This window comes from Palaemon carinicauda, chromosome 9 (genome assembly GCF_036898095.1).
Source record: "Palaemon carinicauda isolate YSFRI2023 chromosome 9, ASM3689809v2, whole genome shotgun sequence".
Taxonomy (NCBI): domain Eukaryota; kingdom Metazoa; phylum Arthropoda; class Malacostraca; order Decapoda; family Palaemonidae; genus Palaemon; species Palaemon carinicauda.
Window position 1 is genome coordinate 148,268,705 of NC_090733.1, and position 232,500 is coordinate 148,501,204.

General features: G+C 40.6%; 3 protein-coding genes and 1 long non-coding RNA gene across 5 annotated transcripts; 2 read left to right on the plus strand and 2 right to left on the minus strand.

The window, feature by feature from the left end:
* Positions 1–27,503: 27,503 nt before the first annotated feature.
* Positions 27,504–32,961, minus strand: LOC137646922 (uncharacterized). The gene is made up of 12 exons (XR_011045494.1): positions 32,850–32,961; positions 32,638–32,688; positions 32,128–32,210; positions 31,913–31,960; positions 31,521–31,748; positions 31,312–31,359; positions 31,076–31,141; positions 29,859–29,931; positions 29,464–29,514; positions 28,972–29,020; positions 28,517–28,589; positions 27,504–27,942 (listed from the first exon to the last, which is right to left on the minus strand). It is a non-coding gene; the product is annotated as an uncharacterized lncRNA (long non-coding RNA).
* Positions 32,962–34,554: 1,593 nt separating this feature from the next.
* On the minus strand, positions 34,555–58,716 carry LOC137647254 (large ribosomal subunit protein eL24-like). 2 transcript variants are annotated; one of them, XM_068380648.1, is made up of 7 exons: positions 58,663–58,716; positions 58,452–58,527; positions 36,221–36,306; positions 35,831–35,944; positions 35,320–35,367; positions 35,111–35,174; positions 34,555–34,684 (listed from the first exon to the last, which is right to left on the minus strand). In XM_068380648.1, the coding sequence occupies exons 1-7, from the start codon at positions 58,665–58,667 to the stop codon at positions 34,589–34,591; spliced, it is 489 nt and encodes a 162-aa protein (XP_068236749.1). In that variant the 5' UTR covers positions 58,668–58,716; the 3' UTR covers positions 34,555–34,588. The 2 variants fall into 2 exon arrangements, with proteins under 2 accessions (XP_068236749.1, XP_068236748.1); XM_068380647.1 differs by having other exon boundaries at positions 35,105–35,174.
* Positions 58,717–58,851: 135 nt separating this feature from the next.
* Positions 58,852–134,162, plus strand: LOC137647255 (serine-rich adhesin for platelets-like). The gene is given in 19 exon segments (XM_068380649.1): positions 58,852–58,929; positions 61,765–61,797; positions 65,305–65,462; positions 67,228–67,386; positions 74,198–74,299; positions 80,715–80,910; positions 81,352–81,466; positions 95,318–95,346; positions 95,349–95,535; positions 97,178–97,196; positions 97,198–97,282; positions 108,162–108,737; positions 109,946–110,069; positions 110,492–110,612; positions 124,614–124,828; positions 125,044–125,267; positions 127,227–127,404; positions 127,549–127,828; positions 128,359–134,162. Coding segments are annotated over 19 exon segments (3,534 nt in total). The 5' UTR covers positions 58,852–58,916; the 3' UTR covers positions 129,079–134,162.
* Positions 134,163–141,391: 7,229 nt separating this feature from the next.
* On the plus strand, positions 141,392–217,168 carry LOC137647256 (protein rogdi-like). The gene is made up of 7 exons (XM_068380650.1): positions 141,392–141,614; positions 150,870–150,941; positions 162,297–162,443; positions 181,023–181,180; positions 192,617–192,737; positions 201,955–202,164; positions 216,438–217,168. The coding sequence occupies exons 1-7, from the start codon at positions 141,579–141,581 to the stop codon at positions 216,510–216,512; spliced, it is 819 nt and encodes a 272-aa protein (XP_068236751.1). The 5' UTR covers positions 141,392–141,578; the 3' UTR covers positions 216,513–217,168.
* The last annotated feature ends 15,332 nt before the right edge of the window (positions 217,169–232,500 follow it).

Consider the following 232,500-nt stretch of genomic DNA (forward strand, 5'->3'; position numbering starts at 1 on the left):
CTTGAGGCTGACCAATTATACGTAATGATCTGGGCTTAATAAATTGAGTGAATTTTGCTTTAACCCATTCCATTTGTTTGTCTGAAAACACATTCAATATAATTTTGATGTGATATTCGAAAGTTTAGTTTAGTCTGCATCGTCATGATAAAACCTTATTGTCAGGATAATCAATTTGTTATTTGTTTACTCGTCTTTTCCAAACATATTTACCTCGGCCACGGAGGTTATATTTTCGAGTCGGTTTATTTATTTAATCATTTGTCTGTGCTTGAACAGGATTACGTCAAAACTCAACAGATTTTGACGAATTTTTTGCAACAGGTAGGTCTTAGGTCATGGACGATCCCATTAAATTCTGGAGATGATCTGCATCCGGATTCTACATCTGGATTTGCATTTTTTCACAATTCTAAAGATTAAGTCAAAACAAATTGACGGATTTTGACGAAATTTCCACCACAGGTAAATCCAGATCCGGATTAATCTGTGTGCCTGTCTGTCTTTCTGTCTGTGGACAGGATTACATCAAAATTACACGACGGATTGTGACGCAATTTTCACCACAGATAGATCTAAGGTCATGGATGACCCCATAAACTTTTGGAGGTGATCCGGTGTAGCAGGAAAATTTCCCCCTCCGCCCTCGACTGAAATTTCAGTCAGGGGGGGGGGGGGGGAAATTCCTAGCCTGGAGCTTGCAGGCCACAAATCTGCCCAGGTCAGACCTAGCGGGGGCGGACCCTCCTACCCAGGTAAAAAACTCTGGGTAAATCACTAATAATTACTTAGCTTATGATTTACACCTACATCTCTTTGTTGCCTTAGCAACCTCCACAACCAAGTTACAATAAAACATGTGTTGGTCTTCAATAATGGATAACTTAGAATCATACTTATGACACTAAAGTTTGAGGAATAACACAATGAGATATCCAAACGGTGCTCATTAATCATTATATTATGTGTACCATAAAAGTCACCATGAAACCGTAGTTGTTACATGTGAACATAGCCATACGCTTATAATAGCAGTGGGCATGGGGGAATCTTGGCCCAGAGGGGGAAATATTATCCTGTGACAAAATTTCCCTAGGGGATATATACCCTCGGCCATATTTCCCCCTGGGGCATTTCGGACACGAGAAAAAACAGACCATGACACCAAATCTGGATTTGTAGGCTATTTTTCGCCATTTCGAAGAACGTCAAAATTAATTAACGGATTTTGATGAAATTGTCACCATAGATAGATCATAAGGCCATGGGCGACTCCAATAAATTTTGGTGATGATCTAGACAGCCGTCTCAGGCCCGTCTGGATCAGATGCAAATTGAATGTCTTTCTTTTTGTGTCAACGACTCAACGTTACCCTTTGGCTGAGGTCTGACATCTCGGATTGCTCTTGTAACTAGTATTTTTTAAACAGTTTTTCATGTTCTCGTGTTTTCTCAACATTTATTATATGTTTCTTCGTATTTTTAAACATTTGTTACCCGTTTACTCGCGTTTTTAAACATATGCCATTTGTTTGCATTATAAGCATATTTTCTAAATATTTGTTATTTTATTGTACGTAATTTCTAAGCATTTATTTGCTTATTCGCATTTTCTATAATCCCAAGGAACAATGCTCTAAAACATTTGTAATTTCATCTATTAACTTTTTAATCTGTAAAGGCATGTCCCATTATTAAGTTAAACTTTACTTCGTGATCTTTAACTTAATTAAGTGGATCCTAATATGAAATTAATTTCATGGAAATGCATGACATTTTCCTTACGAAATCGGCTATAGTGAATTACTTACCCAAATAGGCTGGTATAATTTCGGTTGTCTCCCACCCAGCCATTTATTTTTCTTTGGCATGAAAGTAAATGTTTTTTTTTTATTAGTTTTCTTAATTTTTTATTGTGTTCTGATGTTATTACATTCTGCAAAAGTTTTATCTGATTACCACTATCCATCATAATCCCCAACAGTAATATGGGAACCTTAGGTGGAAATTGAGGTTTTGGGTGGGAGGAAATGAAAACTAATAAATTACAGAAGATAATAACAGTAGAAGCAAACAAAACAAGAAAACTAATAAAATTATAATTTTCATGCAATAATAAGAGGATGAAACAACACTTAGGGACCAACTGCCACAGTTATCAATCTCCATTCTCTCTCAAGTTCCGTCTTTTGAATATAAACTTCGATATTCTTTAACATGGTTCAGTTTTGAAAAGGAAATAACACAAGAATACCTGCTAACCTCACTTTCCTCACCTAACCTCACCTTCCTCACCTAACCTAACCTTGCCTCGGGGGGGGGGGGGGGGGTAGCGAAGTAGCTGTATCCTTAGCTTAGGCTGAGACTTATCATAGTCTTCACCTTAATAGTCAGAGTTGGAATAATCCAAATCTTGGGTGAAAACAGTGGCAATGGTTTAGACCAAAATCGCACTTATCCGCAAAAGTAGCCTACCCTTGTAATCACTCACAGAAATTGAATTGGACACTCTTCTAGTTTAGTCTTTCTAACTTTACCATGACTGCCAGTAATGTCAATCTATCAACTACCGGTATATGTAAAATACAATCATGCATGGCTTGAAATATTTGGGACACTATTTCTGATGAAAGCACTACATGATTATGTAGAAGTTTCAGATTGTCTTCGTTATAACTCGAAAATAGTCTAATATACCCTGTGGCCACAGGGGTATAACAACAATTAGAATAGCACCTAAGTATCCCTGCGTGTCGTAAGAGGCGACTAAAAGGGACGGGACGAGAGGACTGGGAACCCCCTCTCCTGTAATTTTGTTCCTGACAGATACTGTATCAAAGAAAGGGAGCTGGTGGGAGAGTGACTGCTCCCCGCTATTGTTTTGGTTTTGGGGTGTCGGAATGTACGTGGATGTAGTACGATAGAGAGTAAAAGATGTGATATTAGAAGTATGTTTAGGAATAGAAGGATGGATATATTGGCCTTGTGTGAGACAAAGATAAAAGGGAAGGGTGAAATGATGTGTGGTGAAGTGATTGGTAGAGTGTCAGGGATTGAAAGGGGAAGAGCCAGAGAGGGTGTGGCTTTATTGCTGAGTGAATTGATGACGGGTAAAGTAGTGAAATGGAAGGAGGTATCATCTAGGTTAACGTGGGTAAGGGTCAAGTTGGGTGGGAATGTTGGCATTTTTTTATTGCGTATGGGCCAGGTTGTGAGAAAAGTGAACAAGAGCGAAATAAATTGTGGAATGAATTAACTAGGTGTGTAGAAGGATTGGGTAGAAGGAAGTACAGTATGTAGTTATGATGGGTGACTTAAATGCTAGAGTTAGTGGAGCGGTAGAAGGTGTCATTGGGAAGTATGCACACTAGGTGAAAATGAGAGTGGTGAGAGGCTGGTAGATATGTGTTGAACAAGAGCTGGTAATAAGTTTTACTGTAGTTTTCCAGCGCAACATGCAAACATTACACTGTTTACTGCGGAGTATTTATTTTGGCGAAGCTGAAACTAGGCGATAAGCTTGTTTCTTACAGGGTATAATTACCCACCGCTAGTTAGCAGGGGGGAGGAGCGGTGAAGGCTAGCCCCTCCCCCGCTCCCATCAGCATTAGTGACCAACCGTCACTTTTTAATTTAGCTCGGTAGAGTGCAGACGTGTCTAATTCTCCCGTTAATAATTAATTTCCTAACTGGCCTAAAGCTAATCTTTCTTTCTTTTTCTGTCCAGGTGTGATTGCCCGTGAGGATCTCTGCCATGTCAGTTTTAAATGTCCGGGCTTGGAACTTAGGGCACCATTGCAGCACCTTCATGTCCTCTAAGGAGACTATTCCTCACGGTCTCTGTCCTGAATGCCGAGATAATCGTTCACGCAGGAGTCAACTTGTGCAGTGTGTAGGGAGTGGTCACCTACCCTCTGGTTGAGGTTTGAAAACTGAAGAAAAAGAAGACTAAAAGAGACTCTTCTCAGGAAGAAGGCTTGCCATCTTTCTCCTTTGTCTTGATCTCACCACTCCAACTCTGCTCGAACGGCTTCCCTTGAAGGCCGATCAAGCATGAGTGGCAACCGAGTAACACCTGTACAACCCTGCATAAGGATATCTCTCGTGGCTCACACCAGAGGAGCAGTGAAGTTTCCTCTGCAGGGAAGTCTCTCGGACGACGCTGTTCATTTGCCGTGGCCTTCCTTGGGGCTGACAGTGCCTCCATCAAAGGAAAAGCTACAGGAAGGCTTGTAATTGGGTGTGCATCCACACTCAAGCGCTGAGGCTCCATTTCCTGCTCACGCTGACGTTTTCCCTGCTTTGGCGGGATGATGGGAGCAGTTGAGGACAAGCACTCCCCGGAGTGTCTTGTCACAAGACCTTGTGGTCTCTGGAACTAGCTTCGGCTATGTTCCTGTAGTTGCATAGGGAGTGGATCCTCTGACCAGGGTTTCCTGTGAGGAAGAGAAACGAAATGCGCAACCCGGAGGTTCGCCTCCAGGTGTTGGACCGTTTACTCTTCAGAGGGAAGACAACCCTTCACCACCTCCTGAATGGTTTGTTCCTCGACCCTGAGAAGAAGCCCCGTCAGGAGGAGAAGAGGTGGATCGATCCTCCTGCTTGTGGGAGGAACGTTCTTCTCCTGCGTGGTCACTCCCATGGGGTTTCCGCCGAAGGGCATTAGATTCATCTATGCCCCGCTCCAGTTCATAGGAGCACAGCTGGATAAGAAGGTTGGGAAGAGATTACCATCTTTTCCCTCACCTCGTCATCGTGTCCGCCGGGCACAGCAAATTGCTGATGCGAAATGGACCGTGCTGCTCCGTCTCGGGCGGAGAGGCCTCACACAGCTTAGCGTGTCTTACCTCTAAACGAGGAGGAAATGAGAGCTTATCCACTTAACTCAAGTAATCGCGTTAACCCTTGCGAAAGCGAAGCTCTTAGGTGGGCTAGTAAGACCTCGCACATCTTAGATCCCTATTCTAGAGAGAAGAAGCGGGTAGAGGCAGACGAGCGAGCCAGCTCGCCTTGCCAGCCACCCCCTAGTGATCATGGTCGGTCACCTCGCGATCGTGGTCAGTTACCTCGCGATCGCTCACCTGAGAGAGGGAAGAGAGACGTACAACCCAGTGCTCACTCCCACCTCGCACCTGGCGAATATACTCCCTCACCTGGGCAGTCAGGTATATGTGCATACACGAGGAAACACTCCTCGCTTCACTAGCACAAACAGGAAGGTGGGGTTTCTTTACCGAGTGTGGATCAAGGAGCTCATACTACCAAGCATCAACGATCTTATCGTCGCCAGCATTCACAGGTAGAGTTCACTCAATGGCAATGACTGACTGATGAACAGCGGGGAAAGGATTTTCAGCCTGACTTAAATTCTGCTCATTCTCTCCCTTCTCAGGGCACACCATCCAAGCCCAGAGATTCAAGGGAGATTCTCCAGGAATTACATTCTTGAAGAAGAACGCTTGGTTTCGGGACCTTATCCAGGCAGTGAAACAGGCGGTTGGTATTCCAACTAATGTTCCACCGGAGGTTTCTTCCCAAAAGGTACCCAACATCCAGTTAGAGTCCTCGGGAGGGAGTGTTGACCCATCGGACCAAAGGCGATCTAGCATAGCTAGACAGCCACTACTGCTTCCTCCTCCTCCTCCTCCTGTTATCCAGAGGGCTTTGAGATATGATGATTACCTCAAAGCCAAGGATCCTAACGATCCGGATCCATCATGGGAGAGGGTGATAGTGACTCCGAACACAACAAAGAGGAAGAGAAAGGACTGAGTGACCGTCTCATCCTCAAGGGCAGATAAATCTCCCATGGAGATTTCTTTCACTGAGAGTTGTAGAAAATATCCTCTTCATAGAATCAGACAAAAGGGGGTCTACAATTAGACAGTACGATTCGGTTGTTAAGAAATTAGCAGATTTCCTAAAGAAGTCAGAACATTCTCGCATGACTTCTAATCTGGCCATCTCGTTCTTTAAGTCCCTATTTGACAAGGGCCTAGCAGCTAGCACTATAACTACGATTAAGTCAGCTCTGAAAAAGATCTTCCTTGTGGGTTTCAATATTGACCTGGCAGATTCCTATTTCTGATCTATTCCGAAGGCATGCGCTAGGCTCAGACCTTCGGTTCGCCCACAAAAGGTCTCTTGGTCTCTGAACGACGTACTAAAGCTAGCTTCGGACACGGATAACAAATCCTGCTCCTACATCACTCTTCTTAGGAAGACCTTATTCCTAACGGCCTTGGTCTCAGGTGCTAGAATCTCAGAATTAGCAGCTCTCTCACGTAATCCTGAAAATATAGTTTTAAATATTTAACTTAGCCGGTGAATATATAATAGCTGAGCCTCTGGCGGCTCGACAGAAAAAACACACAAAAACTCGCGAGCGATCGCTATGAAGGTTGCGGGTGTGCCCACTAGCGCCAACTATCGGCCAGATACCGCATATACATGTAAACAGACCCAATTTTTCTCTGTCGGCCTTAACGACAAGACGTATCAATACTCGCTGTATAACCTGGAGTTTTCTCAACATATTTGGTGAAGTACTTCCTTTTGGTTTGAGCTTTCGCAGTGCAGGTGTTTTATCTTCAACTTAAATCTTGAACTCGTTTTTGGATAGATTTAATTTTTGATGACTTTGGATTGTTTTTTGGACTTTCTTTGACTTTTAAATGGCCGACCCTTCCCTTAGTACGGAAGTGTGTTTTAGGCTTTTAGCAATTATCTTATCACATTATAAATTAATTATAGATTTTCCTCTATATATTTTATATCTCAACCGCCTTTATTAGGCCTCTTCGATTAGGCCTCTTCGATTAGCTTTCCATTTATAATAAACATCAAGATAAATTTTAATGATTTGTTTATATGCGACCTTTCCTATTCCTCCTCTAATCCGAGAGTAGGCGGTCCTAACTTGGAAACCGAAGTTAAACAACGTTGAGCCCTTTCTATCGTAAATAACTTTTACAGAGCAAATGATTTAAAACTTATTAAATGAATTTTTTTTAGTAGATATTTTATGAAAGATTTTCTTTGAATAGTCTTCGTACTGTTTCAAAGATGAACTAACGTTTAGTTTATTTATGCTACGCAGTTTGCACTCTATCGTTACGATAGAGAGAGAGAGAATCACGGTTTCACTTTGCAGGAAAGAGTAAATCGATTCTGACGTTTTGTTCATTCTTCTTTCAAACTTAAATGTTTTAAATACTATTTTTAAAGGAACTTGTTAGTTGAAAAACCTTTCAGTTTTTTCCTTTGGTCAAATAACCTGTTTATTGACGAAAGGTAAATGGGCTCTTCTCTTCGGTGCGAAATCAAGAGAGAGAGACGGAGAGAGAGAGAGGAAGAGAGAACGTTCCGATCTTTATTCTCGTCCCAAGCGAGTAACGTTGTTCTCGAGTCAGTTTTTTACTCTCGTCCCTAGTCTCTTTACGGGGAGAAAGGATAAAACGTTTTTAGTTTTTATTCTCGTCCCAAGGCACTGTACGGTGAGAGATTGAAAACGTAGTTTTGAATGAACTAGTGTTTAGTCTCCTTCCCAGCCACTGATCTTTTTATCTTAATATATGTTTACTGTTTTTTGCTTGTATTAATGTGCTTACATTATACGACTGATTTCGCAATTATAACCTTTTGATGAGGGTAGAATTGCGTGCTTCAGGTAGAAATCAGTTTTATTCATACCTAATGTGAATTGTTGTAAAATTCGATTTCAGTGAAGTAAGTGGAAAACAGAAAATCGTAGTGATAAAGTGATAATTGCGCAAAGTGTTATCAGTGTTGCGACCGAGGGTTCGTCTGTTCGTGCCTGTCGTTCGCCTAGTCCGAGACCTCTTGCAAGCTCCCAAGCCCAGGGGAGAAGTAATGTCGTACGACTTATGGGTTCGAGAGGACTTGATCAGCGAACAGACGTTCCCTCTATGGTTTCAGGCGTGTCTCATCAACACCGCCCCTACCATAAGACGAGCGAGACGATTTTCTCCTCGTCATCCGAAGGCTTTTCGCATAAGAAACCGTGGAACAAGGTTTCGAGGCCCTTTAAGCGAAAGTCAGTCCTTTCAGGACAGGTCCAGCGTCCTTGTTGTAACCATTAGGACAGCTCTGACCCTATGCAGTCATCGGAAGACTGCTCGCCGCCTAAACAAAAGCGTAACACAGGCTCCGAGAGTCTTTTTGTAGGCAAGGTTTTGCAGTCACAGACGTTACCCTCGTCTCTTACCGCAACCATTCCCGTTGATCCTAAATAGATTGTACGCCAAGACATGCAAAATAAATTGCCTCTCATATGGAGGACTATTCTATTGAGCAGGTTCACGATGATCCTCGCCGCTTAGCTGATCGAGATCTTGGCCGTCAGCCGCCCAAACGAGCCTTTGCTCGTCCTGTTGACATTGACGTTACAAAGTCACGTCAATCGTGTTTTGTAGAGCCTCACTCGATGCAGTCCCGTGTTGACTCTCAGCCGCTTGAGGACGTTCAGCCGCTGCCGCTTGCTCTTGTTGACGTTCAGGACGTTCACCAACCAGCATAGTTGACTTGTTTTGACGTTGAGCGTCAAGCACCGCAGTCAAGAGTTGTTTTGACTGCTCAGTCTAAGCAGTCAAGGCAGTCTCGAGTTGACGTCGAACGTCCTCCCGCACCTGTTGTTGTTACTGGTCAGTCCTTTAAGCAGTTACATGACATAGCGTCCTTGACTGCTACTGTTGCTCCTTTGCGTGTGGACTCTGCTTGTCAAGCATTGCCACCACGGCAGGTCTCTCCCTTGCTTCAGACTCGGCTATTGTCGGACAAGGTTCCTTCAGATGAGGAAGTTGCTGATCCCCCTCCTACTGATATTCCCTTGAGGACTCTGTCAGACGGAGAGGAGCCTAAAGCTGCTCAGCCCTCTATGGACTTTAAATAAATCATGCTTATTTTTAAGGATCTTTGTCCGGATCTTTTTGTAACTGCTGCTCCTCGCTCGCCTAAACGTCAGAGTTTACACTAGGCCTAGCTACTTCGAAGCCGTTGTTTTATAAGCTAGTGCTCTCTCGCTCTTCTAAGAGAGCTTTACGTTTGCTAGGCGATTGGTTAATCACCAGGAGGAGTTTGGGGGAGACAGCCTTTGCTTTCCCTACTTTTAAGCTGGCTTATAAAGCGAGAGTCTGATATGACACGGGAGAAGTTCTCGGCTTGGGAGTTCCTGCCTCTGCCCAGATAGACTTCTCAAACCTCATAGACTCTCCCTGGCGCCTGGCCATGAGACGCTCCAAGATTTTATGGTCGACTTCAGAGCTAGACCATCTCCTGTTAGGAGTTTTTTTCGAGCGTTTGAAGTTTTGCTGTACAATTATGTCATGCATAAACAAGGCTTTCAGGGATGGCTCCAATGATCTGACAGCCACGTTCTCTGCAGGAACAAGTCCCTCAGGGATGGCTCCAATGATCTGGCAGCCATGTTCACTGAAGGAGTACGTAAGAGGCAAGTGCGCTCAATGTGTTCATTGTCAAGACAAACTTCACGATGAAGTCTACCAGGCTGTCTTGACAGCATTAATGGAAGGCGACTGGATGGTCTCTCTCGACCTTTAGGAGGCATACTTCCACATTCCTATACACCCGGATTCCCAACCGTTTCTGAGGTTTGTTTACAGGAATGTGGGGTACCAGTTTCGAGCCCTGTGCTTTGGCCTCAGTCCTGCTCCTCTCATGTTTACGAGGCTCATGAGGAATGTGGCAAAATCCATCCATCTATCGGGGGTCCGAGCCTCCCTGTACTTGGACGACTGGTTTCTCAGAGCATCGTCCAGTCTTCGCTGTCTGCAGGATCTACATTGGACGTTGAGTCTGGCCAGGGAGTTGGGACTTTTGGTCAACCTAAAAGTCCAACTGATCCCATCCCAGATTATTCTATATTTGGGGATGGAGATTCGCAGTCCAGTTTTTTCGGGCTTTTCCGTCTGCCACCCGAATAGAACAAGCCCTGCTCGAAGTCCAACTAATGCTGAAAAGAGAACGTTTGTTCAGTCAGGAGTTGGAACAGTCTCGTAGGGACTCTCTCATCCCTGGAGCAGTTTGTCTCACTAGGGAGACTACACCTTCTGCCTCTCCGGTTCCATCTAGCCTCTCACTGGAACTAGGACAAGACGTTAGAGACGGTATCATTCCCAGTCTCCGAACCAGTAAAGGCATGCCTGAAATGGTGGGACAGCAATATCAGTCTGAGAGAGGGACTATCCCTAGCAGTCAAGAACCCAAACCACGTGTTGTTCTCAGACGCGTCGGATTTGGGTTGGGGTGTGACCCTGGACGGTCGGGAATGCTCGGGTCTGTGGACCTCAAGTCATAAGAGCATGCACATCAACGGCAAGGAGCTTTTAGCAGTCCACTTGGCCTTGATGATATTCGAAAGCTTCTTCGAAACTAAGTGGTAGAGGTCAACTCAGACAACACCACAGCTTTAGCGTACATCTCCAAGCAAGGAGGCACACACTCCTTCACGCTGCTCGAGATCGCAAGGGACCTTCTCTTATGGTCAAGAAATCGAGGCATCTCCCTGTTGACGAGATTCATCCAGGGGGACTTGAACGTCTTGGCAGACTGTCTCAGTCGGAGGGGTCAGGTGATACCCACGGAATGGACCCTCCACAAGGACGTGGGCAAGAGTCTTTGGGCTACTTGGGGTCAACCCACCATAGACCTCTTTGCCTCCTCGTTGACCAAAAGGTTACCAATCTATTGCTCTCCAGTCCTAGATACAGAAGCAATCCACATAGACGCGTTTCTACTGGATTGGTCTCTTCTGGACTTATATGCATTCCCACCATTCAAGATAGTCAACAAGGTACTGCAGAAGTTCGCCTCTCACGAAGGGACAAGGTTGACGTTGGTTGCTACCCTCTGGTCCGCGAGAGAGTGGTTCACCGAGGTACTTCAATGGCTGGTAGACTTTCCAAGAAGTCTTCCTCTAAGGGTAGATCTGTTACGTCAGCCCCACGTAAAGAATGTCCATCAAAGCCTCCCCGCTCTTCGTCTGACTTCCTTCAGACTATCGAAAGACTCTCAAGAGCTCGAGGCTTTTCGAAGGAGGCAGCCAGTGCGTTTGCAAGAGCGAGGAGAGCTTCTACCATTAGAGTATACCAGTCGAAGTGGGAAGTCTTTCGAGACTGGTGCAAGTCAGCATCTGTGTCCTCGTCCAGTACCTCTGTAGCCCAAATCGCAGATTTTCTTTTACATCTGAGAAAGGTTCGCTCCCTTTCAGCTCACACGATTAAGGGCTACAGGAGCATGTTGGCTTCGGTCTTTCGACATAGAGGCTTAGATCTTTCCAACAATAAAGATCTCCAAGATCTCCTTAAGTCTTTCGAGACCTCTAAGGAACGTCGTTTGGCAACTCCTGGATGGAACTTAGACGTGGTCCTAAGGTTCCTCATGTCAGACAGGTTTGAGCCATTACATTCAGCCTCCCTGAAGGATCTCACCCTCAAGACACTTTTCCTAGTGTGCTTGGCTTCGGCTAAAAGGGTCAGTGAACTTCATGCCTTCAGTAAGAACATCGGCTTTTCTACAGAAAAAGCCACTTGTCCACTTCAACTTGGTTTCCTGGCCAAAAATGAACTGCCTTCTCGTCCTTGGCCTAAATCTTTTGATATTCCTTGCTTATCAGAGATCGTAGGCAACGAACTGGAAAGAGTATATGTCCTGTTTAGAGCTCTTAAGTTCTATTTAGCTCGTACTAAGTCATTACGAGGTAAATCTGAGGCATTATGGTGCTCAGTTAAGAAACCATCATTGCCTATGTCAAAGAATGCTTTGTCATATTTTATCAGATTTTTAATACGAGAAGCTCATTCTCACTTGAATGAGAGACCGATGTTTGCTTAAGGTTAAGACGCACGAAGTTAGAGCTATAGCAACCTCCGTGGCCTTCAAGCAAAATAAATCTCTGCAAAGTATTATGGACGCGACTTTTTGGAGAAGCAAGTCAGTGTTCGCGTCATTTTACTTTAAAGATGTCCAGACTCTTTACGAGGACTGCTACCCACTGGGTCCATTCGTTGCAGCGAGTGCAGTAGTGGGTGAGGGTTCTACCACTACATTACCCTAATTCCAATATCCTTTTTAATCTGTCTCTTGAAATGTTTTTAATATTGTTTTTTGGGTTGTACGGAAGGCTAAGAAGCCTTTCGCATCCTGATTGATTTGGCGGGTGGTCAAAGTCATTTCTTGAGAGCGCCCAGATTAGGGGTTTGATGAGGTCCTGTTGTATGGGTTGCAGCCCTTAATACTTCAGCTCCTGGGAATCTTTCAGCATCCTAAGAGGATCGCTGGGCTTCGTGAGGAAGACAGACTAATAAGGCAGAGTAATCGTCTAAGTCGACTTCCTTACCAGGTACCTTTATATATTTGGGTTTTGTTATGATATAACTGTCAAAAACTCTAAGCATATACGCTGTAAACTTAATTAACTCTGGTCTCTAAACAGCTATTATATATTCACTGGCTAAGTTAAATATTTAAAAATTATATTTTAATTATAAAATAAATTTTTGAATATACTTACCCGGTGAATATATAAATTAAAGGCCCCCACTTCCTCCCCGATAGAGACCCAGCGGGATGAGAAAAATTGGGTCTGTTTACATGTATATGCGGTATCTGGCCGATAGTTGGCGCTAGTGGGCACACCCGCAACCTTCATAGCGATCGCTCGTGAGTTTTTGTGTGTTTTTTCTGTCGAGCCGCCAGAGGCTCAGCTATTATATATTCACCGGGTAAGTATATTCAAAAATTTATTTTATAATTAAAATATCATATTTCCTCCCGTCAGGCGAAGTACTACTTTCTCCAGACAGAGCTTTTCTAGCTAAAAACAAGGACCCGCAAGATAGGTGGTCCCCTTGGAAGATTATCCCTCTTCCCCAAGATACTACTCTGTGTCCAGTCACCACACTCAGGGCCTTTTTAGCTAGAACCGCCACCCGCTCGTCTGGCCCCCTGTTTCTCAGAGAACAAGGAGGCACTATTTCCATTCAAGGCATCAGGCAACAGATCCTGTACTTTATTAAGTAAGCTAACCCGGAATCATTTCCCCATGCTCATGATATCCGGTCGGTAGCAACCTCCATCAATTACTTTCAGAACATGGATTTTGATGACCTCAAGAAGTATACGGGTTGGAAATCTATGGTTTTCAAACGCCACTATTTGAAGAATCTACAGGCCCTTAAATTCCCCACGGTTACAGATGGGAGCCTTATCTCCCACCAATAATCTCTTTGCTCTTCCCTTTCATCCGTTTCTCCCCTTCTCCCTCCTACCTGCCACTCCTGCCACGTCGCCGCTCTCCTGGGTGGGTCGTTTAGCCCTAGAATTATGTTACCATTACTTCATTACCCTGGTTATTACCTGTTAGTATGTTTAACCTTACCTTATTTTATTTCATGTTACCATTCTTCAGCCATGTAAAGATTGAGTTTGTGTTGTGTTTTGATTCTCTGGATGATTTCCTGCATTTCATCTTATTGTCACTCCATCTTTGGGATTCCTGTTTGGCTAATGTGTTATATTTTTAGTTTGCTTACCTTGACATAGTTTTTTGTTTTTGGTACATGGTGTTTGACTTTATCCCTTTTATTTGATAGTGTTTTTTGGGCTTGGAAGGCATTCTCTGGTACATTTTCACCGGGCGTCACAGGTCGACCTAGAAAAAGGATTTTGACAAAGGAAAAATCTATTTCTGGGGAGATACCTGTGACGCCCAGTGAAACCCTTCCCTTACGTTGCCCCACCCTTTCCTTTCCAAGCCATAGTTCTTGCAGAAGGATGTAGATCAGAGGGCGTTAGCATTGGGCGTCGGTAGAGTGGCGCAGGTAAGGTAGCTAGGGCCTCTGATACGGCCCTTCCCTTTGATGAAGGAATTATCTAAATGTAAGACAGCCTGTGAATAGTGGTTTTCACATGCCCCTGCTTTATACACGACGCCCACTGGGTGTTCGCGCGAGGGTAGTAACCTCTGTATTCATTCCATACTTTAACTTTCTCTGGTATATTTGGAAGTATTTATATCAGAAAAGTGTAAGGAAGGACCCTTTTCACCGGGCGTCACAGGTCGACCCAGAAAAAGGATTTTGACAAAGGAAAAATCTATTTCTGGGGAGATACCTGTGACGCCCGGTGAAACCCTTCCCTTACGATGCCCCACCCTTTCCTTTCCAAGCCATAGTTCTTGCAGAAGGATGTAGATCAGAGGGCGTTAGCATTGGGCGTCGGTAGAGTGGCGCAGGTAAGGTAGCTAGGGCCTCTGATACGGCCCTTCCCTTTGATGAAGGAATTATCTAAATGTAAGACAGCCTGTGAATAGTGGTTTTCACATGCCCCTGCTTTATACACGACGCCCACTGGGTGTTCGCGAGAGGGTAGTAACCTCTGCATTCCATACTTTAACTTTCTCTGGTATATTTGGAAGTATTTATATCAGAAAAGTGTAAGGAAGGACCCTTTTCACCGGGCGTCACAGGTCGACCCAGAAATGGGCCGAGAGAAACCTCTAGAGTCATTATCTAAGGTTCCCCCCTCCGAAAACTTCTGAGGACACGGGACCAGCGGAGATGACCAGAAGGGTGAATTCCTTCTTCTTGGACGAATTTGGGATTCAGCCAAAAGAGAGGAAGGACTTGAAGACGTTGCCCAAGAACTGGCATTCTGTGGATGAACGTCAGACTCGAGGGGACTGTTATTTGGTCCAGTCTGCTACCATAAGACCGGAACAGAATGGACGGGAAAGAACCAAGTTGATGACCCCCACCCTCCCCAGGCCGCTATGGGTGCTAGCTAGAGAGAGGAAGAACCCTTTGACGATGGCTCAGAACACTCAAATGGAGCGCTGCCAGCTTCTGCCAGCCCAAAAATTACACCCGTAGAGCAAAAAGATGCAGACCGTATCTTTCTGCAGGTGCTTGCATCAGGAAGGTTAACAACCTGGAAAAGCTTGATGAAGTGCAAGCCGAGGGTAAAAACATGGTGCTGGATCAGTTTTCGGACATGCCGAGACCTTTGAAGCCCATGTTGGCTTTACCTTTGTCGAGGAAGGTAAAGGCAGCAAAGATGAGAGCATACGCACAGGTAGTTGGTATGTCACCCTCTCTTTAAGCAGTGGAATCCTCTAAACTTCTGCCTCTGCCATAATCCAAGCCCAGAGATTCAAAGGAGATTCATCGGGAATTGCATTCCCAAAGGATAACGCTTGATTTCGGGACCTTGTCCTGGCAGTGAAACAGGCGGTTGGTATTCCAACCAATGTTCCACCCAAAGTTTCTTCCCCAAAGGTACCCAACATCCCAATGTATTCCTCGGGAGGGAGTGATGGCCCATCGGATCTGAGGCGATCTAGCATAGCTAGGCAGCCACTACCACTTCCTCCTCCTCCTGTTACCCAGAGGGCTTCAAGGTATGAGGATTACTTGATGAAGTGCCAGCCAAGGATAAAGACACGGTGCTGGATCAGTTTTCTGAGTGCCAAGACCTTCCAAGCCCAAGGTGGCTCTGCCTTGGCCGGGCGGTTAAGGCAGCAAAGATAAGAGCATACGCACAGGTAGCTGGTACGCCACCCTCTCATTGATCAGTGGAATCCTCTAGACTTCTGCCTCCACCATATGTAAGGCAGAGGAAGTACTAAGAGGTGGTGGGAGACGACCCTTCCCCCTTTCCACTTGATCCAGCTATCGTTGCTCTGACCCAGGGCTCATCTTTGGCCAAACTGGAACTCTTCCAGTCCAGTTTTTGGCGGCAGACTCTGCCAATGTGGAGCTGGTCTCAAAGTGTACCTTGCAAGCCGTCTCCTGGTTGGACAGCTGGTTGGTTACCTTATAAAGAATGAGGACCTCTCGACACCCAAGAGGAGAGACATTATTTGCTTTCTTACTCTCGGGTGCAAGGACTCTTGAATTCCTGATGGAGAAAGTGGTCATCCAGTGGGTCAGATGGATCTTGAGACGATAAGATGCTGTAGTCTCAAGGTTCCAGAAGCAGGTGCCTAAGAGGGAGCCCATGAGGCTCCGGAACGCCCCTCCATGTTGAACGGGGAGGACATTAAGGAAGTCGCGGACCAATGGAGAAGAGCTTGCCAGGACATTCTCCAATGAGTAGTCACCTCTCACCCCTATCAGCCGGCCCCTCATCAACAGAGACAACCTAAAAAAGCGGGTAGCATAACACCAAGAATTTAGGTGCCCCTTTCGTCCTAAAGCAGGAAGAAAGGGTAAGGTAACAAAAATTCCCAGCGAGGACGTTCCTGCTAGGGAGGGCAATCTCCCAACCTGTCCACTGGTGCGGCGATGCCTAAAGAGTAGATGGCAGAGGTAGATGCATTACGGAGCCGACCCTTGGTCGACTTCCATACTAAGAAAAGGGTACATCGTCCCTTTCATTGATTCTCCCCCTTCTCTGACTCTAACACCAACGATGACAGAGTCCTACGCGAAGCGATTAGTGAAGGACCAGGATTTTTGGGGCCAAGTCAGGACTATGCTAGAGAAGGGTGCTCTCCAAGAAGTCCTGTGAGGGTCCCTAGGCTCCTAAAGTTCCTTATTTCTTGTAGAAAAAGCGTGTGGAATCTGGAGACCCGTCATCGACCTCTCGGTTCTGAACGAATTTGTCCAACAGACTACGTTCAAGATGGAGATGGTTCAAATAGTCAGACAGGCTGTCAGACCTCACGACTTCATGATCTCATTGAACCTGAAAGATGCATACTTCAAGATCCCAATACATGAATCATCCAGGAACTAGCCATACTTTACCATGGTAGGACAGATATAGCAGTTGAAAGTGCTGTGCTTTGGCCTGTCAACAGCACCCCAGGTGTTCACAAGGGTCTTTATGCTAGTGTCCACCTGGCCACACAAGAACGGCTTTCGTCTCCTTCATTACCTAGACGATTTGCTGATTCTGGCAGACTCGAGGGAGAACCTTCTCCTCCATCAAGAAAAACTATTCATGTTTTGTCAGGATCTAGGAATCCTGATGAACCGCGAGAAGTCTCGTCTGCTACCGGTCCAAGAAATGGTATGTCTAGGGATGAGAATCAGGACCACACTCGGCAAGATCTTTGCATCCGAGGACAGAATAAAGAGATTGAGATAGCCCAAAACTTTATATGTACCGAGATACAAGCTGCTGGCACACCAGTGGCTGAAGCTGCTGAACATTTGACATCTCTAGAGAAGTTAGTGCCCCAAGGTCGTCTCTGTATTTGATAGCAATAGTGGCAGCTGAAGACCTTTTGGTCTAAGCACAGAGACCCGCCAAGTACTCCAGTACCGGTGGGACAAGAGCAGAAGAGTGACCCGAGTTGATGGGTGCTAGACACCAACTTTCCCAACGGGGTAGACCTTCTCTCTTCTCCCCCAGATTTATTGCTCTTCACGGATGCGTCAAAAGAAAGGTGGGGCTTATCTGTTACACCTTACGACATCTGGGCTTTGGTCGGAATCCGAAAGGCGTTGCCACATAAACCTCCTGGAAATGAGGGCAGACTTCCTAGCCCTCAAATACGTCCACCGGCTCCTTTCAGCACAACTCTACAGTAGTGACCCACATAAACAAACAAGGAGGAACCTTTACACTGCTCCTATGTCAACTAGCTGTAGAAATTCTCAGGTGGACGGAAGAAAATTTGGTAGCCATAACAGCCCGCTTCATGCCGGGCAATCTAAGTGAGAGGACTCAAATAGTTTGTTCTGAATGGTCCTTGAATCAACAGATAGCCAACAAAGTCTTGACTTTGTGGGGTTCGCCGACAATAGACCTGTTTGCGACGTCCCTGAACCAGAAACTTCAGGTGTACTGCTCTCTAGTACCGGACCCACAGGCGTTCTGGCAAGACGCCTTCCAACACCCGTGGAACAGAATAGACGTCTATACGTTACCCTCCTTCTGCCTAGTAAGGATGCTATTAAACATGGTAAGGGCATCGCAAGATCTGACAATGACCCTCAGTTCCGCTGTGGCAACAAGCAGAATGATTTCCAGACCTACATCTGCGCACACAAAGGCACCGAGAGAGCTCCCTCCACTACCCGATCCACTCAGACAACCAAATGTCAAAATATTCCATCATGTGATTCCACTGCTACTTCTTCATGCCTGGAGGTTATCCAGCAACTCCTCACAGGGTGAGGCTTTTCAAAGCCAGTTGTGAAGAACATGGCAAGATACCTCTACGAGTTGTCGTCTGCATTATACCAGGCGACGTGGTCAGTCTTTTGTGGTTGGTGTTGTGGATGGGGTAATACACCTCTAAGTGCCTCTCTTCCAACAGTAGCAGAGTTTATACTGTACCTAAGGGAGGAAAACCTCTATTCGGTGTCGACTTTGTGGGGTTCCCGATCACTAGACATGTTCATCACTCACCTGAACACAAAACTCCCATTGTATAACTCTACAGTCCCGGGCCAGCACCAGCAACGGAAGATGCCTTCCAACACCTGTGGAACGTACTAGACTTTTATGCCTTTCCCCTGTTCTGTCTGATTCAAGAGAAAAACGGTCTTCAGGGTCAAGCCTTATTTAAAGGCTTGTAAGGTGCCATCTTAAGGGACGGCACGACCTTTATAACATTCCAATAAACAAGTTTAAGTTCCCAAGATGGGCTCCTGATAAGAGCTGACAGCCCCTACAAGGAAGAGATTGATTGTCTTCAGTTTAAAGACTTGGCTCAAGGCTGAGTGATAGCCTTTCACCGCAGTGACTAGGATTGATTGATTTGGAGTTTTGGGGCATCCAGACATCTAAGGCCATTGATGCCAATAACATTTGTTATGAATAAAGAATAAAAGGAATATTCAATTTAAAACAATAAAAGCAAAGATGTCCTCATAAAAGTTAAATAGCTTACAGAAGACCTGCTTCTGATATAAATCGAAGCAGGTCTGATATAAATAGAAAAATACCCCTAGCAAAGTACTACATATCATTCCCAAGAACCTTGGCAAAGATGAGCCTGCCATCCTCACCCTGAGCCGCAAACATTTCTATTTCTTTCGGTGCTATAAGTGGGGCATTTTGTCAACAAATGACTCACTGTTAAGGGTACCAAACAGTCGTCGCTATATGGTTTGTGTTGGCCAGTTAGTAGAAACTCGTTTGTCAATTGAGTGTGAACAATGTGGAGACGCCAAAGAGTAGTTTCTCAATTTTGGGGCATCACTTTATACCTCCAAGGGGATATAACTTTCGTTATTTCTTTCTTCTTATTTTCAACTAATTTATCCCAATGCTGTTGCCAATTATTATAAATCAAATTCTTAATGCTAGGTAAAAAAATCATTACAGAGAGTGGGATACTTTCTTTGTAGCAACTCAGCTGCAGCATTCTTTGCGAGTAAATCTGCCTTCTCATTTCCAGGCAAAATCAAACTGTTATACCCCTCAGTCCAGTAATAAAAAGGCACTCTAAAATTTTTAAAACTAAAGATTTACTGGAATTAAAAACTTCTAAAGCTTGTAGGACGACACTTCTTGCATCGTAAAAATTATAAGATTTCTCTCATTTATCAATGCTATTTTTCTATAGCGGTTAGTATCCCATATAGTTCAACAGTAAATATAGAAGATACTAGAGGAAGTACACCTCCACAATTAAAAGTACTACTATATATTCCAAATCTGACACCAGCATCAGGTTTGGAGCCATCAGTATATGTAAAAGTTGAGACCCTATGTTCTTCAACATGTTCCCTAAATTAAGATGTTGAAACATGCGGAGCTGAAATGTTTGTAGAGTTATAATTTTCACCTAAGAGACCTGTGACTAAGAGAAACTTCTCCACAGAAACAATAGGAAGTCTGCAATCAGAGGAATAGTGTCCTTGAGTAGAGCAATATTCCCTCTGACATCAATCATGGGAAGTTGACCACTTTGCCTGATAGACTGCTACGGAAGACTTGTAAAGTATCCTGAAAGTTGCTTCGCAGTGAGACTTGAAAAGCTTCTCTTGTGGTACTTATTTGTGTGGTTAATGTAACTATGGCCAAACTGGAAGTTCCCTTGGAACTTTTACGAGAATATCCAGTTGTGGATGCCACAATGTTTGAGACGACTAACTCTAGCCTTATGTCTGCTGACCGACGTATTTTGTTCAATACCTGACGCATGAGGCTGAACGGGGGAAAGGTACTAAAGTCCATCCCATCCCACAGGTGTTGAAATGTATTCTCCATCACCACAGCTGGGTTCGGGACTGGAGAGCAATAGACTGGGAGTTTGTTGTTCAGATGAGTGGCAAACATGTCCAGAGCTGGGGAACCACATAAATTCAAAAGACACCTCACCAATTAAGGAAGCAAAGACCATTCTGAATGAACTGTTGTCCCCAGTTAGCTCAGATTGTTTGTTATGACATCCTTCTTCCCTGGAATACTGTAAAGCATGCTAAAAGAGAGAGTGTATTTATTTGAGCCCAATAGTGTATTTCCACTGCTAGCTGACATAGACAAGGTACTAAGCCTCCCTGCTTGTTGATGTAGGTCACTACTGTGGAGTTGAAGGGTCTCTGAAAAGTGGAGTAGCGCTGGATACACCACCTTCATTTCCAAGTAATTGAAGTGGAAGGCCTTTTCTTTTTGTTACCATATCCCCTGAAATCCACTTTCTCGGAAAAGATGTGTTCCCCATCCTTGGCGAGATGCAAGAGAAATTCTGGAGGATAATGTGTAGCAGGGTTCCGGCTAACAAGCCTTGTTCTCAACCACCACAAGAGATAAGTTCTCACTTCTTGGGGCACTTTCACTAAAGCTGCGGGAGGGTCTGAAGTCTGAGATCACTGGCTGTTTAGAGTGTAATACAGGGAGCAAGGATGCATCCTTCTGAAGGGAACCAGCTTCTCTAGGGAGGTTAGATGTCCCAGGAGCCCATCAAGAATGAGCTGGGAGAGATTCACTTTTGAGAAATGGTCTGCCATTTGTCTGAACCTCTGCACCCCAGTCTGGAGATGGAAATGCTCTGGCTTTAACCGATCCTACTATGTCTATACCGAGGTACAGTATCTGAGGTGCTGCTGGGGAACAAGATTGGACTTCTTGAGATTCAATTGGACTAGTAGAGAAGTTTTCTGTGGCCCAGTAGCCGTGATCTTGAGTCCACCAAGAGAAGCTATTGATCTGGGTACCTAGCAGCCTGATACCCATGGCATGAGGCCAGGACAATGACATTGGTATAGACTTAGGGTGCTGTGGATAGGCCAAAGCACAACACCTTGAAGTGGCATTTACTTCCTACATCTGGGATGGATACATATCTGAAAGTAAGCCTCTTTCAGATCTGTGGTCAACATGAAGTTATTCTTTTGGACAGCCTGAAGAACGGTGCCTGGGGTCTCATCTTGAACCCCATTTGGAGCACAAACTGGTTCAAGTAGGAGAGGTGTATAACATGTCTCAAGCCTCCCGAGAGCTTCTCTAGCAAGAAGAGGTTGCTGAGGCCTGGGGATCTGTCCAAGAACTTCTCTATGGCCCCTTTGGACAGCATCTGAGACAATTCCACCTCTAGGAGATCTCTTCGAAGTTCTCTCATATAATATGGTGGAACCGTCTGTCTGAGCTAATGGTGGAAGACAGTCCTTGGAGGGGGTAAGATACCTTGAACAAAGAACTTATACCGTTCAAGTGTTGGCCCCAAAGGACTGCCACCTATTCCAGTGGCTCTTCAGGCATCCCCCTACTGGTGGTAAGTTGAGGGATCTGCTCTCCCCAGCAGGAGCCACGATGACCTATACACTTCTGTCCAGAGAAGGAACCTCTCCAGCTAAAGGGGGTTCTGCTTTTTCTGTGGACTGTGCAAGAGGCAGGAGCCTGCACTGTTGATTCTACTGAAATGGAGTGTTGAGGGACAGGCATTCTAGGAGCCTTACAAATAGGATTGCTTGTCTCTTTGTCCTCTTGATTGCTGTAGCAACCTCTGTGGTAGGAGACAGGGTATGAAAACTCAAAACGTTATGAGTTGCTCATCTCTAGGGGTCAAGTCCTTGGAGCATCTGGCCAAAACAACATCTCTGCATTTGAGAAGTTTCCTCACAGAGAGACCGTTTGGTGGAGCAGGGATTCCAAGGCCTTAGCCCCAATTCTTTCAACTGTTTGCCTACATCGGGATTCTTCATACTGTATTTTATGTAATAGCAAAGCGTGATGTTGCTCCTGACTAGTGGTTCAGCCAGAAGCAAGCCTGAATAACTGATATGGCAGCATGGTGGAGGTCACTAGTTTATCATTAGGAACATCATGATTGATAGGTAGAGGGATAGACTGTCTCTCTAAATCAATGTAAAACTTTCCCTGGTGATTATCAAAGGAGGTAATTTGGACAATCTACTGGATCGTTGCGAATTCTTGGCAGCTGAGACCCAATTGTTAAATACTATAGGTCAAGAGTATCACGAGCTTCATTTGACAATGATACGTCATATCTATGCTTTGTATTGGGGGATTGATGAAAAATAGTGTCTATTGCACAGTGCCTGCTCGTAACCTTAGGGAGCATAAGGTCTCCCAGACCATCCAGATGATATAAGACTCGTAACTCTAATGAACGGAGATTTCTCAGATCTGGAGGTCGGAACCCCGAAGGGGGCTACACAAGCAGAATTGGTGTTTGCTTCAGCAGCGAGATCAATAATAAGTAATGATGGGTCATTATGCACTAGCTCCTGCCTAGGAGTTATGGGGAGGAGGTTCGTGCGTAGGAACAATATTGGTGGTTTTCACGTTCCTTAAGCGTCCTTGTGTTCTCCCCAGACAAGGTTGCTGACAGAATAGGTAGAGCCATGTTCGCTTCTGTGATAAGCATCCTTATTCCCCTAAGGCCCTAAGACTGGACAATGGACCTATAAATCAGTACCCTATCATCTATTGCATGTTGCCCAACTAATTTTCTAAAATAAAAAACTATGGGATTCCGTATTTCAGAAGGTTCAAATGTTACTATTATTATTACAAGTTAAGTTAAACCCTATTTGGAGAAGCAAGATGTTATAAGCCCAAGAGCTCCACAGGGTAAAATAGCTTAGTGAGGAAATGAAACTAGGAAATAAATAAACTACAAGAAAAGTAATGAGCAATCAAAATAGAATAATTTCAAGAAAATATCTTTCATATATAACCTATTACTGTAAAATGTAAATAAAACCACAAAGAGAAATCAGATAGATAAGTGTCCTAAAGTGTAAGTTATTCAATAATTTGTCTACTATTATTCATCGTGATTCTCCATATACTATCTTGTCAATCATTAGATTACAGTAATACCTTGACATTTGAGCGCCCCAACATATGAGCATTCCGAGATAAAAGCCAGTATCCGAGTAAAATTTTGCATTGCGATATGAACACACTTACAGATGGCAATGCTAGCACTCGTGCTCTAAACCCCAATCACTTGTTGATTTCACATGATCATCGACTACAGTACACATCTCCCGTGTTGCCTGCGTTAATCGACGCGATTTTAAGTGTATATTTGTGAACATTCTTCAAAACTAATGGATCCTAAAAAAGCGAGTGGTAATGTTAGCAGTGAGAAGAAAAAACACTTGACAATGATAGGTAAAGCATGAAATTTGAGAAACATGAGCATGTTGTCCATGCAAGTGAATTGGCATGCCATTAAGAGGAGAGTCCAGTCCAGGCCATGCTGTGGTTGAAACCAAAGGATCAGTATCAGGTAGAGACTGTTTGCTATGCTCAAGAGCAACAACCTTACCATAAGTTTCACAATTTGTTAAGGTATCAATATTATAAGAGTCATCCCGAGTTACAGGAGACTACGGTAAAGGAGGATCAGGGAGAAAAAGATTGTGCCTCGACCCAAAGAAGCTTCCACTTAACCCTGGATAGGTACGGTGGGTCGTTTGCGACCCCGAGCGTAAAAAAAAAAAACAGGTTTTTCTCACGTGACTCACCCCTGTGACTGAATTTGTGGGTGATCGACCTGCAGGAGGTGTCTCCCCTACACGCTCTAGTAGTGTCCAGATGTGCATTGCTGTAGCTGTACTCCTTCCCCGATTTCTGAGACGCGTCGGGGTCGTTCGCGTCCGAGTTTACCCTTCTGAGGTAGTTTGCATAATTATCAAAGTTATTACGTATTATGAAATTGTCGTAGAATGGTGCAACTTGTATAGGTTATCAGTTGTGGAAAGTCTTGGTGGATTGTTTGGCTACCATGTGCATGTTTTTTTTTTTAGTTAAAATGTCGTTCATCACCACGAGGACCATTTTACCGCGAGTGCCCCTTTTTCATTTTTTTTCATTTTTTTGCCAAGTCATTTTTCTGTAAGATATTGCCAAATAGTGTCGTAAAACTTTTGCTTGTTTAGTGTTGGAAAGTGTGTCTAGATGATCTGGCTACCCATGTATGACTTTGTTTTTGTCAGATACGACGTAGTTATTGGTATATTGGGTATTTAACTGCGGTTACCAATTTCTGTTTTTTTTCAATATTTGTAAAAATTACTACGTAGTAAGGAATTGCCGTATATTATTCATTTTTTTTTCATGTTTATGTGTTAGAAAGTGTGCCTTGATGGTTGGGCTAACACGTGCATGTCTTTTTTTTTATCTGAGATGTCGTATATTAGAATGTCGGGCATTTTACCGCGAGTGTCCCTTTTTAATTTTTTTGCCAAGTCATTTTTCCGTAAGATATTGCGAAATAGTGTCGTAAAACTTTTGCTTTTTTAATGTTGGAAAGTGTGTCTAGATGATCTGGCTACCCATGCGTGATTTTGTTTTTGTCAGATACGACGTAGTTATTGGTATATTGGGTATTTAACTGCGGTTGCCAATTTCTGTTTTTTTTTCAATATTTGTAAAAATTTACTACGTAGTAAGGAATTGCCGTATATTATTGATTTTTTTTTCATGTTTATGTGTTAGAAAGTGTGCCTTGATGGTTGGGCTAACACGTGCATGTCTTTTTTTTTTATCTGAGATGCCGTATATTAGAATGTTGGGCATTTTTCCGCGAGTGCCCCTTTTTATTTGTTTTGCATTTTTTTGCTTAGTCATGTTACCGTAAGGAATTGGCAAGTAGTGTCGCAAAACTTATATTTTTATAGTGTTGGAAAGTGTTTCTAGATGATCTGGCTACCCATGCCTATTTTTTTTTTTAGCCAGATATGGCGTATATATAAGTATGTGTTCGATTTTCCTGTGATTGCCATTTTTTCGTTTTTTCCCATTTCTTTCAAAATTACTACGTACTAAGGAACTATCACAGAGTAATATTTCATTTATATGTTTATTTGTCGGAAAATATGCCTTGATGGTTTGCCTAGCACGTGGCTGAAATTATTTTTTTCTGAAATGCCGTATATTAGAATGGCCATTTTTCCACGAGTGCCCCTTTTTATTTGTTTTGCATTTTTTTGCTTAGTCATGTTACCGTAAGGAATTGGCAAGTAGTGTCGCAAAACTTATATTTTTATAGTGTTGGAAAGTGTTTCTAGATGATCTGGCTACCCATGCCTATCTTTTTTTTTAGCCAGATATGGCGTATATATAGGTATGTGTTCAATTTTCCGGTGATTGCCATTTTTTCGTTTTTTCCCAATTCTTTCAAAATTACTACGTACTAAGGAACTATCACAGAGTAATGATTCCTCTAGATGTTTATTTGTCGGAAAATTTTGTTTACTTTTTTTTTGATTGAATATCATCAAATTTTTTTAGCTAAAATATTGTTTTACATTTTTTTTTTTCGATTTTATTTCCCTTCAAAAAAAAATTTTTTGGGTCAGAATTTTAATTTTATAGTCGTAAAATAATCGACAATTATCCAGCAACCCACCATACAATTTTTATGCATATCCAATAATAATTAGATTAGTAAATAACACCTTGAAATTGACATACCCTTCCTACATTTCAAGTGGCAGATTAGGGAGTCTGAGTCAGTGTGGTTGGCGGCCATTTTGTGGACATATCCGAAGCGTAAGCTGCCTTATCTATATATATTCTTGTTCCCTATAGAATTTGTGATATTTTGGTATATTTTTACCTGCATAAATATCATATTATATATAAAATATATATTTTTTTACGAAATTTCCAAGTACTCAAAAAATTACCTTTAGATATGGCCCCTGATATAAATGTAATTTACAAAATAATGAAGATTTTTTTACATATTTCTATTTTAGGATAACATATGTTTATTCCCTAAAAAAATTAGCCACTTCCTATTTCATTTGGGTACCCAAAAAAATTCATGAAATTTGGACAATTTTTTTTGGCCAAAAAAAGTTACCCTTTTTTTCTCATTTCAGATCTTCACCTCCATGGGTCTGACTTCATCCAAAATACATCAAGATGTGTCCTAAACATTCAAGAATCAATTCCTAAAAGGATTTGTGTATATATGTATAAACTTTTTTTTTATGAATTTTTATGTCAGGTCTTTTTTTTTTTCTACTTAATTTTTTAAAATATTTATAATAAATAGTTTTTCTGCAGATGAGTAGTATTTATCTTTACAGTTGTTTTAAACATTCATTGAAGTTTTTTTTGGCAAAAGAAAAAAGGAGGTTACTGCAAAAACTGATTTTTCAAGAATTTTTTTGGGCGTCGGGGTCGTTCGCGTCCGAGTATACCCTTAAAGGGGTGTCCGAGGACCGTACCTATCCAGGGTTAATGCTCTCAACAGATGATGATGTAGAAAAGGACCTATCCCTCTTAGCTCTCTTCTTATGATGTGCACAATGCTTCAACCACTGGAAGGATGGCCACTTCCTACAAACTCATACAAGGCAAATCATCAACTGAACACTGCTTGCCACAGTAGTTTGGCCATAAGGGTTGCAGATTAACCTCCATCCAGTTCACATGAAGGTTCCATATGGGTGGCCTTTAAGGCTAAGAACAAATCTACCTTCTACTTGAAGAACCACTCATCTGACTAAAGGCAAAGAAAAAGCACTGGTAAGGGGAAAAAAAAAAAGGTTCAACACGATTTGTGATCGTAGCATGGGAGATCTGTCCTGGATGTCAACCAGTATCGACTCATACCTACCCAGCCATGGAGTTACCTTGGTACCATACATGGTTTCTTTCTGGTCCTAGGAGTAAATCAATGAAGTTTGTATATGTGCAAGTACAAATTCCTATTTTTTAATGTATTGCTCAATTTCTACTTTTACTTGAAGATCAATCCTTCAGGTACGCGGACTATGAAATTCATCTCTAGTATTAGCTTAAAAGAAGAAAAAGTGATAAAGCAAAGAACAGTTTAATTTCAAGAATATGAGAAGCATGCTACTAGATAATTAAACATTTTAAATTTTACTTAGACTTTTTGTAAAGCTCTAACCTTCACATGTGTAATACAGGGTCTAGTAATGGATTGCTGTGTTTCTTATTTACACTAGCCTTCATATGCAGTACAGTATATACCTGGCAGTACAGTATATACCTATGGTTTATCATTGTGAATATATCCTTTTTCAATATAAAGTGAATGAAAGAACAACTAATTATTTCATTTTATTGACATGCTTAATTGTGACAATTCATAACTAGCAATAATTAACTTATTTCTCACCATGCAGAATAGAACGGACATAAATGTTTGTCATAAACTGTTTAAAAGGCCATAAAATTGTAGCAAAGACTTTCATTCCGTGGAGCCAAAATTCAGGCATAGAACTCGGCTAGATGTTTTTGTTTCCCAGAATCGTAGAGCTGTAATTTACTCAGAAGATCTTTGAATTTGAGCTTGTGTAATTACCGAGAAGATTTTTGGATTCCAAGCCAATTCTACCGAGCCCATGATATAGCGAGTTGATTTTGTCCTGGTCATGACTTGTGAGGGAAGTTACTAACCCATGTAACCGATAATCTCTAGGACAATGTAAACGCACGGACACCTATATTTTACTCCTGGAGTTCGTTAGAAAACCATCACTGCACCTGCAATAAAATAGTAAGCTCTTTATACAGATTCGAAAATGGCTTTTAAAGTTTACTTATAACTCAATTCAGCATATTATTATGAATCATAAAATCATAGGATTGACAGATTAAAAATATCATCATAGAAAGTTTAGACACCTGATATCTCAAAGCACTCGTCATACTTCTTGCATATTGTACCATATTTTACTGATAAAATTTTAATATCTTTCATCAACCAACCAGAATAAATAAACCTTCTTTATCCCTAATTTCAGTTTAGTATGTTAAAAAAGCAAAGGAGAATGATGTAAGTACCAATAACCTTCATACACAGCTATAGATATTCAGACAAAACCAGCCGTTTAATGTAAAAACAGATTTGGATAACTACACCTGATGTGTTTACATTTCTGCTTTTGTGTAATAGAAAACAATTACCACAGTTGGGCAGTGCAACTGTAGTTTATAAAATTTTATGAATGGGTGATGAAGTGTACATTGTCAAATTGAGTGAGCTTTACATTTACATGTGTTCATATAGTAGAGATAGAACTTTTAACATATTAAGATGCATAGATAAGACACCTACCTTTGTTATAAGGACATGAACCTCTAGGAATTCTCTTTTGCTTCTGGCATTCATGAGCCAACCTCCACTACACCTGCAATAAACAATTACATTTTTAGGTAATTTTTCTTCAAAGCCCTTCGAGTTGCTTAAAATCTCATTCAGATTATTATTATGAATCATTAATTCATTGGATTGACAGATTAAAAATTTCATCGCATGAAGTCCAATATCTAATTTGTTTCTCAAAAATATCCAGAACTTGTAACTATATATAGAGCTTTCATACATAACAGAAATGCCGGTATATTTAAGTTTATAAAACAGAAATTAATAAAATCGTCAACATGATTAAAGTGTACATTGTCAAATTAAGGAATTTTACCTGCATTAGACACAACACTTACAACTTATACTACATTAACTGCAGACTAGTCTGAAGTTTTTTTTTTTTTTCCTGCTTGATAAGAACTTACCTCTTACAAGACAATGACCCGCTACGATTCACGGAGACCCTTACTGCACCTGCAATAACAAAATCAGTTAGGGCATGCCTCTCAAAAGCCCTTAACAGTTAATTAAAAACTCATTCAGATTATTATTATGAATCATTAAATCATAGGATTGACAGATTAAAAATTTCATCATATGAAGTCCAATACCTAATTCGTTTCTCAAAAGTATCCAGAACTTATAATTATATATAGAGCTTTCATACAAATCAACTGCTGGTATTATATTTAGTTAATATAACCGAAATTAATAAAACTGGTATTATATTAAAAGTTTATATAACCGAAATTAATAAAATCACCAGTCAACACGATAAAAGTGTACATTGTCTGATTAAGGAATTTTACCCGTATTAGACAACACTTACAAATTATACTATATTAATAACAGACTAGTCTGATTATATATATATATATGTTTTTTTTTTTTTTTTTGCTTGCTTGATAAGAACTTACCTGTTACAAGAAAATGACCCGCAAGGATTCACGAGGAAAACCTTACTGCACCTGCAATAACAAAATCAGTTAGGGCATGCCTCTCAAAAGCCCTTAAGGTTAATTAAAAACTCATTCAGATTATTATTATGAATCACTAAATCATAGGATTGACAGATTAAAAATTTCATCATTGAAAGTCTGATGCCTAATTCTTTTCTTAAAATTAACCAACTTCTAACTACTGTATATACATCTTTCATACAATATAGAACACCTTGTATTAATTTTGCTATTGTCTGGTTTATAAAAAGGAATTTAACAATTTCACCCCGCCACATACATTTTCAAATCTAAATTGAGGTGATTGAAGTGTACTGTATCTGTTACAGTACTGTACTAAGATTCAAACTTACCTTTGTTACATGGAGTTAACCCACTATGCATGATCTTTTGCTTATGGGACTCATGAGAAAACCTTTACTGCACCTGCAATAACACAATCAATTTTTAGGTTTGAGATTCTCCAAAGCCCATAAAGTTTTTGAAAAACTCATTCAGATTATTTTTTTATGAATCATTAACTCATAGGATTGACAGATTAAAAATTTCATCATAGAAAGTCTCGTGCATAAATCTTCTCAAAAGCATCCAGAATTGCTAGTCTTACTTTACAGTATATTTTATAAAAAGTAAATGGAATAAAATCACAAAGCCACAAGCAATTCATTTAAAATGTAGGGATAATCAAGAGTAAATTGTCACTAAACAAATTTTGATCGCATACACTATTTTTGGTTAGCTAGATATGACATTGTTACAAGGATGTGAACCACCATATACCGGTAATAATTTTAGGAATGCAACTTTAAAAACCTAAATTAATAATCAATACATACTGTCTGTATAAAGACTATTTATAAACCGACAAATTCAATTTCACAGAATTGCTTCCTCCCCCTTGTTATTTGTGATTACTCTACAACCGGACACATGACAATAACCATCCTTATAAATAAATGCTCACATTAGTTCATCAGAAATCTTACCTATATCTTTTAATTGAATGATTTAGAAAAAGTAAAAAACAGAAATTACCACCAAATCTATTTCAACATTAAAAAAGCAACACAGCTTGGGAGGGAAAATACCCACACGAACAAGATATACATAAAAGCAATATCAAAAGAAACTTTACGCACTAAATCGAAGGCAGTACTCCTTTACAAAGTTAAGGGGGGGAAATCCTTACAACCAGTTTGATAAAATCTTAGATAATGGAATTAAATTTCTAAAATTACTATGGTGTAAGATTTAACTTTACAAAACCTTATTTTTTTAAAAGTAACTAGTAACTATTTAGTTTAAGCTTGTTCAAGTAATGTCTTTATAGACACAAAGTATCCCAAAGGCCTAAAGCTTCAATAAGTAACAGGACATTTAACTCTAGAAGATAAAAACTAAAACCAAATCATTCATACTGCATACTAGTTGACCACAGGATTCAACAAGAAAAGAATACTTCTAGAAAATCATTCTCTAAACACCACAGAAGCACATTAATGAAAGTTTATGCAAGAACAAAACTGACCAAGTTCACATGAAATACCTCTCCAAGAACATAGTCATTTACCTCCAGAAACTAGAAAAGCTTCTCTTCTGAATGGAGACTCGACTTCCCTTCTCAATGGCAGTTCACCTAATAAACAAAAACAGTATTACACTGATGTCAACTTGAAAAAAAAAATTCAAAAAGAAAAAATTAAATTAATTCAGTAATATTTAATAATCACACAGTCATTGGATTGGCTCAAATTTATCATCAGAATACTGTACCAAGAAAAAACTTTGAACATTCAAAGTACTTACTTTGGCCATACCATAACCTTGCAGGAGCAGCTAATAACAGGTGTTCATCTGATAAACAATGAATAGTGTTACACAGACATGAAGACTAATAAACAATAAAATTAAATAAAAACTTCAGTAACATTATATAATCACAAGTCATTGGATTGGCTCAAATTTATCATCAGAATACTGTATCAGATAAAACCCTGACCATTGAAAGTACTTACTATGGCCATACGACATCCTTGCAGAAAACGCTTGAAACAGGTAAGGCAAGAGTATGATTTCAGTTCAAGTATCACCCGGCAAGGGATGCACACCAGAATGTTAGCCAGCCAGGCCCAACAACCACAGAAGTTTGCCCAAGTAAGCAGCTTAAATTCAAGGTCCCGGGATGGGATAGATCTGCTGCCATGCGAACAAGTCACCAATGTACTAGCCAGGAGGTTATTCACCTAATAAACAACAATTAGGGTATTAAACAGAGGTCAAGACTAAGAAATTATTATTATAAAACAAATGAATTCAGTATAATCATATAATCACACAATCATTGGATTGGCTCAAATTTATCATCAAAACACTGCAAATGGCAAGATACAAAATTAGAAGTACTTACTAAGGCAATTCCACAAGCTTTCAGGAGGAACTTGTAAGTGCTCTTCACCTGGTAAATAACGAACAAGTATTACACTGCTGCCAACACTAAAAAATTTTTTTATTTAGAACTACAGTAATTCAGTATCATTATATAATCACTCAGTCATTGGATTGGCTCAAATTTATCATCAGAATACTGTAGCAGACAAAACTCAGAACATCAAAAATACTTACTTTTTACGGCCATAGCAGAAACTTGTATGTACTGTATTATGACCCTTGCACAAACTTGTATGAGTTAGTAAACAGCATTTCACCTGATCAACAACAAACGAAATATTAAACAGATGTTAAGACTACCGATATAAAATATAAGTAAAATTAATTCAGTATCATTATATAATCACACTATCATTGGATTGGCTCAAATTTATCATCAGAAATACTGTATATCGAGACTCGACTCAATTCTTCAAAAACACTTACTTTATTTTTTTATGGCCCTAGCAGCAACTTGTATGTACTGTATTATGCCCATTGCACAAACTTGTATGAGTTGGTAAACAGCATTTCACCTGATCAACAACAAACGAAATATTATACAGATGTTAAGACTACTGCTATAAAAAATAAGTAAAATTAATTCAGTATCATTATATAATCACACTATCATTGGATTGGCTCAAATTTATCATCAGAAATACTGTATATCTAGACTCGACTCAATTCTTCAAAAACACTTACTTTATTATGGCCATACCACAGCCTTTCCTTCTCCTCATAAGAGATGTTCACCTGATAAACAATGAATAGCATTACACAGATGTCAAGACTAAAATATTATATAAAGAACTAATATCAATTCAGTAACATTATATAATCACACAGTCATTGGATTGGCTCAAATTTATCATCACAATATTGCATAAAACAAAATTAATATTTCAAGTACTTACCATAACCAAACCACACATTTGCTGGAACAGCAGAAGCCCCTTACTGTAAAACATTTATATGGTTATGAAAATATTACAAGGATTATAGTTTTTGTTAGAAGACTTATAACCAGATTATACTTATAGGTCTGACACAAATTTTCAGTTAGAGAAAGTTTATATATATTTTCTAAAATTGACTTAATATAGTTTTATAAATTTTTCAAGTAAACTTTTGCAGGTTTGACTCTTTTAGGGAAAAATTAGGAACAATATGTTTTAATGAAAGTTTCAGCAAATTTAATGCTTTAGTATAGTCACCTTATCAAGACTTGGCTCTTAAATTTTTCAATACAAAACCGCAAAAATAATCAACGGACCTTCATACTAATGAAATTTTATAGCTTTTTGAATTTAAACTGTCTAATTTCTACCACTTACCTTTAAACTGTCACGGTGTAGGCGAGGACTTTCGTTTTAGGCAAATGGATAGCAGTCTCGGTCTCCAAAGGACTGGCATTTTTGGGGGAGGGAGAAGCATTTATACTTTTATTTCTTGTTTGATTTTCTAAATTGGAACAAAATGGCCATTTGTGTTGAGTGAATCTGTGGATAAGAATATTAGTAAAAAAAAAAAATTGGCATAAATCCCCCATGCCATAGGAAACACTCATAACAGCTACAAGAACAAACAATTTGTTCACGAGTAATGCAGACATACTTTATACATCCTGAATTTCTTTTAGATTAAGTACTCCATATAGTATACACTAGAGGCCATTTCATTTTATAGGCAGACAACAAACAAAAAAACTAAACTATTTGACAGTAAACCTATGGAAATACCATTTGACTGGGTCCAAATTCATCATTGTCACAGAAATCCATTGATGAGAGTAAATGGCATAAAAAATTATTGTTGTCAAATTTTCCATTCTTTCACATTGAAAAATTAACCTCTTTACTACTATGTACAACGAAAGCCTGCTCCGGCCTTAAAGCTTAAAAAAATACTAGTAAAAAGATGACAGGTACTTAAATATTCTTCCATGAATTCTAATGCCATTCATGCTCACAACTACTTGACATAGGAAGTATAATTTAATTCTCCTAGCCTGACACTTCTAAAAGCAATGTAACTAATTTGACAGAATTCAGACTGACCACAGAAAAAGTAATTTGCCTTAGAGGAAAAAAAAAAACTCTTGTAATGATCCAAAGGAGAAACTTTCAAAATAGCAACTCAACAGAGAAACTACAACTGCGGATATCTCTAAAATACCCGTCATCTTAAAAAACACAAATTCATGGAACACATACCTTGGAAAATAGGTAACACCAACTTGTTACTCTAATCGATAGTCATCAAGAGAATGGTATTCAGAGCCATCAACAAAATATTTCGTTAAGATTCAGTCCCTTGCAAGGTTTTGCACCATTCAAAGTTTATATCTACAATTACAGATAGCTTTTGATTGAGTAACTTTCTACATAAATGAAGTCTTTCTATGAAAAGAGAGAGAGAGAACGAACTACTCCTATGCTCTCTTCTAGGATTTCATGACTTTCCTAAAAACAAAAACATATCAAAAGTAGCAAGTGGAGTCATCTTAATATGCTCCCAAGCTGATTTCCCTAGTATACACACTGGTCAAATGGTGCACTACTAATGAAATAAAGTCTATTCCCTATCCCCTTCTGTATATAAAGGAAAAAGTAAACTAAATTAAAAGCCTTTTTTCTTTATTCAATTAAATGGATTAACGACGGCTTCCATGCCCAGCATGTCCTCCATGAGTACCAGGCCGAGCAGCTTTTGGAACCTTAGCAATCTTCTGAGTGGCTTTCTTGTTAGGCTGAAAAGAAAAGTTATCATAAGCATGATGCAACGAAAGTTAATTGCCCATGCTAAACTTATCCTATCTAAAAGGAAATTATAACCGACATGAACCCTCAACGATGGTGTTGAAAAAAACTTACTCTACACACACCTCGCATAATTTATAAATCTTTAGATGGGCCTAGCATATAAAAAATTATTTCACTAACATTAGTCATGATGAAGCCACAGTCTTCAACTTCAGATTAAACATTTTAAAAACAGGTATAAACAAGTTTGTACATCAACGACAACATTTTCGATAGCTATTCGTTTCATGGACAAAGATGAAGATTAAAGTGTGAAGGAAATATTCCATACTAAATATTGCCCTATCCTATTTCCTATTAACATGCATGGTAAGACTGTGGCAACTCCAAAACTACAAAGAAACTACCTTTACTTTCTGTGTATTTGAATTGGACTTCTTGGTCGCCTTGGCAGCCCTGGTCTTCTCCTTAGCAGCTCTAGAAATTAAAGACGGGGAAATAATTAATTGCTCAGTGCTTCTACTGAAATATACACAACTTTATTTTTCTATTGAGATTATATATAAGAATTTTCACTACATCACAAAACTTATGATCTAAGAAAAGTAAATTTGTTACCAACCTAATGGCTTGTTCTCTCTGTGCCTTTCGGACTTCGGGCTTCATGTTCCTGTACAAAAAAAAAAAAAAAAAAAAAGGAAAAACAATCAAATATTACCTCATCACATGGCAGGCAGTTGAGAATGAAATAGCATTCAACCCTTTTACCCCCAAAAGGACGTACTGGTACGTTTCACAAAAGCCATCCCTTTACCCCCATGGACGTACCGGTACGTCCTTGGAAAAAAAAAATAAAATTGTTTCTTTTATATTTTTGATAATTTTTTGAGAAAAATCAGACATTTTCCAAGAGAATGAGACCAACCTGACCTCTCTATGACAAAAATTAAGGCTGTTAGAGCAATTTAAAAAAAATATATATACTGCAAAATGTGCTGGGAAAAAAATAACCCTCTGGGGGTTAAGGGTTGGAAAAAAAAAAGAAAAAGTGACTTTTAATTTCACAATTTAATTTCATATTCAGTATAGTTACAAGCGTCGGACAAGAACAAATTACAGTCTATTGCACTTACCTCTTGGCCATAATGTCTGTAAGGGAGGCACCAACAATAGCCCTCTGGTACTTCTGGGTACGACGTGTACGCTTTTTGGCAGTTTCCTCATCCATGCCCTTCTTATGCTTACGCCTGAAAGAAAGTTCAATCATGACAAGCATCTATTGAAATAAAATGAAAATTTAAATAAAGTCAGTGTTCTTTATAAAAAAAAAAAAAAAAATGTTCACAGCTCTATTTTACCCGAACAGTACATTTATGCAATTTGTGACTTAATTATGTATGAGTCCCCCCTATAAGAATTTTAAATTTTAAAACTTCTAGACAAAGAACCACTGTAAATGGAGCAAATGCAAAATAGAATTTAGATACAATTTTACATTATATATATTAAAAAAAAAACCTTACCTATACAATATGGTCCATCGGACTTCACGTGGATTCCTCTTCAGTCTGTATCCACGTTCACATTTTGAATTTAAGAAGACAAAAGTCTGTAATATGAAAAAAAAAAAATTATAAAAAATACCAAAAATTCTTAAATATTTTCTTCAAGAGGTAGGGATTAAAAATTTTTTTCCACGGGAATTCATTGAACACCGACCCATAAAAGGAGACTATTGTAATATTATTAAAAGTCATGCTAAACTATATGCCTTTTGAAATATAGCTTTAACATCCAAAAACAACCACAAATTCATCTTCAGCATGTTTTCAGTCATCATCCCTTCACAGACACACACGGGGGGGTGGGGGGGGGGGGTGTCATGCATAACTGTCTTCATCATGGCACCGTCGTTCCATTAGTTTGTTACACATTTTGCATAAGATTTTCCATACTTCTGATCATCCTTTATATTCAGATCTTCCTGGACAGTAACAAACTGTTCGTAATACTAGGCATGTAGTTAATTCTAATAGTTAGGCCTTCTCCATCATAAGGCTCAATCCTATACAGTATTCTAGAAGTTTTACTCCAGCTGTGAACAAGTTGTGGAATTATCTTCTTAATGGGGTAGTTTAATCGATTGGTGTTCAAAAGTTCAAAGTTGCAGCAAATGTTTTCATGTTGAGCTGGCTGACATAAGTTTTTATAGAACTGTATGGATATATGAAATATCTGTTTTGATGTTGCTACAATTTTTAAAATTCCGTATTTCATTTTAATTGTTCATCATTTCTGACTTTACTTCCTTTCCTCACTGAGCTATTTTCCCTGTTGGAGCCCTTGGGCTTATAGCATCTCGCTTTTCCAAATAGGGTTGTAGCTTAGTAGTAGTAGTAGTAGTAATAATTACTCTACCAACAGAGTAGTTTCCATCCAATTCACAAAGGTTATTTTAGAGATGTGGGTTGAGGCACTAGACATCAGCTTATGGACCACCACCTACTGCTGCTACAAACTCAGCCAACAAGATCATAAAATTACTCTTCTATCTAAAATCAACAATACCCAAATTAACACTTGAACCCTCATCCATAGCTCAATTTTGTATGTATGTAACACTTCTATGACTAAAAAGTTCACTATGCAAAGTGCTATATCCCACATTCAAAATTTCCATTCCAAGCTGGATCTAGTCAAATCATTTTTAAATGGCAGTCGAGCAGTGTTCTCTCAAAATACTATACTTAGTGGAGGAATACTCTTCTTTCATTCAGTTTTGTATTTTTAAGTTATTAAATACCACTGGATCTTTCCATACAAATATAAATACTTACATGTCTCTTCAATTGTCCAAACCTTTTTTTTTTGCCAAGATAATATTGCCCTTTATTTTGTTCCCGTATTGATTATAATAGTTTATTAATCCAAAGTTTTTGCTGTATTTTGGCCAAATAATATTGGTTATTGTCTCAAAATTGTTCCCCCTTATGTTATTGCTTCGAAATTTGAAAAAACCATTACAATTAATTACGTCATTAAGTATAAGATTTCCGTTCATTAATACTAGATTTTATTTAAGAAAATGTCTTTAACAAGCACCGCACGTTGGTCATCTGCATCACTTTCAAGTGTTATAAGGATCACCACCCTTTTCCACCCCCAGTTTTACCTACGGGGTCAAAGATGTAGAAAGTGGCCTTATCTATGAATATTTCTAATATTTTCAAGGGGCCGATACCTGACCTTACAAAAAGCAACCCTTGCCTTTCCCTGTTTTTCTGTAATGAGCGGTTTCTTCTTTGCCTTCACTCTGAGTGCCTAAATCCCCACTGATTCTTTTCCAAAGTGTCCATTCATTCCCTCAAAGTAATTATGGGTGGCTTTCCCTCAGCTGTTTTGCAGTCAATGTAGGACTAGCTTCTAACTAGTATTTTTATATATAAAAAGTAAGGGTTGTGGGGACTGCTTCTAGGAACCCCGCTGACATCCTTTTGTTCAGGAATTTCCTTCTCACTACCAACTTAGTATTTTGCTAAGATACAGTATATAAAACTTTCCAACATACAATTGGATGAGAAATATCGATAAATCAAGTTTCCCTCACTCGTTGAAAAATCGCTGAATGGGGTTGCCAACTTTTCAATTTGTTTTTGAGATTTTTTTTTCAATATTTGAATGACACTTTACATTTACCGAAGGCTGTTTTTGCTTTGGGGGGGGGGGTTAGAATGTGAACGGAGGGACACTAGCTGTGTGTTGTAAAATTGATCCAATCCAAATATATTTCTTGTGCGCTTGGTAAATTAAGCCCACAACTCAACAATAAAAAAAAAAGGTCTTCAGCTAATTTTTCATTTTACTCATTTAACACATTAACATTGTTTCCTTGATATTAGAAACTCATTTTTTTTTTGTCGCAAAAAATGGAAAGAAGCAAAATCTAGATAAATTTCTAGTGACTCGTGTTAATATAATGGGGATTTGAGAGTGAACCCCCTCCACACAATTTAACATCACAAATTTTAAGTAATTTGTATTTTTCCTAACAATACTTACCGAAGAAACACTTTATAGGAGATTACTGGTAACTCCTCTCCGACGACCAGATTTTTACGTAGTTTCCCCCTACTTCCATGTTCTATACTGTCCTGAATAACGGGAAATAACATGACCTGGGGGCATTGCCCGGGCAGGTCGTCCGTCTTTGAGAAGCTCTCCCCAGTAAGTTTTATGTAATGAACAAAACCACGAGGTCAGCGGGGCACTGCGGGGACGGTTGGGGGGGCCCTAAACCTAAAGTGTTTCTTCGGTAAGTATTGTTAGGAAAAATACAAATTACTTAAAATTTGTGATTTGTTCCGACACAGAGACTTACCTTGAAACACTTTATAGGAGACTTACACCTTAGGAGGGGGGAGTGTCCTTTTAGCCCTGACCCCGATGGACAGTAGGGAAAACTACGTAAAAGACTCATTAAGTGTGGTATAACACTTACCCTTCTGCAATATCTTCGTTGTGCTTGATATGGCGAATTTTCGTCTTGTGTAATGAGCGATATTTCTTGATGACGACTGACGGTACGAGAAAGATAGAAAAGGGGGGAAAACTAGAACTCGGCTCCTTGTGTCTAGATACTTTATGTTTCGCGATTGAGCCTGGGGCGTGAGCCGTCAAACCGAATGCAGGGCTGAGATGACCGGCCCGATAGAAAACCCGTCTAGAGACTTTCTCGTACAGTCCTTGAGATAATGTGCGGTGAAGGTCGACTGGTTGGACCAAGTTCCCGCTCGAAGAACTTGCGCTACTGACATGTTCTTTTCGAACGTTAGAGAGGTGCTAATGCCCCGAACATCGTGAGCTCTGGGTTTCCCCGGTGTAGGAAGACCTTGTTTTAAGTAGGCTTGCGTGATCACTTTCCTGAGCCAGAACGAAACCGTATTTTTGGATATGTTTTTCTTTATTTTTCCCCATGAGACGAAGAGATTCTTGATAGACGGGCGGAGGTTTGCCGTTCTCTTAAGGTATTTCCTAATAGTCCTGACCGGGCATAATTTTAGGTCCTCCGGGTTTCCTTTATTCGGGATTGCCGGAATCGAAAAACTCTCAAACCTCGGATCCCACACCGAGGGGTTCCGAGTCTTGGCGACGAAGGATGTGACAAACTTAAAGGTTACTTCCTTCCATCCCCTAGTGTGCTCCACCTCGAATGACAGTCCGTGTAGCTCGCCCACCCTCTTAGCCGAGGCTAATGCTAGCAAGAAGACCGCCTTGAGCGTGAGATTCTTGTCATCAATGTCCTTTAAGGGCTCGAATGGTGGTTTCCGTAACATATCTAGGACTCGCGCCAAGTCCCAACTCGGGATTCTAGGGGCGGAAGGGGGGCATGATTGTTCGAACGCTCTGATAAGCATGGAGATATGCCTGGAGGAGCCGAGATCTATGCCCTTGAGAAGAAAGACTTGACCCAGGGCCGCCCGAACTCCTTTGATCGCTGGAACTGACATGTCTAACTTGTCCCTGAGATAAACCATGAAGTCGGCTATCACGGGCACTGACGCTTCCAAGGGCTCTAACTTCTTGTCCCTGCACCACTTCACGAATACCGCCCACTTAGACTGGTAGACGGCTGTGGATGATTTCCTCAGGTATAGCGACATCCTCCTGGCTGTCTTGCCGGAGTACCCTTGTTTCTTCAGGAGCCGCTGGATAATCTCCAGGCGTGAAGACGAAGGGCTTGCGGGTTTCTGTGAAACCGCTGAAAGTGAGGTTGTTTTAATAGGTCTGACCTGCCGGGTAGAGGCCAAGGAGGTAGGACGGTGAGGTTCCTTAGGTCCGCGAACCATTCTCTCTCCGGCCACCAAGGCGCTACCAAAGTCATCCTTAGGTTGGTTGCTGCTCTTACTCTGTTGAGGACTTGCCTTATCAGGGAGAAGGGGGGAAAGGCGTACACGTCCAGTCCGTCCCACTTGTGCTGAAAGGCGTCTTCCATTGCCGCCTTCGGATCTGGGACGGGAGAACAAAATACGGGGAGTTGCGCGTTCAACCTTGTTGCAAACAGATCCATTACCGGAGATCCCCACATCTGTATAATGTAGCTTGCCACTTGTGGGTGTAGGGACCATTCTGTTGCTACCATTTGCCCCACTCTGCTGAGGCCGTCTGCTAGGACGTTGTTCTTCCCTGGAATGAACCTTGCCGTCAGGATGATGTCCTTCTGTTCCGCCCATTTTAGGATTTGAAGGGCTAGTTCGCACAACTCTTTTGATCTCAGTCCCCCCCTCCTTTTTCACGTAAGCCACCACCGTTGCATTGTCTGACATTAGGGCCACCGAATGCCCTCTCATGTCCTCCTCGAAGTGGTTGCAGGCTTCTTGGACCGCTCTCATTTCCAGGATATTTATGTGTAGGGATTTCTCCCCCTCTGACCACGCCCCCTTTGCTGTCTTTTCCCGGAGATGGGCTCCCCACCCGTCCTTCGATGCGTCCGTGAAGAGAAGAACCTCCGGAGGTTGGGAGGACAGTGGCATCCCCCTTAGGGTGTTCGACCGATCCTGCCACCATTCCAAGGCCTTCCTGGACTCCTGAAGGAGAGGGACCACAATGTCCGGGGAACTTTTCTGGTTCCAATGTTCTTTCAGGTTCCATTGAACCACCCTTAAGTTCTGTCTCCCGTGAGGTACCAGCTTTTCTAGGGACACCAGGTGCCCTACCAACCTTTGCCAATCCTGCGCTCTTCTGGGGCGACCCAGAAGGAAGGGCCGGAGCACTCGATCCAGGTTGTCCAGCCTTTCCGTGGTTGGGAATGCCTTGACCTGTAACGAATCCAGGACCATTCCAAGGTACGTCCTCCTGTTGGATGGGGTTAGTTGTGATTTCTCCAAGTTGACCACGATGCCCAGGGTTTTGCACAATTGAAGAAGATCTTCGCCCTGTTGTTTCAAGTCTTCCTTTGAGGATGAAAGGAGTAACCAGTCGTCCAGGTACCTGATGAGTCGAATGCCCCGTTCGTGGGCCCATATGGAGACCGTCGTAAAGACCCTCGTGAATACCTGGGGGGCTGTTGAAAGACCGAAGCATAGGGCCTTGAATTGTAACACCTGGGTACCCCACTTGACCCGGAGAAACTTCCTGCTCGACGGATGAATGGGCACTTGGAAGTAGGCGTCCTTGAGGTCTATAGAAATCATAAAGTCGCCCTCTCTCAAGGACGCCATGACCGTTCTTGGAGTGTCCATTTTGAAGGTCACCTTCCTGAGAAACCTGTTGAGGGCTGACAGGTCTATTACAGGTCTCCACCCTCCTGTCGCTTTTTCCACTAGGAACAGGCGGCTGTAGAACCCCGGACCCGGGAATGTCACTGTTTCTAAAGCTCCCTTCTGCAACAACGTCTTGACTTCTCCGTCCAACGCTGCCCTCTTCGCCAGGTCCTTGGGCACCAACCAGTCTGCCTGCGTTGCTGGAACTAGGGGGGGTGTCTCCTCCATGAAGGGGATCCTGTAGCCCTCCTTTAGTACTGTAACTGTCCACGGATCTGCTCCGTGGAGCTTCCATGCTTGCCAAGTGAGTCTGAGGCATCCCCCTACCTGAGGCTTTGGCAGGGGAGGGGGGCCTCCCATCTTATCTCCTACGGGAAGAACGGCCTGTTCTCCCCCTCCTGGAGGAGTAGAAAGAAGACCTATACGTTGGGGGGTTAGAAGATGAACCTCTTCGGGGGGGAACCACAGAGGAAGACCACTGTCCTGACGAGGGTTCCCTCCTTCCTTGAGTTGGTGTGGTACGCGCGGCCATGGGTGCTTCTGTCACTGGCCTCCTGAAGATGGGGCGGCGTGCCGCCTGTGGCTTCAGGGTAGGTAGCTCCCTCTTTTTGGCCAACTTCTCCACGACCTCTTCCGCCTTCTTCGTCGGAATAAGCTGCTCCCCCCAGACGGAGCAGGTCTTCAAGGCTTTAGCTTCCCTGTCAGGAATCTTAATGGGAAGGTTCTTGACTAGGGCGTCTCTTCTCCGGAGAATCCAATTTGCGGAGAGAGCCAAAGACTGAAAGGTCAGGAATTTAAGGGCGCGGCTACCTGACCCCAGCAACTCATTCAGAGCCTCCCGTTTTGCAGGTTCCATGGAGTCTGTAGGAATCTGGGTGCCTACTAGGGTGGTGGCCCACCAATCCAGCCAGGAGGCCACATTAACTAAGTCCTTGGACATCTCCTCCATCATTGCCGACTCGGAAGAGGAGAAGAAGGTAGATGCTGCCGATGCCCTCCCGTCGGAGATGCCCTGGCACAGGATGTCTATGGTTTCCTCGGTCTTGCACGCACCGGTCGGCCTGTTTTCTAAAGAGTAGTATTTCGACTGCGACTTCAAACCCTGTAGGAGCTTTGCTGAGCTGTGAGCCCTGCAGGAGTCGCTATTGCGGGATATGACCTTATCAATGTGAGTCTTCCCAATCCCCACGTTACTGGCCTCAGGGAGAGAGAGAGAAGACTTTTTCTGGGCGGGGACCGCTATGAACTTGTTCAGGCCTGAAGTCCAGGGTTCTTCCTCTTGAGTGGCGGGTTCTATAAGGTTGTTATAACCCCTAATTAAAGCAAGGACTCTCCTGTACGCTGAGTCCTCCGTCACCGCCGACTCGCCCTCCCCTCCTTCCGACCGACGGGGCGAATCGTGATCTCGGTCTCTGCCGTGATGGCGGGGTCCAAGGTTCCCTCTATCTTCGACGTCCGCTGTACCTCTCCTCTTCGTGGCCTTTTTCGGTGAAACGGTGTCCTCCGTGAGATAGATCGACGGAGGTGTCCTTCCCCTTCTGGGGTCTCGATGGGGAGACCTGTCGAGGCTGCCCGGCCTAGACGACGGCCCCCTGCGCTGGGCGGGATAAACGTCTCCAGGACGGGTCTTAGGCCTGCAAGATGTAGCCCTTCGCTCATCTGGTGACTCCCTGACGCGGGACGTGGAAGTCCTTCTAGGGGGACTGTCTCCTGCCCGCTCATGTGTCGAACCAATAGGTTTGGAACAGACTTTAAAATTGTTCTCTGGGACAAACACCCACGTCCCTTTCGGAGAGACTGGTCTCCTGCTTTTGGGTGTAGGGGAACGGGGCCTCATCCTGTCCCGAGATCCTGTGGGAGACCGCGAAGGGGAGTTCCTCCGCACAGACCGACCTCGTTTCCGCGTCCCTACTGGGGGGGTTGTTCTCCTGCTTTTGGATGTAGGGGAACGGGGACTCATCCTGTCCCGAGATCCTGTGGGAGACCGCGAAGGGGAGTTCCTCCGCACAGACCGACCTCTTTTCCACGTCCCTACTGGGGGAGTTGTTCTCCTGCTTTTGGGAGGGGAGGAACTGGGACTCACCCTGTCCCGAGATCTTGTGGGAGACCGCAAAGGGGAGTTCCTCCGCACCGACCGATCTCGTTTCCTCCTCTGTCGTCTCCTCCGTTCACTGCTTGACGAATCCGAAGAGTCACGTCCTGACGAGAAAGACTGACCTCCGTATCGTGACCTAGCACGTGACTGCGTTTTCTTGGGGCTACGCCGTACCCCTGACGGAGAAGGAATGGGGAGACTCTCCTGTAGCGAAGTCTTCGGCGGCAACCATCCCGACGGGCCCGCCAAACCGGGGAAGGCCCCGCCAAGGCCTTCCTCCATGTCCAGTGGGGACCTCATCGGAGTCCTCGGCACGTCCCAAGCCAATGGATCTTCTTGCGGGGACTCCTCTCTGCCGACGCCACCACTCGTCGCTGATGACCCTGGAACTTCCACCCAGGAACCTGATGAAGAAAAAGGGACACTATTAGACCACATGGGGTCCCTCGACGAGACGTGGCCCTTATGAGAGAGAGCCACGTCCCCCGGACCCCCACTACACTCACTTACGGCCGCCTGACTTGCCTTGGCCAACGAAGGACCGCCCACAAATTCCCTCTCTTGGGAAAGAGGAGCCAACTGCATGTTCTCCTTGGACTTACCTCGCCCCTTACTTTGGGTAGGGGAAGGCGGATGTACCCTACCTGACCCTTCTCCTGCTGAAGTCGCAGGGGAAGAAACGCTAGTCTTCCTAGGAGACTTCTTCGATGCCTTCTTCTTTTTGGTACGGAATTTTATCCACTGGACCTCGGGCCAATCGGCACATTCGGAACACTTATCCGACGGCGAACAAGCTCTACCCCTACACGAGGTACACAACGTATGCGGGTCAACCTCGGGCTTAGACAGAAAAGCCCCGCATGATCTACCAGCCCTAGGCCCAGGACAACGGCGAACGTGTTCCATAACGCAACACAAAGGGCCGTAGACACAAGCAAGCCACAAAGGAAAAGCACTAAAACACTAGGAAAGCACAAGGGAGCGAAATCAAAAGCACGTAGTGAAAGCACTAAACACACACTAAGAGATCCCGATCACGTGGGAAGCACGTGGAACTAAACACAAAGGGAATCGCACGGAGTATGAGGAGCTTCGTGAAGCACGTGTGTTCACGAACCGACCAGAAAACTTACTGGGGAGAGCTTCTCAAAGACGGACGACCTGCCCGGGCAATGCCCCCAGGTCATGTTATTTCCCGTTATTCAGGACAGTATAGAACATGGAAGTAGGGGGAAACTACGTAAAAATCTGGTCGTCGGAGAGGAGTTACCAGTAATCTCCTATAAAGTGTTTCAAGGTAAGTCTCTGTGTCGGAACAAACATTATTTAACATTGTTTCCTTGATATTAGAAAAAAAATTTTTGTGGGGTTTCTGTTTCCTTAATACTAGCAACTTATTTGCTGGAAAATAACTTCTTATGTAGCGTTTGTAGAATCGACAAACATAGCTCAAAAACAGAGGACTTGCCAGCTTAACCCAATCAGATTCAATCTGAACATCTAGGAAAACAATTTCTTGTGTGTGGGGTGGGAAGGCACAGTAACATTGATGCCCTTATCTATATTTACATTTTATTCTAAATTAAAACTTCAATAAGCATCCTATTGCATTTTTCTAGATAAAGTTTTCACATCAATCTAAAATACATGTAGCTATTTTTAACTATTTGACAACCTATAATCTGTAATCAACTTGCCAATCTACTCCACCTTTGACTAGTCATATTAAATATGCAAAACTATGACCTGTAATCATCATGCCAATATTCAACAGCTCTGGCTGGTCATCTTAGAGATATATTCAAATCAAATTACAGACCCAGCCATGTACATCCCAATATTCTACAAGCTTGACTGAACTGGTAAGAATGTATAAACCAGTCTTCTCTAAGGAATAGAAAAAAGAAGAGTACAAAGGTGGCAGCGATGGAAAGGCAAATCCCTCGGCCAACTGTTTTGACTAGATCTAGCTTGAAATGTAAATTTTGAATGTGGGATATAGCACTTCGCTTAAGGAACTTTTTAGTCATAGAAGTGTTACATACAAAAACGAAGCGATGCATAAGGGTTCAAGTGTTAATTTGGGTATGGTTGATTTTGATAGAAGAGTAATTTTATGATCTTGTTGGCCTCGTATAGGACGGTCGAGATCATGAACCACCGCACGCTTAACGACACGTTTGGGAACACGTCCTACAGGACATTTCACGTCGTGTTGAGCAGACCGCTCGCTGTCTCGAGCCTGACAATAACTGTCACGTCTGTCTCCTTTTTTGTACTTTTCTATCTTCGCTTTTACGCTGACCTCTACCTAAACCAGATTATGGTCAGATATATCTACTTTATCTTTTTCTTCATCTATGTTCATCTCATCGAAGTATTCATACATTTCTTTATTTACCAACACCAAGTCTATGGCAGTTTTTTGATCGCCTCTCTCCCATGTATATGTTCCTTTGCATTTCTCATCTACATTTAATAATATAAGGTTTTTCTTGTCTATTACCTCGAGTATTTTCTTTCCATTTCCATTCTCCTCTTGGTATCCCAAGGAGCCTAGATGACCATTAAAATCTCCCATTATAATTAGTGCTTCATCTTCCTCCACTTCCTCTATTTTTTTCTCTAACTCTATCCGTATCACTAAGTTTCTTCCTTTACCTTCCCTATCCACGCCACAATCCATGAATACTACAATAAGTCTAACTTTCTTTTTAAGGATATTCCCTTTTACATCCATTATAAGTTCTTCGAATGAACTTCTTCCTTTCTACTGTATATCCTTGTCGTCTTTGTTTATAACCATTAACCCCCCTCCTTTTTCATCTTTAAAATCCCTCATACTCTCCTCCTTAATTGTACCATCACTTAAATTAATCTTATCTATTTTCTGTTGTATTTCAGTTAGCACTACTATATTGATATCAAAGCTATCGTTTAGGAGACACTCCATTTCTATGTATTTTTGCTTTGTTAAGCCTAGTATATTTAACATTTTGAAATCAATTCTCTTATTCTTTTCGGTTGGGCTATCGCGTGATCCGTATTCATTCCGTTTTCTGTTCCCATTTAGCATTTCTTGTGGTTCTATCTCTATCTCCTTTCTCTGGCCCCTGTTCTCTGAGGAGTTTTCCGTTTATCATCATCCAACCATTCTCCATTACTGTATTTTGTTTTTCTTTGAGCTCTTCCCTAAGTTTTGACATAGCCCCCTCTCTCCTTTTTTGTCATGTCCTTTGTTATACCTACCCTTTTTTTTTTTTCAAAGGATTCTGTTCATGTTTTAGTTTCTTAGCACTTTTTAGGATTTTCCACTTCATTCTTAAATTTAATAGGCACTGGCCTAGGTCGTCGCCCCCCCCCCCCCCCCCCATTTAGCTTCCCTAGCCTTATTACCTGTTCCATCTCTATCTGCTCTAGCTCGAAACTATTTCTGAAAATATCCTCACACCAATTAATATCCTCTGTTTTTCTTTCCTCAGCTTCCTCCCTTCACTTTCTGGTACATTATACAGCACTAAATTACACGCTCTCCTTTTTTCCTCCTCTTCTAGTTCCTGCAATACTTTTGATGTAACTACTTCTACCTGATTTTGCCCTACATCTACAAATTCATTCTGGCTAAACCTGTAATCTACTGTACTTACGACCTTGTCCATTATTTCATTCTTCACCTTCCACACTCAGCACCTCTTCGACAATTTCTGCTCTCATTTTTGGACCATTTTTCTTCTATTTCTCTCAGCTTTTCGTTCAATATTTTGTTTCTTTCTTTTAGCTCTTTCATTTTATTTTTACTGCACTTTAATTCTTGTTTGCAATTGTTACACATCCACATTAGTTCTTTGTGCGCTCTAAGAGCCCTATACATAGCTCTGGATATTTTCTGGCACATGGCGTGGTACCACATATCGCATTCGTTACATATCAGTCCCTCTTCGTTTTTTCTAACTATTTTTGCAGTCACTGCAAATCTCATTCCTTTGTTGTGAACTCATTTTTCTTTTCTTTTTTTTACTGGTTTCTCTTGCTTACGGGGATTTTCTAACCACTGCCTGTGCAACAAACTAAATTCTACCCTAAATGGTAATGTTTTATTAAGCAATTTAAGTATATAATTTTGTATTTTATTGCAAAACTAAATCAATCTTATGATTACAAAAAACCATATGTATTTTGTTTCATGTATTATATTGTATGCCTAATTTGGAGAATAAACTCAATGAAATTGTAATTGGTGATGAGCAGTTCGTGAAAGAAATGAGTTCGTCAGTTAAGACGGATGATGATTTAATCAGCATGAGTGACATTAATTACTGAATAGGATGTGATATGATGGGTTAGTCAGTTGAGATGGATGATGATTTAATCAGGAGTGACATTATTTGCTTAATAGGATGTGATATAATGATGGATTTGTCAGTTGAGATGGATGATTTAGTCAGCAGAGTGACACTAATTACCGAATAGGATGCGATATGATGGGTTTGTCAGTCGAGATGGGCGACGGTCCCATTCAGTCCAGTATATACAGTAATTGGGTCATAGTCTGTACCGGCAACACTGTGGTTTATTTTTCTATTTTAAACTCTCTCACACACTGCTTTAGTTTAGAATTTCTCTTGCATTTTCCAAAGTTTGTAAATAATTTTCCAATTTCCAAATACGTTTTCCTCATTTTCTAATTCAAAATGTAGTAGTTTTGTCATTATGATTTCTTCATTTTCAGGATGTTCTTGTTTCCCTCTTCAAGGCATTTCCATATTCGTCATAAACTGTTACTTACTTGTTGGGGTTTCTTTTGCCTCCCTGTCTCAGTCTATCGATGTTCTTCCATAACTTCCTGTGGTCTTTTTCTTCACATTTCCTTTTTCGCATTTACTTCAAAAGTTGCCATAGCTTTGTAGGCTAACTTTAGTGCTGCTTCCTTTGCGTCTATGTATTTTCTGCCATATTCCTCCTGAGGTCAGGATGGTTTTCATTTCTTTTCTTTCTGTAGAACATCTTTCTTGTGCTGATTGTTCTCATCTCGTGATTAAACCACGTTATGGTTTCACCAATGTTCTGATTTAGTGTTCCTTGTTCCTTTCCTTTAAATCAAGTATCATTATCCGATATAAATTCCCAACTGTTTCTACCTTATCTTCTGCCATTACTTTCATTTCCTCTCCGTAAGTTTTCAACTTTTTCTTTGGTAGTGTAGTACCAGCTCTTATTTTCACTAATGGATTTTCTTCCTCTTCTCCAGAGGGTCTTTTGAAAACTACATCATCTTGCTGAAAGTGATGTCGCGAGCTGTGAAGGCAGACATCAGACACTCGTGTTTTCAACACAGGAATGACACTGCAAAAGGTTTCTTTATAGGCGAAGCGCTCACAAAGAAACGTGATAAGCTTTTTTATGAATTACGTAGAGTGAAAAGACAGCAGTATACCGGTCTGTTCCTACATACTCGCGACGGAGTTATTAAAGTGAAAACTTCCTCAGCGGGCAAAACTTTTGCTATCCGTACCCGAAAGGACCTTGATCTGTTCTACAGTAGTACAGGGCTTAGTGCCCCTGAGTGATTTCAAAATATGTGCTAAATACTCCATTGTTTTCAGTTTCTGTAACCATTTTTTCTAACCTCATTGGTTTTTCACATTTAAATTTTTGAATTTACACTCAATTTTGTTCTTTTTTTCAAATTGCATTATTTTACTTTTAACACTGCCATTTCCACTATTGTTAGTAATATCATTACTATTATTACTTTTACTGATATTAATATCATTATTTTTTTTCTTTTTTATTACTATTATTGTTAAAATTATTTTTATTATTCCTATTTCTGTATTGTAATTACAACAATTATTTCCTTGTTTATAATTTTTATAACTATTTCCATTTTTCACCGTAACGAAATATTTTCATTTTTGTATTTCTAAGCATATTGATACTAAACTATTAATTACTAATTTTAACTGTGGTTACGTCTCATGAACACAAATCCTGTATATCACATTGATCCTGATGAAAACTTTATTGATTTTGTGATCACATCTGATCTGTTTTCCTGTAAATATTACACTACTGACACATTTAATGATTCTCTCCCTAATCATATGCGGCAATGCCTTTCATTAATAAGTTTTAATATTCGAAGTTTCAAGAAGAACCATGACGAATTTATTGGCTACTTAAATAACTGCAACCATGAATTTGATATCATTGTATTGACCGAAACATGGGCTAAGGAAGAAACTCACTGCATGAATTATCTTCCTGGGTATAATGCGTGTCACAATTATCGGGAAGGTCGGAGGGGCGGCGGTGTGAGCATTTTCGTTAAAGACTCTATTGATTTTCAACCTCTTGATGACTTCAACATTTCTAATGATAATTTTGAAAGTGTCGGTGTAACGGTTTCTATACCAAACTCGCCTCATAAAACAGTAATCTTAGGTATCTACAGACGTCCAGGAGGTAACGGAAATATGTTTTTCGACTCGTTAGAGGAGGTGCTAAGAAATCCAGGTATCTCCCCTATGAATACAATAGTCGCTGGGGACTTTAACATCTGCTTAATGAGGGAAGGGGAGAGCGAGACCACCCGCAGACTGATTAACACAATGCGATCTTTTGACTTTCGCCCGTCAATAACTAGACCAACAAGAGTCGGCTCGAATGACTCGCTGTCTTGTATTGACCATATTTGGGCAAATAATAATCTTGTTGGTAATAGTGGGATATTCTTAGCAGATATCACAGATCATTTCCCAATTTTCTGTAGTCTATTAATGCCTATATTAAACAACGTAGACAAAATAAAAATTCAATTCAGAGATATGAGCGAAGTGAATGACAGGAAATTCACGGAACTCCTGAGGGGGAAAGACTGGACCGAATATGGTCAAGCCTCATTAGATCCTCACCTGGGTGCGGCCTCTTTTACGGATGAAATAGACAGCTTTTTCAATGAATGCTTTCCTTTAAAAACAAAATATGTAAGTGTTAAAAGATTGGTGAATAAGTGGCTCTCCAAAGGGCTACTGAAATCAATTAACATTAAACATAATTTATATCGAAGAATGAAATTGGGTGCTTATAGTGCCCAACGCTATAGAAACTATTGTAATATGTTGCTTACATTAATTCGTGTGGCAAAGAAAAAATATTTTGATAGTACTTTTGATCAACTCCGAAATGATGCTAAAAACTCCTGGGATCTCATAAATTCCTCCCATAGGCCTGGAAAGAAAAAGCGCACTTCGCTAAGAAAACTTATTGGTCGTAACGGCGAAACTATTACTGACAGCCAACAGATTGCAAATGCTTTTAATCTTCATTTCTCTACAATTGGCATTACTCTCCGAGATGCCCTGCCTCAAAATAATCAGTTAGATTTTCATTCCTATTTACCTCCTTCAAATCAGCACTCTATTTATTTGACCCCATCTTCTCCACTTGAAGTAATCAACATTATAAAAAAACTAAAGAACAAAAAAGCAAATATTCATTCTCCCCCTACTAAACTATATAAGAATAATGCTAGTTTACTTGCCTTTCCTATATCCTTATTGTTCAACCGTTGTACTGCCTCTGGCATTTATCCTGACATTTTTAAAATAGCGTGCGTTACTGTGCTACATAAGTCTGGTGATAAATCGGATGTCAATAACTATAGACCAATAAGTTGCCTTCCCTTATTGAATAAAATTTTTGAAAAATTATTGTACAATCGACTCTACTCTTTCTTTACTAGATGTAATATCTTTTCTACCTGTCAGTATGGCTTTCTGCGTGGCGTTAGTACAAGTGATGCTGTAAATGACCTTCTTGAAAATATTTACAATGCGATGAATAAAAATGAATACCTTGGTGCGGTCTTTTTAGATTTGAGTAAAGCCTTTGACACAGTGTCTCATGATGTGCTGCTTAAAAAGCTCGAACATTATGGAATACGTGGAAATGCGTTACTCTTACTAAAATCCTACTTAACGAGTCGAAAACAATTTGTGACCCTCGATGGCCATCTCTCAGAGGTTATGGATGTCAAAATAGGTGTTCCCCAGGGATCAGTCCTAGGACCGTTATTTTTCCTCGCCTATATCAATGATCTACCTCGATCAGTAGGTAGGTTAAGCTCCATACTCTTTGCCGATGACACTACGCTTCATTTTAGACATAAAAATATCTACTCCCTCTGTGATACACTAACCAATGATTTAACTCGTGTAAAAAACTGGCTACTAGCAAATAAGTTAACCTTAAATGAAAGAAAGACATACTTCATTATCTTTTCTCTACGAAGAGTTCCTGTTAACATAAGGGTTGCTATAGGAAATCACACTCTGGATCAGAAGTCCAGTGGTAAATTTTTAGGGATAATTCTTGATAATAAACTAACTTTCTGTGAGCATGTAAATATGACAGTTAATAAAATTGCCAAAGTAATGGGTATCATATATAGATTAAAAGAGTATTTCCCCTTATATATTATAAAACAATTGTATCACTCGTTAGTATCTCCTCACCTAAATTACTGCAATACGGCGTGGGGGAGTAGTAGTAGAAATGTCTTGCAACCATTAATTGTAATTCAAAAAAGACTGGTAAGAATCATAAGCTCCAGTGATTACTTAGCTCATACATCGCCACTCTTCCGGTCTCTCTCGATATTGAAGCTGGAAGACAATTATAAGCTCTCCTTAATGAATATGATGTTCCAAACACTTATTTTGAACAAATTTCCAGATTCAAGACGAAAAATAATTCAGGAACAATCAGTTCATCCATACGGAACAAGAAATTCAAACTTAACTCTTCCTTTCATACGTATTAATAGATGCGAGCAATCCTATCTATACCAAGGTATTAAACTTTGGAATACTCTGCCCGCTTATCTAAAGGCACTGCTTAGCGTTCGGTCTTTTAAGAAATCATATACAAATCTCCTGTTATCTGGGTATTAAGCTTTATTCATAAATATTTATACTTGCCTACCTAACCACATCGCAAGTATGTTTCATTGTTTAGAATATTTTTTTTATTTGTAAAACTAGTTCTTTTACTGAGTTTTTTTGCTTAATATCTACAATTTTTTCAATGTATACACCATTAGCTTTCATATACCATCTTTCCTTATCATATAAATATGCATTTCCATTTGTTTTTAGGCTAAGATTCTCATTTATATGTATCTATTTGTATACATATGATTATGTATATGTATGCGTACATTTTGTATATCTATATCCATATTTACTTTATTTTTTATTTTTACTTAATTGATGATATTATCTTGTTGTATTATTGCCCGAAGAGCTCTGCTCCACATGGGCTTGGACTGAGTCTTTTTTTCTTTTCGTAAATCTTTGAATGTAAATATCTTTTGTCCAATAAACATTATTATTATTATTCTTGAATTCAAATACTGCCGTTATTAGATTATTGTCAGATAAATGAAATTCTTTCTTTTCTTTTACATAATATTTGGTGCATGCTTGGGCTTGCTAAGATGAAGACAATTGCAGTCTTTGTATAAGTTCATGATCATTTCAAGCACAGTTACCTTCCTTGTTTCTCCTTTGTTGACCTAGAAATCCAAGGTGGGCATTAAAATCTCCCAAACCAAGTAGTCTGAATCAATATCATCTGCTAATTGTTCTTCCAAATCTTTGATGATTTCATTTGTTTTTTGGTAGTCACTTAATAGGTAAACAAAGTATAGAGCTTAAAGTGCAGTCCCCTTACAATGATGTTTGATATGTCAGGATTTTTAGTAGCCATCTCCTTATACTGTAAAATGCTTTCCATGATGGTATAAGAGCAATATTCTGTCTCCTTTTTAATCTTTTTCTTCTCTGTTCTCATCTATATAGCTGAATTTCTCCGGGATATTTAGACATGTACCTAAGCTGTGTCTCTCTGATGGCAAGGAACTGATTTACCTCTTATTATTTTTAATAATTCCTGGGTTTTGATATTTGTAAGTCCTTGTATATTTATTAGTTTAATCATGATCTTCTCTTTGTCATTTGAACTTACTTTTTTTTTGCATTCTTCAGTCAGTTTACTTCATTTTATACAGATAAATTTTCCCTCATGTATTATTAGCCTCTCCTGGTTTAGTCGGCAAGAATGACACAAATCACTAAACAAGATGTGATATTATGATGGGTTTGTTGGTTGAGATGGTTGGCAATTTAGTCGGGTGACTGATTACTGAATAGAATGTAATATGATGGGTTTGTCAGTTGAGATGGATGATGATTTAACCAGCATGAGTGATAATTACTGAATAGGAAGCAATACTATGATGGGCTTGTTGGTTGAGATGGTTGATGATTTAGCCAACAGGAGTGATGGTAATTTCTGAATAGGATGTGACATTATGATGGGTTTGTCAGTTGACATGGATGATGATTTGGTAGATGGCGAGGGCTACCACACGTGTAAATATATATTCAATGAAATGTGCTAGCCTAAATGGAAAAAATGTGAATTGAGTTTACTTAGGCCTGGAAAGAAAAAGCGCACTTCGCTAAGAAAACTCATTGGTCGTAACGGCGAAACTATTACTGACAGCCAACAGATTGCAAATGCTTTTAATCTTCATTTCTCTACAATTGGCATTACTCTCCGAGATGCCCTGCCTCAAAATAATCAGTTAGATTTTCATTCCTATTTACCTCCTTCAAATCAGCACTCTATTTATTTGACCCCATCTTCTCCACTTGAAGTAATCAACATTATAAAAAAACTAAAGAACAAAAAAGCAAATATTCATTCTCCCCCTACTAAACTATATAAGAATAATGCTAGTTTACTTGCCTTTCCTATATCCTTATTGTTCAACCGTTGTATTGCCTCTGGCATTTATCCTGACATTTTTAAAATAGCATGCGTTACTGTGCTACATAAGTCTGGTGATAAATCGGATGTCAATAACTATAGACCAATAAGTTGCCTTCCCTTATTGAATAAAATTTTTGAAAAATTATTGTACAATCGACTCTACTCTTTCTTTACTAGATGTAATATCTTTTCTTCCTGTCAGTATGGCTTTCTGCGTGGCGTTAGTACAAGTGATGCTGTAAATGACCTCCTTGAAAATATCTACAATGCGATGAATAAAAATGAATACCTTGGTGCGGTCTTTTTAGATTTGAGTAAAGCCTTTGACACAGTGTCTCATGATGTGCTGCTTAAAAAGCTCGAACATTATGGAATACGTGGAAATGCGTTACTCTTACTAAAATCCTACTTAACGAGTTGTAAACAATTTGTGACCCTCGATGGCCATCTCTCAGAGGTTATGGATGTCAAAATAGGTGTTCCCCAGGGATCAGTCCTAGGACCGTTATTTTTCCTCGCCTATATCAATGATCTACCTCGATCAGTAGGTAGGTTAAGCTCCATACTCTTTGCCGATGACACTACGCTTCACTTTAGACATAAAAATATCTACTCCCTCTGTGATACACTAACCAATGATTTAACTCGTGTAAAAAACTGGCTACTAGCAAATAAGTTAACCTTAAATGAAAGAAAGACATACTTCATAATCTTTTCTCTACGAAGAGTTCCTGATAACATAAGGGTTGCTATAGGAAATCACACTCTGGATCAGAAGTCCAGTGGTAAATTTTTAGGGATAATTCTTGATAATAAACTAACTTTCTGTGAGCATGTAAATATGACAGTTAATAAAATTGCCAAAGTAATGGGTATCATATATAGATTAAAAGAGTATTTCCCCTTATATATTATAAAACAATTGTATCACTCGTTAGTATCTTCTCACCTAAATTACTGCAATACGGCGTGGGGGAGTAGTAGTAGAAATGTCTTGCAACCATTAATTGTAATTCAAAAAAGACTGGTAAGAATCATAAGCTCCAGTGATTACTTAGCTCATACATCGCCACTTTTCCGGTCTCTCTCGATATTGAAGCTGGAAGACAATTATAAGCTCTCCTTAATGAGTATGATGTTCCAAACACTTATTTTGAACAAATTTCCAGATTTAAGACGAAAAATAATTCAGGAACAATCAGTTCATCCATATGGAACAAGAAATTCAAACTTAACTCTTCCTTTCATACGTATTAATAGATGCGAGCAATCGTATCTATACCAAGGTATTAAACTTTGGAATACTCTGCCCGCTTATCTAAAGGCACTGCTTAGCGTTCGGTCTTTTAAGAAATCATATACAAATCTCCTGTTATCTGGGTATTAAGCTTTATTAATAAATATTTATACTTGCCTACCTAACCACAACGCAAGTATGTTTCATTGTTTAGAATATTTTTTTTATTTGTAAAACTAGTTATTTTATGAGATTTTTGCTTAATATCTACAATTTTTTCAATGTATATACCATTAGCTTTCATATACCATCTTTCCTTATCATATAAATATGCATTTCCATTTGTTTTTAGGCTAAGATTCTCATTTATATGTATCTATTTGTATACATATGATTATGTATATGTATGCGTACATTTTGTATATCTATATCCATATTTACTTTATTTTTTATTTTTACTTAATTGATGATATTTTGTTGTATTATTGCCCGAAGAGCTCTGCTCCACATGGGCTTGGACTGAGTCTTTTTTTCTTTTTGTAAATCTTTGAATGTAAATATTTTTTGTCCAATAAACATTATTATTATTATTATTATTATTATAACTTGAAATATAAATTTACTTTTTGGATGGAGAAGCATGTTTTGTATACCTAATTAAATAAGTGTAATGTACTTGTGAAATTTAATGGGAGTCTCTGGTTGATTTGTTAAGTATACGTTTCTAATGGCAAGTCATCATATAAATAAGTTTACAGTATAGTTAATTTTATATTACTTTCTACTTCATATATTTTGGAAAACCATAAACATCACTCAGATTCCAAGTCCAAATTAATTGATAGCGACCAAATGCTTAACAGCAAAATAGGCCTCATCATGTGCCCTCAACCATATACATTGATTGCGCTGCAGATCTATCGATTGCTACGCCAACGATGGATCCATAGATGGCGCTGCGCGATCAACCGATAGGGTGTAACATATCCGAATTTGGTTTAAACTGTAATTTTACGTTCTAGTGTTTTCATGCAGCTCGAGTGGCAACCAGCACAATTAAAAAGTTTTCCACCATTTATTATTAGAATCTCTCAAAACACCTAACAACACATGACTTATCATTCTACATCATGATTCAATATTGTGCTACAAACTTATTATAAACAGCTGGGACATGATCCAAGTTGGTTAATTTGAGAATAAGGCTATTAGCAGAAAAATTTAAGACCATGCATGGCTCCAAATGAAGTAACCTAATTTCCTACCTTTAAGAACTCATGACATTATCAACCATTAATGCTAAAGAAAAATTGTGTTCACACATTCCTCTTCATTGTCCATTATACATGGCACTAGAGTAATAATACAGGTGATCCCAAGTATTTCCGGAGCCTTTGTATATCAGTGGCCAGTTCCTCGCGTAGATGATAAATGAACATCGACTAACCTAACCTTTCCACCCGCTAACCGTGTCCTTACCTACTAACCTAACGAGGGCGACTACCAACCCCATGTGACCCCACCTTACACTGCCATGTTCTAAGTTAGCTGTTATCATAAATACAGGTGGCCGGTATCATAAATGCAAACCATATTTTCAAAATGAGTGCACTTTTCGTAGTAATCAACTTGATTACTACTGTCAAGAAATTTTCATGTTGACAGAGAATTGATTCTTAAGCATTTCCAAATGTTTAACTTATAGTTTATTTCCTTCCCTCACTGGACTAATTTCCTAGTTGGAGCCCTGGGGCTTAAATAACGCATCTTGCTTTTCCAACTGGGGTTGTAAATTAGCTAGTAATATGGGTGACCCTGATGAACAGGCCAAAAGTGGAGGAATCATGAAATGCCAGATTTTCAAGGAAATCCATGGGAGTTGGGGGTCAAGTTCCACAAAAACAGGAGCTTCCAAAATAGAAAAAAAAAAAATCTTGCAAATATCATACGAGAATTACTCCGTAAGTAATACCGATACGCCATACTAGCCAATGGACTCTCCCAACTACGCAATCACATGGCAGATGAAAACGTCGTTGACTTGTTTATTCAATTGAGCAATTAGTTACATTATTCGAAACCATGCTCATTGGTAGGCTAATTAATGAAAGTTAATACACTAATATTATAAGTTTGTCCTTAATGATACGGTATAGGGTAATGTATCGACGGGAATAGAGTAACGGCGACGGTAGTAAGCATAGAATAAAAGAACTCCTAATTTGCCGACAATTGATAACTGCACTTATAAATTACCTGTGAATAAGTCGTATATTAATTTCCTAACTATCTAATCTAATGGAAAAAAAATAAAAACAACATACCTTTCCATCCGTCCGGACCATGGTTTTCCCATGGCCGGGATAGATTTTGTATCCACTGTAATGACAGAGTTGTAACCTGAAAACAGAAAAGTAAAGCAAAATAAATTGCCTGAAGTCGACATAATTCCATTTATGTAACTTAAACGTCAATATAACATAAGATCACGCGGATATTTTATGATAAAGTTATGTATTTGCAGATGGTACCTACTTCATCTTGAAGGACTACAACTTGGAAAGAGATGATGTAAACAAATGAATACCGATGAAAGAAATACTTTTGTAGAAATGTTATTTATTTATATTATTTCATATGAAACATTTATACTTAAATTTTGTTGTTAAAATATTTTATATACGATATTTTAAAATAAAATATAGTATGTTTGCTGATATTAGGAAAATGAAAATCAAAATATATCATCGATTTCCTACGAAAGTCGACCAAAACATTGGCGCTTAAATATGGCCTCCTCAGGTATGTACTATTTTAGAAAATTCTTGTAAATATCTCTATTAATCTCTCACGGGAACAGCATTAACTTTAAATTTAGGTTCTTTTAGAAAAGCATTAATGGAGTTTCTCTCCTGGAACCCTCAGAAGTAGCTATGACATTGGAAAGATTGAGAGTTGATCAATAAATATAATGGTCTTTTCTTCTAAAATGATTCCACCCAGCCTTATTTCGCGTTTGACAGTAAGACGCAAATTCATTTCCTCAAGTTAACAATTCAGATGGTGCCCTGATCATGATAAATGGTTATTATTTGTATGGTTTCTCATATTTTCTCCATTTTTATGCCAAAGAACATTGTGTTTTTATTGTTTGTGGGTTGTAATAAAGTGGGCAGGGCTTGGATGTTGGACGTTGATAGCTTGGCAAGATCTAACCTATGGCTTGCTAGATAAACTTCAGATATATGTAAAGCACTGCTAGCTAACTAACTTGGGCCGAATTATGTAATAAAAGTTGCACCGAACTGTCTTACATAGGACATGCGGCTAGGATCAGGCATGGCTTTCCTACAGTAGGTCACACTGCATTCTTTGGTGTATCAGACTGGATTTACATTAAAACTGTATTATTAACATATGATAGAGTAGTATGCACCACAGTCTGCATATAGACCAGAATAATATCAGATTGATTACATCTTTTGAAGTCTATATGTGCCAATTATGTTCCCCTGTGTGATAGGGCCAGGAGAGCAGCCCTTAAAACAAACTAAAATTTAGCAACTCTTGTTACCATGTCATATTTCCTTAGGTTAGATTAACCCATGTTTAAGTTTAGCCGGGTAGTATCAGGGGTATGATATTCCCCCAGGCCAGGATAGCCTAAAACCATACAACGTTTGGTTCGTGCTTCCTATCCATAGTGCTCTCCGACCTCTTTTAACTTTGAATGATTTTAGGGTATTATAGTACAGTTTTAGTTGAGAAAGTGGGGTAAACATTTTGGTGTGTATCTCCTCAAAGACACTTGAAATCCATATGCGTTAATCATCGTATCTACATTATATTATCCGTAGATACTTAATTGAAAATTCTCAATTCAGTGTCTGGACGATAATTTACCATTCTTTGTACCTTTTATACTGCTTGTTATTTTGTATCGCCTTCCAAATAGGCAGTCAGATGTTTTCCATATCACATGACTTATTTTTGGTAAGTATAAGGACCAGTGAAATAGAGAGCCATCTGTAAAACCATTTGTCAGAACAGAAGCCATCCTACTTTAGGTTAAGCTAAGGAGAGTCCTAGAGGGTTAGTCATAGTGGTTCTTGTTTACACCCCCCCCCCCCCTATAGTTAAGGAGAGGCATCTTGGGTTAGGTAGGGAACCTCAGGTCAGGTCATATCCCTGTTTGTTTCCCTTTTGAAATATGATTTTTCTCCCCTAACTTTTAAACATCCATAACTAAAAATATGGTATGCTGACATATTTTTGTCATTAATGTTCAAATTACCTATATATAAATCAGAAACATGTCTTAGATTTTCATTAAGGTTATTGTGTTTGTTTATAGATTTACCTTTTATAGTGCACCTGCAGTATACCCACCCCTTGCACATTGGTGCTTAATGATCTCCCTGGCCCAAACAACTTGCCACATGTCACAAATTCCGCACGAAATTGAATGCTTAATGCATTTGCTCAACACCATGTTACTACAATGATATCTCATTAATCTACAGTTTTACCTAACCCTTTCCTTAGCAATAGCCTATACTAATCATAGGCTTAGGTACCCTTATGCCAACATCATATGCCTTTAAGCATATCATCAGTAGAAAATTATTAGCAATACTGCGGTTGGTAATTATTTACACTGGTACTAACAATAGTAAACATTGAAACTTCACACTCTCCGCTATCTTTGGATGCAGTACGTTATACCACCCCCCACCCCCCTGAACTGACCTAGAGTTTCTTCGTCTTACTAACCATACAAGGAAATATTTTTTATTTGTAATAGTATTCTGAGAGATGGATTATTAATAAATACAAAGATTAGGTTAAATGTTGAGCAAGTTAATACTTTTTTTTGTAAAGTGGATGCACTGCCATGAATCTTATATAATACTTGAAGAAAACTCTTGTACATTTAACATGATCTCCGTCATTGTGGAAACCTTTAGCAATATTTGTCATGGTAACAGAGTTAAAATTTTGACATTTTCCTTCATCCCTCAAACTCCCACCTTTTACACTGCTCTTGACATATGGATGCATATGCTTATTGACCTTGATGTTTATTCATTACATTTTTATATAGAAGAAAACTTGCAATACTGTATACACAACTGGTTTTAAAAAAATATTTTATGCTAGGTATTTGGTAGTAAAACTTATAAAACTTTAATTGTTATTTCTACACCCCCTATTGCACAATGTCAGGGATAGTAAGTTAATACACACTACAAAGTTAGGCATTATTTTCTTTTACTTTGCAGTTGCACCACCTACCATAGTAAAAAGGGTATTCATCAAGAATGACAATAAAAAATCATTGGTGAATATGTACAGTCTTAATTTTGTTTATTATGTGACTTTCACGTGGTTGCTGAATCCCTTAATAGAGGTCTAGCTAACATTAGTGCCTGGTGTAAATTATGGGGCATGAAGTTGAATCCAAACAAAAGTTATGTATGATTGTAAGCAGGTCAAGGACAGTTTTTAATTTTTGTCAAATCAATGCATAGGCTGTTACAAGCCATGTTGTGATGAAGATACTGTATTTGTTTTGTACTTGACTTCCGCCAACTTTTTATTTGCAAATTACTTCATGCATTTTTCTTTCTCTTTCAGGAGAGGAAAAGGATGATGGACAAGATGACACAGGTAAAGGTGTTGTATCCACTATTGTTTTTTATAATGAATAAAAGTATAGTTTTAACTGAAGCTTTAGTAAAAATTAATTCTATATCATGCAACTTTATCGGCAAAGAGGGCAGATTTACTAGAACACTTATTTTCTGTATAGATTGTGAATAATTTTTTCAATGAAATTTTTTTTAACTGTATTTTGGGAATTGTGAAAGGGACATGTAACCTTATTTTGTACTGTAATTAGAAGCACGCTTAACTTCCTATTTTTATTCTCAAATTTCATAGCTATGTATTAGCTTACTCTACCCATTTTTTAGTATATTGTGTTACAGAGTGATTCATGAAAAGTAAAGAAATGTATAACTTTTATACAATTATGTGATACAGTCCTTGCTTTGAAAATAGTTCACAAATTTGCTTATTCAGTAATACAGTATTGTTGGCCTTATTTTCTCATTCTCTTTGATATACAAGAAGTCCAAAAATTTGTAAAAATTTTATTGCCTTACAGTAAGCATATTAAAAATACTTTTCATTTTCTCCATTAAAAAAAAGGCCAACATATAACAGTAAATTCTTTACCAAAGACAGTTCTGCAAAAATCGGGCAAATACAGTATTGTACACTACAATCAAAATGAGCTGCAGGGTAACAGTTTAAGTGGCAAAAAATTATATTGAGAAATGGACTTTGATGAGTATGCAAAATTGACTGTTCAATACATCGCAGGCATGGTTTCTTTATATATATATATATATATATATATATATATATATATATATATATATATATATATATATATATATATATATATATATATATATATATATATATATATATAATAGATAGATAGATATCTTATCCTTGTGTTTTCCTGCCTAAGGATGGCTGAGAAACTTTTATCCTTAGAATTTTTTCCAGTCTTGTAGTGATTTTAATACTAAATGTCTTTAGTGGAGCAGGAACGGGAGTTGAAATCGTTAACAAAATATTTAACGACAGTTGGTGAGTGTGGCCAAGTAGCCCCGTCCACCCGCCTGTCAAAGAATCCACTTTTGTCTTTTGCCACAATGGTTATGGATGTACAGTACTCGTGCATCCTATTCAAGAATTTAATTTTTTCTTATCTTTTAGCTTGAATGATTGTGTAATGCAGCTTCGTGTTAATAATGGAACAAAATGAATGTGTGTGTGTGTTGGACCTGCATCAGTGTATGACTAAATTTCCAGTAGATATACACTATTCAGAAGCATAACTGTTTGCAATTATCCACTTTATACCAAGAGTAGATTGGGACCTACCTCCCATTGGGCGCGCTTTTTCAGAGGTACGGGAAAGCTAAGTTGTCTTAGGCATAATTCGGGCATGTCCATGAATTACCATTCTAATTAGCACTTTGCTCTTCTCTTTGAGTTTGCAGAAAATTCTGCATTTACACTCTGACTTAGTTCCATTAGTATCCTTCAGAAGCATGGAGAACTCAGATCTACATTGGAAAGTTATCCAGGTTTTGTGAAGTGCGAGGTGATCGCTGCACTAACGTGTGCTGGAATCTCTTTATTGCAGACTGCCTATGACAACAGACTTAAGGAAGGCTTGGCTTTCCCTAGTTCTTTCTGGTAGGTGTTCGATGTCTTTTGAAGGAGTAGATACCTAAAGCTGCCTTGCCTTGATGACCCCAGTGATTTTAGCAGTAATTCCAATGCCAGCAGTGTTAGTCACCATGGTACCAATGATGCTAGTGGGAATCCCTGTTTGCAGTGCTCCCTATTTGAACTTATCCATACACCCCAGTCTGGGGATTGTGGTAATCTATGAAAAGTCAAATCTTTCACCCAAGCCAAAGTTGAAGCACTTGGCCATCGTGGTAACAACGAGATTCAATCGGTTAGACAATCTCATCAGCAAGTTTAAAGAGGTAATGCAACCTTCTGTCATATTGAACAATCATAACGTAGCCAGAATCTTCTCAGCCACCTTTCCTCACTGGAAAAACTTTTGCCTCAAGCGAGCATCTTCACTAGAGATCTCTTCAAATACTGTTTGAAGAATCACTGGTTAGTCTCCAAGGATCACCACCCCTCCTCGTGATGGCTTAACGTGAGTCTTAGGTTTATCTTACCTGTTGGCTAACCCTCATAATAGAGTCCCACTTGACTCTTCGCCTCCTAACACGCAACTGTGCTCAGATGTATCAAGAGAGTAGAGGGCTGCTTGGCTAAACAACAGCGTTTTCTCAGCAGCGTTGTCAGTAGAAGCATCTGCTGTATATTTCCGTGCAGAACCAAGAAAGAAGCGTCTTTAACTCTATCTCTTCTGAGTTTGGGAGTCGGTCCATAGTGCACATACCTCGACTGTTGAGAGGGTCCATGTTCCAACTAGGACTGGAACCATCAAAATCAGGGGCTAGGCGCCACCCTTGCTTTTAAGAGGAATTTTGTAGTGGGGGGGGGGGGTGAAGGTTTGAGAGTTTATGCATCAAACCATCTTCATGACCTTTTTCTATAGGAATACCCGCAAGCCCCTTGACTCCTTTGCACTTGGTCACGTTGTGGCTGCTCAAGTAGTTATGTAGCTAGCCCAGACCCCATACGGGACGGTAAGCATCTTGTTTGTGGTAACGTATAGCAGTAAGTCTGGAATGGTGGCAGAATAACTGGCTCTTCTCCTCCTTTCTTGCTGCCCCTATCTTAAGGACTTGCTGGACCTGACATGATGCTGGTGAACTACACTTCTGAGTTGGTATACATTACAGTATATTCTTGAGGGGGGAATATATACCAACCCTTTGGTCATCATATGGCAGGTATATTATTCTGGGCTGCAATCCCTCCTTTGACTATGTACCAATCTTGGATAATCCAGGTCGTACCAGCATATTTATTCCAATGATAGACAGATAGGAGATTACTGTAGTCATCTCCTTTGCTCTCGTACAGGACCAGGTAGGTTGACATTCCAGAGAAGAAAAAGAACTTGCCTCTTCAATTCTAAGCAGTCTTACAACCCAATAAGCAGTAGGTCTCCCTACCTAAAGGAGGATTGTTTTGTATTCACCTAGGAACAAATCACAAATTTTTTAAATAATTTGTTTTTTTCCTAACTATACAAACCCGAGTTCTTTTCATTATACTTCTCTCAACCATTTTTCTCATTCCTGAGTTGAAAGGTTATAAGTGAAAAGACTTTTGATAAGTAAAGGGGTGGGGTTCCTTGCCCTTGCCCCCACTTTTTGCTTACTGCTTGTTAAACGATTCAACAGCCATCCAGCTTTGCGCTGAAAACATACACCATACCTAAAGCTAAAAAAAAATCAGATTACTGTACTTTAAAAATTATTATTATTACCACCATTTGAACTACAACTACAGTACTACTTTAGTTATTAGATACTGTAGTGTGTAGTTAGGAAACATAGTCTTTTCCTCTATATTATATAAGGTTGGTAAAAAATGTATAATATACACATATGTAATGCAATAAAATATTTTAATCCCTGCAATATCATTCTTTTTCAGTTGCCAGTGACTCAGAAGTAGTATTAGACCTTTGTGGCAGAAGACTCAAGCGTCTAGAGAAAGCACCGGCTAACCAGGCGTATGCCACAGCACTTGTTTTAGATAATAATTCTCTACAGAATTTAGCTAATCTTGACAGCTATGGAGAACTGGAGAGGGTATGATCTGTGCATTTATTTTATTGTATTTATTATACTGTATATCCCGTATACAGTAGTTTGAATTTCTTCCTTCTTCCAGTAGAAAATTCATGTTTCTTCATATTTATGAATTTTATAAATATTGTAGTGTGATTTTTAGAAATTCACATTTCACTGTAAGTCTAAATGATACTAGATGGAATTTCTTTTAAATTAGAGCTCTTAGATGAATACAGTACCTAAAATTTTTATCTGTTTGATATTATAATGATTGTGTGAGGTATTCTCTACAGAAGTTTGTTTCTAATCCATATTCATTTTTTAATTGACTGAAATTGCCTTTTTTTCATATATACATGATTTTTGCTAGGTATTTGGATGAGTCTTTCAGGTGCTTAAGACAATTAAATATTTCTCTTTGTCTTGGTTTATTAAAAATCACCATGATGCTTGTTGGGTAGAATGTTTATTGGTGAACATACGTGATACCAGTACAGTATGTTTTTACTTGAATTAGATAATTTCTTCTATTAATTCTCATTTTGCGTTGGTAAAATCCTTAATGACACAGATTTGAAGACTAACAGTGTAGACAATGTTATTGACATCATATACTGTAATTATATACAGTAGCCACAAGATAGGCATCTGTCAATTTAAGGTAAACTTTACAGAAAAAAAATTAAGTCAGTCATTGTAGTAACATAGGTACAGTGAACCCTCGTTTATCGCGGTAGATAGGTTCCAGTCGCGGCCGCGATAGGTGAAAATCCGCGAAGTAGTGACACCATATTTACCTATTTATTCAACATGTATATTCAGACTTTTAAAACCTTCCCTTGTACGTAGTACTGTTAACAAACTACCCTTTAATGTACAGAACACTTAATGCATGTACTACAGTACCCTAAACTAAAACAGGCACAAATATTAAAGGTGATTTTATATCATGCATTTCCTAAACATGCTAAAAAGCACGATAAAAAATGGCAACCAATGTTTTGTTTACATTTATCTCTGATCATAATGTAGAAACAAACTGGAGGTAGAGCTTTGCTTATTACCCAGACATATTTCCCATACTTTTCCCTTAGAACTACATCACATCTTCCTACTTTAGATATATAGATATATATATATATATATATATATATATATATATATATATATATATATATATATATATATATATATGTGTGTGTGTGTGTGTGTGTATATATATATATATATATATATATATATATATTTATATGTATACACATACATAAATACATGCATACATATATATATATATATATATATATTACTGTATATATATGGGTTATGGAAAAAATCCGCGAAGTGGTGAATCCCCGATGGTCGAACCGCGAAGTAGCGAGGGTTCACTGTAAAAGAATTAAACTTTGAGTTATTTTATATACATGTACATTCAGTAATATTTCAGAAATTTATAGTAATACTGTATGATTGTTTAATTGCAATATTAAATACTTTTTTTATTTCTTGGAACGATTGCATGCCAAAAATGAGTTGTTTTCTTTCAAATGTTTTAGTTTTCATTTTGCCTTTGCACACACTAAATCATATAGTACTGTATTGACATAAACAGAAATTTTTATTGTCCCGGAAGTTTAGCTTTCATTTTTATACTGTATATTCATTTACATATAATCCAAACTGACATTGATGGGAAGGCAATATGAAGACCTACTTTCTGCTAAGAATAATATACTTTTAGTATAATGCATGTCATCTGCTAACATCTGAAATTTATTTGTTCCAGTTATCTATTGCCAACAACCAAGTGGTTAGGATGTACTGGTTCGCCCGCATGTACTCTTTACGGGTGCTCAATCTTCCGAATAACAGCATTGTGCAGATAGAGGGCATGAGAGAATTAGCACATCTTATACATCTTAATTTGGCTGGTAATAAGATAAAGGTGAGTTCAGTGTTTGTCATTTGATCATTTCAAAAACTTGCAATTGAGTTAAATTCTTTCAGAAGTTTTTGTTTTCTTTATTGTCGTCCATGCACGGTAACTGTATTTAGTTTGTAATTCAAAATAAGAAAATTAAAACAATTTTCAAAATAAGAAAATTAAAACAATAAAACTGAAGTATCTGTATTATTTTTTATTTTTAAATATTTAACTTAGCCGGTGAATATATAATAGCTGAGCCTCCGGCGGCTCGACGAAAACACACAAAAAACTCGCGAGCGATCGCTATGAAGGTTGCGGGTGTGCCCACTAGCGCCAACTATCGGCCAGATACCGCATATACATGTAAACAGACCCAATTCTTCTCTGTCGGTCTGAACGACAAGACGTACATTACTCGCTGTTAACCTGGAGTTTTTCAACAGTCTTGGTGAAGTACTTCCTTTTGGTTTGAGCTTTCGCAGTGCAGGTGTTTTATCTTCAACTTAAATCTTGAACTCTTTTTTGGATAGATTTAATTGTTGATGACTTTGGATTGTTTTTTGGACTTTCTTTGACTTTTAAAAATGGCCGACCCTTCCCTTAGTACGGAAGTGTGTTTTAGGCTTTTAGCAATTATCTTATCACGTTATAAATTGTTGTTGTTAATTATAGATTTTCCTCTATATATTTTATATCTCAACTGCCTTTATTAGGCCTCTTCGATTAGCTTTCCATTTATAATAAACATCAAGATAAATTTTAATGATTTGTTTATATGCGACCTTACCTATTCCTCCCCTAATCCGAGAGTAGGCGGTCCTTACTTGGAAACCGAAGTTAAACAACGTTGAGCCCTTTCAATCGTAAATAACTTTTACAGAGCAAATGATTTAAAACTTATTAAATGAATATTTTTTAGTAGATATTTCATGAAAGATTTTCTTTGAATAGTCTTCGTACTGTTTCAAAGATGAACTAACGTTTGGTTTATTTATGCTACGCAGTTTGCGCTCTATCGTTACGATAGAGAGAGAGAGAATCACGGTTTCACTTTACAGAAAGAGTAAATCGATTCTGAGGTTTTGTTCATTCTTCTTTCAAACATGAAAGTTTTAAATACTAATTTAAAGGAACTTGTTAATTTTCAATTTCTTAGTCCTTTCAGTTTTTTCCTTTGGTCAAATAACCTGTTTATTGACGAAAGGTGAGTGGGCTTTTCTCTTCGGTGTGAAATCAAGAGAAAGAGAGAGAGAGACGGAGAGAGAGGAAGAGAGAACGTTCCGATCTTTATTCTCGTCCTAAGCGAGTAACGTTGTTCTCGAGTCAGTTTTTTACTCTCGTCCCAAGTCTCTGTACGGGGAGAAAGGATAAAACGTTTTTAGTTTTTATTCTCGTCCCAAGGCACTGTACGGTGAGAGATTGAAAACGTAGTTTTGAATGAACTAGTGTTTAGTCTCCTCCCCAGTCACTGATCTTTTTATCTTAATATATGTTTACTGTTTTTTGCTTGTATTAATGTGCTTACATTATACGACTTATTTCGCAATTATAACCTTTTAATGTAGGGTAGAATTGCGTGCTTCAGGTAGAAATCAGTTTTATTCATGCCTAATGTGAATTGTTGAAAAATTCGATTTCAGTAAAGTAAGTGCAAAACAGAAAATCGTAGTGATAAAGTGATAATTGCGCAAAGTGTTGTCAGTGTTGCGACCGAGGGTTCGTCTGTTTGTGCCTGTCGTTCGCCTAGTCCGGGACCTCTTGCAAGCTCCCAAGCCCAGGGGAGAAGTAATGTCGTACGACTTATGGGTTCGAGAGGCCTTGATCAGCGAACAGACGTTCCCTCTATGGTTTCAGGCGTGTCTCATCAAGACCGCCCCTACCATAAGACGAGCGAGACGATTTTCTCCTCGTCATCCGAAGGCTTTTCGCGTAAGAAACCGTGGAGCAAAGTTTCGAGGCCCTTTAAGCAAAAGTCAGTCCCTTTAGGACAGGTCCAGCGTCCTGGTTATAGCCATTGGGACAGCTCTGACCCTATGCAGTCATCGGAAGACTGCTCGCCGCCTAAACAAAAGTGTAACACAGGCTCCGAGAGTCTTTTTGTAGGCAAGGTTTTGCAGTCGCAGACGTTACTTACCGCACCCATTCCCGTTGATCCTTAATGGGTTGTACTGCAAGACATGCAGAATAAGCTTGCCTCTCTTATGGAGGACTATTCTGCTGAGCAGGTTCACGATGATCCTCGCCGCTTAGCTGATCGAGATCCTGGCCGTCAGCCGCCCAAACGAGCCTTTGCTCGTCCTGTTGACATTGACGTTACAAAGTCACGTCAATCATGTTTTGTAGAGCCTCACTCGATGCAGTCCCGTGTTGACTCTCAGCCGCTTGTGGACGTTCAGCCGCTGCCGCTTGCTCTTGTTGACGTTCAGGACGTTCGCCAACCAGCATAGTTGACTTGTTTTGACGTTGAGCGTCAAGCACCGCAGTCAAGAGTTGTTTTGACTGCTCAGTCTAGGCAGTCAAGGCAGTCTCGAGTTGACGTCGAGCGTCCTCCCGCACCTGTTGTTGTTGCTGGTCAGTCCTTTAAGCAGTTACATGACATAGCGTCCTTGACTGCTACTATTGCTCCTTTGCGTGTGGACTCTGCTTGTCAAGCATTGCCACCACGGCAGGTCTCTCCCTTGCTTGAGACTCGGCAATTGTCGGACAAGGTTCCTTCAGATGAGGAAGTTGCTGATCCCCCTCCTACTGATATTCCCTTGAGGACTCTGTCAGACGGAGAGGAGCCTAAAGCTGCTCAGCCCTCTATGGACTTTAAATAAATCATGCTGATTTTTAAGGATCTTTGTCCGGATCTTTTTGTAACTGCTGCTCCTCGTTCGCCTAAACGTCAGAGTTTACACTAGGCCTAGCTACTTCGAAGCCGTTGTTTTCTAAGCTAGTGCTCTCTCGCTCTTCTAAGAGAGCTTTACGTTTGCTAGGCGATTGGTTAATCACCAGGTGGAGTTTGGGGGAGACAGCCTTTGCTTTCCCTACTTTTAAGCTGGCTTATAGAGCGAGAGTCTGGTATGACACGGGAGAAGTTCTCGGCTTGGGAGTTCCTGCCTCTGCCCAGATAGACTTCTCAAACCTCATAGACTCTCCCTGGCGCCTGGCCATGAGACGCTCCAAGATTTTATGGTCGGCTTCAGAGCTAGACCATCTCCTGTTAGGAGTTTTTTCGAGCGTTTGAAGTTTTGCTGTACAATTATGTCATGCATAAACAAGGCTATCAGGGATGGCTCCAATATTCTGACAGCCACGTTCTCTGCAGGAACAAGTGTATCAGGGATGGCTCCAATGATCTGGCAGCCACGTTCACTGCAGGAGTACGCAAGAGGCAAGTGCGCTCAAGGTGTTCATTGTCAAGACAAACTTCATGATGAAGTATACCAGGCTGTTTTGACAGCATTAATGGAAGGTGACTGGATGGTCTCTCTCGACCTTCAGGATGCATACTTCCACACTCCTATACACCCGGATTCCCAACCGTTTCTGATGTTTGTTTACAGGAATGTGGGGTTCCAGTTTCGAGCCCTGTGCTTTGGCCTCAGTCCTGCTCCTCTCGTGTTTACGAGGCTCATGAGGAATGTGGCAAAATTCCTCCATCTATCGGGAATCCGAGCCTCCCTGTACTTGGACGACTGGCTTCTCAGAGCATCGTCCAGTCTTCGCTGTCTGCAGGATCTACATTGGACGTTGAGTCTGGCCAGGGAGTTGGGACTTTTGGTCAACCTAGAAAAGTCCCAACTGATCCCATCCCAGATTATTCTATATTTGGGGATGGAGATTCGCAGTCCAGTTTTTTCGGGCTTTTCCGTCTGCCACCCGAATAGAACAAGCCCTGCTCAAAGTCCAACTAATGCTGAAAAGAGAACGTTTGTTCAGTCAGGAGTTGGAACAGTCTCGTAGGGACTCTCTCATCCCTGGAGCAGTTTGTCTCGCTAGGGAGACTACACCTTCGGCCTCTCCAGTTCCATCTAGCCTCTCACTGGAACAAGGACAAGGCGTTAGAGACGGTATCATTCCCAGTCTCCGAACCAGTAAAGGCATGCCTGAAATGGTGGGACAGCAATATCAGTCTGAGAGAGGGACTATCCCTAGCAGTCAAGAACCCAAACCACGTGTTGTTCTCAGATGCGTCGGATTTGGGTTGGGGTGCGACCCTGGACGGTCGGGAATGCTCGGGTCTGTGGACCTCGAGTCAGAAGAGCATGCACATCAACGGCAAGGAGCTATTAGCAGTCCACTTGGCCTTGATGAAATTCGAAAGCTTTCTTCAAAACTAAGTGGTAGAGGTCAACTCAGACAACACCACAGCTTTGGCGTACATCTCCAAGCAAGGAGGCACACACTCCCTCACGCTGTACGAGATCGCAAGGGACCTTCTCATATGGTCAAGAAATCGAGGCATCTCCCTGTTGACGAGATTCATCCAGGGGGACTTGAACGTCTTGGCAGACTGTCTCAGTCGGAGGGGTCAGGTGATACCCACGGAATGGACCCTCCACGAGGACGTGAGCAAGAGTCTTTGGGCTACTTGGGGTCAACCCACCATAGACCTCTTTGCCACCTCGTTGACCAAAAGGTTACCAATCTATTGCACACCAGTCCTAGATACAGAAGCAATCCACATAGACGCGTTTCTACTGGATTGGTCTCATCTGGACTTATATGCATTCCCACCATTCAAGATAGTCAACAAGGTACTGCAGAAGTTCGCCTCTCACGAAGGGACAAGGTTGACGTTGGTTGCTACCCTCTGGCCCGCGAGAGTGGTTCACCGAGGTACTTCAATGGCTGGTAGACATTCTAAGAAGTCTTCCTCTAAGGGTAGATCTCTTACGTCAGCCCCACGTAAAGATTGTTCATCAAAGCCTCCCCGCGCTTCGTCTGACTGCCTTCAGACTATCGAGAGACTCTCAAGAGCTCGAGGCTTTTCGAAGGAGGCAGCCAGTGTGATTGCGAGAGCTAGGAGAGCTTCTACCATCAGAGTATACCAGTCGAAGTGGGAAGTCTTTCGAGACTGGTGCAAGCCAGCATCTGTGTCCTCTTCCAGTACCTCTGTAGCCCAAATCGGAGATTTTCTTTTACATCTGAGAAATGTTCGCTCCCTCTCAGCTCCCACGATTAAGGGCTACAGGAGCATGTTGGCTTCGGTCTTTCGTCATAGAGGCTTAGATCTTTTCAACAATAAAGATCTCCTTAAGTCTTTGGAGACCTCTAAGGAACGTCGTTTGGCAACTCCTGGATGGAACTTAGACGTGGTCCTAAGGTTCCTCATTTCAGACAGGTTTGAGCCATTACATTCAGCCTCCCTGAAGGATCTCACCCTCAAGACGCTTTTCCTAGTGTGCTTGGCTTCGGCTAAAAGGGTCAGTGAAATTCATGCCTTCAGTAAGAACATCGGCTTTTCTACAGAAAAAGCCACATGTTCACTTCAACTTGGTTTCCTGGCCAAAAATGAACTGCCTTCTCGTCCTTGGCCTAAGTCTTTTGATATACCTTGCCTGTCAGAGATCGTAGGCAACTAACTTGAAAGAGTGCTGTGTCCAGTTAGAGCTCTTAAGTTCTACTTAGCTCGTACTAAGTCCTTACGAGGTGGATCTGAGGCATTATGGTGCTCAGTTAAGAAACCATCATTGCCTATGTCAAAGAATGCTTTGTCATATTTTATCAGATTTTTAATACGAGAGGCTCATTCTCACTTGAATGAAAAAGACCGATGCTTGCTTAAGGTTAAGACGCACGAAGTAAGAGCTATAGCAAATTCCGTGGCCTTTAAGCTATATAAATCTCTGCAAAGTATTATGGACGCGACCGTTTGGAGAAGCAAGTCGGTATTCGCGTCATTTTACTTAAAAGATGTCCAGACTCTTTACGAGGACTGCTACACACTGGGTCCATTCGTTACAGCGAATGCAGTAGTGGGTAAGGGTTCTACCACTACATTCCCTTAATTCCAATATCCTTTTAATCTGCTCTTGAAATGTTTTTTAATTGGGTTGTACGGAAGGCTAAGAAGCCTTTCGCATCCTTTTTTGATTTGGCGGGTGGTCAAATGTCATTTCTTGAGAGCGCCCAGATCAGGGGTTTGATGAGTTCCTGTTGTATGGGTTGCAGCCCTTGATACTTCAGCTCCTGGGAGTCTTTCAGCATCCTAAGAGGATCGCTGGGCTTCGTGAGGAAGACAGACTAATATGGCAGAGTAATCGTCTAAGTCAACTTCCTTACCAGGTACCTATATATATTTGGGTTTTGTTATGATATAACTGTCAAAAACTCTAAGCATATATGCTGTAAACTTAATTAACTCTGGTCTCTACCCACCACCATGGGTGTGAATCAGCTATTATATATTCACCGGCTAAGTTAAATATTTAAAAATGATATTTTAATTATAAAATAAATTTTTGAATATACTTACCCGGTGAATATATAAATTAAAGGCCCCCCCTTCCTCCCCGATAGAGACCCAGCGGGATGAGAAGAATTGGGTCTGTTTACATGTATATGCGGTATCTGGCCGATAGTTGGCGCTAGTGGGCACACCCGCAACCTTCATAGCGATCGCTCGCGAGTTTTTTGTGTTTTTCTGTCGAGCCGCCGGAGGCTCAGCTATTATATATTCACCGGGTAAGTATATTCAAAAATTTATTTTATAATTAAAATATCATGATTTTAAGATGTAGAAACTACATTTTTACCAGAATGTAGGAATGAGTATTAGTAATTGATAGCATATTCTATATTTACTCATGAAATCTGATTTTTTCTTTTTGCATCTTTGCAGACTATAGAAGGCTTGAGCAATAATAAAACATTAGAACACCTTAACCTCTCTGGCAACTATATTTCACACATCAATGACCTTTCTATGTTAAAGAGTCTTAAGGTTAGTATGAACCGCAGTTTACAGATTTTTATTAAGGGTTTGTTTATCTCATGAATATATTTCTGTACATATTATCTGTTTTTGTGTAAAATATGGATTAATTATCAATTTCTAGTTAAAGTAAATTCCAAGCTTGTTAGAATGCTAGTTAGCCAAATTGTTGACACTTTATGCATATATGTTTATCAAAAATATAAGTGAGAAACCAGCAAAGGCATATAGAGCTTATATGAAAAATATACTCTCATTGTTACTCATGAATTGAAGACTGTGTACCTGATCACATTCAGTTTTGTAAGTGATTGGGTGTTGGTAGTGGATGGTATTTTTAGTAAAACTAGACCTATCTTATGTGGTGTTCTTGAGGGTAGCTCTATAGTTTTTTGGTCTCGCAAATGCTAAATGACGATTTGCTAGCTTTGACAGGTTCGTGGAATAGGTCAGGAACTGGTTTAGTGAATTAAGTTGAAGTTGAGTTTCCCCGAACATGGTTTTCTATAGATGATGTCATACCTTTCCTTCTTTTCATGATTAACCTGGCATAAGTAGTACTCTACTTGATAATTTTATATGTTTATCTACATTATTTGAACTATTTTCATCTTGAAGCTTTCTTTTTAATGTTATTGATAAAAAGTTGTTAATATTATTGTTATTAAACAAGTTGCGACCCTAGTTGTAAAAGCTGGATGCTATAAGTCCATGGGTTTCTTTAGGAAAATGTAGCTCAGTGAGGTAGATAAATAAATAAATGACAAGAGAAGTAATGAACAATTGAAATAACATATTTTAAGAACAGTAACAACATTAAAATAGATCTTTATTAACATACATACTTATACCAAGGCACTTCCCCCAATTTTGGGGGTAGCCGGCATCAAATAAATGAAAAAAATGGGACCTTTCCTCTCTATGTTCCTCCCAGCCTGACAAGGGACTCAACCGAGTTCGGCTGATACTGCTAGGGTGCCACAGCCCATCCTCCCCCGTTATCCACCATAGATGAAGCTTCATAACGCTGAATCCCCTACTGCTGCTACCTTCGCGGTCATCCAAGGTGACTGGAGGAATCAGTAGGGCCTACCGGAACTGCGTCACAATCGCTCGCCATTCATTCCTATTTCCAGCATGCTCTCTTGCCTCTCACATCTATCCTCCCACCCTCCAGAGCTTTCTTCACTCCATCCATCCACCCAAACCTTGGCCTTCTTCTTGTACTTCTCCCATCAACTCTTGCATTCATCACCTTCTTTAGCAGACAACCATTTTCCATTCTCTCAACATGGCCAAACCACTTCAACACATTCATATCCACTCTAGCTGCTAACTCATTTCTTACACCTGTTCTCATACTCACTACTTCGTTCCTGACCCTGTCTACTCGAGATACACCAGCCATACTCCTTAGAGGCTTCATCTCAAACACATTCAATTTGTCTCTCCGTCACTTGCATTCCCCACAACTCCCATCCATATATCACAGTTGGTACAATCTCTTTCTCATATAGAACTCTTTTTACATTCATGCCCAACCCTCTATTATTTACTGCTCCCTTCACTGCCCCCAACACTTTGCATCCTTCATTCACTCTATGATGTACATCTGCTGCAACAACACACCCCAAGTACTTCAACTGATCCACCTCCTAAAGTAACTTCATTCAACATGATATTCAACCTCCCACCACCTTCCCTTCCCTTCCCGTACATCTCATAACCTTACTCATACCCACATTAAACTTCCTTCTCTTACACACCCTTCCAAATTCTGTCACTAATCGGCCAAGCTTCTCTTCCGCGTCTTCAACCAGTACAGTATCATCCGCAAACAACAACTGATTTACCTCCCATTCATGGTCATTCTCGTTTCAATCCTCGTCCAAGCACACGAGCATTCGCCTCTCTCACTACTCCATCAACATACAAGTTAAACAACCATGGCGACCTCACACATCCCTGTCTCAGCCCCACTCTCACAGACAACCAATTGCTCACTTCATTTCCTATCCTAACACATGCTTTACTACTTTTGTAGAAACTTTTCACTGTTTGCAACAACCTTCCACCAATTCCATATAACCTCATCACATTTCACTTTGCTTCCCTATCAACTCTTATCATACGCTTTCTCCAGATCCATAAATGCAACATACACCTCCTTACCTTTTGCTAAATATTTCTTGCATATCTGCCTAACTGTAAAAATCTGATTCATACATCCCCTACCTCTTCTAAAACCCCCCTGTACTTTTAAGATTGCATTCTCTGTTTTACCCTTAATCCTATTAATCACTACTCTACCATACACTTTTCCAACTACTCTCAACAAACTAATACCCCTTGAATTACAACACTCATGCACGTCTCCCTTAATCTTTTATAGTGGTACAATACAACCAATCTACAGGAACCATTGACAACACAAAACACATATTAAACAATCTCACCAACCATTCAAGTACAGTCACACCCCCTTCCTTTAAAAACTCAGCTCTCACACCATCTATACCAGATGCTTTTCCTACTCTCGTTTCATCTAGTGCTCTCCTCACTTCCTCTCTTGTAATCTCTCTCTCATTCTCATCTCCCATCACCGTCACCTCATCACCTGCAATAGCAATTATATCTGCCTCCCTATTATCCTCAACATTCAGTAAACTTTCAAAATATTCCGCCCTCCTTTTCATTGCCTCCTCTCCTTTTAACAACCTTCCATTTCCATCTTTCACTGTCTCTTCAATTCTCGAACCAGCCTTCCTTGCTCTCTTCACTTCTTTCCAAAACTACTTCTTATTCTCTTCATATGAACAACCCAAATCCTGACCCGACCTCAGGTCAGCCGCCCTCTTTCCCTCAGTTACCTTGCGCTTTACTTCCACATTTTTCTCTCTATATCTTTCATACTTCTCTACACTATTACTCTGCAGCCATTCTTCAAATGCCCTCTTTTTCTCTTCCACTTTTACTTTCACTCCTTCATTCCACCATTCACTGCCCTTCCTCATGCTGCCTCCAACAAACTTCTTGCCACACACATCACTTACAATCCCAACCAAATTTTCTTTTACCAACTTCTACTCCTCCTCTAAATCACCAGTTTCTCTTACTTTCACTCTGTCATCTGCCATTTTCAACCTTTCTTGATATTCACGTTTTACCTCCGGTTTTATTAGCTCTTCAACCCTCACTAGCTCCCTTTTACATCCCCCCCACTCTATTCTTTCACTCTTTTGCTACAACTAATTTTCCTTCCACCAAAAAATAATCAGACATACCGTTAGCCATACCCTTAAACACGTGCACGTCTTTCAATCTTCCAAACATTCATTTAGTTATCAACACATAATCCATTAACCCCCTTTCTACCACTTCCATTTGCCATTCTTACCCATATATTTGTTTTTATCTTTCTTTTTGAAAAAGCTAGAGCTTATCACCATCTCTTGCTCAACACATGTCTACCAGTTTCTCACCACTCATTTTCACCTGGTACACCATACTTCCCAATGACACCTTCTATCTCCAGCGCCCACTCTAGCATTTAAGCCACCCATGACAACTACATAATTCCTTCTACCCAGTCCTTCTACACACCTAGTTAATTCATTCCAGAACTCATTCCGCTCTTCTTCACTTTTCTCACAACCTGTCCCATACGCGCTAACAAAAGCCCAACATTCCCTACCCAACCTAACCCTTACCCACATTAACCCAGATGATATCTCCTTCCATTCCACTTCTTTACATGTCATCCATTCACTCAGCAATAAAGCCACACCCTCTCTTGCTCTTCTCCTTTCAATCCCAGACACTACCAGTTATTTCACCAAACTTCATTTCACCCTTCCCTTTTATCTTTGTCTCACATAAAGCCAATATATCCATCCTTCTATTCCTAAACATACTTCCAATCTCACATCTTTTACTCTCTATCGTGCTACATCCACGTACATTCAGACAACTCATAACTAGAGTGCGGGGAGCTGTCCCTTTCCCCACAGCTCCACTTCTTTGATGTCTCACAGGAGTATATAGTACAGTACAGGAGACTGGGTTCCCTTACCCCTTGTCCCGTACCTTTTAGTCGCCTCTTACGACACGCAGTGAACGTTGGCACTACTGTATTCTAATTATTTTTATGCCCCAGCGGCCACTATAAAAAGACTTATGTCAGCCTTATAAACATGAAAAAATTCACGACAAGTTCGAACTATTGAGGTTCCATCTATTTAACAACAGTACAGTACCTGAATGGGAAGATCCTTCCACAACTTAGTTTAGCTGGAATATAACTTCTAGAATACTGTGTAATATGGAGTCTTGAAACATTGCCAGACATAACTTATTGTTAATGAGACTTCAAATATCTGCTAATGTGGTGGTATTAATGCCGAGTTATTCCGATATGTTGTTTAACCATTACAAGTGTATTCAAGTGCTGTGTCATATATGGATTTGTGAGTCTTTCACAAATGAGTAGTCAGCATTTTCCCAACAACTGACACTGTTGACCAGATATTAACTCGACTAAAATACTACAAAACAGCATGTTGTAACATAAGTAATAGCTGAAAATGTATTACATCAGCTGCTTCTTTGAGAGAAGATGCTATACAATTTGTGAGGTATAGAGGAGAAAGGTAGCTGGAGCATGCCATGAAAGTTTTGGGAAAGTTGCAAATATTTGATTAGTCAATTTGATGACCTGGCAGATATCAGTGCTTATTAGACCATATCAGCTTGTTTGGTCTACAAGAAAGTTTTCTTGCTAACAAATAGCAAGAATAGCCAAATGAACTCTTAAAATCTGAAAATTATTACACTATACATGGAAAGATACAGTATTGAACAAAATATATCAAAGTAAAAACTATGTAAGAAAAATCACACACTGAATTTGCAAGGACAGAACAAAATGAATAATGTTATTGAGAATTAATTTGTTTCGATAAAAATTAAACTAAGATTGCACAAATCAACATTATATTAGGAGAATGGTAATGTCACAAATGAGGTGAATACTGTATAGGAAGACCTAGATGTAAGAAAGTATTTGATTTTTAATAGTTGTCTATCATAGCCAATGATGGCATTTACAACTTTACCAGCCCTGGAACTCGATGGATTTTGGTCTCTAAACATTCATTTTATTGGATGATCTTCGGCTGCACCCCACTCCATGTATCCTACCTATCTCTTTAGTCACCCATCACCTTGTGGCAGCAGTTTTGAGTTTTTGCCTGTCTCTAGATATCCTCGTAATGTTCTCAAACTCTTGTTTAGATGGCAAGAAGGATTTCGTGTTTTTGTATGGAAAGATATTTATTGGAGCATTATTTGCTGCCCTTTTGCCACTGACTCACAACTCATCTTGAACCTAGTAAGCACTGGTTCCTCCAGAGTATTTACAGTACTACAAAAGCCAGTGGCAAAAAATCTTGAATCAGTCAACCAGCTTCAAATTCCTGCTGTAGACATTGAAGCAACTAGTGAAATAGGGAGGGTATCTAAAGATATAAATTTTTCCAGTCTTTTTACCATTACTGATGGTTTTGTTTGCATATACAGTATAGTAAATTAGAAAATACTGTAGTATGCTAGATTATTACGTTCCATCTTTTTTATGAAGTGAACATTAGTAAAAACAAACTCTAATTCTTTAGAAACTACAAATTTAAGTTATTTCTTTCTCTCGAGTATTTTTAATTAATTTTATTTGCTCATACTTAAAAAGTAATTTAATGCATTGTTTTCATTTTCTGTTTATATGTTTGATTAGTTTGCTGTTTGATAGTGATTGGGATATTAGCATAATTTTGACTTCTATTTCGTAAGGCAATACATTTTTAACAAGATATTTTTAAATTTAATGTATAAAATATAAATATTTGATTTGTCATATTGGAAATGTTGTGTTCAAATCACTTAAAAAGTGTACATTGATTGTAATCCATCAAGATTTTGAATCACCTTGCAAATTATCCGACAGATATTTTAGAGCCAATTATTGTAAGCACTCCTTATGATTACCAGCATCTACTTTATGACACTTATGATGTTAACTTGTCCCCTTAAAGGATGTGAAACATTTAAAGCCCTTTTCAAACGTGGAATATTCTAGTTATAATGCACTGATTGCACTGAAATTTTGTACATTACTAACTGTCGATATTGAAAGAATGTGTGGTATATGAATACATGGGTATTTATTTCTGTTCTTACATCGGTTTCATGAAAGGTAAAGATTGAGTACATAGATATTTAGGAAAATTATTCAATTGTATCAAGTATTGCAGTAACAGTTGTCATTATAAAATTACAGGTTGATACTTGTATGACACCATAGCAATCAGTAGTGGTTGAAATGAAACCGAAACTTAATCTTTAAAACTAAATGTGACCTCTCTCCTCACAGGAATTATTTCTTCATCGCAACCGAATTACAACGTTATACCGGTGTAACAAATATTTACCACCGGGACTAATTATTCTAACACTGTCGGATAATCAATTGGCTGATTTGAATGACCTCTCAAATCTTTCACACTTGAATCATTTAGAACAGGTCACAATTTTAAACAATCCGTGTTTGGACCCTCTGCAACCAACAGGTCAGTGAGCGTTAGCTGATAAAGGGAGTGATTTTGATTTAATACTTTCTTTTTTTTTTAGTTGTTTTGGCTGAGTAGACTAAAAAGCTTGCTCATTTCAGAATTAGTCTAGAGTAGCATAGAGGTTGGTTATATTTTATGTCAGTATTGTTTTTTCCTTACTAAAATGCATATTTTTTCATACTACACCAGTTTAGAAATTTGGCTTTTGATAAAGAAAATTGGCATCCATTTTTTATTAATTTTTTAAAGAGGCTAATGAACATAATAAGCATTTTGTTATTTATATCTAGTTGGAATTTTTGCTTGCTTGATATTTTTTTCTAAATGAAAGACAATTTTTATTACAAAATTTTTCATGAATTTTTGTTTCTGATAAAGATTTAATTGTATAATGTCCCCTTTCAAATTATAACATGAGTATTTTAATCTGCATTTCAGATGAGCTAGGAGCACCAATGGGGCCTCTACTTGCTTTCGATTATCGACCATATGTTATTAATTGGTGCCTTAATTTAAAGGTCTTGGATGGTTACAAAGTTTCACCAAAAGAGAGGTAGGTTAATTAAGAATATTCTATTCTTTGTTTACCCCTTTAAAGATTACTGCAAAAAGTAATTTTTTATACACATTTACTCATACCTCCCTTCATTATGTTTTGCTTCATGTTTACCTTACCAGTTTCAGTTTCTGATCTTTATATTCAGAAACTTGATTTCATGTAGATTGCTTTCTTTACTTTTCCCATATTTTACTTGTGGTCTATATATTTAATTAGCTTCCATCCTCATCCCCTGTTAAGCTTTTTTATCTTAAGTCATCCTGGATTTTACCCATCCATCTCTATATTGATCTCCTCCCCCTTCCCATCCACATCCAACGCTTCTCTTCCATAATCTTAATCTCATAATGGGACCAGAGTCTGTTATCTGTTCTCTTCTCTGATATTATCCCAACCTTTATTGTTCTTGTATTTATTATGCTGCATTTCTTGTCTTTATTCCACACATTCTCTTGTCATCCATATCCAACTTTTCTCACTGTAATTTATCACCCTTGTCTCAATCCCTTTACACATTCTCTGATAGCCTTTTTTTTCCACCAGGCCTGAATGCTGGTGTGTTATTTCCTGTGTCAGTGTCAGTCTTAAGTATCTGAATCTACCCCCTCGTTTTTAAATATTTAACTTAGCCGGTGAATATATAATAGCTGCTACTCAGCGGCTCGACAGAAAACATACTAAAAAAACTCGCGAGCGATCGCTATGAAGGTTGCGGGTGTGCCCACCAGCGCCAACTACCGGCCAGATACCACTCTTGCATGTAAACAAACCCTTCAATTCTTCTCTGTCGACGTTGACGACAAGACGTATCAATACTCGCTGTAGAACCTGGAGTTTTCTCAACATATTTGGTGAAGTACTTCATTTTGGTTTGAGCTTTCGCAGTGCAGGTGTTTTATCTTCATCTTAAATCTTGAACTCGTTTTTGGATAGATTTAATTTTTGATGACAAGAAAGAGAGTATTATTATTATTATTATTAAATGCTAAGCTACAACCCTAGTTGGAAAAGCAGGATGCTATAAGCCCAGGGGCCCCAACAGGGAAAATAGCCCAGTGAGGAAATAAGGAGATAAGGAAAAATAGAACATTTTAGGAATAGTAACAATATTAAAATAAATATTTCCTATTTAAAATATAAAAACTTTTAACAGAACAAGAGGAAGAGAAACTAGATAGAAAAGTGTGCCCAAGTGTACCCTCAAGCAAGAGAACTCTAACCCAAGGCAGTGTAAGACCATGGTACAGAGGCTATGGCACTACCCAGGAATAGAGAACAATGGTTTGATTTTGGAGTGTCCTTCTCCTAGAAGAGCTGCTTACCATAGCTAAAGAGTCTCTTCTACCCTTACCAAGAGGAAAGTAGCCACTGAACAATTACAGTGCAGTAGTTAACCCCTTGGGTGAAGAAGAATTGTCTAGTAATCACAGTGTTGTCAGGTGTATGAGGACAGAGGAGAATCTGTAAAGGATAGGCCACACTATTCGGTGTCTGTGTAGGCAAAGGGAAAGAACCGTAACCAGAGAGAAGGGTCCTATGTAGTACTGTCTGGCCAGTCAAAGGACCCCATAACTCTCTAGCGGTAGTATCTCAACGGGCGGCTGGTGCCCAGGCCAACCTACTACCCAAGTATGGACTTTCTTTGACTTTTAAATGGCCGACCCTTCCCTTAGACGGAAGTGTGTTTTAGGCTTTTAGCAATTATCTTATCACGTTATAAATTAATTATAGATTTTCCTCTATATATTTTATATCTCAACCGCCTTTATTAGGCCTCTTCGATTAGCTTTCCATTTATAATAAACATCAAAATAAATTTTAATGATTTGTTTATATGCGACCTTTCCTGAGAGTAGGCGGTCCTAACTTGGAAACCGAAGTTAAACAATCGTTGAGCCCTTTTCAATCGTAAATTACTTTTACAGAGCTAATGATTTAAAACTTATTAAATGAAATATTTTTAATAAATATTTTATGATAGTTTTTTTCTTTGAATAGTCTTCGTACTGTTTCAAAGATGAACTAACGTTTAGTTTATTTATACTACGCAGTTTGCGCTCTATCGTTACGATAGAGAGAGAGAGTATCACGGTTTCACTTTGCAGAAGAGTAAATCGATTCTGACGTTTTGTTCTTTTTTCTTTCAAAGCTTAAATGTTTTAAATACTATTTTAAAGGAACTTTTTAATTGAAAAACCTTTCAGTTTTTTCCTTTGGTCAAATAACCTGTTTATTGACGAAAGGTAAGTGGGCTCTTCTCTTCGGGCGAAATCAGAGAGAGAGAGAGAGAGAGAGAGAGAGAGAGAGAGAGAGAGAGAGAGAGAGAGAGAGAGAGAGAGAGAGATAGAGACGGGGGAGAGAGAGGAGAGAGAACGTTCCGATCTTTATTCTCGTCCCAAGCGAGTAACGTTGTTCTCGAGTCAGCTTTTTACTCTCGTCCCTAGTCTCTGTACGGGGAGAAAGGATAAAACGTTTTAAGTTTTTATTCTCGTCCCTAGGCACTGTACGGTGAGAGATTGAAAACGTAGTTTTGAATGAACTAGTGTTTAGTCTCCTTCCCAGCCACTGATCTTTTTATCTTAAAATATGTTTACTTTTTTCTTTTTGCTTGTTTTAATGTGCTTACATTATACGACTGATTTCGCAATTATAACCTTTTGATGAGGGTAGAATTGCATGCTTCAGGTAGAAATCAGTTTTTATTCATACCTAATGTGAATTGTTAAAAAATTCGATTTCAATGAAATAAGTGCAAAACAGAAAATCGTAGTGATAAAGTGATATTGCGCAAAGTGTTATCAGTGTTGCGACCGAGGGTTCGTCTGTTTGTGCCTGTCGTTCGCCTAGTCCGGGACCTCTTGCAAGCTCCCAAGCCCAGGGGAGAAGTAATGTCGTACGACTTATGGGTTCGAGAGGCCTTGATCAGCGAACAGACTTTCCCTCTATGGTATCAGGCGTATCTCACCAAGATCGCCCCTACCATTAGACGAGAGAGACGAGTTTCTCCTCGTCATCCGAAGGCTTTTCGCATAAGAAACCGTGGAACAAGGTTTCGAGGCCCTTTAAGCGAAAGTCAGTCCTTTCAGGACAGGTCCAGCGTCCTGGTTTTAACTATTAGGACAGCTCTGACACTATGCAGTCATCGGAAGACTGCTCGCCGCCTAAACAAAAACGTAACACAGGCTCCGAGAGTCTTTTTGTAGGCAAGGTTTTGCAGTCACAGACGTTACCCTCGTCTCTTACCGCAACCATTCCCGTTGTTCCTAAATGAGTTGTACGGCAAGACATGCAGAATAAGCTTGCCTCTCTTATGGAAGACTATTCTGCCGATAAGGTTCACGTTGATCCTAGCCGTTTATCTCATCGAGATCCTGGCCTTCAGCCGCCCAAACGAACCTTTGTGCGTCCTGTTGACGTTGGCGTAGCTAAGTCACGATATGTAGAGCCTCACTCGATGCGGTCACGTGTTGGCTTTCAGCCGCATTTGGACGTTAGGCTGCTTCCTAATGCTCCTGTTGACGTTCAGGACGTTCGCCAACCAGCGGAGTTGACTTGTTTTGACGCTGAGCGTCAACTACCGCAGTCTAGAGTTGTTTTGACTGCTCAGACTAGGCAGTCAAAACAGTCTCGAGTGGACGCCCAGCGTCCTACCGCACCTGTTGTTGTTGACAGTTCACAGACTGTTAAGTAGTTACATGACGTTGCGTCCTGGTCCGCTACTAATGCACCAGTGCGTGTGGACTCTGCGTGTCAAGCATTGCCACCACGGCAGGTCTCTCCCTTGCTTGAGACTCGGCTATTGTCGGACAAGATTCCTTCAGATGAGGAAGTTGCTATTCCCCCTCCTACTGATATTCCCTTGAGGACTCTGTCAGACGGAGAGGAGCCTAAAGCTGCTTAGCTCTCTATGGACTTTAAATAAATCATACTGATTTTTAAGGATCTTTGTCCGGATCTTTTTGTAACTGCTGCTCCTCGTTCGCCTAAACGTCAGAGTTTACACTAGGCCTAACTACTTCGAAGCCGTTGTTTTTATAAGCTAGTGCTCTCTAGCTCTTCTAAGAGAGCTTTACGTTTGCTAGGCGACTGGTTTATCACCAGGAGGAGTTTGGGGGAGACAGCCTTTGCTTTCCCTACTTTTAAGCTGGCTTATAGAGCGAGAGTCTGATATGACACTCATAGACTCTCCCTGACACCTGGCCATGAAACCCTCCTAGATTTTATGGTCGACTTCAGAGGTAGACCATCTCCTGTTAGGAGTCTTTTTTCGAGCGTTTGAAGTTTTGCTGTACAATTCTGTCATGCATAAACAAGGCTTTCTGGGATGGCTCCAATGATCTGACAGCCACGTTCTCTGCAGGAACAAGTTCCTCAGGGATGGCTCCAATGATCTGGCAGCCATGTTCACTGCAGGAGTACGTAAGAGGCAAGTGTGCTCAATGTGTTCATTGTCAAGACAAACTTCACGATGAAGTCTACCAGGCTGTCTTGACAGCATTAATGGAAGGCGGCTGGATGGTCTCTCTCGACCTTCAGGAGGCATACTTCCACATTCCTATACACCCAGATTCCCAATCGTTTCTGAGGTTTGTTTACAGGAATGTGGGGTACCAGTTTCGAGCCCTGTGCTTTGGCCTCAGTCCTGCTCCTCTCGTGTTTACAAGGCTCATGAGGAATGTGGCAAAATCCCTCCATCTATCAGGGATCCGAGCCTCCCTGTACTTGGATGACTGACTTCTCAGAGCATCATCCAGTCTTCGCTGTCTGCAGGATCTACATTGGACGTTGAGTCCCTACTGATCCCATCCCAGATTATTCTATATTTGGGGATGGAGATTCGCAGTCCAGTTTTTTTCGGGCTTTTCCGTCTGCCACCGATTAGAACAAGCCCTGCTCGAAGTCCAACTAATGCTGAAAAGATAATGTTTGTTCAGTCAGGAGTTGGTACAGTCTCGTAGGGACTCTCTCATCCCTGGAGCAGTTTGTCTCACTAGGGAGACTACACCTTCTGCCTCTCCGGTTCCATCTAGCCTCGCACTAGAACTAGGACAAGACGTTAGAGACGGTATCATTCCCAGTTTCCGAACCAGTGAAGGCATGCTCTAAATGGTGGGACAGCTATATCAGTCTGAGAGAGGGACTATCCCTAGCAGTCAAGAACCCAAACCACGCGTTGTTCTCCGACGCGTCGGATTTGGGTTGGGGTTGCGACCCTGGACGGTCGGGAATGCTCGGGTCTGTGGACCTCAAGTCAGAAGAGCATGCACATCAACGGCAAGGAGCTATTAGCAGTCCACTTGGCCTTGATGATATTCGAAAGCTTCTTCGAAACTAAGTGGTAGAGGTCAACTCAGACAACACCACAACTTTGGCGTACATCTCCAAGCAAGTAGGCACACACTCCTTCACACTGCTCGAGATCGCAAGGGACCTTCTCTTATGGTCAAGAATTCGAGGCATCTCCCTGTTGACGAGATTCATCCAGGGGGACTTGAACGTCTTGGCAGACTGTCTCAGTCGGAGGGGTCAGGTGATACCCACGGAATGGACCCTCCACAAGGACGTGGGCAAGAGTCTTTGGGCTACTTGGGGTCAACCCACCATAGACCTCTTTGCCTCCTCGTTGACCAAAAGGTTACCAATCTATTGCTCTCCAGTCCTAGATACAGAAGCAATCTACATAGACGCGTTTCTACTGGATTGGTCTTTTCTGGACTTATATGCATTCCCACCATTCAAGATAGTCAACAAGGTACTGCAGAAGTTCGCCTCTCACGAAGGGACAAGGTTGACGTTGGTTGCTACCCTCTGGCCCGCGAGAGAGTGGTTCACCAAGGTACTTCAATGGCTGGTAGACTTTCCAAGAAGTCTTCCTCTAAGGGTAGATCTGTTACGTCAGCCCCACGTAAAGAATGTCCATCAAAGCCTCCCCGCTCTTCGTCTGACTTCCTTCAGACTATCGAAAGACTCTCAAGAGCTCGAAGCTTTTCGAAGGACGCAGCCAGTGCGATTGCAAGAGCTAGGAGAGCTTCTACCATTAGAGTATACCAGTCGAAGTGGGAAGTCTTTCGAGACTGGTGCAAGTCAGCATCTGTGTCCTCATCCAGTACCTCTGTAGCCCAAATAGCAGATTTTCTTTTACATCTGAGAAAGGTTCGCTCCCTTTCAGCTCCCACGATTAAGGGCTACAGGAGCATGTTGGCTTCGGTCTTTCGACATAGAGGCTTAGATCTTTCCAACAATAAAGATCTCCAAGATCTCCTTAAGTCTTTGGAGACCTCTAAGGAACGTCGTTTGGCAACTCCTGGATGGAACTTAGACGTGGTCCTAAGGTTCCTCATGTCAGACAGGTTTGAGCCATTACATTCAGCCTCCCTGAAGGATCTCACCCTCAAGACACTTTTCCTAGTGTGCTTGGCTTCGGCTAAAAGGGTAAGTGAACTTCATGCCTTCAGTAAGAACATCGGCTTTTCTACAGAAAAAAGCCACTTGTTCACTTCAACTTGGTTTCCTGGCCAAAAATGAACTGCCTTCTCATCCTTGGCCTAAATCTTTTGATATTCCTTGCTTATCAGAGATCGTAGGCAACGAACTGGAAAGAGTATTACAGTAGGGTCCCGAATTACACGTGTTCTAATTACACGATTCCTCAATTACGTGATCGATAGTTTTCAAAAATTAATTTTCCTCTATCTGCGAGAAGCATTCTAAATCCGCGAGTCAAGCACCGCGAAGCGTAGGAAATCTATTGTTTTCTTAATTGTATTGGGGGGGGGGGGGTGATGGTTCCCCGATGTCTGAGAAGGGGGGGGGGGGGAGAATGTGAGAGAAAGATTTCTGTTCAAACATTTTAAGACTAGTTTTGGATGAAAAATGTTAAGGTTTGCCCATCTGTTGTGTGAACTTGTCGCTAGCCTAACTGTCCAACACCTATATGTATAATATTCCATATTTGTACTAATTAATTTTTATACTTACGTTGTGATTATGGTGAAAAATCCTTATTCATTAAACTTTAAATTAAAAACCATCAAAATAAAGACTATTTTATATCATGCTACTGCCAAACATGTCACCACAACCAAACCCATTACTGTTTGGTACGTTCCATCGCCGATCATAACGAACTCGCTAACCAATTTTAACATCTGTCTATAGGTTAACTTTTGCGGCAAAAGATATCTTACCAGGTACTATGTGATAATAATGTTATAATTAATGTTGTTTTTATTTATCCTTAGAAAATCAAAATATATGAAATATGAGCAATTTTGTTTCGTGTTGTTTTTTTTTTTCCTAAAAAAACGCCTTCTTAAAAGGAAAACGTTTTTTTTACGTTTCATCGTCGATCATAAACGCATTTACTCCTGAAAGTGATATTGAAGAGCTATTACTAAAGATGTTATTATAAATAAAGATTATAAATAGGTGGTAAAATATCTATAATTAAAGTGTAGCAGCATCAAGAAATGTTGGGGTTCGCCCTTTACATAAGAATGTACTGTAAATTGGATTAGACAGAACGTAGAAAAAATCAATTAGGGAAAAATCGGTATTCGATATCCTCTTCATCAGCATCGTCAATCGGGCTTTTTATTTTTTTTATTCTCAGTCGCTAACTAGTTATCGCACTGCCAAGATCTGCACACATTCCGATAATTCACATTTGAAGGTTTTCTGGGAGAGGATGGATAGAGAAAATACCGAACTATATAAAATGTTTTTTTAACCTGTTAAGCGTCACCCACGTGATAAACCGTTCACCACGATCTACTCGGTACCGCCTTCAACTGTATATTTCGTTCATGACTTTAATTGCCTTTTACAAGCCGTCAGTCTCGTGATGTTACTTTACTCGTATAGTAAGTATAGGATCACCACTTGGCAACACTCTCAGCATATGGGGACTGTGAATAGAAACTTATATGATGTCTGGCAACTATTTTTCTGAAGGTAGCTTGATGTTACAAAACTCTGGTTTGAACTGGTTTCCTATCAGTGCGCTCGGGCGTTCATGCATAAGTGGTTATTTGTTGTTCCTTTTGTAATGAAAGGTCTAAAGAGGAAGGTTATTTCTTTAGATGAAATAAATGATATTCTTGTTGTGGAATTTGATAATGATAACCTGTTTGATAATGAGAGCACTAGTTCTGAATCCTCCAGTGATGAGTATATTGAAGAAACAAAGTTTTCTTTCGATGCCGAAAGCGAAAATGACTTCTCATTACCGAATGACTGGACAACGAAATTTCACAACTATAAAGGGAAAGGAAATGCCGAGAGAGAGAGAGAGAGAGAGAGAGAGAGAGAGAGAATAAAGTGGATAAATAATGTACAAATGTATGACGAACATATTTGAAAACTATACAGGAAACGATATGAGAGAGAGAGAGAGAGAGAGAGAGAGAGAGAGAGAGAGAGAGAGAGAGAGAGAGAGAGAGAGAGAGAGAGAGAGACCTATCCCTTTCCTTTTGTTGCTTATCCAGGCGTAAGATTTACGATTGAAGATAAAAAGAACCCATTAGAATATTCAGTATTATGTAGCCATTTGAAATTAAATAATAGTAGTATTAATTGTTTTTTTACTCAACCATTTAATTAATATCCCTACTTTTAACTATAATTACGAATTATAAGCATAAAGAAATTATATTAACTTTGAAAAATTATCATTAGTGAAATGACCGCTCAGGGCAAAAAAAGCGTGATTATCGTACAGCAGCCTAGTGCACACTTGCGCCTACTGGCCGTGTTTACGTGTGGGAGTGTCATCATGGATATACAGTACTATACTGTAATTTTTAACTATTGCTAGATACGTACTGTATCAAACCTTGAAAACCCTTTTTTGTTTTTTGTATCTATAGGAAATAATTCTACATCATTCGGAAAATACTGAAAACAGTAAGCTATGCATAGTACAGTAGTAAATACTAGTCATAGAAAATTATCAAAACTTTAACAACTTTTTATTGTTTTATTTATCCATAAAAGAAATTTGGTACAGTATTTTATAAAAAAAATCTATAAGAAGGATTTCTTACAGTATTGTTAAGATAAAAGCTACAGTGTATATATATATATATATATATATATATATATATATATATATATATATATATATATATATGTTTTATATATATATAATATATACATACATACATACATACACACACACAGTGTATATACAGTATATATATAGCTAGAAAGCTAGAAATGGAGTGAAAAAAAAATTGACGGGTAGGTTGCTGTTTGCCGCCATGATGTGTTTCGAAATATACGAATTTCCAATTACACGAGGCCTTTCATCGACCAAATTCTCGCATAATTCGGGACCCTACTGTATGTCCTGTTAGAGCTCTTAAGTTCTATTTAGCTCGTACTAAGTCATTACGAGGTAAATCTGAGGCATTATGGTGCTCAGTTAAGAAACCTTCATTGCCTATGTCAAAGAATGCTTTGTCATATTTTATCAGATTTTTTTAATACGAGAAGCTCATTCTCACTTGAATGAGAAAGACCGATGTTTGCTTAAGGTTAAGACGCACGAAGTTAGAGATATAGCAACCTCCGTGGCCTTCAAGCAAAATAAATCTCTGCAAAGTATTATGGACGCGACTTTTTGGAGAAACAAGTCAGTGTTCGCGTCATTTTACTTAAAAGATGTCCAGACTCTTTACGAGGACTGCTACACACTGGGTCCATTCGTTGCAGCGAGTGCAGTAGTGGCTGAGGGTTCTACCACTACATTACCCTAATTCCAATACCCTTTTTAATCTGTCTCTTGAAATGTTTTTAATATTGTTTTTAGGGTTGTACGGAAGGCTAAGAAGCCTTTCGCATCCTGGTTGATTTGGCGGGTGGTCAAAGTCATTTCTTGAGAGCGCCCAGATTATGGGTTTGATGAGGTCCTGTTGTATGGGTTGCAGCTCTTGATACTTCAGCTCCTGGGAGTCTTTCAGCATCCTAAGAGGATCGCTGGGCTCCGTGAGGAAGACAGACTTACAAGGCAGAGTAATCGTCTAAGTCAGCTTCCTTACCAGGTACCTATATATTTTGGTTTTGTTATATTGATAACTGTCAAAAAAAAAAAACTCTTAGCTTATACGCTGTAAACTTAATTAACTCTGGTCTCTACCCACCGCCTTGGGTGTGAATCAGCTATTATATATTCACCGGCTAAGTTAAATATTTAAAAATGATATTTTAATTATAAAATAAATTTTTGAATATACTTACCCGGTGAATATATAAATTAAAGGCCCTCCCTTCCTCCCCAATAGAGACGCAGCGGGACGAAAAGAATTGAAGGGTTTGTTTACATGCAAGAGTGGTATCTGGCCGGTAGTTGGCGCTGGTGGGCACACCCGCAACCTTCATAGCGATCGCTCGCGAGTTTTTTGAGTATGTTTTCTGTCGAGCCGCTGAGTAGCAGCTATTATATATTCACCGGGTAAGTATATTCAAAAATTTATTTTATAATTAAAATATAATTTTTATTGTTTTTTTCTGTAAACTAACTTCTGTTGTTTGGTTTTTAATCAAATTCCTTTTCCCCTTGTTCATGCTACAATCCTTTGTCTTCCATAAACCCTTTCCCACCTTTAATCTCCTTTCTACTTTGTGGTGTTGCTACATAGGGCATTTTAATTGCAAAAATTATACTCAAGGTTACTGACTCCACCGTATCCGTACCCAGTCCAAGAGTTATGGATTCAGAGAGGATCCATGGCACAATGTAGCATAAGTGGAAAATTTTCCTTTATTCATACCTTAACTTTCACAAACCTAATAAGAGTAGGACCAGAAAAGTACACCATACCACAGAATGTACCTTTTGCAGCACACTGTAGATTATAAAAAGTTCTTTGCTGCATTCTTTCAGGACTAGCTGCATTGCTTTCTTCATCTGTTACCTTTGGTATCTTTTTACTTGCCTGTTCAGTTTTGCTTTACCTTGCTCAAGTATTTGCCTTTCATGTATTAGTAATTCTTCCTTGCAATTACTGAGAGAGTTTTGATGAGTAATCCAGACCTTTTTATGTTAGTATTTAATATTTGTGATGATAATGAAGCTGCAGCATAACTTGTGAAATTCACTATTTATTAGATGTATAGGTCCTGAATAGTTTATTTATTTTAGATACAAAAACGGTTATCAGTTCTTGGCTCCTTAGAAGTTATATTTCCTATTTTAGTTTTAAATCGGTAATGTTCTAATACAATAATAGCAAAGATACAGAATGGTAATCACACACACACACACACACATACACACACACATACACACACACATACACAATACAGACTCTTGTGACTTACATGGATATCTTTAGGCAAAAGCTGGAATGGTCTAGAATTTGGTAATAAGATACTCAACCAGCAGTAGCTGGTGAGTGGGAAGGGGGCACCCTCCCTCATATGAGTTTGTTTTCTATCAGTTCTCTTTCAGCCATCACTGAGTAAGGATGTGTTTTCTGCATCCCTGCTGGTTGTCTTAGCTCTCTTCGCTTGTGATCAATGTAATAACTATCGTTTTTTATTTAATTATGGCATGAGTAATTTCTTTATTTATCTGTAAATGTATTTTGACATAAACATTCATTACCATTGTTGTCATTGCAATGACTTTTTCAGTCATAGCTACATTTACTTCAGATAAGATTTTCCTATATAAACAGTGCTGTAGTACTACAAGATATTACATGATTGAGAAATCTGGGTCTGGTTATTAAAAAAGCAAATTGAATAATTTATTAAATAGAATCTTTTTTTAAGCAAAATTAACAGAAAGTTCATATCACATTAATATAATAAAAAGAACATTTACGATACCATTAAACACTGACGATAACTAGTTCACTGACTGGTCCACTTACCTATCATTTAAGACCTGCAACAGAGTAAAGTAAATTAAACAAATCTCACAAAAATAAGAAAGATGAGAACCTTAGTAAGCACATCATTAGAAAAAATTTAAATAAAAAGGGTTGTTTAGAATGCAGACACGATACAAGTACTGTATAAGTATTCATACACACTAAGTATTGCCACTACAATATATTTTGGTCTGGTAGTATTAAATCAACTCCCCAAATGCGGTTTTCAACAATATGTAGAAAAGGACAGTCTACAATTGAATAAGGGATCACAGTCTTATCGGCAACTCCACCAACATGCCTTCCACAGGACAACCACATTCTCAGTGCCATGCTAGTGAATAGTATTCGAGTTATACTAGTTCCCTACTGAGTGTAGGGTGTTGCACAAACCTGAAATGAATGAGAAAATATATGACAATTTAAAGGGCAGATGAGAGATACACAAATATAAATAAAAAAAGATATTTTTTTTAGAATAAGTTGAACATTTGAAAAATACAAATTTTCGTTCAATACCCATTTAAGAATTAGTGTTACAACATCCCAAATAACACTTTAGTTACTCAAGTCTCTTATTTGGGGCAGGTATTGTAAGAACCCTTATCCAGAGTCTCGCAGAGATGTTTTGGTCGCAAAAACATGGTCTCCCATGGACAGCATTAAAACGGACGTACAACAAACACAAGAGAACGTTGAATATATTTTTATATATTCTAGGAATGACAGTATTTTGTCTTTAAAACAGAAAATAACATCTAATAATGAATATTGTAAGCTTTCAATGCCTGTATTGTAATTGTGTTCTATATAGTTATGTAAGTCTCCTCTACCTTTATGCTCGCAAGGACTGGCTTATGTCAGATTTGTATAAATACAGTAGGGTCCCGAACTATGCGAGAATTTGGTTGATAAATGGACCCGCATAAATGGAAAATCGCATATTTCGGAACACATAACAGAAATAATTCCAGTTTCATGGAAAAGCATTTCATTTAAGAATTATAGAAGTAAAAAGTTGGATGACTGGTAATGACTGGTCGTCTTTGTTATCCTTTTGCAGTCGCAGGCTGTTTTGTTGCTGGCTGGACAATATTTAGATATTACCCAACACAACAGTCTTGTAATGTAGCCATTTGTTAAAGATTTGCTGCGCCTTCCTTTTTCCATTTAAACCAGAGGGAAGATGTTTGGTAAAGCTTATACGTCAGGGACATCACGACTTATGCTAGGTTCCAAGTTAGTGTAATTTTATGACTCATGAAGACAGGCTTTCTTGGCATCTGAGATAAAGCCACATACATGGGATACTCAAACATGGAACCCTGGAACATTGTCAGCCCTGCTCTCCGTGTATCGGGCTGTATAGATGGGTATAGATGGTGTCAGGAGTCATCCTGTCCTTGCTCACATATGTAAAGAGGAAGCTAACTTTTCTGGGTAGGTATGAACATAAAAGTGTTCATTCTTGTAAGAGCAAGTCTGGGAGATTATTGAACACAAACTCTAGGTCATATAAGTCCTGGCTCAAACCAGCCTGTTTTTCTTGTCCTGAAAAGAACTGATTGGCGAGTGCTCAGGTAAGAGGCCTAAACTTCTCCCACTCACCAGCTATAGCTGATCAAACATTATATTACCAAGCTTCTATGGCCATTTAATATTCCGCCAAAAAGAGATATCCTAATACAGTAAATGAACTGGGTTTATATTTTAGAAAAAAACAAATAGTCTTCCAAATTTTTAATATTACTCATTGAGAATAATGGATGTTTTTAAAGGTTCTTATGGAATCAAGAAACTGAGGTACTTTATTGCTAAAGCAAGAGTTAATTTCCCAGCTTCCAAGCAGTGTTTATTTGTTCAAGAGTAACAAGTAAGGTGTTTTAATCAAGTGTGTTTATAGTTTTTAAGTTGTCCTGGAAAATAAAGAGCTAAACGATGACTAAAGCAAGTTTTGTTTTCCCAGCCTCAAAGCCGAGTGGTTGTACTCTCAAGGAAAGGACGGGGTTTCCAGGTAGGAGAGCATGCACCGTTAGTTCAGTACTTGTCTGGGGTGTGCCTGGCTGGTGGTGGATGGGGAGGGGCTGATCTTCCCGATGATGATGATAAGTTGGCCAAGATCTTACAACTGGCTAAACAACACCAGCATGACCTCAGACACGCAGTCAATGGGCAGGACAACAGGTGTGGACACTGAAACAACAGCACTATGCATGCAGAAATTGCTTCTTAAAAAGTGTGTGTTTGTTTCTTGCTGATTTAATTGACCTCTACCAATTAAGGTGATTCACAGAGCTTATTTTTGGTTGGTATGGCTTTGCATGTATTGCGCTGTTTTCTCTCTCTCTCTCTCTCTCTCCTCTCTCTCTCTCTCTCCTCTCTCTCTCTCTCCTCTTCTCTCTCTCTCTCTCTCTCTCTCTCTCTCTCTCTCTCTCTCTCTCTCTTTTTTTTTTTAGATTTATGACAAATTACAATGTTTTTAATATTCTCATACATATTTTTATTTGTAGAATCAAATTTTTTGCACTTTTTATTTTTCTACTCTTTTGTAGAACATGAGCATGGAGATGTCCATGCTGTTAGTGGTGATAGGTTATTCTATTGTGTTTAAAAGGGTATTTTTCTTAATTTCAAACGTTTTGGTAGAAGCTCATGAAAGCTCCTAGATTTGTATAGATCTAGATTGCACTTGTAGGCTAGCTGGTCTGGAATTTTGTGACACGTGCAAAATCTAACCCTCATAAAAAGAAATGGGCGAAACTACTTTCTTTCATAATACTGCACGGCTATTACCTTGCTCATCCATTTCAACCTTGCCGGGTTTTGTTGGGAGGGATCCCAGAGTACTGTACAGTAGTGCTGTGTAGGAAAAAAAATTGGAGTTCTTTTGAGTTATACTTCCCCTTTCATCCGGCCAGCAAGTTTCTGTCAAAGTGGCTTCTCGGTGAACTGAGAGGGGCGGTTAGAAAAAGACAGATACAGATGCTAGCATGACAACGACCGGCCTTGAAAATTTCAGAAAATGGGTTTAGTTAAAGATATAGACCAGATTGAAATTCAAGTAAAAAATACACAAGATGGTAGTGAGGACTTTTACTTTTAAGCCTACGAATAGAAAATAATGCATGAGAATGTTATCAATGATGATGAATAATAAGGTGCTCTTCATTAAAGAGTACACCCTCCCTCATATGATGATTCAAGACAATCCATGAGTATTGCGTCTTTTTACTGTATTTTAATTCTGGTCCCAGAAGTCTTATGTTCATCTAGGAAAATAAGTGGTTTACATTCATGATACAGATTGGAAGAAATTCTAACTCTATTAGAAAGGAAAAACTTCAAGAACATTTTTTTCCATTATTTCATAAATATTCTATGTAATTGGTAAACATAAGGAAAAGATTATTATTTGGTTTGAAATATTTAAAGATTATGACATATATATTTATATATTTTTTGCCATACTGTTTTGTGTTTATATGTATAATGGATATATACAGTATTCGTATTCACATTTCATGTTTTATTTATGACCAGCATTTTTATATTTTATTCATGGTTTATTTCTGTCTTTACATTCTTTTTATCCTTCTTTTGAATGACTTTTTTTCTTAGCATGCAAACTACACTTGCACCTTTGTGTTTCAGATAGTGACTGATTTGTAAAAGTAGTCATATTTTTGAAAGATTTTAGATAATTTGTCATCATTAAGCAAAAGGTAACATTGTGGGTTTGTAAAAAAAATTTTTATCGAGTGCAGTAACTGAATTGCATGTCCATTATACAGCAACAGGAAATGATGTGGCTTCCTTTTCTTTTTAGCGAATCATCAAGTGGCCGTAGGCAGTCGTTCGAGTAGTCACCATGATTCACCAGCCATGCACAGACGCAGTGTTTCGCGTTCCTCCTCCATGAGGCGAAATACGGGTTAGTCGATTAATGTCTTAGTTTCCTATGTACTGTATGCCTTACTTCTTTAGATGTTATTTTTTGCTTGGCTGCAAGTGCTTCATTTTCTTGTTCCTCTGTCAAAAATTTAATCTTTGTTGAATAGGTTAAACAGCTCGTTGTTGTGAACCAGTTTGGTTTCAAGGTTAATAGACCTTCCGGAGTCCTTAGGCATTTCAGATTATAGTCATTAGGTAATGATTCCAGTTTTCAGTTGTTGCTGCAACACTCATGAAATTTTGTTGCTTTGCATAATAATGAAAAGATGTGTATAACCCCATTGGTTCTTAACAAGGGTGATATGTTTATATGGATATAATCATAACTATATAGGTCTTTCTATTGTAGGAAATTATTTTAGTCTATACCTCTGGAAAGGCTAGTTACAAGTTACTCAATGGGCATTAATAAAAAAGATTAAAAAGCTTCTGAGGTGCCTTAGGAAAGAACTAATCATGAATGATCATTATCAGAAAGTTTCAAGTGTAAAATATTAATCTGATGGGTAAGAGACTGTTGGTATATCAGCTGTAGTTTTGCCAAAAACAATCTCTCCTCTCTCTCTCTCTCTCTCTCTCTCTCTCTCTCTCTCTCTCTCTCTCTCTCTCTCTCTCTCTCTCTCTCTCTCTCTCTCTCTCTCTCTCTCTCTCTCTCTCTCTCTCTCTCTCTCTCTCTCTCTCTCTCTCTCTCTCTCTCTCCTCTCTCTCTCTCTCTCTCTCTCTCTCTCTCTCTCTCTCTCTCTCTCTCTCTCTCTCTCTCTCTCTCTCTCTCTCTTTTTTTTTTTGGGGGGGGGGGGGACTGGAAGCAGGAAAAGGTGCGTCAAGTGTAGTTTTGCTAAAGAAATTGTTTCAGAATGACTATCAAAGATTTCAATGAGGGTTTAATGTATGAGCAAATTTAGCATCCTATCAATATGGAGAAAAATAGGCATAAGTTCTCACTCTTGTTGTTGGAATGTGGTAAGATAGGTAAATTTTGGAAAGGAAGGTAAAATGTAGTTTGGAAATAAGATAACAGTGCTGTATGACTGAACATGTATTATGAAGTTTTCCTATAATATAATGGTTACCTGAAAATAAATAAAAATTGAGTTTGTATTTAAAGATTGTAGTTTTAGTGTTTCTAGAGAACAAACTCCTTACTTCATTTGTACCGTACTGCCCAGTAAAGTAAGGTGTTGGTGGCAAATCATCAGCTGGCAAGATAAGTATTTAGTCTTCTCTGCTAAGAACCTTGTTATATAGCTTATTTATTTCCTTATTTTCTTTCCTCACAGGGTTATTTTCCCTATTCGAGCCCTTGGGCTTATAGTATCCTGCTTTTTCAATGAGGGTTGTAGCTTACCTAGTAATAACATTGATAATATAATAACAGAAGATGCAGATAGAGGAATAGCTGTCTTATGCATTTATGGAAATTACATTAACCCTTTCACTGTGTTGTATAAATAGTCACTGAATGATTGAAAATGCTTAAAATTTACTGAATCTATTTTTCTGTAGCAATGACTGGCTGTTAAGCCATTATTCACAGTACTTACTCTGTTGGAGAACTCTCACTAGAAAGGAAAACTTTAAAATTTCTCACAGTGGTGACTCAACTCTCTATCAAATACCATAATTTATTGGGCAGTAAAGTGTACGTAAATTAAGAGGTTGTATGTTGTTATTAAACTTAGAAATTATTTAGAATTTTTGAATCCCCCCTTTTCATTGAGCATGTTTTCAAATTTTTAACCCCACCATAGTGTCCTGTTTGTTAGTTTATGATAGATATATACACTATCAATCATTCAAATTCATAATTGTGTCCCTGTGTATAAGACTAAGGATTGTTGTAGTTCAGTTTTGGTTTCAGAAACTAGGCAGTCGAGATCAGATTTTGAGATGCACTGGGAATTGTTGTAAATTCTGAGACCAAATTTGATGTCATATTTTTGCTTCATTTTTTATTACTGTATGTTAAATGGTTAAATCATGATGAATGTCATGAATTATTTTCTTTTTTTATGGCCATTTGGAGTTTTGGAGGTGAAATTATTTAAACCTTAACTTTTGAATCGGTAGCAAAAAAAATTTTTTAGATTCATTGTATTTTTACTATTGTACTCTGTAATTGGTATGTTTGTGTTGCTGTTGAAAATGAATGAATGATAGTGTGTTGGAACATTCTGGTGGCTGTGTCAAAGCTTCTGCAGTTTGTATGTGCATAATAAGTTTTGGCTATAAAGAATTTTGCAACTTCCTATAAAAGGTGGATATAGATTGTGGCTCCCCATGCTTCAAATATAAGATTCCTTCATACTAAATCTATCTTGTAAGTGTTCCATTGATTTATCTTTAAGTTTATCTCTGACTGTCTAATCCTTCTTGGACTAAAAATCAGTATGTACTTTCAGATATTCCAGGCTTATTCAATGCTTTCCAAAACTGGAAAACCACTCGTTCTCTCTTATCTGACATTGTACGTAATCATTCGTGGTTCTAAGTTTCTTTCGAGAAAAAGCTAAATTCCTGCTTTTAGAAGTCTTAGTTACTTTTTATTTTCAGAGAATATCTTGTGCAAATAGGTAATGAAAGTATATTGTTGTATAGCCTATATGCTTGTTGAAGAGGATTCTTTTGTCCCAAAATCTTGCATTATATTTCTTAATGTAAGTTGGATGAACTGTACACCTCTGTTGTGTATTCTCCATTGCTTTTTTTTTTTTTTAATTAGGTATGGTCTGTGAAGGACTAATTTATTAGACTTAGATATGGTTGCCAATTACAGTGTAAGCATTGTTGAGCTGTATGGATAGTTTAGATAGCCAATCCTTCTTATCTTTAAGAATAGTTTTATGATTTACAAAATTGTCTTTTAAAAGGCTAATTATTTTCTCTTCTTATTCTATTTTGGATTCTAAAAATTACAGTCTATAAGTTCTCATCTCTAATTAAATTTTTATATTTACCTACATTTTGAGGATGTAACCTGAAAATATTTGTTATTGTGAAATTGAGAAGAAATTCACTTTCAATGTCAGCTCTTTTGATTAAAAGAGATAATTTATCAATAGCAAACCCATCATTGACATTAAGCCAATTCTTGGGTCTTCATAAATCCTAGACATTAATTTCCTATGCCTAAATAATCATATGCTGTACACTATTCATGTTAATGAATCGTGGGTTCCATCATCCATGCAATAAGAGGGTGTCATTTTGGTTATGGTAACAAGGATTAGTAGAGAAGCATGGATTTTCCTTAAACCACAGTCTAGCCCCTAACATAAATAAAAGTTGTCTGCTGTCAACATGTATATGGTTTCAACCCTAGCGTTCCAACTTTTAACATCCCTGTGACAGTCCACCCAGAGAGTGATTGCTTGACTTCATGGTCTTGTAATATCTCACAGTTTGTGATGGAGGGAAACCTCCAAAATCACTGCTGGTGAAGGGCACCCAAGGTCACTCAAAGACTTGGTTAGATAAGAAGATCTAGCTTAGGAATAAGAGGCATGCAGTTGCAAATATAATGCCTGGAATTTTACCTCTCATAGGCAAGGTCAAGCATTCTGCTCAGAGATTAACTGGTTTTTATACTGATGATAGCTATATGTAAAATTTTAATGAACTGTAGAATCATCCTTGTCTGGCAATAGGAGCTGAAAAAAGCAATGTAGACACCCAAGAAGTAAGATTCTTTACTAGGAAACCATGATCCATGAATATACATGTGTTAATTAGCTACTGGGTGTTAGGTAAGCAAGAAATGGATAGGAAAAGAGAAGTCTATAATAGCATAAAACTCAGGGTCCTTAGGCCTGTGTTTGTACTGCAGGCTGCCAATTGGGAGTCCACCGTCTTCTTTTTCTTCTTCAGGAATAGAATTTAGATTTCATGAAGACCAAATGAGTTGAACCAATGTGAATCTTGGGTTGTATTTAAATAACTTTAAAAGTTCTCATGATTACTTTATACTCTATTAAATAACTGAATCATGGAAAAGGTCTGAAATCATGAAGCTCATCATGTAGGAAGAGTGAATGAATCCAGTACAAATAGAATTGTTTACCTAAATTTTCAAAGAAAATATAGATAGTATTATTTTGTGCTTTTATCCAGTTTTCTTTAGATTTTTCCAATATCAGCTCTTTGTTTGAAGTAGCAAATCCCAGGGTATGTTGCATGGGAGATTGTTTAGATTAAGTTTGAGTACTGTACATTATTAGTGAGATTATTCGCCTAAATTTAAGGAAAGTCTCTTAATCTTTTGAGTATTCGTAATATTTATATGTTGGTTATTTTGATGTGTTGACATGAAATTGGTTATATATTATTGTTTTGTAGATTAGGTATGAAACTGCCGATATATTTAAGGGATAATAGCTCATAATGCAGAGGGATTTTGAGCTGCAAGGATGTTTCCATTTAAATTTAGAGAGTTGGACAGGAAATTCATTACATTATATTTGAGTAATAATATGCTTTTATGATAACCTAACAAATTTGGGAGCCTTTTAAAGTGCATGTAGTGCATTGGACATGCATCTTACAGAGATTATTCCTAATTGGGTTCAGCAGTCTATGCAGACTCATTTTAATTGTTAGAAATATCTTATACAGTACTAATTATGTAGTTACTAGTTAACCCAACACACTTGCAAATTAACATTATTTCCGTTATTATAGTTGGTCAACAGGATTTGTTTACTGTATACTAGGTTGTACAGTACAGAGTAAATGTTGTTATATTTCTCTACTACATTTTGTCTTTGAAAATTATTTTTCCAGCTTTCATGTTACATGATAGAGACTTGTGTTTTAAGAATTTCAGAGACTTGTGTTTAAAGAATTTCTGATGAAGTCTAGACCTTATAAGAAGGTAAAGGGAGTAATCTTAGATTATAATGTTTCATTTACAATGTGCCTTGGGGAAACCGTATGACAGTTACCATGTGATTTGTAAAACATGTCAACTCTCATACAATGATATATGAAGCATCCGCTTAAACCCACAGAAAATAGTTTAAACAGAATTAAGCTCCTAAATTTCCCAGTTTGACTGTTGTGATGGATTGCTTTAAAAATTAGAATGCAGAGCCACTTTTGTTGACCATGGTTTACATTATCTTGATAGCCTAGGGGCTTTCTTAGTTTTGTTTGTACAGGTATACCTCACCTTACGTTGGTAATTGGTTCCAGGAGAGGCGACTTAAGTTGAATTTACTTCGCTGAATTTACTTGTCAATAGGCTAAACCACAAATAACCATTTTCAGTTCTGTATTTTATTCATAAATGCAATTTGAATTATATATGGTTAATAAGAGTCTATTTAAGCTTACAAATAAATGAATTTCAGTTTTGGTAATTGTTCACTGTTTTTAATATGGTACCGAAAAAAGTAATTTAATTTTACAAATGTACATTCATACTTGTAAATGCAGATGTTTACAATTTAGCATGTTTACAGTACATTGCGGGCTCTTTATTTGTGATTGTAATATGCTCTAAGATAGTATAAAATAGAAATTTTTTTTATGGATAAATAACAAATTAAGTTATTAAAATTATTTTATGATAGTATGAAATAAACTTAGTTGTTACATTTACCAACATTTATATTCATTATCTTTGTCCTCATTGCTTACGTAGAAGGCTGTAGATCGACAGCGTCAACAGCTGATTCGTCTGTTATTGTTTTTTGATACTCGTTTTAAGAAACTGGTCGAGAGTTCGTTGAAGTGTACCGTACTCTTCTTTTCTTCAAAGATTAGGTGATAGAGCAAAATCATATCGGCAATACTGTACTCGTTAACTATAAGTGAGCATAATCGTGATACCGTCATGACCTTGAAGGCAGGCTGTTGTTAAAATACATCTCCAGTTGATAATAGTACAAAAATTATTAAACGAAGTTTAAATGACATCGAAAACCAAGATTATTTTAGACATCTTTCAGTACGTATTTGTTATGATGTCGGCTAAAGCTACAGATCAGCTGACGAAATCGAATGACGTGTTTTACTTCCAGCCTACGATTTAACATAGATTTAAGAAAAGTAAAAGTTTATTTTGTGTGTAGTATTTAGCCAAAATTTTCTAAAGAAACAGACTTATGTTAAATCTATTCTATGTGTAGTAAGGCATCCCAGAGAGAGAGTGAGAGCATATTCATATTATCGCATAACTAATTATAATACTGTAGCTATAAATGAAATGTATGAAAACCATGATATTCTGTAAAAAAAATTTTGCTGTTTAAATTTTCATTAGGAATTTATAACGAGTTAATACATGTAAATGTTAGATATTTGAACTACCATAGAAAACGCCACTGTTTAGCCCTTAAAGACCGCTAACTAATATAAAAACAGTTGGAGATGTTTTCATAGTTTGTTCGCTAGGATTTATGTTAATTATGTGAACATTTACCATAATTGTAAGCATTTTTATATGTTTTTTTTATACTTTAATTCATGTTTATTGTGAAGTAACATGTTTTATTTGCTTTTAACGCTATTCCAGTGATATTATGAGTTCAATATTTGTGGAAGACAGACGGAAAGTCAAACAAAATTACTTGAAACTTTATTTTTATTTTCCCGTGTATTATTTTTGACAACCGACTTAACTCAAAACGGCGTAAATCAAGGTATACCTGTACAGTAGTTCCTAGTACAATAAGCTTTTTATTATGTAAAAAGACGTTGTCGTACATTCTCTATATCCTGGTGCCATAGATAAATTTTTGGCATATCATAAAACAAATTTAAGCATTTTAATTGTTTGATTCGACCCTTGAATACTCAACACTGGAGGTAATACGAGCCAGTACATGAGTATGTCATAATTTACGGTGTTAATGTTTCACTTCGCTATTCAATGTCAAGATGTTATTTTCTCTTACGTCATAGAAATGAAGTCTATCCTCAAAATGTACTGTATATGAAGGAATAGCTGACTCATACTTATTACCCACTTATATTGTACAGAAACAAAGTTCTTACTCGAAGCAGTTCGCATAAATAAAATCATTTCTGTGGAGAATGTACATTTAACATAAGAGGCCAGTGCTTTTAGTCTTTTACTTTACATGTTTCATTTTTTTTAATTCGGGGTATTTCACCAATTGGCCTTTGTCGCAGAATGGCCTATGCAATTTCCATATAGCCCAAATTTCATAGATCTGTCAAACTTGAAGCCTCTCTCCTTTGTCCATATTCAGGAATGGCTTGAATGTAGGTGAGGATGGAGTTGCAGGTTTATTCAAGACATTATACAGTATTCAAAATAATTTGCTAGTGATATGGAGGTTTTCTGTTACCTTTATATTGATTTAAGATGGATCAGGGTTGTTTACTGTACATAGTCGATTTAGTAGTGTTTACAATTGGGATGATGTTGAATAGAAAAACAGAAATAGTAAGGAAAAAGTATATATAAATCATTTCTTTTAAAGAAATATAAGAAAAACAGAAATAGTATGGATAAAGTATATATTTCTTTTAAAGAAAGATAAATTTTAGCTTCTTAACTTTGAATGATGCTTAACTTGGGTTATTTATTTTTATGTCATCTTTTTAATATTTTTTAAATTTTACAATATGATTTTTATGGTTTTTAGTTTATGCATGATTAGGGATCACATTCTGATAAGATTTTTTGGTATGGTGCTAGTATTTCCTCGAGTTAGTGCCTCCTGAGATTTTAATTTTTATTCTGTATGCTTTGTTTATATTTATTGGGAATGTCTTGTCTTTATACACCCATTTAAATGTTCAAGCACTCTTGCACATTGCTTCCTTCCAAAATCAAAGTATGACTAGATTTTTTTTTCTAAAATTTTAAAATCCAGTGAGGATTGTATATGAAGGCAAATAAGAAATTTGGGATGGTAGACCTCTTTATTATTCCCCAAAAATACTTTTGGAGGAAAGAATGCTGCCATTATTAAATTCTATAAGTAGTTTTAGCTGTAAATACCTTAAAACACCATACTTTTGCTGCTATATTAGTATTGAGAGGTGAATGAAAATTAGCTATATTAATAATTTAGTGGAAAATTGGTTGTACATAGTCTGTGTTATACAAAGTTTGTATGAAGTTATAATATGGTTTGTTATATAGGTTAATGGCAGTTAGTATTTTTAAGCCTTACAGACCTTATTTTCACAAGTGTTTGTATACCTAGTTAAGCATTGACTGTATTAAATAGATGGTATAATGGTTAGACTGACGCTAAAGATATTTTCCCTAGGGGAGTCATTGTCTAGCTTGTTGAATACACTCATTCTCGAATTCAATCCAGTTTGGAGATCATACACAAGCATGCTTTTGAGTATCTTTTAGACTAACTTTATTTTCAATTATTCTCAAGTTAGTGTTAGGTCACATATCTTTATTAGTAGAAGAGTTTGTGGCTGTTGTCAACATAACAAAAATTCCATTTTGAAGTGTTCAATATATGTATATAGAAGTATAAGGTGAAAATGTTATCACTGCCAGAATGTTTTTTTACTATTTTTATACAATAGCTGCATTATTATCCTAATAGCTGTCTTCTACATTGTTTAAATGTGCATTCTTGTGCTTATATGTCAAATTTATATGGTTTTTATACTGATTGATTACTGTTGGTTTCATCATCATCAGAGGCAGTTATAATTACTTAATCTTACTATTAATGGTACAGGTATTTCATTATTTTGAAATATAATTTTTTCACCATCTTTTAAGCCAACTTGTTACACTCCAAAAGAAATGTGAATGTTGATGTCTTAATTTTACTTTAAAAGGAGATTATAGATTAACTTACGCCAGAAAGGTGGATGATGGATTTAGAGTTGGAGAAACTTGCCTTTTAGATTGTTGTAGCAGTTATACCCACCAACTTCCAATCCCTGCCTGCGACTTCCTAGTAAAAAATCAATTTTCCTAGTATGAAGAACAACAATGCTCTACTATTGTTTATTATTCGTACAATGACTAACTTATGGCAGAGGTTGAATATGATGTTCTTCTGTGCCCAGCAATAGCACCATACAGGTATAGGACAATGAAATTTGTAGGCTTCTCTGCTCTTAGACTTTACTACTCCAGTAACATTTCCACTGTCAATATAATCTCAAGCAATGACTATGATCTCTGTGCTTGAACTCAAGTCCTATGCTTGCCAATGCAAGTAAGGGAAAAATCTTGCCAGCATTAATTATCATAATCTAGCTGTTAGTTACAGGTAAGCTTGTGCTTAACTGGCTATCTGGGTAAAGATTATAAGTATAAACTTAGTTGTGGATGGCACCAACTTGGTAATGAATTCCAATAGGGTGAAATTAAGGTGGGAAGATAAAGGAGCAGAATGTCTTCTTATCAATTATATGGTTATCAATTTCAGTGCAGTGTGTGGAATAAGATATGCTTTGTATCATGGATGCTAAACTTTTCTTGTTATGAATTGGTCTACCCAGCCTTTTTATTAACAAACATATTTGGTATAAAGAAAAAATGTTGAGGAAACATTTGGTAAATGAAATAGGTCTTACTTAACTGGTGAAATGGGTTCGCTAAATTTGGGGTGTATCACTGTTTAGCCTTTGGGGTGGGTTGGGACATGGGGAAGAAGAGGCAATGGATAATAGAGGGAGAAATTTGACTCCAGTGCCCGGCTGCTACACATGAGACGAATAAGGTCGAAAGAAAAATATTTAGAATATTTTATGATATAATTGTCTCAAATTGGACTACAGTGCTGGGGTAAGGATATGAGGTTTTTGTCTTTGGAAGAAAATTAGTGGAAATTATTTAAAGTTACTGTAAGTCATCAAACTTGTATCCCTTTTATACAGTAGTAGTTATTTTCTATCTCTAACTTCTTCTTTTCCCTCATAGTTTAATTCTAGTGGCTTACCATAGATGCACTTGAGGCACTAAATTGGCCTCCAATCCCCAGAGCTGGACTATTGAATCAAAATTCATAAATCCCATCCATTGGTTTTGATTGTAACAATAAAAATTTTATTTTGATTTGGGTCTTAAGAAAATATGAATTAATTGTTTTGTTGATACATTTCCTTTTGCATTTCACATGCAAAATGTTTGTCAGTCATAAGCACAGATCAAAGGTGAATACTGTAGGTGGTAAGCTAGGGACGGCCTTTGTGTTTCATACACTGTATGTATATTATTAGCTTAGGCAGTGCGCAGGGAAGAAATTTGCGAGAATCGACTCCAAGGTAAATTTATGTACAGTAATTACTGTAATGTGAACTGTAGTACAGCTAAAGTACCTGATTATTGATAGAATTTCAATAATGTGTACCCTCAAGTCGATCGTTTGCCATTGTTGATATGTTAAACCAACCTTCAATTTGTATATTTCTTTTTCAATGTTTATCTGATTGTAGACTTTTCTTAGTTTTCTTGTGTCACAGGATGTACTTGGTGTTTTTAGTATTCATATGATTTTATTGAAACATTGTTGATGTTGTCATTGAAGTATTCTTGTCTAAATTGAAAGATGATTCATCATACCTTTCATAAGATTAATGACAGTTGAAGATACACACTTTGTTAATTTTTGGCACACATTAGACTAAAGCTTTTATATCTTGTATAAATAACAATAAATTTCCTTTTATAAATTACTAAAGTGAGGATTTATTTTTATACGGATATTTATTATGTCCAATTTATAAGGAGAGAGCCACCTTTTTAAAGTAAAAGAAACTAAATCCAAGTAATTGCATGGCAGTGAATCAACTGAAAGCAAATGTCATGACAATTTATTGCTTTTGAGTTTTTTGTCTATAGAGTAGTTACCAAGAATACAGAAAGACCCATTGACAAGTGGTAGTTATATCCCCTTACCCCACAGCCCCCTCACGGTCAGCTCCACCACGGGAATGCCATCGTCGTACCCACTCTCATTCGGCAGCTACTAGGAAAGAATGTAATGTGCGTGGAAGCCAGCAGGCCCAGTCATACCATGTGGAGTTGTCAAGCACACTCTATGGCGGGGATCTTCGGACCCCGGAGACCCCCAGTCTCATGACGCAGAGTATGGATCCAGCCATCTTGTCCCAATTGGCTGGCACTTCAAAACGTAGTTCTGCGGATCCCATGTCGTTGAGCTTGGGAGCCGAGCAAATGTCTCGTTCCTTAGGAATGGATATGTTGAGCCAGTCTTTAGGACACGAGGACCTGAAGCATTCGATGGAGTTTGACCCCATGACACAGAGCCTAGGTCCTGAGCAGCTGGCACGTAGTCTAGGGCAACCAGACATTAATGACCTGATGACCCGCAGTTTGGACTTCGGCCACCTAACCAATGGGGAAGCCGAGACCTGGGGAGAACGGATTTCTCATCCTCCTCCGGCACATACCCAGCCGAGACCCACCAGCCTCTTTGGGGACGAGAATGACTTGGTGGTAGAGGATGTGACACCCCAAGGTACACAGGCCTGAATTGAGCACAATTTTGTTTTGTTTAGATTACAATAATTACGTACTTCATTTTTTCATCTTATAAAAATCAGTAGTTTTTATTTTGAAAAATGATACATCCATGAAATAAGTTTTTAACTAATATGCTTGTTGTCAGTATTATAGTTTATTGAGGTCAGTTGGAAACAGTGTCTTATTTTTTTTATTTTGAAGTTGCACAACATTGTATTTTTCTTGAATGAGGACTTTTATATAATTTTCAAGACTTGAACACAGAAATACTTTTGCAAGGGAACACTAATGTAATTTTGTTTTGATTGGTGTGAATTTAAAAAAAAGAAAAAATATTTTAATGGTATTTTTGTGTTTTCTTTTTTCGATAAATAAAACTCCCTTTATACTACTTTACTCTTTATCAGGAGACTTCCTAGTATTTTTTTTTAAGTGTTCAATATATAGTATTGTAATTAGTCCTTGAAATGTTTATATTTGAGTTTTTTACCATTTGAGTTTTGATTTCACAATTTATTCTTCCCTTCAGAATGATTTTCTAATAACATAAAATATTGTGGTTGTGGGAAACATGGCCTAATAGGTCTCGGTTTGAATTGTGTGGATTTTGTTTTGACTTGTTAATTAGATGCTAAAGTCAACTGTTAAATTACATGTAGAAATTATATCAAACATCTGAATATACGACTTTGACGACTTTATTACAGTAATAATTGTATTTGTTCAAATTAAAAATTGATAAATTTCATTAGCCATATTAAAATGTACTGTTTTTATGTCTATTAGACCATAATCAGTATGTAGTACTTTTAAAGGAATGACTTAACTACTCTTGGTCTCTATTGTGAGCCTTGACTATATTTGCATTGAATTTTCACATCTTATCGTAGTGTGCCCTTTACTAAATTTTTTGTAGCGTAGTTCACACAAGCTCTTTGAACTTTGCAGTGCACAGCCTTTTGCTCCTGAAATCTGATGACAAATTAAATCTCAATTTTTTTTTTTTCACTTTTCAAGAATACAATGTTGTGTTGCTTTTTTACTTCTCTGAATGTTCAATAAGCTTTAGTATAAATGACAATTGTTTAGATAACAGTGACTTGAAGGTATGTTTGTATGCTATTGTAAGTTTTATGAAATACACTTTTTTTTTTTTTTTTTATGTTCCTGAAGGTTCTAAAATAATCTTGTTCCACCTTGCAGAAAGTAATAGCCAGCTTAGTGGATCAACAAAGTTTGTTCCAGCACCAGAGAGCATCATGAGTCCTGAATTTCAAGCAACGGCAGCTATGCGAGTCAGTCAAGGTCAAGCTCCACAGTCTCAGGGGTTAGTACGCTTTTCTCACACGAGCAGTGAACTTGTCATCATACTTTTATTTGTCTAGAGTTTGCAATGACATATTTACTGTACATTCGTGTCAATATTCAGTAAAAATCTGATTATCCGACAGTTTTTTATCCACTGATTTGTAAAAAAGAATAAATAATGCATTAGTGAATAGGCATTCTATACTTCAGATAATATGTCTACATCTTTGAGTGATAAGCATTTCATAAGTGGACATTAGTAGCTTTAAATTAAACTGAGACATATAGAACTATGGAGAAAGGTTGATTGGGAAAGGTCAGATTTCTAGGAGCCAACATTTGTGAATCAGAATAATGAAGTTAGTGTACCTGGGAAGGTAAAACGCTACGAGTTTAAGGTTTATAAACGCGAATCTAAAAATTTTTCTCTTCGCTTCCTAGATCGTCACAGGCTCGTTCACAGCTTAATGCCACTGTAACCAGAAGTAATTCTGCATCACGTTCCCAACGCCCACCTCCGTCCCAAAGACCTACTACATCAACTCCGCAAGCTACTCCAAGAGTAAGTATTGTATCAGTTGATATTATGTAGGCTGCTCTTTGTGCAAGAGCCCTACTCCAAGAGTAAGTATAATGTCTGTTGATTTTTCAATATTAATCTTACCCGATAATCATGTAGCTGTCAACTCCGTTGCCCGACAGAATTCTACGGAAGGGATACGCCAGCGATCGCTATACAAGAGGGGGGTGTACTCACAAGCGCCACCTGTGGCCAGGTACTGCAGTACTTCTTGTTGACACCACCTCAATTTTTCCTCTGTCGTGCTTCCGGCAAGACGTTCATGGATACGCTTATAATTTTGGAGTCTTGTTCACGGTTTTTGGTGAAGTATTGCTCTAAGATTTCAGCTTTCGCTATTCAGGAAGTTTTATTATTAGCTTAGCTAGCTTTTGGAATTAATTTGATTAATTATGGTGACGAAGAGAGTATGAACTCTCTTTCACCTTTAAATGGCCGACCCTTCCCTTAGACGGAAGTGTTGGTGTCTAAGAGAGTATAGACTCTCTTTCTTAATTTTGCTTAACAAAAGTTATAGATTTATTTTATATCTCTCCGCCTTTTATAGGCCTCTTCGATTAACTTCCTTTTCTTATAAACTTATTAAAATTAATTTTTATATTTGTTTATAGCGACTTTTCCTAATAGTAGGCGGTCTTTTCTTGGTACCGAAGTTAATTAACATTGAGCCCGTCATTTCGGTTTTACCTGTTAACATATTATGCTATTTTAATGTTTTTGAAAGAATTTCTTTGATAGTCTCGTACTGTTTTTTCAAAGTTGAACTAACGTTTTGTTTTGTCTCTGCAGTTGTTGACGTTCAGAACGTTCAACTTGCGCTCTATCGTTACGATAGAGAGAGAATTTTCACGGTGTCACGTTGCAGTAAGAGTAACCGTTTCTAGCGTTTTGTTCATTCTTTCTTAGCTTAATGGTTTTAATTCTAATAAAGGAACTTTTTATTTGGGAAATATTTCAGTTTTTTTCCTTTAACAATAATATGCTTTAACGATATATATGATTGGGCTCTTCTCTCAGGTTCTAAGTCAAGAGAGAGAGAGAGAGAGAGATAGAGACGGAGGGAGAGAGAGCTGGATAAACGTTTCGTTCAAGCGAGTAACGTTGTTATCGTTTTTGCTCTTCTCCCTAGTCTCTTTAGGGGAAGAAGGTAAACGTTTCTAGAGTTTTATTCTTGTTCTCAAGCTTTATGCGGTGAGAGATTTTAAACGTAGTTTATTTGATCTAGTGTTTAGTCTCTTTCCAGCCACTGAATTATTTATCTTTCATTAGATTTTTCTGTTACATTGTAATTCTGTTTTCGCAATTACTAACTTTTAAGGAAGGATAGAATTGCGTGTTTCAGGTACAGTAAGGTCCCGAATTATGCGAGAATTTGGTCGATGAAAGGCCTCGTGTAATTGGAAATTCGTATATTTCGAAACACATCATGGCGGTAAACAGCAACCTACCCGGCAATTTTTTTTTCACTCCATTTCTAGCTTTCTAGCTATATATATACTGTATATACACTGTGTGTGTGTATGTATGTATATATTATATATATATAAAACATATATATATATATATATATATATAGATATATATATATATATATATATATATATATATATATATATATATATATATATATATATATATATATATATATATATATATATATATATATATATATATACTGTAGCTTTTATCTTAACAATACTGTAAGAAATCCTTTTTATAGATTTTTTTTATAAAATACTGTACAAAATTTCTTTTATGGATAAATAAAACAATAAAAAGTTGTTAAAGTTTTGATAATTTTATATGACTGTAGTATTTACTACTGTACTATGCATAGCTTACTGTTTTCAGTATTTTCCGAATGATGTAGAATTATTTCCTATAGATACAAAAAACAAAAAAGGGTTTTCAAGGTTTGATACAGTACGTATCTAGCAATAGTTAAAAATTACAGTATAGTACTGTATATCCATGATGACACTCCCACACGTAAACACGGCCACTAGGCGCAAGTGTGCACTAGGCTGCTGTACGATAATCACGCTTTTTTTGCCCTGAGCGGTCATTTCACTAATGATAATTTTTCAAAGTTAATATAATTTCTTTATGCTTATAATTCGTAATTATACTTAAAAGTAGGGTTATTAATTAAATGGTTGAGTAAAAAAAACAATTAATACTACTATTATTTAATTTCAAATGGCTGCATAATACTGAATATTCTAATGGGTTCTTTTTATCTTCAATCGTAAATCTTACGCCTGGATAAGCAACAAAAGGAAAGGAATAGGTCTCTCTCTCTCTCTCTCTCTCTCTTCATATCGTTTCCTGTATAGTTTTCAAATATGTTCGTCATACATTTGTACATTATTTATCCACTTTATTCTCTCTCTCTCTCTCTCTCTCTCTCTCTCTCTCTCTCTCTCTCTCTCTCTCTCTCTCTCTCTCTCTCTGCGTTTCCTTTCCCTTTATAGTTTTGTGAAATTTCGTTGTCCAGTCATTCGGTAATGAGAAGTCATTTTCGCTTTCGACATCGAAAGAAAACTTTGTTTCTTCAATATACTCATCACTGGAGGATTCAGAACTAGTGCTCTCATTATCAAACAGGTTATCATTATCAAAATCCACAACAAGAATATCATTTATTTCATCTAAAGAAATAACCTTCCTCTTTAGACCTTTCATTACAAAAGGAACAACAGTAGTAGGTTGGCCAGGGCACCAGCCACCCGTTGAGATACTACCGCTAGAGAGTTATGGGGTCTTTTGACTGGCCAGACAGTACTACATTGGATTCTTCTCTCTGGTTACGGTTCATTTTCCCTTTACCTACATACACTCTGAATAGTCTGGCATATTCTTTACATATTCTCCTCTATCCTCATACACCTGACAACACAGATTACCAAACAATTCTTCATCACCCAAGGGGTTACTGCACTGTAATTGTTCAGTGCCACTTTCCTCTTGGTAAGGGTAGAAGAGACTCTTTAGCTATGGTAAGCAGCTCTTCTAGGAGAAGGACACTCCAAAATCAAACCACTGTTCTCTAGTCTTGGGTAGTGCCATAGCCTCTGTACCATGGCCTTTCACCGTCTAGGGTTAGAGTTCTCTTGCTTGAGGGTACACTCGAGCACACTCTCCTATCTTATTTCTCTTCCTCTTGTTTTGTTAAAGTTTTTCTAGTTTATATAGGAGATATTTATTGTTGTTACTCTTCTTAGAATATTTTATTTTCCTTTTTTCCTTTCCACACTGAGCTATTTTCCCTGTTGGAGCCCCTGGGCTTATAGCATACTGCTTTTCCAACTAGGGTTGTAGTTTAGTAAGTAATAATAATAATAATAAATAACCACTTATGCATGAACGCCTGAGCGCACTGATAGGAAACCAGTTCAAACCACAGTTTTGTAACATCAAGCTACCTTCAGAAAAATAGTTGCCAGACATCATATAAGTTTCTATTCACAGTCCCCATATGCTGAGAGTGTTGCCAAGTGGTGATCCTATACTTACTATACGAGTAAAGTAACATCACGAGACTGACGGCTTGTAAAAGGCAATTAAATTCATGAACGGAATATACAGTTGAAGGCGGTACCGAGTAGATCGTGGTGAACGGTTTATCACGTGGGTGACGCTTAACAGGTTAAAAAAAACATTTTATATAGTTCGGTATTTTCTCTATCCATCCTCTCCCAGAAAACCTTCAAATGTGAATTATCGGAATGTGTGCAGATCTTGGCAGTGCGATAACTAGTTAGCGACTAAGAATAAAAAAAATAAAAAGCCCGATTGACGAATGACGAAGCTGATGAAGAGGATATCGAATAGCGATTTTTCCCTAATTAATTTTTTCTACGTTCTGTCTAATCCAATGTACAGTACATTCTTATGTAAAGGGCGAACCCCAACATTTCTTGATGCTGCTACACTTTAATTATAGATATTTTACCACCAATTTATAATCTTTATTTATAATAACATCTTTAGTAAAAGCTCTTCAATATCACTTTCAGGAGTAAATGCGTTTATGATCGACGATGAAACGTAAAAAAAAAAACGTTTTCCTTTTAAGAAGGCGTTTTTTTAGGGGAAAAAAAACACGAAATAAAATTGCTCATATTTCATATATTTTGATTTTCTAAGGATAAATAAAACATTAATTATAACATTATTATTACATAGTACCTGGTAAGATATCTTTTGCCGCAAAAGTTAACCTATAGACAGATGTTAAAATTGGTTAGCGAGTTCGTTATGATCAGCGATGGAACGTACTAAACAAAGTAATGGGTTTGGTTGTGGTGACATGTTTGGCAGTAGCATGATATAAAATAGTCTTTATTTTGATGGTTTGTAATTTAAAGTTTAATGAATAAAGATTTTTCACCATAATCACAACATAAGTATAAAAATTAATTAGTACAAATATGGAATATTATACATATAGGTGTTGGACAGTTAGGCTAGGCCTAGCGACAAGTTCACACAACAGATGGGCAAACCTTAACATTTTTCATCCAAAACTAGTCTTGAAATGTTTGAACAGAAATCTTTCTCTCACATTCTCCCCCCCCCCTTCTCAGACATCGGGGAACCATCACCCCCCCCCCCAATACAATTAAGAAAACAATAGATTTCCTACGCTTCGCGGTGCTTGACTCGCGGATTTAGAATGCTCCTCGCAAATACAGGAAAATTAATTTTTAAAAACTATCGATCGCGTAATTGAGGAATCGCGTAATTAGAACACGTGTAATTCGGGACCCTACTGTACAAACCACTTAAAGTTTCGAGTTCAGTGAAATAAGTGCAAACAGAAAATCAAAAGTGATAAGTGATTAGCGCAAAGTGTGTCAGTGTTGTGCGTGAGGGTACTTCTGTGCGTGCCAGTCGTCCTCCCAGTCCGGGACCTCTTGTAAGCTCCCAAGCCCAGGGGAGAAGCAATGTCGAAGGGCAAAAGGGTTCGGCAGGCCTTGATCGGCGCACAGAAGTATCCTCGGTGGTTGCGGGCGTGTCTTACAGAGACCGTCACTCCCACCCGCAGACGATTGAGCCCTTATTTTGCTCGTCTGCAGAAGAAATTTCGGGGAGAAACGCTGGACTCAGGTCTCAAGACCTCTTAAACGTAAAGTCCAGACCTCTAGAGTTCAACAACCCGGATGCAGTCATTGGGTTAGCTCTGACTCTCCGCAGTCATCAGGTGACTGCACACCTCCTAAGAGAGGTAAGGCGATGCCTCAACAGACCTCATTTTCTGTTAAGGCTTTGCCTCAACAGACCTTATCGTCTGTTGATCCCAAGATAACTTTGCTGCAGTCCATGCAGTCGCAGCTTGCGGTCTTAATGCGTGAGTTTCAGGCTGAGAAGGTTACACCTCCTCCTGCGAGCGCTCCACCTCACCGCAGTCCAGTCTGCCAGGCGTACGAAGTTGAGGTTCCTCAAGCTACCTTACCGCGTTCGGAGTTGCCAGTTACCAGCGTTGTGCAGCAACCTCAACCTTCCTTAAGGCAACCTCAACAATGGGAGCAGGAGTCTTTTGCCTTGAGGCAAGATTTTCTTGCAGTTAGACCATCTTCGAGGCAACAACCTTTTGAGGTACGACAACCTCTACCATCCTTGAGGCAGCCACCTCAGCTCTCGCAGCTGCTACCTCAACTTTCCTCAAGGCGAGAGCCTTAACTCTTGAGGCTAGCTCCTCAAGAACCTCAACTCGTGAGACAGGACCTGCGTTCTGCGCAGCCGCTACCTCAACTCTCGCAGCTCACACCTCAAGAACCTCAACTCGTGAGTCAAGAGCCTCTCTCTGCGCAGCCACCTCAACCCTTGAGGCAAGCGCAACTCTTGAGGCAGGAACCTCATGCTATGAGTCAGCCACCTCAACGCATGCATCTGCCACTTTCTCCTCAACTTGAGCCTCTTCCCATTCAACTTTGAAATAACAAATGACAATAATAACACCTCATTACTTTCATAACTTGCATTTGTAATCATATACATGTATGCCTACACAAACATTATGATAATGGAAGTTATTCGTATTACTTAAGTTAAACAAATATATATGTATTCCTTGCAATATATTTTTAACAAAATCGCAAAATATGGCAAAAATATCTTCAAAACAAAAATTAATCATGAGTTATGAATGTAATGTAAATATTATGTTGATATTAAAACCCCATGCAAGCATGCATGAAGTAATGCAGTGTTGCCAACAGGGCGAGTTTCCCTTTCCTGAGGTGAAGTAGATTATAGTGCGTATATTTAGTGCAGCTTAATTCTACGATTATCATGCCGGCTATCAAATTCATCAACAAAACAGTCTAAATCAATTCCCTCGGCACGTGCACTTTCAATGGACAGTAATGCGATATTACTCAATCTAGCACTGGTCATGGAATTTCTGAGAAATGTTACACGCCATGCAACATGCTCTGCTTACCTTTCAGCATGCTCTACATACAGCATGCTCTGCATACAGCATGCTCTGCATACAGCATGCTCTGCATACCTTACCGCATGCTTCTCAGTCACACATCTTTGGTTGTTGCCAACTCACTAGACTGTCAAGCAGTTTCATAACGTTGCCTTCTAGTCTGCTGCTTTTGCACCAGTGAAACCCTCACTGAGAGAACTTAGCTTTTCTCGGATATGGTCCCTGTAGATGAGAAAGTGCTTTTCTCCCTCCTTCTGATATTCCCTTGAGGACTCTGTCATTTGGAGAGGAGCCTTTAGCTGCGTAGCCTCCTATGGACTTTTATTTAAGCATAACATGCTTCCAGGGAAGGTAATGGTTCCACTTCAGTCGCTAACCCCATCTGTTACCACACCTGCTCCCATAGAACTTGAGCTGTGTTGCAAGACATGCAGTCCAAGCTTAGTCCTTGTTAGAGGATTTTTTGTTTACGGAGTCAGTGTGTCACTGGGAAGACGTTCAACAACCAGCAGAAGTGACTTGTTGTGACGCAGTGCGGCAACCTCAGCAACCCGATAAGGAGTTGTCTGTACGACCCAGACAGTCTAGACAGCTTCGGGTTGTCACTGTACTTCCTCGCTTCCCCATGGTTGACAGTTCACAGACTGTGCAGCAGTACCATGATCTTGTGTCCGGCTCCGTCAGACGACTGGCTTTTAAGAGCTCCCACAAGTCGTCGCTGTCTGGAGATTCTCAGATGGACTTTGGATCTGACCAAGGAACTGGGCCTCCTGGTCAGTTTTGAGGAGTCTCAGCTCGTCCCATCCCAGTCCATTGTCTACCTGGGTATGGATCTTCAGAGTCGAGCTTTTCAGGCTTTTCCGTCGGCCCCAAGGATCTTCCAAGCCCTAGAATGCATCCAGAGCATGCTGAGAAGGAACCGATGCTCAGTCAGGTAGTGGATGAGTCTAACAGGGACACTTTCATCGCTGGCCCTGTTCATCGTGTTAGGGAGACTCCACCTCCCCCCCCTTCAGTATCATCTAGCTGCTCACTGGATAAAGGACATGACGCTAGAGACGGTCTCAGTTCCTGTTTCCGAAGAGAGGAGGTCTTCTCTCGCGTGGTGTAAGAACAGCTTTCTTCTCAAGGAAGTCTACCTTTGGCTGTTCAGAAACCCGACCGCCGTCTCCTCTTGGACGCATCAGACACGGGCTGTGGTGCGACTTTGGACGGACAGGAATGCTCGGGAACATGGAATCAGGAGCAAAGGACACTTCACATCAATTGCAAGGAGTTATTGGCGGTTCTTCTGGCCTTGATAAACTTCAAGTCCCTCCAGCTTAACAAGGTGGTGGAGGTGGACTCTGACAACACCACAGCCCTGGCTTACATCTTCAAGCAGGGAGGGACTCTTTCGTGGAAGTTGTTCTAGATCGCAAGGGACCTCCTCATCATGTCAAAAGATCGAAAGCTCACGCTGATAACGAGGTTCATTCAGGGCGGTATGAATGTCATGGCAGATCGCCTCAGCCGGAAGGGTCAGGTCATCCCCACAGAGTGGACCCTTCACAAGAATGTTTGCAGCAGACTTTGGGCCCTGTGGGGTCAGCCAACCATAGATCTGTTCGCTACCTCGATAACCTAGAGACTCCTGTTGTATTGTTCTCCGATTCCAGACCCAGCAGCAGTTCACGTGGATGCTTTTCTGCTGGATTGGTTCCATCTCGACCTGTATGCATTCCCGCCGTTCAAGATTGTCAACAGGGTACTTCAGAAGTTCTCCTCTCGCAAAGGGACACGGCTGACGTTGGTTGGCTCCGCTCTGGCCCGCGAGAGAATGGTTCATAGAGATACTGCAATGGCTGGTCGACATTCCCAGGACTCTTCCTCTAGGAGTGAACCTTCTACGTCAACCTCACGTAAAGAAGGTACACCCAAACCTCCACGCTCTTCGTCTGACTGCCTTCAGACTTTCGAAAGACTCTCAAGAGCTAGGGGCTTTTCGAAGGAGGCAGCCAGAGCGATTGCCAGAGCAAGGAGAACATCCACTCTCAGAATCTATCAGTCTCAAGGGGAAGTCTTCCGTAGCTGGTACAAGACCAATGCAGTATCCTCAACCAGTACCACTGCAACCCAGATTGCTGACTTCCTGTTACATCTAAGGAAAGTAAGATCCCTTTCAGCTCCTACGATCAAGGGTTACAGAAGTATGTTGGCAGCGGTTTTCCGCCACAGAGGCTTGGATCTTTCCACCAACAAAGATCTACAGGACCTCCCTAGGTCTTTTGAGACCTCAAAGGAACGTCGGTTGTCCACTCCAGGTTGGAATCTAGACGTGGTCCTAAGGTTCCTTATGTCATCAAGATTTGAACCTCTCCAATCAGCCTCCTTTTAGGACCTCACATTAAAAACTCTTTTCCTCGTGTGCTTGACAACAGCTAAAAGAGTAAGTGAGATCCACGCCTTCAGCAGGATCATTGTTTTCACATCTGAAACGGCTACATGTTCCTTGCAGCTCGGTTTTTGCTAAACGAGCTTCCTTCACGTCCTTGGCCTAAGTCGTTCGAGATCCCAAGCCTGTCCAACTTGGTGGGGAATGAACTGGAGAGAGTACTTTGCCCAGTTAGAGCTCTTAGGTACTATCTAAAAAGGTCTTAACCTTTACGAGGACAATCAGAAGCCTTATGGTGTGCTATCAAGAAACCTTCTTTTCCAAGGTCTAAGAACTCAGTTTCTTACCTATTCAGGCTTCTGATTAGGGAAGCACATTCTCATCTGAAGGAAGAAGACCTTGCTTTGCTGAAGGTAAGGACACATGAAGTGGGAGCTGTGGCTACTTCAGTGGCCTTCAAACAGAACCATTCTCTGCAGAGTGTTATGGATGCCACCTATTGGAGAAGCAAGTCAGTGTTCGCATCATTCTATCTCAAAGATGTCCAGTCTCTTTACGAGTACTGCTACACCCTGGGACCATTCGTAGCAACGAATGCAGTAGTAGGCGAGGGCTCAGCCACTACATTCCCATAATCCCATAACCTTTTAACCTTTCTCTTGAATACTTTTTATGGGTTGTACGGTCGGCTAAGAAGCCTTCCACATCCTTGTTGATTTGGCGGGTGGTCAATTCTTTCTTGAGAAGCGCCAAGGTTAAAGGTTGTGATGAGGTCCTTTAGTATGGGTTGCAGCCCTTGATACTTCAGCACCTTAGAGTTGTTCAGCCTCCTAAGAGGAACGCTGCGCTCAGTAAGGAAGACAAACTTATTTAAGGCAGAGTAATGGCTCAAGTCGACTTCCTTACCAGGTACTTATAATTTCATTGTTATTTTGAATAACTGATAATATGAAATACGGGATACTTAGCTTCTTGATATACATGTACACTGGTTTTCACCCACCTCCCTGGGTGTGAATCAGCTACAGTAGGGTCCCGAATTATGCGAGAATTTGGTCGATTAATGACCTCGTGTAAATGGAAAATCGCGAATTTCGAAACACACAACAGAAATAATTCCATTGCGGCCATGGCAACCAGCAATTTGCCTATTCAAATGTGTTTACTACCCATTTCCAATACTTTCTTTGTACTATACTGTATTTCTTTATAATATCAAATTGTTTTTGTAAATAAATAAAATATTTAATATACTTTAAAGTTCTAATAACTTGAAAAATGGTTAAAATTACAACCAGGATAGGTGTAAACACCATATATTTCCCGTTATAACACAACCCAAAATACAGACAAATTTTAATGTTTGTCATATCTATTGTATAATACAACTGGTGAATAGCAAAACCATCACTCTATAGACTAGCTTGTTGTATGATTGAAAATCCAGAATTATCAAAATAAAGGCGATTTTATATCATGCGTTTCCTAAACACGCTAAAAAGCACAATAGAAAACGACAACCAATGTTTTTTTTACGTTTATCTCTGATCACAACGAAGAAACAGACGCATTTATACATCTGTGTTTTTGAATTGACAGCAATTTTACCAAGTATATATAGATTATATGTTGAATTTGTTATTACCAATGTTCTAATTATTTTTTATTAGAATTTTCAAATAAATGAAATGAATGCCATTTATGAAATGTTTTTCTTTATGATGCCGCCTGAAACGGAAACCTTCCATTTGTTTACGCTCCATCTTCGATCATAATAAACAAACGAATGCATTAAACACACATGATCTAAGTCATAACTAATGATATTACAAACATTTAGTAAACATTATGTTATTACAAATATTTTACTTACCGTATCCATATAAATTCCTAAATTCGTAGCAAAGCTGGAAATTTTTTTTTCCTTGCGCGTTTAATCCACAATAGCAAACTGCCGCTAATGACAGAGTGATAACTTACGATAATTCTAAACTGTTACGAAAGATAATTGTCCTTTCCATATCCAAAATACTTTTCCTAACTTCAGTTATAAGTCAACTTGTACCCACCTCAATTATGGATCCATATGCAAAAAAGGTAAAAGAAGAAAGTACTAGGCCTATTTTTAAAGTCACCGAACAATTAGGTTACCGCTATAACGTTCGATTTGAGAGAGAGAGAGAGAGAGAGAGAGAGAGAGAGAGAGAGAGAGAGAGAGAGAGAGAGAGAGAGAGAGAGAGAGAGAGAGAGAGATGGTTTTAAAGTACTAAACAATAAATATGATAGGTTATAACACATTGGTGTTTATGTAATATTAACTGTATAGATGGTTTGAATAAGTTAAGAAATGGTGTAAACAATTCTTTGTTATTGTATTCGCGCGGAAGCTAGACATCAGCTGATGTGATCACAGCCAAAAGTAAAACAAAAATAAGTTAGCAATACTCGATTTTTAAAACACACCCGAAATTTTACAACATAAGTACATGTTTTATTATAGCGCAATTGACATTTAAAGAGTAAAAATTTTCTGGAATAGAATGGTGTTTCCTAAAAAATAGTGGTTTGCGGACGAAATCGGTTACCGTATTTTAAGCTATGATTGAAATGGATTTATACACGGTATAATTTTTTCGTTTTGTAATTAATTGACACTTCAAGAAAACCGATTTTGGTTTCTTCATCTATTTGTAAGTATTGTATAACGAGAGAGAGAGAGAGAGAGAGAGAGAGAGAGAGAGAGAGAGAGAGAGAGAGATATTATGACGCAGAAGGTTACAGACCTAGAACAGGGGAGGATGAAGGTGGGGGGAGTAATGAGATAGGCTGGGTGGACTCGCAGGGGAGACGGTAGGAGACGGGGGAAGGGGGGATTTGGTTGCCAGTGGCTAAAAATAGATTCTGAAAGACGGTAAAGGGAAAAACGAATCCCATCGAATAAAGAGAATAAGGAAAGGGAATAAGATCCAGAGGAATAATAGATATAATGGAATGAAAATGACTAGATGGTGTTAGTTGTGATAAGAATAATTTAGATATTTGAAATAAGAGTGTCTGAGGAGGTATAGAAGGAATTCGTGATAAATATAGAGGAATATCAAAGGATACAGTTAGTTTGCATTAAAGGGTTTGTTATCGTTTATCAGCAGTGAATAGCCTAAACTTCGGTAACGAGTCGTCAATATTTTGTCATATTTTAAACAGTATACATTTGATTTGCAAACATTGGTTTTGTAGAGTAGACGGTAAAATAAAATCTAGAGAGAGAGAGAGAGAGAGAGAGAGAGATTTCTGCCATCAAATCTCTCTCTCTCTCTCTCTCTCTCTCTCTCTCTCTCTCTCTCTCTCTCTCTCTCTCTCTCTCTCTAGATTTTATTTTACCGTCTACTCTACAAAACCAATGTTTGCAAATCAAATGTATAGCCTACTGTTTAAAATATGACAAAATATTGACGACTCGTTACCGAAGTTTAGGCTATTCACTGCCGATAAACGAACCCAGTCTACTCGTGAAAACCTTGAACGCCCAAAGGGAAAAATAAGGCTTTTAAATATACTGTACTAAACAAAAATAATGCTTTAATATACCATCATTAACACTACCATTACAATTATCGTAAGGTTGGAGAAAGATAAAGATTGCCGAGAACGTAACCACATTTCTGTTTACATTTTGTCAGCTGGACTCGCACAGTTAACAGTTGATTTCATTGTTGATGTGGAATTTTATCCTTAAATAGGCTATTCATTATGAAATTATGTTAATGAAATGTAATGTTAATATTGTTTTGTAACATTTATTATAAATCACCGTATTTAGGGCTACCAATATACTTAAAAAGACTATAGATTTGATACATTTTGTAGTGCTTGACTCGCGAACTTTGAACAGCCTCGTGGATACAGAAAATTTATTTTTGAAAAATAGCGATCGTGGAAAAGGGGAATCGTGTAATTCGAACACGCTTAATTCGGGACCCTACTGTACATGATTATCGGGTAAGATTAATATTGAAAAATGTTATTTTCATTAGTAAAATAAATTTTTGAATATACTTACCCGATAATCATGATTTAATTGACCCACCCTTCCTCCCCATAGAACCAGTGGACCGAGGAAAAATTGAGGTGGTGTCAACAAGAAGTACTGCAGTACCTGGCCACAGGTGGCGCTTGTGAGTACACCCCCCTCTTGTATAGCGATCGCTGGCGTATCCCTTCCGTAAAATTCTGTCGGGCAACGGAGTTGACAGCTACATGATTATCGGGTAAGTATATTCAAAAATTTATTTTACTAATGAAAATAACATATTATGTGTGCTGCTCTTTGAGTGAGAGCTCCTTTTAGCAGTCCTATAAAGTTGAATACTATACAGTTACTGATTTTCAATTTCATAGTAAAATGGGTCCTCGTGCTACAATGGAGATTCATTTCTATGATGTGTTGTACAACAACTCTAATTTTAATGCAATATTAAATGCTCCTAAACGCAATACAGGACTGTACGCAACACTGAAGTCACTCGCCTATGCTAATGCTGTACAGAAGTTATAATTTAACATTTAAAATTACATTTAATAACATTGAAACATAAGATGGAATAAAAAAAACACATGGAGGACATGATAAAATATTACAGAAAGTTATGATTCTTTTATTAGAGCCACATTGTATCCATGAAGCATTTCAAGTTGAAACTGTTATACCTCTGTTCACCTAACCAGTAAATGACTTACCTTGTTGTCAGTTGATTGTTGTTGGTCACAGCTTGGGGTGGAGATAAAAGATAAGAAAAACTGACATAAGTTACTCTCTCAGTCATGACACTAGTAAAGTCATAAAAAATTTGTTAGATATTGTCTCTGTCATAACATTTGTATACCATAAAAAAAACCTATAGGGTCTCAATGAGGTAATAAAGTGAAATCAATCTCTCTCTCTCTCTCTCTCTCTCTCTCTCTCTCTCTCTCTCTCTCTCTCTCTCTCTCTCTCTCTCTCTCTCTCTCTCTCTCTACTGATTTCTTCTTTTGTTTTTGCACAAGTTTCATGATTAATTTAATGATATGTTATCCATTTCAATCATTACAACTTGCTCAAGTGATGCTCTTCACTTGTAACCTGTTGTTGTGGACTCAGTTACTGAGGCTTTAATGTTTTCGGTTTCAGCAAGCACAGTCAAGATCATCTTCAGCCACAAGGCCCCGAGCATCTCCTATGAAAAGCCCAGCTCCTAATGACATCGGCCGAGGGTCTCCTTCACATTCTCAAAGGTTGACTGGGGGTTCTTCCACCAATGGACCTGCTACGCTTCCCAAACCAAAGCCTTCCCCTAAACCTGCTCCTCGATACGTACGGTCTGTTTCTGTAGAACCTTCAGCTAGGTATGTTGAAGGATGTTTGCAATTTTTAGTAAAGTATGTTGATAAGCTTACCTGATGTTCATTATATGTATGAACTTCAGGTAAGTGTAGAAATATAAAATTTGTTATTCAAGTTTTTTCATCTAAGTATTCTGAAAATGTTCATTACACCAATGTCTTTCTAAGGATATGTGTAAAGCCTCTTTCACTAATAAATGGGTTCCCTCGTCAAACAGGAGACAAGCAACACTGAAGAAGGGCAAGGCTGTTTCACCCCATCATGGGTATTCAGACGCTGATTCTGATAACACGGATTCAGAAATGTCCGTCTCAAAACTCCAGACCATAAGAAGTATCGCAGCAGAGCGAAAAACCGAGAAAAGAGGTAGAGAACCCAACCAAGGATCACATGCCTATGATCCCGAAAAGTACAAGTGTAATTCTGCTCTCAGAAATTCTGGTAAATATCAGTGTAAAGTATTTTGACACTTCGACACTGATTTCTTTGTTTTATACATATTTATTGACACTATTCTTAATCTGCTTAATTGTTTGTTTATCATTTATATACATACATTTTGTGCATTAACTACCAGGACATTATTACGTATAATTTATTGCCTTTACTGTAAGTTTAGTATATGGTTTACTTCTGTTGTTTTATAGAAAAAAATACATTTATTTACTTCTTTGCATATTGTCCATGCTATTTCTGTATTTAATATTTCATGCATTAACTGCCAAGACATTATTTATTTTTTATCATTTACTTAGAGGGTATGCTGTTGTTAACTTTTCATTTAACAAAAACACTATTGTTCCCCATGAAGCTAACAATGGGAGCTCAGATATACTTGCGCATTATGAACCTTTTTATGAATTACCACATTTTTTCCAAGTGAGATCTATTTGACTGTCCAAATGAAAAGTATAGTTAGTAAATCAGTAAATATGCCAGTATCTTCGTCAATTTTTTATTTATCAAATTAGTATGTTAGAAAAATTGGCAATTTATTAGATGAAATCTGAATTTTAGTATTGAAACCAAACTTATCTAGATTAGAATGAAGAATTTTTACTTTGTGATCAGAGTAAATTGCCTCATAGAGGATGCACGGGGGCAAACTTAATCTATCTCATGTATCTTCCTCTTGTTCTATTCAAGTTTTTAGTTTATATATGAAAGATTTATATTAATGTTGTTACTGCTCCTAAAATATTTTATGGTAATTGTTTATTGCTTCTCTTGTACTTTGTTTCCTTAGTTCCTTTCCTCATGGGACTATTTTTTCTTGTTGGAGCCCTTGTACTTATAGCATCCTGCTTTTCCAACTAGGTTTGTAACTTAGCTAGTTATGATAATAATGATAATGCTGACCCCAGTTTGCATTGAGTGACAGTGTGGACAGTGCCTTTTCATACCCAACTGCTTTGCTTTCTGACATTACATAGGTCATCTCTATTCAAGCTTTTTTTCTTTGCCTTGTCCCAATTTTCAATGCTCATCCAAGATTAATCCTTTGAACCAATTGTATAAGGAGAAATTTGACACCATTGTCTGGTCAAACTTCATTATGATGATGGTAGTCATGGAGCATTTTGAAAGAGTCAAGTGAGAGCCAAGTTAATAGAGTCATTTCAGTAAATTTAAAGACTAATAACAAGAGGATTTGGATGTATGTGTAATAAATACTTCAGTATTTTTTAGTGCACACTCTAAAGTGGTTGGTCTGTCGCTTGAGTTATCCAATTCCTGGTTGCAAATAGGACAGACCATTTATACATGAGGTAGTCACCAGTAGTTGGTTGATCCTGTTATTTTTGTCTGAAGAAAAAAAATTTTCTTTTGTATCCCCTGATCTACTTTTTGCAAACACATGTACAGTATTAAAGTTTTAGTATAAGTTTTCATTGATTTGATCTGGCTTAGGCATGTTCGTTTCTTTAAGCCCATGTTAAGAAAGTGTAAGCAGAACAGGTATTGACAAGCAAATCTTAACATATGAAAATCTCCGAATTTCAGTCAACAGCAAATGTCAATTTTTTTTCTTTTAAATTGGTTAATTTATTCAGAATCTTGTTTTTAATTTAATTATATATTTTGAAAAAACTGTGGTGAAAAATATAAATTCAAATCTACATAGAAAGAGAAACTATTTGGTCAACCTGTTCAAGTGTTTTGGCAAAGCATTCTTGTAAAGTATTGTACCTAAATGTTAATGACAATATAGTGAGCAACGTAGTGACGTTATTATAACTCTTGCATACAGTAATTCCATTCTTGCTAAATACAGTGATTCAATTTTGGTTTTTTGGCACTGTAATGATTATTAATAATTATACACGTTTAATGCAGTTCTTCCCAAATATTCTCTTTTATCAAATTAATTCAGAAACTTATCACCTCTGATTTCTTCAGGTGGTCATCGAAGATCAAGCAACAGTAGCAGTGGTAGTAGCACATCTGATCTGACGAAAACCCAGGCAGTAATTACATTACAGAAACACTGGCGAGGGTATCAAGCACGAAACAATGACCCAAAGACTGCCAAGATTAGAGATGATATTAGACACTCCAGAGCAGAGCAACATATAAAGTGAGAGTTTTTGGATACAGTACTATTAAAAAGGTCAAAACTGTTTGATTGGAAAAGTAATGACCACTGTATATACTTCAAAAGCTTGAATTACCATGTGTTCTTTATGCATTTTTATGAAGACATTCCATATCTCCTTTCCAGACATTTAACTGAAAAACTACGAAGCACCGAAGAAGCTTTGGAGAGAGAGAGACGGCTGCGTCACATGCAGTTAGATGCCATAAGAACATTATGGAGAGAGATTCAGAAACTTCAAGCAACCAAACGAGAAGATGTTACTCCCTCTACGCCCATGACCCCACTCACGCCGCTCACACCCCTAGATGCCATTAAGGATAATAATGGAACTGTCAGCGTCAAGAAGTATTCTGAAGAAAGTGTAAAGCAACTCACGGAATTTTGCACATCACTCCAGGGACAGGTATGTTTAGCTATGATGGGAAATAAAAACTGATATAAAGTTAATGTTCCTTAATGTTCTGGTACAATGCAAAAATTTTTCAAATGAACTTACATTGAGTAACTGATACAAGTCTTTATCTTAACCAAAAATGTTTTAATTGTTTTTAATTTAGCATTGTACTATTTCTTTTAATGTCTTTACATTCCTTGAATAAAGCAAGAAAAGTTAGAATAAGTGGGAATGAAAAACATTTTAGCATATCTGACAAACCATCATATTAATAGATTACTAAAACTTGTTGTGTGAATGGAAAGGTAACAACCAAGCAGAAAAGTCAAAGAAATATTGGAAAATAGTCTGTAAGCAAATTGACATTTTTGTCCAAATGTGTGTAGAGAAGTTGATTACAATAGGGAAAAAAATTAAAGAAGGAAATGTTATTAAGAATAGTTAAGATTGAAGCAACTGGCTTTAGTATGATAGTGGTTTATACGTTGTGAATTTTATTTTGGTAAAAATACTTTATACAATATTTTTCTATTCCCCAGGTTGGACAGCTACAAGATTCCTTGTCCCTTGTAACGCAGGTAATGAATGCATTCTGCAATCTTCCAGGATCACAGTCTCTTTTAACGATGTCTCAATCCAGTGGATCTGGACAGGAAAGATCACCTGGAGGTGCAGATTCTCCTAATTCTCAGTGTGCCGGTGTTGTTCCAGTTCCCTTGAGCGAATCTGTTTCTTCACTTACTCATTCAATTCGTGCCCTTACTACCTCAATTGTCAAGTCACCTTCAAGTCGAGTTGAAAGGAGAGAATCGGAAGGAGATGGTTGTAGGAGCAGCTCTAATAGCCGTGATGCTAATACTGGCAGCGGAGAGTGTACAGGTAGCGCTTGTGGCGACGATCACTGCAGTGACGGTTCTGATGGAACACCAGTTGCATGTTTGAAGCAGTCTGAGCATTTGGAGCACCTAACCACAGAATTGGCTTCCATGGCCTCTGTTGCATCGGCAGACTTGAATTCCACAGCCTTAGATGCATCGACATTGTCTGTTGACTCTGCTGAAGGAGGAGAAGCTGATGCTACAGGTCGTGATGAAGCAGAGTTGTCAGAGTCTAGTCAGTCCTCTTTATCGGGAAGTTTATCAGGTAGTCATTCTGGCAGTCAATCTGGTGGCAGTAGGCAAGCAGCACCCCAGGGCCCACCCCGACCCTCATCCCTACCGGTACCAAGGCCACACACTCCAAGATCTACTACGTCTTGACCCTCTGGTCCCCTTCCTGCATTCTCATTATATTCTACCCTTTGCCCCACTATTCAGCCTGCTCCCCGCGCCATCCAGCACTATGCTACTGCTCTCTTATCCTCTGTGCTCACTGATCTCACAATGCCTGCTGGTCAAAAACTGTTATAAAGAAAAATGACCGTTGTAGGTTATTCATCAGTAAAGATGTCAGATGATCTCACGTGAACTCCCAAGTTGTATTGCTGTATTGTTAATTTTACCAAAGTACTGGTAAAGAAAGAGATATTTTTTTTAATGTTAATGCCAAATATTCTCTAGTCGAAGTTAGGTGTACTGTCAGATCTTATGCGAAAATTATTGTTTATTAGGCTGTTTATAGGCACTAAAGAAAAATTCAGGAAGGGTTCTCAATAAGTGTTTGCTGACTTTAGATGAGGATTATGTTTAGTACTTGTGCTTTGACTGATAGATGGAAGTCTTTGTTTTATGTTGGTTAAAGCACGGTTGGTGTTTCTCTCATGAAGGAAGTCATTATCATAATTTTTAGGTTAGTTATACTATGTGCCATTGATTTTATCTAATATTTATCAGACACTCCATTAGACCAAGGTCTGTCTCCATTAACTACAGCATATATCTCATTTAGCTAAATAATCTTGAGACTAGTACGCTTTTTCTTCGCATGTATGCTGAATGGAAGAGGAGAAGCCTACTCTGTCTAAATTTTTGTCTATTCATTTTTTCATGTCTGGTAATAAGCTTTCAACTCGTATCCAATTTCCAATATTATTCAAGCTAGTTACCTGATCTCCATTGGAAATCAAAGGAGCTTAGTCTGGCCTTAACTGCATTATTACAGCTGTTCATATTTTTATCATTCTCCCTCAACTATTTGCAAACATGAAGACTTACAAGCTATTATATAAATGTCTTCTCATAAAGTTTCTACTCAAAAAGGTTTTGATGTTTGGACATTTTGTCGTTCTGGTAAAGGAGTGTCAAAGCACTGAAGTCGTTTATTATTCAGCATTTGCTTGTGATGATGAATTGGTTGTAATGTACAAAGCTTTTTTTCTTGTACCTTGCCACGATCAATTGTGTATAGGAATTCACATTCAATTTAAGGTAATTGTGGCTGTTTAGGTTGTATACTCCATGCATATATATATATTTATATATATAAATATTCACGGTCAAACAGTCTGTTTCAATCTCTTCAAACTCCAAGGTATCATCATCATCAACAGAGGGATGATTTTTCCGACATAAACTGATATGCGTTTACTTCATTCAAGGTGCATCTACCAATGACAGTTGTTGCTCCATTGTCCCCATTCCTAACCCCCTATAATGTCAAGCAAGCTGCCTTACTTTTGGAATAATAGAGGAAGAATTCTTCCTAGTTTTATGTGATCTTTTATATTGCAATATTTGTACTAACATTTCAATAATCGTCACTGCTTATAGAAATATTCAGAGTTGCCACAAGTCTGAAAAACATATGTAATCCCGGTAAAATCTCATTTCAGCTTTGATATTTGCTGTAAAGCTGCAGAAAATAGCTATTTGCCAAATAGATAAAACTCAATTTTTATTGTCACAAGTTGTGCTCGACAATACAATAGTCAATATTTTCTTTACATTGTTTTGCATAAGCTAACAATGAAAAAGATAATGTTCTGCTGGTCTCAATACGTCATTATGTTAAGGTTTCCAGACACTTTTACATTGATATGTATATACACAAAGGCGATGTTTCTCCATTTACTGTTTTTTTTGTTAGCACCGGGCTTTTTTAACAGTATACAATACAGTATGTTTATTTGCAATCCTTTTTATTGTCTTTGCTCAAATTAATTGTATCAGAATGTTCAATGTTTCTAGTAGAATTGCATGTTCTTGGTGTTCTGTTCATTATTTTTCATTTTCTGTGTTTACTATGTAAACAAAAGCATCAGCATTCTATTTTACAATTATTTCTCTTATCAAGTCATTATTATGTAACTTCAAGTCCCTCAGTGGAAAATACAGGTGATTCTCAACTTTTTTGTTACTTTGAAAGGTAGGTTTTGTCAGATCATACAAGTTTGCAGCTTTTATGATTCATAATTGCATACTGTATATGATTTGCTTGAAAATGTAACTTGCAAAGAAAAAATAAAGAAAAATAAATTGTAAATAAATAGGTGGTGGTTCGAGCACAGTTTGGTTATACTTGAAACTATTCTTATTTTATTCGAGTTTGACTTGTCAAAAGCCAAAATGTACTGGACATTAACAATTCACCAGTATTTATAATTCTTGATATCCCCCCTTTCTCTCTCTCTCTAGTTTCTAGAATATAAAGATTGAATAAAGTAATTAACCAATTTGTGTGACATATAATACACGGAGTTAAAGTTCATAGAAATGCTATCAGAGCATATTAAGAACTATTTTCTATATATTCTCCTTTCTAAATAAAAGTTTCAGTACATAAGCTACTTTTGCCATGAATTTTAAATTAATAACAATAACTGTATTTCCCTACTTCAGTGTAAGGTTTTTTTTTTTTTTCTTTCCTATTATATACATCAAATTAGGCTGGAGACAAAATTTTATACTTTCTTCAGACTTCATGGTTAGCCATAAATTTGATATAATTCTCAGTTTAAAGAAAAAAAAAGATTACTGGTTTTTAGGAAGCGACACTGTTTGAATGGGAATGCAAGGGTGTATGAATGTACCAAGTGAACTACTGTATACACAAATACAGAAAGAGAACATCGTCCCCCACCCAAAAAAAGCAATCAATGTAAAAGATGTATGGAAACGTCTTAGATGGCACAAATGCACATGTTCATTGTATAAGTGAGCATTATTTTATTCTTTATATTAAGACTCATTTATATTCATTTGTCCTAACATCTTACTATAGCTCATAGTGGCAACATTTGGAAAATACATAAATATATATATTAACAATGTATAGTAAGCTAAAAGAATTTGCTTCTCTGTTTTTGCTCTTATTTATGTAAACTTGTACAAGAATAAGCAGATCAAGTTTTATTAATGTTCCTTCTTATTTTTAACAACATATATTGGAAGAATACATTTTCTTAAAGATTAGGTATATAGGCATACAGTATGCTGTATCAATACAATTTTTAGCCTTTTGTCTTTGTGAATTAAATGTACAGTACGTGAAGTTTTTGCGATGTGATTCGTGGTGTATTTTGTATTAAATTTTGTGTAAAAGTCCATTTCAAACTGGAATGGTGTTGATAATTCATGAAATATTTTACTTAAACAGTACATGTGCAAAATATAATTTAGTTTTGCTGAAACAGTATTTGTTATCCTAAGAGAATAGTTTCCCTTTTGTTATGAGGAATCTGTAGTATTGTATTATAGAATTGTCGCTGGTTCCTTGTGTCTTGAGTCTCCTTTTTGTTTTTATTTTAATAGTACAGTGTTGGGAAATATCCATAGCTTCAGAATTTGTCGATGTATGACCCCAAGTAAAAAAGATTTACCCATAGTTCGCCTGTAAGGTTACCCATGTCTTTACAAAAGTTTAGAGAATATGACTGGATGTAGGGAATTTGTACACACTTGAGACTTTGCTGCAACTTTTTCATAAAAGGTCAGACATTTCTGGTACAGTAGTTCCAGTTTGATAGCTTTTATATTTTGTATAATACTGATAACTTTTGGGAATTTTTGTGTTTGAAGTTTTCTTTTTTGTTAAGTTTTGAAAGATTATTTTGTGTTGTTGAAGATTGTTTTATGTGATATATAATTTTGTCTTTCTGTATGGTTGTGAAGTGAGATACAAATTGTACAAGAAAAATTATTTTGCAGAGGAGTATTTAGGTGTCAAACTCAGGACTTTCTTATCACAAAAAAAAAAGATAAGGGAAAATAATCATAGGCATAGCCTACACTAAATATTCACACTATGCTGTTTGTCTAGTGCTGTGTACAATGTAAAACAGCATGACTGTTTATGTACATCGTTTCCTCTTTGTTTTCAGAAAAAGATTATTAACCCTGACTTTTTGTAGATGCCTAATGATTCCTGAATGCTCAAGAAAAGTCAGTTGATTGAAGGGCAGATAATTATAAAATTCATTGAGATGAAAAGGAGTTAATTTATTTTCTAATTTCTCATTGCGTTACCCATGAAATTCAGTTAAATTTTGATGCTTTTCACTTGTGGTGTGGTTTACATATGTATCCTATTTTTTTATATTTCCATAACATCACCTTCATGAAGATATTTTGGATACGGTGCATTATCATCTACAATCTTATTATGACTTATTACGAGTCTGGTCATGTGTTCTTAAAAAGGAGATTGCAGCTTGGAGAAGAGTCAAGATTGCTTAAGAAATCATAATATGATAATGTAAACAAAATCTATTGCTCCTTGACCGAGAGAGCATTGTATGTTGTGCTTCAGTTATGTAGCGGAGTGATGCAATTTTATTGCTGTAATTGGAGAATATTAACTAAAATGTAGGTATGAATATAGAATAAGTTTGTTTCTTTCTGATATAGAGAGTAATGTATCTTTTGTTTAAATTTTTTAGTTATGATAATACAGTACGGTATTATTTCTTCAACAAGGGTGGAGCCTCATCACTGAAATAAATTTTTTTTGTTAATGATGAAAGTGCCCAAATTTTTAAGATATTTGATAGGTTGTGGTAATTTCATGAGTATGAGACCAGTATTCAGCATTTGAATAGGTATTTTAAATATAATTTTGCAAAATGTTGCTTGTTGGAAGCTGTAGAGGAATTTCTGCGAGGCATGACAGAAAGCTTTGAGAACTGGTGATAATTGCTGTGCATGGTTGAAAGCGAGTTATTGCTGAGGTTGTGTACATGCGCATTTTGAGAATTCCGTTAGTGTACTTTCGTTACAAGTTTTTTCAATATCCGTGTTAAACTTATGCACTATAAACAAACTGCCAATCCAAAGAAATTTACAAGGAGACACAAAAATGTATATTCATTTCTCATTTTGTGTTTTGTACCAATTGCCTTGAGCAAAAATCTGTCACAAAGTGCTTTGTACAGTGCTGCTTGCATTTAATAATAAACTCTGCAATAGAATTTTTATTTATTTTCACTCTACATTACATTTATATTTTTCAGTGATCATCATTTTATAACTGTTCTTAGTTCCTATACGAATTCAAACCATCCTTTAGTGTGGTTAAGATTCTGGTGAAAGCTAGTAACAGCCAATGAAGAATCATCGAGGTTCTGGCAACCGCTGCCCAGTACAATATTGACTGGTGCTCCAACCTCTGTTCCCATTCTGGCTGTCGTGTTAAAAATACGTGTTCAAAACACTCTCCAACCGGCGTGACCTTTTTGTGAAGGTTTTACCTAATATTCTCTTTGTCTCTACAATATGAGTGTGAAGGAACTTGTAAAATTTGTGTAGATGTCCAGGACTGTTGGATCAATTTATCTGACATGCAGAAAGCACCACTGTGTTTTGGATTCCCTTGCTATGTATGCAGGGAATGGTTGTCCTCCTAGTGGGCAAGATTTCATAGTTGGAACAAGAAGAAATCCAAGCGTGATCGTTCTCCCTCGTTTTCATCTTCAAGATCAGTAAAGAAAGCGAGATACTGTACCGACTTCCAAAACTCGCTGCTTCATCTCTTCTTTGGAGGGCAAACTCAAGAATTCTGGTGGCTTTGGTATAGAAGGACAAGCTTCCAAGGCGGTAGACTCCCCTGCTACACCTAGAGAAACGGAGGCCTACACTTGAGGATTATCCCTGGACTCCAATTTTAGATATACCAGCTGAAGCCCTACAAATTTTGGATGAGAAATGCCCCATTTCATCATCAAAGCACTCTATTGTGCCATCACCCTTTTTCCTGCCTGTGAGCATTGACTCTTAAGACCTTGTCTCCATGATCTCTGCATATACCTCTGTGAGTGAAGCGAGCAGTTTCTCTGGCTATAGCCCAATTGATCTTCCTGCTTTGGCTACACCAGCAAAGAGCACTCTTGTATCTTTTCGGATTTTGTTTCCGAGAGATCTTCTTACAAATCTCCCACAGCCGCGAATGGTTAAAGAGCATGAACCTCAGAGAAGTGAAGCTTCAACTGTGTGAGTGAAGCCTACAAGTTCATGATACTGACCAGAGTACGACCAAGAGGCACGCCATCCTCAGCCATGAGAGCGAGATCTTCAAGAGTGTGTACCGTTCAATTATGTACAACTTTCACCTTGAGGGGACACCTCTTCGAGGAATAGTTCAAGCTAAAACGAGGAGACATTTAGAGGAACCCCCTCTTGAAGTTCTCTATGAGAGGAAAGCCAAAAAGAAAACGGGTCCACTAGATGACCAACCAGTTCCTTTTCGGAGGTCTGTCATCAACCACAAGAAAGAGCACAATCCCAAGAGATCATCGGAGTTCTTAGTCGTTCCTAGTAAGGATGATGAAGAAGTGCTGTGGTAAAACCTTCATCAGAGTTATGAATTACTCCTGTGGAAGTTAAGAAGGGGAACCACATCCTACATATCCTAGACTAGGGCTCCCGAAGTTTACGGGTGAATGTAGACTCTCTCTTAGAGAAATTGTTTATCGGAGAGGGTCGTAATCAATCCAACAGACATCGCCATGGAAATCAACCTAATAACCATCGCTTCAATCATATTTGGGCCCTGAGTCTCCAGAAGAGATGGAACCTCATCTCTGAATGTCTTGTGACCCCTTACCTCTCCCCTTTTTCTAGGGGAGATAAAGTCAGGAAGAAGAAAGACCACCTTCGAAGAAAAATAAACAGGTGCCTTCTACAGGAGACTCGGTAGTCTTTCGTAAATAAGGCTTTCCTCCAAAGAGAACCCAGCATTCTCCCCTGAGCCTGCTGAGACTTTCCAGATCCCCAGGTCATGATGGTGTGAGACCCTTATAGAGTCTACTTCTACCAAGCCTGAGGAGGAGTATTCTTTCCTGAGGGTCTTATTTCTTATTAGAAAAGTGAACAACCTAGGTGATGCTCCAAAAGCTTCCTTCTCAAATAGACAGCCATCTATTGATGCACTCTACGAAAGCACACAATTCACAGCACCACATTGAATTCCCATGGTTGGGTCAGACTGAGAAGACTATCCAGAAACTAGAGGTATAGGTTTCTGCTGCCGAAGACTCATTACGAGCTGCTCATTCCTCAAAGTACTGTATATTCCTCTCGTCTTCTCAAAGCAGAGGAAGTTCTATATAACATAGGGAACTTATTCTTCCCCACTTCTCATAGATCCTGAGGTAGTAGTGACCCTATCTTTGAAGACGTCAGCGGAGAGTCTCACACAATACCCATCCCATCTAGGCCATGAATATGGAGGCAGCACTCATGTCTGCAGGCCACCTCTTAGTTAGACCACTGGTCTTGGGCGCACTCATATTTTCTGTATCATAATCTAATGGATTCTAAGATATGCAAACAGTATGAAGAGCTTGCCTTTTCAGTTGCAAAGGCAACAGAGTTCTTGGTACATCAGGCTACATAACATTGTAGAAACTGAGTACTGAAGCTTAGATATAAGTCATCCAAAGATTCTAAATACCCACTAACATGGAGTGCCTTTTTTTATCCCCAAGATGAAGTAGGTGAAGGCACCTACTCCAGGAGGGCTGCAAGCTTCAAACAACCACAACATTCTACAGTACCTCCAAAAGCAGCTGCCTGTGAGAGAGAAGCACACCAACAACAACTACCAGTTCAAGAGATCGATTAACCATAACCAGCCGTTTCACTGAAGGCATCAAGGTAGGCAAGGACTTTGTGATGGGTGGCAATCCCTCATGCCACCACCTGTGGGAGGATGCCTGTCAAGTCAGTGAACGAGGTGGCAGTTCTTTGGAGTGGAACCTTTGTCAGTAGAGGTTCATCACATTGGATGCTGCCTCCCATTCACCCACTCTTTCCCTCGCACTCCTTTACCAATGAACCAGTCATTGTATTCTATGGGATACATCAAAGACTTACTCCTTCAGGAGGAGGCCAAGCAGATGTTAACCAAGCAAGCAGTCAAGGAGGTCAATGACTCATCCTGGACTCTACCGTAACCTGTTCCTGGTACAGAACCTGTCAGGAGGGTTAGGGACCAGTCGATCAACCTGTCCCATCTGAACGACTTTGTATTGTAAACTAAGTCTTACAAGCAATAAGACAGAACAACATTCTACTGCCCATAGACATGAAAGATGCGTACAGTACTGTATAGTACTTTCAAATTCCAATTCACCAGAATTTAAGGAAGTATCTACCATTTGTTCTAGGAACAAGGAAATTTCAGTTTCGGGTTCTCTGGTTCAGACTTTCCACAGCACTACAAGCGTTCATGAGGGTGTTGACACGTCTCATCCTGGGCTCCCATGATGGAAATAAGACTCCTCTGATATCTTGACAATTGGCTTTTGTTTGCTGAGTCTAAGTCCCAGCTTCTTTTCCCCAGGGATTATATCTTTCAATGTTTTGTCAGGATTTGGGGATCAGGTTGAATCTTGAGAAATCCGTGCTCACCCCAAGTCAGAATATTGGGAATAAGTATAGAAACAGTCTAAGGAAAAGTGTTCCCAGCATAGAACAGGTTACAGAGGTAGAAGAAAGTTGTAAGACCATTCTTAATGCCGGATTCCTATACAGCAAAAAACTAGCAGACTGCTCGAGCATCTATCTTCCCTAGAACGCCTGGTTCCACATGGAAGTTTACACCTTCACTCTGTACAGTGACCTCTGAAATCCAGTTGGAATTGGAGATCCAACACCCCAGACGCTCAAGTCAATATGACGCAGGAAGTTCGAAAGGACTTATCCTGGTAGTTATAGGAGAGTAACCTGATGGAGGGATCCCCATTGCAGGTTCTTTCTCCAGTGCTCATGTTGTTCTCAAAAGCATCCAGAGAATGGTGGAATCCCAAATTCTAACTCACTCTATGTCAGGTCTATGGACAGCCAGCTTAGAAAAGATGTTCCATATAAACATCTTGGAACTGAAAGCTGCATATCTAGCTCTGATTCATTTCCGGGACATGGTAAGAGGTCACTCAGTAGTGTTAATGAGCAACAACACTATTGTAGTGGGTTACGTCAACAAGCAAGGTAGTTCAGTTTCTTGGCCCCCTTTGTCAGTTAGCAGTGAGCGTAAACTCATGGTCAGAGGACAAAGGGGTAACCCTATCATCATGGTTTATTCCAAGGAAACAGAATGTCATCACAGACAATCTGAGTTGTCACTGTTAGGTTGTGGTATCAGAATGGTCTTTGAATCCTATAATGGGGAGGGAACTTCTAACTTTGTGGGGTTCCCAAATAATAGACATGTTTTCCACTTCAACAAAAAAAAAAAAAAAAAAAAAAAAAAAACGTAATGAATGATAAAACAAAACACTACCTATGAGATTTATTTTATCAGTTAGTGCCTTGTCTTTTATGAATTGAGACCCTACATCCCGTAACTAGTACTTGGGAAGTCCATTAAGATTCAAGAATTTAGGTGCTAATCAGAGGGAAGCACTAACAGTTGTAAGATGTAAACGTTAAAAGAAGATGGGCAACAATATAGAAAGGAAGCTAGAGATGGAGTTCAGTTTTGGGGCCAAAGAAACATTGCATTGACAATGGGAAATTTATAGATGGGCACTACCTAAATGGTATTATAGTCAAAATATTTGTACATCGTTTAAGAGTGACTTAATAATACTCTCACACTTTATCGCAAATTATTCTGGCACAAAACACACTTCAAGCGATTGCCAATACGGAGGAAATATCCAGACAGGTAATACTGTACTACATTACAATGGAATAGAACTTTAATAAAAACAAAAACAAAAAAATAGGCAAAGACAACGTTGTGGAACATAATAATATCACCTCAGCATTGGTGAATAATACACTTTCTTCAGGTCTTCTGGACCAGTGATATATTTTTCCCCTTTTCTGTATCATAAGATCAATAAAAGAGTACTCAATATTCTAATTTCAGTTCTTAAGAAATATTCAGAATTATGATTATGATAATATTGAAATACAATAACAATAATGATAATAAGGAATACACAAAAATAACATTAAATGTGTAGTGGCCCAATTGACTGCTGCACACTCCTAAACCTGGTCTTGATATATATATATATATATATATATATATATATATATATATATATATATATATATATATATATATATATATATATATATATATATATATATATATGTGTGTGTGTGTGTGTGTGTGTGTGTGTGTGTGTGTGTGTGTGTGTGTAATTCCTCACCATATCACAGTTCACCTTTCGCTCCCTCAGCACATGGTTTATAAATATGTAAATCATGATTATCATTGCGGAATCCTTATATCACAGGTTTCTAAGGGCAGATGTATATTTTTCAATTGTGTTTATCGCAATAAGAGTCATTTTGGGGCATAAAAACAAATAAAGTAAATTACACTATTATATTCGTGTAATAATTGAAATCTTCCATATTGTTAGAGCCCCAAATTTTCACCCATATTATTATTATTATTATTATTATTATTATTATTATTATTATTATTATTATTATTATTATTATTATTATTATTATTACAAACTAAGCTATAATCCTAATTGGAAAAGCAAGATGCTGCAAGTCCTAGGGCTTCAATAAGGATAAGTACCATAGTGAGGAAAGGAAACAAGGAAATAAAAAAAAAAAAACTACAAGAGAAGTAACAAACAATCAAAATGAAATATACTGAGAAAAGTAACAACATTAAATTTTATCTTTCATATATAAATTATAAAAACTTGAGAGAGAGAGAGAGAGAGAGAGAGAGAGAGAGAGAGAGAGAGAGAGAGAGAGAGAGAGAGAGAGAGAACAATGTACCCTCAAGCAAGAGAACTCTATTCCAAGCTATTGGAAGGTTATGGCACTACCCAAGTCTAGAGAACAATGGTTTGATTTTTGGAGTGTCCTTCGCTTAGAAGAGATGTTTACCATAGCTAAAGCATCTGGTCTACCTTTTCCAAAAGGAAGGTAGCTACTGAACAATTACAATGTAGTAGTTAACCCCTTGAGTGAAGAAGAGTTGTTTTGTAATCTGTGTTGCCAGGTGTATGCGGACAGAGGAGAATGTGGAAAGAATAGGCCAGACTATTTTTGTATGTGTAGGAAAAGACAAACTGAGCCGTAACCAGAGAGAGGGATCCAATGTAGTACTGTCTGGTCAGTCAAAGGACCCAATAACTCTATCGATAGTATCTCAACGGGTGGCTGGTGCCCTGGCCAACCTACTACTTATAAAATTATTTTATCATGTATCTTGCAAGCTCCATTTGTTAAGACCAGACTTACAGTATCCTAACCTTTAGGCATTAGAGCGACCCGCACAGGCTCTTGCGTCAGGAGGGAATCCTAACTCATTTATCCAAACTTCTAGTTCAATAAGTTAAAAAAGTAAATGAGAAGGAAAAAGTATCGTAAGTAATCCTGTCTTTACTGTTAGTCTATTTCTTTCCCTTCAGCTTTTCCCATTTGTATATGGGGTCACTGTTTCTTCTGGTCAGCCTTAAAGTTCCTCTGTCCTGTTCATCTTGTTATCTTAGACCCTTTTCCTTTATAACATTCAATAATTTAACTTTCCACCTGAACCTTTACTGTCAGTAAGGTCCCAGATGGATAAGTCCAGATTGCAAGCAATACGCATGCGTAAAGCCATTCTGAGGATAATTTCCCACGATAGGTCCTACTGTGACAATAGTGTCATCATTGTTAGGTTCGTTATAACATTTCTAACTAAAACTAATTTACTAAACGCATTATAATCACCTACATAAATATTCTTTTGTAAAGAGACTACATTTAATGCAACGATTTTGTGATTGACAAGCCACAGGAGGTTGTTTTGAATATAAATCAATGTAAATGTATTTAAATGGAAATATTTTTAATGAAGTGGGATATATATATATATATATATATATATATATATATATATATATATATATATATATATATATATATATACACACACACATATATATATATATATATATATATATATATATATATATATATATATATATATATATATATATATATATCACTATAAAACAATATCAATGGAAGGGGGAACATGGGTATTGTTTGAATAAAAGGTATTAAGCCTCATGTGCGGGAGTGAACATATCATTCATAACATTCGGCGAAGGAGTTAACATTTAATAACAGACTAACACCAATTTGTCGACTGTATTGATTAGATCTAATATTTTATCTTATATCATATTTACATGTGTGTGTAGATTGCCTTACCTTATGTAAGACACGGGCTCTTGCCGCAGAAGAGTACATTTGCTCCAAGAAGTTGGCCAGATCTCCATCTGAAATGGAAGAAGATGAAGAAGACGTAAACAAACGAAAGTTCGATCAGGTGATCGACTTCCTTTTTGACATTTGCATATCCACTGAAAATTAGAATAATTCAAGAACAAAGTGTATTATTGTACGACAGCACTATGGGGGACAGCGACAGAGGAGAGTTGGCAGTTTTAGTAAGTTTTGATATTTATTTAGAAGCAAAATGAGTGATGATAGGGTCAGAGACCCTAAGCTGAGAGTCGATAAGGGTCTGATATACTAAGGGCCTTAGTCTGATAAACATTGTGGTTGAATATTTGGTTTTTTATACCATGCAGTACATTATCGACCACTATGATTATTTCAAACCATTCGTGTTTCGATAAAATTACAGAAAACAAGAGATATCCCTCTTATCTTTTTAAGAGTTTCGAGATTATGATAATGTTAATAGTCAGGACCCATATTTTTCAAGTTATGAAATCACCTGAAAAAAGAAAATACGACATGAAAGTGTATTTCACCAGGGAAATATGATGTAACTTAACCTAGACCTCTTGTCCTTATCTAGGGTGGTGGGCTGTCCCCTTGCAACCCCAAGTTATTACGAAGTAAAGATTATGAGGTTACAAAATGAGTTTTTGGAGAGATCTATGAGCCTTTGTATAACGATGGACACTACCTCCCTCATGAGTAGAACACTGCCTAACCTAAACTTCCACACCTAACCTAACCTACAAGCCATCTCCTTAGTTACTTGCCTGATGGGAGGGGGCTAGTACCCCCTTAGACTGCTGTATTCTTAACGAAAGGGTTAAAAATAAGGGAGTAATGGGGCATGGCTGTCGTCATACATACTCCCCTAGATCTATTTGGTTATGGTAGTCACCATCCCCCATCTAATATTGTCTTCTTATGAACTCATACTTGGGTTTGCCTCTCGCCCTTGCCTTGGGTTCGTGTATCTAACATCTATATGAGGGATTTCTCTTGTGAAGGGGAAAAACAAAACCTGAATTACTCTGACATGAAGTAAAGTTACAAAAAGCACATAATCATGCCCCCCTCATTAAATATATCATGAAAATGTGGCGTAACTATATCTGAAATAAGTTTAATGTAACCTAACTTATTTTAGGAGGGTGATCATATTTGGTAATGTATATATTCAGGAGGATCTTTCAAAGACTTACTCCTTTGAGGGGGTGTCAGACAGATTTTAGACAAGAAAGCAGTAGAGGAGGTCAACGATTCATCTCCAGGGTTCTACAGCAAATTGTTCCTGGTTCTAAAGCTGTCAGGAGGTGGGAGACCAGTCATTGACCTGTCACTGTCTGAATGACTTTGTTCTGCAAACAAAGTTCACGATGGGGACCCCAACACAGTCCTATAAGCAATAAGATTAACGATTCCCTTGATAAGTACTCCACAGTATAGGAAAAAATTGATGTCCATAGACCTGAATGAGGCATACTTCCAAATTTCACTTCACCATAACTCAGGGAAGTCCCTTTGAGCTATAGTGGATCCTAAAATTAGCCCCTTCAATATTGAGTCTCTGTTCTGTAGCTGATGACCCAGATCAATTGTTACTTTCCCCTGTAAGGGCACTGAGGAAATATTTCAAACAAATTGTTAAAGTTTGTCCACATGTCAATAATGTAGACTCTTTGTCAGCACAGGGAGAGTCAAAAGTAGAATAATAATGATCTCTTCCTGGATCAGGCAGGTAATAGAACGAGCCCTACATACAAACTCGACTCCTCTCAACTGTAGACCCAGAGCTTATGTCGTCAGGGTGGTGTTCAAAAGGAACTTCTCCGTGACGCAGGTCTTACAAGCGGGCATGCGGAAATTTTAAACAATGTTCACAGTTCACTACCTGCAAGTCGTAACCCACAGAAACCTAGATACCTTCTCGATAGGTCCTGTGGAGGTTGTAAAAAGCATGGTCATGAACACCTCAGCTCTCTTGTAAGACAAGTAGCAGTCGGTGGAGGGTAGATGTGCGAGTGGCTGGCCTCTTCGTCTTTAATTCTCCCCTCTCTTGGGGTTTTAGCATTCGAGGAAATCTGCAAGCTGACCTCCTCTGATTGTGGATGGGTACCATTGTTCTTTTGTAACCTGATATATGTAATACAGTATGTATTCGTTATGACCCTAATCTCCTGGCGAGGTTTGGAGTATGGCAATGTCTAGCGTAAGTATGTAGATTATCTACAAAGTAATCCTTACCTGATCAAGTCACAAGAGCTTAATTCTCGCACCTTCGCTCAAATTGCTCAGGCGTTTGCTCTCTCTCAATCTTGAAAGTTAGCGAGGTGACAGGGTGCGCTTTCTACAGCTCGTGCGAAGCACTGAGTGGCGCTCCAGGATAGTTACCAGCCATTTGATTTGGCACTTCCACCCACCTAATGGTAAGACTCCACAGTAAAGAGCTGAATGGTTTGTATTTGGTGCCGAAACATATGACAATTTTGGAAATAATTTGTATTTTTCAATATTAAACTTAGCCGGTGATCATATAGCTGTCAGCTCTGCTGCCCGACAGAAAAACCTAAGGACAAAATACGCCAGCGATCGCTATACAGGTGGGGGTGTACATCAACAGCGCCATCTGTCGAGCAGGTACTAAGTACTCCAATGTCAACAAAGAACCAATTTTCTCTCTGTCGTGCCACTGGCAAGACCTACTAAATACGCTGTTGCTTTCTGGATTGATTTTCACGTTATTTGGTGAAGTATTCATTTCTGGTTATTAGCTTTCGCTGTGCAGAGGTTATCTTCAATACTTCCTTGCATTCTTTTATTGAATTTTGGATTATTTGTTGACAACTTGGATAGATTTTGAATTCCCCCTTTGACTAATTCAAGATGTCTGACCCTTCTCAAGTCCCCAAGTACAGGAAGTGTAGCGCTAGGGACTGTTCAAGGCGTCTTCCGAAGGCCTCTATCGATCCGCACACCATTTGTTCCAATTGTCGGGGTAAAGCCTGTCAATTGGAAGATCGATGTGAGGAATGCGTTGGGCTTTCGGAATTCGATTTTCAAGAATTCCTGAAATATTCACGTAGGCTAGAGAGAGATAGAGTCAGGAGGAGTTCGTCTCGCTCAGTTGATTTTTCCTCTCCCCATGCCCCACAACCTATTCCTTCCCCTGTAGTGGTTGCTCCCGACCCCCCTTCTAGCACTCATCAACCTTCGATGGCAGATATGATGCGTGCCATCCAGGCTCTGGGTGAGAGAGTCGAGTCATTGGCGAGTGACCGCAATCAACTCATGGCTGACGTCAGGGAGTTGAAGGGTAAGAGTGCAGTGGGAAGTGAAGTGAGTGTTAGTGCAGTGAAAAGTGTCAGTGTTACGCATGAGGGTGCGTCTGTTCGTGCCTGTCGTCCTCCCAGTCCGGGACCTCTTGCAAGCTCCCAAGCCCAGGGGAGAAGCAATGTCGTACGACCAAAGGGTTCGACAGGCTTTAATCAGCGGACAGACGTTCCCTCCGTGGTTTCGGACGTATCTTGCCTAGATCGCCCCACCCACAAGAAGACGAGTGAGCCCGTTCATTCCTCGTCTGCAGAAGAGGTTTCACGCCAGAAACGATGGACCAAGGTCTCACGGCCTCTTAAACGCAAGGTCCCTTCCGCGCAAGTCCAACGGCCCAGGTGTAGCCACTGGGTCAGTTCGGACTCGCTGCAGTCCTCCGACGACTGCACACCTCCTAAGAGAGGCAAAGTGGTACCGCAACAAGCAGTAACTCCGTCTGTTGCCGCACCTGCTGCTGTAGACCCTAAGTGGTCTTTGCTACAGTCTATGCAGACTCAGTTAGCTTCTTTCATGCAGGAGTATCGTGCGGAGAAGGTTGACGCTGCACCCGTTAGCCTACAACCAACCACGGTTGTGCGCCCAGTAGACGCTGAGGCTACCTGCTCCCGCACTCCAGCTGTGAGAGTTCCACCACCCATGCGCAGTCGACCCTGCCAGACGCATGTTGACGTTCACCGACGCACGGAACCCTCCGTTGACGTTCGCGTGCTACCACAACAACAGGAGGGTGGAGTTAAGTTGCCGTGTTTTGACGCGGTGTGTCAACCTCCGCAACCCACTGTGGTTTCCGCTACTCGACCACAGTCAGGAGTAGACGCCTTGCGTCCCCACACAGCTATGGTTGTTGCCAGTTCACAGACTGACCAACAGTTCCCTGACGTCGGGTTCAGTGCAGCCACGCATGCACCCGTGCTGCCGGACTCAGCCGACCAGCTTTTACCTACTCCTTTTCCGCTTCCTCCTCAACATTCAGACGATGGACTCTCTGATGATGACGACGTTGCACATCTTGACGACCAACACACGGACATCGACGAACCCAAGACCACGCCTCCCTCCTTAGACTTTAGGAAAGTGCTTGCGCTGTTCAAGGATTTATATCCTGATCAGTTTGTGTCTGCAGCACCACGCTCGCCTCCCTCTGAGTTCGCTTTAGGCATGCAGTCATCCGCACCTGCCTTTACGAAGCTCGTACTCGCTCGCTCGTCCAAGAGAGCTTTAAGGGTACTGGGAGATTGGTTGCAGTCCAAAAAGCAACTTGGGAAAACAGCCTTCATGTTTCCCCCGGCCAAGCTTGCTTCCAGATCTAGCGTCTGGTATGCCACGGGAGAAGTTCTCGGCTTAGGAGTTCCTGCCTCTGCCCAGGGCGACTTCTCAAGTCTGGTAGACTCTCCCCGCAGGCTGGCCATGAGACGCTCCAAGATTTGTTGGACTCCTTCGGATATGGACCATCTTATGAAAGGAGTATTTCGAGCATTCGAAGTCTTTAACTTCTTGGACTGGTGTTTGGGAGCGTTGAGCAGGAAGACCTCCCCTTCTGACAAGGAAACTTCCATGCTCATTATGTCCTGCATGGACAAAGCCATACTGGATGGTTCTAGTGAGCTTGCGGCTTCTTTCGTGTCCGGGGTCCTCAAGAAGCGGGATCACCTTTGCTCCTTCTTGTCAGCTGGAGTCACCCCATGTCAAAAGTCGGAACTTATGTTTGCTCCTCTCTCGAAGTGCCTCTTCCCCGAGGAGTTGATCAAGGAGATTGCCGCCTCCTTGATCCAGAAAGACACTCATGACCTGGTTGCGTCATCCGCACGCAAAGCCACCCCTTTGCCCTCCGTGCCTAGACCCAGGATGGACACTCCAGCGTCAAGATTCATTCCGCCCTTTCGTGGCAGAGCCGCCAGCAGAGGAGGTGCTCGTGCCGAAGGTCAACGCGGGAGCAAGAAGAAGGGTTCCAAGTCCTTTAGAGGCAGAGTCTGACTGCCACCTTCTTCAGACAGCAGTGGGAGCCAGGCTCAAGAACTACTGGCAGGCCTGGGAGAACAGGGGCGCAGACGCATAATCTGTGAAGTTACTCAGAGAGGGGTACAAGATTCCATTCTTGCGCAAGCCCCCTCTAGCAACAACTCCCATCGACCTCTCTCCCAGGTACAGAGAGGAGGACAAGAGACTAGCTTTGCAGCAAGAGGTGTCTCTCTTACTACAAAAGGGAGCGGTAGTCAAAGTCCGGGACCATCAATCCCCGGGCTTCTACAACCGTCTCTTCTTAGTGGCGAAGAAGACAGGCGGGTGGAGGCCGGTGCTAGACGTCAGTGCTCTGAATGTCTTTGTCACAAAGCAGACGTTCGCCATGGAGACCACAAAGTCGGTTCTAGCATCGGTCAGGAAGGAAGACTGGATGGTCTCGTTAGACCTAAAGGACGCTTACTTTCACGTCCCCATCCACCCAGATTCCCAACCTTTTCTAAGGTTCGTTTTCGGGAAGGTTGTATACCAGTTTCAAGCCCTGTGCTTTGGCCTAAGCACGGCACCTCTTGTTTTTACGAAACTGATGAGGAATATTGCCAAATTCCTGCATTTAGCAGACATCAGAGCCTCCCTCTATTTGGACGACTGGCTTCTAAGAGCTTCGTCAAGTCGTCGCTGTCTGGAGAATCTAAAGTGGACTCTGGATCTGACCAAGGAATTGGGTCTCCTGGTCAATATGGAAAAGTCCCAACTCGTCCCATCCCAAACTATAGTGTACCTAGGAATGGAGATTCAGAGTCAAGCTTTTCGGGCTTTTCTGTCGGCCCCCAGAATCAGTCAAGCCCAAGAATGCATCCAGAACATGCTGAAGAAGGACCGATGTTCAGTCAGACAGTGGATGAGTCTGATAGGGACGCTTTCATCACTGGAACAGTTCATCGCGTTAGGGAGACTCCACCTCCGACCCCTTCAATTTCACCTAGCTGTTCACTGGAGAAAGGACAAGACGCTAGAAGCGGTCTCGATTCCTATTTCCGAGAAGATGAAGTCTTCACTGACTTGGTGGAAGGACAACATTCTCCTCAGAGAGGGTCTGCCACTGGCTGTTCAGACCCCCAACCACATTCTCTTCTCGGACGCATCGGACACGGGCTGGGGTGCGACATTGGACGGTCGGGAATGCTCGGGCACGTGGAATGCGGATCAAAGAACGTTACACATCAACTGCAAGGAGCTACTGGCAGTTCATCTGGCCTTGAGAAGCTTCAAGTCCCTCCTTCTAGGCAAGGTGGTGGAGGTGAACTCCGACAACACCACAGCCTTGGCGTACATCTCCAAGCAAGGAGGGACTCATTCGAGGACGTTGTACGAGATCGCAAGGGACCTCCTCACCTGGTCAAGAGATCGAAACATATCTCTAGTAACGAGGTTCATTCAAGGCAACATGAATGTCATGGCAGACCGCCTCAGCCGGAAGGGTCAAATCATCCCAACAGAGTGGACCCTTCACAAGAATGTATGCAAGAGACTATGGGCCTTGTGGGGTCAGCCTACCATAGATCTGTTTGCAACCTCGATGACCAAGAGGCTCCCTGTTTATTGCTCACCGATTCCGGACCCAGCAGCAGTTCACATAGATGCCTTTCTTCTGGATTGGTCCCATCTAGACCTTTATGCATTCCCCCCGTTCAAGATTGTCAACAGAGTACTGCAGAAGTTCGCCTCTCACGAAGGGATAAGGTTGACGTTGGTTGCTCCCCTCTGGCCCGCTAGAGAATGGTTCACCGAGGTACTGCAATGGCTAGTAGACGTTCCCAGAACACTTCCTCTAAGAGTGGACCTTCTGCGTCAGCCGCACGTAAAGAAGGTACACCCAAGCCTCCACGCTCTTCGTCTGACTGCCTTCAGACTATCGAAAGACTCTCGAGAGCTAGAGGCTTTTCGAAGGAGGCAGCCAGAGCGATTGCTAGAGCAAGGAGGACGTCCACTCTTAAAGTCTACCAGTCGAAGTGGGAAGTCTTCCGAAGCTGGTGCAAGTCGGTATCAGTATCCTCAACCAGTACCTTTGTAACTCAGATACTGTAGCTGACTTCCTTTTATACCTAAGGAAGGAAAGATCTCTTTCAGCTCCCACGATCAAGGGTTACAGAAGCATGTTGGCAGCAGTCTTCCGTCACAGAGGCTTAGATCTTTCCAACAACAAAGATCTACAGGACCTCCTTAAGTCTTTTGAGACCTCGAAGGAGCGTCGGTTGGCCACACCAGGCTGGAACTTAGACGTGGTACTAAGATTCCTTATGTCAGAAAGGTTCGAACCACTTCAATCAGCCTCTTTTAAAGATCTCACTTTGAAGACCCTTTTCCTCGTCTGCTTAACAACAGCTAAAAGAGTCAGTGAGATACACGCCTTCAGCAGGAACATTGGATTTACATCTGAAACGGCTACATGTTCCTTACAGCTTGGTTTTTTAGCCAAAAACGAACTTCCTTCTCGTCCTTGGCCCAAATCGTTCGATATTCCAAGCCTGTCTAATTTGGTTGGAAATGAACAAGAAAGAGTCCTATGCCCTGTAAGAGCTCTTAAGTACTATTTGAGACGTACTAAACCATTACGAGGACAGTCAGAAGCTTTATGTTGCGCTATTAAGAAACCTTCTTTACCTATGTCGAAGAATGCAGTTTCTTATTATATCAGACTTTTGATTCGAGAAGCTCATTCCCATCTGAATGAGGAAGACCATGCTTTGCTGAAGGTAAGGACACATGAAGTTAGAGCTGTCGCAACTTCAGTAGCCTTCAAACAAAACAGATCTCTGCAGAGTGTAATGGATGCAACCTATTGGAGAAGCAAGTCAGTGTTCGCATCATTTTACCTTAAAGATGTCCAGTCTCTTTACGAGAACTGCTACACCCTGGGACCATTCGTAGCAGCGAGTGCAGTAGTGGGTGAGGGCTCAACCACTACATTCCCCTAATCCCATAACCTTTTTAATCTTTCTCTTGAAATGTTTTTTATTGTTGTTTTTTGGGTTGTCCGGAAGGCTAAGAAGCCTTTCGCATCCTGGTTGATTTGGCGGGTGGTCAAATTCTTTTCTTGAGAAGCGCCTAGATTAGAGGTTGTGATGAGGTCCTTTAGTATGGGTTGCAACCCTTCATACTTCAGCTCCTAGGAGTCGCTCAGCATCCTATGAGGATCGCGAGGCTCAGTAAGGAAGACGTACTTAAAAAGGCAGAGTAATTGTTCAAGTCGACTTCCTTACCAGGTACTTATTAATTTTATGTTTGTTATTTTGAATAACTGCTAAAATGAAATACAAAATACTTAGCTCTTAATGTTAACATATAATGCTGTTCTCTACCCACCCCCCTGGGTGTGAATCAGCTATATGATCACCGGCTAAGTTTAATATTGAAAAATGTTATTTTCATTAGTAAAATAAATTTTTGAATATACTTACCCGGTGATCATATATTAAAGGACCCTCCCTTCCTCCCCAATAGAGACCCAGTGGACCGAGGAGAAAATTGGTTCTTTGTTGACATTGGAGTACTTAGTACCTGTTCGACAGATGGCGCTGTTGATGTACACCCCCACCTGTATAGCGATCGCTGGCGTATTTTGTCCTTAGGTTTTTTCTGTCGGGCAGCAGAGCTGACAGCTATATGATCACCGGGTAAGTATATTCAAAAATTTATTTTACTAATGAAAATAACATTTTTCCTATCCATACAAATCTAAAGCCCTTTACACATATTGGTCCCATCATCACCTTTGCCCAGAAGTCCTGCCTGCAATTGCAAAATGACTAGTTGTTGCTAGTGTGTGTGGGACGGGGTGGTTAGTCCTATCCCTGCTACACCTCGCTGAAAGTCTTATGGCTGTTGCTGAAATGTATTTCCACAATAAAGAGCTTTAGGTTTGTATGGCTTGGAAAAATATAGATGATTTCCAAATTTGACATTAATATTTATTAGATTTTTCAATGGTATTTGGTAAATGTTCTATTTGTCACACACAATTGTCTACTAGATACTTCCTGGATGTGAACCAAAGTTTAGGAAGCCATCTGCACTGGAAAAATAAGGCATAATAATCATTGTACAATATAGCTCCTTAAATTTTTTTTCATTGTATGTCATGTAACTCATTGTGTTTTTTGTTTCAGCAACAAGAGTTGGACTGGGTTTTAAGTGAGGAAGTTCCGCGGGTCTTCACTCAAGTTATGCTAGTCCTTAAAGTAAGTTGGGCACTAAAATGTTGTTGAGAATCTATACAGAATCTACTTTCTCACAAAACCTGAATGTATTTCTTAATATAGTCCATAGGTTGAAGGAAATGCCATAATGTGTCTATAAAGTCAGTAGTAAAGCACCTTATCGTAAAAGAAAATATATATAGTACAATACCTTACCAATTTTATAATTCTTTGACTGAAAAGGCATTTTGGAAACAGTTTGAAAGCTTGTGACTTTCAAAGATTGTACAGCACTATATGATTTGTATGTTTGCTACCCAGTACAGTAGTCTATAATTAGACATACAGTACATTATTTTGGAAAAATAGTTTTAGAAAATAGAATTTGTGGAGTAATGTGATATCCATAAGCAAGTAAATGAGCAAAGAACTACAATATTGAGATGGTTTGGCCTTGTGATGAGAAAGGATGAGCAACATTGTTTAGCTTTTGGTTTCATTACTCCCTATTCAATATTTTAACTGTTAAATATAAGTCAACCCAATACCTAATATCAAACTTGGGGTTTTATAGTTACCATGTACTTCAAGCTTTCTTCACATTATCAACTGCTGTAGTTCTATAGTCAGAATTTAATGTTGACTTTCATCGTACAGTACTGTACAGTGTAAAGAAATTTGATCAAAATTAATCACATATTTTATTTTGTTTCATCCCAATAAATATAACAGAATCTCAATTCCCCATATCCATCTTTTACATATTTAAGACAACCTAGACCAAGTTTGTTATTAACACCATGTAATCTGGATGCCATCCTTTTTGTATAACAATACAGCTCTCCTCATTACTGTGATAAACAAATATAGTACCCAAGTGAGTTCCTATTGTTGATGGACATTATCACTTACCTCAAACTCAAATAATTACAGTACTTGTCATTGTCTTCACTCAAGGTCTTGTGTCATTTTTAGGACTGTCATTTGTTCGGTTAGACTGCTCTCTTTACCCTCTGGTATTTTAATGCCATTTTGATTACTCTGTTAAACTTCTGAAGATCCAAAATTTTTTGTGCTAATGTCATTTATGTGCTTTCATAATTAGAAACTGATTTTCTTAACTTTCTGTTAATTGAATATTTTTAGGAGTTCTATATTTTTCTTGTATAATACTAAGTAAATTGCCTTTTTCAATATTAATCTTACCCGGTGATCATGTAGCTGCAGCTCTGCTGCCCGACAGAAAAAACCTACGGGCGGAATACGCCAGCGATCGCTATACAGGTGGGGGTGTACATCAACAGCGCCATCTGTCGAGTAGGTACTCGAGTACTTCTTGTCAACACAGAACCAATTTTCTCTCTGTCGTGCCACCGGCAAGACCTACTTGATACGCTGTTGTTTTCTGGAGTTGATTTTCACGTTATTTGGTGAAGTATTCTCTCTAGTTATTAGCTTTCGCTGTGCAGAAGTTATCCTCAATACTTTCTCACTTTCATTAATTAGATTTCGACTTGGATAGATTTTGGATTTCCTCCCTTTGACTAATTCAAGATGTCTGACCCTACTCAAGTCCCCAAGTACAGGAAGTGTAGCGCTAGGGACTGTTCTAGGCGTCTTCCGAAGGCCTCTATCGATCCGCACACCGTTTGTTCCAATTGTAGGGGTAAAGCCTGTCAATTGGAAGATCGATGTGAGGAATGCGCTGGGCTTTCGGAATTCGATTTTCAAGAATTCCTTAAGTATGCACGTAGGCTAGAGAAGGATAGGATCAGGAGGAGTTCGTCTCGCTCTATTGATTTTTCCTCTCCCCATGCCCCACAACCTATTCCTTCCCCTGTAGTGGTTACACCCGACCCTCCTACTAGCTCTCATCAACCTTCGATGGCGGATATGATGCGTGCCATTCAGGCTCTTGGTGAGAGAGTCGAGTCATTGGTGAATGACCGCAACCAACTCATGGCTGACGTCAGGGAGTTGAAAGGTAAAAGTGCAGTGGGAAGTGAAGTGAGTGTCAGTGCAGTGAAAAGTGTCAGTGTTACGCATGAGGGTGCGTCTGTTCGTGCCTGTCGTCCTCCCAGTCCGGGACCTCTTGCAAGCTCCCAAGCCCAGGGGAGAAGCAATGTTGTACGACCAAAGGGTTCGACAGGCCTTGATCAGCGGACAGACGTTCCCTCCGTGGTTGAGGACGTATCTTGCCGAGATCGTCCCACCCACTTGAAGACGAGTGAGCCCATTCATTCCTGGTCTGCGGAAGAGGTTTCTCGACAGAAACGCTGGACCAAGGTCTCACGACCTCTCAAGCGCAAGGTCCCTTCCGAGCGAGTCCAACGGCCCAGGTGTAGCCACTGGGTCAGTTCGGACTCGCCGCAGTCCTCCGAAGACTGCACACCTCCCAAGAGAGGTAGAGTGGTTCCGCAGCAGGCAATCACTCCGTCTGTTGCCGCACCAGCCGCTGTAGACCCTAAGTGATCTTTGCTGCAGTCTATGCAGACTCAGCTAGCTTCCTTCATGCAGGAGTATCGTGCTGAGAAGGTTGACGCTGCACCCGTTAGCCTACAACCTGGCACGGTTGTGCGCCCAGCTGACACTGCGGCTGCCTGCTCCCACACTCCGGCTGTGAGAGCTCCACCACCTATCCGCAGTCGACCCTGCCAGACGCATGTTGACGTTAGCCGACGTGCGGAACCCTCCATTGACGTGCGTGAGCTACCGCATCAGCAGGAAGGTGGAGTCAAGCTGCCGTGTTTTGACGCGGTGCGTCAGTCTCCGCAACCCACGGTGGTCCCCACCACGCGCCACCACTCCGCTATGGTTGTTGCCAGCTCTCAGACTGACCAACAGCGGCATGACGTTGGATCCAGTGCAGCTACGCATGCACCCGTGCTGCCGGATTCAGCCGTTCAGCATTTATCTCCTCCTTTGCCGCTTCCTCCTCAGCATTCGGATGAAGGGATCTCTGATGACGACGAAGCTGCGCATTTGGACGACCAACACTCCGACATAGATGAACCCAAGACTACGCCTCCCTCCTTAGACTTTAGGAAAGTCCTTGCACTGTTTAAGGAGTTGTATCCGGACCAGTTTGTGTCTGCAGCTCCACGCTCACCTCCCTCTGAGTTCGCTTTAGGCATGCAGTCAGCAGCTCCTGCCTTTACGAAGCTCGTACTCGCTCGCTCGTCCAAGAGAGCTTTAAGGGTACTGGGAGAGTGGTTGCAGGCCAAGAAGCAACTTAGGAAGACATCCTTCATGTTTCCCCCGGCCAAGCTTGCTTCCTGATCTAGCGTCTGGTATGCCACGGGAGAGGTTCTCGGCTTGGGAGTTCCTGCCTCTGCCCAGGGCGACTTCTCAAGTCTGGTAGACTCTCCCCGCAGACTGGCTATGAGACGCTCCAAGATTTGCTGGACTTCTTCGGACATGGACCATCTTTTGAAGGGAGTTTTCCGTGCGTTCGAGATCTTTAACTTCCTGGACTGGTGTTTGGGAGCGTTGAGCAGGAAGACCTCCCCTTCGGATAAGGAATCTGCCATGCTCATCATGTCCTGCATGGACAAAGCCATACGGGATGGGTCTGGCGAGCTTGCGGCTTCTTTCGTGTCTGGAGTTCTCAAGAAGCGGGATCACCTTTGCTCCTTCTTGTCGGCGGGAGTCACCCCATGTCAGAAGTCAGAACTGATGTTTGCTCCGCTATCGAAGTGTCTCTTTCCTGAAGAGTTGATCAAGGGGATTGCCGCCTCGTTGATCCAGAAAGACACTCATGACCTGGTGGCGTCATCCGCACGTAAAGTCACAGCTTTACCTTCCGTGCCTAGACCTAGGATGGACACACCAGCGTCTAGGTTCATTCCGCCCTTTCGTGGCAGAACCTCCAGCAGAGGAGGTACTCGTGCCGATAGTCAACGTGGCAACAAGAAGAAGGGTTCCAAGTCCTCAAGAGGCAGTGTCTGACTGCCACCTTCTTCAGACAGCAGTGGGAGCCAGGCTCAAGAACTACTGGCAGGCCTGGGAGAACAGGGGTGCAGACGCACAGTCTGTGAAGTTACTCAGAGAGGGGTACAAGATTCCATTCTTGCGCAAGCCCCCTCTAGCAACAACTCCCATCGACTTCTCTCCCAGGTACAGAGAGGAGGACAAGAGGCTAGCTTTACAGCAAGAGGTGTCTCTCTTGCTACAAAAGGGAGCGGTAGTCATAGTCCAGGACCATCAATCCCCGGGCTTCTACAACCGTCTCTTCTTAGTGGCGAAGAAGACAGGAGGGTGGAGACCGGTGCTAGACGTCAGTGCTCTAAATGTCTTTGTCACCAAGCAGACGTTCACCATGGAGACGACGAAGTCGGTTCTAGCATCGGTCAGGAAGGAAGACTGGATGGTCTCGTTAGACCTAAAGGACACGTACTTTCACGTCCCCATCCACCCAGATTCCCAACCTTTTCTAAGGTTCGTTTTTGGGAAGGTGGTATACCAGTTCCAAGCCCTGTGCTTTGGCCTAAGCAGGGCACCTCTAGTGTTTACCAAACTGATGAGGAATATTGCCAAATTCCTGCATTTAGCAGACATCAGAGCCTCCCTCTATTTGGACGACTGGCTTTTAAGAGCTGCGTCAAGTCGTCGCTGTCTGGAGAATCTAAAATGGACTCTGGATCTGACCAAGGAATTGGGTCTCCTGGTCAATATGGAAAAGTCCCAACTCGTCCCATCCCAAACTATAGTATATCTAGGTATGGAGATTCAGAGTCAAGCTTTTCGGGCTTTTCCGTCGGCCCCCAGAATCAGTCAAGCCCAAGAATGCATCCAGAGCATGCTGAAGAAGAACCGATGTTCAGTCAGACAGTGGATGAGTCTGATAGGGACGCTTTCATCGCTGGACCAGTTCATCGCGTTAGGGAGACTCCACCTCCGACCCCTTCAGTATCACCTAGCTGCTCACTGGAGAAAGGACATGACGCTAGAAGCGGTCTCAGTTCCTATCTCCGAGAAGATGAAGTCTGCACTGACTTGGTGGAAGAACAACATTCTTCTCAGGGAAGGTCTGCCACTGGCTGTTCAGACCCCCGACCACCTTCTCTTCTCGGACGCATCGGACACGGGCTGGGGTGCGACACTGGACGGTCGGGAATGCTCGGGCACGTGGAATTCGGATCAAAGAGCACTGCACATCAACTGCAAGGAGCTACTGGCAGTTCATCTGGCCTTGAGAAGCTTCAAGTCCCTCCTTCTAGGCAAGGTGGTGGAGGTGAACTCCGACAACACCACAGCCTTGGCGTACATCTCCAAGCAAGGAGGGACTCATTCGATGACGTTGTTCGAGATCGCAAGGGACCTCCTCACCTGGTCAAGAGATCGAAACATATCTCTAGTAACGAGGTTCATTCAAGGCGACATGAATGTCATGGCAGACCGCCTCAGCCGGAAGGGTCAGATCATCCCAACAGAATGAACCCTTCACAAGCATGTTTGCAACAGACTATGGGCCCTGTGGGGTCAGCCCACCATAGATCTGTTCGCTACCTCGATGACCAAGAGGCTCCCAAATTATTGCTCACCGATTCCGGACCCAGCAGCAGTTCACATAGATGCCTTTCTTCTGGATTGGTCCCATCTAGACCTGTATGCATTCCCCCCGTTCAAGATTGTCAACAAGGTACTGCAGAAGTTCGCCTCTCACGAAGGGACAAGGTTGACGTTAGTTGCTCCCCTCTGGCCCGCGAGAGAATGGTTCACCGAGGTACTGCAATGGCTAGTAGACGTTCCTAGGACTCTTCCTCTAAGAGTGGACCTTCTGCGTCAGCCGCATGTAAAGAAGGTACACCCAAGCCTCCACGCTCTTCGTCTGACTGCCTTCAGACTATCGAAAGACTCTCAAGAGCTAGAGGCTTTTCGAAGGAGGCAGCCAGAGCGATTGCCAGAGCGAGGAGGACATCCACTCTCAAGGTCTACCAGTCAAAATAGGAAGTCTTCCGAAGCTGGTGCAAGGCGAATTCAGTATCCTCAACCAGTACCTCTGTAACTCAGATAGCTGACTTCCTTTTACACCTAAGGAAGGTAAGATCCCTTTCAGCTCCTACGATCAAAGGTTACAGAAGCATGTTGGCAGCAGTCTTCCGCCACAGAGGCTTAGATCTTTCCAACAACAAAGATCTACAGGACCTCCTTAAGTCTTTTGAGACCTCGAAGGAGCGTCGGTTGGCTACACCAGGTTGGAACTTAGACGTGGTTTTAAGGTTCCTGATGTCAGCAAGGTTCGAACCGCTTCAATCAGCCTCTTTTAAAGATCTCACTTTGAAGACTCTTTTCCTCGTCTGCTTAGCAACAGCTAAAAGAGTCAGTGAGATACACGCCTTCAGCAGGAACATAGGATTTACATCTGAAACGGCTACATGTTCCTTACAGCTTGGTTTTTTAGCTAAAAACGAACTCCCTTCTCGTCCTTGGCCCAAATCGTTCGAGATTCCAAGTCTGTCCAGTTTGGTTGGAAACGAACAAGAGAGAGTCCTTTGCCCAGTAAGAGCTCTTAAGTACTATTTAAGACGTACGTAGCCTTTACGAGGACAATCAGAAGCTTTATGGTGCTCTATTAAGAAACCTTCTTTACCGATGTCGAAGAACGCAGTTTCTTATTACACCAGACTTTTGATTAGAGAAGCTCATTTTCATCTGAATGAGGAAGACCATGCTTTGCTGAAGGTAAGGACACATGAAGTTAGAGCTGTCGCAACTTCAGTGGCCTTCAAACAAAACAGATCTCTGCAGAGTGTAATGGATGCAACCTATTGGAGAAGCAAGTCAGTGTTCGCATCATTTTACCTTAAAGATGTCCAGTCTCTTTACGAGAACTGCTACACCCTGGGACCATTCGTAGAAGCGAGTGCAGTAGTAGGTGAGGGCTCAACCACTACATTCCCATAATCCCATAACCTTTTTTAATCTTTCTCTTGAAATGTTTTTATTGTTGTTTTTGGGTTGTACGGAAGGCTAAGAAGCCTTTCGCATCCTGGTTGATTTGGCGGGTGGTCAAATTCTTTTCTTGAGAAGCGCCTAGATTAGAGGTTGTGATGAGGTCCTTTAGTATGGGTTGCAGCCCTTCATACTTCAGCACCTAGGAGTCGCTCAGCATCCTAAGAGGATCGCGAGGCTCAGTAAGGAAGACGTACTTAAAAAGGCAGAGTAATTGTTCAAGTCGACTTCCTTACCAGGTACTTATTAATTTTGTTTGTTATTTTGAATAACTGCTAAAATGAAATACGGAATACTTAGCTTCTAATGTTAACGTGTATGCTGGTCTCCACCCACCCCCCTGGGTGTGAATCAGCTACATGATCACCGGGTAAGATTAATATTGAAAAGTGTTATTTTCATTAGTAAAATAAATTTTTGAATATACTTACCCGGTGATCATGAATTAAAGGACCCACCCTTCCTCCCCAATAGAGACCCAGTGGACCGAGGAGAAAATTGGTTCTGTGTTGATAAGAAGTACTTGAGTACCTACTCGACAGATGGCGCTGTTGATGTACACCCCCACCTGTATAGCGATCGCTGGCGTATTCCGCCCGTAGGTTTTTTCTGTCGGGCAGCAGAGCTGCAGCTACATGATCACCGGGTAAGTATATTCAAAAATTTATTTTACTAATGAAAATAACATTTTGTATTTTATTAAAGCTGTTTAGTCAGAAATAAGAATCTTTCCCAGACGAATACAAACATGAGGATCATTACAAATCTGAATGAGTCCAAACCTTCACCCAAGCAAAGAATGATATACCTGGCCATAGACATAGACACTGTAGCAGGTAACCAGGGAGCAGCTCACCCCTTCCTTTGTTGGGGACAGGTGCTAGCAGAAGAATGGCTTTGGCTTCTAGGCTACCAAACCTTGCTGGAAAAACTTGTTCCTCACAGTCGCCTCCATCTGCAATAGCGTCTAGAAAGACACTGGTCATAATCCGCAGATTCTGCTTGAGCTCAGGTAACAGCCAAGCAGGACACCAGATTCAATCTTCTCTGGTGGCTAGACGATGAGAATCTGCTACGGGGGTCTCCCTTGGAGTGTCTCCCCCTTGATCTCCTATTGTTTACTGATGATCTAAAGAGAGGGCGAGGGGCCCATCTTAAGGACCTTCTAACGTCAAGACTGTGGTCACTAGAGGACAAGTCTCTTCACATCAATAGTCTGTAGTTGAAGGCAGTCTGTCTAGCCTTACAACATTTCCAGCTGTTGCTGACTTGCCACTTGGTTTCACTGATGAATGACAATGCAACCGTAGTGGTATATGCCAACAAAGAAGGCAGCACAATGCAATATCGGAGCATCTTTGCCAGCTAGCTGTATCGAGCATCTTTGCCAGCTAGCTATATCTAGCATCTTTGCTAGCTAGCTGTATCAGCCAACATCTGGGCAGCCGCAATACAATATTCCTCTTAGCCCAGTTCATTCCCAGCAAAAAGAACATTATAGTGAACGGTTTGAGTCGCCAGGCTCAGTTAGTTGATTCAGGATGGTCTTTACATCCCCAAGTAGTGACGAGGCTCATGACTTTGTGGGGTTCCCCGACAATAGACATATTTGCCACAAACATCAACAAGAAATTACCAGTATGCAGTAACCCTGGCACATCCTTGACATCTATGCCTTTTTGCCTTCTTTAAGGTGATAAATTGTTATAATGCCTTGATCTAAAGTGGAGTTTTATTAGCTTTGATAAAGCCTCAAACAGAATGGTACCCAGACCTGCTGCTTCTACTAACAGAGTCTCCGAGAGAACTCCCAGCCTTCTTCGTGAGCCCTACTTGTAGGGGTCCCACAGCTTGGTGAAGTCTCTCACTTTATGGGTGGAGGTTATCCAGCAACTCTGCTGAGAAAGAGGCTGTTTGCGCTAGACAGCTCAAGACATAACCTGATACCTCAGGAAAACCCACCTCTGATATGTACCAAGCAAAGTGGGCCATCTTCTGTGGTTGCAGCCTTGGAAGGATTACATTCCTCCTTGGAGCCTCTGTTCCTCTTGTAATAGATCTTCTGGCGTACCAACTAAGGGGAAAACCACCCCTCTGTCTCAGCTGTAAAAGGGTATTTTTTAGCCTTGAGCCAGGTTTTGAGACTGAGGGGAGTTTATATTTCCACCTCGTGGGAATTAACCATGCTCATTAGAAGTATACAACGGACCTACCCCCCTTCTAAGATTCAACCTTCAGTCTGGGATGTGACTAAGGTATTGCAGTCCTTAAAGAGGGCTCCATATAAACCGTCGAAACTAGCCTTACCTTAAAAATAATTTTTCTCCTTGCTTTGGCTTCAAATAGTAAGCAAATTACACAGCCTTGTATTTGTTCTCTCACTCTGAGCACTGGAAACATCTTTTTTGTCTTTTGTTCCTAACTTTAACAAAACTGGAACTTAGTCATTTGCAGTTTCTTCACTTAGTGAAGTAACTAATGATCTGAATGAGTTACTTTAGTGTCCCATAAGGATGGTACATTACCTTAAGAGAATCCAAACTGCCAAACCTAGGTTACAGAACCTATCCATAAGCATCAGTAGGAGGAAAAAATCACCAAGAACACAATCTCCTTTTTGGTGTAGGAGACTATCAATTTAACATTACACCCTAGTTCCCCCCGTACATGAAACCGAGCTAGGGTGCACATTAATCAGATGTGAGGAGTTGGTGCTAATCTAGCCTTCAAGAAAAATCTCTCTTAATCAAATTTTAGACAGTGGAGTAATGAAGCGTCGGAGAACCTTTACTGCGCATTTTTTTCTGGAATGCATTCATAATCCTCTGAATACATATTCAGTAGGACCTGTGATTTCTGGTCATCAAGTCATGTACTAACCTTAGCTCCTTTACAGGACTAAAAGTATCATGTTTAAGATGACCGTGACAGCATAAGCCTATAGGTAGTAGGTTGGGCAGCGCACCAGCCATCTGTTGAGATACCACTGCTTGAGAGTTATGGGGTCCTTTGACTGGCCAGACAGTACTACATTGGATCTTTTTCTCTGAATATAGTTCATTTTCCTTTGCCTACACTTACACCGAATAGTGTGGCCTTATCTTTACAGATTCTCCTCTATCCTCATACATCTGAAAACAGTGAGATTACTAAACAATACTTCTTCACCCACGGTAATTGTTCAGTGGCTACTTTCCTCTTGGTAAGGGTAGAAGAAACTCTTTAGCTATGGTAACCAGCTCTTCTAGGAGGAGTACACTCCAAAAACAAACCATTGTTCTGTAGCCTTGGGTAGTGCCATAACTTCTGTACCATAGTCGTCCACTGTCTTAGGTTAGAGTTCTCTTGCTTGAAGGTGCACTTGGGCACACTATTCTATCATATTTCTCTTCCTCTTGTATTGTTAAAGTTTTTATAGTTATATAGGAAATATTTATTTTAATGTTAATGTTTTTAAAATATTTGATTTTTCCTTGTTTCCTTTCCTCACTTGGCTATTTTCCCTGTTTGAGCCCCTGGGCATAAGCATGCTGCTTTTCCAACTAGGGTTGTAGCTTAGCAAGTACAGTAATAATAATAATAATGAGAGGGAGAGTTCTGGCCCCTTTCCTCTCTTCTTCCCATCCTTTAAAGTACTGTATAGCATTTGGAACCCCATAGAGCTTGACGTATGTTGATACAGGTAAAACACTACTGATAGCTAGCAGCATTTCTATTTCTGTTAAAATAGAAGTGTTCATTCCACTATCTTCTTTATGATGTGGAGGATGGTTATGTACAGGTAAACTCATTGATTTGGTTTTGCCTTAACAGACTCATTATTCTAAGAGAAATTTTCTTGTACAATAGCCTTGGTTGCCTGGGGCATGAACCCAATGGTACTTACGGGCCTGGTTCCTGAGGTGTTTAGGATGCTACACTCTGCACCATATCAGGTTCAAGCTTAGTCATCCCGGGATTTATTCAGCCAGTTTGGTAATATGGACTTCACCCATCTAAAAATAAGTCATATTAAAGGACAAAAGTTTGTATTCATGTAGGAACAAATAAATTTTGGAAGTAATTTGTATTTTTCCTAACTATACAAACCTGAGTCCTTTAACTAACTTTCCACTTTCACCTACCCCTTAAAGTCTCAGATGCAATCAAAGTGACTGTTCTGTTTACCAGCATAAGGGATGGGCCTGCCCCTCCTCCGGGTGCTAACTACCGGCTACTGCCAACACCTTGTTATAAGTTTTAACTGCTGAGTTTTAGCTGCGCTTGAATAAATTCTCATATTAAAGGAAAAATATAGATTACTTTAAAAATTTGTGGTTTTTCATAGTTTTGTATCTCAGACAAGCATTATCATCCTTTCATGTTAAGCACCATTTTGTTTTTCAATACAGTTGCTATATAGATTGTCTTCATGCATCATGTATACATTGTCTAATCTTTCAGGAATGCTGTACACATTTTCCAGTACCTTTGTGCGGTAATGAGGCCGCTGTTAAACACGAGAAATTCATAATGTCTACAGCTGCTCACAGCACACAGGATCAGGTCAAATGTGTTGTCACTATCACAGGGGACACAATTAGTCAAGCTGTAAGTAGTAGCTCAGGTTATGTAATATTGCTGGCCAAAATATAGCTCAAAAGTTTCTTCTAATATTTTGCAAGATGTACAACAAACATTTTTAAATATTAAACTTAGCCGGTGAATATATAATAGCTGACGTCTCCAACGGCTCGACAGATTCCAAAAACTCGCGAGCGATCGCCGTGAAGGTTGCGGGTGTGCCCACCAGCGCCGACTATCGGCCAGATACCGCATATACTTGTAAACATCTCCAGTTCTTCTCTGTCGGTTTCATCGACAAGTTGATTCCACTCGCTTTATGACCTCGAGTTTTCTACCGAACTGGTGAAGTACTTGGTTTTGGTTTTATTGCTTTCGCCGTGTTGGATTATTCAATACTATCTTCAAAAGAAATGCTTTTGAAAGGAGAGGAAAAGTGTTTTGCCCTTGCTTTTTTATCTCTGGTTTTTTCCATAGAGTAAAGATGGCCGACCCTTCCCTCAGTGTACGGAAGTGTGTTTAAGGCTTTTAGTAATTATTTTATCACGTTATAAATTATTGTTGATAATTATAGATTTTCCTCTTTATATTTTATATCTCACCCGCCTTTATTAGGCCTCTTCGATTAGCTTTCCATTTATACTAAACATCAAGATAAATTTTATGTTTTGTTTATATGCGGCCTTTACCTATTCCTCCCCTAGTCCGAGATGTAGGCGGTCCTAACTTGGAAACCTAAGTTAAACAACGTTGAGCCCATTCAACTTTTATCGTTAAGTTTAAATCATTTGCTCTGTAAGAGTTATGAAATGAATATTTTTTTAGAAAATATTTTAAGAAATATATTCTTTGAATAGTCTTCGTGCTGTTTTTTCAAAGATGAACTAACGTTTGGTTTATTTATGCTACGCAGTTTGCGCTCTATCGTTACGATAGAGAAAGAGAGAATCACGGTTTCACTTTGCAGAAAGAGTAAATCGATTTTGACGTTTTGTTCATTCTTCTTTCAAACTGAAGTGTTTTAAATACTAATTTAAAGGAACTTGTTAATTTTCATTTTTTTAGTCCTTTCAGTTTTTTCCTTTGGTCAAATAACCTGTTTATTGACGAAGGGTGAGTGGGCAATTCTCTTGTGTGTGACAAGAGAGAGAGAGAGAGAGAAAGAGAGAACGATCCGATCTTTAAGTTCGTCCCAAATAAGGAGTTTGGGAGCGAGTAACGTTGTTCTCGATTCAGCTTTTTACTCTCTTCCCAAGTCTCTGTACGGGGAGAAAGGATAAAACGTTTTTAGTTTTTATTCTCGTCCCAAGGCACTGTACGGTGAGAGATTGAAAACGTAGTCTTTAGTGAACTAGAGTTTAGTCTCCTCCCCAGTCACTGATCCTTTTTAACTTTATATTTTTCAATATTTAACTTAGCCGGTGATTATATAAGCTGCAGCTCTGCTGCTCGACAGAAAACTCTACGGAAAAAATCCTCCAGCGATCGCTATGCAGGTAGGGGGTGTACTTCAACAGCGCCATCTGTCGTGCAGGTACTCAGTACTCATTGTAAACAAAGAACTCAATTTTCTCACTGTCGTGCTACCGGCAAGACTTACTAATTCGCTGTTGTTAACTGGATTTGTTTTCACAACTATTTGGTGAAGTACACTATTCTAGTTTTAGGCTTTCGCTGTGCAGGCTTTCTCTTCAATAAATCCTTGCATTCTTTTTTTGATATCGGATTATTTGTTGATGACTTTGGATAGTTTTTGAATTCCCCTTTGACCAATTCAAAATGGCTGACCCTTCTCAAGTCCCAAAATTCAGGAAGTGTAATGCTAGGGACTGTTCAAGGCGTCTTCCGAAGGCCTCTATCGATCCTCACACCGTTAGTTCCAATTGTCGGGATAAAACCTGTCAATTGGAAGATCGATGCGAGGAATGTGTTGGGCTTTCAGAATTTGATTTTATCGAATTCCAAAAATATACACGTAGGCTAGAGAGAGATAGAGTCAGGAGAAGTTCATCTCGTTCTGTTGATTTTCCTCTCCTCATGCCCCACAACCTATTCCTTCACCTGTAGTGGTTGCTCCTGATCCCCCTTCTGGTACTCAGGAACCTTCGATGGCTGACATGATGCGTGCCATCCAAGCTCTGGGTGAGAGAGTTGAGTCTCTTGCTAGTGACCGTAACCAGCTCATGGCGGACGTCAAGGAGCTGAAGTGTAAAAGTGCAGTGGGAAGTGGTAAAGTGAGTGATAGTGTTGTGGATAGTGTTGCGCTTGAGGGTTCGTCTGTTCGTGCCTGTCGTCCTCCTAGTCCGGGACCTCTTGCAAGCTCCCAAGTCCAGGGGAGAAGCAATGTCGTACGACCAATGGGTTCGAGAGGCTTTAATCAGCGAACAGACGTTCCCTCCGTGGTTTCGGGCGTATCTACCCAAGATCGCCCCACCCACACAAAGACGAGAGAGCCCATTTATTCCTCGTCTGCGGAAGAGGTTTCTCGTAAGAAACCATGGACCAAGGTCTCACAACCTCTTAAGCGCAAATCGGTCCCTTCCGCGCAAGTTCAACGGCCCAGTTGTAGCCACTGGGTCAGTTCGGACTCGCTGCAGTCTTCCGATGACTGCTCACCTCCTAAGAGAGGCAAAGCGGTACCGCCTCAGGCAGTTACACCGTCTGTCGCCGCACCTGCTCCTGCAGACCCTAAGTGGTCTTTGCTGCAGACCATGCAGTCCCAGTTAACGTCTCTGATGCAGGACTTTTGTGCGGAGAAGGTTGCTGCTGCACCAACCTCTTGCCTACAACCAACCACACACTCGGTTGTGCGTCCTGTGGACGCTGAGGCGACCTTCTTGCGCACTCCAGCTGAGAGAGTCCCGCCACCCATGCGTTCCAGTGTGCCCTGCCAGCCGCATGTTGACGTTCAGCGACGCACGGAACCTTCCGTTGACGTTCGCGAGGTACAACAACCGTCAGAGTTGTTTTGTTTTGACGCGGTGCGTCAACCTCCGCAACCCAGTGTGGTTGCCTCTGCTCGCCCACATCAGACTAGACAGTCTGGAGTAGACGCTGTGCGTCCCCGCGCTGCTATGGTTGTTGCCAGCCCACAGACTGGGCAACAGTTCCATGACGTTGCGTCCGGTTCAGTCACGCGTGCACCCGTGCGACCGGACTCGGCTAACCAGCCGTTACCTACTCCATTGCCGCTTCCTCCTCAATACTCGGATGATGGACTTTCTGATGATGGCGATGCGGCACACGTTGATGAACCACATTCGGACCTTGACGAGCCTAAGTCCACGCAACCCTCTTTGGACTTTAGAAAAGTTCTTGCGCTGTTCAAAGAGATGTTTCCGGACCAGTTTGTGTCTGTGGCTCCGTGCTCTCCTCCGTCAGAGTTTGTATTAGGTACGCCGTCATCCTCGCCTGCCTTTACTAGACTCGTCCTCGCACGCTCGTCCAAGAGAGCTTTACGAGTGATAGGAGAATGGATGCAGTCCAAAAAGAGTCTAGGGAAGACAGCCTTTACGTTTCCCCCTGCTAGACTCTCTTCCAGATCGAGCGTCTGGTATGCCACGGGAGAAGTTCTCGGCTTGGGAGTTCCTGCCTCTGCCCAGGGCGACTTCTCAAGCCTTGTAGACTCTCCCCGCAGGCTAGCCATGAGACGCTCTAAGATATGTTGGTCATCTTCGGACCTAGACCACCTGTTGAAAGGGATCTTTAGGGCCTTCGAGGTCTTCAACTTTTTAGACTGGTGTCTGGGAGCTTTGAGCAGGAAGATCTCCCCGACAGAGAAGGAAACTTCCTTGCTCATCATGTCCAGCATGGACAAGGCCATACGTGACGGGTCTAATGAGCTTGCTGCATCGTTCGTATCCAGAGTCCTCAAGAAGCGTGAGAACCTTTGCTCTTTCCTGTCAGCTGGAGTGACACCTTGTCAAAGATCTGAACTTCTGTTTGCTCCTCTATCTAAGTGCCTTTTTCCAGAGGACTTGATTAAGGAGATTGCTGCTTCTTTGATACAGAAGGACACTCATGACCTGGTTGCGTCCTCTGCCCGCAAAGCCACCCCTTTGCCTACCTTGTCAGCTAGACCAAGGATGGACACTCCAGCGTCCCGATTTATTCCGCCCTTTCGTGGCAGAGCCTCCAGCAGAGGAGGTGCTCGTGCCGAAGGGAGACGTGGGAAGAAGAAAGGAACCAAGTCCTTTAAAGGCAGAGTCTGACTGCCAGCTTCTTCAGACAGCAGTGGGAGCCAGACTCAAGAACTTCTGGCAGACCTGGGAGAAGAGAGGCGCAGATGCACAATCTGTGAAGTTGCTCAGAGAGGGGTACAAGATCCCGTTTGTACGAAAACCCCCTCTAGCAACGTCTCCCATCGATCTCTCTCCCAGGTACAGAGAGGAAGACAAGAGACGAGCATTGAAACAGGAGGTGTCTCTCTTACTAGAAAAGGGAGCGGTAGTCAAAGTCCTGGACCATCAAACCCCGGGCTTCTACAACCGTCTCTTCTTAGTGGCAAAGAAGACAGGAGGGTGGAGGCCGGTGCTAGACGTCAGTGCGCTGAATGTCTTTGTCATAAAGCAGTCGTTCGCCATGGAGACCACAAAGTCCGTTCTAGCAGCGGTCAGAAGGGAAGACTGGATGGTCTCTTTAGACCTAAGGGACGCATACTTTCACGTCCCCATCCACCCAGACTCCCAACCTTTTCTGAGATTCGTTTATGAAAAGGTTGTCTACCAGTTTCAAGCCCTGTGCTTTGGCCTAAGCACAGCTCCTCTTGTGTTTACGAGGCTGATGAGGAATGTAGCCAAATTCCTTCATTTAGCGGACATCAGAGCCTCCCTCTATTTGGACGACTGGCTTCTAAGAGCTTCTTCCAGTCGTCGCTGTCTGAAGGATCTAAAGTGGACTCTAGATCTGACCAAGGAATTGGGTCTCCTGGTCAATATGGAAAAGTCTCAAGTGGTCCCATCCCAAACTATTGTGTATTTAGGGATGGAGATTCACAGTCTAGCTTTTCGGGCTTTTCCGTCGGCCCCCAGAACAAGTCAAGCCCAGTTATGCATCCAGAACATGCTGAAGAAGGAACGATGTTCAGTCAGGCAGTGGATGAGTCTGATAGGGACACTATCATCCCTGGAACAGTTCGTATCGTTAGGAAGACTACACCTCCGTCCTCTTCAATATCACCTAGCTGTTTACTGGAAAAAGGACAAGACGCTAGAAGCGGTCTCGATCCCCATTTCCGAGAAGATGAAGTCTTCCCTGACTTGGTGGAAGGACAGTATCAGCCTCAGAGAGGGTCTGCCCCTGGCTGTTCAGACTCCCAACCACGTTCCCTTCTCGGACGCATCGGACACGGGCTGGGGCGCGACATTAGACGGTCGGGAATGCTCGGGAACTTGGAACTCGAGTCAAAGGACAATGCATATCAACTGCAAGGAGCTACTGGCAGTTCATCTGGCCTTGAAAAGCTTCAAGTCTCTCCTTCAAGGCAAAGTGGTGGAGGTGAACTCGGACAACACCACGGCTTTGGCGTACATCTCCAAGCAAGGAGGGACACACTCTATGACGTTGTACGAGATCGCAAGGGACCTCCTCACCTGGTCAAAAGATCTAAACATTTCACTAGTAACGAGGTTCATCCAAGGCAACTTGAATGTCATGGCAGATTGCCTCAGTCGGAAGGGACAAATCATTCCAACAGAATGGACCCTACACAAGGATGTGTGCAAGAGACTTTGGGCCACATGGGGCCAGCCTACCATAGATCTCTTCGCAACCTCGATGACCAAGAGGCTCCCAATATATTGCTCACCAATCCCGGACCCTGCAGCAGTTCATATAGATGCCTTTCTCCTAGATTGGTCACATCTAGACCTATATGCATTCCCCCCATTCAAGATTGTCAACAAGGTACTGCAGAAGTTCGCCTCTCACGAAGGGACAAGGTTGACGTTAGTTGCTCCCCTCTGGCCCGCGAGAGAATGGTTCACCGAGGTACTTCGATGGCTAGTGGACGTTCCCAGAACTCTTCCTCTAAGGGTGGACCTTCTACGTCAGCCACACGTAAAGAAGGTACACCAAGGCCTCCACGCTCTTCGTCTGACTGCCTTCAGACTATCGAAAGACTCTCGAGAGCTAGAGGTTTTTCGAAGGAGGCAGCCAGAGCGATTGCTAGAGCAAGGAGGACATCCACCCTTAGAGTCTACCAATCGAAGTGGGAAGTCTTCCGAAACTGGTGCAAGTCAGTATCTGTATCCTCGACCAGTACCTCTGTAACTCAAATAGCTGACTTCCTTTTATACCTGAGGAAAGAACGATCTCTTTCAGCTCCCACTATCAAGGGTTACAGAAGCATGTTGGCATCAGTCTTCCGTCACAGAGGCTTAGATCTTTCCAACAACAAAGATCTACAGGACCTCCTTAAGTCTTTTGAGACCACGAAGGAGCGTCGTTTGGCTACACCTGGTTGGAATTTAGACGTGGTACTAAGATTCCTCATGTCAGAAAGGTTCGAGCCGCTACAATCAGCCTCCTTTAAAGATCTCACTTTAAAGACCCTTTTCCTGGTTTGCTTAGCCACAGCTAAAAGAGTCAGTGAGATTCACGCCTTCAGCAGGAACATCGGATTTTCATCTGAAACGGCTACATGTTCTCTACAACCTGGTTTTCTAGCCAAAAACGAGCTACCCTCTCGTCCTTGGCCGAAATCGTTCGATATTCCAAGCCTATCGAATATGGTTGGAAATGAACTAGAAAGAGTCTTATGCCCTGTGAGAGCTCTTAAGTTCTATTTAAGACGAACTAAACCTTTACGAGGACAGTCAGAAGCTTTATGGTGTTCAGTTAAGAAACCATCTTTGCCTATGTCAAAGAATGCTTTATCCTATTTTATCAGACTGTTAATACGAGAAGCTCATTCCCATCTGAGTGAGGAAGACCAAGCTTTGCTGAAGGTAAGGACACATGAAATTAGAGCTGTCGCAACTTCAGTGGCCTTTAAACAAAATAGATCTCTGCAAAGTATAATGGACGCAACTTATTGGAGAAGCAAGTCAGTGTTTGCGTCTTTTTATCTTAAAGATGTCCAGTCTCTTTACGAGAACTGCTACACCCTGGGACCATTCGTAGCAGCGAGTGCAGTAGTGGGTGAGGGCTCAACCACTACAATCCCCTAATTCCATAACCTTTTTAATCTTTCTCTTGAAATGTTTTTATTGTTGTTTTTGGGTTGTCCGGAAGGCTAAGAAGCCTTTCGCATCCTGGTTGATTTGGCGGGTGGTCAAATTCTTTTCTTGAGAAGCGCCTAGATTAGAGGTTTTGATGAGGTCCTGTGGTATGGGTTGCAACCCTTCATACTTCAGATCCTAGGGGTCGCTCAGCATCCTAAGAGGATCGTGAGGCTCCGTAAGGAAGACGTACTTAAAAAGGCAGAGTAATTGTTCAAGTCGACTTCCTTACCAGGTACTTATTTATTTTATGTTTGTTATTTTGATAACTTCTAAAATGAAATAAAAAATCCTTAGCTCATAATAATGTAAACATTTATTGCTGGTCTCTAACCACCCCCCTGGGTGTGAATCAGCTTATATAATCACCGGCTAAGTTAAATATTGAAAAATGTTATTTTGATAATAAAATAAATTTTTGAATATACTTACCCGGTGATTATATATTAAAGGACCCTCCCTTCCTCCCCAATAGAGACGCAGTGGACCGAGGAGAAAATTGAGTTCTTTGTTTACAATGAGTACCGAGTACCTGCACGACAGATGGCGCTGTTGAAGTACACCCCCTACCTGCATAGCGATCGCTGGCGGATTTTTTCCGTAGAGTTTTCTGTCGAGCAGCAGAGCTGCAGCTTATATAATCACCGGGTAAGTATATTCAAAAATTTATTTTATTATCAAAATAACATATTTCCGTTTTATTCGATATACAGTGATACCTCGGTACTCGACCATAATCCGTTCGAGATCCGTGTTCGACCTCCGATTTGTTCGAGTACCGAATTTTTTTTCCCCATAAGAAATAATGGTATATATTCTATTCCGTTCCCAAGCACTCGAACAGGCCCAAAATATTAATAAAACGTGTACCTAAACAACAATAATTATCTAAATGTGTATGAAATTGGTCAGAAAATCCTATAAAACAATTTTAAACCATTTACTGTACTAAAATAAAACAATTTTAAACCATTTTCTGTACTGTAGTGAACATACCTTTGAGCAGCGGTTCGATGGCATACAGGGATGGATGTGGAGAGGATGGAAGGGGGAGGTTACTGCTTGGAAGGAGAGTCCCCTTCCATGATGTGGCGGGGTAGTTCTCCTTCAGGAGTTGTTTCTCTCTCCAATGAAAGGGTGGGCAGATCTATTTCAGGGGTTTCTTCTCTTCTTTGTCTCTTCTTTGGAGGAGAAACAGGCTTTGATGTAGCAGCTTTCTTTTCTTTTGTGAAAAACTGGTCTATTGTTAATTGTTTCTTCCTCCTCTGCAGTATTCTTCGAAAATGATGAATACCTGTTCTATTACGAATACCTGTTCTATTACGAAACTTTTCAAACCAACCCCTGCTCGCTTTAAATGTAAATGAATCACTTTCACTGGTACTCGGACTTTTCTTCACTAATTCTTCATAGATATGCAACGCTTTTTCACAAATGAACGCTTCACTAACACTTTCCCCGGCCAACTGTTTTTCTTTAATAAATATTAAAAGCAACTTTTCCATCTCCTCAATCACTTGTGGCCTTTGCTTAGTTACCGCCGTAACTCCCGTTGCAACATTCGCCTTCTTAATCATTTCTTTATGCTTTAAAAACGTAGAAATGGTCGACTTCGCCATTCCGTATTCTACCGCTAAATCGGACACTCGTACACCATTCTCATATTTCGCTATAATTTCCTTCTTCAACTCGATCGTTGTTCGCACTGTTTTCCTCTTCTCCTTCCCCTTAACACTCATTACTTTCTTGGGACTCATTATGAAAGCTAAAAAAGCAATTAAAAGCACTGAAAATCACTAAATCACAACGAATGCTGATCGCGCGTTGTCTGAGTGACGCTCTCGAGAGAACTGATGCTTCCCGAACAAGCGAGAGTGGCCGAGATGGCGCGATCATCACAAAGCCCATGCGGTCGTCACGTGTTCGGCTGGTCGAGTACCGAATTTTTGGTCGAGCACCGCAGCAAAAATTTCTCGAAAATTTTGGTCGAACTCCGAATTGTTCGAGTATAGAGTCGTTCGACTACCGAGGTATCACTGTATATGTACCCTGTATATGTTTTTTGATTTTTGCATGGGTGTTTCATTTTGTACTAATGTGCTTACTTTATACGACTCATTTCACAATTATAACCTTTTGATGCAAGGGAGAATTGCGTGCTTCAGGTAGATATCAGTTTTATTCATGCCTAATGTGAAATTATTGAAAAATACGATATCAGTGAAGTGAGTGCAAGAAAACATGTGCTGTGTTGCGGAGGGTTCGTTTGTTCGTGCTTGTCGCTCCCCAAGTCCGAGACCTCTTTCAGGCTCCCATGCACCAGGGAGGAGTAATGTCGTAGGACTTAAGGGGACGAGAGGCTTTAACCAACGTACAGATGTTCCCTCTTTGGTATTGGACGTTTCTCGTCAAGATCGCCCTTACCATAAGACGGGAGAGACTGTGTTCTCCTCGTCATCCGAAGACTTTTCGCAAAAGAAACCTTGGCGCAAGGTTTCTAGACCCTTTAAGCGAAAGTCAGTCCCTTCAGGACAGGTCCAGCGTCCTGGCTGTAGCCATGGGGACAGCTCTGACCCTTTGCAGTCGTCAGAAGACTGTTCGCCTATTAAACGCAAGCGTAACACGGGGTCCGAGGGTCGCGGTAAAGGCAATGTTTTGCCAACACAGACATTACGGTCGTCTCGGCCCGTTCCGACTCCCGTTGATCCTAAATGGGTTGTCCTGCAGGACATGCAGACTAAGCTTGCCACCCTTATGGAGAAGTATGACGTTGAGCAGGTTCACGATGACCCTTCGCTTTCGAGTCACCGTTACGCTAAACGAGACTCTGGCCGTCAGCCGCCCAAACGAGCATTTACTCGTCCGTTTGACGTTAGTGCTGACGTTTCTTGTACTTTGAAACGTGATGTCAGGAGTTTTTCACGTCAGTCACGTGACATGGATCCTCCCTCGCTGCAGTCTCGTGTTGACTTCCAGCCGCTGCCGCAGTCTCGTGTTGACGTTCAGCCGCTGCCGCAGTCTCGTGTTGACGTTCAGGACGTTTGCCAACCAGCTCAGTTGCCTCGACTTGACGTTGAGCGTCAATCACCGCAGTCGAAGGTTGTTTTGACTGCTCAGTCTAGGCAGTCAATGCAGTTCCGACGTGACATCGAGCGTCCATCAACTCCTGTTGTTGTTGTTGGACAGTCACAAGGTTTTCAGTCCTTTCAGCAGCGACCTGACGTCGCTTCCTCTACTGCTACTGCTTCTCCTTTGCTTGTTGACATTGCCTGTCAAGCATTGCCGCCGCGGCAGGTCTCTCCTTTTCATGAGACTAGACAATTGTCGGACGAGGTTCCTTCAGATGAGGAAGTTGCTGATCCTCCTCCTACTGATATTCCTTTGGGGACTTTGTCAGACGGAGAGGAGCCTAAAGCTGCTCAGACCTCTATGGACTTTAAAAAGAAAAAAAAAGAAAAAAAAAAAAATTCATGCTGATTTTTAAGGATCTTTTTCCGGTCCATTTTGTAACTGCTGCTCCTTGTTCGCCTTCGTCAGAGTTTACGCTAGGCCTAACTACTTCGAAGCCGTCGTTTTCTAAGCTAGTGCTCTCTCGCTCTTTTAAGAGAGCTTTACGTTTCCTAGGCGACTGGTTGATCACCAGGAGGAGTTTGGGGGAGACAGCCTTTGCTTTCCCTCCTTTTAAACTGGCTTCTAGAGCGAGCGTCTGGTATGACACGGGAGAAGTTCTCGGCTTGGGAGTTCCTGCCTGTGCCCAGAGAGACTTCTCAAGCCTCATAGACTCTCCCCGTCGCCTGGCCATGAGACGCTCCAAGATTTTATGGTCGGCTTCAGAGCTAGACCATCTCCTGTTAGGAGTTTTTTTGAGCGTTTGAAGTTTTTATTTGTTGGTTGGTCCCTGGGAGCCTTAAGTCAGAAGGCCTCTCCAGCTGTCAATGTTTTGCTGTACAATTATGCCATGCATGAACTGGGCTATCAGGGATGGCTCCAATGATCTGACAGCCACGTTCACTGCAGGAACAAGGCTATCAGGGATGGCTCCAATGATCTGGCAGCCACGTTCACTGCAGGAGTACTTAAGATGTAAGTGCGCTCAATGTGTTCATTGTGAAGACAAACTTCACGATGAAGACTACCAAATCTGTCTTGGCAGCAGTAAGGGAAGGCGACTGGATGGTCTCTCTCGACCTTCAGGATGCATACTTCCACATCCCGATTCATCCAAACTTTCAACAACATCTGAGGTTTGTGGACGGGAAAGTAATGTACCAATGTCGAGCACTGTACTTCAGCCTCATTCCTGCTCCTCTTGTTTTTACAAGGCCCTTGCAAAATGTAGCAAGCTTTCTACATTTTTTGAGGATTCAGAGCCTCCCTTTATTTTGACGACTGGCTAATCAGGGCGTCGTCATTATATCACTGTCTGGAGAGCCTCTAATGGATATTAGACCTAACCAAGGAGCTAGGTCTCATAGTGAACGTAGAGAAGTCGTAACTTACAGTACCCCATCCCAGACTATTCTTTATTTGGGAATGGAGATACAGTGTCTGATTTTTCGGGCCTTTTCGTCTCCCACAAGAATGGAACAAGCTCTGTTAAAAGTCCTTCACTTGCAAGAGGAAAACAGTTGCTCTGTAAGAGTTTGAACTAGTCTCGTGGGAACTCTTTCATCACTGGAGTAGTTTATCTCTCTGAGGAGACTCAACCTATGCCCTCTCCAATTTCACCTAAACCATTGGAACAAGGAGAAGGGCTTAGAGAGTATCTCTTTCCCAATCTCCAACCCAGTCTAGACATGTCTGACTTGGTGGGACAGCAACATCAGACTTCGAGAAGGTCTTTCTCTTGCGATCAAGAACCCAAACCATGTGTTGTATTCAGATGCTTCGGTTTTGGGTTAGGGAGCTCCACTGGACAGTATGGAATTCTCGGGTCTTTGATCCACGGATCAGAAGGAACTCCATTTAAGGCAAGTAACATCTCTCCTTTGGCAAGATTTGTGCAAGGAAAAATGAATGTCTTGGCGGACTGCCTCAGCAGAAGAGGACAAGTCATCTCCATGGAGTGGACGTTGCATAAGACTGTGTGCGAGAAGCTATGGATGACATGGGGTCAACCCACCATAGATCTTTTTGCGACTTCTCTGACAAAGAGGCTCTCGACTTACTGCTTTCCAGTTCCAGATCCAGAGGCAGCCCACATAGACGCTTTCCTGCTGGACTGGTCTCACCTGGACGTTTAGGCCTTTCCACCTTTCAAGATCCTAAACAAGGTGCTGCAGAAGTTCACCTCTCACGAAGGGACCAGGTTGACATTGGTTGCTCCACTCTGGCCCGCGAGAGAGTGGTTCACAGAGGTACTTCTATGGCTGGTAGATGTTCCAAGAAGTCTGCCGTTACGGATGGATCTCTTGCGACAGCCTCACGTAAAGAGATTTTATCAAAGCCTCCCCACGCTTCGTCTAACTGCCTTCAGTCTATCGAAAGACTCTCTTGAGCTCGAGGGTTTTCGAAGGAGGCAGCTAGAGCGATCGCGAGGGCTAGAAGATCCTCTACCATCAGGATCTATCAGTCGAAATGGGAGGTATTTAGAGACTGGTGCAAGTCCTCCTCTATTTCCTCTTCCAGTACCTCTGTAGCCCATATTGCGGACTTTTTCCTGCATCTGAGAAATGTTCGCTCCCTCTCTGCTCCCACTATTAAAGGCTACAGGAGCATGTTGGCGTCTGTGTTCAGACATAGAGGCTTGGATCTGTCAAATAACAAGGATCTCCAAGATCTCCTTAAGTCCTTCGAGACCTCTAAGGAGCGTCGTATGTCAACTCCCGCTTGGAACTTAGACGTGGTCCTAAGGTTCCTAATGTCAGACAGGTTTGAGCCATTGCATTCAGCCTCCCTGAAGGATCTCACCCTCAAGACGCTTTTTTTTGGTGTGCTTGGCTTCGGCTAAAAGGGTCAGTGAGATCCATGCTTTTAGTAAGAACATCGGCTTCTCTACAAATAAAGCTACATGTTCGCTTCAACTTGGTTTTTTGGCCAAGAACGAACTGCCTTCTCGTCCTTGGCCTAAATCTTTTGAAATACAGTGAACCCTCGTTTATCGCGGTAGATAGGTTCCAGACGCGGGCGCGATAGGTGAAAATCCGCGAAGTAGTGACATCATATTTACCTATTTATTTAACATGTATATTCGGACTTTTAAAACCTTCCCTTGTACGTAGTACTGTTAACATAACCACCCTTTAATGTACAGAACACTTAATGCATGTACTACAGCACCCTAAACTAAAACAGGCACAAATATTAAAGGCGATTTTATATCATGCGTTTCCTAAACACCTAAAAAGCACGATAAAAAATGGCAACCAATGTTTTGTTTACGTTCATCTCTGATCATAATGAAGAAACAAACTCATTTAGTGTACAGTACACATATATGTATAGGTTAGTTTTTGCATCGATTATATTGATTATACAGTACTGTAAGTTGATTTTTTTATTACCAATGTTTTAGTTTACGTATTTTTCTTAGGACTTCCAAATGAAATGTTTTTCTTTATTACGCCGCCTGAAACGACGGCGTGTACGCTCAGTAAACAACCACGCTCAGAACAAACAAGGCATTTACCGCGCATGATGATAGTGATAAATAATGATACAGTACATACAGTATTTACAGTAAAAGCATTTACAAAATATGTTACCTTACAAATATAATTTATACAGTATTGTACGTAGCAAAGCAGGAAAACAATTTACGAGAGAGAGAGAGAGAGAGAGAGAGAGAGAGAGAGAGAGAGAGAGAGAGAGAGAGAGAGAGAGAGAGAGAGAGAGAGATTGTTTTACGTACGTAAATGTAAATTTTAAACAAAAAAAATATGATAGGTTACAACATGTAGACTTTTAAAACCTTCCCTTTAACTTAATGCATACAGTACGTATAGTACTAAACTATAAAACAGGCACAAATACAGTTTTAGAATGTACAGTAAGAATATTAAAGTAAAAAATAAAGATTGTTACTGTACTCACCACGAAAGAAGTTGAAGAAAAACTTGAATGGTGATGGCGATGAATTTGCTGCACAGTAGAAATGATGATGATGAAGCTGATGATGTGTTCTACTGTGCAGCCAATGATAGTATTTTACGTCTCTTCAGATGGAGGTGTCTTTTCCTGGGACACCTCTTCAACTTCTTCCTGGGAAACTTCTTCAATTTCTTCCGAAGGCGTACTAGCAGGAGGAACTGGCTCTTTTTTGCGAGGCTGGAAGAACATTGTGATCGGAAGTTGTTGCCGCTGCTTCTTTTTTCGATCCAAGAGCATTTTGTAGGGAGTCATGTCTTCATCGATCTTGTTGCAGAATTGCATCGAGCGAACCATATCCTCGTCCCACTCTTGCAACATTTCTTTCAACTCCTTCACATGGTTGCAGGCCTTGGCAAGCCGTTCTAATGTTAAGCCCGTTTCTTCGACATTTTCTTGGGTCTCTTCCTGGGTATCACTCTCTTCTTCACTTGCCGATTTCGTCAGGTCTTCGAGGTCTGCGTCAGATAAGGGCTGGGAATGGCAGTCCAACAACTCGTCGACGTCTTCAGTCGTCATGTCGCCAAACCCGTCACCTCCAATTATGGCAGCCAACTGCACAGATTTGCGTATTGCAGAGTGTTGGATTTCCGACGGAGTAAATCCCTTGTCGTCGTAAACAATATCGGGCCACAACTTCTTCCAGCTCGCATTCACGGTTGCAGGTTTCATCTCTTGAAGTGCCTTCTGAATATTCTGCAGGCACGTGGCTATGGTGTACTGCCGCCAGTACGCCTTCAAGTTAAAATCTTCATCCTCGTCATCTTGGGCAGCATCCACACACGCAACGAGGTCCGCCAAGGTATTCTTCGTGTAGAGGGCCTTGAACGGCCTGATAACCCCCTGGTCCATCGGTTGAATTAATGACGTGGTGTTGGGTGGCAGGAACTCAACCTGAATGCCCTCATGCGACAGGTCAGTTGCGTGTCCACCAGCGTTACCCATAAGGAGAAGGATCTTGAATGGCAAGCCCTTCTCTAAGAGATATTTGCTGACTTGCGGGATAAAACACTGATGGAACCAGTTGGAGGTCAGCATCTTCGTAATCCATGCTTTTTGATTATGCATCCAGTACACGGGAAGGAGATTCTTATTTTTATTTTTCAAAGCGCGAGGATTTTTCGACTTATAAATAAGCCCCGGCTTTAACAAAAATCCAGCAGCATTGCCACACATCACGAGGGTAACGCGATCCTTGAATGCTTTAAAACCTGAGGCTTTGGCTTCCTCTTTGAACAGGAAAGTTCGCGACGGCATTCTCTTCCAAAACAAGCCAGTCTCATCCATATTAAAGACTTGTTCCGGCTTGTATCCACCTTCGGCGATAATATTCTTGAACGTCTGGTTCACGTAAGTTTCAGCAGCGGCAGTGTCAGCGGAAGCAGACTCCCCATGCAGGGAAACGCTTTTCAGGGCGAAGCGTTTCTGAAACTTCGCGAACCATCCTTTGCTGGCTGAAAAACGTTTCTGAGGCTGGGAATCAGTGGATGTCCCTGGTTGAGGATCATCTGCATCATCATCATCTTCAGCATGGTTGCCGTCGTCGTCTTTAGGTTCCTTTGCAGCAAAATTCTCATATAAGCTCAAAGCCTTTGTTTGGATGGTGTTCGTATCCAACGCTATGTTCTTCTTCAGGCAGTCGGCAATCCACACAGCTAAAGCACCTTTCATGCGTACGATCGTTTTATTACGCGTTGTAACGACTCGCTTCGCTGATCTGCTAAAGGTGATTGCAGCCGTCTTTCTAATGTTCGCCTCGTCCTTCTTGATATAGTGAACAGTAGATTCGTTGATGCCAAAATGGCAGCCGGCGGCCGCGTAACTTCTACCATCTTTTAACATGTCGAGAAGCGTAACCTTCTCAGCTATCGTCATCATCCTTCAGTGGCGTTTAGGCTCACTACCAGCCTTAAGAGAAGCAGAACGCTTGGGAGCCATTACAGTAGGATTTACAGTAACAAAAAGTTCAACTTAAAAAAGTCGCACACAGCACAGATTCACACACTTAAGAACGTCTACTCAGCGATACGCGGTAACAGAGAGTGGACGATCCAGCCCCGCGAGAACTTAGATGCTGCGGGTAGGAGATGCGGGCAAAACACCAATCACAGGCTAGATAACAAAACTTGAGTTCTGATTCGTCATCTATCAGCGCTTGAACCAATCACAACCCGTCTTACAGTACTATGATGCGTTGGTTACCTACTCATAGAAGATGCCCCGCGCATACCGAACGTACGTAGATTAAGTAAATACCGTAATAACAATAAATAATGATAATAATACTGTACAGTAATAATAATAATAATAATGATAATAATAATAACAAAAATAATTTTATTAACAACAACAACAACAATAATAATAACAATAATAATAATACAGCTTTACGTACGCTATTTTACGCCTCTCTCTCTCTCTCTCTCTCTCTCTCTCTCTCTCTCTCTCTCTCTCTCTCTCTCTCTCTCTCTCTCTCTCTCGTACGCTTATTCGAAATGTGATTTTTGCAACAAAGAATATTATTGGATGCAGTACTACGTACGTATACATACAAAAGATTCATGGAAAAGAAGCACATCCATTACAGTACACACCATTCTAATATGGTATGACTGCATCTGATTTGCGTTTCATGTTTGATTTAATTTTACTACGTACAGTACTATATACAGTACTGAATTATCGTATGATCACATTCTCTTTTCGTGTTTTATTTCTTTCTGTGCTGAATTATATATCATATGTAATGCAATGAACAATCAGTAAGAACAGATATTACTAATTACAGTATTAATGGAATTACAGGTAACAAAATATCGTATTTGGTTGTCTTCAGATTTCGCGGTATTTTCGAATTTTCCGGAAAATCCGCGATATGTATATATATATGGGTTATGGGAAAACCCCGCGAAGTGGTGAATCCGCGATTGTTGAACCGCGAAGTAGCGAGGGTTCACTGTACCTAGTCTGTCAGAAATCATAGGTAACGAAGTTGAAAGAGTGCTGTGCCCCGTTAGAGCTCTTAAGTTTTACTTAGCTCGAACTAAACCATTATGAGGTGGTTCTGAGGCCTTATGGTGCTCCGTTAAGAAGCCCTCATTGCCCATGTCTAAAAATGCGTTATCGTACTTTATTAGACTTTTAATCCGGGAGGCACATTCTCATTTAAATGAGAAAGATCGTTGTTTGCTTAAGGTCAAGACGCACGAAGTGAGAGCGATAGCGACTTCGGTGCCTTTAAGCAAAACAGGTCTCTTCGAAGTATTATGGACGCGACCTTTTGGAGGAGCAAGTCGGAGTTCGCTTCATTTTACTTAAAAGACGTCCAGACTCTTTATGAGGACTGCTACACCCTGGGTCCATTCGTTGCAGCGAGTGCAGTAGTGGGTGAGTGTTCTACCACTACATTCCCTTAGTCCCAATATCCTTTTAATCTTCTCTTGAAATGTTTTTAATCTTCTCTTGGGTTGTACGGAAGACTAGGAAGTCTTTCGCATCCTTTTTGATTTGACGGGTGGTCAAATGTGGTTTCTTGAGAGCGCCCAGATTAAGGGTATTGATGAGGTCCTGTTATAGGGGTGTTCGCCCTGGATATAACAGCTCCTGGGAGTCTTTCAGCATCCTGAGAGGATGGCTGGGCTTCGTGAGGAAAGCGGACTAATGAGGCAGAGTAATAATCAGAGTCTGCTTCCTTACCAGGTACCTATACTTAAGTCTGTTTTTTGAATAATTGTCAAAAACTCTTGAGCATATACGCCTTTATTGTATTAATACTGGTCTCTACCCACCACCATGGGTGTGAATCAGCTATTATATATTCACCGGCTAAGTTTAATATTTAAAAATGATATTTTGATTATAAAATAAATTTTTGAATATACTTACCCGGTGAATATATAAATTAAAGGCCCTCCCTTCCTCCCCGATAGAGACCTAGGGTACTGAGAAGAACTGGAGATGTTTACAAGTATATGCGGTATCTGGCCGATAGTCGGCGCTGGTGGGCACACCCGCAACCTTCACGGCGATCGCTCGCGAGTTTTTGGAATCTGTCGAGCCGTCGGAGACGTCAGCTATTATATATTCACCGGGTAAGTATAATCAAAAATTTATTTTATAATCAAAATATCATAATTTTGTAAATACCATGTACTGTAATTATACAACAAACATAATTTTGTAAATACCATGTACTGTAATTATACAACAAACAATTTTGTAAATACCATGTACTGTAATTATACAGTTTTTGTAATTTTGTTACCTCTTATAATCTGAAATCACAAATGATTGTTTTTAGGATATAAATATGAAAGTGGCAAAGCACCAGAATCAAGTACATCGAACAAGTGTCACACCAGAAGCACCTTGGCGAATTCAACAGATCCAGGATGCTGGAAATTTCTTGCAACTTGCAATTCAATTTTTGCAAGGACATGGTGCCAATAATTCATTCAGGTAATTATGTGAATATTCTGAGGCCTTTATTACACATGCCATAGTTTTGCAGTTAGTACTTGTTTACGTGAAATAATTAATCAGAAAATGCCGTACTTAAGTACTGTACGTTGACTTTCCTTTTACTGTTTACAGGTATTCATACACTGAGTTATGGTTTTTAAATTCCTGCTTTTTATTTTTTCTAGTTTAATGTATTGCTATTTTATTTACGTTTGCATTTATTCAATTATGTATTGAATAGTGAGAAACCTGTATATCTCATATTTAATGTGTTAGTTTTTCATGGGGGAAATAATTAGATCAATATTCTTTTTTAGGGAGGTAATACTTAAAAGTGAAATGACAATAGTGTAGCAAAACTAGAGTATTTTTGTACAAATATGCCATACTAATTCAGGCTTGGTGCTCTAATATGCCACTGATGTACTATAATGAATTGTAGCTTGAGGGAAATGAAAAGGGTTTGATGTCAGTACATTACACTGTTGTTTTATTATTCATTGAGAAGAGCCTGAATTTTTATGAATCAAATTCTCATATACTGTATGATGAAACAAAATCTTGCATTGATAGCTTACATTAATGGAACCATTTTTACAAACTAATAAGTTTTTAATGTCACTATGACTCCAGTCATAGTTCAAGGGACTTCTATAGTATTTATGCAATTGGTAAAAAGTTACTAGCATCTAGGCACTGGAAAATTCCTCTAGCACTATTTATGATCTAAATTTATTTTCCACCCTCAGACTGATAAAGTTGTATGAGATTTAGCTACATATGGCATCAAAACATATATGCATACTGTACTGTATTTGATGATTATTTACCAGCTTCGACTGTACTGTACACCTTAAGTACTGTATTCAATGTGAGCTACAAATCTGAAAGTGAATCAATACGTTTTACCTGTATGACTGTATACTCTATGCCATTGATTATGAATAAATTTACATTTGTTCTTATATGAGTACAAACTGTCATCCTTTAATAGGAGTATGATTTTAAACTGGAAAATGGCTGTCAAAACTTTTTATTAGTAACTGGCGGGTGGAAGATAAATTCCGCCCGCCCAACAAGCCACCACTGACTTACCACTTTGGAAATTGCCGTATAGTACTTCAGTGTTTCCTCATGATTATGTTGTTATAGTTTTTTTCTTTTTCTTTTAGATTAAACAAGTGTGGGGGAAAATTATCATGTTCGGAGATATTAAAGGAAGAAGAGAAGGAAATGCAGTGTGTACTGATAAACTGTAGATGTGAGAAAGCTTATGACAATAACATGAAGCCTGGAAGTTGGCATTCCTTAGACATCTCTGTGCTCCGTTGGAGGAAGGGGCATTTGTTAACGCCAAGTAGTAAGGAAGGGTCACCGCCTTTCTTCTTCATTCAAGCATCTTCTCGACCCTGGAAAGGTGCTAAGGGTATATCACGTGGTGATGCTGTCTCTTCGAATAGTCCCCCCCACTTTGGGGGCTATTGCCATGAGTCTAAGCCCCGGGCAATTAGTACGCACGCAGTCCCCTGTTGTCTCTTCCCCCTCTTAATATCACCAGCTATTGGCCTGCACAACCCCCTTTAAATGGTGAGCTATAATTTCCTCCTCCACTTCTGCTTCATCTTCATTAGATTCTAGAGGAAGAACCAGTTGAAAACATCATTGCGGAAGTCCAGAAAGACATTGATAAAAGGGACTCCAACCAATATCTCCCTGCATGCACATGAGGAACGGTACGGTACCGAGAATCAACTCATCCAGGGGAGGTGTCTCGGTATGGTATGCAGTACAATACAGGTACTCATACGCATGCTACTGGTACTCAGTTTTGTATGGGACCGAGCATGCGCAATTTTGGTCGGAATGAAGGGCGCCACTTTTTTCCCCCTTTTCCTAGACAGTGCATGCCAAAACTATCCCACACAGGGAAGAAGTATCAGCATGCACTGCTCCTGCTATCTGTGCTTGGTCTTGTAGCAGTGGGAGTGCATGCGAAAAACTATCCAACACCGGGAGGAAGTATTGGAACGCACAACTCTTGGTTTTGTCAAAGAATGCACTCGGAGTCATCTGAGATGGTTCTCTAGGCTCCTCAAGTTGACTCTTTGTGATGGAGAAGTGAATGGGCAGTGGGAGCTGGAGACTGGTGAATGGTCATTGATTCTACCTGTTGAACAGGTTTGTTCCTGAAACCCCATTCCTGTGGACTTTGGATACCAATCCTTTGGTCCTACCGGAACCTTCTGTTCTCCATCATCAGGTAAGTATTGCACCAGTTCAAAGCTCTGTGCTTTGGACTGTTTACCCCTCCCAGTGTTGACACTGGTCTCTACTTGAGCACACTGGAACAGGATTTCTCCATGGAGATATCTCGGTGATTGAAAGATTTTGTTCTCCTCCAGGGAGTATTTTCTTTAGGTTAAAGACAGACTTCTTTCCTTTTACCACTATCAACAGATTTTGGAAAATGGAAAACGTTCAATCGAACACCCAACAACAGAATGCAGTTTCTGGGAATACCGATAGTCACGGCATCAGTGAGAGTCTTCCCATCTGATGATCATAGCAGCAAAATCATGGTAGCAGTACAATTGTTCCTGCACAAACAAGAACTTCTAGATCGACAGTGGTAAAGTCTTTCATGGGCGTAGAAGCTATCTCCTCATTGGGGTCTCCACCAGCAATCATTCTAGTCATATTTAAAGTATCTCTAGTTAGCAATGAGTGATCCCCTTTCAATCTGGTTCCAGTGAAATAGGATTACAGAACAATGTACTTTGGTGACTAAGTGAGAAAATCTCGATCAGGAAAGTTCCTCACTTCCAGAGTTCTGGTGTTCACAGAAGTATCCAAGGAGGAATGGGGTGCACATGAGGAATCAGTTTATCTCAGGAATATGGCCCATAAAAGAAACAATTACATACCAATCTGTTAGAAATGCATGCAGCATTGTCAGTATTACAAACTTCCCAACAGTGTGTTATAGAGCACTCGTTACAGTTGATGAGCAGTAACACAACTTTTCATGGCTTACTTTCTTAACAAGGGAGGAAGCTTTTCACAGACCTTTAACAAGTTAGCAAAGCACCTGTACTCTTGGAAAGTCGACAACCCAGCAGAGCGGTCAGTGAGGTTCATCCAGACAGGAGTAACTTTTGAGTAGACACGCTCAGTTGTCAGGGACATGGTGTAAGGTTATGAATGATCTATACATCCTTTGTAGCTGCCACAGAAGGACTTCTTACTTTCTATGATTCACCGTCAATTGAACCGCTATCTATTCAGTTGAACGAGAAACTTAGAGCATTATGCTCTCCAGCCCCAAACCCATTGGCAGCGTTAGAGGACCCTTCCCACATCCCTAGAAATATCGGGATGCATTTACATGTTTTGCCAATTGCTCAATAGACGTTTGATAACGTCGAGTCTCGGGATGACCCTTATTACTCCCAAGCTGCCACATGCCAAATGGTATCTAGATCAGCTGTTTTACTCATCTTCCTTTGTCAGGGAAGCTCCTTAGTCTCCTCAATGAATGGTATCACTCGGATTTTAACCGAGTTCTCAGACTATGGTTTAGAGATTAGACCTTGCTCTTAGTGGAAATTGTCAAGACTCATGAGAAGCTTTGTACAGTCTTAACCTCCTCGAGATCTCAAGAAGTGTAATGGAATGTCTATTGAGTCCTCAGAACTTGCTAGAAGAGCTTCAGATAGGTCTCTGAGCCTCAACAGTGTCGTCTACTAGTCTTAGCCTCGGCAAAACGAGCAGGTGAATGGTATTGCTTTTCTAGTGTAATAAGTCATTCTGAAGGATAGAAGTCTCTCAATTTGTTTCAAGAGCTAATGACCAGGACCTAGAACCCAGTCGTTCACAACTTTTGAGTCCTTTTACATCTGTTCTCTATACGAAGCGACTAGCATGGATTAAGATGACTTACCTCTCTATCTTTTGAGGTCATTATTATTCATCACTTCCTAACATCACTGGAAGGGAATAGAAAAGAGATCTGAGAACACTATTTCTTTCTGACTTCATGGGACAATCAGGTGTGCTCATTATGTAAGTGAGGAAATTGAAGTTCCGTCCTCGATTCAAGCGTACAAAGTTAGAGATATTGTATCAACCCTAGCTCCCAGGAGGAATCTTGAAGACAAGTAATGGCAGATGACCTTCGCTGCCCATTACCAAAGGAAGTATACCCACAGGCCCTGTGGTAGTTGGTCAACAGATCATGTAATAACAAACCTAACTCCTTTATGGGACAAGAAATATCTTGACCAAGATGGCTGTTGCGATGTAAGTCTAAAGGAGAGGTAAGATCACTGTCCCTTTTTACCTCTTCTTAACCCTTCCTTAAGGTGCAGTAGTTGTTCCTTTATGTGCTGGACTGGATGCCAGATGCAGCTAAGACGCATGATTGAGAAACTTTTCTTAACATTTAGGCAAATTTTGTTTTGAAATAACTCCCCCATTATCCCAGACAAGGGGAAGGATGGACCAAATATATGTAACCTAAGACCTGCGACATCATGGTCAGGTTATAAAGAGGTTGACGTATCCAGGGAAAGTACAGTAAACCAACCAGTTTGGTTATAGGAACTTCCTCCCTCCTAAGGAGAAGCATATCAAAGGATGATGGTTTGTGTTTGTGTAGGAACAAATCACAAATTTACAAATTGGTGTTTTTCATAACTATACAAATGTGATTCCTTACAGTGACACTTGCCACCTCAACCACTCTGCAAGTCCTAGGTTTAAGATCAAAGTGGGAGCTCAAGGGCATGTAGGGTAGGCAGGGTTTACCCACCACCTACCAACTTCTACTGACACCTCGTTAAAAGTTTTAATGGTTATTTTCCATCTTCGCTGAAATTGTACTCATATTAATGGTCCAAGATTTGTTTAGTTAGGAAAAATACAAAAATTTCTTTTAAAATGTGATTTTTTCAATATTAATCTTACCCGGTGATCATGTAGCTGCAGCTCTGCTGCCCGACAGAAAAAACCTACGGGCGGAATACGCCAGCAATCGCTATACAGGTGGGGGTGTACATCAACAGCGCCATCTGTCGAGTAGGTACTCAAGTACTTCATGTCAACACAGAACCAATTTTCTCTCTGTCGTGCCATCGGCAAGACCTACTTGATACGCTGTTGTTTTCTGGAGTTGATTTTCACGTTATTTGGTGAAGTATTCTCTCTAGTTATTAGCTTTCGCTGTGCAGAAGTTATCCTCAATACTTTCTCACTTTCATTGATTAGATTTTGGATTATTTGTTGACGACTTGGATAGATTTTGGATTTCCCCCCTTTGACTAATTCAAGATGTCTGACCCTACTCAAGTCCCCAAGTACAGGAAGTGTAGCGCTAGGGACTGTTCTAGGCCTCTTCCGAAGGCCTCTATCGATCCGCACACCGTTTGTTCCAATTGTAGGGGTAAAGCCTGTCAATTGGAAGATCGATGTGAGGAATGCGCTGGGCTTTCGGAATTCGATTTTCAAGAATTCCTTAAATATGCACGTAGGCTAGAGAAGGATAGGATCAGGAGGAGTTCGTCTCGCTCTATTGATTTTTCCTCTCCCCATGCCCTTCAACCTATTCCTTCCCCTGTAGTGGTTACACCCGACCCTCCTACTAGCTCTCATCAACCTTCGATGGCAGATATGATGCGTGCCATTCAGGCTCTAGGTGAGAGAGTCGAGTCATTGGCGAATGACCGCAATCAACTCATGGCTGACGTCAGGGAGTTGAAAGGTAAAAGTGCAGTGGGAAGTGAAGTGAGTGTCAGTGCAGTGAAAAGTGTCAGTGTTACGCATGAGGGTGCGTCTGTTCGTGCCTGTCGTCCTCCCAGTCCGGGACCTCTTGCAAGCTCCCAAGCCCAGGGGAGAAGCAATGTCGTATGACCAAAGGGTTCGACAGGCCTTGATCAGCGGACAGACGTTCCCTCCGTGGTTGAGGACGTATCTTGCCGAGATCGTCCCACCCACTTGAAGACGAGTGAGCCCATTCATTCCTCGTCTGCGGAAGAGGTTTCTCGACAGAAACGCTGGACCAAGGTCTCACGACCTCTCAAGCGCAAGGTCCCTTCCGAGCGAGTCCAACGGCCCAGGTGTAGCCACTGGGTCAGTTCGGACTCGCCGCAGTCCTCCGAAGACTGCACACCTCCCAAGAGAGGTAGAGTGGTTTCGCAGCAGGCAATCACTCCGTCTGTTGCCGCACCAGCTGCTGTAGACCCTAAGTGGTCTTTGCTGCAGTCTATGCAGACTCAGCTAGCTTCCTTCATGCAGGAGTATCGTGCTGAGAAGGTTGACGCTGCACCCGTTAGTCTACAACCAGCCACGGTTGTGCGCCCAGCTGACGCTGCGGCTGCCTGCTCCCACACTCCGGCTGTGAGAGCTCCACCACCTATGCGTAGTCGACCCTGCCAGACGCAAGTTGACGTTAGCCGACGTGCGGAACCCTCCGTTGACGTGCGTGAGCTACCACAACAGCAGGAGGGTGGAGTCAAGCTGCCGTGTTTTGACGTGGTGCTTCAGCCTCAGCAACCCACGGTGGTCTCCACTACGCGCCACCACTCCGCTTTGGTTGTTGCCAGCTCTCAGACTGACCAACAGCGGCATGACGTTGGATCCAGTGCAGCTACGCATGCACCCGTGCTGCCGGACTCAGCCGTTCAGCTTTTATCTACTCCTTTGCCGCTTCCTCCTCAGCATTCAGATGAAGGAATCTCTGATGACGACGAAGCTGCTCATCTGGACGACCAACACTCAGACATCGATGAACCCAAGACTACTCCTCCCTCCTTAGACTTTAGGAAAGTGCTTGCACTGTTTAAGGAGTTATATCCGGACCAGTTTGTGTCTGCAGCTCCACGCTCACCTCCCTCTGAGTTTGCTTTAGGCATGCAGTCAGCAGCTCCTGCCTTTACGAAGCTCGTACTCGCTCGCTCATCCAAGAGAGCTTTAAGGGTACTGGGAGAGTGGTTGCAGGCCAAGAAGCAACTTGGGAAGACATCCTTCATGTTTCCCCCGGCCAAGCTTGCTTCCAGATCTAGCGTCTGGTATGCCACGGGAGAGGTTCTCGGCTTGGGAGTTCCTGCCTCTGCCCAGGGCGACTTCTCAAGTCTGGTAGACTCTCCCCGCAGGCTGGCTATGAGACGCTCCAAGATTTGCTGGACTTCTTCGGACATGGACCATCTTTTGAAGGGAGTTTTCCGTGCGTTCGAGATCTTTAACTTCCTGGACTGGTGTTTGGGAGCGTTGAGCAGGAAGGCCTCCCCTTCTGATAAGGAATCTTCCATGCTCATCATGTCCTGCATGGACAAAGCCATACGGGATGGGTCTGGCGAGCTTGCGGCTTCTTTCGTGTCTGGAGTTCTCAAGAAGCGGGATCACCTTTGCTCCTTCTTGTCGGCGGGAGTCACCCCATGTCAGAAGTCAGAACTGATGTTTGCTCCGCTTTCGAAGTGTCTCTTTCCTGAAGAGTTGATCAAGGGGATTGCCGCCTCGTTGATCCAGAAAGACACTCATGACCTGGTGGCGTCATCCGCACGCAAAGTCACATCTTTACCTTCCGTGCCTAGACCTAGGATGGACACACCAGCGTCTAGGTTCATTCCGCCCTTTCGTGGCAGAGCCTCCAGCAGAGGAGGTACTCGTGCCGAAAGTCAACGTGGCAACAAGAAGAAGGGTTCCAAGTCCTCTAGAGGCAGAGTCTGACTGCCACCTTCTTCAGACAGCAGTGGGAGCCAGGCTCAAGAACTACTGGCAGGCCTGGGAGAACAGGGGCGCAGAAGCACAGTCTGTGAAGTTACTCAGAGAGGGGTACAGGATTCCATTCTTGCGCAAGCCCCCTCTAGCAACGACTCCCATCGACCTCTCTCCCAGGTACAGAGAGGAGGACAAGAGGCTAGCTTTACAGCAAGAGGTGTCTCTCTTGCTACAAAAGGGAGCGGTAGTCATAGTCCGGGACCATCAATCCCCGGGCTTCTACAACCGTCTCTTCTTAGTGGCGAAGAAGACAGGAGGGTGGAGACCGGTGCTAGACGTCAGTGCTCTAAATGTCTTTGTCACAAAGCAGACGTTCACCATGGAGACGACGAAGTCGGTTCTAGCATCGGTCAGGAAGGAAGACTGGATGGTCTCGTTAGACCTAAAGGACGCGTACTTTCACGTCCCCATCCACCCAGATTCCCAACCTTTTCTAAGGTTCGTTTTCGGGAAGGTGGTATACCAGTTCCAAGCCCTGTGCTTTGGCCTAAGCACGGCACCTCTAGTGTTTACCAAACTGATGAGGAATATTGCCAAATTCCTGCATTTAGCAGACATCAGAGCCTCCCTCTATTTGGACGACTGGCTTTTAAGAGCTGCGTCAAGTCGTCGCTGTCTGGAGAATCTAAAATGGACTCTGGATCTGACCAAGGAATTGGGTCTCCTGGTCAATATGGAAAAGTCCCAACTCGTCCCATCCCAAACTATAGTATATCTAGGTATGGAGATTCAGAGTCAAGCTTTTCGGGCTTTTCCGTCGGCCCCCAGAATCAGTCAAGCCCAAGAATGCATCCAGAGCATGCTGAAGAAGAACCGATGTTCAGTCAGACAGTGGATGAGTCTGATAGGGACGCTTTCATCGCTGGACCAGTTCATCGCGTTAGGGAGACTCCACCTCCGACCCCTTCAGTATCACCTAGCTGCTCACTGGAGAAAGGACATGACGCTAGAAGCGGTCTCAGTTCCTATCTCCGAGAAGATGAAGTCTGCACTGACTTGGTGGAAGAACAACATTCTTCTCAGGGAAGGTCTGCCACTGGCTGTTCAGACCCCCGACCACCTTCTCTTCTCGGACGCATCGGACACGGGCTGGGGTGCGACACTGGATGGTCGGGAATGCTCGGGCACGTGGAATTCGGATCAAAGAGCACTGCACATCAACTGCAAGGAGCTACTGGCAGTTCATCTGGCCTTGAGAAGCTTCAAGTCCCTCCTTCTAGGCAAGGTGGTGGAGGTGAACTCCGACAACACCACAGCCTTGGCGTACATCTCCAAGCAAGGAGGGACTCATTTGATGACGTTGTTCGAGATCGCAAGGGACCTCCTCACCTGGTCAAGAGATCGAAACATATCCCTAGTTACGAGGTTCATTCAAGACGACATGAATGTCATGGCAGACCGCCTCAGCCGGAAGGGTCAGATCATCCCAACAGAATGGACCCTTCACAAGAATGTTTGCAACAGACTATGGGCCTTGTGGGGTCAGCCCACCATAGATCTGTTCGCTACCTCGATGACCAAGAGGCTCCCAAATTATTGCTCACCGATTCCGGACCCAGCAGCAGTTCACATAGATGCCTTCCTTCTGGATTGGTCCCATCTAGACCTTTATGCGTTCCCCCCGTTCAAGATTGTCAACAAGGTACTGCAGAAGTTCGCCTCTCACGAAGGGACAAGGTTGACGTTGGTTGCTCCCCTCTGGCCCGCGAGAGAATGGTTCACCGAGGTACTGCAATGGCTAGTAGACGTTCCCAGGACTCTTCCTCTAAGAGTGGACCTTCTGCGTCAGCCGCATGTAAAGAAGGTACACCCAAGCCTCCACGCTCTTCGTCTGACTGCCTTCAGACTATCGAAAGACTCTCAAGAGCTAGAGGCTTTTCGAAGGAGGCAGCCAGAGCGATTGCCAGAGCGAAGAGGACATCCACTCTCAAAGTCTACCAGTCAAAGTGGGAAGTCTTCCGAAGCTGGTGCAAGGCGAATTCAGTATCCTCAACCAGTACCTCTGTAACTCAGATAGCTGACTTCCTTTTACACTTAAGGAAGGAAAGATCCCTTTCAGCTCCTACGATCAAAGGTTACAGAAGCATGTTGGCAGCAGTCTTCCGCCACAGAGGCTTAGATCTTTCCAACAACAAAGATCTACAGGACCGCCTTAAGTCTTTTTAGACCTCGAAGGAGAGTCGGTTGGCCACACCAGGTTGGAACTTAGACGTGGTTTCAAGGTTCCTGATGTCAGCAAGGTTCGAACCGCTTCAATCAGCCTCTTTTAAAGATCTCACTTTGAAGACTCTTTTCCTCGTCTGCTTAGCAACAGCTAAAAGAGCCAGTGAGATACACGCCTTCAGCAGGAACATAGGATTTACATCTGAAACGGCTACATGTTCCTTACAGCTTGGTTTTTTAGCTAAAAACGAACTCCCTTCTCGTCCTTGGCCCAAATCGTTCGAGATTCCAAGCCTGTCCAGTTTGGTTGGAAATGAACAAGAAAGAGTCCTATGCCCAGTAAGAGCTCTTAAGTACTATTTAAGACGTACGAAGCCTTTACGAGGACAATCAGAAGCTTTATGGTGCTCTATTAAGAAACCTTCTTTACCGATGTCGAAGAATGCAGTTTCTTATTACATCAGACTTTTGATTAGAGAAGCTCATTCTCATCTGAATGAGGAAGACCATGCTTTGCTGAAGGTAAGGACACATGAAGTTAGAGCTGTCGCAACTTCAGTGGCCTTCAAACAAAACAGATCTCTGCAGAGTGTAATGGATGCAACCTATTGGAGAAGCAAGTCAGTGTTCGCATCATTTTACCTTAAAGATGTCCAGTCTCTTTACGAGAACTGCTACACCCTGGGTCCATTCGTAGCAGCGAGTGCAGTAGTAGGTGAGGGCTCAACCACTACATTCCCATAATCCCATAACCTTTTTTAATCTTTCTCTTGAAATGTTTTTTATTGTTGTTTTTGGGTTGTACGGAAGGCTAAGAAGCCTTTCGCATCCTGGTTGATTTGGCGGGTGGTCAAATTCCTTTCTTGAGAAGCGCCTAGATTAGAGGTTGTGATGAGGTCCTTTAGTATGGGTTGCAACCCTTCATACTTCAGCACCTAGGAGTCGCTCAGCATCCTAAGAGGATCGCGAGGCTCAGTAAGGAAGACGTACTTAAAAAGGCAGAGTAATTGTTCAAGTCGACTTCCTTACCAGGTACTTATTAATTTTATGTTTGTTATTTTGAATAACTGCTAAAATGAAATACGGAATACTTAGCTTCTAATGTTAACATGTATGCTGGTCTCCACCCACACCCCTGGGTGTGAATCAGCTACATGATCACCGGGTAAGATTAATATTGAAAAATGTTATTTTCATTAGTAAAATAAATTTTTGAATATACTTACCCGGTGATCATGAATTAAAGGACCCTCCCTTCCTCCCCAATAGAGACCCAGTGGACCGAGGAGAAAATTGGTTCTGTGTTGACATGAAGTACTTGAGTACCTACTCGACAGATGGCGCTGTTGATGTACACCCCCACCTGTATAGCGATCGCTGGCGTATTCCGCCCGTAGGTTTTTTCTGTCGGGCAGCAGAGCTGCAGCTACATGATCACCGGGTAAGTATATTCAAAAATTTATTTTACTAAAGAAAATAACATTTTTTTACTTCCAGGACCAGTAGTGAAGTTTTAAATGTGTTAGGACAGTTGATCAAACTCTTGCAAAAGGGCCGTAGTAGTCTCCTCATTCCAAGAAAGAAGACCATTGATGAATTAATGAGTAGCAGAAATATGGTTAGTATGTACTGGTTGATATTTTGATTTTGATATTTTTCAAGGGTCCTTTTTTGTTGGCTGTCACTTACTCTTTTATGTTCAGTATTATAGTTTAAACTTGTTTAAGCATTTTTGTTCGTGTACATCATGTAGAAATTGTATGATGGCTGTAGCTTCAGTAAAGATTTTTAACTTTATTCATATTATTTAAATCAAACTTACCTGGCAGTCATTATGCTTTATCCATCAAAGCTATCAGTTTATTGTGCTGACCTTTAACAACAAATTTTTCCCCCCCCTCCCATTTCCCTCTCCCTTGTGAATGCCAGTTGAACTGATAGGTGGTGTCCCTGGGTGAACACACAACTAGCCGCTCCATAGGAAGAATCATCATTTAATCTGATTTGTCATAGAACTGTACATTATGCGTACAGCACCTAAATTTTAAATATTTAACTTAGCCGGTGAATATATAATAGCTGCAACTCTGCGGCTCGACAGACAACATACTTAAAAAACTCGCGAGCGATCGCTATGCAGGTTGTGGGTGTGCCCACCAGCACCAACTGTCGGCCAGATACCACTCTTGAATGTAAACAAAACCTTCAATTCTTCTCTGTCGACGTTGACAACAAGACGTACTTTTACTCGCTGTAGAACCTGGAGTTTTCCCATCATATTTGGTGAAGTACTTTAATTTGGTTTGAGCTTTCGCAGTACAGGTGTTTTTTCCTCAACATAAACTCTTGAACTCTTTATTGAATCGGATTATTTGTTGATGACTTGGATTGTTTTTGGAATTTTCATTGACTAATTCAAAATGGCTGACCCTTCTCAAGTACCTAGATTTCGAAAGTGTAATGCTAGGGACTGTAATAGGCGTCTTCCAAAGGCTTCTCTCGACCCTCATACTGTTTGTTCCAATTGTCGGGGTAAAACCTGTCAATTGGGAGATCGGTGTGAGGAATGCGAGGGCCTTTTGGAATTCGATTGGATCAAATATGATAAGTATACACGCAGACTAGAGAGAGATAGGGTAAGGAGAAGTTCATCTAGGTCCGTAGATTTTTCCTCTCCACATGCCCCTGAACCTAATCCTTCCCCTGTAGTGGTTGTTCCTAACCCCCCTCCTAGCACTCAGGAACCGTCCATGCAAGACATGTTGCGTGCTATTCATGCCTTGGGGGAGAGAGTGGAAGCGTTAGCGAGTGACCGTAACCAACTCATGGCTGATGTGAAGGATCTTAAGTGCCAGAGTGCCACGGCGGAAAGTGGGAAAGTGATCAGTGCGCAAAGTGTTGTGAACAGTGTTGCGACCGAGGGTTCGTCTGTTCGTGCCTGTCGTTCACCTAGTCCGGGACCTCTTGCAAGCTCCCAAGCCCAGGGGAGAAGCAATGTCGTACGACTTATGGGTTCGAGAGGCCTTGATCAGCGAACAGACGTTCCCTCTATGGTATCAGGCGTATCTCGTCAAGATCGCCCCTACCATAAGACGAGAGAGCCCATTTTTACCTCGTCTTCCGAAGACGTTTCACGCAAGAAACCATGGAGCAAGGTTTCTAGGCCTTTGAAACGCAAGTCGGTCCCTTCAGGACAAGGCCAACGTCCCGGATGTAGTCACTGGGACAGTTCGGACCCGTTGCTGTCATCGGATGACTGCTCGCCGCCTAAGCAAGGCAAAGTTGTGCCATCTCAGACGCTAACCCCGTCTGTTACCGCACCCGTTCCCGTGGACCCTAAATGGGTTATACTGCAGGACATGCAGTCTAAACTTGCGTCCCTTATGGCAGACTACAACGCAGAGAAGGTTTCCGTTGAACCTAGCCGTTTATCTCATGGGGATACTGGCCGTCAGCCACCCAAGCGTTCTGTTGTGCGTCCTGTTGACGTTGATGTAGCTTTCTCACGTCAACCAGTTGGGGTTGTACCTCACCCGATGCGGTCCCGTGTGGATTTTCAGCCGCATGTGGACGTTAGGCAACTCGCTGATGCGCCTGGTGACATTCAGGACGTTCACCAACCATCAGAGTTGACTTGTTTTGACGCGGTGCGTCAACCTCCGCAACCCAGTGTGGTGTTGACTGCACAACCCAGGCGGTCTAAGCAGTCTCGGGTGGACGCTGTGCATCCTCACGCACCTGTTGTTGTTGACAGTTCCCAGACTGTTCAGCAGTTTCAGGACGCTGCGTCCTGCTCCGTCACTTATGCACCAGTGCGGTCGGACGCTGCGTGTCAAGCATTGCCTACCCCTTTGCTTGTTTCTCATCAGTTATCAGATGAGGAACTTTCGGATGAGGACGCTGCTGAACCTCAGCCTGAGGATCACCCATCAGATATAGATGAACCTAGAGCAGTTCCGCCATCTATGGACTTTAAAAAAGTCATGCTCATCTTTAAGGAGTTGTTCCCTGAACACTTTGTCTCTGTAGCCCCTCGTTCACCGCCGTCTGAGTTTGTTTTAGGCATTCCTGCTGCCATGCCAGCCTTTACAAAACTCGTTCTCTCTTGCTCATCCAAGAGAGCTTTACGGCTGTTAGGCGATTGGTTGGAAACCAAGAGGAGCTTAGGGAAGACGGCCTTTGCCTTCCCCCCTTCTAAACTCTCGTCTAGATCGAGCGTCTGGTATGCCACGGGAGAAGTTCTCGGCTTGGAAGTTCCTGCCTCTGCCCAGGGCGACTTCTCAAGTCTTGTAGACTCTCCCCGCCGCCTTGCCATGAGACGCTCGAAGATTAGTTGGTCATCCTCAGACCTGGACCATCTACTTAAAGGCATCTTTAGGGCTTTTGAAGTTTTTAACTTCCTTGACTGGTGTTTGGGAGCCTTGAGTAGGAAAATCTCATCAGCCGATAGAGATGTCTCCTTACTCATTATGTCCTGCATGGATAAGGCCATCCGCGATGGGTCTAACGAACTCGCCGCCTCGTTTACGTCAGGAGTCCTAAAGAAACGAGAGTCTCTGTGCTCTTTTCTGTCAGCAGGAGTGACGCCCTGTCAACGATCTGAGCTACTCTTTGCCCCTTTGTCTAAATTCTTGTTTCCTGAACTTTTAGTTAAGGAAATAGCTTTGTCTCTAGTGCAGAAGGACACCCATGACCTGGTTGCGTCCCCGGCTCGCAAAGCTCCCCCTTTGTCTGCCTTGTCTGCTAGACCTAGGATAGACACTCCAGCGTCCAGGTTTATTCCACCCTTTCGTGGCAGAGCCCCCGGCAGGGGAAGTACTCGTGCTGAAGGGAAGAGAGGAAAGAGGAAAGGATCCAAGTCCTCGCGGGGCAGAGTCTGACTGCCCGCGACTTCAGACAGCAGTAGATGCCAGACTCAAGAACTTCTGGCAAGCCTGGAAGAAGAGAGGCGCAGATCAACAGTCTGTGAAGTTGCTCAGAGAGGGGTACAAAATCCCATTTGTACGCAAACCACCTCTAGCGACGTCCCCCATCGATCTCTCTCCCAGTTACCGAGAAGAAGCAAAGAGACAAGCCCTGAAACTAGAAGTGTCTCTTTTGCTAGAGAAGGGAGCGGTGGTCAAAGTCTCGGACCTTCAATCACCGGGGTTTTACAACCGTCTCTTCCTAGTACCAAAGAAGACAGGAGGTTGGAGACCGGTGCTAGACGTCAGTGCTCTGAATGTCTTTGTCACAAAGACAAAGTTCACCATGGAGACCACAAAATCGGTCTTAGCAGCGGTCAGAAAGGGAGACTGGATGGTCTCTCTCGACCTAAGGGACGCTTACTTCCACATCCCCATTCACTCAGATTCCCAACCTTTTCTGAGATTCGTCTTCGACAATGTGGTGTACCAGTTTCGGGCCCTGTGCTTTGGCCTAAGACCTGCTCCTCTCGTGTTTACGAGGCTTATGAGGAATGTGGCAAAATTCCTCCATTTATCGGGTATCCGAGCCTCCCTTTATTTGGACGACTGGCTTCTCAGAGCCTCGTCCAGTCATCGCTGTCTGAAGGATCTCAATTGGACTCTAGATCTGACCAAGGAATTGAGACTTCTGGTCAACTTGGAAAAGTCCCAGCTTATCCCATCCCAAACTATTCTGTATTTAGGGATGGAGATTCGCAGTCCAGTTTTTCGGGCTTTTCCGTCGGCCCCCAGAATAGATCAAGCCCTGCTCGTAATCCAAAAGATGTTGAAGAGAGAACGTTGCTCAGTCAGGAATTGGATGAGTCTAGTAGGAACTCTATCATCCCTGGAGCAGTTTGTCTTGCTAGGAAGGCTACACCTCCGACCTCTACAATTCCATCTAGCTTTTCACTGGAAAAAGGACAAGACGCTAGAGGCGGTCTCGATCCCGATTTCCGAAACAATAAAGACTTGCCTGAATTGGTGGAAAGACAATATCAGTCTACGAGAGGGTCTTCCCCTAGCAGTTCAGAAACCCAACCACGTTCTCTTCTCAGACGCATCGGATTTGGGTTGGGGTGCGACGCTGGACGGTCGGGAATGCTCAGGTCTGTGGAACTCGAGTTAGAGGAGCATGCATATCAACAGCAAGGAGCTTTTGGCAGTTCACCTGGCCTTGATAAGCTTCGAGAGTCTCCTTCGAGGCAAAGTGGTGGAGGTCAACTCGGACAACACCACAGCCTTGGCGTACATTTCCAAACAAGGAGGTACCCACTCACTGACACTGTACGAGATCGCAAGGGACCTGCTCATCTGGTCAAGAGATCGAGGCATCTCCCTAGTAACGAGGTTCATCCAGGGCGACTTGAACGTTCTAGCAGATTGTCTCAGTCGGAAAGGTCAAGTAATTCCAACCGAATGGACCCTCCACAAGGATGTGTGCAAGAGACTATGGGTGACTTGGGGTCAACCCACCATAGATCTCTTTGCAACCTCGATGACCAAGAGGCTTCCAATCTATTGCTCTCCAGTCCCAGACCCAGCAGCAATACATATAGATGCCTTTCTCCTAGATTGGTCTCACCTAGATCTTTACGCATTCCCACCATTCAAGATTGTCAACAAGGTACTGCAGAAATTCGCCTCTCACGAAGGGACAAGGTTGACGTTAGTTGCTCCCCTCTGGCCCGCGAGAGAATGGTTCACCGAGGTACTTCGATGGCTGGTAGACTTTCCAAGAAGTCTTCCTCTAAGAGTAGACCTTCTACGTCAGCCACACGTAAAGAAGGTACACCAAAGCCTCCAGGCTCTTCGTCTGACTGCCTTCAGACTATCGAAAGACTCTCGAGAGCTAGAGGCTTTTCGAAGGAGGCAGCCAGTGCGATTGCAAGAGCGAGGAGAGCTTCTACCATTAGAGTTTACCAATCGAAGTGGGAAATCTTCCGAGACTGGTGCAAGTCAGTATCCGTATCCTCGTCCAGTACCTCTGTAGCCCAAATCGCTGATTTTCTCTTATACCTGAGAAGAGTTCGCTCCCTTTCAGCTCTCACGATCAAGGGCTACAGGAGCATGTTGGCCTCGGTCTTCCGGCATAGAGGCTTAGATCTTTCCAACAATAAAGATCTGCAAGACCTCCTTAAGTCTTTTGAGACCTCTAAGGGACGTCGTTTGGCTACACCTGGGTGGAATTTAGACGTGGTCCTAAGATTCCTCATGTCAGACAGGTTTGAGCCCTTACATTCAGCCTCCCTGAAAGATCTCACTCTTAAGACTCTTTTCCTGGTGTGCTTGGCCTCGGCTAAAAGAGTCAGTGAGCTTCATGCCTTCAGCAAGAACATCGGTTTTTCGTCAGAAAAAGCCACTTGTTCTCTTCAGCTTGGTTTCCTAGCCAAGAATGAACTGCCTTCTCGTCCTTGGCCTAAATTTTTTGATATTCCTAGCTTATCAGAGATGGTAGGCAACGAATTAGAGAGAGTACTATGCCCTGTTAAGAGCTCTTAAGTTCTATTTAGCTCGTACTAAGCCTTTACGAGGTAAATCTGAAGCGTTATGGTGTTCAGTTAAGAAACCATCCTTACCTATGTCAAAGAATGCTTTGTCATATTTTATCAGATTGTTAATACGAGAAGCTCATTCACACTTGAGTGAGGAAGACCGATCTTTGCTTAAGGTTAAGACGCACGAGATTAGAGCTGTAGCAACATCCGTGGCCTTCAAGCAAAATAGATCTCTGCAAAGTATCATGGACGCAACCTTTTGGAGAAGCAAGTCAGTGTTCGCGTCATTTTACTTGAAAGATGTCCAGACTCTTTACGAGAACTGCTACACACTGGGTCCATTCGTAGCAGCGAGTGCAGTAGTGGGTGAGGGCTCAACCACTACACTTCCCTAATTCCATATCCTTTTAATTTGTCTCTTGAAATGTTTTTAATATTGTTTTTATGGGTTGTTCGGAAGGCTAAGAAGCCTTTCGCATCCTGGTTGATTTGGCGGGTGGTCAAAGTCATTTCTTGAGAGCGCCCAGATTAGGGGTTTGATGAGGTCCTGTTGTATGGGTTGCAGCCCTTAATACTTCAGCTCCTGGGAGTCTGTCAGCATCCTAAGAGAATCGCTGGGCTCCGTGAGGAAGACAGACTTACAAGGCAGAGTAATCGTCTAAGTCGACTTCCTTACCAGGTACCTATTTATTTTGGTTTTGTTATATTGATAACTGTCAAAATGAAAAAACTCTTAGCTTATACGCTGTAAACATATTTAACTCTGGTCTCTACCCACCTCCTTGGGTGTGAATCAGCTATTATATATTCACCGGCTAAGTTAGATATTTAAAAATGATATTTTAATTATAAAATAAATTTTTGAATATACTTACCCGGTGAATATATAAATTAAATGACCCTCCCTTCCTCCCTATTAGAGACGCAGCGGGACGAGAAGAATTGAAGGTTTTGTTTACATTCAAGAGTGGTATCTGGCCGACAGTTGGCGCTGGTGGGCACACCCGCAACCTGCATAGCGATCGCTCGCGAGTTTTTTAAGTATGTTGTCAATCGAGCCGCAGAGTTGCAGCTATTATATATTCACCGGGTAAGTATATTCAAAAATTTATTTTATAATTAAAATATCATAATTCTCTAAACATTACTAGAACTGGGGAGGAGGGAGGGAATTCAGTGAATACCTGGTAAGTACTTAAATAATAGATTTTATTAAATATCCATTTTTTTAAATGAAACTTACCAGGTAGTCCTTACACATATATTGGAGGTGTGTATATGATGGAGAAAGATAAAAACCTAACCAAATACCTACTAAAAATACCATGCAATTTTCACAACCAAAAAGGGAGAACCTTAGAATAACTCGAATCATCACTTGAATAATAGCACTTAGTCGAGAAATTCTAGTCAAGAAGAGAATCAAGTACCCGAGAAAACCTGTTCTACTATTTTAGATTCCAATTGCATTTGGCAACATGGAACTTGGTACTGTAAACAATATATAGAAGAATTTCAAGTCCTCTAAATATATCTTCTAAATTTATTTAAGTAAGGGGTACTTCTGACTCCTCAAAACCAGTGTGCTTATCATTACTCTTAGTGGTACCAAAGTGTTAATGGGTATCTTGTTCACTGTAGCTCCTCAAACTAATACAGAGCTATTGCATTGACTGATACCTTCAGGGTCGGTTAGCAACCATGAGTTTGGGGTAACAGCACCGCTGATTCTTCAGTTGGAGGTGAAAGGTCCTATCTCTGACTGATCTTCAGGACTCTAAAGTAGACCAAGTTAGGTATTGTTTACGCTACTCCTCGTGCCATTACTGATTGTAGCCGGCATAGCTCATACACCAACCTATATCTGTGGAATTGGTTAGTGATTGTGCACTTGGGCTACCAGCTACCACTGTTTACCTTTGAGCCATGATGGAGTTTAATAAACAAGCAGTACTTTCGGGGTTTGACAACTAGGGGAGATTGGTGCAATGGTGGTCGCTATTTGCACCATTATCAGGTGATCAGTTCTGCTGGACCAATCCTCAATTCTCAGGCTAATGAGGTGAGGATATGCTGTAGTGTAAAGCTATCCTCCTCATCCGATTATGATTCCGATGATTCTTCTCAGAAAAAGAAAGTTGAAGTCCAGGAAGGCCTATTTGTAGAAGTCCCACAGAACTTCAAGTGATCTCTCCTCTTTTAGAGAGAATATTTTCCCAGCTCACATGTGGGGCAGAATGCTGGGGCCTGGGTCTAATACAGTTGTACTGATCTAAGGGACTGCCCTGGACGAAGCTGATCACCCATGCCGACTGTATAGCCAATCGTTTTCAGCACTGGCCAAGTGATCAAGGTGCTTGATTGTCCCTTCTTTATCATTTACCTGGATGATTGAGTACTGCTTTGGTCTCTTTTACTGCTAAGAAGCAACCTCTCCATCTTCCTGGCAAAGGGATGTGGTGATCTCCCACCAGCCATTTCTCGTGGTGTTTCTGTTTAGATATTGCCGACACCATATCCTTGTTAGGAAGATGGGTTTTCCTTGGTCTAGTACTAGCTTCCTTTTAAGCCAATACTGTACTGGCCGAGGCCCTAAGAGCTTCTATATGATTAGCCACAATATGAGTAGGTTATTGGAGTCATCTTCCCTGCTGCATGGGATCAGGAAGGATGACATATCAAGGGAACACTAGAACCTTCTAGTTTGGTTCCAGGAAACTTCCTCCACCAATGAGCGAGTCTCCCTGTTTTGAATGGCAAAAGGTTTATATACGTGTGGGAACAAATAACAAATTTTAAAAGGTATATGTATTTTTCTTACAAACCAGAATTCTTTAGATTAAATTTCCCACCACAACCACCCGTCTCAGTCCTTGGCCTAATGACAAAAGTGACTTTTCTTTTACAAGCAGATAGGAGTGGGTTTCCCTCTTGCATCACCTGTTGTTAACCAACTACACTACTGTATCTTTAGCCCTTTCAGAGCTGCTGAAAACTTATCCCTATTTTAAAGGACTTAAGCTTGCATGACTAAGAAAAAATACATATTGCTTTAACATACAGTACTGTATGCAATGCATTATAGTTAATGTCACTTGCGATACATATAATTTTCTTAACTCCATATTGTATTGCAATTTTAGTAAGAGTTGTTTTGTTGAATTTTCATTTTTCATTAATATTTTACTATATTTTTTATTTGATATAGGAAATTGTATTATGTGGTAGATTTTGTAATTTCATGAGAACTTTATTGTATAACATTAACCATTAGTCATTTTGTTTAATAAGAATTGCTTTAGGTCTTAAGGTTTCTAATCAAAATTGATTTTTTCAGAAATAATATAGAATTATCTACTGAAGGTTCTCACCAAAATTACTGTTATTTCAGAAATCATTGACTCCTCCACTTCCTGGTGACTTGGCTGTAAGTTTCTACCTACAAGCACACAAGCTGGTTTTAGCTGTTTATCATCTCTCCAATGCTGCAGGCACTATGAAGTTTGAGAGTGTGCAAGCAGAGTGTGCTGTTCCGTGGTTAAGCCCAGTTCTAGTTTGTTTAACTACGGCTCTTCACTTGGCACATCAGCTAAGGGATAAGGTAGGGATATTGCAACAAGTTCTTGTGGTCATATAAAGATACAAACAATTGCTTCTCAGATTACACTGTTTTTAGGGGGTTTTAGCAAGCAGGAAAATAGTAGTTGTTCCTACACGTATACAAACCTATCATACCTTAAAATAGGGAATGTTTTCAGTGTAATTGGAACAGCTGTTGAATACTGTACAGTAATGAGGTACCGTAGTCAATGACAGGTGGTGCGCATGAGAGAGTAGCCTTGCCTCCCTCCCCCCTCCATCAGTTGGACTCTTCACTTTTGTCTTCAGCATCAAACTAGTATGGACATACTGTTGTGATCTATCCAAAGGCTTTAATCTTCTTTTTTTTTTTTTAACTTTCTGTGGAAGTGAATGCTGGCTGTTATGTGTGTTGAACTTGGAGTCTGTCATTAGGTCGGAACTCTCGTATCAGTGTGTAGGGGAGTTAGTCTTTGAAGCAGCCTGCCGCATGCTCTAGTCTGAGGGGTATGAGGGTTACTCAGGATTTGTCTGCCGCTAAGGTACTAAGCCAAGCTACCAACAGAGGCAGACAATCCAGAGTCATAGCGTTCACTTGTGGATGTCCTTGCATCATGGCTGGATGAAGTGACCTTGTCTGCCTTCAGGGAAAACTTCTATTATTGACTGGCACTTTAGTGCCCTTCAAGGTTTGAGGCCATCTCTGGAGCTGCCTTGGCCAGTGCTGGCTAGTTTGCCCCTGCATCAAGTTAACAATCAGATCTGTTGATCTGAGAACTCCCTTGCTTCCAGTTGGTCAAAGAAGATCTCCCTTCCCCCACATTCTCAAGTCAGAAAAGGTTCTTTGTGCCAGAGACGGCTATATCATCACCTCTTCAGGTTAACCCATTAGGGTTCGTACTGTTAGGGCAAATCTTGGGGAGACTCAAGGCAGAAAGCACATCCTTCTTGGCATCTGAGTCAGCGACCATTGAATCGTCTGCCATGGCCTCTCTCCAAGCTGTCTTGTGGCTTGACCAGTGGTTGGGTACGGTTGCTTACTTTGCAAAGTCAACGGGGTTATCAACCCTGGTGTCTTTTGAGAAATACCAGAGTCTTTTGCTGTCCAGTGGGTAGACAGTGACCTTTCTTGCACACCAGTCAATGAATCAGAGGGGCAATACCACTCAGTGACCTAGTGGGGCAACTTGATTTTGAATGGGAGGGATGACATAGTGTCATGATTCTAAAAGAAGGTTGGTTCAAAGGTAGCTCTGACACTTCGTAACACATTGTTGCGGGATGCTATGTTTATCCTTCTAAGGAGGCACATCTAGGTGGTGATGGAAATGTGAAGAACTACTTTGCAGGACTCCCTGATCAATTGCGCAGTCTTCTTCAGGATCCCTGGCCCTTTGGAGGCCAAACCCTTGGGTTTGCCCTTGACTGCAGAATCAGGGGCAAGGAAGGCCTCTAGGGCCCATACTGAACCCTGATGAGGACCATCTGCAACCTTTTCCACCTGAAAGGAGCTTGTGCATGCACAGCCCATTGGAGCCACTCAACGTAGTCACTCCATGAGGGTATATGACAGGAAGAAGGGAGGGGAAGGGGAATACTATTACTGTACTAGCATTATTCCTCTCCTGCTGCCAAGAGTAGGGGTATGCCTGTTATAGCATTGGGCAACCTGACAGGGACATGGGGCCTTGTGTAGCGAGTATCCTTCAGGATGGGTACTACTACTTCTGATTTCAACTGATCTTCCAACATCAAAAGCTCTGGCCTTACAAACAAAAGGGGAAGATATGTTGAAGAAGTCATTCATTTGAGATGAGTCTCTGGGCTACTACGGTGGAGTCTTCCCGGTGAAGAAGTCGACTGGCAGCGGGAGATTGGTCATCGACCTCTCCACTGAATGAGCTTGTTCTTCAAATGAAGTTTAGAATGGTAAACGGTTCATTCTGTGCTGAGTTCTATTAGAGAAGGAGACTTCAGGCTTTCAGTGGATCTGAAGGATGCTTGCTTCTAAATACCTATTCATCAGTCCTATCAAAAGAATCTCTGTTTCTCTCCCTATGGCATGGTATATAAATTCAAAACTTTGGGTTTTGGACTGTATACTGCACAGGTGTTCACCCTGGTAGGAGCCTGGGCCCATTCGCACTGAATATGTCTGCTGATGTATCTTAACGATTGGCTAATCCTGGCCCCTTCTGTGAGGGAGTTGCTACAGGATTGAGATTAACTTCTCACATTTTGTCACAATCTGGGGATTGTGATAAGAGGGAATAACTCGAATCTCATACCCAAGCAAAAGTTGAAATACTTGAATATGTTGATAAACACAACAGTAGTGAAAGTATTTACTTTAGACGATCACATCAGCAAGCTTAAGGTGGTAGCATGACCATTCCTGTCCAAGACAGTACTCCCAGCTAGGCACTGGCAGTTTTCTCGGCCACCTTTTTTTCGCTGGAGAAGCTCTTTCCTCATAGGCCCCACCAATGGAGATTCCATCAGAGGTCTCTGAAGGGTCACTGGTTAGCCTAGAGAAATCCCCCTATTCTTCCTGTTCCAGTGTGGCAGAATGCTTGTGACAGTCTTTCCTGGTGTCTGAATAATGAAAACCTCACCAGGGTAGTCCCACTGGATATCTTCACCTCTGTACAGACACCTGTTCTCCAATGCATCAAAGGAGTGGTGGGGCACACACCTGGGTGACCTGTTTGCATCATGAGTGTGGTTACAAGAAGAGAAGCGTCTGCATATCAACATCCTAGAAATGCAAGGAGTGTTTTTAACCCAGCAAGCATTCCAGGAACATTTGAGAAGGTGCTCTTTAGCGTCGAAGAACAACACCACAACCTTAACAGCCTACATCAACAAGCTAAGAAACACAGTATTGCACCCCCTTTGCAAGCTGACAAAACAGAGGCATATCTGGGCGGCGTTTTGCACATTAGAGTTGTTTGGTAGATACATTCCTGCCAAGAGGAATGTAATAGCAGACACACTTGGTTGCCATGAGTAGGTTTTAGGTTCAGAGTGGTCCCTGCATCCATGCTTAGCAGAGAGGATTCTTGCAATGCGGATCACCGGCTATCAACCTGTTCGCCACATGGCTAAACAGGAAACGCCGCATGTATTGTTTCCCCTATTCAGACCCGTGGCCAATGTTTGAAGATGCTTTCTAACACCCATGGAATCATCTGGATGCCTACACCTTTCCTCCATTCAACCTGATCCATCGACTGATTAAACAAATGTTGATTACACCAAGCCTCAGGATAACACTGATGGCTCCTAGATGGTCACATGCCGAGTGGTATCCCAATCTGTTAGCATTTCTAGTCTAGGTCCAAGGTCCCCTATGGAATACAAAAGAAAGGCTTTTCATGAGGGACTGCACAGGAGATGTCTCTATACCTACAAAGATCCTCTGCAGCTGTTTACCAGGGAAAGTGGGTCATCTGCTGCAATTGGTATCATAGGAGGGATACTTCTCTGGTCGGAGCATCTCTAGCAAAGATCTCAGATTTCTTCTTCTTCTTCCTTCGGGGAGAGAGGCACCTCTCAATTGGGGCTGTCAAAGGCTCCACTCAGTCTTGAATACAATCTTTTGACTGGAGGGAGTAGACCTCTCCTCCTTATGGGAGTTGTCTTTGTTCATTAGGAGCTTCAAACAGTCTTGCCCACCCCAGGACTTCAGGACCCCAGAGTGGGAAATGACCCTGGTTCTCAAGACTATCATGTCTACCCAGCTTGAACCTTTGAGGTCATCAGACAGAGAGCTGACTCCCAAGGTTGTATTTTTGCTAGCATAAGCATCGGTAAAGAAAATAGGGCGAATTGCATTCTCTTATTTAATCACCCACTCTGAGGCATGGAGGGTGGGACCTCTTTTTAAGTTTATGACCAAAAACCCAGGTTCAAGACCTTCTCCATCCCCTATCTATATGAAGCGTTTGGTGGCAATCGAGTGATGCTTCTGTGTTCCGTAAGAGCTCTATGGTGCCATCTGAAGAGGACTCGACACCTCATATGAGTGTCAACGCCTATTTTTTAGCTTTGGCAGAACCAAGAAATAGGTATAGAAAATCAGTCTCTTTCTGGATTCGTGAGGTGATCCGTTGGACATATGCTTGAACTGCTGAGAGGATCAAGATACTAGCCAGAACTAGAGCTCACGAAGTCAGCGTTATAGTTCCTACCATAGCCTTTAAGAGGAATCTTGCAGTCAGCTAAGTGTTGAAGGCTGGAATTTGGAGATACTAAATGACCGTCACAGTCTTTTACCTACTACAAGTCCCTTAACACTTAGTTTTTGGTACTGTGGTGGCTGCTCAAGTAGTTGTATAGCTATCCCAGTTTCCACACGGTACAGGAAGCATCTTGATTATGGTAATGTGTAAATGTAAGTCTGGAATGAAAAGGAGGACTGGCGGTCATACCCTTCATCATTTCTTTCCTTCTCTTATGGATGAATCGGTTGTATCCATACTCACTGGATTTGACTTGATGCCAGTAAGCTCCACTTTTGAGCTGCATTCTTTAGAAATCTAATGAAATGTCTCCCCTAGCCTCCCTTGATGAGGGGTAGGATGGTAGAATATACACTAACCCATTGATCATCATAAGGCAGGTATTACATTCAGGACTTGGAAATGGATTCCTCATTTGATTACGTACCTATCTTACTTGGTACAGGTCATCCTACTCATCCCTAAGATGGACAGATAGGAGGTAACTGGAGTCATCTCCTTTGCATCGTAGAGGACCAGGTAGACTGACATTTCCAAGGAAGAAAAAAAGTAACCAGTTTGGTTCTAGGGGGATTTGTGACCCACCAATTAGCAAATCTCCTTGTTTTAAACAACGAAAGGTTTGTATATTCGTAGGAACAAGTAACATATTTATATTTTTCCTAGCTATACAAAACGGAGTCTTTTGAGATTGAAAATCCCGCTTCAACAATCCCTCCTCTCAGTTCTGTACCAAAGGTAAAAACTAAAGTTTTTGGCAGGCCATTTTGAGGGCTATTTATCCACATGCACCATGTGTCGTTATCTACTTCGTTAACAAATTCAACAGATGCTAAAACTCTACTGAAGTTAAAGAACTCATGTTTGTATTGCTAAGAAAAATACAGATTTCTTTTAAAATACATTATTTTTAAACTTGTTGAGTTTCATAAGAATTAGCATTGGAGTTATGAACAAAATGGGGAAACTACTTTCCATTCCTTTTGCCTAATTGGCCATTAATCAGATCTCTAGGAGAGAAGACACAATAGTTATAGGCTTTATTTATCTAATTACTGTATTACTAAAACTTCCCATTATTGGTTTATGTGTTGGCATATGATCTGTTTTTCAATTTATATTTGCACAGTTGCGATGACAAGTGGGTATGATTCATATTTTTTTTATTTTGATTCTTGAAAATATATTAAGAGAACATAAAGTATCCTTTCGATGGTCCCCCTTTTATTTTTTTTCATTCCTAAGTTTTTACCTAATTCATGTGGTATGCTTGACATATTTTAAATGTTAATTTTCAATATTAAACTTACCCGATAATCATGTAGCTGTCAACTCCGTTGCCCGACAGAATTCTACGGAAGGGATACGCCAGCGATCGCTATACAAGAGGGGGGTGTACTCACAAGCGCCACCTGTGGCCAGGTACTGCAGTACTTCTTGTTGACACCACTTCAATTTTTCCTCTGTCGTGCTTCCGGCAAGACGTTCATGGATACGCTTATAATTTTGGAGTCTTGTTCACGGTTTTTGGTGAAGTATTGCTCTAAGATTTCAGCTTTCGCTATTCAGGAAGTTTTATTATTAGCTTAGCTAACTTTTGGAATTAATTTGATTAATTATGGTGACGAAGAGAGTATGAACTCTCTTTCACCTTTAAATGGCCGACCCTTCCCTTAGACGGAAGTGTTGGTGTCTAAGAGAGTATAGACTCTTTTTCTTAATTTTGCTTAACAAAAGTTATAGATTTATTTTATATCTCTCCGCCTTTTATAGGCCTCTTCGATTAACTTCCTTTTATTATAAACTTATTAAAATTAATTTTTATATTTGTTTATATTCGACCTTTCCTAATAGTAGGCGGTCTTTTCTTGGTACCGAAGTTAATTAACATTGAGCCCGTCATTTCGGTTTTACCTGTTAACATATTATGCTATTTTAATGTTTTTGAAAGAATTTCTTTGATAGTCTCGTACTGTTTTCAAAGTTGAACTAACGTTTTGTTTTGTCTCTGCAGTTGTTGACGTTCAGAACGTTCAACTTGCGCTCTATCGTTACGATAGAGAGAGAATTTTCACGGTGTCACGTTGCAGTAAGAGTAACCGTGTCTAGCGTTTTGTTCATTCTTTCTTAACTTAATGGTTTTAATTCTAATAAAGGAACTTTTCATTTTGGGAAATATTTCAGTTTTTTCCTTTAACAATAATATGTTTTAACGATATATATGATTGGGCTCTTCTCTCAGGTTCTAAGTCAAGAGAGAGAGAGAGAGAGAGAGAGAGATAGAGACGGAGGGAGAAAGAGGAGGATAAACGTTTCGTTCAAGCGAGTAACGTTGTTATCGTTTTTGCTCTTCTCCCTAGTCTCTTTAGGGGAAGAAGGTAAACGTTTCTAGAGTTTTTTCTTGTTCTCAAGCTTTATGCGGTGAGAGATTTTAAACGTAGTTTATTTGATCTAGTGTTTAGTCTCTTTCCAGCCACTGAATTATTTATCTTTCATTAGATTTTTCTGTTACATTGTAATTCTGTTTTCGCAATTACTAACTTTTGAGAAAGGATAGAATTGCGTGTTTCAGGTACAAACCACTTAAAGTTTCGAGTTCAGTGAAATAAGTGCAAACAGAAAATCAAAAGTGATAAGTGATTAGCGCAAAGTGTGTCAGTGTTGTGCGTGAGGGTACTTCTGTGCGTGCCAGTCGTCCTCCCAGTCCGGGACCTCTTGCAAGCTCCCAAGCCCAGGGGAGAAGCAATGTCGAAGGGCAAAAGGGTTCGGCAGGCCTTGATCGGCGCACAGAAGTATCCTCGGTGGTTGCGGGCGTGTCTTACAGAGACCGTCACTCCCACCCGCAGACGATTGAGCCCTTTTTTTTTTTTGCTCGTCTGCAGAAGAAATTTCGGGGAGAAAACGCTGGTCTCAGGTCTCAAGACCTCTTAAACGTAAAGTCCAGACCTATGCCAGACGTACGAAGTTAGAGTTCAACAACCCAGATGCAGTCATTGGGTTAGCTCTGACTCTCCTCAGTCATCAGGTGACTGCACACCTCCTAAGAGAGGTAAGGCGATGCCTCAACAGACCTCATCTTCTATTAAAGCTTTGCCTCAACAGACCTTATCGTCTGTTGATCCCAAGACGACTTTGCTGCAGTCCATGCAGTCGCAGCTTGCGGTCTTAATGCGTGAGTTTCAGGCTGAGAAGGTTACACCTCCTCCTGCGAACGCTCCGCCTCTCCGCAGTCCAGTCTGCCAGGCGTACGAAGTTGAGGTTCCTCAGGCTACCTTACCGCGTTCTGAGTTGCCAGTTACCAGCGGTGTGCAGCAACCTCCGCCTCCTCCTGCGAGAGCTCCGCCTCACCGCAGTCCAGTCTGCCAGGCGTACGAAGTTGAGGTTCCTCAGGCTACCTTACCGCGTTCTGAGTTGCCAGTTACCAGCGTTGTGCAGCAACCTTAACCTTCCTTAAGGCAACCTCAGCAATGGGAGCAGGAGTCTTATGCCTTACTTCCTCCGCTTCCGCTTGCGGTTCCACCAGCGAGGCAACAATCTCTTGAGGTACGACAACCTCTTCCATCAATGAGGCAGCCACCTCAGCACTCGCTGCAGCCACCTCAACCCTCCTCAAGGCAAGAGTCTCAACTCCTTAGGCTAGCACCTCAGGAACCTCAACTCGCGAGACAAGAACTGCGTTCTGCGCAGCCGCTACCTCAACTCTCGCAGCTCACACCTCAGGAACCTTAACTCGTTCCTCAGGAACCTGCTACTGCGCATCCGCAACCCTTACAGCAAGCGCAACTCTTGAGGCAGCAACCTCATGCTATGAGTCAGCCACCTCAACGCATGCATCTGCCACTTTTTCCTCAACTTGAGCTTCTTCCCATTCAACTTGGGAATAACAAATGACAATAATAACACCTCATTACTTTCATAACTTGCATTTGTAATCATATACATGTATGCCTACACAAACATTATGATAATGGAGGTTATTTGTATTACTTATATAAAAATATATATGTATTCCTTGCAATATATTTTTAACAAATTGCAAAATATGGCAAAAATATCTTCTAAACAAAAATGAATCATGAGTTATGAATGTAAGGTAATTTTATGTTGATATTAAGCCCCATGCAAGCATGCATGAAGTAATGCAGTGTTGCCAACAGGGCGAGTTTCCCTTTCCTGAGGTGAAGTAGATTATAGTACATTTAGTGTAGCTTAATTCTACGATTATCATGCCGGCTATCAAATTCATCAACAAAACAGTCTAAATCAATTCCCTCGGCACGTGCACTTTCAATGGACGGTAATGCGATATTACTCACTCTAGCACTGGTCATGGAATTTCTGAGAAATGTTACACGCCATGCAACACGCTCTGCTTACCTTACAGCATGCTCTACATACAGCATGCTCTGCATACGGCATGCTCTGCATACAGCATGCTCTGCATACAGCATGCTCTGCATACAACATGCTCTGCATACCTTACCGCATGCTTCTCAGTCACACATCTTTGGTTGTTGCCAACTCACTAGACTGTCAAGCAGTTTCATAACGTTGCCTTCTAGTCTGCTGCTTTTGCACCAGTGAAACCCTCACTGAGAGAACTTAGCTTTTCTCGGATATGGTCCCTGTAGATGAGAAAGTGCTTTTCTCCCTCCTTCTGATATTCCCTTGAGGACTCTGTCATTTGGAGTGGAGCCTTTAGCTGCGTAGCCTCCTATGGACTTTTATTTAAGCATAACATGCTCCCAGGGAAGGTAATGGTTCCACTTCAGTCGCTAACCCCGTCTGTTACCACACCTGCTCCCATAGACCTTGAGCTGTGTTGCAAGACATGCAGTCCAAGCTTAGTCCTTGTTAGAGGATTTTTTTTTTGTTTACGGAGTCAGTGTGTCACTGGGAAGACGTTCAACAACCAGCAGAAGTGACTTGTTGTGACGCAGTGCGGCAACCTCAGCAACCCGATAAGGAGTTGTCTGTACGACCCAGACAGTCTAGACAGCTTCGGGTTGTCACTGTACTTCCTCGCTTCCCCATGGTTGACAGTTCACAGACTGTGCAGCAGTACCATGATCTTGTGTCCGGCTCCGTCAGACGACTGGCTTTTAAGAGCTCCCACAAGTCGTCGCTGTCTGGAGATTCTCAGATGGACTATGGATCTGACCAAGGAACTGGGCCTCCTGGTCAATTTTGAGGAGTCTCAGCTCGTCCCATCCCAGACCATTGTCTCCCTGGGTATGGATCTTCAGAGTCGAGCTTTTCGGGCTTTTCCGTCGGCCCCAAGGATCTTCCAAGCCCTAGAATGCATCCAGAGCATGCTGAGAAGGAACCGATGCTCAGTCAGGTAGTGGATGAGTCTAACAGGGACACTTTCATCGCTGGCCCTGTTCATTGTGTTAGGGAGACTCCACCTCCCCCCCTTCAGTATCATCTAGCTGCTCACTGGATAAAGGACATGACGCTAGAGACGGTCTCAGTTCCTGTTTCCGAAGAGAGGAGGTCTTCTCTCGCGTGGTGTAAGAACAGCTTTCTTCTCAAGGAAGTCTATCTTTGGCTGTTCAGAAACCCGACCGCCTTCTCCTCTCGGACGCATCAGACACGGGCTGGGGTGCGACTTTGGACGGACAGGAATGCTCGGGAACATGGAATCAGGAACAAAGGACACTTCACATCAATTGCAAGGAGTTGTTGGCGGTTCTTCTGGCCTTGATAAACTTCAAGTCCCTCCAGCTTAACAAAGTGGTGGAGGTGGACTCTGACAACACCACAGCCCTGGCTTACATCTTCAAGCAGGGAGGGACTCTTTCGTGAAGTTGTTCTAGATCGCAAGGGACCTCCTCATCTGGTCTAAAGATCGAAAGCTCACGCTGGTAACGAGGTTCATTCAGGGCGGTATGAATGTCATGGCAGATCACCTCAGCCGGAAGGGTCAGGTCATCCCCACAGAGTGGACCCTTCACAAGAATGTTTGCAGCAGACTTTGGGCCCTGTGGGGTCAGCCAACCATAGATCTGTTCGCTACCTCGATAACCTAGAGACTCCTGTTGTATTGTTCTCCGATTCCAGACCCAGCAGCAGTTCACGTGGATGCTTTTCTGCTGGATTGGTTCCATCTCGACCTGTATGCATTCCCGCCGTTCAAGATTGTCAACAGGGTACTTCAGAAGTTCTCCTCTCGCAAAGGGACACGGCTGACGTTGGTTGGCTCCGCTCTGGCCCGCGAGAGAATGGTTCTTAGAGGTACTGCAATGGCTGGTCGACATTCCCAGGACTCTTCCTCTAGGAGTGAACCTTCTACGTCTACCTCACGTAAAGAAGGTACACCCAAACCTCCACGCTCTTCGTCTGACTGCCTTCAGACTTTCGAAAGACTCTCAAGAGCTAGGGGCTTTTCGAAGGAGGCAGCCAGAACGATTGCCAAAGCAAGGAGAACATCCACTCTCAGAATCTATCAGTCTCAAGGGGAAGTCTTCCGTAGCTGGTACAAGACCAATGCAGTTTCCTCAACCAGTACCACTGTAACCCAGATTGCTGACTTCCTGTTATATCTAAGGAAAGTAAGATCCCTTTCAGCTCCTACGATCAAGGGTTACAGAAGTATGTTGGCAGCGGTTTTACACCACAGAGGCTTGGATCTTTCCACCAACAAAGATCTACAGGACCTCCCTAGGTCTTTTGAGACCTCAAAGGAACGTCGGTTGTCCACTCCAGGCTGGAATCTAGACGTGGTCCTAAGGTTCCTTATGTCATCAAGATTTGAACCTCTCCAATCAGCCTCTTTTTAGGACCTCACATTAAAAACTCTTTTCCTCGTGTGCTTGACAACAGCTAAAAGAGTAAGTGAGATCCACACCTTCAGCAGGATCATTGTTTTCACATCTGAAACGGCTACATGTTCCTTGCAGCTCGGTTTTTGCTAAACGAGCTTCCTTCACGTCCTTGGCCTAAGTCGTTCGAGATCCCAAGCCTGTCCAACTTGGTGGGGAATGAACTGGAGAGAGTACTTTGCCCAGTTAGAGCTCTTAGGTACTATCTAAAAAGGTCTTAACCTTTATGAGGACAATCAGAAGCCTTATGGTGTGCTATCAAGAAACCTTCTTTTCCAAGTTCTAAGAACTCAGTTTCTTACTATTCAGGCTTCTGATTAGAGAAGCACATTCTCATCTGAAGGAAGAAGACCTTGCTTTGCTGAAGGTAAGGACACATGAAGTGAGAGCTGTGGCTACTTCAGTGGCCTTCAAACAGAGCCATTCTCTGCAGAGTGTTATGGATGCAACCTATTGGAGAAGCAAGTCAGTGTTCGCATCATTCTATCTCAAAGATGTCCAGTCTCTTTACGAGTACTGCTACACCCTGGGACCATTCGTAGCAACGAATGCAGTAGTAGGCGAGGGCTCAGCCACTACATTCCCATAATCCCATAACCTTTTAACCTTTCTCTTGAATACTTTTTATGGGTTGTACGGTCGGCTAAGAAGCCTTCCACATCCTTGTTGATTTGGCGGGTGGTCAATTCTTTCTTGAGAAGCGCCGAGGTTAAAGGTTGTGATGAGATACTACCGCTAGAGAGTTATGGGGTCCTTTGACTGGCCAGACAGTTCTACATAGGACCCTTCTCTCTGGTTACGGTTCTTTCCCTTTGCCTACACAGACACCGAATAGTCTGGCCTATCCTTTACAGATTCTCCTCTGGCCTCATACACCTGACAACACTGTGATTACTAGACAATTCTTCTTCACCCAAGGGGTTAACTCCTGCACTGTAATTGTTCAGTGGCTACTTTCCTCTTGGTAAGGGTAGAAGAGACTCTTTAGCTATGGTAAGCAGCTCTTCTAGAAGGACACTCCAAAATCAAACCATTGTTCTCTAGTCTTGGGTAGTGCCATAGCCTCTGTACCATGGTCTTACACTGCCTTGGGTTAGAGTTCTCTTGCTTGAGGGTACACTTGGGCACACTTTTCTATCTAGTTTCTCTTCCTCTTGTTCTGTTAAAGTTTTTATATTTTAAATAGGAAATATTTATTTTAATATTGTTACTATTCCTAAAATGTTCTATTTTTCCTTATCTCCTTATTTCCTTATTTCCTTTCCTCACTGGGCTATTTTCCCTGTTGGGGCCCCTGGGCTTATAGCATCCTGCTTTTCCAACTAGGGTTGTAGCTTAGCATTTAATAATAATAATAATAATATGGGTTGCAGCCCTTGATACTTCAGCACCTTAGAGTTGTTCAGCCTCCTAAGAGGAACGCTGCGCTCAGTAAGGAAGACGAACTTATTTAAGGCAGAGTAATGGCTCAAGTCGACTTCCTTACCAGGTACTTGTAATTTCATTGTTATTTTGAAGAACTGATAATATGAAATACGGGATACTTAGCTTCTTGATATACATTTACACTGGTTTTCACCCACCTCCCTGGGTGTGAATCAGCTACATGATTATCGGGTAAGTTTAATATTGAAAAATGTTATTTTCATTAGTAAAATAAATTTTTGAATATACTTACCCGATAATCATGATTCAATTGACCCACCCTTCCTCCCCATAGAACCAGTGGACCGAGGAAAAATTGAAGTGGTGTCAACAAGAAGTACTGCAGTACCTGGCCACAGGTGGCGCTTGTGAGTACACCCCCCTCTTGTATAGCGATCGCTGGCGTATCCCTTCCGTAGAATTCTGTCGGGCAACGGAGTTGACAGCTACATGATTATCGGGTAAGTATATTCAAAAATTTATTTTACTAATGAAAATAACATTTTTTGACTGGTTTTCACCTCTTAACATTTTTTCACACATATTGGCTGACATGAAACAAATGTTTTTTTCTACACAAATACAAACCAGAGTAAAGGATTTATGTTTTTATAATTAAGATAAATACAAATTACCTTTAAAATCTGTTATATTTCAGCAACAATTATGAACATTGTTCTGAATATGCCATCTGCTGAAATCAGAAGTGCTGTACGTTTAATACATTTGCTAATTGGAGTTCTGACAAAGGGGAAAGTACTGTAATAGAGCATGGTGTGAAACCTGGAGAGTCCTTGCTAGTTGGTTAGTGCTGGCTGTTACATCAGCCAGTAACACCGTTTCTGCAACTCCTGGTATCTTTACAGCTTTAGTAATAAATTTGATCATTTTATTTTCATTGCTTTTCCCCTTCCTTCCATTCTTACCTGTTACTTTCTGAATGACTCTTTAGGTCTTCCCGTCCATTATTCCTGACATAATTCTTTTTCTATCTGTAACAAAAAGAGGTGTTTTGAAAGATAAAGGCAGTAACGCAAGAATTTTCTTCTTCTCACCATGTTTAGTTTAAACCACATGATTTCCAGACTTGGATTTTCACGTTCTTTACTGCTATCCACATTTTGTTACCATTCCCAAAATAATTTCCTGAAAAAAGACAAAGTTAACCAAAAGTCTAAGACATGAGTTGGGTGTATTATACCAAGAGTTCTTGAAATAACTTTGACTAAAGAGTTCTCTACTATTGTATCTGAACCCTTTTGTTATCAATACCATTAACATTTTTAAACCAGACCCCCTATTTATGGAGTTTGATGTGAGTTCTTGTGCACTTTCTCCCATAATTTTTATAAAGGAGAAATATCTTCATGGTTACATATCATCTTGTTACGGCCAAGACTTAAGAAAAGACACCCACCACTTAAGTAAAAATGTAAGAAGTGGTCTTTATATGAATTTAAGAGTAAGGAGAGATCCTGTGATACAAAAGATACTCGGTTCTGTTTTCTTTTGTACTTTCGTTGTCATTCTTTGAGATTAATATTTCAAATTTATTATAAAAGCAGTCAAATTCTGTTGCCATCCAGTAATAAGGAACTATAGTTTGACCTCTTAAGGAGTCAATTTCAGTCTGCAGTCTGCTTATAAATATTTTCCATGTCAATGCATGACACAGTATTTTGTTTTATTATGATTTTAGTAGTCCTGTATTTACTGTTATACATTTAAGATGATTCCATTGAAGACTTTATATCATAATATGCCTTAAGTTCATTTTAAATTTCTCTTTCTTTCTTTTCCAGATTGCTGTATTCTCTCAGTTCAAGGATTTCACCCCAGATTCTTGCAGTGTTTCAACGATATCTTTTGAACCTTGATTAGTGACTTAAGATGTGATAATTCAAATTTAATTGTTTGTGAAAAGGTCTTGTTAATTAAGAGATAGTAAAAATTAGGATTATTGGTGGTAGCTACTCAAGCTGACGAAGTCACAAAATACTTTTAGATATGGATTCCTTGCAAGTCAATATTTATTAGTTTACTGGATACAAAGAACATTATGTCAGATTGATATCTCCTTAATGGTCTTTTAAAAGTTATTCTATTGTTATTCATACACGGAAAGTATTTTTTCCACAATTAAAGGTGCGATACTTATATTGTGTTCTTAAAGGTATCTTGAATAAAATTGCCAAAATACAGCTAGATAACAAATATCTTCTATATCAAGATTCTTCAGGGGCAGAGAATCAGGATGGAATTAACAGACTTCAAATGTTTGCGAGAAACTTTGTTTAAGCCGGCTTGGGCTATTATTGCCTTCTCATTCTTATTTGTTACTTAATCCAAATTATGTAGATTTTATTGTTTTTGATTTCCATCTTCTAAGGAAAGATTATTTTGAATGCCTAGGAACCATATACAGCATTGATTTTAAAACTAGTACCTCAGCCCACGATTTGAAAAATAATAATAAGGAGCTATGGTATAACCTCCATGATCTGGTTAAGTGTATGGTGATGCTAATTATATTTTCAGTTTTTCCATCTTGTGAAAGCATCTAAAATTATTAGAAATAGATGACCATACCAGTATTGCTAGTTAATGTTTATTTATAAAGGAACTGTTCATTAGAATGTTTTGGAGGCCTTTTTCGTATATTGAGATTTTTCTTCTGTCTGTTAGCAGGAATACTCAAAAGCTAGGTATTATGATAGAATTGCATGAATTCTTTGCTAAGTTCAGCTATGTACCAAAGATAAGTATCAAAACATGGTGAAGATTTGAATCCATATCTTGTGATAAGAGGATTTTTCTCTGATGGGACATATGCGGTTTTATATTGTACTTTGTGTCCCTTTAATTATGACTGTCAACTATTACACTACAACAATATTTATACTGTGCATAGAAAAGAGAAAGGGTTATTGTTTATTTTTTGCAATCAATTTTTTAATGTTTTCTAAGCGTAATAAATCATAAGAATAAAACCTTCTAGTACAGTACTTTGAAATATACTATGTTGAAACTGCTATAAGTTCTTTAACTTTAAATAATCATGTTAAGCTACTTAAAATTTTAATATTTCATATACAGTATTATGGTTAAAGATTTTATAGGGTTCTGTTCTACAAAGGTTTTCTAATTTCTTTTGATAATGTATTATACATTACTGTATAAAATATTTTGCTAGTTGAAATAGCTAGCTGAAACTTAGGGCTAATTACCTTTTAATCACAATTTGTTGATAAACCTTACACTTCAGTAAAATCAGTCATATCTTAGCTATTACATTATATTATTTTATTGTCAACCTTCTGTGCTCAGAACCATTTGATTCATGTAATCTTAGAGAAGTCAATATAATACAGTATACTGTATACTTATAAAAGAATTTTTGATGCATCCTGATCAGATCCAGTTCCATAGAACAAGCAAATCATTAAATCCCTAAAGACATAAATATGTGTGCAGTAATGCATTGTTATTAATTATGCTACTAATTGAGTTATTTCCTCTTAAGAAGCCTTTCTGTTATGTATAGTTATTTGAGAGGTGTGAGTCCATGTGACTTTTCAGTGTTTCTTGTTCATAATTAGAACTGTTAGCTCATTTTAGCATTGGCTGGTTGTTTTTTATGTAAATAGCTTATGTAAAGTGTTAGACTTTTAATTGTTATAAAACTTTCAAGTATATAATCGGTAACCCAATCCAAGTTTATTCGGTAAAACTGTGTATATGATGTACATATAATTTAATTTTTTCAATATTAAACTTACCCGATAATCATGTAGCTGTCAACTCTGTTGCCCGACAGAATTCTATGGAGGGATACGCCAGCTATCACAATACTAGAAGGGGGTGTACTTACCAGCGCCACCTGTGGCCAGGTACTCAAGTACTTCTTGTTGACACCTCCTCAATTATTCCTCTGTCGTGCTTCTGACAAGACGTTCTGGGATACGCTTATGTTCTTGGAGTATTTTCACGACTTTGGTGAAGTATTTCTCTTTGATTTCGGCTGTCGCTTTACTGGAAACTTCTATTTTAGCTTAGTTAGCTTTTGGAATTAATTTGATTAATTTTGGTGACGAAGAGAGTATGAACTCTCGTTCACCTTTCAATGGCCGACCCTTCCCTTAGACGGAAGTGTTGGTGTCTAAGAGAGTATAGACTCTTTTTCTTAATTTTGCTTAACAAAAGTTATAGATTTATTTTATATCTCTCCGCCTCTTATAGGCCTCTTCGATTAACTTCCTTTTATTATAAACTTATTAAAATTAATTTTTATATTTGTTTATATTCGACCTTCCTAATAGTAGGCGGTCTTTTCTTGGTACCGAAGTTAATTAACATTGAGCCCGTCATTTCGGTTTTACCTGTTAACATATTATGCTATTTTAAGGTCTTTGAAAGAATTTCTTTGATAGTCTCGTACTTTTTCAAAGTTGAACTAACGTTTTGTTTGTCTCGGCAGTTGTTGACGTTCAGAACGTTTCAACTTGCACTCTATCGTTACGATAGAGAAAGAATGTTCACGGTTTCACATTGCAGTAAGAGTAACCGTGTCTAGCGTTTTGTTCATTCTTTCTTAACTTAATGGTTTTGATCCTAATAAGGAACTTTTCTTTTTGGGAAATATTTCAGTTTTTTCCTTTAACAATAATATGTTTTAACGATATTTATGATTGGGCTCTTCTCTCAGGTTCTAAGTCAAGAGAGAGAGAGAGAGAGAGATAGAGACGGAGGGAGAAAGAGGATAAACGTTTCCCTCAAGCCTGCCAGGCGTACGAGTAACGTCGTTATCGTTTTGCTCTTATCCCTAGTCTCTTTAGGGGAAGAAACTAAACGTTTCTAGAGTGATCTAGTGTTTAGTCTCTTTCCAGCCACTGAATTTTCTTTCATTAGATTTTTCTGTTACATTGTAATTCTGTTTTCGCAATTACTAACTTTTGAGAAGGATAGAATTGCGTGTTTCAGGTACAAACCACTTAAAGTTTCGAGTTCAGTGAAATAAGTGCAAACAGAAATCAAAGTGATAAGTGATTAGCGCAAAGTATGTCAGTGTTATGCGTGAGGGTACTTTTGTGCGCGCCAGTCGTCCTCCCAGTCCGGGACCTCTTGCAAGCTCCCAAGCCCAGGGGAGAAGCAATGTCGAAGGATTAAAGGGTTCGGCAGGCCTTGATCGGCGCACAGAAGTATCCTCGGTGGTTGTGGGCGTGTCTTACCGAGACCGTCACTCCCACCCGCAGACGATTGAGCCCTTATTTTGCTCGTCTGCAGAAGAGATTTAGAGGAGAAAATATAGGCAGAGTAACGCTGGTCTCAGGTCTCAAGACCTCTTAAACGTAAGTCCAGACCTATGCCAGACGTACGAAGTAAAGTTCAACAACCCGGATGCAGTCATTGGGTTAGCTCTGACTCTCCTCAGTCATCAGTTTGTCGGGCTGAGAGTGCGCCTACACTCCCCCCGCCTATGCTCGCTCCACCTGATCGCAGTACTACCTGCCAGGCGTACGATGTTGTGGACTCTACTACAGTCCATGCAAGCACAGCTTTCGGACCTGATGCGTGAGTGTCGTGCTGAGAGTGTTGCACCTCCTCCTCCTCCTGCACCGGTGGTGCACCAACCGCCTGCACCCGTTCAGCCTGTGCTGCACCCGCCTGCACCGGTGGTGCACCAACCGGCTGCACCCGTTCAGCCTGTGCTGCACCCGCCTGCACTCGCTGCACCCAGTCGCAGCACCATCTGCCAGGCGTACGATGTTGTGGACTCTACTACAGTCCATGCAAGCACAGCTTTCGGACCTGTTGCGTGAGTGTCGGGCTGAGAGTGTTGCACCTCCACCTGCACCCTTTCAGCCTGTGCTCAACCCGCCTGCACTCGCTGCACCCAGTCGCAGCACCATCTGCCAGGCGTACGATGTTGTGGACTCTACTACAGTCCATGCAAGCACAGCTTTCGGACCTGTTGCGTGAGTGTCGGGCTGAGAGTGTTGCACCTCCACCTGCACCCGTTCAGCCTGTGCTCAACCCGCCTGCACTCGCTGCACCCAGTCGCAGCACCATCTGCCAGGCGTACGATGTTGAACCTCTTTCTGTGTTCGCTGTTCCCAGTGTTGTTCAGCCTCAGCCTTCTTTAAGGCAACCTTTGGTTTGGGATCAGGAGGATTACTCCACTCTTCCTCCTCCTCCCCTGGCTGCTCCACCGGTGGTGCAACTCTCGGTGGAGGTACAACCTCTTCCACCTGTGAGTCAGTCTCCTCAGCTGCTGCACCGAGCTCAACCCGTGCACCCTGATCCTGCGCCTCAGACACCTCTGCTTGCGGGAACTTTACCTTGTTCTGCGCAACCTCGGTCTCTTCACGCTCCACTCATACCACAGGAACAGGAACTTTCTGCACCTTCCACTGTTGTTGTTCCAGCTCGTTCTGACTCTGCTGTTCAGCATACCTTACCTCCATTTTCAAACCATGGCAAAAATATGAATCATGAGTTATGAATGTAAGGTAAACATTATGTTGTTTTTTAAACCCCATGCAAGCATGCATAAAGCACTCTAGCACTGGTCATGGAATTTCTGAGAATGTTAAACGCCATGCACACGCTCTGCTTTCCTTACAGCAGGCTCTGCTTACAGCAGGCTCTGCTTACTACATGCTCAGCATTCAGCATGCTCTGCATTCAGCATGCTCTGCATACAACATGCTCTGCATACAGCATGCTCTGCATTCAGCATGCTCTGCATACAACATGCTCTTCATACAGCATGCTCTGCATACAGCATACTCTGCATTCATCATACTCTGCATACCTTACCGCATGCTTCTCAACATATCTTGGGTTGTTGCCAACTCACTAGACTGTCAAGCAGTTTCATAACGTTGCCTTCTAGTCTGCTGCTTTTGCACCAGTGAACCCTCACTCAGAGAACTTAGCTTTTCTAGGATAAGGTCCCTGTAGATGAGAAAGTTCTTTTCTCCCTCCTTCTGATATTCCCTTGAGGACTCTGTCATTTGGAGGAGCCTTTAGCTGCATAACCTCTTATGGACTTTTATTTAAGCATAACATGCTTACAGGGAAGGTAATGGTTCCACTTCAGCCGCTATCCCGTCTGTTACCACACCTGCTCCCATAGACCTTGAGCTGTGTTGCATGACATGCAGTCCAAGCTTAGTCCTTGTTAGAGGATTTTTTGTTTTCGGAGTCAATGTGTCACGGGGAAGACGTTCAACAACCAACAGAAGGGACTTGTTGTGACGCAGTGTGGCTACCTCAGCAACCCGTTAAGGAGTTGTCTGTACGACCCAGATAGTCTAGACAGATTCGGGTTGTCACTGTACTTCCTCGCTTGCCCATGATTGACAGTTTACAGACTGTGCAGCAGTATCATGATCTTGTGTCCGGCTCCGTCAGACGACTGGCTTTTAAGAGCTCCCACAAGTCGTCGCTGTCTGGAGATTTTCAAATGGACTATGGTTCTGACCAAGGAACTGGGCCTCCTGGTCAATTTTGAGGAGTCTCAGCTAGTTCCATCCCAGACCATTGTTTCCTTGGGTATGGATCTTCAGAGTCGAGCTTTTCGGACTTGTCCGTCGGCCCCAAGGATCTTCCAAGCCCTAGAATGCATCCAGAGCATGCTGAGAAGGAACCGATGCTTAGTCAGGCAGGGGATGAGTCTAACAGGGACACTTTCATCGCTGGCCCTGTTCATCGAGTTAGGGAGACTCCACCTCCGCCCCCTTCAGTATCATCTAGCTGCTCACTGGATAAAGGACATGACGCTAGAGACGGGCTCAGTTCCTGTTTCCGAAGAGATGAGGTCTACTCTAACGTGGTGGAAGAACAGCATTCTTCTCAAGGAAGGTCTACCTTTGGCTGTTCAGACCCCCGACCACCGTCTCTTCTCGGACGCATCGGACACGGGCTGGGGTGCGACACTGGACGGACAGGAATGCTCGGGAACATGGAATCAGGAGCAAAGGACACTTCACATCTATTGCAAGGAGTTGTTGGCAGTTCATCTGGCCTTGATAAACTTCAAGTCCCTCCAGCTTAACAAGGTGGTGGAGGTGAACTCCGACTACACCACAGCCTTGGCTTACATCTTCAAGCAGAGAGGGACTCATTCGAGGAAGTTGTTCAAGATCGCAAGGGACCTCCTCATTTGGTCAAAGATCGAAAGCTCACGCTGGTAACGAGGCTCATTCAGGGCGATATGAATGTCATGGCAGATCGCCTCAGCCGTAAGGGTCAGGTCTTCCCCACAGAGTGGACCCTTCACAAGAATGTTTGCAGCAGACTTTGGGCCCTGTGGGGTCAACCAACCATAGTTCTATTCGCTACCTCGATGACCAAGAAGCTCCTCTTGTATTGTTCTCCGATTCCAGACCCAGCAGCAGTTCGCGTGGATGCCTTTCTGCTGGATTGGTCCCATCTCAACCTGTATGCATTCCCGCCGTTCAAGATTGTCAACAGGGTACTTCAGAAGTTCGCCTCTCACAAAGGGACACGGTTGACGTTGGTTGCTCCCCTCTGACCCGCGAGAGAAGGGTTCACCGAGGTACTGCAATGGCTGGTCGACGTTCCCAGGACTCTTCCTCCTAGAGTGGACCTTCTGCGTCAACCTCACGTAAAGAAGGTACACCCAAACCTCCACGCTCTTCGTCTGACTGCCTTCAGACTATCGAAAGTCTCTCAAGAACTAGAGGCTTTTCGAAGGAGGCAGCCAGAACGATTGCCAGAGCAAGGACGACATCCACTCTCAGAGTCTATCAGTCTTAATGGGAAGTCTTCCGAAGCTGGTGCAAGGCCAATGCAGTTTTCCTCAACCAGTACCACTGTAACCCAGATTGCTGACTTCCTGTTACATCTAAGGAACGTAAAATCCCTATCAGCTCCTTCGATCAAGGGTTACAGAAGTATGTTGGCAGCGGTTTTCCGCCACAGAGGCTTGGATCTTTCCTCCAACAAAGATCTACAGGACCTCCTTAGGTCTTTTGAGACCTCAAAGGAACGTCGGTTGTCCACTCCAGGCTGGAATCTAGACGTGGTCCTAAGGTTCCTAATGTCATCAGGATTTGAACCGTTCCAATCAGCCTCTTTTAAGGACCTCACATTAGAAACTCTTTTCCTCGTGTGCTTAGCAACAGGTAAAAGAGTAAGTGAGATCCACGCCTTCAGCAGGAACATAGGTTTCACATCTGAAACGGCTACATGTTCCTTGCGGCTCGGTTTTTTTTGGCTAAAACGAGCTTCCTTCCCGTCCTTGCCCTAAGTCGTTCGAGATCCCAAGCCTGTCCAACATGGTGGGGAACGAACTAGAGAGAGTACTTTGCCCTGTTAGAGCTCTTAAGTACTATCTAAGAAGGTCAAAACCATTACGAGGACAATCAGAAGCCTTATGGTGTGCTATCAAGAAGCCTTCTCTACCAATGTCTAAGAACTCAGTTTCTTACTACATCAGGCTTCTGATTAGAGAAGCAAATTCTCATCTGAAGGAAGAAGACCTTGCTTTGCTGAAGGTAAGGACACATGAAGTGAGAGCTGTGGCTACTTCAGTGGCCTTCAAACAGAACCGTTCTCTGCAGAGTGTTATGGATGCAACCTATTGGAGAAACAAGTCAGTGTTCGCATCATTCCATCTCAAAGATGTCCAGTCTCTTTACGAGTACTGCTACACCCTGGGTCCATTCGTAACAACGAATGCAGTAGTAGGCGAGGGCTCAGCCACTACATTCCCATAATTCCATAACTTTTTAACCTTTCTCTTGAATACTTTTTATGGGTTGTTCGGTCGGCTAAGAAGCCTTCCACATCCTTGTTGATTTGGCGGGTGGTCAATTCTTTCTTGAGAAGCGCCGAGGTTAAAGGTTGTGATGAGGTCCTTTAGTATGGGTTGCAGCCCTGTATACTTTAGCACCTTTGGGTTGATTCAGCCTCCAAGAGGAACGCTGCGCTCAGTAAGGAAGACGAACTTAAAAAAGAGACAGAGTAACGGTTCAATTCGACTTCCTTACCAGGTACTTATTATTTCATTGTTATTTGAGATAACTGTTATATGAAATATGGGATACTTAGCTATCCTTTAATCTTGTACACTGGTTTTCACCCACCCCCCTGGGTGTGAATCAGCTACATGATTATCGGGTAAGTTTAATATTGAAAAATGTTATTTTTATTAGTAAAATAAATTTTTGAATATACTTACCCGATAATCATGATTTAATTGACCCTCCCTTCCTCCCCATAGAGAACCAGTGGGACCGAGGAATAATTGAGGAGGTGTCAACAAGAAGTACTTGAGTACCTGGCCACAGGTGGCGCTGGTAAGTACACCCCCTTCTAGTATTGTGATAGCTGGCGTATCCCTCCATAGAATTCTGTCGGGCAACAGAGTTGACAGCTACATGATTATCGGGTAAGTATATTCAAAAATTTATTTTACTAATAAAAATAACATATTTCTTTTATTATTAGCTTACAATAATCAGTCCTCTGTCTTCATGGATTTTGTCTGCAGTTTCAATAAGCGACATATTTAGATCTACAAAATATTTTAAAGTTTAGTAGGTTTTTTCACAGACATTCCTTGTGTCCGTTGAGTCAACTCAGTTAGGATATCTGCACCGTGCAACATTCTTTCCTTACTTCTCTTAACATTTTACCTCTCCTATTGTACTGCATACTGCTGTTATTATAACATGATATTATCCAGTTTAGCAGTATTGATAACATTAATTATAGTAGAAAGACCGTAATGAAAAACTAGCAAATGTACACTATAACTTTATAGCTAACACATGTAAACTATGCTATTTGGCAATAAACCAGTTCCATAGAAATTTTAATAATGAAAATTATTAAAAGTATGAGTTTGCATTTCAGTTACAAGAAAAGATTCTCTCTCTGAAAAAAGGTAAATATTTTGAATTTTTTGCTGTTATCTCACTATCGTACGCTTAAATAATTTTCTTTATGATGAATTACCTTATTTCAAGTAAAAAATATAATGAAATTAGAATTTATAAAGAATTTTTGATAATCTGTAGCTTCCTTATTTGTTAAAAAAATGTGCACCTTTTTGAAGAAGGCTATATAAGATTACCATCTCACTATAATATGAAATATATTCAATTATATTAAACATAAATTTGAATTCTAATATCAAGCATTACAATCAAACAAAAAATGGAACCCCCCTTTACAGCCAGTTAACCCATTAACGTTTTGACTGCGATGTTTTATTTACACATTGAAAATAAAAAAAAAAATAGAACTAAACATATTTCATGTTCTTAGGTTACGCTATCTTTAAGGACATCTATTTCTTAAATGCAAATTTTCCTGCAGAAGGACAAACGTTTCTTTTAAAAATGAGCAAATTGGTATAAGCGGTGTGTAAAGTGACTAAAAACAAAATACCTCTGCCAGGAGTTGCTCAGACAAGCGTGAAAACATTCAGCAAGTGTAAAGAAAGATATGGGAGAGAGATATCGATAAAGTTTTTATGATTTACAAAATCTTTAAGTAAAATAATTCATAGGAAAGACTGAAAAATGGAAATAGGGATGATAAAGATAATACGTACTATGTAGTGGTATAAGAAATTAACGTAGATGAAGCAAACAATAAAAATGTGTGACTTCAGAAATGAAAAAGAAATAGAAAAGGAGAAATGAAAATCTTGTTTTTCTTGTTATTTAAACAGATTATATTGGGAAATCAGCTAAGAATTATTAGATAGAAACAATGAAAGGAAGTAAAATGAATTGTGGTGAAAGCAAATTCACAATGTATTGAGAGTTTAGAGGGAAATTATATTAATGTAAACATTAAACTTAAGAAAATTTATGAATTATTCAAGGGTTTATGTTTTTACAGTACTGTAATGTTCATTTATTATACTTTAATACTCTAATGTACATTTACGATAACAAAACCTACAGCACAGTTAGTGGACTGCATGAAAACAATCTAGTGTGTTATTTAGAGACTTGACTGCATGTGCGTAGAATGGTTAGTTGGTTAGGGAAGTTGCGAGTTCACTGACCCAAGGTCACCAATATTACAATGTTTGTTTGTAATTTAGTTGTCTCTGTTACCTAACCCCCATGAAGAGTCAGGACTGCAGCCATGTTCATAGATCTTAATTCATCACAACTAAAGTTTGTTGTCTAGAAAGTGCAGTAATATATGAAAATGTGTAAATAAAAGTTTAATGTAAGTGTATACGTAATGAATTTTTGAAACCTTTACGCATTCAACGTTAAGCATTTTCATATGCTCAGTACTAATGGCTCGTTACGTTTTATTTGGAAAACATTGCTTATCTTGAAATGTTGTTAAATGGTACCTAATGCATTGCTAAGAACAAAACAATAAGTAAAATTGCCATACTGTTTATAGTATTGCATTTGCTTGTAATAAAGAAATATTGTATACACAAACATTAAATATTTCCTCTGAGAAAGATATGTCATTTTGGGTAGCTATATGCAGAGTTGTAAAATATAGCTTTTTCTTATGATGTAGCAACATTGTAAGCCTTTTCGTTTTTACAAAAATTGCTTGAAATTTTTATGGAAGACACTTTTGCTCTTGACATTTAGTCCAGTATATATTGCTAAGAACCAAAAACATGTAAAATTTCCATATACTGCATTGCATTTTACTTGCAATACATGCATATTGTATTTCTGATTTTTTCCTCAAAAAGCGAAAGTGCAATATTTTGTGCTTCTGATCACCAATTCTTGTACAAAATTTTAATATGCTATTTTCTTACGATCTAGCAACATTGAAATGAAAAAATAGTTAAATACCAAGACAACAAAAACTACCTTTTCACTTGAAATTCAGTTAACTGGTGCCTAATGCATTGCTAAGGACCAATTAACATGCAAAATTGCCATACATTGCAATTTGCCACAGTTTATAGTCACCTTTAATGTCAATCCAGCACCATTCAAGAGCCTATTCATGACAACGTCTTTTATTCCAATTTTCCCTCTTGGATACAAACTCACACATTGCTGTTCTTTTCTTAAAGCTGCTGTCCTACATATTAGTAGTAAATAAATTAATCAAGTACCAGGGATTTCTGCAAGCTTTGTAACGCACTGCCGTTACAGCCATATTAAACTCATAGCCTACAGCCACCAAGTGTATTCCAATTCTTAAATGAATCGTTTTTCAGTAATAGATTTTCACCGTCAACTCTAAGCACAGTAACACATTTGCCATACTGTACTTGCATAATATATTGTGATCATAGGTATGCAATATATCTTAAAATGCATGTACAGGCTACCAAATGATCTAGTATATGAAGGCTCAGTTTAAAAATCGAATGTACTCATGGCCAGTGTATTCATGATATAGCAGTTCACTAGGAGCAGTTTCCTCTGTTTGATGGTTGAAGAGTGCCTTGAAACATTGCTAAGACACGGGCTCATGCCACTGGTTGTTCCGTAGCAGGAGTGAATATATTGCGCAGGTTTGAATGGCCTAGCATTGACCCCCAAAGGCAGGGCAGATATGATATTTGAGTTTCCCAGGGTCTTCATCAAACCCCAAGGTGCAAACTATTGAAGAAAGGCAACCTGCATCTCTGAACATGATGATGTTCACCAATATTTCTTTACATACAATATTACTAGTCCTATATTTTTGGTTATCTTTATATTTAAAACTCTGCTTTGGGTTCCATTTCTTTGGCAGATGCAGAAGCTTGAGTGAATGCATATATAATCTGGGAGGAGTAGAAGAAGAAAGTAGTATTTCAGGCTTTTTATAGCAAAAGAAGATAAAAAAAAAAGGAATGCTTCTGTAAAGAAAAAGGTATATCAAGGTATTTTTCTCTTAGTTTCTTGTGGATATATATGTGTGCTTTAAATGGCAAGTGCTTGACTAAAATGGGCAGTGATTTTTCTGTACAAATATATTTTGAAAAGATATTATTTATCATTTTTTCATCATTACATCAGTCATGGGATCTGAGAGTAATATTGGCCTGACTTAATTTCTGACAAAGGGAAAAATATTAATTGAGAAATGGTTATTTCAGAAAAATTAGAATTCATCTCAAAGGTGATAAATAATTGCGAATAGCCGTAATTTGTGTCTTCTGTAAGCTGCATTGGGAATAATTATCATACAAAGTGAGTAATGGTCCCCTATATTGCAACTAATGTTCCATCAATTATACACTAAGATTCTAAAGTTTTTGCTTGTGAAGATGTCTCAAGAACAACATATTAACTACATTGACTGGTCAATACTAGTTTGAAATGTGTATGATCAGAAATTTAGGAATATGGGTTCCGATAACCAACAAACAGTAGCAGAGCCATTATTCATAGTAATATTTTAACATTATTAATGATCAAATGATAATCTTTCATTACATTGGTTTTGCCTTAAGTGTGTTGGTCATTTACATTAATCATGATATGATGTTCTAAACTTTTATTCGAGATATTTTTGTTAAATTATTATCAATAGTGAAATTTGGGAGAATAGTAATTTTCAAAAGTATCCAGTAGCCCATGAATAAATGTGTAAAACACTTGGGTAATTAAACTATTTTAATCACAGTATGAAACCGTATGGTAGAGTTTATAGGGAAGCAATATGGAATGTGATGAGGTTATATGGAGTTGGTGGAAGGTTGTTGCAAGCAGTGAAAAGTTTCTACAAAGGTAGTAAAGCATATGTCAGAATAGGAAATGAAGTGAGTGATTGGTTTCCGGTGAGAGTGGGGCTGAGACAGGGATGTGTGATGTCGCCGTGGTTGTTTAACTGGTATGTTGATGGAGTGGTGAGAGAGGTGAATGCTCGAGTGCTTGGACGAGGATTAAAACTGGTAGACGAGAATGACCATGAATGGGAGGTAAATCAGTTGTTGTTTGCAGATGATACTATACTGGTTGCAGACACAGAAGAGAAAGTTGGCCGATTAGTGACATAATTTTGAAGGGTGTGTGAGAGAAGGAAGTTGAGAGTTAATGTGGGTAAGAGTAAGGTTATGAGATGTACGAGAAGGGAAGGTGGTGCAAGGTTGAATGTCATGTTGAATGGAGAGTTACTTGAGGAAGTGGATCAGTTTAAGTACTTGGGGTCTGTTGCTGCAGCAAATGGTGGAGTGGAAGCAGATGTACGTCAGAGAGTGAATGAAGGTTGCAAAGTGTTGGGAGCAGTTAAGGGAGTAGTAAAAAATAGAGGGTTGGGCATGAATGTAAAGAGAGTTCTATGTGAGAAAGTGATTGTACCAACTGTGATGTATGGACCGGAGTTGTGGGGAATGAAAGTGATGGAGAGACAGAAATTGAATGTTTGAGATGAAGTGTCTAAGGAGTATGGCTGGTGTATCTCGAGTAGATAGGGTTAGGAACGAAGTGGTGAGGGTGAGAACGGGTGTAAGAAATGAGTTAGCGGCTAGAGTGGATATGAATGTGTTGAGGCGGTTTGGCCATGTTGGGAGAATGGAAAATGGCCGTCTGCTAAAGAAGGTGATGAATGCAAGAGTTGATGGGAGAAGTACAAGAGGAAGGCCAAAGTTTGGGTGGATGGATGGAGTGAAGAAAGCTCTGGGCAAGAGAGCGTGCTAGAAATAGGAGTGAATGGCTAGTGATTGTGACGCAGTTCCGATAGGCACTGCTGCTTCCTCCGGTGCCTTAGATGACTGTGGAGGTAGCAGCAGTAGGGGATTCAGCATTATGAAGCTTCATCTGTGGTGGATAACGGGGGAGGGTGGGGTGTGGCACCCCTAGCAGTACCAGCTGAACTCGGTTGGGTCTCTTGTTAGGCTGGGAGGAACATAGAGAGTAAAGGTCCCCTTTTTGTTTTTGTTTCATTTGTTGATATCAGCTACACCCCCAAAATTGGGGGAAGTGCCTTGGTATATGTATGTATGAAATAGCTGCTTATAAGTAAGGATTACCGTGGTTACAAAGGAGGATAGAACAAAAAGTAGAGTGATAAACTAAACATCCAAAAGACTGAAGATATCAAAGGCTTTCAAGAAGAAATTGGAGATTTTCTTGTTTTCTAAGAGCTTCGAGAATGTGGATTTGGCAATTATTACAAAATATGGTATGTGATACTCTAATACATAAGAAAATATAATATAGGACAAGCAGATATTGTATATCTTGTAGTGCGTAGGATTTCCCTGTGTTATAGCACTGGGAAAACAACCCTTAAAGTAAAATTAAGTAAATCATGCCCATTTATCGACATTTTGAAGTGTACTTTAATGGTGAAATTGAATTAATAGATATTCAATGCGTATTAAATCTATACTCACATGAAAACTTCTTGAGCTTTTTTATAATTTATTCATAGCCTTTAATCTTGTGAAATTATCCAGCCACTTTCTGTTGAAATATTTCTTATTCTCTCGTAAATATAACTTAATTTATATGTTACAACTACATACGCTTATATATACCATTAATTTTGCCACTGATTCACAAAATGTGCTAAAATACCTTCATAATGCAAATAAATTTCAAGATATATTGTTTTTCACATATAAGTTCAATATACTGTAGTTACCCTAAAATTAAATTTTCTTTATTTAGAAATACATTTAGTTTTCTTTTTCTACGTCTGTAAACGAAATCGGTGGATGCGTTCATGAAATATCTTTGACAGCACAAAATGGCTGCTTATTTAAAAATTTCACTCGTATATATTAATACTATATGATATTCATGAAAGTGTCTTTTGAAAAAAATACTATTGTCAAATCAGTCTATCTGAGATATTTTTGAAATATTGCCAGGCCAAAATGCCAAATATTTACCCAATGAAATGAATCTTAGACAGATGAACATGTTGTGTAGTTATCCTTTCGCTAGGGGACCTACTTTTAGGAAATTTGTCCCCAAGTGCGGTTTTTTTTTTACAGGTTTGGGGGGACAAGCTTGAGACTTCCCAGCTATCTCAATACAGTAAAACTATTTTGAATATGCCCATGAATAATCTGTTGAGTGTTTTGAAAATTCTAATTATATGTACGTATATTTCAGACCTCACTAGAATATTTTGTTGCAGAATACTAAGAGAAACTATAGTCTACTTCTGATTTGGGGGATTTTAAAGGTTGGTTTAGGGATATTTCTGTCAAGCGTAGCGTAGAAGCACGTCAGTCGTCACTCATCAGCATGAAAACTTCATTTCTGTCAAAGACATAGATGAGGGGAGTTCTGTCATGTAATTGGTGCGTAGTTCTTGTCGTGAAGGCAATATGGCCGAAGGGTAAGAACAACTTTCCAGGGTTTTTGTTTTTCTTACGTTCTCGCGGTTATTTTATTATTTTAAGGTGGAGATTCCATTAAACAGCAATTTTATTATAGTATATAGTTCTTAAATTGGCTGAGATTTTATATACTATTTTTCCGATTTTTTTTTTTTTTTTTTTTTTTTTTTTTTTTTTTTTTTTTTTTTTTTTTTTTTTTAGCGCGTGGTAAGGGCCAAATCCGAAGTGCAGTGACAGTCATGTGTTATTAGTACAGTTTTAATTCCAGGTAGTCTGAGCTTATAAGCATATTTGAGTAAAGTTCCAATTATAAGAATAGATTGAGATGTTATCAATGCCTAGTGGTAGGTCTAAATTTACTATGCAATCAGATACTGCCCACCTACTGTATTTGAAAATTTTGATCCCTTATTAAATTAGGATTTAAAAAAAGCCTAGTCCGTAATTTGATCAGAATCATAACACTGATTTTCAATTGCATTTTATCTATTTTGCTAATTTTAAAATTTTCAAGCTGTTGGTGAGGAAATATTGGGGAAAATTTTGTATTGAAAAATGCAAGAAGGAACCATGAACTTTAGATGATTGGCCACGACAGT

What these genes read in the sequence shown, in the direction of transcription:
- LOC137647256 (XM_068380650.1), top strand. Translation starts at nt 141,579, where the DNA reads ATGGGGGACAGCGACAGAGGAGAGTTGGCAGTTTTA. An exon ending in AAGTTATGCTAGTCCTTAAA is followed by an intron (nt 150,942 to 162,296) that starts GTAAGTTGGGCA and finishes CTAATCTTTCAG; the next exon opens with GAATGCTGTACACATTTTCC. An exon ending in TAATGAGTAGCAGAAATATG is followed by an intron (nt 192,738 to 201,954) that starts GTTAGTATGTAC and finishes CTGTTATTTCAG; the next exon opens with AAATCATTGACTCCTCCACT.
- LOC137647254 (XM_068380647.1), bottom strand. An exon ending in TGGTCCGGACGGATGGAAAG is followed by an intron (nt 36,307 to 58,451) that starts GTATGTTGTTTT and finishes TTCATATTACAG; the next exon opens with ACTTTTGTCTTCTTAAATTC. An exon ending in CGATGGACCATATTGTATAG is followed by an intron (nt 35,945 to 36,220) that starts GTAAGGTTTTTT and finishes ACTTTCTTTCAG; the next exon opens with GCGTAAGCATAAGAAGGGCA.